At 35.2% G+C, this 288,358-nt stretch overlaps 11 protein-coding genes, 4 long non-coding RNA genes and 2 pseudogenes across 35 annotated transcripts; 10 read left to right on the plus strand and 7 right to left on the minus strand.

Annotated features, from left to right (window-relative positions):
• Positions 1-4,648: 4,648 nt before the first annotated feature.
• On the plus strand, positions 4,649-8,348 carry LOC126708953 (protein BASIC PENTACYSTEINE7). 3 transcript variants are annotated; one of them, XM_050408986.1, is made up of 2 exons: positions 4,649-4,856; positions 7,320-8,348. In XM_050408986.1, exon 2 carries the CDS (start codon positions 7,400-7,402, stop codon positions 8,108-8,110), a length of 711 nt encoding a protein of 236 aa, XP_050264943.1. In that variant the 5' UTR covers positions 4,649-4,856; positions 7,320-7,399; the 3' UTR covers positions 8,111-8,348. The 3 variants fall into 3 exon arrangements, with proteins under 3 accessions (XP_050264943.1, XP_050264942.1, XP_050264944.1); XM_050408985.1 differs by having other exon boundaries at positions 4,650-4,856; positions 7,314-8,348; XM_050408987.1 differs by lacking the exon at positions 4,649-4,856 and adding an exon at positions 4,922-5,441 and having other exon boundaries at positions 7,314-8,348.
• A 2,378-nt stretch (positions 8,349-10,726) lies between these two features.
• On the minus strand, positions 10,727-14,237 carry LOC126707987 (phosphoribulokinase, chloroplastic). The gene is made up of 5 exons (XM_050407770.1): positions 13,391-14,237; positions 11,862-11,946; positions 11,677-11,761; positions 11,191-11,435; positions 10,727-11,078 (listed from the first exon to the last, which is right to left on the minus strand). Exons 1-5 carry the CDS (start codon positions 13,960-13,962, stop codon positions 10,827-10,829), a joined length of 1,239 nt encoding a protein of 412 aa, XP_050263727.1. The 5' UTR covers positions 13,963-14,237; the 3' UTR covers positions 10,727-10,826.
• A 10,670-nt stretch (positions 14,238-24,907) lies between these two features.
• LOC126709321 (uncharacterized) lies at positions 24,908-34,156 on the minus strand. Of its 5 annotated transcripts, none has more exons than XR_007649366.1 (6): positions 33,659-34,156; positions 31,686-32,178; positions 30,487-30,802; positions 29,284-29,373; positions 28,947-28,989; positions 24,908-25,342 (listed from the first exon to the last, which is right to left on the minus strand). It is a non-coding gene; the product is annotated as an uncharacterized LOC126709321 (long non-coding RNA). The 5 variants fall into 5 exon arrangements; XR_007649367.1 differs by lacking the exon at positions 24,908-25,342 and adding an exon at positions 26,253-26,271; XR_007649365.1 differs by lacking the exon at positions 24,908-25,342 and adding an exon at positions 27,048-27,448.
• Positions 34,157-40,953: 6,797 nt separating this feature from the next.
• LOC126708776 (uncharacterized) lies at positions 40,954-41,780 on the plus strand. Its single transcript, XR_007649265.1, has 3 exons — positions 40,954-41,043; positions 41,577-41,622; positions 41,711-41,780. It is a non-coding gene; the product is annotated as an uncharacterized LOC126708776 (long non-coding RNA).
• Positions 41,781-70,922: 29,142 nt separating this feature from the next.
• On the plus strand, positions 70,923-85,736 carry LOC126708775 (uncharacterized). Its single transcript, XR_007649264.1, has 2 exons — positions 70,923-71,081; positions 85,411-85,736. It is a non-coding gene; the product is annotated as an uncharacterized LOC126708775 (long non-coding RNA).
• A 158-nt stretch (positions 85,737-85,894) lies between these two features.
• Positions 85,895-89,827, minus strand: LOC126708769 (receptor-like protein 7; annotated as a pseudogene).
• Positions 89,828-93,399: 3,572 nt separating this feature from the next.
• Positions 93,400-95,225, plus strand: LOC126708773 (uncharacterized). Of its 3 annotated transcripts, none has more exons than XR_007649263.1 (2): positions 93,400-93,639; positions 93,731-95,225. XR_007649263.1 is itself a non-coding variant. In XM_050408708.1 (2 exons), exons 1-2 carry the CDS (start codon positions 93,550-93,552, stop codon positions 94,910-94,912), a joined length of 741 nt encoding a protein of 246 aa, XP_050264665.1. In that variant the 5' UTR covers positions 93,439-93,549; the 3' UTR covers positions 94,913-95,198. The 3 variants fall into 3 exon arrangements, 2 of the variants coding, with proteins under 2 accessions (XP_050264665.1, XP_050264666.1); XM_050408708.1 differs by having other exon boundaries at positions 93,439-93,639; positions 94,262-95,198; XM_050408709.1 differs by having other exon boundaries at positions 93,443-93,639; positions 94,376-95,198.
• Positions 95,226-102,262: 7,037 nt separating this feature from the next.
• LOC126708772 (secretory carrier-associated membrane protein 4) lies at positions 102,263-111,567 on the plus strand. The gene is made up of 12 exons (XM_050408707.1): positions 102,263-102,452; positions 105,213-105,326; positions 105,421-105,483; positions 105,732-105,765; positions 105,863-105,985; positions 106,315-106,377; positions 106,476-106,569; positions 106,969-107,014; positions 107,103-107,170; positions 107,831-107,879; positions 109,422-109,487; positions 111,261-111,567. Exons 1-12 carry the CDS (start codon positions 102,393-102,395, stop codon positions 111,291-111,293), a joined length of 813 nt encoding a protein of 270 aa, XP_050264664.1. The 5' UTR covers positions 102,263-102,392; the 3' UTR covers positions 111,294-111,567.
• A 1,421-nt stretch (positions 111,568-112,988) lies between these two features.
• Positions 112,989-115,765, minus strand: LOC126708770 (pentatricopeptide repeat-containing protein At1g20230). Its single transcript, XM_050408705.1, has one exon. It carries the CDS (start codon positions 115,436-115,438, stop codon positions 113,144-113,146), a length of 2,295 nt encoding a protein of 764 aa, XP_050264662.1. The 5' UTR covers positions 115,439-115,765; the 3' UTR covers positions 112,989-113,143.
• Positions 115,766-119,236: 3,471 nt separating this feature from the next.
• On the plus strand, positions 119,237-127,752 carry LOC126708771 (DEAD-box ATP-dependent RNA helicase 5). Its single transcript, XM_050408706.1, has 13 exons — positions 119,237-119,838; positions 119,993-120,117; positions 121,135-121,242; positions 121,440-121,520; positions 123,005-123,083; positions 125,669-125,754; positions 125,833-125,889; positions 125,997-126,064; positions 126,331-126,399; positions 126,508-126,601; positions 126,768-126,932; positions 127,044-127,136; positions 127,376-127,752. The coding sequence occupies exons 1-13, from the start codon at positions 119,367-119,369 to the stop codon at positions 127,469-127,471; spliced, it is 1,593 nt and encodes a 530-aa protein (XP_050264663.1). The 5' UTR covers positions 119,237-119,366; the 3' UTR covers positions 127,472-127,752.
• Positions 127,753-137,502: 9,750 nt separating this feature from the next.
• Positions 137,503-163,761, plus strand: LOC126710167 (disease resistance protein RPM1-like). 6 transcript variants are annotated; one of them, XM_050410552.1, is made up of 2 exons: positions 137,503-138,052; positions 160,985-163,761. In XM_050410552.1, the coding sequence occupies exons 1-2, from the start codon at positions 137,832-137,834 to the stop codon at positions 163,590-163,592; spliced, it is 2,829 nt and encodes a 942-aa protein (XP_050266509.1). In that variant the 5' UTR covers positions 137,503-137,831; the 3' UTR covers positions 163,593-163,761. The 6 variants fall into 6 exon arrangements, 5 of the variants coding, with proteins under 5 accessions (XP_050266509.1, XP_050266511.1, XP_050266510.1 ...); XM_050410554.1 differs by having other exon boundaries at positions 137,515-138,783; positions 161,725-163,761; XM_050410553.1 differs by having other exon boundaries at positions 137,554-139,867; positions 162,806-163,761.
• A 2,517-nt stretch (positions 163,762-166,278) lies between these two features.
• Positions 166,279-188,665, minus strand: LOC126708748 (protein SENSITIVE TO UV 2). Of its 5 annotated transcripts, none has more exons than XM_050408664.1 (13): positions 188,337-188,665; positions 188,192-188,230; positions 187,088-187,203; positions 180,648-180,754; positions 180,202-180,554; positions 179,306-179,374; positions 177,907-177,989; positions 170,611-170,943; positions 170,421-170,527; positions 169,726-169,874; positions 167,962-168,161; positions 167,814-167,855; positions 166,279-166,917 (listed from the first exon to the last, which is right to left on the minus strand). In XM_050408664.1, exons 1-13 carry the CDS (start codon positions 188,601-188,603, stop codon positions 166,653-166,655), a joined length of 2,130 nt encoding a protein of 709 aa, XP_050264621.1. In that variant the 5' UTR covers positions 188,604-188,665; the 3' UTR covers positions 166,279-166,652. The 5 variants fall into 5 exon arrangements, with proteins under 5 accessions (XP_050264621.1, XP_050264622.1, XP_050264626.1 ...); XM_050408665.1 differs by having other exon boundaries at positions 180,648-180,739; positions 188,337-188,664; XM_050408669.1 differs by having other exon boundaries at positions 180,648-180,739; positions 187,084-187,203; positions 188,337-188,446.
• A 3,872-nt stretch (positions 188,666-192,537) lies between these two features.
• Positions 192,538-200,121, plus strand: LOC126709418 (uncharacterized). The gene is made up of 3 exons (XM_050409644.1): positions 192,538-192,927; positions 193,626-193,802; positions 199,639-200,121. Exons 1-3 carry the CDS (start codon positions 192,862-192,864, stop codon positions 199,846-199,848), a joined length of 453 nt encoding a protein of 150 aa, XP_050265601.1. The 5' UTR covers positions 192,538-192,861; the 3' UTR covers positions 199,849-200,121.
• A 20,389-nt stretch (positions 200,122-220,510) lies between these two features.
• LOC126708707 (26S proteasome non-ATPase regulatory subunit 13 homolog B) lies at positions 220,511-226,831 on the plus strand. Its single transcript, XM_050408580.1, has 6 exons — positions 220,511-220,743; positions 222,943-223,389; positions 224,512-224,592; positions 225,692-225,888; positions 226,013-226,112; positions 226,302-226,831. Exons 1-6 carry the CDS (start codon positions 220,591-220,593, stop codon positions 226,485-226,487), a joined length of 1,164 nt encoding a protein of 387 aa, XP_050264537.1. The 5' UTR covers positions 220,511-220,590; the 3' UTR covers positions 226,488-226,831.
• A 4,672-nt stretch (positions 226,832-231,503) lies between these two features.
• On the minus strand, positions 231,504-243,346 carry LOC126708708 (extra-large guanine nucleotide-binding protein 3). Its single transcript, XM_050408581.1, has 9 exons — positions 243,175-243,346; positions 241,485-242,517; positions 241,215-241,352; positions 237,256-237,360; positions 236,985-237,164; positions 235,198-235,375; positions 233,599-233,846; positions 232,772-232,944; positions 231,504-232,407 (listed from the first exon to the last, which is right to left on the minus strand). Exons 2-9 carry the CDS (start codon positions 242,439-242,441, stop codon positions 231,813-231,815), a joined length of 2,574 nt encoding a protein of 857 aa, XP_050264538.1. The 5' UTR covers positions 242,442-242,517; positions 243,175-243,346; the 3' UTR covers positions 231,504-231,812.
• Positions 243,070-246,987, plus strand: LOC126708546 (COP9 signalosome complex subunit 3-like; annotated as a pseudogene).
• Positions 246,988-247,020: 33 nt separating this feature from the next.
• On the minus strand, positions 247,021-253,666 carry LOC126708709 (uncharacterized). Of its 4 annotated transcripts, XR_007649243.1 has the most exons (8): positions 253,404-253,666; positions 252,232-252,642; positions 251,492-251,549; positions 251,287-251,376; positions 251,063-251,128; positions 249,892-249,947; positions 247,429-247,587; positions 247,021-247,348 (listed from the first exon to the last, which is right to left on the minus strand). It is a non-coding gene; the product is annotated as an uncharacterized LOC126708709 (long non-coding RNA). The 4 variants fall into 4 exon arrangements; XR_007649240.1 differs by having other exon boundaries at positions 251,492-252,642; XR_007649242.1 differs by lacking the exon at positions 252,232-252,642 and having other exon boundaries at positions 252,995-253,663.
• Positions 253,667-288,358: the final 34,692 nt, after the last annotated feature.

Consider the following 288,358-nt stretch of genomic DNA (forward strand, 5'->3'; position numbering starts at 1 on the left):
AAATGAAAATAGAAAAGCTCATTGGAAAAACATTTGTGTTTCAACTAAAACTTAACGACTATAATTGGAAGGTGGAATGAGAATTCAGATAGAGGAATTCATATTGTGTCAAAACGATCAAGCAAAAGTCTTTGATCAATTAATGATAAAATCTTTTTGGAAAATTGAAACTTATACAAGTTTTTTTTTTTTTTGAGGGGAACTTATACAAGTTATTCTACCTACGGTCTTAACTTCTACCTACTTTGATTATCATTAAAATAACAAAAAATAAAATAAAGCTACAAAATTTTTGACCCCACGAGGTACATGAATCAAGGGTATCCAATTAAACACTAACACTAATAAAAATAAATTCTAAAATATAGAAAAATAATGAATCGCATCAATACCATCTAGCAACTGTAGCTACTACTATTCCATGAAATTTACTCATTTAAGCTTAAATAAAAACTTCATTATTTAATAATCAAAATGTAATCTTAACTCATTTTATTCAACATTTAAATTCAACTACATCCTTCAAATCTATTAAATTATATATATTCTCTGAGAGAGAGAGAGAGAGAGAGAGAGAGAGAGAGAGAGAGAGAGAGAGAGAGAGAGAGAGAGAGAGAGAGAGAGAGAGAGAGAGAGAGAGAGAGAGATATTTATGGTAATAGTATATGTTTTTAATCATCTAAGGAAGTATAATATATAGAGTTCCTAAATAACTTATAAGTTAAAACCCAAATCCATAATAGAATTAAACAATCAAAGCATGAACATAAAACATAAATTATTTTTTGAATTACTGCTTCAAATTTACACAATTGTTGGAAGCAATTAAATTCAAATATAAATTAAAAAAATCTACATAAAGTGTTCTCATGAAACGTTATAGTGCATTAGAAAAAAAAAAAAAAAAAAAAAACAACATAGCTACCAAGGATATTTCCCCCAGTAAATTACATAAAAAATAAAGTTACCCAATTTAAATATCCCATTTTCCAACATTTCATTTCACCTTTTACTATGTGAAGGTAAAATAAATGATGTGGATATTAATAAATTTTCAGCTACTTCAAAATTATTATTAATTAATTTGTGTAGGAGTATTGATAGTTCAAATATATTGTCTTTTGATTTTTTAAGAAAAGTGGAAATTGAATAGGTTTGAAGAGGTAATTCAATTAAATAAAGAGAGGAAGAATAGAAGAACTACATATTAATGACTGCTTCGGCTGTTTCAATATTATTAATAATTTAATTATAAGAGACTTTTGATATTATAAATACAATAATTTAATATTATTGTCTTTTGATTTTCTTAAGCAAAGTTGCAATTGAACAGGTATTGTATCGTGAAAGACTATTTGGCTTGGGCTTTTTAATCCCTCCGTTTGACACGTCATCATTTTCCGTTAGGATAGTGACGGCAAGGACCATTTTGAGAAGCGCAAATTAGATTAGGGACTAAATGTGGAAAAATGAAAATGTAGGGACCAAAACGAAAAAAATGCAAAATGTAGGGCCTAAATTTGTATTTACGCCTAAATACTATAAGGCTTGTGGAGGGTATATGAAAAGCTTTTATTCATTTAATCGACAATAAATAATTATTGCTCATAACTAGAGCAGTCACTAATCCATAAAACATACACGACACTATAAATTACAATCCTAAACAACTTAAAAATTACAAACTAAAAACATCATACAACTACACAATCATAAGATGATCATACAATGTGATCACAAATATTTTGTACATGATCAAATTACAAGGGGAAAAGCAATCCTTCTTCAAGCCAACATAGAAGGGGACAAAAATGTAAAATATGGACTAGCAATTGCACCATAATGTGGATCAAATGATGAGGGAATACAACTACCATTTTTTATTCTAAATCAAATAGATACCCAAAAAAAAAAAAGAAAAAAGAAAAAACCTTCTCCAAAAATATCAATAAATCCTTCAACATACAACTTTCGAAACAAACACATTTTGCATCCCAAAAAACCAATCATGCAAAAATATTGGAGTGGATTATTGGGATTGTGAATGTCCTTACCCTTACGTAATATGCAAAATGTGTTCAATTGACTTGAAAATGTATAAATTAGTCAACTGATTATGGTAGAATTAATATTTCATAAAAAAAAAAAAATCAATTCTACTATAAATTATCCTCATTTTATTCCAAATAGTAATCTCTAATAAATAAATAAAAATAGCTCCGTGAGCTAAAGCTCCTATCAACATGAATCCTACTATATATTGGCGATACGTATATAACATAGCTTGAGACATAATAACATGACAAATATTAATAACAAAAAGATCACCCTAAAAAAATTTATCACACATAGCGCGCGGGTTCGCAACTAGTTGTTTATAAAACCTTGATCGGCCCATTATATACCTAATGTGAAACATACACAACACACACTCAACAAATTCAATTATATATTATCACAATCTTTTCCACGTAAATCCCTGACATACTCGTTAAGACCCATATTATGAGGTAGTGTCACTAAACCCACTCAGAGTTATCAGCTCATAAGGTGAGTCTTTATTAGCTCATGTTCAAATTTTATCTTCTCATTTTTCTTGCACCATTTTCTTTTATTATTATTTTTTTTCCGCTTCTTTTCTCTTAATTTTTTACCTTTTATTTCATTTCATATTATTTTCCTTTCTCTTCTCTTTTTATCTCACACATTTCGAGGTGGACAAAACATGGATTCAAGAAGTGAATTATTTCTTCGATTCAAGAAGTGAGCTTATGTCAGCTCACAAGGTGAGTTAACATATCCTAAGGTGGAAAAGACCCTGATACTAGCAATGAATTCTTTCCCCGACTCAAGAAGCGAGTATGCGTCAACTCACAAGGTGAGTTGAAAGTTGAAACACATGCTGGGTTGGACAAAACCAGGAATAAGTGAATCCTTTCCTCGACTTAAAAAGGAAGGCTATGTTAGCTCACTAGGTGACTTGACAACAGGAAAATTGTCATGCTCCGAACCCGACCATTAAGATAGGTACGTGACAACTAAAAACTTATCCTCAAAGAATTACATCAATAAATCCAAAATTATTCTCAATAATGCAATTGTCAAAAGATCTCCAAAGTACCAATAGAAACAACAATTCGAACCTAATGCCATTAAACAAAATGAAATGCTAATTATTACAAGATTGTCTTATCTTAAAAATTCATAATCTCCTTTCATGCGTATACACTTAGCAAAAATTCCAAAACTTGCTATTCATCATGATCTGAAAATCTAACAGTTAAATTGCATGATCATTACGCTCTTAATATACACATGTTAAATTTTGTGTCAATCGAATATTATTTACTATATGATTTATAAGTTTATATTTTATACATAGTTTTAAATTACAAAAACTTAAAATTTAAACAATTTAATAATAACATAATTATTAATTTTTAATTTTTTAGAAATTTTATAAGTACAAAAAATATAAGAAGTTTCGTGACATTCATAAGTCACGTGTTGGGGCACTCACAGCGGGGACTTATGATCCTACATGGAATGAACAATCGTTACACACAAAAACACGACCTAATTGTCTACACCATTCCAAGAACTTGAGGCCCATCAAATGAAGTGTTGATTTGATAGTCAAAAGTAGACCTGGGCATGGAACTCAGGCACGAATACAAAAGTCCATAGGCGAGTAAAACCACCATCAATTGTAACCATAAAGGAAAGCATGGGAATTGGAACCTATATGGCCGAAAACCTAGGATCTCGCCCATGATGGTCACATTAACGCTCATTAAGGTTACAATCAAGGTAATGACTACAAGTAAGAACTAATAAACATCACAAGCGAGCCTTTAAATTTCATAGCCACTCAATTATGAGTAATTTGTGTACTAAAAGGAGTGTTTTCTCTAATTTATATTTTTTTTTATTTTACAATTTGATAATTTAGAGTGAAGAGATTTGAAATATGTTTTCGTTGAAAATACATAAAAGTGTTAATTAAGTTATAAAGTCCTTGATGAGTATTATCTCGATTGAGATTACTAACTTAAGTAATTTGTGTCTTGCAAGTATTTCATTATTAATCAGATTTGTTTTTTCCTTATGAGAAAGCATCACTAATAGGTTATGCAATCACTAAATCATCATTTTTAAAATTATTTTATATACTACTTCAATTTTGCTACGGAAAATCCCAGCTCTTCTACTCAAGCTCAAATATTGACTTGTATTATTATTTTTATTTTAGTTTCATTGCTTTTTTTATCAGTGTGCTACCATAATCAAAATTGAGAGCCATCTCTTTATAATTTTTATGTATAATTTTCTCACCTTATTTCCAGACAATAAGTTCAAGAACATTGATTTTTTTTTTACAGTTGATATATTGAAATATAAGAAGAAGAAAAAATCAATAATAACTTACATGAAAATGATACTGTTTCAATTTATTAAAAAAAAAAAAAGTCTCATCAATTAAAAAATAGTTTAAGAAAAATGTTATTTTCAGAGAATACTCACCAAAAAGAAAGAAGCAGGTGACATGCTCTGATGCCATTGGAGTGTGTTTGACACGTAGTTGAAGAGGGCGTGGACTGACAAAATGCAGAGCGCACTTAATTTGAGGACAGAGAAGTCCTTTGAGATTGAGAAACTCTCTCTCTCTCTCTCTCTCTCTCAAACAGAACAGAACAGAACAGAACAGTCCAACTCAAACTTGAGGAGAGATATGAGGTGATAGTCTAGCTGAAACCATTTTCACTTACACCAACACTCACACAGTCACACACCACATCTTTTCATTTGGTTTGGTGCTGCAGTGAGAATCAAAGCACAAGAAACTGTTTTTCCAGGTAAAATTATATTTTTCATTTCCTTTTAACATGTAGGACTGAAAATCTGTTATTAAAAAAAAATAAGAGCATCATTTCTTGTAGATCTTACAAGCTTGTACCCCCCTTCATCATATTCATAGCTTGAATCAATGCTCTCAGTTCTTTCTTTTTTATGCAGAATCTCTTCTCTCTCTACTGTTTGAAGCTTACTTTGGTGTTTAGCCTAAATGGGTCCTTCCTAATTTTCTTTTTTCTCACTTTTTGAAAGATCAGTAATTTTGGTTCTGAATGATGATATTTCACTTTTATAAGCTACTTTGCCTTTAATCTTAAAGTTTTTTTTAGTGGGTTTCTGACATGGGTTTTTTTCCCCTTGTTAACTTATCTCTCTCTGCTTTTGCTAGTGTAACTTTGATTTGACTTTTGGGTTTTTTCTGTTTGGAAGAGCTTGCATCTTGGCATTTTTATTTCTCTTTGCGAGTGTCTGTGGAGATTTAGTCTTTCTGCTTGTAAGTGGAGGTGATGCATATCCTTCGATCGTTTTTCTGGCATGGAGTTCCTTTTTGCTTTGAAAACTTTGTGCCTTTTCTTCATAAAATGTAGGTATGATGTTTGTCGCTTTTGGGTTTAGTTTTTCTCTCAATGTGTATACTTCTTGATGCTATAGCAGTATAGCTTTCAGGTCTATTGTTTTTATATGGGTTTCCGCTCAGTTTTCAAGTCAGAACTTGTTAGTACTTAGTAGTTTTCTTTACTCTTTTTTTTTTGAGGGCATATTTTTTGGGTTCTTTGTTGATAATGTAGATCATAACTTAGAATTTCAGATTTCGTTCTATTTATGTTTAGTGTCATTGTGTCTCAATTTGCAGGCATGCATGCTGTGTGTGCGTGTGCATATGTGTGCGCACTTGGTGTATTAGCCCATTGGCATCTCTCTTGGGCTTAATGAGTTCCCTTTTTTCTTTTTCCATTTTTGTTTCATGACATTATTCCATTGTCTTTTTATACTTCATGTATCACTAATGAATTCTCAGCAATTTGCCAAAATTTTCTTTTATATGTTTAAGATCTCAATGACTAATTATTAAAACTTTGTACCTGTTCAATGACTTAAATCATGATGATACTAAATTAGGGCATTGTCATGCAATTCTTTTACTGTTTTTCGTGTTACATGTGCGTTCTTAAGCAGCTGAGGAAAATAGATGGTGAATGTGTATTTGTATAGAAGGGAAAGGGAGAGGATGCAGTTGACATTAGTGTTTGAAAGTGGGAATAAAGAAGAAGAAAAAGGGAGTGGAGTAGTTATAACTGTAGTAGGTTACATGCTGAAATTGAGTATATATATGTGCATGTGTGTGTACATTGTTGTGAATGGTATGCTGTGCAGCCCGGAGATGTTGTCTGGGATTCATTCACAAGCAGGAGCCACAAGAAAAACCAACGTGGTTGTGAAGGAGGTTCCATATACTCTACCAAGGGAGAGATGGGATATGTTTGGGAGGTGCTGAGCAAGAATCCACCAATAATTTAACTTATAGTGAGATCATTATGGCCATAGGGTTTATGAAAGTAGTTGCTATAGGGAGCTGCAGTGCTTCCCTATAAGATTATGGTGGACCATGGCAAAGAGTGTTAAAACGTGGTCCAACTTCCACTGTTTATTCAGGGACAAAGATGTCTGGGATTTTCATTTTAATTAGTTTCTCTTTTAACCTTTAAGCTAATGTTGATCCAATTGGCAGGTTACTATTTCCTGAGAATGTCCTTTAGAGCAGAATCTTGACACCAACATTAGCTGAAAGCTTTCTGAAGTTGCATAACCTTTTTGAATGAGGAGCATGGTTGATGGTTCTCAAGTACCTTTCTACGCCCATGATTTTACTCTTTTGAAACCTGTGCCCATAGTGTGAGACTGCCCAGACAATTTCCAAACCTACTTCAATTACAAAACTAAATTAAAAACCTTCAGATTTCTTATTCATCTACCCATGTCATAGCTGGTAACAGGAGTTCACATCCAGAATAGTTCAACAATTGTTTTTGAGAATTTACAATAATATTATTGTTCTATCAGTTTATAATAAAATTGTTGAGATGACTTGGGAATTTCACTGAATTCTATTCCAAGTCTGTGTAACTTCCAAAAATAATCTGGTACTTTTGGTAATTATGCTTAGTTCAAATTCATTCTTCCAAGAATGTGTTGAGACATTTATTCCATACATTAGAAGTTCAAATGCCAATTTTAGGCTGTCAGATTGTTTTGCATAAATATGTTTTTTTCTACATACTTATTTGAGGTTGGATTTTGATGTTGTATGGTTTGACTTAGTTGCTAACTAATTTCTCCTCTGAAGTTGCTCTAGTTGGTTTGCCTCAACAACTGTCAGATTGTGTGCTTTTAATTGGTTTCCCTCAACAAAAATTATTGCTCTGAGTGTTGGGAAATTCTTTGTTGTGTTCATTATGTAGATACAGATGGTAGATTGGGTACTAGCAATTTTTCAGAGAAATCTTTGAGTGTAGATGCAGTGCTGAGACATCAGGTAGTTGCAAATATGGGAACGTACACCAATAGAAACCCTATGATACCTGAAGCTACGGCAGGGGCATCCGTTCCACATTTTACCTGGTTTTATCCAGGAAGTTTTATGTCTGCATCAAAATCCAACTCAAATCCTTTGCAAGGGACTCAAATGAACCCAGAACCGGGTATTGCTGTTACTCCCATCCGAACCATTCCTGCCACAACTGAACCAAAAAAAAATATTAATTCAGCAACTAAACCTGTGAAGGTTAGGAAACAGAAGAATTCTATGAAGGAACCTAATCAAACTGCATCCAAGGTTTTCAGGCCAAAGCAAGCCAAAAAAACTCCTTCTACTTCTAAAAAGACAAAAGGACAAAGTATGCCTGAAGCAAAACGTGAAAAGAAGATTCCAATTAATATCGATATGGACAAAACTGACTTTGATTTCTCTGGGGTGCCTGCTCCATACTGTTCTTGTACTGGTAATCCTAGAGCGTGCTACAAATGGGGTGCTGGTGGATGGCAATCCTCGTGTTGCACCATTAACGTATCAGAATATCCTCTGCCCATGAGTTCTACAAGGCCTGGGTCTCGCATGGCTGGGAGAAAAATGAGCAATGGAGCATATGGGAAACTTCTACTGAGACTTGCAACTGAAGGTCATGATCTTACTCATCCAGTTGACTTGAAGGACCACTGGGCAAGACATGGTACTAACAAGTTCGTTATAATTAAGTAGAAATATGGAGAAGGGAAATTAAAGATTTGTTAACTGCTAGTATATATCATTCCCATGTTTTCTTGTAGGATGTAGTTTACTTCTTCATCTTAGAGACAATCCAAGTAAGTAGTCTGTATATAAAGTTTCTCTGAAGTTTCCTAGCATCTAGACTTATTTGGAAGGAAATGCTGCTATGAATCTGGAGACATGTTATAACATGAATTTCTTTGCCATTGTTATTGTTGTATTCCTTTCAGTGTCATGTTAGTTTATATCTTACATAAGATGATAATTTTATCACAAGAAGAAATTATGGTAATGTACATTTATTTTCACTGATAAATTGCTTCATTGGTTTGCATCGGTGTTGAGTTATTATGTATAAATTAGCTATTTATAATTATCATATAAACTTTTACAATGAAAACTTTATTACTCAAGAAGCTGCATATTCCAATGAACTGAAAAAAGTCAAAATTTTTATTTGATGAGATGGTGGCAGAATTCAGGAGGGGGTGATATCATTTGGAAGTACACATAACTGTCATATTGATGAAAGAGAGCTATCTGATAGCCTCTAAGGGCATTTAAATGGCATGTATTAATTTTCCATGCTTCTGCTGTGTAATCATTAATAAAATATGTTGTTCCAAGTTTGCAGAGGGAGAATCTGCAATAAATAAAATAGATTAGCCATTTAAAAATACTCTTCTCACGGAGGAAATGTAGAATGAGGACAGAACAAATAGCTCTTCTCCTTATGTATGTTGGTGTGGTTTCTTTGAGCAAAAACTAATTATATACAGTGACCGGTTGTTCTTTGTTTAGTACACATGCTATTGAACCACTTAAGTTTGTCATTCACGTGGCAACCAAGAAAACTGGGCATCTGTCTTGACTCAGGAATGTGGTCAATGATAGAGCTACTACCTATTAGATGAGTGTCTTGACTCTTGAGTGTGGCAAATGATAGAGCTACTGCCTAGAAGATGAGTTCCAACAGTGGCAATGTTGTTTAGGTTGGCGTTGCTTTTACCATAATGCTTGATACAGGAAGTTATTTTGCGGTTCCATGTTGACTTAGGGCATATTTTTGAATTGTCTTTCACCTTTTTATAATGTTTTATTTGATATAGGATGGTTGTTAATAATTTAAAAGCTGTCGTTGATGTGCCTTACTTGGTAAAGCTGAGAAATCAAGTTTTTGCTTTATGTGTTTCATCCTGCACAAATCGTTCTCCTGAAGCTTGCATGAAATTGACATATTTTAGGTTCAACTGTTATTCCTATTCTGCTTTTGCTTTGATCTTGTGTTTCCCATGATAAAATACTGTGCTTTTAAGTTGTTGACACAGCATGGTATCTTTGTCAAACATAGGAACCATGGTTTATTCTAAAATATTTGTCAAGAGTATTCATTTTTCACTGTTGGTCTTGGCTATTTCAGTGTCCGGTATGTAACCTTATTTTACATACAGTGATGCGTTGTTTATTAGTCAAGAATACCACTTGAGCAGAGAGGATTGTGGTGACCATGAGATTTTGCATGTAGTTTGTTTTTATCCCCATCAAAGCATTAGTGGCAGCCTCACTGCAAAATAAAATATACTACTTAACAATGGTTTGAACATATTGTTATCTGCTACAAAATGTCCTTGTGCTTTTGTCATGATTTAAGCTGCCTAAAAATTGACAGAAAATGTCCATACTAGATTCAATGGCTATACTCTTGATAAGATTTGCTTTTCATGCCATACATGATACATGTTTATTTATTTGTTTTGTTTGTTTCGAAGTTCAATCCTCTTGAAAAAGAAAGTGTAGGCGGATTACCTTCTGAGGTCATTTCTTTAGTTTAAAAAGAAAAACAGGTGTTTTATAACTCGTGGACTGACCTTGTTTAAGTGCTATAAAGGGCCTCTATCTCTAATCTTTGTACCAATTGCCTGTAGAAGTAGAATCCATATGGGGGGGAGGTCCCTCTACCCAAATGTTTTTCGTTTTTCCATTTATGAGTGAAATAGAGAACTTTGAGACTATATTGATAGTTTCCTCACCCAATGTATGTAGCAGCTTCAGTTTGATTTCTCTCACAGAGTGACAAAGCCAAAATTGCTGACCACTTAAACCGTTTGTGCTTGCCATTTTTCTTTATTGTGTTGTGGGTTCCGGAGTACCATAAATGTCTACTCCCTCCTCTCACATAAATGGTGGGTCTCATTAATTAAATTTATGGTAGGATCTACCATTTATGTGAGAGAGGGGAGTACGCATTTATGGTACTTCGAGAGTACCTAATAATTTTCCGGGTGGTTATAAGTTACAATGGTGATGCAATTAATGTAGTATGGGAATTAAATGAACAAAAAAGATAATGGCAAGAATAAAAGGGTACCATTCTTCTTAGCTGAATTTTATCTATGCTTTTGGCTTCTCTCTATATATTACATTAATTATCACATTGATCTCCAGAATAGAAAATAAGTAGGTACAGAGACTGTGTTGTCATTAATTCTTATCAATTAAGAACAGCCTAACACTCAAAATGAAATATTATGGAAGAGGGGGAGAGTTGAAAAATTAATAAAAATAAAAAAGTGGAAAATGATTTTTTTCTTTTTTGAGAGAGAGAGAGAGAGAGAGAGAGAGACTTAATTAAATTGTGGGTGGGCTTTAATTTGTCCATGCAGGCAAGGCAAGGCAAGGGTTGGCTAGGCATGATGGTGCTTCTTAATTAGGCCTTTGTTGCTTCTACAGGAGTTTTAGCCGTGGTGGAGATGAGTTGCTCGTACAGGTCTCTTATCTTCAAACCAACAATGGTTTGGAAAAGACCAGTTCCATTGCTACTGCCAGGGAAATCAGCATGCTTCAACATTTGTTGGGTCACTTCTCCATAGAACTTGGTGGATATGTTGCTTAGATGGCTTTCCACGTATATCAGCTCATCTAATCGGTCAAATTGACCATCCATCTCCAGCACAGACACCTAATAACATATAAGATATAGATATTAAAAAAAAAAAAACATCCATTATCATTAATTAGCACCCAAAAAAAATCATTATTAGAAGCATTAATTAATTAGAGCATTGTTATACCTCGTGGCCGAAATAAGTGTCAGGGCCATAGAAAAACTTGATGCCAGGGTATGAGCATGTAAGCTTTCTTCCGCATGGTATCCATGAGATAGTAGAGCCTTCATCAAACAGGTAAACTGGGTTGAAAAACTCAACCCCTTCTTTCATTATCAACCTCACTCTCAATATCTTCCCCTCGTTATCATCCGGAATCAATTGGGTTGGCAACACTTCTATCACTGCATCTGCATATTGCTTTTGTGGATCTGCAATTTTTTTTTTTTTTTTTTTTTAAATTTAACCAACCAATTAATTATGATTACGTACTTACACTTCATATTATCAATCTACCACAAATATTTTATTACATAAATCTTACAAATTGATACAAAAACATAACTAATTAAAAAAAATTATTATGTTGTTGAAGTGGCATCAAATTACATTACTAATTACTAGTTTGTAAGCTTTTTTTTTTTTTTTTTTTTTTAAATAATAAAATCTTACCGATATATGCGTCAAAATCAGGCTTCCTGGCTTCAATACTAGCTTTGATGCTTTCAAGACTGTGTCCACGCTCAGCCATGTCCCTCTGAAATTTTTGTTACATAAATAGAGATCAAGATGAATTGAGTTTTTATTTATAATAATTAATATATAAATGAATAATTGAGGTGTTACAGTACTGTTACCTGAATTTTCCATGCAAACTTAACCTCATTGCTGATGTCCAAGTAGATACTGAAGTCCAACAGGTCCCTTACTCGTGAATCGAACCTACAAATACAATAGTTAGGACTTAGGACAACTTCACTGATTATTCATGCAACCACTTTCCCGTTTTGGCACCATAAACATATATATATTTGATAATTACATTTTCTATCCAAAAAAAAAAAAAATTACATTAAAATTGCTATATATATATATATATATATAAAAAAGATTGTTATTCAGCCCCTTATAATAAAAGCATTTTGTGAAGGGCATGCCATAATGGGCTCTTTATAAGTAAGTCCTAGCGTCCTAGGTCCAACCAAAACTAAAATTCTCCTAAATAATTTAAGCGCATTTAATAAAATCATTATCGAACTCTTTTTTAGGAATTAGGATTAAAATTTAATCATCTTAGAGATTATATTTATAGCACCTCTTTTGAAGTAAAACGAAATAACTGTAGCTATTCATGAGCTTTTGGTGACCTTTATTCACTTATCTTTTTTTTTTTTTTTTTTTTTTTTAAAGAAAAAAAGGGTTCCGCGAACCTAAATATGGTGCAAGGCCCACCAAGAAGAAGATGACAAAACAGATAGAATTCCTCAGCCATACAATAAATTGAGATAAACTAATGCTCTATATCTCTAATCTATGTATCAATAATTGATAATAAAAAAACAACTATCAAAATAGATTTCTTTAAAAAAAAAAATGACATATATACACACATATATATATATATATATACTTTTTTTTTTTCCTTGGAGACAACCTAAATTCCCTCGTAACAATCAGAAACATTGAATGTATTTTGCAATCCATCTTAAAGACAATGATAACATTGTCAAGAAGTTTATGCTTAAGTGATATTGTCTGATCGATTCTCCTTTTTTTCCCCCAAAAATAATTTGGTTTAAGTCTACCTTCTTTCTTATCGCCGAAAAAAAACAGAGAAAAAAGGACACATGAACATGATAACGTTATTTTATGGACTCCATTTTTCTTTAGATATATGAAGTAGACACGTACATGCTACATAAATAATTTATCTGACGAGATATGTTGGCAAATGTAAAGTCCTTTGGAAATTTCATAAATACTCCGTATGGTAATAAGTTTAAAAACAAATATTTATTTGTTAAAAAAGAACAAAAATAATTTTTTTGATAAATAAAAAAAAAGAAAAATAATACCATAGCATTATACTTTGAATAAAAACCATTTAAAATATAAACTAACCACTTATTTACATAAATTCCAAGAAAATTAAGAACGAAATTTGTTTCATGGAATATTCTTCTTTTTCTATGAGATGCAAGAACAATTCTCCTTTCTTTCGAGAGACCAGATGTGAGTGTGTGCAACAATGTTAAATTAAATTATTAAATTTATTATTTCATAATAACTTAAATAATATGGTATAAGAGCAAGAGACCATATCACAAGTAATTTATCAATAGAGAGAGAGAATACTATTACTGTTAATTTGTGGCTTATTACTTACATTGGGTGCAAACCTTCAATGACAAGAATCTTAGGGGGCTTGATGAGCTCAGGAGGATCCAAGAGACCAGAAACATGATTGTAAATAGGCTTATCAACAGGAATCCCATCCTTGAGAGCCTTAACTTGTTCATACATGAGATCAAAGTCGTTGGCTCTAGGGTCAAGTGCAGTGACACCCTTCTGTTTCCTTCCAGTCCTATCCAGTGAGTGATAGTCATCCAAGCATATCACGGTGGTAGTGTCACTGATGAGCGTGTTGGAGTCAGGGTTACCCCCCTTTGGTGGCTCTGCAGCCCCACCAAACACACTGGTCAGCCTCCTCATGAAGGTACTTTTCCCACATCCTGAGTCTGCTGCCAGACCTATCACAACTGTCTTTGAATCACCTGCTGATGTTGTGCATGTTATCACATATGGGCTGGTTGTGTTGCTGCCTCTCTTGCTAGTTTTCTTGCCACTAGAATAGAAAACTACCTGTTTTTGGTGAAATCCCAATTGGGTTTTTGATGTGGTGGAGATTGAACATGTGGAATTGAGAGATGGGGTGGTGTAGACTGTGCAAATTGCCATTCTTTCCGTCTCTCTACTCAGAAAAGGAATTCACAAAGTGCTCTGAGAGAGCAAGAGCAATGGTTGAATTGGCTTTTGGTAACTCTATTTAGTTGGTGTTTTGAGTAGTAGAAGTAGACATGAAATAAGTTTGGCTTCTTGTCCTCTTGAATTTATACGGAGAATTTGGGACACAAATAAGAGGGTAAAAGGATTTGATGAAAGCAGAAAGGCAGTTTTGGTTTTGGAAGATGGGAAAGAAAATGTTGGCTTGGTGATGGGAGGCTGATGTGTCTTTTTGTTTATGGGTTTATGTGACTACCCCTGGTTTTGGACAAATTCGGAGGTAATTTTAAGGTGGCATGACTCATGAGAAGGGACATGGGTGGAATAAATTATTGGATAGTAGCTAAAATGGTCTATTCGAATTTTCCTTCCCCGGAAAATGAAAGTTCTACTTGAAATATTTGTTTATATTTTATTTATTTATTTTTTTAATAAATGATGGAATATGCTGATGAGGTTTTGGGATTTGCGATTAAAAATTGAAATAAAAAATGGCATGGAGAAGCTTGGTGGTGATTAATTGCATTTTGGATATTTGCAGTTCCACGTGGCAATAATGGGATGGCTAGTTGAAGATTACGGTTGGAGGGTGAGGAATGGAGGAGAGATATGGAGCCTATCTTTCCAATTCAATCTTATACTGTTGTTGTTTCTCAAAAAAAAAAAAAAAAAAAAATCTTATACTGTTGTTGTGTGTGAGAGATGGAGAGTGTACTGAATAGTGTATGTATTATAATCTCACAGCTGACAGTACTGCGAGACATGCTGAGGAGTGAGGACCACACCTAGTAATCCACGTCTGCTGCACAAAATTTCTACTTTTGCAAGGTTTAAAAGATATTAGGATAGATAACCTTACTCCCCATTTTTTGAAGAGGCTAATTTTCGGATTAGAACTTACAGGCAATTTTTTTTTGTGGAAGACACTTGTCATAATAGAAACACGTGCACACACAAAAAAAAAAAAAAAAAAAAAATGCTAGGATATAAAACAGCCTTCACTAAGCAGAAATTTTCTTTTGGGTCTGATAAACGTAGACACATGGAGTTTATGTGATACAGTAAATTTAGTCGAGGTAGTGTTCAGCAGTTTTTGCAGTTGTATTTATATTTCATTTGCAGTTTTGGAATGTATGGTTTCGGAGCAGTATTACACTGGTTGTGGCCTGTGGGCTGTGGGTGACCCAGTTTCATCTATTAAAAACAGTGAAAGGAGGATGCTTTTGAGACGACTCGTTTGACTACATACACCAGGTTGGCCCATGGTCAAAGACCTTTTTCGAATATACTATGGCTTGGGATACAAGAGTCAAGTAATCTTGTAGCCGTTATTTTTTTTTTTCTTAATTAAACCTGCATCATCATGTGCATGCAAATTGATATGGGTTACAAGCTTTCTAAACCACCATTTTTTTTAGAATTGCTTTTTCAACAACCTTAGTAGTCAGTGCGCGTTTATCATAGGTTTTTCTATTTGTTTGACTCATGCATAATTTTATTAAAACTTTATTTTATCTTTGTGAAGTCATACTTTTGCGCAACTTATTTTTTTAAAATCTAATAAGTAAATGAAAATACTCTCTCAAATGTGATGAGAATCATGCAATAATTTTTACTTTTCTTTCATCCATCAAACCTAGCTAATTATGTACTTCTACTAACAACATTAAATTTTATAAGGATTCACTATAAAACATCCTATTTCTAACCTCTACCAAAATATCGTCACATTAATATTTTGTTAAAAAAAAAAAAAAAACCATATAAGAATTATGAAGCCATAATTCTATTAAAAAACTATTCATTATATAATTAATTATACAAAATTCTTGAGAAAATGAATAGGTTTTGTAGGAGAGTGGTCCTTTAGCTGTATTCCACAGGGCGTGGGCCACAAGCTCATAAAAAGAGCAAGATTATCCAAGGGATCAGGGTCAGCCCACAACCTTTAGGAGAGAGGGGTTGGACCTGGCAAAGGGATGAAGGGTCCACCCCAAGAAGTAACCCCCTGTCTTTTGATGGAAGCCGATAAGATCTGATCCCTCGGGCAAAATTGACCAAGGATGTCTAGCCGATGAAGGAACCAAGGAGAGACCCAAACTCGTAAAAGATAGCCGAGTCTTCCCCTCACATTTAAGGGAAAATCTCTTACTATAAAGAGAATCTTCCCCTCACATTTATAGCGGATGACAAGATAGGAGAGAATAGAGATTCCCTAGTTAGTTAAGCAATTTTATGTTCTTTTAACCCTCCCTTGCTTGTATCCTCGGTATCTTATTGTACATACCTTATAATATAAAGGATTTTGCCAATGTGCGCCTTAAGAGCACACAATAATTAATTATTTTTGGAAAAAAAAATTCTTGAGAATTGAAAAAATATTGACAGCTTTTTCAATTTCCGAGAAAATATTTTCAAAAATGGATAACTTAATTTGTGCCCTTAAAGCATACATTAACCAGACCCTAATATAAATCTTCAGCACTTTTGATCTTCTTCTTTAGCTCTCCTATTTTAAACCTTTTACTCATTGTATAAAATAATTGTGACGATGAAAGAGCTCTTGAGATCCCAACCATCTCAACAATTGTTTTAACTCACACAAGTTTGTTTCATTGCATCTGGCCCACTATTTCATCGTTATTGTACCTCAAGTCAACATCACCATTTTCATTGATTGACTTATATTAACCAAATTAGATTACACGGATTATATTAACTATTTCTCTTTACTCTCTGCTCATTTACCTCCCTCTACTCTCCCTCCAAACTTCCAAGCATAGCATAAGTGGCAATGTATCATATGGCATGAAGGTGACAATTACACATGCATGCAAGCCCCCTTTTTTTTTCTCAAAAACAAAATATATGTTTTATCTGAAACCAAATATTGATTCTACAAAAGGATGGAGAGCACTGCACAGTAAAGTACGCTATATATTTGAAATTAAACTTGTCGTCCAAAACCACACCGTCAATAACACCATGGTTCTACACCGTAAACCAATGAATTGTTAACTAAAATGAGTAGGTTTAATTATCAGAAAAGATAATGTGAATTTGAGATGTTATTAAACAATATCTTTAATGATAATGTAATATTTTCTCCCACAAAAATGAATTTTTTGGCAGGTTTAAAATAATTTACCTTCAGGATAGAACAAAATTAACTACTGTAAATAGCATTTCTAAAGTTAAAAAAAAAAATAAAAAAAAATAAAAAAAAAAAAGATTTCTTACGAAATTGTGTATTTGATAATGATTCAGACCCTTAATTTATAGATAATTAATGAAGAGTTATTATTGGACTTTTTATAAATTTTTAAGCTTACCCAAAACTCATCATTGCCCAAATACATAGAAGAAATTAGATCGATCAGCTAGGCTCTAGTTATAAGTTATAACGAAAACAAATCTATTGGATCTTAAATAATGCATGTGTTTTGTGTGTACGTTGGTAGGTGAAGTTCCCTCACCTTTCCCAATCTTCAATCTACTGCTCTCCATCTCACGTGCGTGGTGGGTGCATGGGTAGCTGAATTTCCCTTTACCATTCCCACTCTTCAATCTACGTACGGTTTCAGAGAGCAACGCATTTCTAGAAATATAACAAGTTCATCTCATTTTCAATTCTAAATTTTCAGTTTCAGCACAAACATTTATTTTCTTTTCTAAAGAGTTTTATACCATTTTAAGGGGGAAAAAAATCACAACATTCCCAAATTAGCATGTCACCTCACATATAGGCCATTAAAAAAATAATAATAATAATTATAGAATGTGTGAGATGGTAGACTAATTTGAAAACGTTATGAAACTTTCTTGTGTCCCTAGCTTTATTGTTCCATTCTTTCCAAAATATGCTTCCAAACTTTAGATCGTTTAAAGGGCTTGAGGATGCAGCTAGCAATGCATGCCATGCTCTTTCCTTTGTATCATTTTGTTTTCATTTTTAAAATGGAGCTAGTTACAAGGAATTTCGTAAGCGGATCCTCATTCCTATACCTAAAAATATACTACTGTAAATTTATTTGGACAACCAATAAGACAAGTTTGAAACTCTATTTGTGGGTACACAAAAAAAAAAAAAATGTTGTAGTTATATTTAGGAGAGCAATCACCTAAGTCATTTTCAACAAAATGTTTTCCCAGTAGCCGAGGGCAAAATCACTACTTAAGGATAAGTGATTTGATTTCGTGCCTTGACTCAATAAAACTGATAAGTTCCTAATTCTTTCAATATTGGTTTTAATATACTATACGGATATATCTTTTGAATTGCATTATATAATTTTGCTAATTACTTTGAGCAATTTTCATATTTTTTCCAACGGCTATAACTCTTTATTTGAATTGACACACTTTTAAACATTATGACTTTTCAAATTTATTCATAACCCTTCAAAAAAAAAAGTTTATATAGTTATTTTTGTATAAAAAAGAATAATTTCTATAGTTTATGATCTAATATATCTAATCTTATTTAAAAAAAATAAAATATCATCATTTGCTTTTTATCACACGTGTCACACATACATGTGCCACGTGTTTAACTGCACGATATAAGCGCTACTAAATTGCCAACTTTACCACACAAGCACCACAAGTGATACAAATTTTTAAACACAACCCAGTTTGATAAGTTATAATTGAATGTTGCTAGTGAATATAAAAGTAATTGTAACGGTAGACTTAGATTAGAATCAATAAAAGATTTCCACCTAGAATTTTTTGTAAAATTATTATAAAAATGTAAAAAATGTGACATTTCACATAGTTTTGACATAATTGTGTTCATTCTAGCATGACTGCATTTGTCTTGCACTTCAACGACTTTGACCATGCATATGTTCACTTGCATATGTCTTTATTTTATTTTATTTTTTCACTTGGTAAGTGCAGGGATAAAACCCCCTAGCAACAGATTACAAAGGAACCCAGGTGTCACTTGGCTATGAGGCCATTGGCGTGCACTTGCATATGTCATATGTGTATGTAATTGACTATGCATTAAGCATTATTTATACAATTAATATTTCTTGTCCTATATATCTTTCATGGTTAATAAAAATAAAAAATAAAAAGGGGAAAGAAGCACGCTGTTTCAGAAGCTGATGAGGCAGAAATTAAATGGGTTTAAATAATTAGAGATTTAGGAGTGAACCCTTTGGTGAACCAAAAGTTACAAATTGCATGTCTTTTACTTTTTTTTTTTTTTTTTTTTTTTTGAGAGAGTTTCAACCTATGGCGTCCGCTCCTGATGATTGCTCTTTATCATCAGACCAAGACACCAATCAGTTTTTGGCGTAGGCGGGGAATGAACCCTAGATCTCTTATACAACCATCAGAGACTTTACCAATTGAGTTAATTGGAACCCACTCATGTCTTTTACTTAATAATCTAATAATATTAAAAAAAAAAAAAAAAAATCCAGTCTACATCCTCCCACTTGTTCCATGTCCATTCATCCAGTCTCTTCTTCTTCTTCTTCTTCTTCCATTAGTTATATCTTGAATCTCGATTATGGACTAAATTAATCATAATATTTAAATAAGTGATTAGAACAAAATTATTTTAAAGATGGTTCTTTCCATACTTTTCTTTCAATCTTCCTATTATTAGGACTGTGTGATATGATTACAAAAAGATGGTAATATGCTTAGGTTGAAGACCTAATGCAAGTGGTGCAACAATTTCTAAGAAATTTTGGCTACTGATTATTGCTATGGGCACAATATTTTTACAACAAAACTTAGGCAATAAGTTGTTATTAGTTTTCATCTAAGCCATCAATAACATCACTTTTTAACAGCTTATCTTCTAATAAGTTTTTTTGTGAAATTGTTGTAAAATTACTGTATGCATAACTTTATTCTTTGGTTAATTATGCTTTAGACATTACATATTATTGAATAATTATATTGCAAGTGATGTGGTTTGGCTGTACGCTTAGAACTTTAGTAGCATGGACTAATACACTTTTTATTTTTATTTTATTTTACAGATTTAATAGAATAATTTTAACTTATGGTGACTTTACCAATTAAGCTAACTGAACTCACACTAATATACTTAACTTGAAAAACCCTCATTTTATAATATCCCCAAAAAGGCAAGATGCATAGGCAGATGAATATAAATATTAAGTTCGCAATTTGAAATACAATTCGCATAAGAAAAATTGCTAGTCATTCGGTTGATTTTTAGGGCTTCCCAATCCCAAAGAAGTATTTTTATAGTTTAAGCTTAAGTTTCGAACTAGTGAGTGACGCGGAAGGAAAGGGATTGAAAATACTATATGTAAGAAAGAAAAGGAAGAGACTTATCAAATGACAAAGGTAAAATAATGGAGCTTTTCATCAATGTATGAACAAGATCTATATATTATAGACATCTCCATCAGAAAAGAAAATCGATCCATTGGAAAAGAAAAATTAAAGATTGGTCAATATATATATAGATTAATAAAAGATGTAAGATCATAAATAGATATATAACTATATATTATCACAAAAATTTATACACCTAAAGATATATATATATATATATATATATCATTTGTTTACAAGAAGAAATTATGTCTTTTAAAATTCTTATTACATCGTCCTTATTCACGTAAATTAAGATGCCTGTAAAGTACGTGTGTGTATATATAATTATTGAATTAGAACATTTTAGACTAGTATATTGAATTTGTGTTTAATTATGTGACTCTACCGGTGCTAGCTAGCCAGCTGGGGAAGGGATATCATTTTAACCAAAAGAAATGTGGTTATAAAAATTAAAGGGATAATTACACTTTACCCACCTGTGGTTTGCCTCTAATTTGATGTGCCTACCCGTTGTTTCAATTTTGACACTTTATCCATCTGCGATTCTCACTGTTACAGTGCCGTAACCCACCTCTCAACTTTCCGTTACTCTAACACAGAAAATGTAAAAAAAAAAACCCCAAACGGATCAAAACACTCCTCACATGAAGAACATACACCCAAAAAATTAATACAAATCAAATCAAACAATACCGTTTCAGCCTAACTCTCATCAAAACTCTCTCCCAAGTCAAATCCCAAGCTGTCCATGGCTCCGCTTGATCAAGTCTACTCTTAGTGGCTGAATCTCGCAGTAGTTCACCACAAAGATGTACGACGGCAGCAATAGAGATGCTCCCTGCGATGGTCCTTCTATGCGGTTCGGCAACACCGATGGCTGATGTAGAGAAGTTGATTCAGCCATGGCTATGGTGTCATGGGTCTTGGCTTGGTGGGTTCAGTCTTTGTGCTTTGTAACCTGGACAAGGCGTTTGAGTTTGAATGGGGTTTTGTATTTTTTGGAAGAGATGGGTTTGGTGGGCTTTTGTTTTGTGGGTCCTGCTTGACTGTGGCCTGTGGGTTTGTGTAGTTAAGGTGTTTGGGTTTTTACTGAGGTTGTGGTTTGTTCTTGGTAGATTTTCGGAGTTTGGCTATGGATTTGTGTGGGTAAGGTGTTTGATTTTTGGATGTTGTGGTTTGGGTTCTGCTTGGTTGTAATTAGTTTCTTCTTCTCTTTTCTTTTCTGGCTTTATTTCTTCATGTAAAGTGTAACTCTTATTTCTTGGGACCCTTTTGCTTTGGCAAAGCATTGATACAACTAGTCAGTCCAGATTGGATCAATCCATGTTTGTGCATATTCTTCATGTTTGTGTATGTTCTTCATGTGAGGAGTGTTTTGATCTGTTTGGAATTTTGTTTTTTACATTTTCTGTGTTAGAGTAACGGAAAGTGGAGAGGTGGGTTATGGCACAGTAACGGTGAGAATCACAGGTGGGCAAAGTGTCAAAATTGAAATCACGGGTAGGCACATCGAATTAGAGGCAAACCATAGGTGGGTAAAGTGTAATTATCTCAAAATTAAATTTGTTTTCCAGGGTACAACCAATTAGAAGCAGCAATTTTGCCCAGCGCTCGTAGCTTCTTAGTAAGTACAACAAGTGCACCAACTCATTAGTTACCATTGGTTTTTTTTTTTTTTTTGAACAGTTTGACAAAGAGAACAGACACGTATTCTATAACTAAAAGTAATATGTAGTAAATACAATTTTTTAGTAGGTCGTTTTTAATAATAAAGATATTATTCCCTTTTGCTTACTATTACATATTTATACAAAACTAGTTTTGAACCCACGCTTTTCATGGGAGGCATTATGATAACAAAGAAAGGTTAGGAGTTATGTAACTCTCCTATCTGGAAGAAAAAAAGAGAGAGCCTTATAATTTAACAGGCCCAGCCCAAGCGTTTTGGAGGCCTAAGGTGAAATCTTTAAATGGAGCCTTTATGTTATCACTCAAAAAATATTTAACTAGCATTTTATACAATTTTTTTTTTTTAAATCCATTCTTTTTACTTTTTAATATAATTTTTTTTGAGAAAATGATAAAGTTATAACAAATTTTACTACAAACTGGTGTTGTAATGAATGTGATCAATGACATGAGGCTTACAAAAATACTAGAAATATTATAAAATTTACAACATGCGAATTACAAAGATATATCACCAATCACAAATATTCATTCAAAAATGCATTCAATAGTTTGTTGAAATTTACCTATCATATTCATTGTCACCTCAAATTATAAAAGTTATGGAGACCACTACGCACCTTTGGTACAGTGATCACTCCATAAGTATAAGTTCTTGTGGGGTGTGAGAGACAATGGCCGAGATTTAAATCTTTAAAAAAGAATTTCGCACACATATACACTTAAATTAGGTTAGAGTAAAATTTTTATCTTATATGAAAATAATCAAATAAATAAAAGTTACGTAGTAAAATTTAGTATTTTTAACATTTTCCTATTTGAATTACTTGTGATTAGTAATATATCTATTTCTAAGACCTCTTTATTTAAATTTATCTTATCTCTATCTCTAGCATTACTTAATTCTTTGAGCTTTCTTAATAGTGAAAAAAAATGTAAACTAAAATGTTTTAATATCTCCAAAAAATATTTATATATAAAAAATAAAAACAAATAAAAAAATTGGCCTCAAATTTGGGGCCTTCTCTAGTAAGGGGGCCCTAGGCAATGACCTAATTGACCTAAGCCTAGGGTCGGCCCTGTAATTTAATACAATTGATCGGTTCTTTTCATGTGAAAAACTTGGATTCAAACTCTCTCTCACTTGTTTTAAGTGAAAATAAATAAATAAAGAGATAGAAGGTTTGAAAAATCGAAGAGGCTTACATAAGCAACATTACGATTCTATCATGACTGACTTTAATATTAGGCATTATTATTTGAGGAATTACTAAAAGTTATTTTTTTGATAAGTAATAAACTCCAAAAAGTGTCCTTCAAAGTAAAAAAGGGTATAAAATTCCACCAAGAAAAAATAACAAAAACAAACATAACAGATATATCAATTTTGATTGAGTGAAGTAAAGGTTTTCAAGTTTCAACCCATGCTTTCTACACCCATATTCATCCCCTCTCTACTTTAATTTGTGACAAGAGAGCACATAAAAGCATTTCTCAAACTTCTGCTAGATGTCAACAACTTTTAGGAGTGTTCATTGGAGTAATTAACTAATATACTTGAGAACAACTTTCCGGAAATTCTATCTCATCCTATTTTACCATCCCAAAAAGTCACTTTATCAATTATACAATACAATTTTACAATACACTCAGCATCCCAACTTTTATTTTTCTATTCTACTCATTAAAATAATATTTTTACACAATAAAATATATTTTTTCTTTTTTCTTTTTTTTTTGTTTTTTCCCAATTTTCTCCTCCACATGCTACCTTCCAGACTCCTCCATTAACCACTTTCTTCCACACAACTTCGTCCCTGTATCCTCCATCATCCATATCAACCCAGATCGGCGAAACAGGAAAAAAAAAAAAAAAAAAAAAAAAAAAAAAAAAAAAAAAACGCCACCAACATCGCTGCAAAACCCATCACCTTCTTCCACACAACTCCATTCCTTTATCCTCCATCATCCATATCAACCCAGATCGGCAAAACAGGAAAAAAAAAAAAAAAAAAAAACCGCTCTCACAGCAAAACCCATCACTGCAAAACCAATTTTCACAGCAAAACCCGCTCTCATCTCTCTCTCCGTTTATGGCTTGGTGCTTCTTCGATCTGATCTAATGTTAACGCTCACAGCTCCACGCCGATTTCCACCACGTCGGACAGCAAGCTCCACACCGTCACCCTCAATCACCCATCCCCACCACCACTGAAACCCTCCACCGCATCAAACCCATGAGCTCTCCACCACATCAAACCCATCTGCCACCACATCAAACCCTTGATTCAAGGGAAAATAGAGAGGAAAAAAAAAATGAAAGGGAAGAGATGGACAAGAGAGGGGGCGGGATTGAATGGGTGAACTGAAAAAAAAAAAAAAAAAAAAAAAAAAGAAGAAGAAGAAGCTAGAGAGAGGAGATGAGAGTGTGACCGGTGAGAGAGGGAGGAATTGATAAAGTGTAGACCCAATAAAATATTAGTTTTTTTTTTTTTACAATTGTGCTACAGTGCAATTCTACCTTTAGAATTGCACTGTAGCAGTATTGCAAATTTTTTTGCAATACTTGCTTTTTACAAGCCTAGCTGTGGGGGATTTTGGAGGCCTTTATGCTAAACCCATCTTACATTCGCCATATCCATGCCCGGTTGCGGATGCTCTTACAATTTTTTAGCCCATCTATATCTCTAGGGGTAAAACCATAATAGAAGTACCAAACAAAAAGACCAAAAAAATCCTTAACTTTCTTTAACTAATAAATGCTTGTAGAGGCAAAAAAGTGACTACATAGCTTATTGCATCACACACTTTTGTCCGAGGTATTAACCAAGTACAAAACCAGAAGACTCTACAAAACCACCAACTAAATGCAAAACAAACCACCAAAACTCTCATTTTTTTTTGCTAGTGGTATTGACCAAGCAACAAAACCAAAAGGCTTTATAAAACCACCATTTATGTGCAAAACAAACCACCAAAACTCTCATTTTTATATAGATTATAGATATAGATATACTCTCTTCTTCTCCTTCTTCTTTATATATAAATATACTCATGCCCCTGTCGTAATCACGTAACCTTTCTTACATTTTGAGAGTTTTGCTGATTATTTATTTACTAAAACTATTGTAGGAAAGCGTAGAGGATTTGGTTTTTTTTTTTTTTGGGTGAGGGGGGCTGTGTATGTTCGGCCCATCAAAATAAATTTATAAGGCCCAAAAGTTGGATCTATATAGAGTAGATTCGGCCATAGTCCAGCCAGGAAGCCCATCCCACCTTAGCATCATTGAGTTTGACTGCATTGATTTGGGACCTAGCAGAAATAAAGTTTTTAAGGTGTAAAATAAATAAAATAGGCTTTTAGGAGGTAAAATAGAATTTCTTTTGGCATCCCGGATGTTAATACTCTAACTATCTAATTTTCAAACAAAAAAAAAATGTTATTTGATGAAGCCCTTACCCAAATACTCGGGGTATCTAAAGGTGGCTTTAAATTTTTTTATCTTTAGCTTGATGCTCTCCCTTGAAGATATTGCCAAGGAAGAACAACTGAATAATCCTCAGGTGGCAGAAATGCATGTCCTACGAATGGTAGTTTCAAAGAATTAGTTTCGTATTATATTTAGGGATGGCAATTTCTACCCGACCCGCGGGTACCCGATCCGATCCGACCTAATGGACCGGGTTTTACCCGATCCGATAAAGAATAGGGTCGGGTTTGGGTTTTAAAAAAAAAACCCCGAACCGGGTCCGGGTCGGGTTCGGGTTTTTATAAAAACTCGACCCGAACCCGGACCCGGACCCGACCCGATTATATATTTTTATAATTACTAAAATATCTTTTATATATATATATATATATATAATGTTATAAACCCTAAAATTTCAACATCCTCATTTCATTTCAGATTTTCAGCTCACACAGCCCGCCTCCCTCATCTCTGTTCTCTTCAGTCTCACTCACAAATCACAATCTCACTCTCTCACTAACAAATCACAATCTCAGTCACTCTCAATCTCACATTCGACCAACTACCCAACCTCTCACCGCCGATCCATGCCTTCGTCGCCGTCCCAAGCCTTCGCCGCTGTACCAAGATCTGTCAGTGTCACCGCTCTGCCTTAAGCGACCTCGCCGACAAGCACCTCTCCTCACAGACCTCACCTCGCCAGGCCCTCCTCCACCTCACAAGGAACAACTCTCTCATCTTTCTCAGCTCGTTGTGAACTCAAGCTTTTGCACTGAAAATCGTTCATTTTGTTCAAAGAATCAAATTTGTATTTTCTAGTTAAAGTGTTATTTTTGTTGAATAGGATCGACTTGTTTGATTTGATTTTGTAGGTTCTATATGTTAATTCTTGTTTTTACTTTTGATGTGGGAAAATTTTGTAATGAAAAAAAAGGGCTTCCGATCTGTTCAGATCTGGATTTTCTTGAGTGTCCCCTACTGTTTGGTTGCTGAGAAAATCGGTATCAAGCTAACTTTTTTTTTTTTTTTTTTGATTGGGCAACGGAATGGCCGAATGGGCCCTGATCTGGCAGGGCTTAACGGGGCCTGTGGGGCCCGGCAAGGGCGGGTCCGGGCCCCGGAAAAAAACCCGTATAGTAAACGGACCGGGTCCGGGCCGTGGGTCTTGGCCCGCGGGTCGGGTCCGGGTATGAAAAAACTCGACCTGAACCCGACCCGTTGCCATTCCTAATTATATTATTGCACTTACGTCGTTTATATTGTGCCACTAATATTTAGAAATTTTAGATCCAAGATGGTGAGATATTTGCAACAATCAACTGGGAGAATGGAACAGTCAGATCCGCGGAGGGACCTGAACAATATAAGACCTGTGAGATGATTAAGCGTATTGTTTCGTCCATCCAAAGGTATGCAGCTAGAAATTTATTTAAGTTTTCAAGTATATTAGAGAGGAGAAGGGTACATGATATCTTTCACGAATTTGAGGTCTTTGTCCTTCCTGTCTCTGCCCAAATCTTAGTTTCCAAAGAGAATACATTGGATGAATTTCATGTTTGAAATAAATACATTTTATATTAAGTGAATATTATTGAAATAAAGTACAATTATAACTATTTACCAAAAGTACAGTTATAATTCTCAACACTTTTTTAAGACTTTTAAGTTGTAACCACATGGGAGATAAGGAGCAAAGCCCATATTTTACCACTATTTGTTACTTTTCCATTTCTTGCAATAACTTTTTTAGTGATATCAAAATTTGAATATTAAAGCATTGTTCATGGTGATTAAACAGAATATTGGTCACTGTTTTTCTCTTTCCTCTGGTGTAAAAATTTCAGCCTTCTACTGTTGGTATCTATTATTTTACAAAGCCTCTTATACGTATTTATGTTCCAGGATAATGTCACTGTCAAGGAAGCCTCTCCCCCACAAATCTCATGTACCTAGCAAAGGTTAGCCTATCACTTCGATTTGTCTAGATGTAAGCTGAACTTGTTCATAAAATATTAATCACTTCTTTATGAATTATCTTGTTTTAACCTTGTTAATTACTTTTACAGGCTATAAATTGTTAAAGTTTCTTGCTAAAATATTTCGTTTTATTTATCAATTTAACATGGACCAAATTAGTGAATTGCCTGAACTTGTCCTCTCTTGCATTTTATCAAAGCTAACAATGAAAGATGTGGTCAAAATCGGCATACAATCAAGGAGATGGGTGAATGTTCGGTTACTGAGGACTGATCTGAATTTTGATGTTCACAACATGTTCCATAACATCAATGAAATGCCTAAATTCAAACTATTTTCCATTTGTGTTTGGAAACAACAAAAATCATGGAAAACCCCCCATTTGACAATGAAGTGTCAAACATCTTCACTAGGATGTTTAACATTTCATTGTCAAATGGGAGCTTCCCCAATTTTTGCTTTTTTGCAAACACAAATTGAAAATAGCTGAATTTCAGCAAATGCTATGGAACATATAATAGGAACATCAAAATTTAGATCAGTCCTCAATAACCGAATATTCACCCATCTCCTTGATTGTATGCCAATTTTAACCACATCTTTCATTGTTAGCTTTGATAAAATGCAAGAGATGACAAGTTCAGGCAATTCACTAATTTGATCCCTGTTAAACTAATAAATAAAACGAATTATCTTGTTTTAACCTTGTTAATTACTTTTACAGGCTATAAATTATAAATTGTTAAAGTTTCTTGCTAAAATATTTCGTTTTATTTATCAATTTAACATTGACCAAATTAGTGAATTGCCTGAACTTGTCCTCTCTTGCATTTTATCAAAGCTAACAATGAAAAATGTGGTCAAAATCGGCATACAATCAAGGAGATGGGTGAATATTCGGTTACTGAGGATTGATCTGAATTTTGATGTTCACAACATGTTCCATAACATCAATGAAATGCCTAAATTCAAACTATTTTCCATTTGTATTTGGAAACAACAAAAATCATGGAAAACCCCCCATTTGACAATGAAGTGTCAAACATCTTCACTAGGATGTTTAACATTTCATTGTCAAATGGGAGCTTTCCCAATTTTTGTTGTTTCCAAACACAAATTGAAAATAGCTGAATTTCAGCAAATGCTATGGAAAATAATAGGAACATCAAAATTTAGATCAGTCCTCAATAACCGAATATTCACCCATCTCCTTGATTGTATGCCAATTTTAACCACATCTTTCATTGTTAGCTTTGATAAAATGCAAGAGATGACAAGTTCAGGCAATTCACTAATTTGATCCCTGTTAAACTAATAAATAAAACGAAATATTTTAAAACAAAACTTTAACAATTTATAACCTGCAAAAGTAATTAACAAGGTTAAAACAAGATAATACATAATAAAGTAATTAGTGCCAAATGATTAATATTTTATGAACAAGTTCAACTAACGAAGTGATAGACTAACCTTTGCTAGGTACAGCCAGCTACACCAGTCCAAGATTTTGGTCCTGAAAATAAAAAAAAAATTAAAGCCACCTTTAGATACCCTGAGTATTCGAGTAAGAGCTTCACCAAATAACATTTTTTTGTTTGAAAATTAGAAAGTTACAACAGAGGAGGGGGATTTAAACCCTAGATTTTTTTAAAACATCAAAAAATATCAACCAATTAAGCTACAAGACTCCTGGCATAAAAAGCCGAAGTATAATGTGACGTCCTACATGACTTAAGCAAAGATCTCAAGCTTCTAAGTTCTAACTAAAACAAAGTATAGAATGAATTGTGTATGGTAGAAAGCTCACTCTTTTAAAATTATCCTTGTTTGTCTGGATGTTCGCCTCTAATTCTGCAATTTCCCCAGTGCTATAACTATTCGCCAATTCAATGTAGGGCTGCTCAAAGAAAATAATGTACAAATAAACATATTGCACTACGTTCCCAAAGCTCCAAATTTGAATACCATGAACAATGGTTCAAATATGCACATAAGAAAGAACATATGACCACTAACGGATAAAAACATAAATGTTGGATATTCTATTTGTGATTTGTTGCACAAAAAAAGACCAAGAATGAGAGCAGGTGCACAAATATTGGTATGCCTAGCCGAGAAAATATAGATTTAGCAGAGTGGATAAATAATAGTAATCTGGCACTAGATGCCAAAATTGTTGTTATGTCAAGGGCTATAAATGTAACATAGGAGTCACATTCATGTTACATTCGCGTAATATAGGAATCACAAAGGTGGGCACGTAAGACAAGTTAAAAGAAAACTACCTAACTCCAAATAGAGCATCACATATAGAAACAAATATTACCATAAGTGTGAAGTGTGAACACTGAACAGTAGCATTTTTCTGCAAATAGCCCAGTCCACACAAATAGCTATTAATTCATGTTTGTTGGCACATTAAAATCTGAATTTGAAAAACCCAAAGACACCTTTTCTTCATATATATATATATATATATATGTGTGTGTGTGCGCGTGTGTGTGTGACTGCCATCTAGCTTTTAGTATGATGATTATGGAGTTTTAGTCAATCATTATATTCTACCCATAATGTTGGCCACCTATTCAAACAAGATAACTATTTAGCCCAAAATATCAAAAGATTTTATTACCTGATCTCTGCTTGGAAAGAAGAGAAATGCATTGGGAAGCAGATACTGCAGCATACCCATCATATAAGGTACGGTACAAAATGAATCCAAGATTTGAAAGGAAAATCTATTTATTAATCAATCCTAACCTCTCATTGAGACAAATTACCAAAGTGTTAGTTAACAAGCAGACACTGTTAAATTGGGCATGCAACAATGCGTATAAGAAATTTGCCTTTCCATAACATTTATACAGTGACTCAGCTCACTAACGATGACTTAAAACTTAGTAGCACGCTTATAAATCATTCGTCCAACAAATAATATACATCTAAACACAATATCAACATGAGGACTCCCAAGATCAAGAGCACATCCTAAATTAATTTGAAAAAATACCTAACAGAAGCTCTTTAGATTTCTCCAAGCAGCTGAAGAAGTGTACTTAGGAAGACTGGTAGAGAATTGCCACCAAAAAAAGAATAAGTAATTTGATTAGTCTCAAAGAGTGACAGCAATTTAGTTGCCCAAAAATTGTACCCCGGCTGTGAATTATTTGCCTCTATTTCTTTAATAGCCTTCTCTTCAGCCCCATCAATATAAGGGTAAAAAAAAAGAAGCATACTTGCCCATGGTGAATGAGAGAAACCAATATGTATTTTTTTTAAGCTTCAACAGCTATGAAATTTTGAGTTGACATTGGAGCAGTAACAACCTGAAATATAAGCTATAAGCAATTAGGGTGGTCATGTGCATAAAGAAAAGGGTCAAGATGTCAATTAACAACCATTAACTTAAGTAGTGAGCTGTATATAGATAACAGACATTGTGTAGGAGCTCTAGGGCTTCGCAAAAAATGCTGTTTTCCTATGCATATCATCATACTATAATCATAACAAATGTGAAAAACTATAAGCAAATGTCCTACATATTAATGAACTCAAGCCAGAAACAAAAGTAACCCTAAACATTGATAAAATCACACATCAATTGAAAACTAATATATCCCACATTATCTGGATTATACCACCTTAGAGATGATGAAATTGGTTGCATTTTCTCACTAACAGTAAATAAATTCAATTTTAAAATTAAACAAGTTCAAGACTTCATGATACCATCCTGCTGCCATGTAGAAAACGTACTATTTGTGACCAAGAAATGATGATTCTTTATCTTTGAATGAAAATAACTTGCTATTAAGCATTTATCACATTTGATTTTTTTTTTTCCTATTTTTCTGAAGTACTACTATACAAGTACTGAAATTCTAGATATTCATTCTTAACTAAGCAGTAATTTCTCAAATCCCTTGATGCATTAATAGATGTCCTTCATGTCACCAAGATATACGTGCCTTACTTATCTTTAATGTAACATTCCACATATTAAATTGCATAAATATGCACAGCAAATGCCTTATCCAATCTTATACAACAAACATAAAGGAAGGATGCAACTAAGCATCCATAAAGAAAGTAAAATGACAAATGAGAACAGAAACGCTACAAAGAAGATAAAAATGGACATGATAGCAAGAAGAGTTCCCTAAAAAATATAACCACAAAAACTGAAAAGTCTTTGCAAAAACAACTCACCCATAATAACAGTAGAGGAAAAGGTCGTCCAGATGATCAACCTCAGAGATATCTTCCTCCCAATTTGATAGGCCAGTTTTGGAACAATTTATGAATAAACAAATATGAAGAAAATGTGGATGCAAAGTAGTCAAATGTTCTGAGGAGTTCTGAAGCTTCCAAACAGCTGCCAGAAACAGATCCACATGCACATGCACATGCATTGGCGTTCCAAGTATAATGACCAGCTCCTTGAACCTCATATAAACAGATATGACTGAAACCCCGACAACTATTAACATCAATATGTTTACTGTGAGTGATTTAATGATATTAGTGCCCATCAAATACAATTCACTTGCAGAGTAAAGATGTAAACATTTTTCAGGGTCCAAACAAATTTGCTCTGAAGCACAAAAACTAATAAATCTGTCAATCTAGGGGACCAATGTAGTTGCTTGCTCTTCTGAAACTGGAGCAGATATGCAAGCCTCTCTTTCACCACAAATATGCACTGCATAAGAAAAGGCAGGATCAACACAAATACATACAAATTCACATTGTAATCAAGTGCAACATCACACAAATACTCCAAAAATTCCAATCTCAATTAATGCGATATTCAATTAAGTTAAACAACAATGTTCTCTAAAATTTCTCAAACGAAATAAAATATCCTTTTTTTCCCTTAGTTTCATTCTAAGACTAAATGCTCAAGAAAATTTTAAACCCCTCCCAATTGAAGATAATGCAACTACTTCTTAAACTTAGTTCTACTACTCTCTTTTTTTTTTAATTTTTATTGTGAAAAAAAAAAAAAAAAAAAAAAAAAAAAAAAAAAAAAAACAAAGAATTACCAGTGTATAATTAGAGTGGAATTTAAATTGCTACCTTCTCTTTCTCAAGTTTTCAACGCAACCAAACAACTTCAACACTCTCAGTCCAATAAAAATGTATAACATGTCGAATACATAAACCCATTCAATTTTAAAAAACCAAACCAAACACAAACAGCATTGCAGCAACACAAATCCTATCATAAACACAGAAATCACCAACACAAACTCACATTTAACACAAAATATACACATGCATTACATTCTATACATATTGAATCCTCGACTAAATACCCAAAAACAAAAAATACTGAGAGAAGAAATGAACCCAAAAAAAAAAAAAAAATTGAAAAACTCAGACCACTAAAGCTCCATCGGCAGTGGTTTCAGCCATCAGTCCCACCGCTGGGCTTTGCCTGACCTCAACACGACCAAGAGCTCCTCCAATCATCACATCTCTCTCCGATCTAACAATCCCCATGAGGGTGAGGGTGGGCCGGTGAGGGTGGGCCGGTGAGTGAATGAGAGTGAGGGTGAGGATGACTAGGTGAGACCGTGAGGGGCGGATGAGATGAGAGTAAGAGTGACAGTGAGAGTCAGAGCATTCTTATCAAGCATTCTAAAATTTTTAGCATTCAACACTTCAAAAACCACTTTATTTATTATACTATCCCACTTTAAGATACATCAAACATCACAACTTCTATATTTTTTACCATTTCATTTAAATAATATAAACTACTCATTAAAATAATAATAAAACAACTACACAAAAATCTAGCAACCGGCCAACCCCCTCCTCCACCGCTCCACTTGCCATAACCACCATTGTAGCAACCACAACCCACCACAAACCACAGCACCACCGTGGCAACCACAAAACAATTCTGAAGGTGAAAGGCACTATAGATAGAACAAAAGCCCTATATATTTTCCTTTCCTTCATTTTCTCGGCAAGTAAACAGAGATTCAAGGAAACTCTGAATGTGAAAAAGAACAAAAATTGAACGAACCCCATTATAATTGAACCCAAAAATCAATACATTAATATCTCAATTTCCAATTTTGATTTTTCTTTCCCTCCATTTTCTGGGAAACCAAACAAAGAGTAGTATTAACGAAAAAACAGAGTATGAAAGAAGAAACAATAGAACGAACCAGCGCCAGTGGATCCAACAAGGAGGCAGCGATCACCGGAGTGAAGAGAGAGAGAAATCTTCGATTAAAGGAGTGGAACCCGGCGGAGGATGACCCACGAACAATCAGACCCACGCTCCGACCCACGAACAATCAGACCCACCCTTCGATCCACGCTCCAAACCAAAAACCCACACTCCGACCCACGAAGAGAGAACAAAGAACAGAGAACAGAGGGAGACCATCAGACCACATCGGACCCATGACTATCGGACCACCATTGCCGAACCAGAACCATCGTCGGACCAGAACCATCGCCGGGTCACATCCATCGGGAGAGAGAACAGAGAGAGGAAAGAGGAGAGAACTGAGTTCGGAGAGAGAGTCGTGAGAATAAAAAACTTTTTTTTTTTTTACAATTCAGGCTACAGTGAGCTTGTATTAATACAAGCTCACTGTAGGACTGAGGACTGAGGTGAGAGAGGCGGCTGAGAAATCAATCAGAGAAGAGAAATGAGTTTTAGGGTTAGAGTTGTTATATATATATATATATATATAGAGGTAGGTTTTTTTGTAATTTTGCATTTAGATAACCGGGTCGGGTCCATATCCCGGTTCGGTCCAAGTGAAATATATATATAAATAGTTCATAGTTGTTCTTAATAAACTATTTATTTAGCCTAGAAAAATAAAATCAATGGCATGTTAAGAGTGAACTTACTGGATTAGTATACAAGTACAGGTAGATGCAGTGAGTGGACCCCAAGAGAAAAAGAAGAGGTAACAACGTCTGAGAAGAAGAGAAGTCATAGTGTAGCAATTGTGACTCGTTTTATATCCTTATTCTCATTCATTTCAATTTAATGTTTTTATATACGTATATTGTTAAGAAAAATGATATATGGATAACACTTTCATAACTAATTAATAACAAATTTTAACTGATAAGTTATTGTTGGATAAAAAAGTGATATTAGTGAAATATATATATATATATATATATATATATATTCTGATTTTTGTTATTGATAGTGCTTAGACATATTGGAGTTCACTTGTGATGTTTATTAATAAGTCTAAATTTCACTTATGCTATTTTGTATTAATCGTGTGATAACTAAAGGAACATTTGAATTTTGAGTAGCAACATGATCTTTAGAAAGTGGCTTGGCATTATCTTCAATGAGCAGCAATGTGATCTTTAGAAAGTGGCTTGGAATTATCTTCAACCATATCTAAACCCGTAGTAAATTTATCCTATCAATAAACACATACATTGGTTGGATTGTAAAATTTTTACTTTCTTTGAGTAAAGTATTTGCTGGCTTTCAGTGAATCTATAATTGCTTTAGTAGCTTCTTTTTATTTCAAGCCTTTCTGTACTTGTGAGATTATTTTGGAATTAGCAAGTTAATATTCCACACACGTAAAACATCAAAAGGAGTTGTCATGTTAGGATGATCTTAATCAAAAACAAATTTCAGGAATCCTTATTTTTGGCTGAATAAAAAATGCAGTAATTCTTGAAGAGCACTGCAGGTAGGTATACAAGCTGTAACTTAGTCTAAACTTCTTGTGGCTTTTGTATTCATGTTAATGTGATGCTGAAATAAGTTGATGGAATTTAATATCCTATATTATGTCAATTAAACATTATTTTTCACTTTTCTTTTGTCAATTCTGTTTGGATTGTGTTTTATACTATCAATCATTGTAGAGACTAGTCTATACTCTTTAATGCTATTGCAACCCATTTGATGTAATAATACCTCCTTGGTTATATAAATTTGTGAAAGTGCAGCTTACCTTTGTTTTGAGGTTTTGATAGCACCCTATATTCATACCTAACCAATTAAGTGCAGAAGTGTAGTAATGACACAAGATTTTTTCTTAAACAGCTGACTGAAAAGCTAAATATCGAGGAGCTTGCAATTTGGGCGATATTGGCTAGGGCAATTTGGAATGACAGAAATAAATTCTACTTTGAGAATACCCAAATTTAGCCGAGAAATATTCTGGATGGAGCAATTTAGTTTTTTGGGGGAATACCAGAGACTCATGGCTTCCCACAAACATTCATAAGTTGCTTCCTTGATGTAGTTTTCTGGTTATTGTTTCTTTTGGCTGTATTTCCAAAGTTGTATCTTTTTCTATTTCTCCCTGGCTAGGTGTTTGCTATGCCAGGGGTCATACTTTGTTTATGTTTTCTTTGTTAGATATTCAAAACAATTCTATCTTTTCTCTCAAGAAAACAATGAGATTTGAATTCTTGTAATTTCAAAATACACATATAATGTGAGTTTGTGTTTTCATTGCCCACTACTATTGAATTCATTGGATGTGGTTGTCAATTTAAATTACACAGTAATGCCCTTGGTCATGACTATGAAACAAGACCATTAACCATAATAAAAAGTTGAGGTAGGTTAACTTTAAGATACATTTTGCTACAATGCAATTCTCACATTTGCTTTCTATTCCATTATTTTTTTTAAATGCTTTATATACCATTGTTGGAAAGAAAAAAAAATCATGAAATTCAACAAATCTTGTATATGTGTTTGAAGTTTATCACACTAACCATTTTACATTGGAAAAGTCTAGGACCACATAATTTTTCTCAATTTCTTTCCACAACTGTGACGGGGCAAAGTATAATTGGTAAAGAAATTTAATTTAAATAATAAACAATTAGGAATACCTATGGGAAACAATTAAGAATACCTATGGCAGAAAATTTTGTGGAAGAAGAAAATCTAGGAATTTCATCTGACCAACAGAAAGAGAAAGTGGACTCACCCATTCATTGCTTGAATCTTGGAGCAAGCAATATCATCCGTGTTGGAGGAACAACATACCTCTCAGGTCTAGAAGGTTTGGATAATTGGATTGCTATTTGTTTATCCACGATGCGAAGGCGAGGGATTGCAAGGGAGGAAACGTGGAGGTGGCCTGTGGCAATGAGCGGGGTTGTGTTGAAGTCTCCATCGTTGCTGAGTGAGGAGTTGAATCTCCTCTCAAGAGTCACAACTTACGGATTAAAAGGGACGTTAGTAGACTAGTAGGTTAGTACTGAGGTGACATGGCAATAAACTTATGTCATCAAATTTTTAATACTTGTCTTCTTCTTATTGGGCCGGATTACAAGGTAAGCATGCTGACCTTGTAGTCCAAGACTACCCAATAATTTCTCGTTGCTCTCCTACCATATTTGTGGTATTGGCACTATATTCCAACCTCAGGAACTTTTATGTCGATCAAATTAGACCCACCACTCAAATAGAATGTCAACAACTTGCTTGGGGATCAACCAATGAACCCTTGCTAGTCCTATTTATCATGTTAAAATACATGGACGCTAGGATTTGTACAAGAACTAAATAATAGTGTAGGTGATAACACTCCTCCTCCCCACCCCCAAAAAAGAGAAAATGAGCAAAATCTGTTGCATTGATTTTGTGTATGTGAACCATACTCCACTTGGGCTTCAGTAATAGGAGTTGAGGGGGGTGGGGTAGAGTTCTAATAGGTGCTAATTTCAATTTATTGATAAAGTAAGTCTTTTTTGAACCCGAATTCCCCTAACATCTCAACTCCTCTTCGCCCCTTAGTCTGCCTCAACAACAGAGAGTCCACTGAAGCCTCTCTATTTGTGGAACTATCATACTCATCATCGCACCAACAGTCTTGCCAGAGCCAGATATGTTTACCAAAGCTGGCTTCAAATTGAATGTACTGTAAAAAAACCTTTACCATCCCATCTTGATACTCTTCCACAAACTACACCAATGGATACCCTGAACAAGTATTGTACTCCATAAACATGCTTCCTCTACCCTAAACCGCCTTATGATTGTAGACGTTTGCATGTATGCATTTGACTGCAAATGAACAAAACTACTCATTTATTGCCACTTCATTTACAAAGTAAGCCACACCAGTGTTCTAATGACTTCACGTTGGGGCATGCTTGTAGGACGACTACTAATTTCAATGTTGATTATTTGTTTAGTTATCACACGTGCATGCGTGCACACATATTTGAATGTTGAACATTTCTTTATTTGTCATTTATTCATTGTGTCATTGATTAATGATTGGGAACCTTTGAAGAATGGAGCTGCTGGTCCCAGAACAAAGGCACACAATCCACCTTTGGGGTCTGAAACCCTAGGCTTTGGGCAGAAACATGATGCAACAGTGGATATACCATTGGACACGTTGAATGTAGTGAAGTTGCTATATAATTTCCTTTTTTATTCCTTTTCTGTTCTTTGATATTTTTGAGAGAGCTGAGTTATGTTCTTGATGGTATGGTTTTTGTAGGATTCTAAGAGCAAAGAGAAAGAGCTTGCCTCTTGGGAAGCAAATCTCAAAAGGATGGAAAAGGTTTGCATTGCAATTCCATGATTGAGTACTTGTTTAGAATTGAATTTTTATTATTTATTTTTCTACATTGACAACCACTTCTGTTAATTCCTAGAAATGCGGATTTTGTTGCTTTACATAACAATGAATTAGTTACAATATGTGATGCCTACTTGAAATGATTGTATTGGTTATTCTTACTCTTAAATAGAATATATTCTTTGCCTTTGATTCTGTTTTTCATTGTACTCTTTAACTGCCTTCCACAGGAAATAAAGCGGAGAGAAGATGTTGTTGCTAAAGGTAAACTATGAGGTCACAACTTACAACTTAGTATATTTTTGTGAACTTGTTTTGCTGTTTTCTAAACTGTTTTTATTTATTTATTTTTTATTTTTATTTTATATCAGCTGGTGTTCCCAATGATAATCGAAATTGGCCTCCATTTTTCCCCATAATTCATCATGATATAGCCAAAGAAATACCAGTCCATGCACAAAGGCTGCAATATTTGGCTTTTGCAAGTTGGTTAGGTATGAGAGATCATATATATAAAACATTTTACATTATATTACTTGTGTAAGTTGGTTCTGCTCAGGATTTTTTTTTTTTAATCTCAATAAATATAATGATGTGGAGCTCTTTATGGAGTATAGTTTCTTTAATTTAGGCGTCTTCACTTGGTCCCTTAGAGAATTGGCTACAGAAGTGGAGAAAATGGATAATGTATTGCATTTCTACAGTTAAATTTTCCATTCTGATTAATGGTAGTCCTTCAGATTTCTTTGGCAGCTCTAGGGGGATTCGGTAAGGGGATCCTTTATCCCCGTTGCTATTTGATGTTGTCATGGAGGCTTTGAGCCATATGTTGGATGTGGCTGCAAATACTGGATAGTTGTCGGGATTTTATGTAGGTAATACGGCTGGTATTTCGATGATGGTGACTCACCTCTTATTCGCAGATGACACCCTTATTTTCTGTGATGCTGTCCCTAATCAGTTAGTTATTTTAAGGGAGATATTGACTAGATTTGAGGAGGTTTCAGGTTTAAGAATTAATTTGGGGAAATCAGAGATGATTCCAGTTGGAGATGTGCACAATCTAGATGATCTAGTGGGATTATTAGGGTGTACGCATTCTTCCCTTCCTTTTAAATATCTGGGCCTTCCTTTAGGTGCAAAATTCAAGGAGCTCTTAGTATGGAATCCTATTTTAGAGAAGATGGAGCGGAGACTAGCAGGTTGGAAGAGGCTTTATCTATCTAAAGGGGGTAAGGTAACTCTTATTAAAAGTACTCTTTCCTCCTTACCTACTTATTTTCTTTCCATTCTTCCTATTCCAAGGAAGGTGGCTAATCGCATTGAGAAATTACAAAGAGATTTTCTTTGGAGTGGTATTAGTGGTGATTCTAAATTAAACTTGGTGAAATGGGCTGAGGTTTGTAGGCCTGTGCAGGTTAGGGGGCTAGGTATAAGACGTTTGAGAAGTTTTAACTCTGCCTTGTTAGGCAAGTGGTTATGGAGGTATGGTATAGAGACAGATGCTTTATGGAGGAAGGTTATAGAGGCGAAATATGGGAATATTTGGGGTGGTTGGTGCACGAAAAAGGTGACAAGTGCATATGGTGTTAGCCTTTGGAGGTATATTAGAAGTGGCTGGTTGATTTTTTCTAAACTCCTATGGTATGAGGTGGGGGATGGTACTAGAGTGAAGTTTTGGAAACATGTGTGGTGTGGGGATTGTACCCTCAAAGAGGCTTTTCCAGAACTTTACTGTCTTAGTAGGGCAAGAGATGCTTCAGTGGCAGAGGTGATGGGTTGGTCTGGTGGGAGGATTCATTGGGATGTTAGATTTCGTCATCCACCTCAGGATTGGGAGCAAGAATCTTTTGATCGGTTTATGGGCATTGTCTACTCTTCGACTATGAGGGGGGTTGGCCCTGACAAAGTTTGTTGGAAAACAGCTAGGAGTAGAGGTTTTGAGGTTAGAGGATTCTATCTTTCTTTCTACCCTCCTACTCTTACTTCTTTCCCTTGGAGAATGGTGTGGCAATCGAAGGTTCCTACAAGGGTAGCTTTTTTCTCATGGTCTGCTTCCTTAGGTAAAATCCTTACAACAGATAACCTTCGCAAAAGGCGTATTATTGTTCTTGATTGGTGTTATATGTGTAAGAGGTGTGGGGAGTCGGTGGATCATCTTCTTCTTCATTGCTCCATAGCTTTTGAGTTGTGGTCTTTGGTGTTTTGTTTGTTTGGAATTCACTGGGTTATGCCACATAAGGTAATTGAGGTGTTTGAATCTTGGCAAGGTAAGTTTGGGCGTCACCGCAATATAGGCCTTTGGAGACTAGTGCCGCATTGTTTGATGTGGTGCATTTGGAGTGAAAGGAATGCTAGATGTTTTGAGGGATGTGAACGGTCCTTGCTAGAGATTAAATCTTTTTTCTGTCACACTCTCCTTGCTTGGAGTGTGGCTTTATCGCATTTTACTTGTTCTTCCATTCCAGTTTTATTTGATCATTGTAATTTTGTTTCTTGATTTTTGCCCCCACAGTACATCCCCAATGTACTCGGGTTGGCTACTTTTTTAATAAAATTTTTCGTTATCTATCAAAAAAAAAAGAAATTTAAGAAGGAAAAAAAAAAGTCTAAATTTTATTTTAGATAAGAATTACTCATGATAGGTTTTCAGTTTTGTTTTGCTTGCTGTAATCTTGATTTAAAAGGTCTCACTATAAAATCCTTCTGCAATATCTGATACTCTTGTAGTACTGTTTGTGCAGGTATAGTTCTTTGTCTTGTTTTTAATGTAATTGCTGTGATTGCATGCTGGATCAAAGGCGGGGGTGAGCTTCTATTTTTCAATGTTGTTTCTGCATTCAAGATACAATAGGCATTGGTTTCAATGTAATTTGGATCTTCTCATAAGCTCCACTCTGTGTGGGTGCCTAATTTTTTTTCCTTGCAACAATCTATGCTCTACTTGGATGCCCCCTTTCGTATGTGCTGTGGTACCGGCCTCTCTATCGTGCTATGAGGTTAGTATTTCGTAATGTAGAGAATGAGAAGGTTTTCTTGTAGGCTATCTTAAGTTGAAGAGAAAGAGAAGGATTTCAGTGACCTTAGCCCTCCAACTCCTCCCCTTTCTTCTTTTTCTTCTTTTTTGGGGAAGGAGATGCTATTTAGTCTAAGGACTATTGTCAGTATTTCTTTTTCTTGATGCTGTTGTTTTTAATTTGATTTATATTAAGTACAGAGTTCAGCACCTTCAACATTTTCCATCTGTGTGTGTGTTGGTGTGGGTGTGTTCCTGTGTGCATCTCAGTGTTTTTGTGCACGTGTGCCTTTGTACATGCATGTATATTGTATAGCTAGTGGCACCTGCTTGTTTGGGCTGTGTCAATGTTACATTTATTGTTTAACTGGTGAGAGAAAGCTCTTACATTAACCTATTAGAGGAAAGATATTCATTTATTTTTGTATTTGAAAGAGTTTCTATAGTGATAGCATAAAAAAAAGTCATATTATGTATGCTGATGGGTGTTAAAATTTGCTTTGTTTCCAATTGTAGGACAGACAGTGCCTTAAATTTCAGCTGGTTTTTCTTGTTCTATCTGGTATGTGATATATAATTCAGTCTTAGCTATGCTTCTCATGAGTAGGTGGCCTATTTTTCTGTCTATTGATCAATCTGGCACGATAGAGCTTCATATCGGTTTTTGTATTTTTGCTGCTATTGCACCCCCAATCGTCTGTCATCGGAAGTCATTGAAGTACTAGTATCTTGAGCTATTAGAATTATCTTATCCTTTAATTTATAGGTTTATGTTTTTGGATAATTTTTGTTACTATGGGTTTGATACATTGTGGTTTTAGTGTATGTTTGTTTCTAACTCTTAATACATGGATGGTTTTGAAACTTGGTTTACTTTTTATATATATTGTTGATGTTATTTTGTTTATAATGTTTTTGTACCCATGCTGCTTCTGTAAGCTTTAAGGGTTTATGTTCTGTAGGCTTTATGGTCTGTACCATGCTTTATGCAGCCTTTTATACTTTGTTTAAATCAGTATTTTTAACTAAACGTCATGCATTTTCTTGTTAAGTACTGTCACTCTTGTGCCCTTGTAGGATTGTTCCTAGATGCATATACTTAGTGTATTGTGCATTGGTTGAGTGTAGAACATGCAAGTGACTTGCATTGAGCTTGTTTACTTGTTTGTTCAAGTGTTCATTCCAAGTGTGAATGAGCATTGTGGACACTACCTTGTAGTGATTACTTTGTTGATCTAGCCATGGTTTGTTTCTTAACTCCATTTTTGCTTGATCACATATAGCTTGCTTCATATGCATTTCATGCTTTTCTGCATACAATGATCATGGTGTATTGTTGTATTTCAGGAGTTTCATGTTCATATGATTCAAGAGCTTCACAGTTTCTAGAGTTAGGTGTGAGTGAGTTTTGCTCAACTGTTCCCAACTCACATGTTAAGTCTAGAGTCTGTATTAGGGTTTTGTCACGGAATAGCCAAAGGGGGAGAATGTAAGGTTGAATTTAATCAACCATCTTGTTGGCTTTATTCCATGCCAAATTTGCTTGTATTTCAACATATAATAACCCTGTATTTAGGTGGGATTGTTGTAAGGATAGTGAGTGAGATAGTGAGTGAGATAGAGTGCTGAAATGCTCAAGAGTGTGCAAGAAAACAAAGGCTCGCGACTTGATCTCACGGGTGACTCACAGCTTCAAGCCGTCAGAAGCAGCACACATGCCAAGCATGCCAGAAGTTGAAGCGTCATGCTAACTAGAGCACTACAGGACAAAATAAGACAACTGGTAGTTCTATTATCGCGCGGCTGGATCTCATGACTCAGTCAAGCCGCGAGCCACCCCTGTTTATGAAAATCCTGACTCTTCACATTCCATTCTCACCCCAGTATAAATACCCCTTATACCCACATAAGAAAGAGAGGTTCCAGAGAGAATTTTGAGAGAGAAACCCTAAAATAAAACAAGATTGATTCATCTACAATCTTTACATAAGAGTCTCTTTAAATTCCTCATCTCTCTTCCTCTCCATTGTTAAATTCTTGAGAGGTCTTTTACCAAAACCTTTTCTCACCATATCCATTACTGTGAGAGGGCTGTTTGGTGTTCTGGGAAGCAGTTAGGAAGGAACCAATTTACATTGGTTGATGCTATGGTCAAGTAGCGGAATCCGGGAAGCTAGAGAAGAAATAGGTTCGGTGCAACCTCGTTGGAGTAAGAAGCTTGGAGGGCTTAGGTGCACTGGGTAGATTAGGCTTGGAGGGTCTATTGCTGTCCATGTATTCCAACTATATTTTCTAGTGGATTACTTACCGCTTGGAGGGCGGTAGAGAGGTTTTATGCCGAGGACTTCGGTTTCCTCTTCAATAACACATCGTGTGTTGTCCTTGTATTTGCATTTTCCTTCTCTTTTATCTTTGCCTTTTATTATCTGTTGTGAGTTGTAATTTTAAATTGGCTTAGATTGTTTACCAATTCTGTTTTACAGCTTTTGTTCATTTTCCGCACACTAGTTGTTTGACATAAAGCTTGAATTGGTTATTTTGTAATTGGGGGTCTAAACGTTCAAGGGTGTTTTACATACTATTTGAACTTTCATGTTGTATGTTTTGAAAAAGCATTGAGTAAAAAAGAAAATAGTTCAAGCACTTTAGTTGTTGTCTTGCACATGTCTAGTGACCGATAAACATATGTGAATTTGTAGTCGATAGGTATAATGGTATAATTTTGTTCAATGTTAACTAAGCTAAAGTAAATCAGTAATCTCTCAGGAAGAAAAAAAAATGTAAATCATTAATTAACTTGTTCTTGCTGAGAATAAGATCCTTTACACTAACCATTAGTTAAGGTAAATAGCATGGGAACTGGATTCTGCTATGGGATTTTAAGGGCCTTGATCATCTTTCTGTGTAAGGAATTGGATTATTTTGTTGAAGGTTCTTTCACAGATTATTGATTTATATAAAGCACACTGAGACATCCTGGTGCTGCAGTGAACTAATGTCAATCATTAAGAAATTGTAGCATGTAGAGTACAATGTTCAACTTTTTTGTAACTTCCATAGTATCTTTCTAAATCGATTTAGGCTTGTTGATGAGCATAGGGTCTTGCAACAGTTGTTATGATCACGTTTCAGTTGTTTCTGGCCTATACATCACAACCTACTAATATAATTTTCTCATTCTTGTTTTTGTGATTCAGTGGAATCCTTGCAGCAATTGATGTCTTCTCTGATCATGCATTGATTGGGGTAAGTTGTTTAATGTATTCATGTCATTTTGGCTTTTACTTTTTGCCACTAAAATTGCAGTCATGAAGATGTTCTTGTGGTTTAGTAGGACAATAGTCAATGAAATGTTTGTGTATTCATTTTTCTCTTGTTCAGAAATATGATGGTAGGAGTGGAAGTTCTCTCTTTTGTCGAGTTCCATATTTAAGTGCTATGTAGTTTGAAAAAGGATATAATACTTCAGCCTGCCTTAGATTTTATCAAAAGTACATGGCCTTGCCCTTATTTCTAAATATTATTTAGATTTCCCATATGTGTCGAAAGTATTGATATTATGAGAGTCCTGTAAACTTTTTCTGTAATTTTGAGACACTCAAATTTGTACTCTATGTCCCCTATATGTACCACACATTCTTTCCCCTCCCCTCAAAATGAACCATAATGCGAATATCCAGCTCAACTTAATAAGTTACTAAAAATTAAGTAAATATACTCAACTCAACTTAGTCCTATTCCCAATAGAATGGGATTGACTACATGAATTCTTCTATGCCAACTCGACTCTGTCTAGTGGGTTCGGATACTTTGTACCATAAAGCATGATGCTAATCTTTTGTCAAAAAATGATATGGATTTTCAATTTATTTATTTATGGACAAAATCCTATGACATGGTTAATTTTAGAAAATGAGAGGGAGATGATTGTATTTTATGTATTCCCTTTGAAAAGATCTTGAAAGGGAATTAAGTGTTAAAACAATGAATTATATTATAAATGCATACCAAACTGAAATTTCACTTTTGTTTGAAGAATGAAACTGTAGATCCAAGAGGAAGAGATATTAAAATTAAGAGAGAGAGATCAAAGTTGAAACCGTAAAACTTGAATAAGTTAAACCCAAATAGTTTATTAAGAGTGTTTAAAATTTTAAGCCCATGTTCCATTGAATATGTCAAACTTTAACCAAATAGGTCCAATAAAAATATAAACTAAGTATCTCTTGAATAAAGAAACAAAATTAATTAAAATTTAAAGTAAATTAGATTTGGCACATGGAAATGTGGAAGGCTCCAAATGAAATTAATCATAAGGATGGCATAAAACAAAAATAGGAGGGAAAGGTATGACTATACTAAACGTTATTGAAATATCTCATTTCTCTAACCAACCTGAAACGGCCTCTGGTACTTTTAGTTACAACACATGGTAAAAGGCCCATGAGCTCAAACTTAAATGGCACTTACTCTGGAACAGCCAAATGAAAAACCAGAAGCCAATTTTCAAGCCAAGGATGGTCGTCAGAGGGAGCCAGAAACATCTTACTGGCCTGCACCTCACGTGACTCAACCTACCCCCTCCGGTACTGTGTCTTTGGAGCGAAAAGGAGTGTTGTCAGAAACCAATATATCACATCCATAAAAAACAAAGCAGCCTGAGAAGGAAAATCTCCAAAAGCCTGACATAGCCACCATTGAAAGCAACCCCTCAACCGTAGGTTTGAAAATTCAAACTCTCGAAGTGGATGATCAACAAGCAACTTTGACATCAAATCATACTCCTGGGGAAACGAAGAAAGTGTCAGAAGACTTGGGTAAAGTGGACAACCATCAAAATTTAGCCATTGCACATGGGCCGGCAAATGAGATAACAAATGATGGCCCAACAACGATGATATATGATTGCAAAGTGGGCTGGGCCCTGAAGCCCCTAGGCCCAACTCAGCTGATTGGAAGCACATAAATAGAAACAAAACCATTGATGGGCCAACCATGAAGTTTAATTCGATAGGAAATAAAATGCCGAGCCCATATCCACTTCAGGAAATTGATCCAAACGTCCCACAGTCAAAGAAGCTAAAGAAGGAGAAACAGATTGTGAAGGTACAAAAAAAAAAAAAAAAAAAACTCTGAGAACAACACCAATGTGGATGACGGCATGGTGGTGGTTATGATGCAGCCCCACTGAGCTCAATGACGACTCTAGCCTGGAACTGTCGAGGGCTTGGGAACCCTCAGTCAGTTCAAGCTCTCAAGGATCTTGTGAGAGCGGAAGATCCCATGCTGGTCTTTGTAGTAGAGACGAAGGCAAGCATTGGTTAGATGAAAAAGCACAAAAACAAAATCAATCAGCACCTACGGGCTTAATTGTCCCTAGTGATGGAAAAAGTGGAGGGTTGGCCCTTATGTGGAAGGAAGACGCTGATGTCTGGGTCCAAAGTTACTCTCACTCCCATATAGATGCTATTGTTCATGATGCAAGCTTGAATATAACCTAGAGAGTTACAGGTTTCTATGGCCACCTTGATGCGGCCCAACGATCAAGCTCCAAGAAACTTTTGGAAGCTCTTAACGCCCAATTAGATTTGCCTTGGGTTGTTTTCGGTGATTTCAATGAGATTACCCACATTGATGAAAAATGTGGTTGCGCCGAAAGAGATGCCAACCAAATGGATGCTTTTCAAAGTGCTCTAAACAATTGTGGGCTCAGGGATTTGGGGTTTGTTAGGCAGCATTTTACTTGGTGCAACGGAAGAATAGGTGATCAGCGCACTCTAATCAAGTGAGATCACGTGGTGGCAAATGATAGATGGATTGGGTTTTTCCAGCAAGCCAAAGTCCATCACAGGTCTATGTCTTCGTCTGATCACTATCTCTTAGCTTTGTACCCTATCCTGGTTCAGCAAAGGCGTCGGGGAGAAGTACAATTCAGATTTAAGTTAATGTGGGCTAGAGATGAGAGATGCCGTGATGTGGTGGAGTTGGCTTGGTCATGTGTAAATCCTTCTGAAGGAAGAAGTTCTACCCAGGGGAAGATTTCTAATTGCCAACAACAATTACAGTGGTGGAGCAAAAATGTCTTTGACAATCTAAATAAGCAGATTAAAGAGAAGCAATCATGTCTACAATGCTTGGAAAATCGCAATTCCCTCCACGAAGATGCCGTTAACATCCAAACCCTTTGGAAGGAGATCAATGAACTTCTAAAGCGTGAGTCTGCAATGTGGAAACAGAGAGCAAAATCCTTTTGGCACCAGAGTAGGGATAGAAATACTAGGTTCTTCCACATTGTAGCCTCTCAAAGAAGACAAAAAAATAGAATCATGAGGTTAGAAGACAACAATAGGGTGTGGTAGGGAAGTGATGAAGGTATACAGAGCATTGTCCTAAACTATTTCTCCTCCATTTATCAATTTGGTCAACCTTCACAGTTCAGCCCAGTAACTGATGCCATTGAAAGAAGAGTCACAGAAGAGATGAACGACTCCCTACTCAAGGAATTCCAACTGATGAGGTCCAGCAAGCTCTACACCAAATGCACCCTACCAAATCTCTAGGTTCAGATGGTATGCCCCCACTCCTTTTTCAAAAATATTGGAGCATTGTAGGACAAGATGTAACTGATTGTGTACTTAATATTTTGAACACTGGTCACATGCCCCCAAAACTAAATGACACCCACATTTGCCTCATCCCAAAAACAAAAAACCCCTAGAAAATCACTGAATACCACCCTATAAGCTTATGCAATGTAATATACAGAATTCTGGCCAAAGTCTTAGCAAACCGTATTAAAAAAATCCTTCCTGAGGTTGTCAACAATTCCCAAAGTGCCTCTGTCCCAGGGAGACTTATCACAAACAATGTACTAGTGGCATTCGAAACAATGCACCACATAAATCAGAAAAGGAAAGGGAAAGAAGGCTTAATGGCAATCAAGCTAGACATGAGTAAAGCCTTTGATAGAGTAGAATGGGATTTCCTGGCTAGAATAATGCAAAAATTGGGGTTTCATGATCGTTGGATATCTATTATTATGATGTGCATAACCTCTGTTTCTTATTCTGTGCTAATCAATGGAGAACCAAAAGGCAAAATCATCCCTTCTCGTGGGATCCGCCAAGGGGACCCCTTATCACCCTTCCTATTTTTGTTGTGTGTAGAAGGTCTTTCAGCGATGCTCCAAAGGGAAGAGAGGTTGGGAAATATCAATGGGATTTCCATATGTTGGGGGGCTCCGCATCTATTTCATTTATTTTTTGCGGATGATAGCGTAATCTTTTGTCCTGCCAACATGGGTGAATGTCAACGTATTTGGGATGTCCTTCAAGACTATGAGGCTGCATCGGGTCAGAAAATTAACAAGGATAAAACTTCCCTCTTCTTCAGCAAAAATACCAAAGCTACTGATCAAGCTGAAATAAAAAATCTTTTTAAGTTATCAAGCAGCATGATAGATACTTAGGCCTCCCATCCTTAGTAGGCCGAGGTATAAAAAGGCGTTTAATAGGATCAAATATCAGTTCAGCCGGAAGATTGCTGGATGGAAAGGGAAGCTCTTGTCCATCGCCGGCAAAGAAGTCCTCATCAAAGCAATGGCTTAAGCCACCCCTACCTGTACCATGAGTTGCTTCAAGTTACCGGACTCGTTATGCCATGAACTCAGTTCTATGATCAGTAAGTTTTGGTGGGGGCAGAAGTCTAATGAGCAAAAGATATCATGGGTCTCTTGGGATAAATTGTGTAAGCCTAAAGGTGATGGAGGCATGGGATTTAGAGACCTAAAAGCCTTTATCCTTGCTCTCCTAGCCAAGCAAGGGTGGCGGCTTCTCCAAAACACAAATTCTCTCTTCCACCATGTTTTCCAAGCTAAGTATTTTGCTAGCCAGTCTTTCCTAGATGCTCAGATTGGTAAAAGACCATCCTATGCTTGGAGAAGCATTATGGCTGCTAAGTGCATGGTGGAAGATGGAATTTGTTGGTCTATTGGCAATGGAGAGAGTGTGTAGATTTGGAAGGATAAATGGGTTCCCAAGCTTGATACTTAGAAAATCCCATAAACCCCAGGTTATACAATGAAAAGGTCTTAGCTCTAATTGACAAGGAGAGGGCTGTGTGGAAAACTGAAATGATCGATTCTGTTTTTTTGCCCTATGATGCTGAATCCATCTTGGCTATTCCCTTAAGCTTTGTGTCTCCTGTGGACCAGAGAGTTTGGTCCGCTACTGCCAATGGTGTTTTCTTGGTCCGTAGTGCATATCGGATAAGCCATAAACAGCTAACCAAGGTTGAAGTGGGAGAATGTTCGAGCAATACCAGGATGAAGTCATTATGGAAGTCAGTTTGGCAGCTCCATTGCCCAAACAAAGTAAAAAACTTCATTTGGCGGGTTTGCAAAGATATTCTTCCGACCAAAACTAAGCTCAAAGATCGTAAAATCCTAGTGGAAGTGGACTGTGACATTTGTGGTGAAGCTGAAATAGCTGGACATGTGTTTCGGGGTTGTGAACTTGCAGTAGCGGTGTGGCAAATGGCGAATCTCAAAGCTCCAGGCCTCACTACCAATTCGCCAAACTTCTTAGACCTGTTCTGGTGTGTTAAAGAAGCAAAACCCAGTCAAGACCTTGAAGCTTTCGCAACATTAGCATGGTCCCTTTGGAACAACCAAAATGCTGCACATCATGAGGAAATCTGCAGAACTGCTCTGTAGATTTTTGAAGCTTCACGAGCTTTCTTAAATGAGTTCCAAAGCTTCTGTGAGCTCCCCCACCTCCTCGACCCCACGGCCCCAACTTATGCAGACCACCTCCTCTTGGATGGTATAAGGCCAACGTTGATGGAGCTGTTTTTAAAGAACTTGGACACTGTGGAATTGGGGTGGTAGTTCGAAACGACAAAGGACAGCTTATGGGAGCTCTTAGCAAACTAATCCCATATCCACTTGGGGCTCTTGAGATTGAAGCCAAAGCAGCTGAGATTGGCACGACCTTTGCTTGGGAGTTGGGCCTTAGAGAGATCATTCTTGAAGGGGACTCACAAACTGTCATGGCTACCATCACTAACCATGATCAGGGTCCAATCCAAGTCCTCATCTAATTGCTGGAATAAAGTCATGGGAACCCAAGTTCAGAGCATGAAAGTCTTCCTTTCACTCGCAGAGAAGGGAACAAGGCAGCTCACCATTTGGCCAAATATGCCAAGCAGATATCTAACTGTATTATTTAGGTGGAGAATACTCCCCCTATTAGTGCTTCTCAAATCCTAGATGATGTATCTGTTTTGGGTTTTAATCCCATTTAATGAAAGCTTTCTAGCATTCCTTTCAAAAAAGAAATGGCTCTTACTCTTTGCACAATTATGGGATGGAGGGTAAGGTGTCTGATTCAAGACCCAATTAGTGCTTGTGTACCTTACCATTAAAAAATATGGTTAGGGTTATAGGCTTCTATAATGCTTGCTCTTTGATGCCTTCTCTCTGAAAAGCAAATTTGCCCTCTTATGGCCTTGAACAATGAAGACCAAAAATGCTATTAGGAACATAGTCAGAGGTTCGTGCTTACATTCACTTCATTTGGACATAAGATGTGATTAACAGAACATTAACTTGTTCTCTCTTGTATGTTATTTGACTGAGCATTCGGTTTCTCTAACGTTTATTTTCACAGCAGATATTCTACTTAGTTGGCTTTGCCTTGTTTTGCTTGGAGTCACTTCTAAGCTTATGGGTACTTCAGGTCAGATTCAGATTATTTGCATTCTCTTTCTTAAAGTAATAAAAGTGATTGTGGTGGCCCCTAATTTATTTAATTAAGAATTTATATACCTCATCCCTTCCTTCTGTGAGAGTTTTGTGTATACCCTTTCTCTCTCTGGGTTTAGATACAATCCTAATTAATTTCTTCACTTGTCGTGGCATATGTTGTTCTCTTTTCTTTTTTCTGTTTCCACCTTGCTCTATTTTAGTTGCTTTACCACCTTTGCTGCTGTACTTGTTGTGGACAGCATCAATAAAAGTAGAAAACTTGGTGCCTTGCATATGTGAATGTAAATCAACTGATTTTTTCCTGCTTATGATATTTCATTTGTAGTATGGATTTAGTTGATATGAATAGATAAAAATTGAGATAGAATAGAAACACTTCAGAATGAGAGATGCTTCATGATAAGAATTTCTTTTGTGGACTTCATATTTTGAAGAGAGTTCCTTTGAAGGCTTGTTGAATATTGTAAGTTGCTGTTGGAAGTTGGTAGAATTGTGGGCTTGGAGAGAGGTTTAATTGGAGACATTGCTTGATTGAACCTTTAATATGAAAATAAACATTGTTGTGACGAAAATCATTCCTTGGGACCTGGATTATGGTGATTTAATTAATTAATTAATTTTTTTGTTGAGAGAGTTTAATGTCTAGCAGCATTGGTGCAGCATCACTGAAATGCTTCTGATGTTCTTCCTTGCAATTTCTTTGTCAAAGTAGGAAAATGAAGCGGAGGGGTTTCCTAAGTTTTGGTTTGTTATTGATGGTAGATTTGATTGAGACTCTTCTCTAAAAAAACTGATCTTTGAAGTACCACTTCATTTGATGTTTGTCTTATGGAAAGTAGCTGCCAAATTCGTTATAGGGTGTAAACTGTGATGGAAAGTATGGATATTCCTAGGTGAAGGATGTTCTTACTGATTTGTTTGATTGGACACACTAGTTTATGCATATGCCTTTCCAAATAATAGACTGATTATGAGGTTTTAATATTTAAATCATTAATGATTGAGCAAGACTTAGGTACAGTACTTAGGTGCTGTTCTTTAGATCTCCTCTTAAGATTTTGTCATGTAGATTTTTTCTCATGGGATGGAAATGTATTTTTTAGTTAAGTAGCCACATGGCTTAATCTTAAGTGGAGAACTTAAGGAACAGCACCTAAGGTATTGTACCTAAGTTTTGTCCTTAATCATTTTATTTATTAATTGCTAATGAGGGTGTGCATAACTCTTTGAGCACTTGACCATTTTCTTAGGTGTATGTCTTCCCTCTGTATCACACACACACACGGTAATTACAAGGGGAAAATCCCTTGGGGATGACCTCAATATACTTGCTAGAAGTTTCAAAACCAAGATCTTATGGATCTCAAGAGGTCTTGGGTTTGATTTCTATAGTCAGATTGGACACTTTGTGACAGTTTTTAGACCCCTTAAACAATTGATTAAACCTAATTAATTAGCCAAGTTGTTACTTAGTCCAATTAAACAAGTCTAGGTTATCACAATAATAAAGATCAAATCATGCAAAGCAGCGGAAAATAAATAACACACGATATGATCACCTAGGAAACCAAACCGGTAAAAACCTGGGGAGGATTTGACCTAGCTATCCTCAAGGTAAACTTGAATCCACTATCTTGAAAGAATCGAAGTTCATACAAAAGGACTTACAAGCACCCCCACTTGACTTCCTAATGCTACCAACCAGTAGAACTTACTGACACGACCACGTGCAAGCTCCTAATCCACGGACTCTTTCTTTCTTGGATTCCCACCAGCTACAAGCACCCCCGCTTGTGTATTCTTTAAGCTTTAATGGCAGCAACTGTTTTGATCATCAAGGTGTAGAGAATATCTCCTCCTTGAAAACCCTAAGTTTGTGTAAAGGAAAACTCCTCTAGATCTCACAAGAGATTTACACAAACCGCAATATGAGCAACACTAAAACGTGGCTAGGGTTTGCCTTTTATACTTAGGACAAATAAGAAACCCTAAAAACGTTTTAAAAACAACTAGGGTTGAGTTGGAAAATTCTGCAGAAAAGCGATCTGCCCGAGCTTCGATCGGTCAAGCCTAAGCTTCGATCGATCGAGCCAGGCCAAAAGCCACAGTGCTTTCTGCTTTACACTCGATTCCAACACTTCTAAACACATTGTTTTGATCATGGTTTGCCAACAATACAAATTAGAGTTCTAAATACATAAAGTCCTACACTTAGGACCTAACACTTTGTACTATGAAATGTACTAAGATTATACAATTCATTGGTTGAGTAGTCCTGAAACTCTCTACTTATCTGAAATAAGTACCATGTTATATTCCCTGAATCTCTACTTTATCTGAAACAAGTACCATTTTATAGTCCCGAAGAAAATATTATTAGCAATTAAGAGTGCTCCAAGAAATCATTGAAGGTTGTCTGCATATATGCAACTTAATTATCAATGTTTAGATTGTATTCTTGGGAACAGGCATGCAGGGTACTTATTATGCACATTGCTGAATTTTATAGTCTCTTCTTCCTTTTCTCTTTCTATGACACAGTTCGTCTCCTGTTTGTTCTTTGGTTTGTGCAGAAAATCTACATGTAGTTCAGGGGGAGCAAGTAAGATGTGATTCTGGGGTTGCTGCTTGTCAACATGGCTTAGTATGTTCATTGGTTGTTTCATTGTGATTGTAAATTAGATTTAAAGATCAATACTCTAGTTGGTAAAGTGGTTTGAGTTTAGGGAGAGAAAGGAAGTGGTGAGGAAAGAGAGAGTATGTGAGAAAGAGAACGTGGCTTTTCTTAATTCAATTAGTTTATTAATTATATTCCCAAATAATAACAGATTGTTACCAATTGATTTAGAATTTTTAGAATTTAAAGAATCAAAAAATAACTTTGGCATCCAATTCTATTTCCATGTATGTGAAAAAAAAGAAGTAGAAGAATCTAGGTTGTGACTCTCTAAAAACAATAAAAAGAGAGACCTGGTTATGTAGAATCACAACTTGCTAAAATTTTCCACGTGTATAAACAAATATCTCCTCTTTAAACATTAAACTATATAGAATAAAAAATACTTCCAACTGTGTGATAGAGAAAAAGATATATATCTTAGCAAAATAACTTTCTTATGTTAGAAAATGTATACATCAAAAGAAGTTGCTAATTATTCCACTTCTCCACTAGGGTTCTTTCAATCTAACTAGAGAGACAATGGCCAATGTCTCTTTGTCATCTCCGGCGCTCATTAAATATGGCTTTCATCATGTTGGCTTCCTTTTTAAGCATACAATACTTGCTCCTCATGTGATGGCGAAGTTCTTATTGCCCGCGGACTTAAGCATCTGACCAAAGATTTTTATGTCAAGATCATTGTTCCAATTGTTGTAATAGAATTGGCCATACATAGACATGCATGCTTTCTGCAAACAAATTGGAAAGTTTAAGGAAAAAGACTGAATCCTTTTTTGAAAACATATCTGCCAAAAAAAAAAAAAAAAAAAAAATCCCCATCCACCTAATGTTAGAACTTTTTAAAATTCTAGTACTAGGACTTCTTACTCACGATACATGCTAAGAAAACAGCTAAGGAACCGTATGCGAACTTGCGATATAAGCATCTAGAACATATTATGATTATCATATCAACCAACTCCTTAGTCCTTGCTCATGATACATGCTAAGAAAACAGCTAGGGAAAAAATATATTAAAAATAAAGAATGTATTTGGAGGGAATTTGCAGAGTAGCTGTTAATAGAGATTCAAAGTAGTAAGTTAGGAACCGTTTCAAAGTTTTAAGAAAAGTAACATCTCAAGTTTTAAAAACTCGAGATTCAATTAAAAATTGAGTTTTATAAACTCGCTTTGTAGTTGTTGTGAACTGCTGAGTTCGCTAAAAACTGCTATGTAGATCTCGAGTCTTAAAGACTCGATTTTTACATAGCAAAAATTGAGTCTTTAAGACTCGAGATTCAATTAAACACACGCCTACTTCTTAATTAAAATTTGAATAGAACTCGAGTCTATAAGACTTGAGTTTTTCTGAGACTGAATCAATAAAACACGCGTTCTACAGAAATTTATATAGTCCTACACTCAGCCTCACTAACCTCTCACCCAAAAACAGAGCATCCTCAACTCTCACTCATACACTCAGCCTCACTAACTCTCACACCTCTCACTCTCACTCACCACATTGCCTCTTTCATTGCTCTTCCCTTGCAACAATTTCATATCTCAGGTAAGGGTTTTCTGATTTGATTGTTATTGTAGTTGGGTATTAGTTGTCTATGGGTTTTGCCACTAAGAAAACTTTCCAATGGTTCTTAGTGTCTTTCGGTCCATGGGTATTTGATAGTTTTTAGACCCCTTAAATAATTGATTTAACCTAGGTAATTAGCCAAGTTGTTACTTAGTCCAATTAAACAAGTCTAGGTTATCACAAAAATAAAAATCAAATCATGCAAAGCAGCGGAAAATAAATAACACACGATATGATCACCCAGGAAACCAAACCGGTAAAAACTTGGGGAGGATTTGACCTAGCTATCTTCAAGGTAAACTTAAATCCACTATCTTGAAAGAATCGAAGTTCATACAATAAGACTTACAAGCCCCCACGCTCGACTTCTTATTGCTACCCACCAGTAGAACTTACTGACACGACCACGTGCAAGCTCCGAATCCACGGACTCATTCTTTCTTGGATTCACCACCAGATATAAGCACACCCACTTGTGTTTTCTTTAAACTTCAATGGCAGCAACTGAATTGATCATCAAGGCATAGATAAATCTTCTCCTTGAAAACCCTAAGTTTGTGTAAAGGAAAGCTCCTCTAGATCTCACAAGAGATTTACACAAACCGCAATTATGAGCAACACTAAAACATGGCTAGGGTTTGCCTTTTATACTTAGGACAAATAAGAAACCCTAAAAACGTTCTAAAACACTTAGGGCTGAGTTGGACGAATCTGCAGAAAAGCATTCTGCCCGATCTTCGATCGATCGAGCCTGTCTTTCGATCGATCGAGCCAGGCCGAAAGGCACAATGCTTCCGCTTTAACTCGATTCCAACTTTACATAAAATCACAACTTTGAGCTAGACTAAAAATACTTCTAAAACATTGTTTTGATCATGGTTTGCCAACAATACAAATTAGAGTTCTAAATACATAAAATCCTAAGACTTTAGAACCTAACAGTATTAGTTGTAGTTTTCTACCAAATGGTTCTTTGTATTTGATTAATGGGTTAAACATGCTGCTAGCCTTTTCCATAGCAGTTGCAAACTTGCTATTGTTATTTATTTTTAAAATTTTAATTTTGTTAAATCTTTCCGGGCTGGAGAGGTGATGCTAAAAGAACAACATGAAGTGCAAAATATACTAGGTTAACGTATTGGAAAACTTTTGATTGTTTTTTCTTAGTGAGTCAGCCCTTAGCGTATTGGAAATTCCTCTTAAGATCAACTTTAACCTGCTTTCAAGCATGTAAGAAGTAAATATTTGTCCAATAGCAAGGTTAGAAATTAGACTTTAAGGTAATCAAGGTTCTGGTATCTTCCTTTTGTTCAATAATAAGCTCTCTACTTCTTTTTGATAAAAGGTTAGAAAATAAGTTATCTACTTCTAGTACAAGTTAATATAGATGTGTATGTGTGAAAAAAATATTATGGACTTTAATCTTGTAATGACTAATCACGGAATCATTACCAAAGTGTCTGTACAGAATAGCAGAGGTTCTCTTATTCTTTTTCGAAGGGGCTTTTGTTGAGAACAGTCACAATCTTGAAGCAGATTTAATTTCTAACTAGTCGCAGACCCGCGCGTTGCACGTGATAATTTTTTAGAAAAAAAAAAAAAACTATTTTAGTCCCTAGACTTTATAAAGAGTTTTTTTTTTTTTTTTAAATAGTTTTATCATATTTATCATAATCTTGTCTATAACATTTTTTTACCATTATCATATATTTATTGATTGATGATTTGCATAACATAGACATTAAATAAGAGGTAGAACTATTCATTAATTTTGTTAGGTTCTAAATGTTTAGAACAATTGGCAAATCGTGAACACAAACTTGTCTAAATATAGATCTTAGAGTCTATAGGTATTATTAGACAATGCTCAAGGTGATTCAAGTCAAGATTCAAGAACATACAAGCTGTAGGAAGAAGATTTAATAATCTGTCTGGTTCAATCGATCGAAAGATAGGCTCGATCGATCGAAAGTCGTATATGCAGAATTTTTAATTAAACCCAAACAGCAGTTCAAGTCCATTAAGGATTAGGGTTTCTAATCTACTTCTCCCAATATATAAAGGAAACCCTAAGCACATTTTTATGTGGCTTTTCAGAGAGAAAAAAGTGTGCCTCTTTTGTATTTAGGGTTTTGTTCCTAAAAAGCTCTCTTATGTCTTCTACCGGTGCTATTCCTTGAAGAATCTCAAGATCCGGTATTGTAGAAGTTGCTGTCTTCTCTAGTCATCAAAGGTGCTGATGATCTAAACCTTCAAGGGTGGTCTTGGAGTCACAAACAGGAGAGTTTGTGTTGCTAAACCTTTGAGTGGGATCTCAAAATCACAAACGGGGGTGTTTGTGTTTTGCAAAAGCCAAAGAAAGAAGGTGTCCATGGATTCGGAGCTTGCACGTGGTCGTGTTAGTAAGTTCTACTGGTGGGTAGCAATAAGAAGTCGAGCGTGGGGGCTTGTAAGTCTTATTGTATGAACTTCGATTCTTTCTAGTGGATTTGCTTTTTTACCTTGAGGATAGCTAGGTTAAATCCTCCCCAGGTTTTTTACCGGTTTGGTTTTCCTGGGTTATCATATCGTTGTGTTTTTATTTTCCGCTGCAATACATTGATATGATATATTTGTGTTAACCTAGATTTGTTAATTTGACTAAGTAATCACTTGGCTAATTTCCTAGGTTAATCTGATTGTGGTTTTAAGGGGTCTAAAAACTAACAAATTTTTTTTTTAAATCATCGTGTATGAAGATTATGATTATATATATATATATATATACACGTATATATATAAAATTTCCCTAGTTAGAGTTTGATTAGTTTTAAGTTTAAATTTTGTATTATTATATTTAATTGTTGATTTTATTGCATTATAAAGTTTTCAATGTCCTCTGTATAACCATCTCCATTTTATTTTTTACTCCTCTTGACCATCTTTTTATTTTCCAAATAACGGTTATTAATTGACATTTGATTTCATTTCTTTTTTTCTTCCTTCATTTATTCTTTATAACTTTGTATGTTCCCTTACTAGTTGTAAATTTTATGGTTATCAATAAGAAATAGATATCATGGATGGCTTAATTAGTTATAGATGTAGTTATGTTAGTGGTATGTCAAAGGGTTTTTTTTTTTTCTTTTTCTTTTCTGAATTTTCAAGGAAATATGAAAGACATTTCTCTAGTTTGGTCTCAATCAATTAAGATATCTATAATATATTAATGGAAGCAATAATGAGCCTTAATTTTTTTTAATGTATGAAGTGGTTAGGTTAGTGGTATGTCAAAGGTTTTATAAAAAAAAAAAATAAAAATAATTCCAAGGAAATGTAAAAGGCCTTTTTTGAAAAAAGAAATTGTGACCTTTTGAATTGTAAAAATATGATTGTTTTAATACCTTGTATATAAATTTCATTATTAAGTTATAAACATCTAAATTAAAGTAGATGAATATATAAAATATGCATGGATATATATATTTTTTATTCATGAATCATTATTTCATTGTTTACTTATAAATATCTAAATTAAAGTTTTTTTTTTTGAAAAAAAAATCTAAATTAAAATAGATGAATATGTAAAAGAAAAATCATATGAAAAGTTAAAACTATCCAAGATGAACGTTTAACCACTTGTAGATGTGTGTTTTTGGAAGACTAAAAGTATACACAATTGCTTTTAGTTGGAAATATGTAACTATGCAAATATTGTTGCAAGTGGTTCCATCATTTGCAAATCATCACGTTTGGTGACCTTACAAAACAGATATTTCATTTTGCAAAAAACTTTACATGAACTCCTCTTTTGTGACAACCTTTTTTTTTTTTTTTTTTTGCCGAAACAACTTAAGAATATTAAGACTTAAGTTAACATGTGGTAGTTGTAAAACACGTCAGTGATATGAAAAATAGAAAGATTTAAATATTTAAAAAACATTTTTAATAGATTGTAATATAAAACATTTTTTTCTCTATATTTTATGTAACTTTTCCCATAAGATCAATATTGTTGGCATCCTTTAAAGATGATACATAATATTTTTGAGAAGAAGAAGAAAAAGCAGAGACAATGCTAACACATAATATAAAATCATTAAGTTTGCGTGATTTAAATTTGTGGCAAAAAAATATTAATGTATCTATGATAAAAGTTTTTATCTAAATGATATAGTAGTTCACATTTTTTTAGACCTAATTCAAAAACTTCATTCTCAATAGCCTTTAAGTCTACAAATTGCTCAATCTATGGGCCTAGACACATTCAAAGGGTGCTAACTAAATTATAAATTATATGATCCTTTATCACACAAATATATTGATTCCCCCAATGTATGGTAAAGAAAGGTAGGTTTGAGTTGAATAAAATAAGATGAGAGGAAAAAAGAGTAAAAATAAAATATATAGTAATAAACATCAAATTATCCAAGTCATTCTATGTAATATAATAACATTATAGTATTATATACTATATGTATAATGCAGTAATATAAAAGATAACAACTTAAAACACAAAACTAAATTACATCAACCCAAAGTAGAATTCTAATTAACACAAAATTTCATCAACCTAAAGAATTGATGCAATAAAAATAAAAAAATCAAACAAAAAATGAAAAACAAATTGAGAGAGAGAGAGAGAGAGAGAGAGACACACAGAGAGAGACAGAGAGGTAACCTTTTTTGTGTGAGAAAACTATACATAGAATGAAAAGGAAAATGTCAAATTTATAGTAAGATGTTGAGAATAATAAGAGTCAAAATAAAAGAAGATAAAAAGGTAGAGAAAGAATGATATTAAGGTAGAAAGTATGGGGAGATAAAGAGGTAAAAGGGAAGGAGAGTTTTGGAAAATTAATAATAAAAATAATGGTTAAAAGATATTGTAATTTTTAATTAATGGAGTTTTTAAGTCACCTTAAATGAGAAATTTTTAAAATATATATATATATATAAGAAAAATTGGAAACAAAAAATGATGACATGGCTGCTGATGTGGCTTAACGTGAGCTTAGCAACATTAAATGCTACGTTTCAGCTTTTAGTAATATATAGATATAGATGAGTGTGTACCGTGTGTTCATTAGGCTAAAAGGTCCACTCTGATGTGGTTATTAAAGCTAGTCTTGGAATCTAATAAAATGGTTGACTGGGATTTTAGTTGATACTGATATCTTAAGCATGAAATATGTTGGAAATACTAAAAAGGTCTTGATTCTTTTTTGTTGGGGGGGAGGGGGGTTTGTATGTGTTACAAAAAATTTTGGCTGTGTATGTGTTACAAAATTATATGATATATCTTTTGCAATTATTTAGTCCCCCATTATCTTTTGCAATTTTGTATGTGTTACAAAAAATTGTGTTTGCAATTATCTTTTGCTTTACATGTCTTTGCCTCTCATACCATCCTACTGTAATTAGCTTCTTGTATATAGGAAGGACATATGGATTTGTATATGTCCAATTGTTAAATATAGTCGTACTACAGCCAAAATTTTAGAAAAAAATGTTCAGTTTGTATCATGAAAATCAAATTAAAAAAATTTCTTGGCCGCTTCTTTTTATTAGAAAGTTAAAGACTTGCTTCAAGTTTCTTTTAGATCAGGGAACTTGAAAATGTTTTTTAACTAACATAGTAACTTGACTTTACAGGTTCATAATGCCTGAAATTGATATAATCCTATACCACGGTGGTCCATTGAAGAATGCCAATGCGAACAAGGGATTGCCATTTGAAGGGCCAGGTATAAAGACCTATTATACCCAAATTGATCGTAGGTTGAAGACCCTTGACGAATTGAAGATGATGGTTATGGAATAGTTGTATGAGAATCCTGTTGTGCACAACATACAAATTACTTATCGTATGCCAAATGAAATCCTGAAGCACTGAATTAATTACAAGTATATGGCGATAGAAACAGACAAACATGTGAAGATCATGTTTGACAAGTTAGAGAGAATACCTAAAGTAATTAACATTGAGTTGTACATACAGTTGGAGCCACGTGCAAAAGTTGGTATTGAGGAAATCCAACAAACACAAACAAGTTTACAAGTTACAGTTCCGGATGCTCAATATGAGTATTTTACACATGTAGAGCATGATGATGTTCATACCGATGATGATGATGATGAGGATGAGGATGATGATGATGATGACGATGAGGATGATGATGATGACGATGACTATGTTGATGAGAGTATTGCCATTGATGGTGAAGATTTTGTCGATAGAGATGAGATTGAAGACAAGATTGAACAAGGGGACTTTAGGGACTTTGAGAGGGACATTGATGACGATGAGACATTGGACGGTAGTGAACCTGATGCAGACAATGTTCGTAGTGTCCAAAACATTACAGACACAATCCCTGCCTACTCACCTCCTGTCTTGTCATTTTCTAAAAATACTTGGGAAAATATGGTTGATCCTTCACATATTGAGACATCATTTGTGTCTACTTGGAGAGAGGGGATGAATTTGTGCAAAGGCTTGACTTTTGCCAATAAAGTGAAGGTGCAGCACGTATTAACAAAGTGTGCCCTCAAGGAAAACAAACATTTTATGATCAGTAGATCGACCACGACAAAACTTTGTGCGAAATGCATGGATGAGTTATGCAAGTGGTATGTCTGCGCAGTCATGAAGCCCAAGTTCCACAGACTATGGATGGTCACTGTGTACAAGGGTCCTCACACGTGTATACGGATTGGGGTACGAAATGATGGTAGAATAATGAGTTATAATTTTATTGCAGATGACATCCTTAAGAAGTTATGTAAGGATCACACTACCCCAATTAAGCATCTCAGATCTATGATAGAGTCGAAATATAAGGGTCATAAGCCTTCTTACTACAAGGTATGGGATGCGAAACAAAAGGCGATTGGGAAGATGGTTGGGAATTGGGAAGAGTCTTACCAAAGGTTGCAAAAGTTGCTAATGGCATATATTGATTAGGATCCGACTACCTAGGTGTTCTATCGTACCGCATCCACCGGTGAAGATGACACAGTATTTTTGAATTATGTGTTTTGGTCTTTCGGTCCAAGCATTGATGGATTCAAATATTGCAAGCCGGTTATCAGTATTGATGGGACCCATCTGTATGGTAAATATCAGGGAAAGTTGTTGGTTGCAATGGCAACCGACGCTAACAACAAGGTATTCCCTCTCGCCTTTGCTATTGTGGATTCTGAGTCAGGGTCTAGTTGGAGGTGGTTTTTACAATGCCTCAGAGATGCGATTGGCCACGTGATACCTAACGAAGGCATTTGCATAATTTTTGATCGACATCTCAGTATCAAAAACGCCATTGCAAACTGGCCTAGAAGGGATGATGGAAGACCACGGGTATTTCATAGATATTGCCTTCGACATGTTGCTAGCAACTTCAACACACATTTTCAGAACTCGACTCTAAAGTCAGCGGTGTTGAAAGCGGGATATGCTACTCAGGTAGTTAAATTTGATATCATAATGCAAACCATTAAGCAGGTGGAAATTGAGGCCATTAGAAATAAGAAGAAGGTGATGGGGAAGGATGGCAAGGAAAAGAATGAAGATTATCTTCCATACACATACTTAATGAGGGAGTCTATGGATATGTGGACCCAGTCACATGATGGTGGGAGACGTTTTGGGGGCAATGATAATCAATATATCAGAGTGCTTCAATGGTGTATTGAAAGGTGCACGGGGCCTTCCTATTGCCGCGTTGTAATTAGCTTCAATAGGGAAATTTTTTTTCCTCCATGCTCTGTTTAGGTCGAGAGTCTACCTAAACAGAGCAAATTTTTTTCCCTCAATGCTCTGTTTAGGCTGAGAGTCTACCAAAACAGAGCCTTGAGGAAAAAAAAATTTCCCCAGTGGAACTCGAGTCTTTGAAACTCGAGTTCCACTGGGGAAATTTTTTTTCCTCAATGCTCTATTTAGGCCGAGAGTCTACCTAAACAGAGCATTGAGGGAAAAAAATTTCCCCAGTAGAACTCGAGTTTCACAACAAAATTCTTCAAAATCCATTTTCTGTATTGACTAGAACTAATCTGTAACATGTACTAGTAGATAATCAGCCACCATTCTTATCAGTACATACTTTTTTAGGAAATACATTAATTAAATTAAGGAAATCAGTAGTAACAAACTTATGATTTTTTTATAGCATTACCATGTTGGCATAATCTAGGGCCCAGGAATCCTTCATTGCATCAGTGGAGTTCTTTACCATACCTTGCTAAATCCACCAATATTTATAATGGCTCCATAGAGTATTAAAATAAGAAAATATAAGATTACGAAAAGAGCTGACTGTCTTAAAGTTCTGCATGAAGATGAATCCATTTTTGTTAGGACCTAATAATGTGAATTGTTCTCGCACACTTGCAAGCTGAGCTATAGTTAATGTCTTTGCAAGAGTTTGTTCAATTCTTTGCTCCATGAATCAAGTCTCCTCTTCTTGGTCTCCAAGAGTTTTTCTTGTTCTTCAAATATCCTATGAACATTATCACGAGGAAGCCTGTCTTTCTCTTCAAGCATCCTACTTAAGGACATAGTCTTTTCATTGTATTTATACTGTAGCTCATTCAGATTTTCATTTGTAATATCGATTTCATTGGCCAGGTCTACCACAACATTGATTCTGCTTTGTGCTGCTTCCCTGTCAATGTCAGAAACTGTTCTTAACTGCCCTTTAGTGCGAAGGAAATCACCAATCGGCCCTTCAACATCGTAGTCATCAGCGCGTGCACACCACCCATAGTAGTTAGGGCCAAGATTTGTTTTTTGAGCATTCCACTCCTTTTTGCCATGATGCTCAGTTTCAAACAATTTCTCAAATTCAGCACAATTCATGAAACGTCTCCAATCATTACTAAAATTTACAATGGCCTGTCCCATGAGGTCCTTCTCATCCGGGAATACTACAATTTCCACCGGTTGAAATTTCCTGAACCTTATCAACCAGTGTTGAGAACCAAGTAAACTGTCTTTATTCTCATTGGTACATACAATGTTAACAACAATGCCCATCCAAGGCCATACGTACAGATCATCAAGCTTTGGAAGCAGAGCAACAAGTTGTGGCAAAACTGGACGTTGAAAGAACTTGCTAACTAAAAGTCAAAGACAACGTAAAAATTAAAGCGGTTGTTAGAACTAGAAATTTCACCTCGCCATTCCAAATGGCCTCTGATCGATGATATGGTTGTCGCGTCAACAATGACGTCTGAAGCAGACCAGGGTGCAAGATCTCTAGCTCCTCATCGATCCGAGGCTCCATACTGCAAAGAGTGCTACTGTGAGATCATTAATAGTGTGGGGGCAAAGGAATGCTATTCTACATGCAAGGAAAATCTATACTGAAGAGCAGCTTATTGGCATTATTTAAAAAGGGATGCTAAAAGAATGGAAAGCAAGAAGAAGTACATCTATAACTCGTGATTAAATAGAGTACTTTGTTGTAATTGGGGATTCAATCCAGCCTTGATCTTTGCTGTTCCTATGTAATTGCTAAGTTATTTTTAAAAATAATACCTCAATCCAAGTGGAATCCTTTATTTCTCTAGCCTTTTTTGACACACACATACACATGTAATATGCTATAATGGATTTGACCAGGAGCCTTTATATATCTCTCTCACACACACATACACATATAAATATCTACATGAGAGATGGGTTTGAAATTTCACAGCTAAATCATGAAGAAAAAGCATTTAAAACAGTAAAAAAAAAGAAAACAAGAGAAAAAAAAAATCGTAAGGATAATAATTTCCAAACAATTCAAGAAATCAGCTGATCCTACATAAAGCACATTATTTTTCTCCATTAACAAATCCTACATAAAGCACATTATTTTTCTCCATTGACATTTGGAGTAGATAAAGGCATAAGCTATTATACAAGCAATCTCCATGCTAAAAGCAATTAAAAACTTTTACCATTGGATGATTTCCATCCCAATTTGGGAAGCAATACAGATTATTTAAACAATAATCAGGCAACAAATTGTTCTTTAAAGGGTGGTGAATGACACAACATAAAAATATCAAAGGATCTTAAGTAATTTAGTTAAACATATAAGTGAAAAAATGAGATGCTGACTTGGTCTTGAAGCAAAGCACGAAGGTACAAAGTAAGAATCTTGCATGCAAATATTTCACTCTTTATAATGCATCCTTGCGATATAGGTAATAAATTTGCGAGGCATGGCTCTTGAAATGCTTGTTTGCTAGAATATTTTGGTATTGGTTGTTTAGAGGGCAGGGCAAACAAAGAATATGCAGCATGCAGGTAACAATACTTCTCTTTCAAGCTGTTAGGCTTCTTAGATCTTACTGAACAACTTAGTCAACCATTATCTATTTCACAAATACCTAAAGATAGCACTATTAAAGTATGAAGGATAAGCTTTCTTCTCCTTAACAAAGAAAAACCTCCTTTCAAAGAGACTTATTCCTTTGAAACTTATTTTAAATTATTTGGACTTTCATCCATTATGTATGAGATTAGAAAATAAAATGATATTCATCCCCACAAGTGCAAGGGTTACCTTGCAAAAAACAAGATATTGTGGGAATATCCATCAATGTGTTACACATATATGTGCACTTGCTTTTTATGTATCATTTTAGGGATAATATTTGAATTATATTGGATGTATATAGCATAAGGAGAATATAAAGCAAACTAAGTAACCCATAGTACACTCAGCCCTAGAACATGCTTCACAAACCAGAGGCGACTAGTTTGACTCTCCCCATTTCCCCTTCCCTTTAGGCCACTCACTTATCCAAAAGAAAGGCAATCTCTTCGGAACACTCGCTCAAAAAAAAAAAAAAAAAAAAACATAAAAAGGATAGAGTTAAAGAAAACAAAGTAAGGATAAAAGTCTAAGGAAGCTTATCCATAAACAAAACTATAGATTTGTAATGGGCTCCCTTAAAAGGAAGCTTATCCATAAACAAGTCTAAGGAATTTACAGTAAAGGGCACCCTGATTGGAATTGAAGAATGAAACTTTATGTGTTGTCTAATCAAGTGGGCCTCATATTTTTCAACATATTTACAAAAGTGTCGTTGAGCAACATTGTTTAAAAACTAAAAACTGGTAAGATGAGTTTTCTAAATTTAGTGTTTAAACACCTTAAAATGAGCAACATAATTCAAACACTCCAAAAAAACACATTTACCAAACACGTTGTTTTTTGTTACAAGCTAGGGCGTTTGCACACTGGTTAACTTGTTGTAAGCAATGATTAATCCTCAATCCTATACTATCTAACCAATGCATGAGAACTGCTACAACAAGAAAGCCCACAATGCATTACACAACCACTTAATTTAGCATCAATCTCAGCTTCTAAGGCCAAGAACTTTAGGCACATACTAAGGCCATATCTATGGGCCGAGAACTCCATATCCAAACTAGAAGCTACAATAATGGCAGGTGTGTACCCTATAATCCATAGTCCTCCATGGTCTCAGATATCACCCCCAACCACTACCACTAGCTACACTCAATTTGCCCAAGTAAGAACCAGCCATGTTGAGTTTATGCCAATTATACTCAGGGTATTTCAATCAATTTTTGACTGAGTGCTTTGTCTTACGCTTGTGAATGACCAACACAAAGGAAATACTCAACTTTAAGTTTAAATCTGTAGCCAAGGCAGCAACCCAAATGTATTTTTTTATTTTTTTATTTTTCATATGCTCAACTTCTTAAAACATGTAATATGGTCTGTGTTCCTTCACACATAACATCCCTAGACAATCTCCTAACCTTAATTAAGATTGGTTTTCATTGGGATACTATTTATGAAACTTGAAACATTTCCAAATAAAATTTTGTATTTTTGTTAAGGTGTAAGCTTTCCAAATCCATTTCTCTATGAACAGAGGGACTCAAGTCAGGACAACCACTTGGCATTCTTGGCTAAAAATCACTTTAAGATGATGAGGCCCAGCACAATCTATATTAACTAGCAAAAAACATAGGAATGGGAGCAGCTTTTAGAAGGAGCACCAGGTCTATACTCTATAGGGAGGATAAATGAGCAAACATTAAAATTCCTAAGGCTACCATATATGCCACTTCCTTAACTAGCAGATTTTCCTCTCCAGGAGATAAGAGGTACAGCAATCAAGCTCCTCAATGACCAATCAACAAGCCGTTCATTAAGTTAGAAATTCAGAAAGTTATTAAATCCAACCATCCATTTAGGCCTGATTTTCTTCCAACAAAAAAGATGTAACTGGTGTTTCTCCTCAGTTTATCCCAAAAAAAAAAAGAACTCTTACAAATTTTTATATGGAAGGAATCAAGGATTCTCCCCAGAAGGACCCTTACATCACATAGGCAAGCTGATGATGATATAGGAGCCCGTAAAGGAGATTCTGATGATGATGAAGAAGAAGAAATACCACATTTAATTTTTTTTTTTTTTCAATTCTAACAATCACATAAAAACTAATGTCATTGCCAAAACAAAACCATATTCTCAGAACACCAACAAAAAAAACACATAAAAAAAAAACCTAAAAAGATCCGAAAAACCCTAGGTCACGGTGGAATTCCAAAATCTAAAATTGGAGAAAGAGAGAGAGACAAAGGAATCTAAGAAGCAAAAACAACAAAGTATTGAGAAGAAACAGAGAGTACCTTCGTCACAATGGGCTACGAACGGCGACAATGAGCTACGATTGCTTGAGAGACTACCTTCGTGATAGTGGGCAACGAATTTGCTTCAGCACTGGGCTACAGATTTGCTTTATGAATGAGTGAGTGAGTTTGAGAGTGAGTTTCAAAGGGTGGTGCGAATGGGTGTACAAGTGAGACAATACTTTGAGATTTTGTAATGAGCTGTTTGAAATTGTGGAAGTGTTTATATTTTGAACATTTCGAGTTTTATAAACTCGATTTCCACGTGGCTCCATGTGGCAATTTTGTCCAGCTAAGGGTGGCACATAAACATGAACTTGAGCTTTAGAAACTCGAGTTCTAATTGAATCTCAAGTTTCTAAAACTCGAGATGCTAGTTTCACAGATTCTTTCAAAACCGAGCAACTAACGAAAATGTTAAAATATTATTGTTATTTGGAAAGGGTGTTCTCTGTTTGTTTTCACTTAAAAACTTGCCTAGGAAAATCAACATATTAAAAAAAAAGAAAAAAGAATTGCAATGTCACCAACTTGAAATTCAACCAAATTAAGTTATAGCAAGATGTTAGTCCACACTTTCTATATAAGCCAATATCCCTAGATAAACCCAATGAAACCGCTTACTATTACAATAAGAACATGTATATATGTTCATGAAGTGCACACTTATTTTACTTTTTATGAAGTTTTGTTAGTTGAATAGGATCTATACATTGAAGTTGGAAATGAGTGCATTTGAAAGCAGAATTATTCCCTCCAAAAGCACCAAAAAAGTATTTAAGTTGTCGCTTAATTGGATGGCATTTCATGGTGTTCCAATAGAGATATCTAGAGTTCAAATCCCCTCACCCCCCATTATAACTATTTACCAACAAAAAAAAAAAAGTAAAAAGGAATGTGCCTTGTGTCATATCCAAAATTAATTCAAGATGGGTCCATAATAAGCCCCATGAGATCAGCTTCAAAGCCCATCCATATGGGCAATAAAATCCTAAAGCCATTCGATGGAATCAACCAATTGAAGCCGACAAAAGATCAGCAACAGCCCATGAAAGCCCACAGCTGTGACAAATATCAAGCTTAAGTTCAAGTATTTCCCTCCATCACTAGTGAACCATGCTTACTGAGGAGAGCAACAAGCCAGATAAGGGAAATAGAAGAGCAATGGGTTGAAGGGCAAAATGGCCGTTTCGTGTCAACTTGGGCCCACCCAAAATTTGACAAAATGATCTTGGAGCACTAAGACCATTGGGTCTATAGTTTGATGCCATTTGTATGGGTTTCGTCTACTCATAGATTCCAAATCCATAAGTTTCCTTGTTGAAAATTTGGTTCTTTAGAGTTTAGACTACCCATCTCAATTAATTATAATTTATATGTTATGAAATATTAGTTCATGTCACCATCTAAGGAATAATTTAATTTCAATGCTCAGTTATATTTAACAGTTAAGAAATAAGTTTCATTAGAAAGTGACGATTATCTCTAAAATTACTTGTGACGCTTTTTGTAAACCCACTTATTTGTTGGAAAGTTTTATACAAAGATTTGATCCTAGATTCAATCTAAAATAGAGAAGATTATATATTTTTTAGTTGCAATATAAGTTGGGAAAAGTGAGTTATGCTAGGATAGTGTATTTGAGGATCCCAAATCCAAATTCATTTTGTTGGGAACAGTATGATCTATGAATACTCCAAATTGTATTGGGTGGAAATGGCTTTTGAAATGTTCAACTAGATGCTTGAATGTGACTTTGTGTCTTGGAACACAATGTTATCTATCTTCTCTCAACATTACTTTTGGGTTCAGAGCCTTATTACTTGTGCTGAGATGTGGAGTCAAGGTGTTGGACTGAATTCCATGACCTATGCCATTGAACACAACACAGTTTCATATATATATGATCTTCAATGGGGGCATTAATTTGCATGATTGGATTGTTCAAATTGAACTACACTTGATGTTCTAGTTGGTAGTAGTCTTACCACCGCTCCCCCTTGGTGTAGTGGTCACTCTACAAGTATAAATGCTTATGAGGTGTAGGGGGCAAGGACCGGGGTTCAAGTCTCTAGGAGAGAGCTTCACACATATATATACTTAGATTAGGCTAGAGTAAAAATTATATCTTGTATAAATAAATAAGAAAAGGTTGTTAGTAGTCTTGTTGATAGCTTAACAGAACACAATGCAGATTTGTAGACTTATTTAATCAGTGGACTTGCATATTTTGAGTTAGAGGAATAAGCCTTGGAATGGTTTAATCAAATGACTATTGTCTTGGATGAGTTTTCTCTTGCAACAATTCTTTGGCGTTAGTTCAGGTGAGAAATATGTTTCAAAATTCAATTGGGAATAGCTATATGGATGTACAATTAAGACTGGAATGGGTTCCTCTGTTGCTGCAAGATATTAGTCGCTAACATGCAATATGCAAAGGAAAGTCTTAAATAAATGTAATATATATAATTTCTATTGTACCAAAAATGAAATCAATACATTTTTCATAGAAATTCAAAAGGTAAATTTGTGAAAATATTCATTTTTTTTATTAAAATTTATTTATAACATTTGTGCATTATTAAAAGGTATATAAAATTTGAAAATTATGCTTTCAGTTTTAATAAACTTTCTCTCAAACCTATTTTTTTTTTCACCCTACAATACAAAACATCAAAAAACTTATCCCCAAAATTAATAAAACTACAATTCAAAATAAAAAGAAATGAAAAAAAAAAAAAAAAACTCTAATAAAAATCAAACTCCTTCTTCCAAATGTATAAAACATATCAAATATGATGTAATGAAGCAAAATATCCAATGCATAATCAAACTAAAAAATTTCAATAAAACATTGAAGTCACACAATAGAAAGAGGTGGCTGATCCCAAGTAAAAGTGTTCGTGCCCCCCCCCCCCCCCCCTCCTCCCCTAAGCAAAATTTCTAGTTCCGCCATTGACAGGATCGATATCTTGATTTTATTAACATGGCACACAATCTACCCAATTTACTTAGATATGGCACACAATCTACCCAATTTACTTAGATTGGAATTAATAGTGTAACGTCTCGTCAGTTTAAAAAAAAAAAAAATGTAAGGTCAAATTTTAAGTTCCCACATGCCCCACCTAACCCCATTACCCATCAATCTCAACCACTCATTTTCACCCACCTCTCTTCTCTCTTTTGGCTTGCTCTCTCTTTTCTTTCTTTTCTCTTTACTTAAACACACACACACACTCAATTCCACACTCACCCGCCGGCCTCCACTCCAAACCACACCATCTCACCATCATTTTTCTGGCAAGATCATCGGAAAAATACTTAGGAACCCAAAAGCATCTTCATCATTTTATTTGAGGTAAAAATTTCTAATCTTTTTTGTGGGTTTTACACTTTTGCTTGAGGTTATTTTTATCTAAGCTTTAGTAATGATACTCATGTGATTTATAAGCATTGGAAGTGATATTTATGTGTTTTATGTATGGGTTTTGTATTGGTAGAATTATTTGATGAGTGGGTATATATTTTGTGCTATTGATGACTACTTAAGGTTTATGTATGGTGGAAAAATTTAGGGGTTTTAAGTTATAACATGTGATGGTTGGTAAAATTAATTTTTCTATTGCCATTGGGTTTATTTGGAGTTAGTTGAGGTTCCAAATTTCTTATCTTGGAGGATATATTGATTTTGCTTTTATGGGTCTCTTAATGATGTAGTGTAAATTTTATGGAAACTAGTCATAATGTTGGAGATGATATTAAATGGGTTAACTTTATAATTGGAGTTTATGCCTTGTGAATCATTTTGTTGAGAAACTATGGGAGTGGAATATATTATTATTGATGAGGTTAGATGCTAGGCTTGCCTAATTAAGTGATTATTTTTGCAATTCCCTAAATTGTGGCTAGATGCAATTTCAAGCTCTATACTCATTATGATAGGTTTACTTGATATTGTTTAGGTTCTAGCTAATCTCCTTGGAGCTTGGAGAATTAGGATTTTTAATGGGATTTTGAAAAATAACCATGTTGTATAAATGTTGTTTTTGGGTTAGACACGCTTTTGGAAACTACTTATAGAAACTATATTTTTCTAAAAACTATTGTGTCATAACCTTAATATGTATATATATATATATATATTTATTTATTTATTTATATATGATTATATATGAAAATGCATCATATTTGGTATTGCGTTTGGGGAAATGCATGAATTGTTGATATGGAAAAATGAGCATCTTTTATTTAATCTTTGATAAGGAAATCTTGGATGTTATGGTATATTAGAAAATTTAAAGATGCTTATCTTGTCTTAGTACTTGGGAAATTGATAGAAAATCCGTTTGACAAGAATGAAGTTGAAACCTCACAAACTTTGTAGAAGTGAGTTTATTTAAGGTTTTTTTTTTAAAAACTACCTAGATATTAACTATATGTTTCAAAGTAATGTAACATGTGAGTTGTTTTAACACCATGCCATGTGTGATTTCCCGGTGATCACCCGATTTGGTTTCCGAAATCTTTGTGACAATGGAATCAAATCTAGGTCAGTGCCCTTTCACTTTGGATGACGCGTTCTTCCCTGCTGTCCATGGGGGGAAGAGGTTCCTTGATTGTGTGTGGGTGAGGCTGCTGTCCATGGGGCCAAGAGACCACATGCAAGAGAGGTCCTATTTGACGCGCTCTCTCTATTGCTCATGGGGGGAGAGAAAAACCTTGAGGGTATGGGTGAGGCTGCTGTCCATGGGACCAAGAGTCTGCATACCAGAGAGGACAATATCATGCTAGTTGTAAATGGGTGGATCCTCTGACCGGTTTATGTGGTAGTATGATATATTTATGATAAATTACCGTATGTTAGATTTTATGGCTTTGGAAATTATATGGTTAGTGCTCACAGATTATAGTATATAGTTTCAAGGTATTTACTTTGAGAAACTTTGTGTTTCATTATTAAATCATTCTTGTCATATTATTATCTATATATATATATAAAACCGAAACTTTTGAAGCTCTCACAATTTTCCACGTCAGCACAATATTTAAACCGAAACTTTTGAAACTCCCACAATTTTCCACGTCAGCACAATATTTAAATTAAATTAAATTTTCCACCTCATCACTGTTTTCTTTTTCCAATGCAAATTAGACTTCTAGCCAAATAAGGATACTCTCCCACCGCCTCTACTCTCTCCTATTTAAAAATTGGTTGCGTAGAAAACCTAAGTCCCAAAAACTATTCGCGGAGAAGATGATGTTTGAGGACCCTCACCACAAAGTGAATATTGAAACTGACATCTTTTTATAAAGGTTGGTCAATATCTTATATTTATATGTATGGCCGTTGGTCACCACTATTTTTTTATTATTTTTATTTTAAATTCTTTTTATTTTAGATTTTATGATTAGATTTGCTATTATCTTCTTTTGCTGCAACACAATTTTCTCCTTAAAACTTATTTTTCTTCAAGAGTTTTTTTGAGGGCGGCTCATGCTTCAGAATTCACATATTCCACTTATGTATTGGACTCCTCTCCTTCTTCGGTCAATGTATCAAGGTTAGGGTTATTTGATTTGTTCAATAAAAATTATAGATTAGTTGCTTTTTCTTATAAGTTTGTCAATTGTTGTTTTGTTTATTTAATTGCTAGGCCTGAATCTTTTAATTAAATCTTCAAATTTTTTTAACCTTTTAATATTTTTTTTGTTTATTATATTTCTCCATTGTGTAGTCACATAATTTTTGTTTTGTTTTAATAAATTCTTGGCTCAAAATCTTCTAATTGTTTGGTTTACATATGAATTTTTAAGTTCATTTTTTGCAATACATTTAATTGTCTGGCCAATTTCAATAGTAGAAAAGCTATAATCATAGATTCCCTTCTTTCTATTGTATTTCTCTATTGCATAATTATATATATATATATATATATATTGTTTTATTTCATAGCGCATTTCTCTATTGCTTTTGTTTTTCTTATTTTTACTTTCATAGCGTATGTACATGTTGTGTATCTGGGTACTTAGGCAAAATCTATAAAGACTAAAGATGTTTTTTTTTTTTTTTTTTTTTTTTTATAATGAATCCTGTGTTTTTCATGACTTTAGTGAGTCATATTCTTAATGATCGAAATGGTTTTGTTTGACGTGGATTTTGTTCATATTGGTTTCAAAGTTTATTTCTTGGCTTATATTATAGATTGTAATATATTTATTCATCAAACTGTTTAGTTGAGTTTGTTTTCGAAATTGTTTTCAGTGTTGGACATTTTCTTGAAGCATGTTGGTATCATATATTAAAATATTGTTAAGTTGATAATAATAATAATAATAATAATATAGTTTAATAAATGTCTGAAACGTATAGCTGTTAACAAATGTTTTAGCTATATGATTTTATTTTACAAATTCAATTTTGGTGTTGTAGTAAAATAAACAAAGATTAAATTATATATTGTACTCAATACATTTCCTGTGCATCGCACGGGTTAGCGACTAGTTATTATTATTGAAGATAAAACTTGCATTTCCCCCACCCCCATTAAATATGCTACTTACTGGGCTCTAGCTCATCCCATTATTTTATAAACTTTTCAGAGTAGGCAACAATCTTTTAAGACAGCTTTTTGGTGGCTAATAGTAGTTAGACTAACTTCTGATGGAGGTTGAACTTTTGTAATGGATATATTAGATGGTGTACATCTTAGACTAGGCTTGACTCATTCTTTTGTATATTATAGTGGTTATGACTGTATTTCCTTTGATGGGACAAGCTGTTGATATGTAATTATTTATTCAGACCTCTATTCTTTTGTGGCCAATGGTCCTTGTAATTAATGCTTAGAGCTCTGACTTACTCTGAGAGTATATTCTATGGGATTATTATGATAATTCTTGATGTTGGTACTTGATAGGATTTATATGGATTAAATTGTCAAAAAGGAAAATTTTACAGGTACTTGAGACATCTTTCTCATGCTTTGGACCCTTTGGGGTTTGGGGCGTGACAAATAGGCTTTGTTCATTATTTCCTCAAGTTTTTAAATTTAAAACACAACACCATTTTATCATTTATTACAAAACCAGGGTCACCAAAAGGAAAAGGTGCTATAAGAATAGCACCACAAAAACATATTACATTGAGTAGACAACAAACATTATCTAGTACGATAAATTATCAAATACACCTCTCAAACTCCTGAAATAAAATGGAAAAACTAGTAATGGAACATATGCATGGGTTTATTTATAAGGGAAAATTCTTACCCAACTAAATTTTTTTTTTGATGTCTCCTCGACTTCACCCTTCCTGTCAGATGGCCAATTGCAAAAGACTTTATAAACCAACCACTCTTCCGTGTGATTATAATTTGTCCAACAAAAACACCAACTATAAATCCAGATCCATATCCCATCGCAACTACCTTCCAGCCAAACTCAAATGAAAACTTTGAGCCTTGGTTTGCTTCAAAATTTGAAGGTGGTGTTGGTGGGTCATCCGAATTGGCACATCTTTTGGACAATGGGCTTCCACACAATTCAACATTTCCATCAAATGAACTGTTTTGAAATGTGAGAAATTGTTTCCCTTGTGGTATAGGTCCAGTAAGATTATTATGAGACACATTCAAGAAAGTAAGGAAGGTGAGCTCCACTAGTTGTGGAGGAATCTCTCTAACTAGCATATTTTGAGAAAGGTCTAGTGATTCTAGGTTTGTTAAGGTTGCCAAGGATGAGGGGATAAAACCAGTAAGAATATTGTTGGAAAGGTTAAGCATGTGAAGCGCTTTTAGATTCCCTAAATTTTTTGGAATTTCTCCTTCAAACTTGTTGCCTGATAGATCAATGGCCATGAAGAAATCTTGGATTTTCAAATATTTTGTCTTTATACCTTTGTTTGTCAATGCCATTGAGTAGGCATATGACGTCATTGACCAACCATTGCTTACATGTTTTTGCAGCTGACCATTTGCTTGCATATACGTTAAGTGACTTGCATCAAAGCTTTGCATGGCTTTCCAAATTTGGAAATATTCAGATGGCAACTTACCACTAATACTATTGTTCGAGACATCAATTACTTGTAATTTTGGAAAATTTTGAATTGTATCAGGTTTTCCAATAAAACCATGGATTCCATTTGATTGCAAAATGAGAACCCTTAGCTCTGGAAGAATGCCCAACCAAGAGGGGAAAAAATCAATTATATGATTGTTTCCAATATCAAAAAATTCCAGCATTGTACAATTAGCCAATGACCTCGGTAAAGACCCCTCAAAACGATTTTGACTCAATTGGATCATCTCCAATTTGCATCCTTCTATGAATATTTGAGGAATGCTACCATGAAAGTTGTTGTATTGGAGATTAAGAACGGAAAGGTTTCTCAAGTCTCCTAAACAATGGGGAAGGAAGCCACTCAAATTGTTGTATGAAACATCAAGATAAGAAAGAGAACTTAGTTCACAAATCATTTGAGAGATGTCTCCAGTCAACATATTGTTAGAGACAGAATAGGCTAAGATGGACGGAGGTGGAATTGGCAGTGCCCCTTGAAGCTTGTTGTTTAGAAGGTTCAAAATTTGTAGACTACGCCAAGGGAAAGTATTTGGGGTTTGATCAAACCCTGTGAGTGAGTTTCCTGACATGCTTAAAAACATGAGAGTGTTTATACTCATGTTAGAGATCCATTTTGGTATATGGCCATGAATGTTGTTTTGAGAAAGTTCCAAAACTTCCAACTGATCTTGGTTTCGAAGGAATTCTGGGAAGTCACTTAAGTTGCAAGAACCCAGTCCTAATACCTTAAATTTTTGAAAGGTAGAATTGGTACTAGGATCAATAACCAATGAAAGATTGTTATAAGATAAATCGAGATTGGAGAGGTTATTGAGCTTTCGAAACAAGTCAAATTCTATTGTGCCACTCAAGTTATTTGAATACAAATCTAAAATATGAAGATTCAGAAGGCTGGAAATAGATGTTGGAATTGGACCACACAATTTATTGTATGGAAACCATAGAGTATTTAGTTGGGTGAGGTTTGCTAGCCACGATGGGATAGAACCGGTTAATTCATTCCGACCAAGTACTAATGATGTAAGTTTAGTCAGGTTTCCAATAGAAAACGGGATATCACCATATAAACTAATATTTGCTAGAAGTAACATGGTGAGTTTGGTTTGCTTACCAACCCAAGAGAGAGTCCCACGGTTGAAACTGTTTTCTGAAAGATCTAGATACGAGAGCTTTGTCAGGTTAGCAAATGACGATGGTATTGGTCCAGAGAAATTGCAACTTCTAACATCCAATTCATATAAGGACCGGAGGTTACCCATTGAATCTGGTAGCTTTCCAGAGAAACTTGCGCCCGCAAGTCTCAAAACTTCAAGGGGGCTACTTCTATTAAACTCTGGTACACGACCAGTGAGTTTTGGATTGGAACGCACATTGAGAGACTTGAGATTTGGTAGCTGAAAAATTCCAGTTGGAAACTCACCATGCAAACCGCAATCTCTAAGAGAAATAGTTGTTAAAGAAGATAAGTTTGCCAAGATACTGGGTACAGTGGACGATATGTCCACCTCACTCAGAATTAGTTCTTCTAAGTTTGTTAACTTCTCAGCTATACTTTTGAGACCAGGCTTGTGGAGCTTCAATGGATTCAGAGCGAGGTTTAGGGAAACCAACTTAGAGAGTTGTAAAATTTCTGATGGGATCTTACCTGAAAATCCAGAATAAAAGAGGTCAAGGTAAGTAAGCTTTGAAAGCCGTCTTACTCCAACAGGGATTTCAGAGTGATTGAAGTTGTTGATGGAGAGATTAAGCTTTTGAAGGTGAACAAGCTGGAAGAGGCTGCTACTGGAGTTGATAGAACCATAAAGAGAACTGTTACTGAGGTCAAGGCTGATCACATGACCCGTGTTTTCATCACATTGAATACCATCCCACGTGCAGCAATCACTACTTTGTGCCATCCACGACGAAATCTTTGAATAAGCGGAAGTGGATTGATTGATGATAAGGCTTTCTTTGAATTGCAACAAGGCAAAGCTCTCATCATCATGACATAGTGGCTGCACCGAAGAAAAAGAGCCAGCAGAAACAAGAGAAAGCAGAGACAATAGAAAGAGAAACTGCGTGAACATCACGAAAGAAAGTGATAAACTCATAATGTTCTATTGGAGTTTGTATTGTTGTAACGCTGGAGAAGCAAATAAATAGAAAAGAGAATAGGGATTTTCTAAACCAATCTCTACGTCGCCCTCACACACTATTCATTTCTTATCCAAATGCTCCATTCAGTCCTCCTTAACATTTTCCATAAGAAATTGCCATCCATGTTAAACGATAAATGTGTCATTCTCAATGATGAAAGTCTTGGTCCGGTAGACTACAATCACTTTTCCGCGTGAGTGTACTGTAGACAGTAGACTCCATCATTCTCAATGACAGCAGTCTTCTGTGGAATTTGTCTTAGTACGATAGAAACCAAGACAGAGACTGTTGAGGAGAAAATCTGGCATCTATCTATGTAATGAAGAAATAGGAATTGTATTATTCTTTCATAAGTTGTTTGGTGTGAATGAAACGATAGCTGAGAGCTGGCAAAATGTGGGCTTGGGCGACAATACTGGAGTAAATGGACCACCTAAATTATTTCTTAGCCAAATGCTCCATTCAGTCCTTAACATTTTCCATAAGAAATTGCCATCCATATTAAACGATAATTGTGTCATTCTCAATGATGAAAGTCTTGGTCGGGTAGACTACATTCACATTTCCGCGTGAGTGTACTGTAGACAGTAGACTCCATCATTCTCAATGACAGCAGTCTTCTGTGGAATTTGTCTTAGTACGATAGAAACCAAGATAGAGACTGTTGAGGAGAAAATCTGGCATCTATCTATGTAATGAAGAAATAGGAATTGTATTATTCTTTCATAAGTTGTTTGGTGTGAATGAAACGATAGCTGATAGCTGAGAGCTGAGAGCTGGCAAAATGTGGGCTTGGGCGACAATACTGGAGTAAGAGTGAGTTTGGTTCAGCTTTTTGTAAAAGTGCATAATGAAAAAATTGAGTTTTCAAAAAGTGCATAATAAAAAAGTGCATTTTCAAAAAGCTGATTGTTTAGTAAAATCTGTTAAAAAGTGCTTTTTAAAAAAGCTGAGTGTTTGGCTAGCACTTATAAAAGTGACAGTTTGAGGGATAAATTATCAAAAATGACAATGTATATATAAGGGAGTTTATTTCATACTTTTTTTTTTTTTTTTTTTTTTTATGTGAGTTTGGTTCATACTTAAAAATCAACTACTTCATCATACTTAAATCAATTTTTCTCTTTCTAAAAAAATCATTTTTTTCTCACCAATATTAGCTAATAATAACCTAAGGCCATATCTATGGGCCAAGAACTCCATATCCAAACTAGAAGCTACAACAATGGCAGGTGTGTACCCTATAATCCATAGTCCTCCATGGTCTTAGATATCACCCCCAACCACTACCACTAGCTACACTCAATTTGCCCAAGTAAGAACCAGCCATGTTGAGTTTATGCCAATTATACTCAGGGTATTTCAATCAATTTTTGACTGAGTGCTTTGTCTTACGCTTGTGAATGACCAACACAAAGGAAATACTCAACTTTAAGTTTAAATCTGTAGCCAAGGCAGCAGCCCAAATGTATTTATTTATTTATTTATTTTTCATATGCTCAACTTCTTAAAACATGTAATATGGTCTATGTTCCTTCACACATAACATCCCTAGACAATCTCCTAATCTTAATTAAGATTGGTTTTCATTGGGATACTATTTATGAAACTTGAAACATTTCCAAATAAAATTTTGTATTTTTGTTAAGGTGTAAGCTTTCCAAATCCATTTCTCTATGAACAGAGGGACTCAGGTCAGGACAACCACTTGGCATTCTTGGCTAAAAATCACTTTAAGATGATGAGGCCCAGCACAATCTATATTAACTAGCAAAAAACATAGGAATGGGAGCAGCTTTTAGAAGGAGCACCAGGTCTATACTCTATAGGGAGGATAAATGAGCAAACATTAAAATTCCTAAGGCTACCATATATGCCACTTCCTTAACTAGCAGATTTTCCTCTCCAGGAGATAAGAGGTACAGCAATCAAGCTCCTCAATGACCAATCAACAAGCCGCTCATTAAGTTAGAAATTCAGAAAGTTATTAATTCCAACCATCCATTTAGGCCTGATTTTCTTCCAACAAAAAAGATGTAATTGGTGTTTCTCCTCAGCTTATCCCCAAAAAAAAGAACTCTTACAAATTTTTATATGGAAGGAATCAAGGATTCTCCCCAGAAGGACCCTTACATCACATAGGCAAGCTGATGATGATATAGGAGCCCGTAAAGGAGATTCCGATGATGATGATGATGAAGAAGAAGAAATACTACATTTAATTTTTTTTTTTCAATTCTAACAATCACATAAAAATTAATGTCATTGCCAAAACAAAACCATATTCTCAGAACACCAACAAAAAAAACACACAAAAAAAAACCTAAAAAGATCCGAAAAACCCTAGGTCACGGTGGAATTCCAAAATCTAAAATTGGAGAAAGAGAGAGAGACAGAGGAATCTAAGAAGCAAAAACGACAAAGTATTGAGAAGAAACAGAGAGTACCTTCGGCACAATGGGCTACGAACGGCGACAATGAGCTACGATTGCTTGAGAGACTACCTTCGTGACAGTGGGCAACAAATTTGCTTCAGCACTAGGCTACAAATTTGCTTTATGAATGAGTGAGTGAGTGAGTTTGAGAGTGAGTTTCAGAGGGTGGTGTGAATGGGTGTACAAGTGAGACAGTGTTTGAACTTTGAGATTTTGTAATGAGCTGTTTGAAATTGTGGAAGTGTTTATATTTTGAAGATTTCGAGTTTTATAAACTCAATTTCCACGTGGCTCCATGTGGCAATTTTGTCCAGCTAAGGGTGGCACAAAAACATGAACTTGAGCTTTAGAAACTCGAGTTCTAATTGAATCTCGAGTTTCTAAAACTCGAGATGCTTTTTTCACAAATTCTTTCAAAACCGGGCAACTAACGAAAATGTTAAAATATTATCGTTATTTGGAAAGGGTGTTCTCTATTTGTTTTCACTTAAAAACTTGCCTAGGAAAATCAACATATTAAAAAAAAAAAAAAGAATTTCAATGTCAACAACTTGAAATTCAACCAAATTAAGTTACAGCAAGATGTTAGTCCACACTTTCTATATAAGCCAATATCCCTAGATAAACCCAATGAACCTGCTTACTATTACAATAAGAACATGTATATATGTTCATGAAGTGCACACTTATTTTACTTTTTATGTAGTTTTGTTAGTTGAATAGGATCTATACATTGAAGTTGGAAATGAGTGCATTTGAAAGCAGAATTATTCCCTCCAAAAGCACCAAAAAAGTATTTAAGTTGTAGCTTAATTGGATTGCATTTCATGGTGTTCCAATAGAGATATCTAGAGTTCAAATCCCCTCACCCCCCATTATAACTATTTACCAAAAAAAAAAAAAAAAAAAAAAAAAGTAAAAAGGAATGTGCCTTGTGTCATATCCAAAATTAATTCAAGATGGGTCCATAATAAGCCCCATGAGATCAGCTTCAAAGCCCATCCATATGGGCAATAAAATCCTAAAGCCATTCGATGGAATCAACCAATTGAAGCCGACAAAAGATCAGCAACAGCCCATGAAAGCCCACAGCTGTGACAAATATCAAGCTTAAGTTCAAGTATTTCCCTCCATCACTAGTGAACCATGCTTACTGAGGAGAGCAACAAGCCAGATAAGGGAAATAGAAGAGCAATGGGTTAAAGGGCAAAATGGTCGTTTCGTGTCAACTTGGGCCCACCTAAAATTTGACAAAATGATCTTGGAGCACTAAGACCATTGGGTCTATAGTTTGATGCCATTTGTATGGGTTTCATCTACTCATAGATTCCAAATCCATAAGTTTCCTCGTTGAAAATTTGGTTCTTTAGAGTTTAGACTACCCATCTCAATTAATTATAATTTATATGTTATGAAATATTAGTTCATGTCACCATCTAAGGAATAATTTAATTTCAATGCTCAGTTATCTTTAACAGTTAAGAAATAAGTTTTATTAGAAAGTGACGATTATCTCTAAAATTACTTGTGACGCTTTTTGTAAACCCACTTATTTGTTGGAAAGTTTTATACAAAGATTTGATCCTAGATTCAATCTAAAATAGAGAAGATTATATATTTTTTAGTTGCAATATAAGTTGGGAAAAGTGAGTTATGCTAGGATAGTGTATTTGAGGATCCCAAATCCAAATTCATTTTGTTGGGAACAGTATGATCTATGAATACTCCAAATTGTATTGGGTGGAAATGGCTTTTGAAATGTTCAACTAGATGCTTGAATGTGACTCTGTGTCTTGGAACACAATGTTATCTATCTTCTCTCAACATTACTTTTGGGTTCAGAGCCTTATTACTTGTGCTGAGATGTGGAGTCAAGGTGTTGGACTGAATTCCATGGCCTATGCCATTGAACACAATACAGTTTCGTATATATATGATCTTCAATGGGGGCATTAATTTGCATGATTGGATTGTTCAAATTGAACTACACTTGATGTTCTAGTTGGTAGTAGTCTTACCACCGCTCCTCCTTGGTGCAGTGATCACTCTACAAGTATAAATACTTATGGGGTGTAGGGGCAAGGACCGGGATTCAAGTCTCTAGGAGAGAGTTTCACACATATATACACTTAGATTAGGCTAGAGTAGAAATTATATCTTGTATAAATAAATAAAAAAAGGTTGTTAGTAGTCTTGTTGATAGCTTAACAGAACACAATGCAGATTTGTAGACTTATTTAATCAGTGGACTTGCATATTTTGAGTTAGAGGAATAAGCCTTAGAATGGTTTAATCAAATGACTATTGTCTTGGATGAGTTTTCTCTTGCAACAATTCTTTGGCGTTAGTTCAGGTGAGAAATATGTTTCAAAATTCAATTGGGAATAGCTATATGGATGTACAATTAAGACTGGAATGGGTTCCTCTGTTGCTGTAAGATATTAGTCGCTAACATGCAATATGCAAAGGAAAGTCTTAAATAAATGTAATATATATAATTTCTATTGTACCAAAAATGAAATCAATACATTTTCATAGAAATTCAAAAGGTAAATTTGTGAAAATATTCATTTTTTTTATTAAAATTTATTTATAACATTTGTGCATTATTAAAAGGTATATAAAATTTGAAAATTATGCTTTCAGTTTTAATAAACTTTCTCTCAAACCTTTTTTTTTTTCACCCTACAATACAAAACATCAAAAAAACGTATCCCCAAAATTAATAAAACTACAATTCAAAATAAAAAGAAATGAAAAAAAAAAAAAAAAAACTCTAATAAAAATCAAACTCCTTCTTCCAAATGAATAAAACATATCAAATATGATGTAATGAAGCAAAATATCCAATGCATAATCAAACTAAAAAATTTTAATAAAACATTGAAGTCACGCAATAGAAAGAGGTAGCTGATCCCAAGTAAAAGTGTTCATGCCCCCCCCCCCCCCCTCCTCCCCTAAGCAAAATTTCTAGTTCCGTCATTGACAGGATCAATATCTTGATTTTATTAACATGGCACACAATCTACCCAATTCACTTAGATATGGCACACAATCTACCCAATTTACTTAGATTGGAATTAATAGTGTAACGTCCCGTCAGTTTTTTTAAAAAAAAAATGTAAGGTCAGATTTTAAGTTCCCACATGCCCCACCTAACCCCACTACCCATCATTCTCAACCACTCATTTTCACCCACCTCTCTTCTCTCTTTTGGCTTGCTCTCTCTTTTCTTTCTTTTCTCTTTACTTAAACACACACACACACACTCAATTCCACACTCATCCGCCGGCCTCCACTCCAAACCACACCATCTCACCATCATTTTTCTGGCAAGATCATTGGAAAAATACTTAGGAACCCAAAAGCATCTTCATCATTTTATTTGAGGTAAAAATTTCTAATCTTTTTTGTGGGTTTTACACTTTTGCTTGAGGTTATTTTTATCTAAGCTTTAATAATGATACCCATGTGATTTATAAGCATTGGAAGTGATATTTCTGTGTTTTATGTATGGGTTTTGTATTGGTAGAATTATTTGATGAGTGGGTATATATTTTGTGCTATTGATGACTACTTAAGGTTTATGTATGGTGGAAAAATTTAGGGGTTTTAAGTTATAACATGTGATGGTTGGTGAATTTAATTTTTCTATTGCCATTGGGTTTATTTGGAGTTAGTTGAGGTTCCAAATTTCTTATCTTGGAGGATATATTGATTTTTCTTTCATGGGTCTCTTAATGATGTAGTGTAAATTTTATGGAAACTAATGATAATGTTGGAGATGATATTAAATGGGTTAACTTTATAATTGGAATTTATGCCTTGTGAATCATTTTGTTAAGAAACTATGGAAGTGGAATATATTATTATTGATGAGGTTAGATGCTAGGCTTGCCTAATTAAGTGATTATTTGGCAATTCCTTAAATTGTGGCTAGATGCAATTTCAAGCTCTATACTCATTATGATAGGTTTACTTGATATTGTTTAGGTTCTAGCTAATCTCCCTGGAGCTTAGAGAATTAGGATTTTGCGGTTGCGAGGTAAGTAGCTTTTTAATGGGATTTTGAAAAATAACCATGTTGTATAAATGTTGTTTTTGGGTTAGACACGCTTTTGGAAACTACTTATGGAAACTATATTTTCCTAAAAATTATTGTGTCGTAACCTTAATATATATATATATATATATATATTTATTTATATATGATTATATATGAAAATGCATCATATTTGGTATTGCGTTTGGGGAAATGCATGAATTGTTGATATGGAAAAATGAGCATCTTTTATTTAATCTTTGATGAGGAAATCTTGGATGTTATGGTATATTAGAAAATTTAAAGATGCTTATCTTGTCTTAGTACTTGGGAAATTGATAGAAAATCCGTTTGACAAGAATGAAGTTGAAACCTTACAAACTTTGTAGAAGTGAGTTTATTTAAGGTTTTTTTTTTTTTTTTTTTTTAAAACTACCTGGATATTAACTATATGTTTCAAAGTAATGTAACCTGTGAGTTGTTTTAACACCATGCCATGTGTGATTTCTCAGTGATCACCCGGTTTGGTTTCCGTAATCTTTGTGATAATGGAATCAAATCTAGGTTAGTGCCCTTTAACTTTGGATGACGCGTTCTTCCCTGATGTCCATGTGGGGAAGAGGTTCCTTGCTTGTGTGTGGGTGAGGTTGCTGTCCATGGGGCCAAGAGTCTGCATACCAGAGAGGACAATATCACGCCAGTTGTAAATGGGTGGATCCTTTAACCGGTTTATGTGGTAGTATGATATATTTATGATAAATTACCGTATGTTAGATTTTATGGCTTTGGAAATTATATGGTTAGTGCTCACAGATTATAGTATATAGTTTCAAGGTATTTACTTTGAGAAACTTTTTGTTTCATTATTAAATCATTCTTGTCATATTATTATTATTATTATTGAAGATGAAACTTGCATTTCCCCCACCCCCATTAAATATGCTACTTATTGGGCTCTATCTCATCCCATTATTTTATAAATTTTTCAGAGTAGGCAACAATCTTTTGAGACAGCTTTTTGGTGGCTAATAGTAGTTAGACTAACTACTGATGGAGGTTGAACTTTTGTAATGGATATATTAGATGGTGTACATCTTAGAGTAGGCTTGACTCATTCTTTTGTATATTATAGTGGTTATGACTGTATTTCCTCTGATAGGACAAGTTGTTGATATGTAATTATTTATTCAGACCTCTATTCTTTTGTGACCAATGGTCCTTGTAATTAATACTTAGAGCTCTAACTTACTCTGAGAGTATATTCTATGGGATTATTATGATAATTCTTGATGTTGGTACTTGATAGGATTTATATGGATTGAATTGTCAAAAAGGAAAATTTTACAGGTACTTGAGACGTCTTTCTCATGCTTTGGACCCTTTGGGGTTGGGGCGTGACAAATAGGCTTTGTTCATTATTTCCTCAAGTTTTTAAATTTAAAACACAACACCATTTTATCATTTATTACAAAACCAGGGTCACCAAAAGGAAAAGGTGCTGTAAGAATAGCACCACAAAAACATATTACATTGAGTAGACAACAAACATTATCTAGTACGATAAATTATCAAATACACCTCTCAAACTCCTGAAATAAAATGGAAAAACTAGTAATGGAACATATGCGTGGGTTTATTTATAAGGGAAAATTCTTACCCAACTAAATTTTTTTTTTGATGTCTCCTCCACTTCACCCTTCCTGTCAGATGGCCAATTGCAAAAGACTTTATAAACCAACCACTCTTCCTTGTGATTATAATTTGTCCAACAAAAACACCAACTATAAATCCAGATCCATATCCCATCGCAACTACCTTCCAGCCAAACTCAAATGAAAACTTTGAGCCTTGGTTTGCTTCAAAATTTGAAGGTGGTGTTGGTGGGTCATCCGAATTGGCACATCTTTTGGACAATGGGCTTCCACACAATTCAACATTTCCATCAAATGAACTGTTTTGAAATGTGAGAAATTGTTTCCCTTGTGGTATAGGTCCAGTAAGATTATTATGAGACACATTCAAGAAAGCAAGGAAGGTGAGCTCCACTAGTTGTGGAGGAATCTCTCCAACTAGCATATTTTGAGAAAGGTCTAGTGATTCTAGGTTTGTTAAGGTTGCCAAGGATGAGGGGATAAAACCAGTAAGAATATTGTTGGAAAGGTTAAGCATGTGAAGCGCTTTTAGATTCCCTAAATTTTTTGGAATTTCTCCTTCAAACTTGTTGCCTGATAGATCAATGGCCATGAAGAAATCTTGGATTTTCAAATATTTTGTCTTTATACCTTTGTTTGTCAATGCCATTGAGTAGGCATATGACGTCATTGACCAACCATTGCTTACATGTTTTTGCAGCTGACCATTTGCTTGCATATACGTTAAGTGACTTGCATCAAAGCTTTGCATGGCTTTCCAAATTTGGAAATATTCAGATGGCAACTTACCACTAATACTATTGTTCGAGACATCAATTACTTGTAATTTTGGAAATTTTTGAATTGTATCAGGTTTTCCAATAAAACCATGGATTCCATTTGATTGCAAAATGAGAACCCTTAGCTCTGGAAGAATGCCCAACCAAGAGGGGAAAAAATCAATTATATGATTGTTTCCAATATCAAAAAATTCCAGCATTGTACAATTAGCCAATGACCTCGGTAAAGACCCCTCAAAACGATTTTGACTCAATTGGATCATCTCCAATTTGCATCCTTCTATGAATATTTGAGGAATGCTACCATGAAAGTTGTTGTATTGGAGATTAAGAACGGAAAGGTTTCTCAAGTCTCCTAAACAATGGGGAAGGAAGCCACTCAAATTGTTGTATGAAACATCAAGATAAGAAAGAGAACTTAGTTCACAAATCATTTGAGAGATGTCTCCAGTCAACATATTGTTAGAGACAGAATAGGCTAAGATGGACGGAGGTGGAATTGGCAGTGCCCCTTGAAGCTTGTTGTTTAGAAGGTTCAAAATTTGTAGACTACGCCAAGGGAAAGTATTTGGGGTTTGATCAAACCCTGTGAGTGAGTTTCCTGACATGCTTAAAAACATGAGAGTGTTTATACTCATGTTAGAGATCCATTTTGGTATATGGCCATGAATGTTGTTTTGAGAAAGTTCCAAAACTTCCAACTGATCTTGGTTTCGAAGGAATTCTGGGAAGTCACTTAAGTTGCAAGAACCCAGTCCTAATACCTTAAATTTTTGAAAGGTGGAATTGGTACTAGCTAGGATCAATAACCAATGAAAGATTGTTATAAGATAAATCGAGATTGGAGAGGTTATTGAGCTTTCGAAACAAGTCAAATTCTATTGTGCCACTCAAGTTATTTGAATACAAATCTAAAATATGAAGATTCAAAAGGCTGGAAATAGATGTTGGAATTGGACCACACAATTTATTGTATGGAAACCATAGAGTATTTAGTTGGGTGAGGTTTGCTAGCCACGATGGGATAGGACCGGTTAATTCATTCCGACCAAGTACTAATGATGTAAGTTTAGTCAGGTTTCCAATAGAAAACGGGATATCACCATATAAACTAATATTTGCTAGAAGTAACATGGTGAGTTTGGTTTGCTTACCAACCCAAGAGAGAGTCCCACGGTTGAAAATGTTTTCTGAAAGATTTAGATACGAGAGCTTTGTCAGGTTAGCAAATGACGATGGTATTGGTCCAGAGAAATTGCAACTACTAACATCCAATTCATATAAGGACTGGAGGTTACCCATTGAATCTGGTAGCTTTCCAGAGAAACTTGCGCCCGCAAGTCTCAAAACTTCAAGGGGGCTACTTCTATTAAACTCTGGTACACGACCAGTGAGTTTTGGATTGGAACGCACATTGAGAGACTTGAGATTTGGTAGCTGAAAAATTCCAGTTGGAAACTCACCATGCAAACCACAATCTCTAAGAGAAATAGTTGTTAAAGAAGATAAGTTTGCCAAGATACTGGGTACAGTGGACGATATGTCCACCTCACTCAGAATTAGTTCTTCTAAGTTTGTTAACTTCTCAGCTATACTTTTGAGACCAGGCTTGTGGAGCTTCAATGGATTCAGAGCGAGGTTTAGGGAAACCAACTTAGAGAGTTGTAAAATTTCTGATGGGATCTTACCTGAAAATCCAGAATAAAAGAGGTCAAGGTAAGTAAGCTTTGAAAGCCGTCTTACTCCAACAGGGATTTCAGAGTGATTGAAGTTGTTGATGGAGAGATTAAGCTTTTGAAGGTGAACAAGCTGGAAGAGGCTGCTACTGGAGTTGATAGAACCATAAAGAGAACTGTTACTGAGGTCAAGGCTGATCACATGACCCGTGTTTTCATCACATTGAATACCATCCCACGTGCAGCAATCACTACTTTGTGCCATCCACGACGAAATCTTTGAATAAGCGGAAGTGGATTGATTGATGATAAGGCTTTCTTTGAATTGCAACAAGGCAAAGCTCTCATCATCATGACATAGTGGCTGCACCGAAGAAAAAGAGCCAGCAGAAACAAGAGAAAGCAGAGACAATAGAAAGAGAAACTGCGTGAACATCACGAAAGAAAGTGATAAACTCATAATGTTCTATTGGAGTTTGTATTGTTGTAACGCTGGAGAAGCAAATAAATAGAAAAGAGAATAGGGATTTTCTAAACCAATCTCTACGTCGCCCTCACACACTATTCATTTCTTATCCAAATGCTCCATTCAGTCCTCCTTAACATTTTCCATAAGAAATTGCCATCCATGTTAAACGATAAATGTGTCATTCTCAATGATGAAAGTCTTGGTCCGGTAGACTACAATCACTTTTCCGCGTGAGTGTACTGTAGACAGTAGACTCCATCATTCTCAATGACAGCAGTCTTCTGTGGAATTTGTCTTAGTACGATAGAAACCAAGACAGAGACTGTTGAGGAGAAAATCTGGCATCTATCTATGTAATGAAGAAATAGGAATTGTATTATTCTTTCATAAGTTGTTTGGTGTGAATGAAACGATAGCTGAGAGCTGGCAAAATGTGGGCTTGGGCGACAATACTGGAGTAAATGGACCACCTAAATTATTTCTTATCCAAATGCTCCATTCAGTCCTTAACATTTTCCATAAGAAATTGCCATCCATATTAAACGATAATTGTGTCATTCTCAATGATGAAAGTCTTGGTCGGGTAGACTACATTCACATTTCCGCGTGAGTGTACTGTAGACAGTAGACTCCATCATTCTCAATGACAGCAGTCTTCTGTGGAATTTGTCTTAGTACGATAGAAACCAAGATAGAGACTGTTGAGGAGAAAATCTGGCATCTATCTATGTAATGAAGAAATAGGAATTGTATTATTCTTTCATAAGTTGTTTGGTGTGAATGAAACGATAGCTGAGAGCTGAGAGCTGAGAGCTGGCAAAATGTGGGCTTGGGCGACAATACTGGAGTAAGAGTGAGTTTGGTTCAGCTTTTTGTAAAAGTGCATAATGAAAAAATTGAGTTTTCAAAAAGTGCATAATAAAAAAGTGCATTTTCAAAAAGCTGAGTGTTTAGTAAAAACTGTAAAAAAATGCTTTTTAAAAAAACTGAGTGTTTGGCTAGCACTTATAAAAGTGACAGTTTAAGGGATAAATTATCAAAAAGGACAATGTATATATAAGAGGGTTTATTTCATACTTTTTTTTTTTTTTTTTTTTTTTTTATGTGAGTTTGGTTCATACTTAAAAATCAACTACTTCATCATACTTAAATCAATTTTTCTCTTTCTAAAAAAATTATTTTTTTCTCACAAATATTAGCTAATAATAACCTACCACTTAAGATTTATTGTGAAAATATTGTGATAAAAATTGATACTAATTTCAGTTTTAACGTGCTATTAAAATTATGTTTTTCTCTTCTTAAAAAATTATTTTTTTCTCACCAATATTAGCTAATAATAACCTACCACTTAAGATTTATTGTAAAAATATTGTGAAAATATTATGATAAAAATTGATACTAATTTTAATTTTAACATATTATTAAAATTATTTTTTTCTCTTTCTAAAAAAATTATTTTTTTCTCACCAATATTAGCTAATAATAACCGACCCCTTAAAATTTATTGTGAAAAAATTGTGATAATATTTCATTATTCTTTTTTCCTTTTTTTCCCCTCTTTTTTTATCCTCCACACGGCATTTCTTTCTTCTTCTTTTTTTTCCTTTTTTTTTTCCCACTAAATTTCTCCTCCACACACGTACCCGTTCTCTTTTCTTTTTTATCCTTCTTTCCTCCCTTTTTTTTTCCTTCCCTGCCATTCCTCCAAACACCAAAACATTCAGAGCTCTCCTTCTTCGTCTTTTTTTTTTTTTTTTTTCCTTTTCTCTTAGCACTTCGTCTGTTGGTTCTTGGCAGAATCGATAGCATTCCACTCAAGTTCTGGCGATGTAGAATCCATCGGAGTGCGCGACGAAGATGAGGCGGTGGAGTTCGGAGACGGAGAGTGGCTAAGAGGGAAGGGCTTGGAGATTGAAAATGGGGTCGGAGTCGGAGTCGGAGTCGGAGTCAGAGTCGGAGGGTTTGATTGGGAAGGGTTCGCTGATTTGATCGAACCCAGAGCTCGGTGTTGTTGACGCATTCGGCTTCAATTTTGTCCTGTAATTCTATCATTTTTCTATATTCTGATGTTTTTTTGTTTTGCATTTTGAGGAATCCTAATTTGCAAGGGATTGATTTTTTTTTTTCCTTAGTTGATTTGGGAATTTGTTATAGATTTTTTTGTGTTTGGATTTGGAAATTTGTTGGGAGAGCAGAGAGATGAATTGGGAATTTGTTATAGATTTTTTTGTGTTTGGATTTTGAAATTTGTTAGGAGAGCAGAGAGATGAGATGAGAACTGATGATTTATCAAGGGTAATTTGGTAATTTTTGGAAGAGCCCAACGAATCAAAATCAAAACGCGCATGAGCTTTTTGTTTATGGACCTCCAGAGCTCCATAAACTCAAACGCGTGTTTCTTCACAAATATAAAACGCAACTTTTTCCAAAAAGTTGCGTTTTATACTTACCAAACACTATTTTTGGACTGGCTTTTTTGAAAACGCTCGTTTTGGGCTTCAAACGCTGAAACAAACGGACACTAAATGGGCCACCTAAATTATTATTAAAGCCCTCCTCTTTTTCTTTTTTTTTTCTCTTTTTTTTTTTTGTTGCTTTTCTCTACTTCTTTCTTTCTTCTTCATACCCACTCCACTACCAACAACATTTTTGTCTTCTTCATTCTTTCTTTTCCTTTCTTTCTTCTTCAATTGAGTTCCACTGGCTTCCTTCCTTTTTTTTTTTTTTTTTTTTTTTTTGCTTTTCTCTACTTCTTTCTTTCTTCTTCATACCCACTCCACCACCAACAACATTTTTGTCTTCTTCTTCTTCATTCTTTCTTTTTCTTTCTTTCTTTCTTCTTTTACTGAGTTCCACCAGCTTCCTTTTTTTTTTTTTGCTTTTCTCTACTTCTTTCTTTCTTCTTCATACCTACTCCACCACCAACAACATTATTGTCTTCTTCTTCTTCATTCTTTCTTTTTCTTTCTTTCTTTCTTCTTCTACTAAGTTCCACCAGCTTCCATTTTTTTTTTTTTTTTGCTTTTCTCTACTTCTTTCTTTCTTCTTCATATCCACTCCACCACCAATAACATTTTTGTCTTCTTCTTCTTCAGTCTTTCTTTCTTATTCTATTGAGTTCCACTGGCTTCCTCTTCTTTCTTTCTTCTTTTTTTTTTTTTTTTTGCTTTTCTCTACTTCTTTCTTTCTTCTTCATACCCACTCCACCACCAACAACATTTTTGTCTTCTTCTTCTTCAGTCTTTCTTTCTTCTTCTACTGAGTTCTATCGACTTCCTCTTTTTTCTTTTTCTTTTTTCTTTTTTGCTTTTTCTCTACTTCTTCTTCCTTTAATCTTCATACCCACTCCACCACCAACAACATTTTTTTTTCTTCTTCTTCATCATACCCACTCCACCACCAACGGGATATATATATATATATATATATATATTTTTTTTTTCTCTGTTCTTCCTAGTTTTGTCTTTCTTTCTTTCTTTCTTCTTCAAACCCACTCACCATGTTCATCCACGCATAAATATATACATAGAAACAGAAACAGAAACCCATTCCTCATTTTCATGATTTTGGACTTCGATCTCAGGATTCCTGGGTTTGGATTTGGGTTTTCTGTGTTTGTGAGTTTAAGTTGGCAATTTTAGATCACCAATCTGAAGATTTTGTGTCGATGTGTTTAGGTTTTCTGTGTTTGTACTTGTGGTTTGAATGCGTTGACTTGTAAATAATTACTTTACCCAACTTTTTGACCAAAATAATTATAGTGGATCTATAAACATTACCTACCAGATGAGAAATTAAGCTAGCTGAGTGCAAAAAAAGAAAAAAAAAAGATGGTTTATGCAAGAAGCAAATGGGACTCACAAACAGTACATAATTTAAGTAAAATGCTAGCTTATAATCAATAGACAAAAGCACATTAAATTTAAAATACATTAGTCGTAGACCACGCATTCTTAGACCCATGTGATGCGTCGGAATAAATAATTATTTTATAATTGTGATTGTAATATAATGTATAATTTGTTCTCCCTAAAAATTAAACAATTGCTATTCGGTCCAATTAAGTCTACTTCAGTCCACTTTGGTCCCATTCGGTCCAATTTCGATCAATTTCAGACAAATTGAGACTTTTTTAGAGAGTTTCAACCTATGGCATTCGCTCCTGATGATAGCTCTTTATCATCAAACCAAGACACCAATCTGTTTTTGGTGTAGGCGGGGATTGAACCCCAGATCTCTTATTCAACCATCAGAGACTTTACCAGTTGAGTTAACTGGAACCCACAAAAAAATTGGGATTTAAATTGATTCTTTTGTAGGTTTCCTTTTCAAGTTTAGTTCAAAAATTCTTTTATAAAAAAAAAAAAAAAAAAAAAAATGGGTTGAAAAGTATGAGATTTTATTATATCTGAGCTAAACTCTTTAGTTTTGAATTAAAAAATACAAACAAAATAAACATTAGAAATTAGAAATACAAGCCCTAACTGATTTAATCTAAAACAGAACTCTCACTATCCAAGTGTTTTGTCTCTTCCATCTGCCATTGCTCATGTTTCCAAATGTCTTCATACAGATATTTGAAGGTGTTATGTACAAAGTTAGCAACAGAACCCCCAACTGGTCTTCTTGTGACATCAAGGTAACTTTATAGCTGGCTTCTTGCCCTTTGTGCTTGAGTCATTACATATGTGATCTCCTTTTGCCTGTATAACTTTGCCATGAAATCCCAGGTTATTTTCTGCATTAGCATGCGTTATCAGTTGTCTTCACATGAAGCAAGATATCCTCTTGTTCATTGAGGTAGTGCACTAGCTAGGTTTTTGCATCGAACTTTATAATTAGATCATGCTTTCAGTCAAAACTGAAGCAATTTTATATACTGTTACTATAGTGAAACTCATGATCTCTAATAATTCATTGAAGTTACATATGAACGGTGGCTAAAGTAAGCATGTACTATGCTCTTTTATTTATTTTTTCCCTTAAGTTGAACCATATGTTGAGGGTGTATGCTTTTAAAGTCTTACTCCTGCTTTTAACTTTCTCTCCCTCAATTTTCCTTCTCTTTTTTGGGAAGGGGGGTCTGTATAGAAAACATGTTTGCATAAAAGAAAGTGGAGTGAACATTTGGAGTCATCTTCCTTGAAAGTTTCTTTAGAACATTTCCAATGGAGTTGGTGATCAAGATCTTGAAGTTTCCTTCTTTTGTTTCATATTTTCACACATAGATTCTATTTCTTGAAAATTGCTATCCTGTTTAGATATGGGATGAAAGCACCAAATATCAACTTCAACTCTTGTGGACTGAAATCCGTAATTGTTTGCGAAGTAGTCAGCCACCTATCATCTTTGATTCTGTACTCCTCAAATTGCAGGCACCCCTTCTCGAAAAAACTCTTGAACACCCAAATCCATCCATTTCAGAGCCTACCATCACCTTCTGGAATTCCACTTATGGTGAGCAAATCAAGTTGGATTACCCTCAAAGCTTGCTTCATGTCATAGACAAGCTCTCGAGAAATGGAAAAATAAACCTCCGCAAGAGAAGCTTATCATATCTTGAAAGATGTTGCTCTAGACTAGGAGTCAACACTGCTTTACAAAGATACAGGGTGACTGCAACCCATAACATAAGCTCCAAAAGAGTAGAGTTTGTGGAGGATACAGTGAATCAACTTCAACACGAGGAGAAGCTGTCTCGAAGGTTAAAAAGAAAAAGTTTGGAACTAACTGAGCATCAAAAGGAAGTAAGACGAGCACAGCAAGGAAGGGAGAGGGATTGTAGTGGACGTGGCCCGGGGATCCAGACTTACACTAATGTTGATTTTTCACAGGGGAATGAGGATTCACAAGAAAGCCAGGAAATCCGGGATCCAGAATCCATTATGGAGATGTTAAAAAGAGCTACTTAATTGTTTTTATCTGCATGCTTTGATTTGAAAAATGGAATTCTGGATGGGGCACCCAACTTAACGAGGCATGCTAGATGATCCTGACCACCCAGTTATTTCTTTGGTCTTGTATGTCACCTTGTTATCAGCCTTGTTATTGTAATGATTTTGTGAGTTGTATCAATTATTTTAGAAGTCCCCAAATGGATGTATTGTATATAATATTTATATTGATCTTCTGTACAGAATGTACAATAGTATTTCATTAGCATTGTGCCATTGTATAGCGGTATGCTATTTTGAGTTATAGAGCCCTTTATTCCTAGTTTTGAAACTTACTGTTGTTTAAAGGAGCAAAGCAATACCAAATGTTCAAGTACCCACAAAAGAAGAAAAGAAAAACGTTTAAGCTGCTGGAAATCTATTTGGTTCCCAGAGCTTGCTATTGCAGAACAATCAATTGATACAGAATGAAGTAATTGATCACTGTGGTTTCTTCTTCTTTTCACACAATAGTTTGCTCCTCACAATCCTCACATTGTAGCAACGCCTTTTTTCTATTCTTCACTTCACAACATGAATCAAAACCTCACAATTTTTCCTTGTTTTGTGTGCTTTAGAAAACTCAAACCTTGTTGTTTCTCTTCTTGGGGTACCTCCTAAGCAAAAATCTCATTTATCTCTTTTGGTTTCATGCCCAATTCTATTATTTTTCTCCTCGTTTCATAGGGGAGGATCATTGGACCAAAACCATCAAATTCTTTGCAACAGCCTATTTATAAGATTTCAAATCAAATTCCTTGATACACAAGGAATGTATTACTTCTTTGATAAGAAATAGACTTTTCTTAAATTTTAAGGAATAATATTTCCTTCTACACCAAGGAAATTCAAGAAAATAACCAAATTTAATTTTTTCTTCTTCAATAAGTAAATCTAATTATCTTTCCAAGTCACTATAAGAATTTGAGTCAATTTCTCAATAGATAGTGTTCCTTCGTAAAAGGAGGCATTGCTTATGTCTTGTTTTCAGGGACAACAACGTGGCTAACTAATCACCCTAAAAATTGCTTCCTTAAGAGGAAGACCCCATGTTGAACTTGATGAAATCAAGGGTTGCAGCAGCTTTGCATTAATGATAATTGGCCCTTGTTTTTATGGAGGTAAAGATGAAATTGGCTGAAACTTTTTGTGTGTTTCGGATTAGATTATAAGCTAGTTTTTTATATTTTATATTTTATATAAAACTTTTTAAAACCTCACTTTTTTTTTCTTTTTTCATTTTTTCAAAGTATAAGTATATTTTAGTACACTTTTAACAAAAAATTTTCATTAAAAAAAAAGCTAAGTTACACCCAAACGTAGACAAATCTTTAACACAATATATGCATTATTGCTTTAATGAGTTCTTTTACTTACCCATGGCATCAAACTATAGACCCAATGGTCTTACAGGTGCTCCAAGCTCATTTGTCAAATTTTGGGTGGGCCCAAATTGACACGAAACGACCATTTTGCCCTTCAACCCATTACTCTCCTTAGTGATGGAGGGAAATTCTTGTACTTAAGCTTACTTGTTATAGCTGTGGGCTTTCATAGGCTGTTGCTAATCTTGTGGGCTTCAATTGGTTGATTCCATGGAATGGCTTTAGGACTTTATTATTCGTATGGATGGGCTTTGAAGCTTATGTCATGGGGCTTGTTATGGACCCATCTTGAATTAATTTTGTATGGCTATTTCAAGTGTGTGGGCTTTACTTGCGGCCAGTGGGCTTGGATGGCTCGTGAGTTAATAATAATGGGCTTTAGGTTGATTGTATGAGTTTTATCTACTCACAGACTCAAAATCCATAAGTTTCCTCCTTGAAAATTCTGTTCTTTAGAGTCTAGACTACCCATCACAATTAATTAGAATTTATATGTTACAAAATATTAGTTCATGTCACCATCTAAGGGATAATTTAATTTCAATGCTCAATTACTTTTAATAGTATAGAAATAAGTTTCATTAGAAAGTGACAATTATCTTTAAAATTACTTGTGATGCTTTCTATAGACCCACTTATTTGTTGGAAAGTTTTTTACAAGGTTTTGATTCAATTTAAGATAGAGAAGATTACATAACTTTATTTTCTAGTTACAATTACAATATAAGTCGGGAAGAGTGAGTTATGCTAGGACAGTGTATTTGAGGATCCTAAATCCAAATTCATTTTGTTGGGAACAATATAATCTATGGATACTCCAAATTGTATTGGAAAAAAAGAGAGGAGAAAGTCAGAGGCGAGATAGAGAGTGAGAGACGAGACATTGAGACAGACTTAGAGAGTAGTACAAAGAGAAACTGAGAGGCAAGAGAGACCATCTTGCTGTCGCTCACGTTGTGACGCTGCCACCACGCGAGCGAGACCCATCTCGCAGCCCATGCCGCCATCACGCGAGACCCATCTCGCAAACCCATCCCAGTCTCTGCCAGCTGTCGCAAACCCAAACGGCCACTCACCAATGCCACCACGCCAACGTGAGACCCATCTTCCCACCGATTGCTTGATCTACCCAACCCAGCTTCGTTGCTCCAGCACAAGTATTTAATCTATCCTTCAAAACCTAATATAATGTTTGATTGTTTGTGAATCTCAGAATCTAACAACCTGTGCTTGTGAACTTGTGGTGTTTGTGTTTTTACTAATAGTGATGAACTGATATTGATGATTATGAATTGAATTTGTGCTTGTGGTTTTTTTTTTTTTTTTTTTTTTGGGCTTTTTGGCTTTGTGACTCTGTGTTTGTGACTCTTTCTCTTATATTATATAGATAAGAGAGAGAGAATATATCGGTGTAGTGTTTGATTGTTTGGTGACTGGTAGTTGGGCAATAACAGGGACAAGCCATAGAAGAAAAAATGGTAAAGTTAGGAAAAGTTTTTGGCGGTAGTCCATAACAAATTCGTAGTGTTGGTAGTGGGAGTGGGTGAGTGTCAGAAATATGGAGACAAGACCAAGACAAAGAGATAAATAAAAGCAGAGATACAAAGACCAAAGACAAAAGACAAAAACAAATCATATAATATAGTAAATTGTCACACAAATTTAAAAAAATAACAATGATTCACTTGTGCTTATTGTTAACTCATAATGCTAAATTAGATAAATTTATAAATTGAAAAGAAGTGAAAAATACTAAATTTATACATTGAAAAGGATGTAGCTTTGACATTTAGTTTGGATTCAATTATAAATGATTTTGAAGATTTAAAAGAGCATCGAGTTCCCTTTTCATAGATGATTGTATTAAGAAACAATAGTGTTTCATGTCTTTTGTTTTTGTTGATAGATGATTGTATCTTAATATATTAAAAAACAATGATTTTTGTGTATTTATTTTAGTTGATAGTTTTTTAATACTATATGAATGTGTATTTATAATTTTTTTTTTTTTTTTTTTTTTTTTTTTTTTTGCTTATCTCCACCCCCAGCTTGAAATCCTGAGTCCTTCCCTAGCAGTATATTAAGTATGATTTTTCCATATGCTTTCTCTAACATGACTAATATGATAATAATGGAAATCACTCAAGTCCATGAACAAATAGTGCAAACGTCTTCTCTCATTCTCATACTCTGCTCTTGTGGGTTTCACGCAACACGATAATCTTCCTCTTCATGGTACTCGTTAGTTGTTATCCCCTCCAATTTTTGGTTTTTTTTTTTTTATGGAAAAAGTTAATGGATATCATAATTAAAAGTATTGATCTAGGAACTATTTTTAAAAATATTTTATGGAAAAAGAAAAAAATTAACTAACTTTTTCTTTATAATTTTTATATATTTTTTATGAAAATGGTTTCAAAATTTTTCTTACAATGGTTTATCAACAAACGTCCTTAGAGCACTAATTATCGGGACCCTTTTTCAGTTATTCATTCTTTTTTCTTTATTTTTTTTTTTTGAGAAAACGATTAAGCGTTCAATCCTTTAATTTTTTTTTTATAGCTCTTGTCACATTTTATTTTTATGACATGCACTACATAGTATCAATACATGAAAAAGGCGAAATTGTATATTCACTGATTTTATAAAAGTCCAAATTATATAAACTATATAATGGATAAATCTTTTTCTTTCAATCTTATTATTAAGCCTAACTTTGATGTAATACTGTAATTAAGTTTCCACTTTAAGATTTCTTTATATACAGGTTTATATTAACTACAATCATTAATTTTTTTTTATATATAAAAAAACCATTTTTTTAGTGTGCTGATTGCTGAAAAGTTATTTTATTTTATTTGTTTTTATTTTATAAATGAAAGGATATAAAAAATAGAGAAGGAAATCCAAAAAATATTTATTTTGCAAAGCTAAGAGAATTCTAACTATAGTTAAAAAGTTGAAGCATAAATATAAGAAAAAAAAAACAATAAAAATAGAATCCAAAATATCAAATTTTGAATACTTATTTTTTCCTTATGATAATAGGGGAAGGAAAATGAACCCAACTTTTGTAAAACTAAAGGAATAAAATAGTTACAAATATGTAGCATAAATGGGAAACAAAAATAGAAAACAACTTGGGTGAGATCGAATATGGAGATTTTTATTGACATCATCTTTTATAAAAAAAATGTCTTGATCTCGTTAATCCTCGGTGATACCAAATATGGGGATGGCCGGTGGTGACATGTCGTCCTTTGGAAATTCAACATCTTCTGACCTTCCTTCCATAACCTTACTACTCAACCAGATATAGCTATAGCTCTTCAACATCTTACATATTTAGTATATTTGTAATTTATAGAAAATATCTCACAAAGTTTAAAACACAAATGTTGTAGGCTTTTATTTTTATTTTCTTATAATTATAATTCAATAGTTATAATAGGGAAGTGGAAATTTGAACTTTTGATATCTTCATTAGAAACATCATAATGTGTAAATGATGTAATTTTGAATAAAGAAACTATTTCATCTTGAGTTGAAGTGACACTAAACGAATTATTTCAGCACAAGACATAGACAAAAAGACTTTAATCCAAAAGCTATGTAATGTTAGGGTCCGGTTGGATACAACTTATTTTTGCTGAAACTGAAAACATTGTAGCAAAATAATTTTTAAATGGGTGAATAGTATCGTGGGATCCGTGAACAGTATGTGAACATTGCTTTTTGTCTCCTGCACAATATTCACATGTGATATTACTGTTAACACGCTAAAAAAAAAAAAAATGGATGGCAGAAAATGCAAACGTGGATTTGGAAACGCGAATCCAAACCCACACTTATAGGCGTGGATTAAAACTTTGAAAATTTAAGAGATAATATTAAAACTATCTCAAACTTTATGAGTATAAATTATAATTTACATTATTAATTATTAATTATCAATTTTTAAAAATTTGTAAGTTTACCTCAACTACGTCATTTGAAAGTATGAGAATTTGTAATAAAGGTCACAATTAGTGGTTGGAACAAGAAAAAGGCTAATGAGTCTTCTATTCTTAAAAAACAGGGGTTAATGATAGGGCAGGGCCAAGAAATAAAACCAAGTAAAAAAAGAGAAAATCTGTGGACACAATTTTAATTACACCACAACTTTTGTCATGATTCTGATGTGACAAACTATAAAAAGAGTAAATATGACGACTCTAAATAATGTTATAATTAGCTATACTTATGATTTCTCATGTCAAAGTTTTAGCATAAAAGTTGTGCCTGGGAAAAACTTTAAAAATAAAAGCCCTGTCTGTCACCATCTCCTTATGCCTCAGCGATCTTGAAGCAACTTAGCCCTTAAGCTAGCTTTCACCAATCACTATACTGCAGTAGCTTTTTATTTTTATTTATTTCATAAGTTGGAACCTCCCCCTCCATTGTAGTTATTCAATCAAATCGTGAAGCCAAAATGACATTTTCGGGCTATTTTTATTTAGGCCTATATATTCAATTCAATTCCATGAAGGTTTTATTTATTAATTTTTTTCCTATGCATTCAACAACATGAAACAGCAGAATCTTGAATAGTATTTCCTTGTGGAGTCATAATTATGTGAAGCATTTTTTTTTTTTAGAGATAATTACAATATGCTGCTAACCCTGCAGCTCGAATCATTTCTTCCCTAAACCTCCAAGCACTTTGTGTATAGGGGGGTGTCAATTCAGCTACAAGATTCTTGACAATTATATGAAGCTAGTAGTACAAAACTTTGTGAGTTAAGCATTAAACCACATTCATGATCACATAGTAGAAGGAAGGACAGTCAGATCCCAATTAGAAATAAAATATGGTAAAAATTCATTACGCAATCCTTTTTCAAAAACTCATCTACCATTTGATGGATAATTATGAACCAACCAAAAGTCAGGTAAGGGGTATATTCATGAAAGAAAACATATGAATTTTTTTTTTTTTTAAGAAATAATTTTAATACGTTGTTAATTCTTTAGATTCAACCTTTTTTTTCTCTAGACTTCTAAGGTCCTGTTTGGTAGTTTAGTTCTAATACACATTTTCATATTTTAAACAACATTACATACATTTTCACTTATACGTATATCAAAAATACCCAAACAACATTATTCAAACTCCTCTACCAAATATTTTGTGCATAAAAAGATGTCAAAATTCAAATATAAAACCCTTGGCAAGAAGGCATGTATCTGAGCTAATGGCCATTGTGATGCGCAAAAGTACAACAAAGCCAGCTCAATAGTCAATATACTTGTCTCACTCTCACCGCAAAAGAAAAGAAAAAAAAGGGTAATGACACAGTATATTTATCACATTATTTTTTAACAATGATTTTTTAAACATTTAACTATGTACAAATTGTCACATTATTTAATTACCATATAATTTAATAAATTTATTTTTAAACGACATAACAGTAGATTCATGAAAATAAAGAGGATTGTGATTGATATAATTATTAAGTTGGAACCTTCATCTCCCTTTCTCCTTCCATTGTGCTTAGATACTAGTTATTATTATACAATAAAAGTTAAGTCAACACTATTTCAAATTTATGATATTAATTTTACAAGATAAACTAATTGGAAATTTGGAACTTATGACGTGTAAAATACTTATATACTGTAGGTGTAATAAATTATAAGTGTTTTCAAATTAGATTCAATCACCTAACTGTAATTGTAATGAATTTAATTGAGATCATATTTTGAATTTAAATGAAGAATTTTGTACTCATCTCATGCTCATGCTATGCTGAAACCTTGTGTAGCAAGTAATAATTTGCCACGTCAGAGAGAAACATGCAATTGTAATTTGAAAACAAGCAAAGTAAGGGCAATGAACGTAAATATAGAAAACTCGGAGGGCAAATGCAAAAAAAAAATTCTAAAACTTATCCCGCGTAGCATAGAAGCAAAAAATTTGGCTGTCTCTTTTTCATTCACTCACTGCCCTGTATCTCTCTCTCACTGACTGTGTAAAATCAAAAAAATCTGAAATTTCGGAGCATTTCTCTGCAAAAATTAGGGATCTGAAGATGAATAGGCACCACGACCCGAATCCGTTTGACGAGGAAGAAGTGGTTAATCCTTTCTCGGTAATTATTTTCTCTCTCTTATCTCTTAACTATCAAATATTTTTTCACTTTTTTCTCAGATCTGCACTCGTTGTTTTATCTCTTAATAATTGTATACTATTTTTAGACCTTGTTGTTTGATCACTCAGCTTAGCTTAGCTTAGCGCGGTATTGTTTGATTTATTTGGTATTTATTTAAATACTCCATTCGGGTTCTGGATCTGTAACTGAAACTGAAACTGAAACTGTCGGTTTAAATTGAGGAAGAATAAGGAAATACTATAAGTTTTTTAAAATTTGACTGAAAAGGAAACTCATTTAAAGAAGTTTGTAATTTCTGACATGGTTTTCACTGTTTTTAATGCCTAATTCCAATGATTTTAATATCACTTTTTCATTTACCAATAATCATGTTTGTTAATTTGTATCTTTAACATTATTCAATTCGAATTCTTTAAAATTTGGAAAATATTTTTTACGGCTTTTTTTAATTGCGCTAATATAACGAGTGAAGAATTTTCATGAAAAACTTCCCCTTCCCTTTCCCTTTCCAAAAAAAAAAAAAAAGAAAAAGAAATCATGAAAATTTGGAAAGTATTCACAAATGCAATTATTAAGTTTTTTATTTTTATTTTTTTATTATTATTTTTTATAATTAATAAGGGAAATGTTATGAAGTATTTTTAGAAATTTATTATGGAAAAAGAAAAAAGTAACAGATTTTTCTATTTCTCATAAAAGTGGTATTAAAACTTTCTTAAAATGACCTATTAACAAATGCCCCAAGGGCATCCGTTATCAGAACCAAATTGAGAGCTTCACTACATTATACTTTGATTGTTGCTCTCCTGCCATATTTGTGGTATCGGCACTATATTCCAACCTCAGGAACTTTTATGTCAATCAAATTAGACCCGCCACTCAAATAGAATGTCAACAACTTGCTTGGGGATCAGCCAATGAACCCCTGCTAGTCCCATTTGTCATGTTAAAATACACGGACGCTAGGATTTGTACAAGAACTAAATAATAGTGTAGGTGATAACACTCCCCCTCCCCACCCCCAAAAAAGAGAAAATGAGCAAAATCTGTTGCTTTGATTTTGTGTATGTGAACCATTCTCCACTTGGGCTTCCGTAATAGGAGTTAAGGGGGGTGGGGCAGAGTTCTGATAGGTTCTAATTTCAATTTATTGATAACGTAAGTCTTTTTTGAACCCGAATTCCCCGATGTCTGAGCCAAACAAAAGCTTCATACAATCCCACAGGTTTCTACTTGTCATGAAAGTTTAAAGTTTGAATTGAAATCATAGGATGTCAATGAAATGATCTTTTGATGGATTTGATGATCATTAGTATTGTGGTGATATTGTAGTTATTTTGACATGTTGTACTTTTTTGGCTTCATGAATCTAGAGATTACAATTGAATGCAATGCATTGTATTGCTTGAGCTGCTTATTATTATTATTATTTAAAAATTTATATATAAATAAAATTTTAGAACTTTTTTTTTTATAGGAAAAAATGATTTTATTTAAGAAAGACTACTTCATGTATAATAGACATGAAGGAGCCTAAAGCATTACAGAGAGAGAATTATGTACAACAACTCAAAAAACGTTGCAATTGAATCACTATTTGTAAAACCCAATGTGTGAGACCAATCAAATAAGGAGCTAGCAAAATTTGCTAACAACTTATTCCCCCTACTCTTTGCATTGTTAAATGTATGCCGATTGCATTCCCTCTAAATGGTCAACTTCAAACATAATGGAATCATGTTCCAAATTTCCGAAGTTGCTTACCCGCACAATTTGTTCAGCCAAACATAAGATCAATCATGTTATTTAGTGAGATTTAAAGGATCTAAAAAACAAAGTTCCACAAATCATATGCAACCATAAAATGTATCAAAAGATGATCTCCCGTCTCCCTGCAATACTAACACATGCTACTTTTGTATAACCTCTTTTTATAAAGTTATATAAAGTAAGTATTTTCCCCCCACACCACCTTCCATACTAAAACGGAGACCATCAGTGGGGCCTTCACACCCAAATACCTTTCCAGGGGAAAAAAACATAATTGGATCCCCTCAAAATATTATAGAAGGAATGAATATTGAATTCCCTACTCATCTATAGTGCCTCCACCTCACCCGATCGCAAACCTCTCCATGAGGGATATAGAGACCAAGAAGATGGAAAAAAACAGGCCTTGAAGTTTAAGTCCCAATCATTAAATTTCCGAATAAATCTAACATCTCAACTCCTCTTCGCCCCTCAGTCTGCCTTAACAATAGAGAGTCCACTGAAGCCTCTCTATTTGTGGAACTATCATACTCATCATCACACCAACAGTCTTGCCAGAACCAGATATGGTTACCAAAGTTGGCCTCAAATTGAATGTACTGTAAAAAACCTTTACCATCCCATCCTGATACTCTTCCACAAACTACACCAATGAGTATTGTACTCCATAAATGTGCTTCCTCTACCCCAAACCGCCTTATGATTGTAGACGTTTGCATGTATGATTTGGACTGCAAATGAACAAAACTACTCATTTATTGCCACTTCATTTACAAAGTAAGCCACACCAGTGTTCTTATGACTTCACATTGGGGCATGCTTGTAGGACCATTGCTAATTTCAGTGTTGATTATTTGTTTTGTTATCACACACACACACGTGCGTGAACACACATATTTGAATGTTGAACATTTCTTTATTTGTCATTTATTCATTGTGTCATTAATTAATGATTGGGAACCTTTGAAGAATGGAGCTGCTGGTCCCAGATCAAAGCCACACATTTCACCTTTGGGATCTGAAACCCTAGGCTTTGGGCAGAAATATGATGCAACAGTGGATATACCATTGGATACATTGAATGTAGTGAAGTTGCTATTTCCTTCTCTATTCCTTTTCTGTCCTTTGATATTTTTGAGAGAGCTGAGTTATGTTCTTGATGGTATGGTTTTTGTAGGATTCTAAGAGCAAAGAGAAAGAGCTTGCATCTTGGGAAGCAGATCTCAAAAGGAGGGAAAAGGTTTGCATTGCAATTCGATGATTGAGTACTTGTCTAGAATTGAATTTTTATTATTTATTTTTCTACATTGAAAACCACTTCTGTTAATTCCTAGAAATGGGGATTTTGTTGCTTTACATAACAATGAATTAGTTACAATATGTGATGCCTACTTGAAATGATTGTATTGGTTATTCTTACTCTTAAATAGAATATATTCTTTGCCTTTGATTCTGTTTTTCATTGTACTCTTTAACTGCCTTCCACAGGAAATAAAGCGGAGAGAAGATGCTGTTGCTAAAGGTAAACTATGAGGTCACAACCTACAACTTAATATATTTTTGTGAACTTGTTTTGCTGTTTTCTAAACTGTTTTTTTATTTTTTTTATTTTATATCAGTTGGTGTTCCCAATGATGGTCGAAATTGGCCTCCATTTTTCCCCATAATTCATCATGATATAGCCAACGAAATACCAGTCCATGCACAAAGGCTGCAATATTTGGCTTTTGCAAGTTGGTTAGGTATGAGAGATCATATATATAAAACATTTTACATTATATTACTTGTGTAAGTTGGTTCTGCTCAGGATTTTTTTTTTTTTTAATCTCGATAAATCTAATGATATGGAGCTCTTTGTGGAGTATAGTTTCTTTAATTTAGGTGTCTTCACTTGGTCCCTTAGAGAATTGGCTACTGAAATTTAAGAAGGAAAAAAAAGGTCTAAATTTTAGATCAGAATTACCCATGTTAGGTTTTCAGTTTTGTTTTGCTTGCTGTAATCTTGATTTAAAAGGTCTCACTGTAAAATCCTTCTGCAATATCTGATACTCTTGTAGTACTGTTTGTGCAGGTATAGTTCTTTGTCTTGTTTTTAATGTAATCGCTGTGATTGCATGCTGGATCAAAGGCGGGGGTGAGCTTCTCTTTTTCAATGTTGTTTCTGCATTCAAGATATAATAGGCATTGGTTTCAATGTAATTTGTATCTTCTCATAAGCTCCACTCTGGGCAGGTGTCAAAATTTTTTTCCTTGCAACAATCTATGCTCTACTTGGATGCCCCCTTTCGTATGTGCTGTGGTATCGGCCTCTCTATCGTGCTATGAGGTTAGTATTTTGTAATGTAGAGAAAGAGAAGGTTTTCTTGTAGGCTATCTTAAGTTGAAGAGAAAGAGAAGGATTTCAGTGACCTTAGCCCCCCAATTCCTCCCCCTTTCTTCTTTTTCTTCTTTTTTGGGTGTGTTCCTGTGTGCATCTCAGTGTTTTTGTGCACGTGTGCCTTTGTACATGCATGTATATTGTATAGCTAGTGGCACCTGCTTGTTTGGGTGGCATCAATGTTACATTTATTGTTTAACTGGTGAGAGAAAGCTCTTACATTAACCTATTAGAGGAAAGATATTCATTTATTTTTGTATTTGAAAGAGTTTCTGTAGTGATAGCATAAAAAAATGTCATATTATGTGTGCTGATGGGTGTTGAAAATTGCTTTGTTTCCAATTGCAGGACAGACAGTGCCTTGAATTTCAGCTGGTTTTTCTTGTTCTATCTGGTATGTGATATATAATTGTGTCTTAGCTATGCTTCTCATGAATAGGTGGCCTATTTTTCTGTCTATTGATCAATGTGGCACGATGCAGCTTCATATCGGTTTTTGTATTTTTGCTGCTATTGCACCCCCAATCGTCTTTCATGGGAAGTCATTGACGTAAGTACTAGTATCTTGAGCTATTAGAATTAAAGTTTGAAGTGGTTGATTGCCATTACTAAAGCTTACAAATTTATTTGTTATGCTGTATGTTTTGAAAGAGCATTGAGTAAAAAAGAAAATAGATCAAGCACTTTAGTTGTTGTCTCGCAGATGTTTAGTGACTGGTAAACATATGTGAATTTGTAGTCAAAGGGTATAATGGTATAATTTTGTTCAATGTTAACTAAGCTTAAGTAAATCAGTAATCTCTCAGAAAAAAAAATGTAAATCATTAAATAACTTGTTCTTGCCGAGAATAAGACCCTTTACTCTGACCCTTAGGTAAGGTAAATAGTATGGGAACTGGATTCTGCTATGGGATTTTAAGGGCCTTGATCATCTTTCTGTGTAAGGAATTGGATTATTTTGTTGAAGGTTCTTTCACAGATTATTGATTTATATAAAGCAGTGAACTAATGTCAATCATTAAGAAATTGTAGCATGTAGAGTACAATGTTCAACTTTTTTGTAACTTCCATAGTATCTTTCTAAATCGATTTAGGCTTGTTGATGAGCATAGGGTCTTGCAACAGTTGTTATGATCACGTTTCAGTTGTTTCTGGCCTATACATTAGAACCTACTAATATAATTTTTTCATTCTTGTTTTTGTGATTCAGGGGAATCCTTGCAGCAATTGATGTCTTCTCTGACCATGCATTGATTGGGGTAAGTTTTTTAATGTATTCATGTCATTTTGGCTTTTACTTTTTGCCACTAAAATTTCAGTCATGAAGATGTTCTTATGGTTTAGTAGGACAATAGTCAATGAAATGTTTGTGTATTCTTTTTTCTCTTGTTCAGAAATATGATGGTAGGAGTAGAAGTTTTCTCTTTTGTCAAGTTCCATTTTTAAGTGCCATGTAGTTTGAAAAAGGATATAATACTTCAGCCTGCCTTAGATTTTATTGAAAGTACATGGCCTTGCCCTTATTTCTAAATATTATTTAGATTACCCATACGTGTCGAAAGTGTTGCTATTATGAGTCCTGTTAACTTTTTCTGTAATTTTGAGACACTCAAATTTGTACTCTATGTCCCCTATATGTACCACACATTCTTTCCCCTCCCCTCAAAATGAACCATAATGCGAATATCCAGCTCAACTTAATAAGTTACTAAAAATTAAGTAAAAATACTCAACTCAACTCAGTCCTATTCCCAACAGAATGGGATTGACTACATGAATTCTTCTATGCCAACTCAACTCTGTCTAGTGGGTTATGGGTACCTTTTACCATAAAGCATGATGCTAATCTTTTGTCAAAAAATGATATGGATTTTCAATTTATTATTTATGGACAGAATCCTATGACATGGTTAATTTTAGAAAACGCGAGGGAGATGGTAGTATTTTTTGTATTCCCTTTGAAAAGATCTTGAAAGGTAATCGAAATGTTAAGACAATGAATTATATTATAAGTGCATACCAAACTGAAATTTCATTTTTGTTTGAAGAATGAAACTGTAGATCCAAGAGGAAGAGATATTAAAATTGAGAGAGAGAGATCAAAGTTGAAACCATAAAACTTGAATAAGTTAAACCCAAATAATTTATTTAGAGTGTTTAAAATTTTAAGCCCATGTTCCATTGAATAGGTCAAACTTTAACCAAATAAGTCCAATAAAAATATATACTACGTATCTCTTGAATAAAGAAACAAAATTAATTAAAATTTAAAGTAAATTAGATTTGGCACATGGAAATGTGGAAGGCTCAAAATGAAATTAATCATAAGGATGGCATAAAACAAAAATAGGACGGAAAGGTATGACTGTACTAAATGTTATCGAAATATCTCATTTCTCTAACCAAACTGAAACGGCCTCTGGTACTTTTTGTTACAACACATGGTAAGAGGCCCATGAGCTCTAACTCAAATGACAGTTACTCTTTGCACAATTATGGGATGGAGGGTAAGGTGTCTGATTCAAGACCCAATTAGTGCTTGTGTACCTTACCAGTAAAAAATATGGTTAGAGTTATAGGCTTCTATAATGCTTGCTTTTTGATGCCTTCTCTCTGAAAAGAAAATTTGCCCTCTTATGGCCTTGAACAATGAAGACCAAAAATGCTATTAGGAACATAGTAAGAGGTCCGTGCTTACATTCATTTCATTTGGACATAAGATGTGATTAACATTAACTTGTTCTCTCTTGTATGTTATTTGACTGAGCATTTGGTTTCTCTAACGTTTATTTTCACTGCAGATATTCTACTTAGTTGGCTTTGGCTTGTTTTGCTTGGAGTCACTTCTAAGCTTATGGGTACTTCAGGTCAGATTCAGATTATATGCATTCTCTTTCTTAAAGTAATAAAAGTGATTGTGGTGGCCCCTAATTTATTTAATTAAGAATTTATATACCTCATCCCTTCCTTCTGTGAGAGTTTTGTGTATACCCTTTCTCTCTCTGGGTTCAGATACAATCCTAATTAATTTCTTCACTTGTCGTGGCATATGCAGTTCTCTTTTCTTTTTTCTGTTTCCACCTTGCTCTATTTTAGTTTCTTTACCAACTTTGCTGCTGTACTTGTTGTGGACAGCATCAATAAAAGTAGAAAACTTGGTGCCTTACATATGTGAATGTAAATCAACTTATTTAAATTGTTGATTCATGTAAATCTGAATTGCAATAGACATGCATTAAAGGTATTATATTGATCCCCCTCTGCCCTCTTTTTTTTTTCCTTCTTATGATATTTCATTTGTAGTATGGATTTAGTTGATATGAATAGATAAAAATTGTGATAGAATAGAAACACTTCAGAATGAGAGATGCTTCATGATAAGTGTTTCTTCTGTGGACTTGACATTTTGAAGAGAGTTCCTTTGAAGGCTTGTGGAATATTGTAAGTTGCTGTTGGAAGTTGGCAGAATTGTGGGCTTGGAGAGAGGTTTAATTGGAGACATTGCTCAATTGAACCTTAAATATGAAAATAAACATTGTTGTGATGAAAATCATTCCTTGGGACCTGGATTATGGTGATTTTTTTTTTTGTTGAGAGAGTTTAATGTCTAGCAGCATTGGTGCAGCATCACTGAAATGCTTCTGATGTTCTTCCTTGCAATTTCTTTGTCAAAGTAGGAAAATGAAGTGGAAGGGTTTCCTAAGTTTTGGTTTGTTATTGATGGTAGATTTGATTGAGACTCTTCTCTAAAAAAACTGATCTTTGTGGCTTTTAGCTAGCTATATTTGCTTCCATCAATTTTATTCTGTATTAATATTTAAGAGAGCCGGGGCTAATCTTGTATCGCTCACACTTGTTTATCAAACTCATTTTAGGAGTACCACTTCGTTTGATGTTTGTCTTATGTAAAGTAGCTGCCAAATTCGTTATAGGGTGTAAACTGTGATGGAAAGTATGGATATTCCTAGGTGAAGGATGTTCTTAACTGATTTGTCTAATTGGACGCACCAGTTTATGCATCGGCCTTTCCAAATAATAGACTGATTATGAGGTTTTAATATTTAAATCATTAATGATTTTATTTATTAATTGCTAATGAGGGTGTCCATAACTCTTTGAGCACTTGACCATTTTCTTAGGTGTATGTATTCCCTTTGTATCACACACACACACGGTAATTACAGAGAAAAAATCCCCTGGGGATGACCTCAATATACTTGCTAGAAGTTTCGAACCCAAGATCTTATGGATCTTAAGAGGTCTTGGGTTTGATTTCTATAGTCAGATTGGACACTTTGTACTATGAAATGTACTAAGATTATACAATTCATTGGTTGAGTAGTCCTGAAACTCTACTTATCTGAAATAAGTACCATGTTATATTCCCTAATCTCTACTTTATCTGAAACAAGTACCATTTTATAGTCCCTGAAGAAAATATTATTAGCATTTAAGAGTGCTCCAAGAAATCGTTGAAGGTTGTCTGCATATATGCAACTTAATTATCAATGTTTAGATTGTATTCTTGGGAACAGGCATGCAGGGTACTTATTATGCACATTGCTGAATTTTATAGTCTCTTCTTCCTTTTCTCTTTCTATGACACAGTTCGTCTCCTGTTTGTTCTTTGGTTTGTGCAGAAAATCTACATGTACTTCAGGGGGAGCAAGTGAGATGTGATTCTGGGGTTGCTGCTTGTCAACATGGCTTAGTATATTCATTGGTTGTTTCATTGTGATTGTGAATTAGATTCAAAGATCAATATTCTAGTAGGTAAAGTGGTTTGAGTTTAGGGAGAGAAAGGAAGTGGTGAGGAAAGAGAGAGTATGTGAGAAAGAACGTGGCTTTTCTTGATTCAATTAGTTTATTAATGATATTCCCAAATAATAATAGATTGTTACCAATTGATTTAGAATTTAAAGAATCAAAAATAACTTTGGCATCCAATTCTCTATTTCCATGTATGTGAAAAAAAGAAGAATCTAGGTTGTGACTCTCTAAAAACAATAAAAAGAGAGACCCGGTTATGTAGAATCACAACTTGCTAAAGTTTTCGACGTGTATAAATAAATATCTCCTCTTTAAACATTAAACTATATAGAATAAAAAATACTTCCAACTGTGTGATAGAGAAAATGTATACATCAAAAGAATTTGCTAATTATTCCACTTCTCCACTAGGGTTCTTTCAATCTAACTAGAGAAACACAATGGCCAATGTCTCTTAGTCATCTCCGGCGCTCATAAAATATGGCTTTCATCATGTGTAGGCTGGTGGCTTCAAAACCTTTTTACACATGCAATAATTGTTCTTCATGTGATGGCGATGTTCTTATTGCCGTGGACTTAAGCATCTGACCAAAGATTTTCATGTCAAGATCATTGTTCCAATTGTTGTAATAGAATTAGCCATACATAGACATGCATGCTTTCTGCAAACAAACTGGAAAGTTTAAGGAGAAAGACTGAATCCTTTTTTGAAAACATAATTGCCAAAAAAAAAAAAAAAAATCCCCTTCCACCTAATGTTAGAACTTTTTAAAATTCTAGTACTAGGACTTCTTGCTCATGATACATGCTAAGAAAACAGCTAAGGAACCGTATGCGAACTTGCGATGTAAGCATCTAGAACATATTATGATTATCATATCAACCAACTCCTCACTCATGATACATGCTAAGGAAAAAATATATTAAAAATAAAGAATGTATTTGTTTGTTTTCACTTAAAAACTTGCCGAGGAAAATCAGCATATTAAAAAAAATATTTTTGCATTGTCTCCAACTTGAAATTCAACCAAATCAAGTGACCAGCAAGATGTAAGTCCACACTTTCTATATAAGCCAATATCCCTACATAAACCCAATGAGCCCGCTTACTATTACAATAAGAACATGTATTTATGTTCATGAAGTGCGCACTTATTTTACTTTTATGTAGTTTTGTTAGTTGAATAGGATCTATGCATTGAAGTTGGAAATGAGTGCATTTGAAAGAAGAATTATTCCCTCCAAAAGCACCAAAAGAGTATTTATGTTGTAGCTCAATTGGTTGCCATCTCATGGTGTTTCAATAGAGACATCTAGAGTTCAAATCCGCTCACCCCCATTATAACTATTTACCAACAAAAAAAGAAGAAGTAATAAGGAATGTGCCTTGTGTCATATCTTCTTAGAATGGTGTTGCAGAAAGTTAAAATTCAGACAGCTATTATATGTTGCATTCTTTTATCTGATGCTAAAATTGTTTCTTTACATTGTCCTATGCTCCCTTATTTACTCATGTTACATTCTGATTTTTGCAAGGTTAAACTAGAATAGAATGGAATATAGAGTTCAAGAACATGAATGAAAGAATGAATGAATGGTGTACAGCAGAGGAGAAATGCTATTTTGACACTAATTTAGTGTCAATACAAATTTGTGGACTGAAGCAATAGAATGACAATGTTTTGAATATGATACATATTAATATTCTTTTGAATGGTAAAGATGGCTTTCCCTAATTAACCGTTTCATCAATCTACCAATAATCCCCACAAGAACAAACTCCATCTTTGAAATGATGAAACCGATTTGTGTCCCTTACAGAAATCTCCCTCCCTTCAAAGTTGGAGATAAATTTTATAACAGCATGGCAGTCACCACATATTCTGAGATTCTTAATGACCCGAAGAGGAGAACCTGGACTTGTGTTCAAAAGCCCAAAAACTACTGCTAACTTCTCACTGTGCCCACATAAAATCTGCTCCTTGTCCTGTTCCTCCACATCTTGGAGAACAAAGTCAGTATTAGGAGAGTAACCTAATTTTTTCATCTCCATGCTCAATTTATCCAACTTTTCAATAATTTGGTCTATTTGAGGATGTGACTTGTCTCCTGCAAGTAGCATGTGTACCTTGTTCTTTAACTCAATCCAACTGCAGCCAGGATTCTTCCTCAAACCTAAACTCTTCATCATATTCCTCACTTTATCCACTTCAATCCACTTGCCCTCGGAAGCATAAATGTTTGATAGAAGTATGTAATTCCCTGGATTGCTTGGTTCTAACTTAAAGAGTTCTCTGGCAGCAATCTCACCTAAAGTCACGTTACTGTGAACTCTACAAGAACTAAGTAAAGCTCCCCAAACACAAGCGTCAGGTTCAAAAGGCATAGTCTTAATCATAGAATAAGCCTCTTCAAGTTTTCCAACCCGACCAAGAAGCGTTACCATGCAAGCATAATGCTCCATCCTAGCTTCCATATCATGCTCTTGTGAGATGCTATTAAAGTAATACCACCCTTCTTCAGTTAGGCCATTCTGGCTGCATGCAGATAATACACAAGTGAAGCTGATAAAATCAGGCTTCTGTCCATTAGTCTGCATCAAGTTGAATGTTTCCATAGTTTCCTTAGCCTTGCCGTGCATTGCATATCCACCCATAATTGCATTCCAGCACACCAAATTTTTTGTGGGCATTTTCTCAAAACAAAGCCGAGACAACTGGATTTTTCCACAGTTTGCATACATGTCAATTAATGCACTACCTACATACACATCATTAGAGAATCCCCTTCTAAGAGAGAAGCAATGGGCTGCCTTCCCATGCATTAGTGCCGCAATATTGCCACAAGCTGGAAGCAAGCAAGGAATTGTCACGGAGTTTGGCTTCACTCCCACAATTTGCATCTCTCTGAAAAGTTCTAAAGCTTCCATGTCTTTCCCATTTTGAGAACAACTGCCGATCATTGATGTCCAAGAAATAACATTCAATTCCATCCCTTGGCCTTTGAATTGCCGGAATACCTCCAGTGCATTGTTAACTTGACCATTTCGCGAGAGACCTGTAATGAATGCATTGCAAGCACCTATGTCCATCTCATTTATTTCATGAAAAACTTGTGACATTTCTAAGGTGCAGGCACACTTGCCATACATATCGATAAGTGCGGTGACCACACACTTGTCCGAATTGAAACCCTGCTTGATCACATAACCATGAATTTGGATCCCCAAAACTAAATCCTCTAGGTTTCCTATAGCCGGCAGAACACTAGAAATACTAGACCCATCAGGCTGGAAGCCTTCAAAATGCATTTTTTGGAACATGAAAACCGCCTCATTATATGACCCACTATGGTTAAAACCGGCAATCATACCATTCCAAGACACTAAGTTGGGTTCCACGCCCATAGACCTCATCTCATAAAAGAGCTGTTCCACCTCATGTATGCATCCACGTCTTGAATAACTAGCAATCAAAGCACTCCATGTAACAACATCCCGTTGGGCAATTTTATCAAACAAATTGTGGGCATCTCTAAGACGGTCACATTTGAGATAGAGATGAAGCAAAGAGGATTGGACAAGAGAATCAAAAGCAAACCCAGATACGGATGCAAAGCTATGAACCTGTTGGCCGAGTTTGAAGGCCCGTAGTCCAGCACAAGCCTTGAAGACACTAGGGAAAACATGAGCATCAGGCAGAAGGCGGGCATGAGATATCATACGAGAAAAAAGTCGGAGCGCATCAGCAAAGCGACTGAGTTTTGAATAGGCATGGATGAGAGTAGAGAAGGTAAAGACGTTGGGGTCGGAGACGGAGTCAAGGATGAGGCTGGCTTCATGGAAGCAATGGTTGTTGGCGTAGAGAGAGAGGAGCTTGGTGGTGAGATTAGCATGGTTGGATAGGCCAGTTTTGAGGATGTGGGCATGAGCCTGTCGTGCATGGCATGTAGTAGTAGTAGTCGAACCGAGGCATTGGAGGATTATATTTATATTTGAATGGGGAAATTTGTCCAACACATTCCTCAGAGCTTGCTGCTGCTTCGTCATTTGCTTGCTGCTTCACATTCCCAATATTTTGATAAATTTCTTACACAAACCAAATGGTAAACTTGGATTCTTAGAAGAAGAATCATTCTTCTAGTCTAGTCTAGTCTAGAAAATAATAAGAAATCATCTTCGAGTGTTGTTCTCCTTGTATATATATTTTTTGATGAATATTTACATGATACATATTATTTTCCAAAAAACGAAAGAAAGTCATTCCTCTGTCTGTCCAATTTGCAGTTTCTGTACTGTACGAACTACGAACCCCAATATTAATATTATTAATTAATTAATAATATTATTTGGAATTGGAAGGTCCATGGCTCCACCTCCAACAATTTGTACAACATAGAGAGGGCTCATTCTGTCTACTTATATATGTTAAGAAAAAACACTTTTCTATATATATATATATATATACACACTATAAGTAATAAAATATCCCATTTCTTTCTTGCGAAAAGTTTTGAGATAGTTTGATAATTTCGGAAGGAATAGGAAAATAGAGAGGAAGAGGGAAGAGGGAAGGAGAAAAAATATGGTGTTTTAGATACATGCATCCAAAATACCTTATACCACCTCAAAGGGAAGAGGGAAGGAATCATTTTTCTTTGCAAAATTTCTTCACGTAAAAGTCTTACATCATTTACATTAACTTATCCAAAAAATCATATCTATTCTACCTTCTATTTTAATTAAATAATAAATTATTATTATTTTTAATTGTTATTTCTCTAAGCCTACCCCACCTTCCAGACATTTTTTGTGTTACTTTTTTTTAATCAAATAAAAGTATGAGAGTAAATTTATATAATCTACATTTTCTATTATATTCTTAATCAAACAAATTTTTTTGTTTAATCTCTTCATTTTTCTACCCACCCAACCAAACACCATGAGAAAACTAAAATTTTTTCTATTTTTTCACTTGTTCGTCACGCAACCAAATGCAATCTTGTCAATACAATGTTGACATAACATAATCTTAAACACTTGTATCATAAAAGAATATTTAGGATTTACGGAACTCTAGAGGATCTTGTGATTCTCCTTTCCATTTCCTTTCTAAATCAAATAGAAGAAATATATATTATTCTTTCCTTTCTTTCCTATATCCACACAAGAAACTAATTGATAAAACTTCTTATATATATAATTTTTTTATTAAATGTAAATTTTAAAAATTAAACTATTAAATTACATGTGTAGGGACACGATTTGCAGCCCAAGCCCAAAATGTATGGGATTTTGGCCTAGTGAGCCCAGTACAATAAATTTGTAGAGAATGGGTCAAAGAACTAGGCTTTAGTGAATTGGACAACGGCTAATATGGATGAACTCCTTGTCCGAGGAGGCAAGTGCTCATATAAATCAAGTAAACAGAGTACAAGTGCAATTGTGATTGCTACAGTGTTCTTTCTCTGTTTTCCGATCCCCTTCCTCTAATGTCTCTATTCTTATTTATACTACATTTTTTCCTTCACCTTTACCTTACATGTGGATAGTTAATGGCTTAAGCTGATACTTGTCCCATCAGCCTCCTCTAGAAGTCTTTGGAGGATGGTTATAAGGCTGGAAAAGTTCTGTTCAGAGGCCACTTCCTCATTAATGCGGCTAGGGAATTAGCTATAGACCATTCAATGTTGTGGTAGCAGTTTTCCCTTAGATATTTTTGGGTTCCCATCTTTCTTGTACGTTTATGGTACACGTCCCTATCACTTGAGTTTTTTGGAAGGTCACTTTGATCATTAGGATCTATACCCGATCTGCGTTTAGCTTATCCGAGGAGATATTCCTCCTCGGATTCAGACTTCTCACACTCTCAACCAAAGCCCAAAATCCAATTGTATGATTTGGGCCAATGACCCCATAATAGCCCCTCAAAACTCCGGTTTTTTCCTCTCATCCGAGGAGAAAAGTGGGGTTTTGAATTCTTTAAGAGTTAATTCTACTTGATCCCTTGATTTACACCCGTGGGAGTGCCGTTTTACATGCCCCATATTTGTATTGTAAATTGCTCCTTTCAGAGCTACCAATCTGAGGAGTTGGTTATGATCTTGGTTTTGTCTTGACACTTTAGTAAGAAACAAATAGATAGCATAGAATGTTAACTTCCCCACATCATCTAGTCCGAGGACCAAGGCATGACTGAGGCTCAGTTTAAACACTTGTAGAGTTGTCATGGAGTGTTAACTTCCCTTATCATCTGGTTCGAGGACTGAGGCATGATTGAGTTTTCGTTTAAACACTTGTAAAGATGCCCTTGAGTGTTAACATCCCCTTAGCATCTGGTCCGAGGACTACAGGCATGACTAAGTTTGAATTTAAACACTTGGAAGATGCCATTGTGTATTAATTTCCCCAAAACAGGAGGTCCGAAGGACCCAACATAGCTAAGGTTCTGTTTAACCCCTTCAAAAGATGCCAGTGTGTGTTAATTTTCCCAAAGTAAAAGGTCCAAGGGACTCGACATAGTTGAGGTTCTGTTTAACCACTTCAAAAGATGTCAATGTGTGTTAATTTCCCCAAAGCAGGAGATCCGAAGGATCCGACATAGTTGAGGTTCTATTTAACCACTTCAAAAGATGTCAGTGTGTGTTAATTTCCCCAAAGTAGGAGGTCCAATGGACCCGACATAGGTGAGGTTCTATTTAACCACTTCAAAAGATGTCAGTGTGTGTTAATTTCCCCAAAGCAGGAGGTCCGAGGGACCCGATATAGCTGAGGTTCTGTTCGAACACTTATAGTTGAACGAGGAGAAAGGCCAATTTGAGGACATTAGCTAATCTGAGGATGGCCAAATGAGGTTATAAAGGGAATGATATAAAGAGAAAAGTAAATATAGTACGAGATAAGTCCAACGAACGTCCGAGGAGAAAGGCCATCTCGGGAACGAGGGTCCGAGGTTAGTAAGAGTGCCATATCACCCTAAACTTTCTTCAAAGTTACATCATAACTAAGAGTTGAACATTGGATAAAGGGTAAGAAAAGGAGGGCAACAAATATCTCCAAAAAACTGCTACCTCCACATTAAATGTCTTCCAACTAACTCTCTGGCAGCATTAATGTGGAGGTGATACCTGAACAGTAGTCAAGCAACCTTACAGCTACTAGTTGATGGTTCTGAGAGGTGTTGGATGAGACAAGAAAGAGTTTCCAGAGTCTAATCTACACGTGTGTGGTAGGGATGATACCAAGGTTGTAGTATATAGCATGAGAAGATGGACTAAAGGGGAGGATCGGAGAATATCAAACAATTTTTGTAATAAGACTATGAACTCTTGTAACTTTGTTCACCAACAAGACATTATAATATAAGTTCCTTAGGCCACGCCGAGGACGGACTTTCTTATCTCATTAGTGTTTCATGATCTTAAATCAGCAAATTTTATTGTTTATCTTCTAGAGTAGATCTAGTTCTTTCATTCACGCTCTACAAATTCATTGTTTGGGCTTATTGGGCTAAAACTCCATCCTATATTGGGTCCAATCCAAATTCAGTCCTTACAACATGTTTTTAATATGCATGTCAAATTTCGTTTAAGTCAGATGTTAGTTACTATTTGCTCAATAAAATTATTTTTTATGCTTATTTTTAAATTACAAAAACTTAAAATTTAAAAATTTTATTAATAATATAGTTATTGATTTTTCGATCTTTTTAAATTTTGTATGCAATATGATAAGAATATACAATTTAACTATTAAATTTTCAAAATTAATATCAAATAAAAAAAAAGTTGCGTAGAAAAACTTTTTCCCAAATAAACTAATTTATCATTGGATTTCGTTTGCCTTTCCGTCGTCCTCCCTAACTACAACCAAACAAAGTAGTCTATAGTGTCCAAAACCCTAACCCCTACTAGTAAAAACTAAAAACTAAAAACCTTTGGCTTTGGCTTTGCTCTGCCGTTCAGCTACAAAGTCAAAGATGGGTCGGAAACTCGAGGACTCCACCACCACCGGCGTTCTTCCTGGCGATTCAGAACCCCCACAAAACCCAGAAAATAAGATAAAGAAGAAGAAGAAGAATAAGAATAAGCAAAGGAACAAGGACAAAGCCGAAGAACCTGAAGCTAGTAATCCCAAGCGAAAGCACGAAGAAATCGAGCTCAAGGAGAAGAAGAGCAAGAATAAGAAACCGAAAGAGGATGAGAAGGAAAGCAAAACCCACCAAGGAAAAGAAGAGGGTGAAGCTGTGGAAGATGGTCTGGTCGTGGTGAGTGGGCATAATGTGAAATTGGGTAAGTATGCTCCTTTGAAGTCCTTCGCCGAGTCGGGTCTGCCCCAAGAGGTTTTGGAGTGCTGCAAGAACTTCCAGAGCCCCTCTTCCATTCAGTCCCGTGCCTGGCCTTTCTTATTGGACGCTCGTGACTTTATCGGCATTGCCGCCACCGGCTCAGGTACCCTACTTACTTTTCTTTAGTTTCAGTTTCAGAGGATGAATAGTAGTAGTTATACATCGTCCATAACCGAACCCAGAAAGTTTGGGACAGAGGGTTTGTTGTATATATTCATTTTGTGGATATTTCTTTTTTGGTGTGTGTGTGTGTGTAGGTAAGACACTGGCATTTGGGGTGCCGGCAATTATGCATGTGTTGAACAAACGAAAAGGAAAGATGTCGAAGGGGCGTAATCCGCTTTGCCTCGTGCTTTCACCAACTAGGGAGCTAGCTCAACAAGTATGTTGTCAATGACAATTTGTATAACCTATTTGTATTGAGTGATGTGAATTCTTTATTACGTGTTGAATATTTTTGTTAATGTAACTATTTCTGAGATGGCATAGTTCCTTGTCATGATTGAGTGTGAATCAGCTTTGGAAGACCATGTTATTGGCATATTAATTAAGAATTCCATGTGGTGATGCTTGGGTCTAAAATGCTTTGGGAATGGGATCATTTTCCAATCCCTATACTAAAATTTTAAGTAACATGTTTGAAAAAATAGAACATTGCCTGAATGAGGTTATTGGGTAATTGCTAATCTGTTTAGTCCATTCTGTATTTTGTTATTTTCCCTTATTGAATGATTTGCTGCTAAAATAAATATTATCATCACTAAAATGCATGAAAAAAAACTTGAATAACAGGTGACAATTTGTTATCAAGCCACTTTAGATTTCACTCTTTGATATTTAGCACTTTTTCTTTTTTTTGGTAAGAAAGTGAGGAGGGAATTAATCTGGTACTCTGGGAATGTCAAGGAGTTTTATTATCTATCCAAAATAATAAATACAATAATTTATTACTATTATTATAGCAGGAACAATAACAATTTGAATAATAAGGAACGCACATTTAGTTATCTGAATGAAGAATGTGGGGGAAAAGAAGAGGAAGAAAATTTTCTCATCATTGGTTGTAAGAAACCAACATGAATAACAAAGCACTTGTATTTTCAGAGAGAGAGCTGATGGTATGCACTAAAAACAAGAACTCTAGAACCGTAAACATGAACTAATGCCAGCACATATTTGCTTGAATAAAAAAGGGCAATTGGAGAAACTTATGGATTATGTGATGATAGCATTTCCACTTTTTATGTCTGTCTACTATTATTACTGTGCTGATTCTGTTATGGTTTTCATCTTTTTATCTTCTCTCCAGCAATATCTTTTCTATATTTTCATTTGGTTTTGTGAAGGTTTTTGTTGTCTAAAAACGTAACCAATAATTGGCTTTATTTTTTGTTTGTAGATTTCAGATGTTCTGTGTGATGCTGGGAAATCTTGTGGTGTGGAATCAGTTTGTCTATATGGAGGAACCTCAAAAGGACCTCAGATAGCTTCTTTGAAGTCTGGTGTTGTAAGATATTCTGTTCCTAAGTCTGGCTGTATTTATATGCCAATTGTAAAAGTCACACATTAATTACTCTGTCCTGTACACAGACACACACTAATAATGTTTTGATTGTTTGCTTTATACATTTATTTAGAAAGACAATATGGTGTGCTACATTTTCTTATAGTTGGATCACTGGCATATTTCTTCTGTACACTCAGGACATTGTCATTGGAACACCTGGTCGTTTAAAGGATCTGATTGAAATGGGAGTGTGCTGCCTTAAGGAGGTGTCATTTGTGGTAAGTTTTTTCTTTGTAAAACTTGGCTTATCAAAAATTTTCTTATTGTGTTTAACAATCAAATCCCAGTTACTTATCATGTCTAATAAACTAATTTGTGCCAACAAGATCCATTTCAAATAGCACTTCTTCTTCCCACATCAGTCTCTTGGGAAATCGAATTCCTCAAAACATATTGTCCACTAGTATTTTTTCAGTGAACTTCATTGAAATGGCAACATTGGTTGGCATGGGACTTCCTGAAGACCATGGTAGTAAATCTTTCCCCTGCAACACCCAACTTGGACAAAAGAAAAAACCAATATTTCGTTGAACTTGAAGATGCGTCCCTGTCTATTATCTATATGTTGCTTCATGGAGCTATTTAAATTAATATCATTGAGGCTAGGGCAGATGTTAGGGATGAAAAAGTGACAAGCTTTTATGGTAATTTCAATTTGATTTAGAGCTATGTGGGAAAGGTCAGCTGACAGCCTCACACTGACAGTAAAGTGCACATGACAATAATGGTATCTTAAAAATCTTATTCAGCCATTCTTAAGCAGTCCTTCCTAAGTGGTCATCCTAATGTGCATCACTTTCCAAATGGGTATCCATTTGTCGAAATGCTTTCTCAATGGCTGCATGCTTGAGACTCCAAAACTCAGCCATAAATAATCATGTATCTCCAGTAGCTGTTCCTTTTCTGACTGAACCTATAAATTCATTTTAGCAGAAGAGAATTCATTTTAAAATGATGACTGCAACGGATTGATGAAAATAGAAAATCTTATGGGACAGGGTCCTTCTCTCTCTCTCAGAGAGCAAACAACAGCTTTTCCCCCTCCAATTAGATTAAAAGAGAATCCTTCTGTACCCTATTTGTTAAAAGTGAACATCTTGCAGATAAGGTCCACAATATCCATTTTCTGAGAGAGAACTTTTTAAAGTATTGCCTCTAGTGCATTATATGTTTCCTCTCAAACAAATGGCTGACTTTAGCATCCTCCCACCCTAGCACTGCCATTTCCCTCCAGAACCCATCATTTTGGGTGGGCTCTTAGTGTAATCTTCATTTGGATGCTAACATCGTTTTCTTTGTTTGTACTTCTAGTAGTGGGCATTTGAAACAGCAAATGTTACAATTAGGTTGGGAGGTTTATATGTGTACATGGGATAGCCATATGACTCTTACCCTCCATTAATAGTTAAAAATGGACAGATGGTTCATATTTGCATTAGGGTAAAACTTGTAGGTTAACATTGTTTCAGTTCAAAAGTTACAAACCAAATAGAACTCCAAAGTTAGTAGGTGTAGTTTGTTATAATTTTTAGCACTCTCTCTCCCTCCCTCCCCAAGAACATTGATATCACTAGTACGCCTATGTCATTGTTGCACTTTGCAAGTTGCAACTATCAATTAATTGCCTGTTGAGTATAGCTTTTTGAGAAGACCCACAATGTAGTTTGCGCTCTTAATAAAAATGAACATTAATTTTCTGTAGGTTCTTGATGAAGCCGATCGAATGCTGGATATGGGATTTGAGCAAGAAGTTCGCTCTATTCTGGGTCAGACCTGTTCTGGTACGCAGAGTATTAACAATGGTTTCTTTGTTAGTTATGCTTCTTATGTTTGTGTTGAAATTATTTGTTTATTTATATGTTCCCTTTATTCTTGAATGCTCATCTACTCTCTGTTTTGTTCATTCCTATAAATAAATATCTTTGATAGCTGATGTGCTGAGCATGTTATCTTCCTCCAATAGCTCCCACTTGAATTTCCTAGTCTAGTTTCTGCCTTCCTAGTCTCTTGATGCAGTAACTACAGCTAACAGTTTGTAGTGTTCAAATGAGAGTGTTGATGCCTGATATTGGTAATCCTGGAAAGGCAGTGCAAGGTCTGGTAATGCATTATAAGTCTGATGTATTATGTCAAAGAATTAAAAAGTCAAAGTCAGGATATTGGTACCCCTTCAAAGCCATTTTTTCAATTCTCTAAAATTGAGGGAGTTTGAAAGGAGAGGATATAAGGTTAATTGAATCAATCTTTACTTCCACTTTACTCTTAATTTATGAAAATTAACTCTATCTGAACAACTTATCATTTATTTCTTCCTATTGTCAATTGACATCATCTATTATACATTCATTATTTCTTCTCATTCCCACTATGCAACCAAACAGATCTGTTCCCCTCTCCGATCCTAATATTTATTAGAACATCCAATTGAAGGGATACTTATTCCTTCTGTTCTCCTCTTCCTCCCCCATGAATTGTCTCCCTCCAAATTCCCATACGTGGTAAATTGATGGGAAATTATAGAGGGTCATTGTTCGCCTGAGTTCCTGATGTGGGACACACTTGGAACCTTGCCCACAATTGCTTATGCTTTGGGCTTTAGGGTTTCCAAAGTAGTGATCTTAGGGTTTGGAATTTTATATGTACTTAAGAATCTGTAAGGTATAATTAGAAAAAGATAGGAATTTTGTTGAACAAAAAAGAAGGATTTAAAGTCACGGGGAGGAATCTTGAAGAAAGACAGGTTTTATGAGGGAACGCAATTAGTGGTGGGACATGATCTGAATTTAATTTTCAAAATTGTGGAGAGATTCAGTGGGCTATTGATTAACTGGCCAACAACCAATGCTTAGAACAAGATTAATGGAATGTGGCAGAGCTTGGATTGTCATATTAATAGGGCTTTTAACCAAGAGCCTTGTAGCTCAACTAGCACCTTTTGGTGTTTCCAACAGAGACGTCAAGGGTTCAAATTCTTCTTCCCCTTGTGTAACTATCAAATTTGTCAAAATATATTGATGGGGCTTTTAACTGTGGAAATAATGGACCAACAGCTGACCCTAGGCAGCCCAGTTCAGATACTGGGTCTATTATGATTTGAGTCTATCTGATGCTTTGGATATAGTGGTGTCAATGGAGCTCTTTGTCCATTGGATTTTCTGTTGCGTTGCTGATATCTTCTGGATTGATGGTGACATTGTTTAATGGGTTTGAGTTGATCTTTAACCTTCAAGCTATATGGATGATTTTTCCTCTCTCTAATTCATCTTCTCTGCTGTCTCTGTTAGTAAAGCCAAAATATTCCATGGTAAAATATAAACTTCTTAAGTAGTTTATAGCTCTGCTGGTACTTTCTCTTCCCATAATAGTGGGATGGAGGCTAAGGTCGTGGGTTCAAGATCCACTAAATGTGTGTAACTTAACAATCAATATATATATATATATATATATAAAACTGATTGTTTACCCAAGTATACTTCTTGTATACTTGGGTGACTCATTTTCCTGATTTATATATGTTTTTTATTACTTATCAAAACATATATATAAGTATATAAATATATAAATGACTTACAACATGAACCATATCATCTATATATAATTTATAACTTTTTGTTGATGCCTTCTCATGTTACCGCATAAACTTTTGAAATCCCAAAATTTTCCATGTCATCATTCTAATATATATATATATATTTAATTGAGTTTAAATTCTATTGCCTAAAAAACCCTTTTATATTTACACCTTCAATTACATGAACTGCCACTGACATGAAACAAACAATAGATGAGTTTGGTTGAGTAGCCCTGTTTATATTGGGTTTTTGGTAGAACATGTCAGTTGCATCCCTCCATGTGACCCATCTATAATAATGAAATATGCCACTCACATTAAACAATCATGTAAATAGATCAGTTTGGTTGAGTATTCCTGTTTTTAACCATGTCTTTCAGGTAAACATCTTACTCTCATTTATATTGGGTTTTTGGTAGAACATGTCAGTTGCATCCCTCCATGCGACCCATCTATAATAATGAAATATGCCACTCACATAAAACAATCATGTAAATAGATCAGTTTGGTTGAGTATTCCTGTTTTTAACCATGTCTTTTACTTAAACATCTAACTCAGTAATATTGGGTTTTGGTAGAATCTGTCAGTTCCACCCCTCCATCCAGTGGGTATCTATGATAAATGTAATATGAAGAAATCTATGATTTGCACTTCTTGTTATCGATTTTATTATCCTCTAATTGAAGTTTTTGGATTTAATTTTCTTTGTCTTTTGTTTGACTCTGCCCTAAGCCTGGATGAATTACTTTTCAGCCTTTCTTGACAAGAAATATAAAATTATTAATTTTGCACAGCTCGCCAAATGGTAATGTTCAGTGCCACGTGGCCTCTGTTAGTTCATCAATTAGCTCAGGAGTTCATGGATCCTAATCCAGTTAAGGTATGGGTCTTTGTTCATTATCTCCTTTGATCAGTTTCCTAATCACTATCTCTGAAAGAACGATGAACATTGTTTCAGGTTGTTGTAGGTTCAGAGGATTTAGCTGCCAACCATGATGTAATGCAGATAGTAGAGGTATAGAAATTCTCAATACTATATAAATGACCTGTGTAACAATCAGTTGTTATATCTTAGCATAGAAATATGGTTGTATCTATTAAGTAAGAACAATCTTTCTTTAGGTTTTGGACGATCGTTCACGTGATCAGCGTTTAGTCACTCTGCTGGAAAAATACCACCAATCCCAAAGGTATTTGTTGCTATTCATTCACAACCCCCCTGCCCCCCCTTTGAAAAAAAAATCCCTTTTTTCCCTTTTATTTTTAATCATCCGTTAAGCTTGTAAATTCATGCTTGAGACAACTGAAGCCTGGAGGATTCTATCATTGACTTAGATGAATGTATTCTGTATCTCTGTGTCACACAAGAAAAACTTGAAAATGGTTGAATTACCATATAATTTCTTTTAATACCTTGTTGTGCCATTTCCTGCTAACACATTTGTACTTCTGCCAGGAATAGAGTATTGGTTTTTGTCTTGTACAAATATGAAACAAAACGTGTTGAAAATATGCTGTTAGAAAGGTATTCCTGCACCTATACTTTGATTTGGACTCCTTAGCCAAGCCAGACTACTCTGGCTATGGCTCTTAAAATGGAAAGCCACTGATGATGTTAACATGCAATTTCTAGGGGTTGGAATGTTGTTTCTATACATGGTGACAAAGCACAACATGAACGTACAAAGGCATTGTCATTATTCAAGAAAGGAAGCTGCCCTTTGATGGTAAGTTATTGTATCTTATTGCTCAATTTTTGAGTTTTTTTACACACGCAAGCACACAAAAGAATTGATTGAAAGGGCCTCATCTCTACATAACTTGATCTATAATGATCATTGACAATTTCCAGTAACCTATTAGTCCCATTTACATGTGACCATACACACGCAGATAGCTACTGACGTAGCTGCTCGAGGATTGGATATTCCGGATGTTGAAGTGGTGATCAACTATAGTTTTCCTCTGACCACAGAAGACTATGTCCACAGAATTGGGCGGACTGGACGGGCTGGTAAAAAGGGTGTTGCTCATACATTCTTCATGCAGCAGAACAAGGTAATTTGTGTGTGTGTGTGTGTTATTCAATAACTTGGTCATCTGACTAAGGATGTGTTTTGCCAATTTTTTTCTTTTTCATTTTCTCCAGTATTAATAGTACTATTTCAGGGGCTTGCTGGTGAGCTGGTAAATGTCCTCAGAGAAGCCGGGCAAATTGTGCCTGACGCCCTTTTAAAATTTGGCACTCATGTAAAGAAGAAGGTGTACATTTCTTCCCCATTTTAATAATTTTTCTCCCCATTAATAGGTTTCGTACTTACATGTTCACAGTTCACATTCATGTTCAGATAGTTGCTAAATTTTTCTCCCTAGTCTCAAGTGTTCGCGCTATTTTTTTTCTTTGGTTCTATGTCAACACGCCCTGGCCTGTGCATGTGCATGCAAGATATTTCAAGCATCTTTTCCATCAAAGTAGTTTAATACTTCGTGTTGCAATGCAGGAGTCCAAGCTTTATGGGGCTCACTTTAAGGAAATTTCTCTAGATGCTCCGAAGGCTAAAAAGATTACATTTGATGACTCTGATGATGATGACTGAATCATGGGGTAATCCAAACTCATTCTTCTGTAGGCACAGACGAAAATATATAGAGCTGATTATTGAAATTAGCGACCTCCCCTCTGTACCTTCCTAACTGAGCCTTCCACAATGACTGTGGCAAGTTAACCTTGAATATGCCATTTATTTTCTGATCTAAGAGTTGAGTCATATATATTGTTTTCCGAACTCCTTGGTGGAGTAACATTTTTGTTGCTACATGCTGAACAATCAGCCTTGTTAAATTGTATTTAATTATTTTCCAATTCCTTTACCAATTATTGAATGGAGATTAAAGACAAATTTTCCTCCTTGGACCAATACCAAACAAGACTAAATCACTTAGGTTACTATTTCTACCTAAAATTAAGTCAAATGATAGGCTCAATGCCCCCTTTTAAAAAAAAAAATCAGCCCTCTTACATGTCATTTCATTTTTTACGTTCCCTCTCTTTGGAATGGCAATGGGTCGGGTTCAGGCCGGGTTTCTTTATGCCTGGACCCGACTTGCGGGCCTAAACCCATTACCTAAACTTGTCCCGTTTAATAAATGGGTTTTTTTTCCAACCCCAAATCCGCCCCGCAGGCTCCACGGGCCCCATTACATCCTACCCATCCCCAAATCACAACACAAACACAAGTTTCAGATCAATGAACTTCCCTTTCAAAATCACAAACACAAACACAAATCCTAACATAAATACAAACACAAATTTCATAAACACAAAAATTTCAAATTTTCCCTTTCAAAATCACCAACACAAATACAGATCCAAACACAAACATAAATAGATTTCACAAACACAAAATTTTTAGATTTTATCTTCCAAAATCACAATCACAAACACAAATCCTAACACAAACACAAATACGGATTTCACAAACACAAAAATTTCAGATTTTTCCTTTCAAAATCACAAACACAAAGATTGAAACCCTAACACAAACACAAAAATTTCATATTTATGATTTTCTTTTTCAAAATCAAAAACACAAACACAAACACAATAATCAATAACACAAACAAAGAAAAAAAAACAATGAAAGACGAAATGAACCAAAAAAAGAAAAATCATGGGTGTGAGGTTGAATGAACAGAGTTGACATCGTGAGGTTGAACGAGGCCATGGGGCCATAAGCGAGGCCGTGAAAGCTTGAGAGAGAAAGAGGTGCTGTTGAGATTGAGATTTGAGAGCTTGAGAGAGAGAGAGAGAGAGAGAGAGAGAGAGAGAGGGGTGGCTGAGTGAGGAAAAATGAAATGAGTAGGTCAGGTCGAGTCTGGGTTTTTTTTTAAAAAAAACCCAAACTCGACCCTATTCTTTATCGGATCGAGTAAAATTCGGCCCATTAGGGTCGGGCCGGGCCGGGTACTCGCGGATCGGGTAGAAATTGCCACCCCTGCCCTTTCTTCCTTTATTTAATTCCTACTAATGGGAAAAATTATTTGTGCCGAGTAAAAATATTATTAATCCCCTTTTTTTCTGGTGATTTATAAGTGAAGATATTACAATACCAATGAAGTTTATTAAACAACCTAATCCACTTACTAACGAGAAAAATTTTATGAGTAGACTAATTTTCTGTAGACAATTAATAAAAAATAAACCTCTTAATCTTTTGGGCATGACATTGCCGGTTGAAATTGAGAGAAATTATGTTACAAATTTATCACCGGCTTCTTTGGCTTTCTACTCTATAGAGGAGTATTGACCAAATTCTAGGATCTAGATCATAGGCACAAACTGGAATGTTAAGGCCTTATTTGGTTTTAAAAAAAGGTCACTCATCACTCATCACTTAAAATACCCCAATTTCCTACCCCACCTGTTTGACACATATTTTCAGTTTTTCATCACTCAATTTTTTCTACTTTTTGTGGGACCCATACCTGAGCACTATGTCATAAGTTCTGTTAGCCTACCCGCCTCCCCCTCACTCTCTTCATTTCATTCTCTTCCCCTTTAGTCACCTTTGCCCTGTTACTCTCATTGGAGCTGTCCTCTTTCTCTTTCATTTCTCATGTACACACACATCAACAAGAACAATCCTATCCCAAACCTACAGCCAAACCATCATAAACATACAAACACAAATGAATACAAACATAAACTCATAGGTATCCACAGATGTTCAAATCAAAACCCACAAATACCCAAATCAAAAATCACAAACACAGACCTTATGCCCAAATCAAATCCGAACCCACACCACAAATATGAACCCATAACAGCCACCCACATCTCAGATCTAAACCCACCACAGCCACACCACAAATCTGAACCCCACACACACACACATACACCCATGTCTTAAAAATCAAAACCCTATAACCACATCTCAAATCCGAACTCCGCACCCACAAGATAGAGAGAGAGAGAAAAAATTTTGATCACCTGGGTTTCGGTCTTCGCCTGGGTTTCGGTCATGAAAATGAGTTTCTTCGCTCCGGAAGTTCGATCAACGAATGGAAATTTATGGGTTTTTGTTTCTGGGTATAAATTTATGCATGTATGAAAATGGTGGAGTGGGTCTAAAGAAGAAAGAAAGAAAGAAAAAGATAGAAGAAGAAGAACAAAAAAAAAAAAAAATGTTGGAAGGGGTCTGAAGAAGAAAGAAAAAGAAAGAAGAAGAAGAAGGAAAAAAAAAAAAAACATTGGAGTGGGTTTGAAGAAGAAAGAAAAATAAAGAAGAAGATGAGGAAAAAAAAAAAAAAAAAGCCTTGGAGTGGGTCTGAAGAAGAAAGAAAGAAAGAAAGAAAAGGAAAGAAGAAGAGGAAGAAGAAAGAAAGAAGGAGAAAATGCCGTTGGTGATGTGACAATGCATTGGCGAGGGGGCCCACTGAGACAGCTTATTTACAGGATTGCCACTGAGTCACGGATCATGAGTTTTGAAAACAGTTGAAATGTGTTTTCATTTTCCCTCTTCATCACTCATTTTTTTGAGTCATAGAATCACCAAAACTGAATCACCAAACATGAGTCATGGAGTCCAAACAAGATGTCTTCTGTGGGCCCCATATATTTTGGATCATGAGTGATGAAAACAGGATCATATCACTCAAAACTCACTACATCCAAACATGCTCTAAGCATCTTTGCTGTTGCAATAGACTGTTTCACCCCTTCAAGATTGACACATTCCCCAACAAAAGCATCTCCTAAAGGCTGTAGTAGAACACCTCCAACTAGGGGAAAAATTTACCCTGTTTTCGTTGCATGTTTCTTCTCCCTCACATGAGGGTGGACTCCTCCCATCCGCCAAACCATAGCTCCCTGAACCTCAAAAAGGACAAGTCATGGCTCTAGACCTTTACACATTTGGGATGCAAATGAGTCAATCCCTTATCTTTCCTTACTTTATTGATTGAACTTTTTACAGCAAAATCTAAAATCTATGAATACTTGAGAGTTCTCCCTCTATTCTGCCACACTTTTAGTTTTCCCTACTCTTAAGGCCCAAATTCATTGGGTATTGGGCTTTGTCCATGAATTCATATTTTGTTTTGAAAATTGGGTGGCAACAAAAAGATAATAGAGTATTAAAGAGGCCTAATCATGTAGCAAGTAGTATTTTTTAAGCTACAATAAACTGCGTGATATATGAGAATTGAAGGGTGTAAAACAAGAGTTTTTCACCCAATCCATCTTGAATTAAACTCTACTAGAAAAGAGAAAGATCATTTTTTGTCAAAGTATTTTCCTAGCACCTTCAAAGGATATGTTTTTCCTCGCATAATTTTTCCTTAACCAAACATTTGAAAATTTGAACCATCTGTTGAGGATGCGCAGGCACACGACTAATGGTATTGTGATATATTCCACTACAGTTTGTCTTTGCGGTGTGAACATGAGAACTCCAAATCATTCTTGAAAATGAAGGAACTATGTTTCAAAATATATAATGAAGGAACTATGAAGTTTCAAATTATATTTAGGGAAAAAAAATGGGGGACTTAAAAGTTAAATTACGTGGGTCAATAATTTAACGTGTAATAAAATTCTTAGTGATTGAGAAGACTTGATAAAGTCATGATTTTATCATACGGCGACAGTTCTTGGCAAGCAGGTTGAATTCAAATAGATAGGGATGTCCATTTGAGGTTGAGGTTGAGGTTGATACTTTTTATTTATATTTATTTTTTAAATGATAATTGAGGTTGATACTTGACAATGATATGATTAGAGACTTTCCTAACATAAAATGATAGAATTTATTGCCAAATTATAAGTGTGGGGAGACAATTTGTGAGCTTAGCCCTGTACTTTCTGCCATTGGTTTGGCTACTAGTAGTTGGTCTCAAAACTTCATAAATAAAAAATTATGACTAGTTTGCAAATGGTTGGAAAGAAGGTGCATGACAATTTACCAAGCAAGTTGCAAGGTAATGATTAAATCTATGTACACGAAGACAAAAGAATGTTCTTTATTAGTTTTTCAAATAGCTGGAGCACAAGTAAAGATTTCATTTCAGCAAAAAAAAAAAGTAAAGATTTCATTGACCAGTTAATATATAGGTGAAAAAAAATATAGGAGAAAATATATTTTTTTGGCAACTTGACCGTTTCTCCTGTTACAATCTGACCCAGTTGGCCTTTTGGCATGTTGTACAGATCTAAACCTAAATCTCACAAGAGTCCAAGCTTTATGTGGCTCACAGCTCACTTCAAGGAAATTTCTCTAGATGCCCCAAAGGCTAAAAAGATTACATTTGACGACTCAGACTCAAGACTCCGATGACTGAATCTGAATGATGGGTTAATATTCCAAACTAATTCTTCTGTATGCACAGGCGAAAAAATATATATAGAGCTGATATTGAAGTTAGCCACCTACCCTATATATGTACCCTCCCAACTGAGCCTTCCATAACAACTGCGGCAAGGTAAGGTTTACCTTGAATATGCCTTTTTTTTATTTACCTTGAGGCTTCTATATTATTTTCCGAACTCCATGGTGGAGTAATTAACATGCTGAAGAATTTCAGCCTTGTTAAATTGTATTAGATTATTTTTCATTTCCTTTACCAATTACTGCATGGAGATTAAAGAATATTTACTTTTACCTCTTTGGACTGAATAACTAAACAAGACTAAACCAGTTAGGTTACTATTTTAGCTAGATTTAAGTCTGGACCAAGAGTCAATAATGATAGGCTTTTGCCAAAAAAAATATCAACCCTATCTATTACACATCATTTTTCCCCCTCTCTTCCTTTATTTAATCCACACCTACTAATGGGATAGATTATTAGTACTCTTTGTCTGGTGACTTACAAGTAGTGGAAATACTGTAAGTGCCAACGAAAGTTGATTAAATAACTTAATCCACTTCCTAATGAGAAAAATTGTATGAGTAGACTAATTTTCTGTTGACAATATAATCGATCGATCAATCAATCAATATATATATATATATATATATATAAAAGCAGAGATCTCATGTGGAAGAGCATGAGGTTCTGCAAGGTGGCACATTCGTTGAGTTTCTCTCATTTAGGCTTCCATCTCATCAAAGTTTACATTTATTTAAACTTTTAATTCATTGAATGTGTCAATGAAGTGAATACATATCAATTATCTATAAGTATGCACTAATTATATATATAAGAATTTTATATGGTTTAAAAATATATATATATATATATATATATAAAAGAAAGAAAAAACATCACGTGAGAGAACATGCGATTCTGTCATGTGGCGCTTTGTAAGAGTAATTTTTCATTTAACTTTACACCTCAACTTCTTTACATATTTGGATTATAATAAAATTCTATTAATAGGGTATTACTATTTTCACTGAGTGTTTAACTTACCACTATCATACTTCAATAACATAAATGTGACATCATAAATTTTAGATGAGCCAACTAAACATTTACATTTTTCTTAACAAAAAAAAAAAAAAACTAAACTAAACAATTACTTGAAATTACAAATTTTTTATACTAACTCCAAGCCAATGTAGAAACAAAAATTAAGATTAAAAATTTCAGCCAAAAAAAAAAAATGATTAAACAAACAATCAACTTATTACACCACGTTTGCTTGTTTGTTTGTTTTTTTTTTTTGGTGAGAAGATATTACATCACATAATAACTAATTTCTAATTTATGTGACTTTTTCTCTCTAGTTTAAATTCTCCATCCCCTTAATTTTGTATTATATAATTAATTTAACAAAAATCTCTTCATGTTATTTCAACATTACTTCAAAATATTTTGGATATTCTATATAAGTTTTTCACATAACAGCTTAAAGCATTATCTGCGCATTGCGCAGGACCATGGCTAGTATATATATAAAAACAGAGATCTCATGTTATGTCGGAAAGTATAAGGTTTTGCCAAGTGGTGCATTCTTCGCAAAGAAAATTGAAATATTTTCAAGTGCACATCAGAGATAAGAACAAATTAAATGTTGACCTTTTTTTTTTTTTTTTTTTTTTTCATTTGGTTCAATGTTTTAAGACTATTCTAATTAAAAAATAAATATTCTTTGTTTCCTTTGGTTCAATATTCCAAGACTTTTCCTCTCTCACACTTCAATTCACCATTTTCACCTCTTGCACTTATACTCCTTAATATATACCTACTTATACCTTCATGACATTTCATGTCAAATATACACAGACAAAAAATAATGTCATTTACTTTCAATTTTTCAACGACACCTACTTAGTTCCAACATTGTCCTATCTAATCCTAACCCATATGAGTTAGCTACAACCAAGGAAGGGGATTGCATTTTATATTGAGTGACAATAACAATTATGATTTTATTTTAAGGTCGGACGTTGTAAACTTGTGGGTTTTGTAAAAGCTATAATTGACTGTAAATTTTTGAGATATGTATTTCGTTTTAAAATTAAGGAGAAAGAGAAAGACAAATTCTTTATCAAATTTTATTCTACTATATTCCTCCAAATTTTTTTTTTTTTGAATTTTTCATTACTTAAATTGAATAATTATAAGGGATATGTGCGTGATTTATAATTGTTGCTTTTTATGATGAACTCATTACTAACAAAGTTTTTTTTTTTTTTTTTTGAGGGGAGATTACTAACAAAGTTCTATAACAAATATGCTATAATATATATGTATAACATTCTCTAAAATTATTTTATATAAAATATTACAACATTATATGTGCATCGCACTAACTTACTAGTTATTATAAAGGAGTAATTGACCAAATTCTTCATCATACACACATACTGGAATTTTAGGCATCTTTTAGCTGTTACAATAGACTGTTTGCATTATTATTATGGCCAAATCTCAACTGATCGATTAATCTAATTAATGTATCAGTCTGGTCAATGATTATAAGTTGTTAACAATTAATGTATTAACGTTTTTAGCATATTCTTGAAAATTCTAAATTATTGGAAGCAAAATGTACGTCTATAATCTACGATATATATATATATATAACTAAATAATATTAATTGATATTTTATTTACAAACAACTGTAATTGTCATGCAAAATCTAATACAAACAAATTATAATTAATTTTTCATACCTAGTTTTGTTTACTCAATAGACCTCGGTGTTTTTTTATATTTTGAAACTGTTGCGTGTTTAGAATTCAATCCAGACTTATTATTACATTTGGAATTCTTTATAATCTCACTTAACTACAAATATATACTTCTTAAAAAAAACTACAAATACATATTTCTTATATTAAAACAAAGAAACAAAAACAACTAATTTATAATTACTAACAATCAAAGTAAGAGATTAATCTAAAGACATAAAGTTTATAAATCTAATTTGATTGCTTAAAATAACTTGAGAAAAGGATTCAATCTAAAGGTGTTAAGAGTAAAAGAATATACGAAAATTACAGTCTTAATTGCTTTTCAACCTTTCTTTCTCTATTTTAATAAATATTAAAATTTTGGGTTTATAGAAAGAAATCAAATTTTGAAACTTTTTTTTTATGGGAGAGACAGTATGGTTTTGGTTGCACAAGTATGTACTCCTTTTTTTTATTATTAGTATTATTTTGTTTAGATTTTATTTTTGTTTTTGAGTCACATGGACTAAGTTTTAGTAAGTAAAAAAAAAAGGTTTGAAGAAGTGGGGGAAAAACAAAGAGTGGTGTGAATACTTTAGAAAAGCTAAATAAATTTGGATAAGGGGGGAAAAAATAAGAGAGAAGAGAAGAAGAAGCGGCGTGAATGGACTTAGTGTTCGTTTGGAAACAGCTTATATAAATTTTGTTGAAATTGTTTTGCTAAAAGTGTGTTAAAGTGTACTTGTACTTAAAAAAAGTAAGAAAAAGTGAAAAATGTGAGAAAATGTGAGAAAAAAATGAGGTTATAAAAAGCTGTACATAAAAGCTAAAAATTGAAGTTGAAGCCAAACACACTTTGGAGTTTGTCAGTTTAGCTAAAAGCTTAAAAAGAATGAAAATTTTATGGCATTTATTGGATGAGAGAGGCTATTGTTTTTGTTTGAGAAATGCTAACGGATGCCCTTAGCGCTATGGCTGATAACTCATTTAAAGAAAGTTTTTATGGGAAAAGAAAAAAAAACAATTTATATTTTGATAGCTTTTTCCATTTTCCATAAAAGTGGTGTCGAAACTTTCCTAAAATTGATTATTAATCATTGCTTTAAGGACACCCACTAGCATGATCCTTTTTGTTTTACTTCTTTTTTGTTTTTATTTGTACGGTGTAAAGTTAGAATAAGACTATAGAAGGTACTTTTTTTGTTTCTAATCTTGGGAGGGGCAAAAATCTCTAACCTAGAGATACCCATTGAACTTTTTGGCATAGTTAGGGGGGTTAGTCGCCCCCTCTCTGTCACCCCCTGCTTCGCTATGTCTCTCCCTCTCTCTCTCTCATGATATTCGTTTCGTGATGATTTTTTATTAAGCCATGACACCAATTGACTTTTGGTGTAGGCGGGTTTGAACCCAAATCTCTTATTCAATACAAGAAACATTACTAGTTGAGCAAACTGAAATTCACATTTTTTAGTTTTGAGTATAGAAAAGATTGTACTAAGTTATGATTGAAAAAGTCTTCTGTTAGATCATTGAATACTTTTTCTTTTCTCTTATCCTATTAATTGAATAAGAGGTTTGAACTCAAATTTCTTATTTGGCACAAGAAACTTTTCATTTGAGCAAATTTAAACCCACCCTATTGAACGTTAAATATAGAAATGCTTTTTTTTTCCTTTCTTATTATTATTATTATTATTATTTTAAAGTATTTTCCTAACACCTTCACATGATATGTTTTTTCCTTAATTAATTTATCCATCACCAGCATTAGAAATTTTGAACCATTAGATGTGAGAGGATACGCAAGTACACGACTAATGGTCTTGTTTACTAATTCCACGTACACAAAGTCAGAGTGATATAAACAACAACATGTTGAAGTTTTTCTAGTTGATGCCATGGGATATTCCATTACAGTTTGTCTTTGCGTGTGCAACATGAGAACTCCAAATCATTCTTGAATATGAAGGCACTGTGAAGTTTCAAAATGCGTGTAATGAATTTGTTAGTGATTGAGAAGAATTCATAAAGTCATGATTTATCATACGGCTACAGTTCTTGGCAAGCAGGTTGATAATGATATGATTGGATGATCATTGGAGACTTTCCTCCCATAATGATAAAATTTATTGCCAAATGATAAATTTGTGCGCTTAGCCCTTGTACTTTCTGCCTTTATTTTGGCTACTATGATGGTCTCCAGACTTTATAAATCAAAATCAATACTAGAAGAGATTTGCCAAAGTTGACTTGTTTGCAAGTAGTTAGAAAGAAGGTGCATGGCAATTCACCAAGGAAACATAAAATAAAATTAGTAAGTTGTCAGGTAATTTCATTAAAACCTATGTACACCAAGATAACATAATATTCTTTGAGTTTTTTGAAGTAGCCTGGAGCTCAAGTTAAATAAACATTGACCAGTTTATCTCTAGGGAAAAAAATATAGGAGAAAAAATCTATTTGGGAAACCTGACCGTTTCTCCTGTTACAATCTGATCCAGTTGGCCTCTTGGCACATAGTATAGAAGTAGAACCAAAGACGCAACTTTATGATTGAATAATTATATTATATAAGAACTGCAGCTCAACATTCATAAAGAAACCTCATCTCCAATTAGCCTTATTTTCCACCAAAGGAAAAAAAAAAAAAAAAAAATCAGATAGAAATTTCATATCCAATTAGCCTTGTTTGAGAAAGAAAAAGCCAGTCTTGATTTTTGGAGTAAGAACAGGTACTCAAAACTCACAGAAAGACCATTTCCATTCAGCCTTGTTTTCAACCAAAGAAAAAGAAAAGAAAAAAGTAATTCTTGTTTCTTTGGAGTAGCACACACAATGGCTGAAATTGTGGTAAATTTTGTAATGGACAAGTTGACCACCTTAATTCAAGAAGAGGTGCACCTGTTGAGGGGAGTGAAGGAAGAAGCTGTGTTGATCAAAGACAAACTGGAGCACATCAACGCCTTACTAATAGCTGCAGATGAAGTGGAAGACGTGCGGATTAAGCAACTAAGAGATGTGGCTTATGATATTGAAGATGCTCTTGATGAATTCAGGCTTCTCACGCATCCTGAGGATGAATCCCATCCTTTTCTTACAAGAAAACTTTCCACAATATTAAAGAAATATATAGCTCGCCATCAGATGGCTGCAGATATAAAATGCATCAATTCCAGAATCGAAAGTATCTCAGATGGACACGAGAGATTCCGGAGCGAAACTATTGATGCCCATCCATACAAGCCATGGGATGACCATCGACGGAATGCCCTTCTGATAGAAGAAGCTGATCTAGTGGGCATCGAAAATCCCAAAAAACAACTGGTCAGCTGGCTAATCCAGGATGATACTGGACGAGAAGTGGTTTCCGTGGTTGGAATGGGGGGGCTGGGCAAGACCACCTTGGTAAAGAAAGTCTATGATGATGCACAAGTGAAGCTACAATTCAAATACCGTGCTTGGATAACTATTTCTCAATCTTTTAAGATGGAAGAGCTACTAAAACACATGCTTCAGCAACTCTACCGGGTGAAGAGGAAACCAGTTCCTCAAGAACTGGACAGCATGACCAACGATCAGCTAAGGACAAAAATCAACAGCTTTTTGCAGCATAAAAGGTACCTGATTGTATTAGATGACTTGTGGCATATAGATGAGTGGGATGCAGTCAAATATGCATTGCCAAGCAGCAACAGCAGCCGAGTAATGCTCACAACACGCCATTCTGACATAGCCTCTGCCTCTGTCAAGGAATTCCATGGTAACATCTATTCTTTGAACCCTTTACCTCTTGAAGAGTCTCGGACTTTATTTTGCAGGAAGACTTTCGGAGAAAACTCTTGCCCCCCTTATTTGAATAATCTCACAGAAAGTATCCTCAAAAGATGTGAAGGATTGCCACTTGCAATTGTGGCAATCAGTGGTGTTTTGGCGACCAAGGACAGGGTAGATGAATGGGATATGATTAAACGTAGTCTTGCTGATGAACTTAGGGAAAATCCTCGACTCAGTAGCATGGACAAGATATTATCACTCAGTTACAATGATTTACCTTACCATCTCAAGTCTTGTTTTCTGTACTTTAGCATCTTTCCTAAAAATCATGTCATTGACCAAATGAGGCTAATACGATTATGGATAGCAGAAGGATTTGTGAGAACAAAAAAAGGCATGACTTTGGAAGAAGTTGCAGAAGGCTACCTCTACGAGCTCTTGAACAGAAGCCTGATCCAAGTGGCTGGAACAACTAGTGAAGGGAGGATCAAAACATGCCGCGTCCATGACCTGCTACGTGAAATAATAATTAATAAGGTAAGAGAACAAAACTTTGTAACAATAGCTCGGGGACAAAACACAGAGTGGCCTGAAAAAGTTCGTCGTCTGTCAATACATAAAACCATGCCAGATGTACTACAAAGCCAGAGCATCTCTCATCTTCGTTCTTTGCACATGTTTTGGAGGGTAGATTCACTGTCTGAGTCTTTAAAATCCCTTTCATTTCCCCTTGAGTTTAAGCTTCTTAATGTCTTAGATTTGCAAGGTGCACCTCTAGAGGTATTTCCAAAAGAGATCATCAAGTTGTTCCTTTTGAAATATCTAAGCTTGAGGAGCACAATGATAAAAATAATTCCACCCGCAATTGGGAATCTTCGGTACCTAGAGACATTGGATCTTAAACACACATGCATCACTGCATTGCCTGATGAGATCTTGAAGCTTCAGAAACTTCGCCACCTACTGGTGTATCGGTATGAAATACAATCTTATGCACAAATAAATTCCAGAAATGGCTTCAAGGCCATGGCACAAATAGGATGTCTTCATTCCTTGCAAAAGCTCTGCCATATAGAGGCTGATCATGGCAGCAATGCCTATGCCAATGATATATTGAGAGAACTTGGAAAGCTGGATCAACTGCGGAGGCTAGGCATTGTAAGGTTCAGAAGAGAACATGGGATTGCTCTGTGCACTTCCATTGAAATGCTAAAAAGGCTCCGTGCATTGTCTATAACTTCGATAGAAGAGGACGAGGTCCTCGATCTTGAAAGCCTATCTTGCCCTCCACCATTTCTTCAGCGGCTATTCTTGTCAGGACGTTTGGAGAAGTTACCGCACTGGATGTCTTCTCTTCATTGTCTGGCCAAGATATCCTTAAAGTGGAGTCAGTTAAGGGATGATCCACTTGAATTTCTTCAAGATTTGCCCAATCTGGTACATCTTGAATTTCTACAGGTTTACGAGGGAGAGACGTTGCATTTTAATGCTGGTGGATTTCAGAGGCTTAAGGTTTTAAGCCTTGATAAAATGGATGGACTGAAGATGGTAATAGTTGAGAAGGGAGCAATGTCTTCCCTTGAAAAGTTAATCCTCCAGCGCTGCAAATTGTTGCACAGCCTGCCATCAGGTATCGAACACCTAAGCAAGCTGAAATCGCTGGAGTTTTACGACATGCCTAATGAGTTAATCATGACATTACGTCCAGACATCGATGGCGATGGTGGAGATTATTGGAAGGTTAAACATGTTCCCGAAATTAACTCTACCTATTGGAAAGATGGCGGTTGGGATGTCTTCTCATTATACACATCAATAGAGGGAGAGGGTGGTTCAACCTCAGCACCCACAAGAAGCTTTGAACTTCCTCCTTATTGGAAATAGTAATTTCTGCTTGCTGTGCTTTTTTGTTTTCCTTCTTGAATAATTGTAATGTGTCCCAGTGACCTGAGAATGTATTAATAAGTATTGCTAATTCAACTTCTTGTTTGCAACGACTATTGAAGTTGCAATCACAATCAAGTTAGTTGTGTGAGATCAATCGATCTCTGTATTTGTTTTTTCAAATTATATCAGACTAGCATATTCTGGTCAAAAGAAATCTGCTTATAAACTTAAAAAATTGGCAGGTACAAATACAAATTGATTGGCTTGCATTGGGTGTTGAGGAAGAGCTATGAATGTGAAAATTTTGTATTTAACAGCAAGAAGAAACACCTAGTCTGGGTGTGAACAGTTAGAACAGTTAGGAAAGATGCCAACCACCAAAACCCATTAAAAACCACCAAATAAACACAACACACTACCACCACCACTCACATCCCAGCAAAAAAACGGACACAATAATTCTTTTCTTTCTATATTTAGGCATGGAAATGAATTCCATTTTAAGTTCAATTTTGTAGGAATGGAATTTGGTCTAATTCCCCTATTTTTCGTGTGTGCTTAAATGTCTATATCTTTTATTTTTATTAAAAAAAGATCTCAACAGTATTGCTATATAAAATCATTCATTTCCAATTACTACTTTCTCTTTGACACTCAAAAACAAATCCCATTCCTTTCGTTTTAAATATTCAAACAAAGAAAGATAATATATATACATATATATATATATATATATATATTAATTTCTTTCCATTCTTTTATAAACTTCCAAACATACATGTGGATGATCATTATTCATTATTAGAACTATAATAAGCTTGAGATTACTCCAATTTGATTTGGAGAAAATCCGTCTTTGTCCTTAATTCGTTGTGCTTTGCCTTTGTCTAGTTTAGTATTGTCACAACGTTCGTTTTTGTTACTATGTATTGGTGTGGTCCAATCTTGAGGTTGATGTGGTGCATGTTTACATGACCTTGTAAGAGCAAGTCTCAACTGCACCTAGTAGTGCCGGGATTTCTGTGGTAGCATGGTTCTAAAAGTAGTAATAACAAACAATGAATGAGATTTCTCTCATAGTGAATGCCTATAAGAGCAAGTCTCAAGTGTAGCCATGTAGTGGTGGCACACTAATTTGGTGGCTTCAATTTTATGCTGATAATAAAGGAATGACTCCATTTGTGTTACTAAATTTTGACATTGGTTGAGACTTGAGAGAATCATTCTAGACTAAGTCAAGTATGTTCTTCCTATCAAATCTTATTAGTCTATTAGATGCGAAGTTTGTTTGTAATTTTATCTTATGTTTGTTTTAAAATTTTTGTATATGGATTTTCCTCGGATGTAACTGAATGTGTGTATCTTCATGTATCTAAAGTAGTATAGATCCTCTAAGTTCAATAGAATACATTAATCAAGTAAATGCCTACCATTTGTTGGAGAAAGAAATCCCACCTCTGTTGGGCATTGACTTGGTTATGGGCTTATGTATTAGACTATTAGTTAAGCCTCTTCACGACTGTGGCAAGGTTAACCTTGAATATGCCATTTATTTTCTGATCTAAAAGTTGAGTAATATATATTGTTTTCCGAACTCCTTGGTGTAGTAACATTTTTGTTGCTACATGCTGAACAATCAGCCTTGTTAAATTGTATTTAATTATTTTCCAATTCCTTTACCAATTATTGCATGGAGATTAAAGACAACTTAATTTTTCCTCTTTGGACCAATACCAAACAAGACTAAATCACTTAGGTAGTTAGGTTACTATTTTCACCTAGAATTAAGTCAAATGATAGGCTCATTGCCCCCTTAAAAAATAAAAATAAAAATCAGTCCCCTCACATCTCATTTCATTTTTTATGTTCCCTCTCTTCCTTTATTTAATTCCTACTAATGGGAAAAATTATTTGTACCGAGTAAAAATATTATTAATACCCTTTTTTCTGGTGATTTATAAGTGGAGATATTACAATACCAATGAAGTTTATTAAGCAACCTAATCCACTTACTAATGAGAAAAATTTTATGAGTGGACTAATTTTCTGTGTACAATTAATAAAAAATAAACCTCTTAATCTTTTGGGCATGGCATTGCCGGTTGAAATTGAGAGAAATTATGTTACAAATTTATCACCTGCTTCTTCGGCTTTTTTTTTGGTAAACTGGATAATATATTAAAAAAACGAGCTAGGTGGTATTCACCACAATATTACAAGTGCGGTCCTGGGTCAAGCCCAACTTGTCCGAATGCAAAAGATTAACAATAAAAGTAGGGGGAGACTCAAACACAGTAAAGTCTTCCTCCATGTTTGTTCCAAACTTCGCAAGAGCATCCGCACACCGGTTCACCTCTCTATAGCAGTGAAGCAATCGGACCTGGGGGATGTTCTTCATTAGGCTCCTGCAGTCATCAACAAGGGAAGAAAACTCCCCGTTAGTATGGGAGGTTTGAGATAACAGAGAAATCACAACTGATGCGTCAATCTCCACTTGAACCGCCTCAAGCGATAATGCACAGCACCGGTATAACCCATCACGAACTGCCCAGAGTTCTGCAGCAAGACTTGAAGTAAGTCCGACTACTCTGGCAAAACCCGTAATCTAGTTACCCTGCCAGTCACGTAGCAACCCACCACAACCAGCTAGACCCAACGTCCCTTGTACCGATCCATCCGTATTCAATTTTGCCCAACTCACAGGAGGTTTCACCCACCTAACAGCAATGGTTGACGTTGATCGGGAGCTTCCATGATCCAGGACACAAAACCAAAACTCATAAACCTGTGCTTCCACAATTTTGAATAAGTCCCGAGGGGTGTGAGAGGTTTGAAATAACCTTTTATTCCTGGTAAGCCATAGTTGCCAAATGCCAAACAGAAAGAACTGTGCCCAGGGGTAGCTTTTTCCTTTTGCGAGGACATTACATTGGGCATTCACTCTAATCCAATCCATAACTTCCATTCCTGCAGTGTGGCTCATTTCATCAGGCCAGTTAGACTCAGTCCAAAACACTTGAGCTGCTGTGCAGTCCCTTAGAACGTGGCCAATGGTTTCTAGCTTGTCATGGCACAAATCACAAAAGGGTGGTATCTGAATGCCTCTCTGGGCTAGTACATTCTTAACTGGTATGCTATTGTGATAGCACTTCCAAAGAAACATCTGGATTTTTGGCAAGGTTTGTGACTTCCAAATCCAGGAACCCAGAAACCCATTATCACTAATCTTAGCACCACAAGCAATAAGGTGGGCACTCTTGGAATCAAACTCCCCTCTCGGGCTAGCAATCCAGGTTAGATGATCTTGGCTGGTTGAAGCTGTCCTAATAGGTGTAGCCTTAATGGATTGGCTAAGGTTGGGAGGAAAAACAAAGGACAACTTGTGCAGCTCCCATATGCCATTTGTATGAATATTACAAACCCGGAAGTCAACCTCTCCCTTCTGAAGTGGGCCCTCAATGCATTCCCTTACTGTGCCCATGTTCAACCACTTATCCTCCCAAAAAAACAATTGGCTGTTATTGCCAATGGACCATTTTGAACCCTGTTCACAGATAGATTCACCCTGCAGAATGGCCTTCCAGGATCGAGACTTAGGGGCCTTACTCTCAATTGACCTCCTTCTATATTTGAATTTCAGCACTCTAGACCAAAGCTCATCACTTTCTTCCTTCATTCTCCAGCAAAGTTTGGCTGCCAGGGTGGTATTTCTCTCCTTAGCAGCATGCAAACCCAGCCCCCCTCTATTTTTTGGCTTAGAAACTTTATTCCATCCTACCATATTGAGTTTTTTCTTCTCCACAGTTGACCCCCAAAGGAAATTCCTGCAAACCTTATCCAAGCTAGTATGAATTCTACTTGGTAAGATACACCCTTGCATAGTGTAGGAAGGAATGGCAGATAACACAGCTTTTGTAAGAGTTAATCTACCAGCCATGGAGAGCAGATTTGCTTTCCACCCCTGAAGTTTGTTATGCACTCTTTCCAAAACGAAATCAAAATCCCGAGAGGAGGATCCCTTATGTTGGATGGGAAATCCAAGATATTTTCCCAAGTTGGGAGTTGATCTGAAACCGAGGATATTACAAAAGGAGTCACGGTTCTCCTGACCAACATTAGGCGAGAAGAATACCTTCGACTTTGTCATGTTGACTTTTTGACCCGATAACTCACAAAATGTATCAAGAGTGTCACGGATGCTCTGACAATTCTTCAAATCTGCTTTGGCAAATAACACCAGGTCATCCGCAAAGAAGAGATGCGAGAATGATGGCCCACTTTGGGAGGATTTGATCGGGTCCCAAAGATGGGAAGAGCATTGATCGGCAATAAAAAATCCCAACACCTCCATGCAAAGGATAAATAGATAAGGCGATAACGGGTCGCCTTGTCTGATTCCTCTTGACGGGAAGAAAGGATCAAGTTGCCCACCATTAAATAAAACTGAAATAGAAGAGCCCGAGATGCAGCTCATTATGAGTTTAACCGTGTCCTGTGGGAGGTTGTAGAGATTAAGCACATCCCGGATAAAATGCCACTCCAATCTATCATAGGCTTTCTCAAGATCTATTTTTATAGCCATATACTCCTGGCTGCCCTTCTTTGTGCTCATGGTGTGAATGAGCTTCTTCGGCTTTTCTACTCTAAAGGAGTATTGACCAAATTCTAGGATCTAGATCATAGGCGCAAACTAGAATTTTAAGCATCTCTGCTGTTGCAATAGACTGTTTCACCCCTTCAAGATTGACACATTCCCCAACAAAAGCATCTCCTAAAGGCTGTGGTAGAACACCTCCAAGGCTCCAACTAGGACCTTTCTTCCCATCCGCCAAATCATAGCTCCCAAAACCTCAAAAAGGCCAAGTCATGGCTCGTTTACACATCTGGGATGCAAATGAGTCAATCCCTTATCTTACTTAACTTTATCCATTGAACTCTTTACTGCAAAATCTAAAATCTATGAATACTCCCTTGAGAGTTCTCCCTCTATTCTACCACACTTTAAGTTTTCCCTATCTCTTTGTTGGAATGCCCAACGAAGGTCTTGGATGTTCTTCAATTTCCTCTAATTCCTTTGGCAAAATTTGCCAATAGCATGGTTTAAGAAAAATTTTAAGAAAGCAGCATATCGATGAAACTATTTTGTAAGTTAGACTGTTTTTGGAACTCAAGTTTGGGCTGGAACTCGAGTTTGACAAACTCGAGTTCCAGCCTAAATTCGAGTTCCAGCCCAAATTCGAGTTCCAAAAACAGTTTACTTTACAAAATAGTTTCAAATGCATGCTATGCACCAAAATTTTTTCTAAAAAGCTACTATTTTGCAAATTTTGTCAAATCGTTTATATAAAGGGGTTGGAACTATTAAATTTTGATAGGTGAAACACTTGGTCCTTATGTGTCCATTTGTTCTAACAATTACCCATTTGGGATGTGCAGTTGCAATTACCTATTTGCCCTCCCCTTAATGCACATTTACTATATTAACATGCTACCATATGCATTGGGCTTGCATTCCCTACTCTTAAGGCCCAAATTCATTGGATATTGGGCTTTGTCCATTAATTCATATTTTGTTTTGAAAATTGGGTGGCAACAAAAAAATAATAGAGTATTAAAGACGCCTAATCATGTTGCAAGTAGTATTTTTTTAAGCTACAATAAGCTGCATGATATACGAGGATTGAAGGGTGTAAAACAAGAGTTTTTCACCAAATCCGTCTTGAATTAAACTCTACTAGAAAAGAGATAGATTGTTTTTTGTCAAAGTATTTTCCTAGCACCTTCAAAGGATATGTTTTTCCTTGCTTAATTTTTCCTTAACCAAACATTTGAAATTTGAACCATTAGATGTTGGGGATACGCAGGCACACGACTGATGGTATTGTGATATATATATTCCACTACAGTTTGTCTTTGCGGTGTGAAACATGAGAACTTCAAATCATTCTTCAAAATGAAGGAACTATGTTTCAAAATATATAATGAAGGAATTATGAAGTTTCAAAATATATTTAGGGAAAAAAAATGGGGGACTTAAAAGTTAAATTACGTGGGTCAATAATTTAACGTGTAATAAAATTCTTAGTGATTGAGAAGACTAGATAAAATCATGATTTTATCACACGGCGACAGTTCTTGGCAAGCAGGTTGAATTCAAATAGATAGGGATGTCCATTTGAGGTTGAGGTTGATACTTTTTATTTATATTTATTTTTTAATTGATAATTGAGGTTGATACTTGATAATGATATGATTAGAGACTTTCCTAACATAAAAATGATAGAATTTATTGCCAAATTATAAGTGTGGGGAGATAATTTGTGAGCTTAGCCCTGTACTTTCTGCCATTGGTTTGGCTACTAGTAGTTGGTCTCAAAACTTCATAAATAAAAAATTATGACTAGTTTGCAAATGGTTGGAAAGAAGGTGCTTGACAATTTACCAAGCAAGTTGCAAGGTAATGACTAAATCTATGTACACGAAGACAAAAGAGTGTTCTTTATTAGTTTTTCAGAGCTCAAGTAAAGATTTCATTGACCAGTTAATATATAGGTGAAAAAAATATAGGAGAAAATATATATTTTTGGCAACTTGACCGTTTCTCCTGTTACAATCTGACCCAGTTGGCCTTTTGGCATGTTGTACAGATCTAAACCTAAATCTCACAAGAGTCCAAGCTTTATGTGGCTCACAGCTCACTTCAAGGAAATTTCTCTAGATGCTCCGAAGGCTAAAAAGATTACATTTGACGACTCAGACTCAGACTCCGATGACTGAATCTGAATGATGGGTTAATATTCCAAACTAATTCTTCTGTATGCACAGGCGAAAAAATATATATAGAGCTGATATTGAAGTTAGCTACCTACCCTATATATGTACCCTCCCAACTGAGCCTTCCATAACAACTGCGGCAAGGTAATTAGGTTTACCTTGAATATGCCTTTTTTTTTATTATTTACCTTGAGGCTTCTATATTATTTTCCGAACTCCATGGTGGAGTAATTAACATGCTGAATAATTTCAGCCTTGTTAAATTGTATTCGATTATTTTTCATTTCCTTTACCAATTACTGCATGAAGATTAAAGAATATTTACTTTTACCTCTTTGGACTGAAAAACTAAACAAGACTAAATCAGTTAGGTTACTATTTTAGCTAGATTTAAGTCTGGACCAAGAGTCAATAATGATAGGCTTTTTGCCAAAAAAAATATCAACCCTATCTATTACACATCATTTTCCCCCTCTCTTCCTTTATTTAATCCACACCTACTAATGGGATAGATTATTAGTACTCTTTGTCTGGTGACTTACAAGTAGTGGAAATACTATAAGTACCAACGAAATTTTATTAAATAACTTAATCCATTTCCTAATGAGAAAAATTGTATGAGTAGACTAATTTTCTGTTGACAATATAATCGATCGATCAATCAATTAATATCATTAGATATATATATATATATATATATATATATATAAAAGCAGAGATCTCATGTTGGAGAGCATGAGATTCTGCAAGGTGGCGCATTCGTTGAGTTTCTCTCATTTAGGGTTCTATCTCATCAAAGTTTACATTTATGTGAAACTTTTAATTCATTGAAAGTGTCAATGAAGTGAATACACATCAATTATCTATAAGTATGCACTAATGTTATATATATATATATATATATATATAAGAATTTTATATGGTTTTTAAAAAATATATATATACATATAAGAAAGAAAAAACATCATGTGAGAGACCATGCGATTCTGTCATGTGGCGCTTTGTAAGAGTAATTTTTCATTTAGCTTTACACCTCAACTTCTTTACATATTTGGATTATAATAAAATTCTATTAATAGGATATCACTATTTTCATTGAGTGTTTAACTTACCACTATCATACTTCAATAACATAAATGTGACATCATAAATTTTAGATGAGCCAACTAAACATTTACATTTTTCTCAAAAAAAAAAAAAAAAAAAAAAAAAAAAAAAAAAAACTAAACATTTACATGAAACAAATTTTTTATACTAACTCCAAGCCAATGTAGAAACAAAAATTATGATTAAAAATTTTAGCCAAAAAAATAAATTATTAAACAAACAATCAACTTATTACACCACTTTTTTTTTTTTTTGAGAAGATATTACACCACATAATAACTAATTTCTAATTTATGTGACTTTTTCTCTATAGTTTAAATTCTCCATCCCCTTAATTTTGTATTACATCATTAATTTAGCAAAAATCTCTTCATGTTATTGCAACATTACTTCAGGTTATTACTTCAAAATATTTTGGATATTCTATATAAATTTTTCACATAACAGTTTAAAGCATTTTCTGCGCATCGCGTAGGACCATGGCTAGTCTATATATTACTAAAAGCTGAAGCGTAGCGTTTAATATTGCTGCTCTCATGTTGCGCCACATCAGTTGCCACATCATTCTTTTTTTTTCTTTTCTTTTTTAAAATATAATTTGTCCTACAATTTTAAAATGATTTTTACAATTTTCAGCCCTATAAATGCAGCACACTACTTATTTATTTACTTCCACTATCACCTTATAATAAATTCAGCCCACTACTTATTTATTTACTTCCACTATCACCCTATAATAAATATGTATAATTAATTCAGTTCATCTCTTATTTATTTAGTTCCACTATCAATCCCAACCCAAAGCCTTTTCAGTTCAACTTTAGGGTTTTGTGTGAGCCTTTTCAGCTTAAAGGGAAAAAAAAACAAAAAAACAAAAACAAAAAGCTGAAGCGTAGTGTTAATGTTGCTGCTTTCATGTTGCGCCACATCAGTTGCCACATCATTCTTTTTTTTCTTTTCTTTTTTAAAATATAATTTGTCCTACAATTTTAAAATGGTTTTTACAATTTTCATCCCTATAAATGCAGCCCACTACTTATTTATTTACTTCCACTATCACCTTATAATAAATCCAGCTCGTTACTTATTTATTTACTTCCACTATCACCCTATAATAAATCTGTATAATTAATCTAGTCCATCTCTTATTTATTTAGTTCCACTATCAAGCCCAACCCAAAACTTTTTCAGTTCAACTTTAGGGTTTTGTGTGAGCCTTTTCAGCTTAAAGGAAAAAAAAAAAAAAAAACTTTGAAACCTTTCAAGCTTTAGGGTTTTTTTTTTTTTTTTTCCAATTTTCTTATAATTGTTTTTAACATTTATTTTTTTAATCTTTACACTTCTCCAACCTTTCTCTCTCCCTTACCATTTCATCTCTCCACTACTTCTTCAATCTTTCTCCCTCCCTTACCTTTTCATCTCCCCACTACCCTCTACATTAATATCATTTCTCCTATTTCCCTTCATCTTCCTTTATTTTTGTTTCTTCTTATCCACACCCTCTTACTATAAATTTGTCACTATCTCTTCTATTCTATGCATAGTTTTCCCTCACAAAAAAAAAAGGTTCCGTCTCTCTCTCTCCCTCTCTCTCTCTAAATTTTTTGGTGGATTTTTTTATTTTTCTTGCATCTCTACTTTAGGATGATAATTTATTATATTCTTTAAAACTCTATTTTGGGTTAATGTGATTTAGTTTTGTTTTTTAAATTGTTGTTGTTGTTTTTTTTTTTTTCTCTCTCTCTCTCTCTCTCTTTTTGATTGTTAAATGTTATCCTATTGCATTCTAAAGAATTAAATATAACATATAAAAATATAATATTATTCTATTACATAGCATGATTTGGATAATTTGGTATTTATTCTATTACATAGCATGATTTTTTATCGTACTCAATTTAGATGTTAAACTATGAGACTTTACTAATTTTTGTTTATTTTCTAATCCTTTGTGGTGAACAAAGTACTTTTAATAGTTGTATTAGAAGTACTCTATAATGCCGTTTATTTAAAGAAAAGCAAAGGTTAGCCAAACAAAAATAATCGGATAGGTGATAAATTTAAACTTTTGCAATTTTTTTATTATTATTTTATAACAATGCATGTATAGAAATTTAATTCTTAGATTTTGCTAATAATTGTTTATTTGATAATATGTTTTGGGCGGCCGAAATTATAATTTCTACAAAGAAAATAACCTTAATAGATTATCAAAAATAAAATTTTATCCTAATATTGGTTCAATTAATCATTGTTAAGTTTTATTAATTTTTTTTAGTTTACGTTTTTTTGGTGTTTTGGATTGTTCCTATATTACATTTATGATTGTTCCTATAATAAATAAAAATATAATTACGAAATACATTACTCATTATTAGATTAGTTTAAATTGTAAAAAAAAAAAATTTAATAAAACCACCATAAAAATAATTATCTTGCGCAACGCGCAGATTCGCGGCTAGTATATATATAAAAGCAAAGATCTCATGTTATGTCAGAAGGCATGAAGTTTTGCCAAGTGGCGCATTCTTCACAAAGAGAACTGAAATATTCTCAAGTGCACATCAGAGATATGAACAAATTAAATGTTGACTTTTTTTTTCATTTGATTCAATGTTTCAAGACTATTCTAATTAAAAAATAAATATTCTTTGTTTCCTTTAGTTCAATATTCCAAGACTTTTCCTCTCTCACACTTCAATTCACCATTTTCATCTCTTGCACTTATACTCCTTAATATATACCTATTTATACCTTCATGACATTCCATGTCAAATATACACAGACAAAAAATGATGTCATTTAGCTTCAATTTTTCAACGACACCTACTTAGTTAATTCCAACATTGTTGTCCCAGCTAATCCTAACTCATATGAGTTGGCTACAACCAACAAAGGGGGATTGCATTTTATATTGAGTAACAATGACAATTATGATTTTATTTTAAGGTCGAACATTGTAAACTTGTGGGTTTTGTAAAAGCTGTAATTGACTGTGAATTTTTTAGATATGTATTTCGTTTTAGAATTAAGGAGAAAGACAAAGACAAATTTTTTATCAAATTTTATTCTACTATATTCCTCCATTTTTTTTTTGAATTTTTCATTACTTAAATTGAATAATTATAAGGGATATGTGCGTGATTTATAATTGTTGCTTCTTATGATGACCTCATTACTAATAAAGTTCTATAACATTTATGCTATAATATATATGTATAACATTCTCTAAAATCATTTTATATAAAACATTACAACATTATATGTGCATCGCACTAGCAACTTACTAGTTATTATAAAGGAGTAATTGACCAAATTCTACATCATACACGCATACTGGAATTTTAGGCATCTTTTAGCTTTTACAGTAGACTGTTTGCATTATTATTATGGCCAAAACTCAACTGATCGATTAATCTAATTAATGTATCAGTCTGATCAATGATTTTAAGTTGTTAACAATGTATTAACGTTTTTAGCATATTCTTGAAAATACTCAATTATTGGAAGCAAAATGTACATCTATAATCAGCGATATATATATATATATAACTAAATAATATTAATTGGTATTATTAATAAAATAAATAATTACAAACAACTGTAATTGTCATGCAAAATCTAATACAAACAAACTATTTAATTTTTCATACCTAGTTTTGTTTACTCAATAGACCTCGGTGTTTTTTTTATATTTTGAAACCGCTGCTTGTTTAGCAATTCAATCCAAACTTACTACTATGTTCGGAATTCTTTATAATCTCAATTAACTACAAATATATACTTCTAAAAAAAAACTACAACTGCATATTTCTTATATTAAAACAAAGAAATGAAAACAACTAATTTATAATTACTATTTAAAGTAAGAGATTAATCTAAAGACATAAAGTTTATAAATCTAATTTGATTGCTTAAAATAACTTGAGAAAATAATTTATTCTAAATGTATTAAGAGTAAAAGAATATACGAAAACTACAGAGGTTTCTTAGCATAATTTGATTGCTTATGTGTTTTATGATATCTGAATATTGAAAATGAAATTTTAAAAATTAATAGATTCAGATTAGGTTACTAAAATTTATGGCTTTTGTTAATGGATTTGTCACATGGCCTATGTGCAAGGTTCCAGTAAGTTTACCAATGAACTTGTGTAATTTTTGATAGAGTGTGCATCATCTATTATAACTATTAGTTTTGGTATACTAAACTTTGGTTGAAACAAAAATACTATGGTTATGCAACACAATAGAGGTTCACTATAATATGCTTGAAAATATTTGATTATAATTGAATTTGTTTAATTGGTGATTATTAAAGCTTAATTTTGCTCACTAGGTGGCCTACATAGTCAACTAATTTTGAACTTGGTTTAACTTCATGGAAAATGTTTATAATATTTTTCATGGCATACAAGAAAAAGGTAGAAATCCAGTTGAGTCTCAAATGGTTTAAGCAACTAACAACCATTTTTTGCTTTTTTTTAGAGGGTTGTTTAGGCTGCCAACAGATTGACAGTCAAATAATAAAAATAATAAATAAAAATAACTACGTCTAATAATCAAAGTTAACATCAATAGCATCACTACAATTGAGTATTCTCGTGCGTAAGTGCGGGTTACAACTGTATAATGACTTTTAGTTATTTGTTGTGCCACTTCCTGCTAACACATTTGTACTTCTGTCTAGTGGCGACTCCAAGAATTTTGTCCAGGGTGTTCCTAGACAAACCAGAACAGTAACCTATCCTATTCCACTTTGAACGAATTTCAGGTCATTTTGGTCTATTTAGGGTGTTTCGAGACATTTCGGTAAATACCAGCCGAAATTCAAGATTTGGCTTGCATGAAGTTTGTGCTTAAAAAAAAAAAAAAAAAAAAAAAAAAAAAAAAAAAAAAAAAACTATTCTTAAAACCAAAACAAATTTGCATTCTTTACACCGAAAAACCTCAAAAGGAAAAAAAATGAAAAGAAAAGAAATGAACAAAGGTATCTGTGTAATAAACTATAAACTATAAGTTCATTTGAAATTTTAATAAAATTATTAATTATAGTTGTTTAGTTGTTTTATTAATTTGTTTGTCTTTTATAAACTATAATTTATTGTATTGTTGTTTCATTAATTATAAAATTATTAATTATTGTTTAGCCTAACATTATTTAATTTGTTTGTTTTTTTATAATGTATTATTTAATTAAATTATTGATTATTGGTGTTTAGTTGCTTCATTAATTTTTTTTTACTATCTCACCTCACACCACACGGTCCCATGGCCCCATCTAGGCATTTACCCCCAACTCAACTAGGGATGGCAATGGGGCGGGGCGGGGCCGAAGGATGGGATCTTCGCCCCCGCCCCGTATGGATTTTTCTTACCCCATCCCCGCCCCGCCCCGCATGACGGGGAAAATTTCTTGCCCCATCCCCGCCCCTCAAGGCCCCGCGAAGACCCGCGAAGCCCCGCCCTACACCGTAAAACTTTATTTCTTGTTAATTTTCCCTACAACTATTACCATTTTTTCAAATAAAATGACATGTTTCAATAATAAAAATATACTTGAAATTATAAATAAATTTATCCTATCAAATCAAACTAATTTTTATCAAATCAAACTAATTTTTAGCAAATACTAAATAACATTATCTAAATGTTTAACAAGATAATATCACAACAAAAATCTCATAGTATGACACAATAAAATAATCCAAACTCCTAATACATAACAAAATAAAAATTGTCTAGTTCTTCAAAAAGAATCTCCACTTAAATAAAATAAGATGATGATATTTTTATTTAAATAGTAGGGTTTTAGGGTATAAAAAATTACCTTTTAACCCTTATCAATGCGGGGTGGGGCGGGGATGGGGCGGGGCGGGGCGGGGTGGGTCTAAAAGGTGTAAACCCATCCCCGCCCCATCCCGTGGTACGGGTCTAAAATCTCGCCCCATCTCCGCCCCACCACCTTTGCGGGGCGGGGAAAACCCGCACGGGGTGAAGCGGGGAGGGGCGGGTCAAGCGGGGCGGGGCAAAATTGCCATCCCTAAACTCAACAGACAAGATTCACACAAGATGAAGAGCCAATCAAATAAATTCACAAATCACAATACACTAAAAGACAAACTCACCAACACCACCATCACAATGACACATGGATAAAGTCAAAAAAAAAAAAAAAAAAAAAAAAAAAAAAAAAAAAAAAACAGGGACAAATAAATTGAATAATTATGAAGACTTAAAAGACTAAAGAGAGAGAATCAGACTTAAAGACTAAAGACTTGAATAATTATAAGAGCTCACTCTCAGATCACAGTGGCACAATCCACTCCACAGCAAAACCCAAAGATTAAGAGAGAAAAAGAGAGAGAAGTAAAGTGTAAATACCTTGAGGGAGGCCTGAGGGGCGGTGCCTTGGGCCGCGGCAGCACATCAAGGCGTTGGAGGCAAGGAAGGATTCGAGGCCAAGCGTTGGCATTGCAAGCTCTGATCCGATCGAACCGATCTTCGATCTCCGATGCCCGATCCAAGCTCAGTTGCTCGAGTTTCAAGTGGAGGCGCCGTCGCCGCGTCGCGCTGCTTGATGATGAGGTTTCAGGCGGAGGCTAACTGGCTAAGGCGTTGTTGAGGTTTTTTTTTACTTTAGGTGGTTTCTGATTTTAGCTGATTTTAATCGGCGGACGCATATTCGCATTGGGTTTTGGTTGGTTGGTTTTTTTTTTTTTTTTTTTTTTTTTTTTGAGAATACGTTTGGGTTGGGCTGTTGGGTATTTAGTTAATAATGTATTTTGATTTAAAAGTCTGGTTGGGGTTGGTTTGGTTTAGGATTGATGTTGGGCTTTTTTGTTTTTTGGGCTCGCTCTATAACCAATTTTTTTTTTTTTTATTAAGATTTTAGTTCAAAATTTGTTTGTCATAAAAATGTTGAGAGTGTTCCTGATTTTGCTGAGGGAAGTTGCCCTTTGATGGTAAGTTTAACATGCAACTCAAGGATATATTGGATATTCCAGATGTTGAAGTGGTGGTCAACTATATAGTTTTCCTCTCACCACGGAGGACTATGTCCACAGAATTGGGCAGACTGGTAAGAAGGGTGTTGCTCATACATTCTTCATGCAGCAGAACAAAGGTACTTCGTGTGTGTGTGTTTCAATCTGACCAGGGATTAATGGCACTATTTCTGCAGGGACTTGCTGGTGAGCTAGTAAATGTCCTCAGAGAAGCCGGGCAAATTGTGCCCAATGCCCTTTTAAAATTTGGCACTCATGTAAAGAAGAAGAAGAAGGTGGACTTTTCTTTCCCTTTTTATTCATTTTTCTCCCCATTAATATATAAGTGTTACTTACATTACGATTCTAAAAAAAAAAAAGGTGTTACATTACATGTGAGCTGATTTTATTGCAGGTTTTTTATCCCTAGTCTTAAATGTTCACGCTCTTTCTTTTCTTCTTTTTTTATTTGATTTTATCATTGTCACAATCATGTTCCTATCATTATCCATAGTAACCTAACCTAGACGTGCCAAACTGCTGCACCATTACAAATGAAAGACCTCTACTATAATTTTTTTTGTTAAGTAAATGATACACATCCACAAGTTCAGAGTTATCAGACTCTAGATATCTTTTGACAATAATAAAATAAACCAAGCAACATGACCCATCTAATCCTAACCCATATGAGTTGGTTACAGCCAAGGGAGGGGGATTGTATTTTATATTGAGTGACAATGACAATTATGATTTTGTTTTAAGGTCGGACGATGTGAACTTGTGGGTTTTGTAAAAACTGTAATTGACTGTGAATTTTTGAGATATGTATTTCATTTTAAAATTAAAGAGAAAGAGAAAGACAAATTCTTTATCAAATTTTATTCTACTATATTCCTCCATTTTTTTTTAATTTCTTATTACTTAAATTTTTTTTTGAGTAAATTTTTTTTTGTTCCTCCAATTCTTATTACTTAAATTGAATAATTATAATAGATATGTGAGAAATTTATAATTATTGCTTTTTATGATGAACTCATTACTGATAAAGTTCTATAACAGTTATGCTATGATATATATGTATAACATTCTCTAAAATCATTTTATATAAAGTATTATAACATTATATGTGCATCGCACTAGCAACTTACTAGTTATTATAAAGGAGTAATTGACCAAATTCTACATCATACACGCATACTGGAATTTTAGTCATCTTTTAGCTGTTACAATAGACTGTTTGCATTATTATTATGCCCAAAACTCAACTGATCGATTAATCTAATTAATCTATCAGTGATCAGTCTGGTCAATGATTATAAGTTGTTAACAATGTATTAACGTTTTTAGTATATTCTTGAAAATTCTCAATTATTGGAAGCAAAATGTACATCTATAATCTGCGATATATATATATATATATATATATAACTAAATAATATTAATTGATATTTTATTTACAAACAACTGTAATTGTCATGCAAAATCTAATGCAAACAAATTATAATTAATTTTTCATACCTAGTTTTGTTTACTCAATAGACCTCGGTGTTTTTTTACATTTTGAAACCACTGCGTGTTTAGAATTCAATCCAGACTTACTATTACGTTTGGAATTCTTTATAATCTCACTTAACTACAAATATATACTTCTTAAAAAAAACTACAAATACATATTTTTTATATTAAAACAAAGAAACAAAAACAACTAATTTATAATTACTAACAATCAAAGTAAGAGATTAATCTAAAGACATAAAGTTTATAAATCTAATTTGATTGCTTAAAATAACTTGAGAAAAGAATTCAATCTAAAGGTGTTAAGAGTAAAAGAATATACGAAAATTACAGTCTTAATTGCTTTTCAACCTTTCTTTCTCTATTTTAATAAATATTAAAATTTTGAGTTTACAGAAAGAATTCACATTTTGAAACCTTTTTTATGGGAGAGACAGTATGGTTTTGGTTGCACAAGTATGTACTCCTTTTTTTATTATTAGTATTATTTTGTTTAGATTTTGTTTTTGTTTTTGAGTCACATGGACTAAGTTTTAGTGAGTAAAAAAAAAAAAGGTTTGAATAAGTGGGGGAAAAAAAAGAGTGGTGTGAATACTCTAGAAAAGCTAAATAAATTTGGATAAGGGGGAAAAAAATAAGAGAGAAGAAAAGAAGAAGCAGCGTGAATGGACTAAGTGTTCGTTTGGAAACAGCTTATTTAAATTTTGTTGAAATTGTTCTGCTAAAAGTGTGTTAAAGTGTACTTGTACTTTAAAAAAAGTAAGAAAAAGTGAAAAAAGTGAGAAAGGGTGAGAAAAAAAACGAGGTTATAAAAAGTTGTACATAAAAACTAAAAATTGAAGTTGAAGCCAAGCACACTTTGGAGTTTGTCAGTTTAGCTAAAAGCTTAAAAAGAATGAAAATTTTATGGCATTTAATTGGATGAGAGAGGCTATTGTTTTTTGTTTAAGAAATGCTAATGGATGCCCTTAGCATTATGGCTAATAACTCATTTAAAGAAAGTTTTTATGGGAAAAGAAAAAAAAATTAATATTTTGATTTTGGCATAATTAGGGGGGTTAGTCGCCCCCTCTCTCTCATCCCTTGCTTCGCTATGTCTCTCTCTCTCTCTCTCATGATATTCGTTTCGTGATGATTTTTTATTATCAAGCCATGACACAATGGTGGCTCCAGGATTTTTATTTAGGGGGGTCAATAATGGTGGAGCCATGAATTTATTGGTGGGGGAGGGGTGAGTAAAAAATAAAGTGATTATTTTTGTTTTTTGTTTTTTTTTTTTTTTGGTGTATATATAACTTTCATGTTATATACAACACAACTATATTGTACAATAATCTTAAAAAATATTAACATTCGAAAGATCGTTAAGATAACAATCATTGGATGCATAAATGAATAGAATTAAATAACTAATTATACATTTTTATCAAATTAATAATAACTTATTATATAATTTATATCAATTGAATAGAAAAATCAAATAAATAAGAATAGTAACACACTTAGGGGTAGGGCTGGAGCATGGGAGTAAGTGTGAAACTAAGAAAAATAATACTCTAGTAATGAAATTTTGCTTTTGAAGTGTATGATTTTTTAAATATGCACGCTGTCACTCTCTTGGAATTAGAGTAAATAGTAAAAGATTTCTTGGACTTAAATATATGTAGAGCACTTATCAAAATACTTGATCGGACATAGAGAAAAACTAAGAAAAAATAAATACAAACTAGAAATAGAGAAAAACTAATTATCATGTTCAAACTTATTTCAATTGGAGTTCACAAAAAACTTATAAAGTTAGGGTGTTCAAATTTTTATTGTAGGAGTAAAAAAAAAAATATATATATATATATATATATATATTTTATGGACCAGGTCAGGGGGTTCATTTGAACCCCCTGGGTTGGTCTTGGAGCTACCCTTGCCATGACACCAATTGACTTTTGGTATAGGTAGGTTTGAACCCAAATCTCTTATTCAACACAAGAAACATTACCAGTTAAGCTAACTGAAATTCACATTTTTTAGTCTTGAGTATAGAAAAGATTGTTCTAAGTTATGATTGAAAAAGTCTTTTGTTAGCTCATTGAATACTTTTTCTTTTCTCTTATCCTATTAATTGAATAAGAGGTTTGACCTCAAATTTCTTATTCGGCACAAGAAACTTTTCATTTGAGCAAATTTAAACCCATCCTATTGAGCGTTAAATATAGAAATGCTTTTTTTTTTTCCTTTCTTATTATTATTATTTTAAAGTATTTTCCTAACACCTTCACATGATATGTTTTTTCCATGATTAATTTATCCTTCACCAGCATTAGAAATTTTGAACCATATATTAGATGTGAGAGGATACGCAAGTACACGACTAATGGTCTTGTTTACTAATTCCATGTACACAAAGTCAGAGTGATATATACAACAACATGTTGAAGTTTTTCTAGTTGGTGCCATGGGATATTCCATTACAATTTGTCTTTGTGTGTGCAACATGAGAACTCCAAATCATTCTTGAATATGAAGGCACTGTGAAGTTTCAAAATGCGTGTAATGAATTTGTTAGTGATTGAGAAGAGTTCATAAAGTCATGATTTATCATACGGCTACAGTTCTTGGCAAGCAGGTTGATAATGATATGATTGGATGATCATTGGAGACTTTCCTCCCATAATGATAAAATTTATTGCCAAATGATAAATTTGTGCGCTTAGCCCTTGTACTTTCTGCCTTTATTTTGGCTACTACGATGGCCTCAAGACTTTATAAATCAAAATCAATACTAGAAGAGATTCGCCAAAGTTGACTTGTTTGAAAGTAGTTGGAAAGAAGTGCTTGGCAATTCACCAAGGAAACATAAAATAAAATTAGTAAGTTGTCAGGTAATTTCATTAAAACCTATGTACACCAAGATAACAGAATATTCTTTATGAGTTTTTTCAAGTAGCCTGGAGCTCAAGTTAAATAAACATTGACCAGTTTATCTATAGGGGAAAAAAATATAGGAGAAAAAATCTATTTGGGCAACCTGACCGTTTCTCCTGTTACAATCTGATCCAGTTGGCCTCTTGTCACATAGTATAGAAGTAGAACCAAAGACGCAACTTTATGATTGAATAGTTTTATTCAACATGTTGGCCTCTTGGCACATAGTATATGATTGAAGTAGAACCAATGGGTCCGATTGAGGTTATTTTTGCTGAAACTGAAAACTAAAACTAAAAACACTGTAGCAAAATAATTTTTAAATGTGTAAATAGTGCCGTGTGACCCATTTTTAATGAAAAAGTTTCTGAAAATTGGAATTTGTGGGTCCGTGAATAGTACACAGGTATACTGTTCACGGTTGACTTGGTCAAATAGTGTGACTGGAACCAAAAAAAAAAAATCAGAAAACCAAAAAAAAAAAAAAAAGTCAGAAAACGCAGACGCCCAAACGCCCACCCCAAACACTCACATTATATAAGAACTGCAGCTCAACATTCTTAAAGAAACCTCATCTCCAATTAGCCTTATTTTCCACCAAAGGAAAAAAAAATCAGATAGAAATTTCATATCCAATTAGCCTTGTTTGAGAAAGAAAAAGCCAGTCTTGATTTTTGGAGTAAGAACAGGTACTCAAAACTCACAGAAAGATCATTTCCATTCAGCCTTGTTTTCAACCAAAGAAAAAAGTAATCCTTGTTTCTTTGGAGTAACACACACAATGGCTGAAATTGTGGTAAATTTTGTAATGGAAAAGTTGACCACCTTAATTCAAGAAGAGGTGCAACATTTGAAGGGGGTGAAGGAAGAAGCTGTGGGGATCAAAGAAAAACTGGAGCACATCAACGCCTTACTAATAGCTGCAGATAAAACAGAAGATGGAAGTCCTGGACTTGACGTGTGGATTAAGCAACTAAGAGATGTGGCTTATGATATTGAAGATGCTCTTGATGAATTCAGGCTTCTCACGCATCATCCTGACCATGAATCCCATGCTTTTCTTATAAGAAAACTTTCCACAATAAAGAATATTATAGCTCGCCATCAGATGGCTGCAGAAATACAACGCATCAATTCCAGAATCCAAAGTATCTCAGTTGGACACGAGATATTCCAGAGCAAAACTTTCGATGCCAAGATTTCTGCTATGACATGGGATGACCAGCGACAGAATGCCCTTCTGATAGAAGAAGCTGATCTAGTGGGCATCGAAAATCCCAAAAAACAGCTGGTCAGCTGGCTAATCCAGGATGATACTGGACGAGAAGTGGTTTCAGTGGTTGGAATGGGGGGGCTGGGCAAGACCACTTTGGTAAAGAAAGTCTATGATGATGCACAAGTGAAGCTACAATTCAAATACCGTGCTTGGATAACTGTTTCTCAATCTTTTAAGATGGAAGAGCTACTAAAACACATGCTTCAGCAACTCTACCGGGTGAAGAGGAAACCAGTTCCTCAAGAACTGGACAGCATGACCAACGATCAGCTAAAAACAGAAATCAACAGCTTTTTGCAGCATAAGACTAAAAGGTACCTGATTGTATTAGATGACTTGTGGGGTATAGAAGAGTGGGATGCAGTCAAATATGCATTTCCAAACAGCAATAGCAGCCGAGTAATGCTAACAACACGCAATTATGACGTAGCCTCTGCCTCTTGCAAGGAGTTCCATGGTAACGTCTATTCTTTGAACCCTTTACCTCTTGAAGAGTCTCGGACTTTATTTTGCAGGAAGACTTTTGGAGAAAACTCTTGCCCCCCTCATTTCAAGAATCCCACAGAAAGAATCCTCCAAAGATGTGAAGGATTGCCACTTGCAATTGTGGCAATTAGTGGCGTTATGGCAACCAAGGGCAGCGTAGATGAATGGGATATGATTCTACGTAGTCTTGGTGATGAACTTAAGGAAAATGCTAGACTCAATAGTGTGGAAAAGATATTATCACTCAGTTATAAAGATTTACCTTACTATCTCAAGTCTTGTTTTCTGTATTTTAGCATCTTTCCTAAAAATCATGTCATTGACCAAATGAGGCTGATACGATTATGGATAGCGGAAGGATTTGTGAGAACAAAAGATAACATGACTTTGGAAGAAGTTGCCCAAGGCTACCTCTACGAGCTCTTGAACAGAAGCCTGATCCAAGTGGCTGGAACAACTAGTGAAGGGAGGATCAAAACATGCCGCGTCCATGACCTGCTACGTGAAATAATCAGTTCCAAGGTAAGAGAACAAAATTTTGTAACAATAGCTCGGGGACAAAACACAGAGTGGCCTGAAAAAGTTCGTCGTTTGTCAATACATAAAACCATGCCAGACGTACTACAAAGCCAGAGCATCTCTCATCTTCGTTCTTTGCACATATTTTGGAGGGTAGATTCACTGTCATCCCTTTCATTTCCCCTTGATCGTTTTAAGCTTCTTAATGTCTTAGATTTGCAAGGTGCACCTCTAGAGGTATTTCCAAATGATATCATCAAGTTGTTCCTTTTGAAATATCTAAGCTTGAGGAGCACAATGATAAAAATAATTCCACCCGCAATTGGGAATCTTCGGTACCTAGAGACATTGGATCTTAAACACACATGCATCACTGCATTGCCTGTTGAGATCTTGAAGCTTCAGAAACTTCGCCACCTACTGGTGTATCGGTATGAAATACAATCTTATGCACAAATAAATTCCAGAAATGGCTTCAAGGCCATGGCACAAATAGGATGTCTCCATTCCTTGCAAAAGCTCTGCCATATAGAGGCTGATCATGGCAGCAATGCCTATGCCAATGATATATTGAGAGAACTTGGAAAGCTGGATCAACTGCGGAGGCTAGGCATTGTAAGGTTCAGAAGAGAACATGGGATTGCTCTGTGCACTTCCATTGAAATGCTAAAAAGGCTCCGGGCTTTGTCCATAACTTCGATAGAAGAGGAGGAGGTCCTCGATCTTGAAAGCCTATCTTGCCCTCCACCATTTCTTCAGCGGCTATTCTTGTCAGGACGTTTGGAGAAGTTACCGCACTGGATGTCTTCTCTTCATAGTCTGGCCAAGATATCCTTAAAGTGGAGTCAGTTAAGGGATGATCCACTTGAATTTCTTCAAGATTTGCCCAATCTGGTACATCTTGAATTTCTACAGGTTTACGAGGGAGAGACGTTGCATTTTAATGCTGGTGGATTTCAGAGGCTTAAGGTTTTAAGCCTTGATAAAATGGATGGACTGAAGATGGTAATAGTTGAGAAGGGAGCAATGTCTTCCCTTGAAAAGTTAATCCTCCAGCGCTGCAAATTGTTGCACAGCCTGCCATCAGGTATCGAACACCTAAGCAAGCTGAAATCGCTGGAGTTTTACGACATGCCTAATGAGTTAATCATGACATTACGTCCAGACATCGATGGCGATGGCGATGGTGGGGATTATTGGAAGGTTAAACATGTTCCCGAAATTAACTCTACCTATTGGAACGATGGCGGTTGGGATGTCTTCTCATTATACACATCAATAGAGGGAGAGGGTGGTTCAACCTCAGCACCCACAAGAAGCTTTGAACTTCCTCCTTATTGGAAATAGTAATTTCTGCTTGCTGTGCTTCGTTGTTTTCCTTCTTGAATAATTGTTATGTGTCCCAGTGACCTGAGAATGTATTAATAAGTGTTGCTAATTCAACTTCTTGTTTGCAACGACTATTGAAGTTGCAATCACAATCAAGTTAGTTGTGTGAGATCAATCGATCTCTGTATTTGTTTTTTCAAATTATATCAGACTAGCATATTCTGGTCAAAAGAAATCTGCTTATATATGAACTTAAAAATTGGCAGGTACAAATACAAATTGATTGGCTTGAATTGGGTGTTGAGGAAGAGCTATGAATGTGAAATTTTTGTATTTAACAGCAAGAAGAAACACCTAGCCTGGGTGTGAACAGTTAGGACGTGTGGATTTTTAATTGATGTGTTTAGTTTTGATGACAACCAAGTAAGTAAAAATTGTAGGGATTGCAGATGATATGCTCCCATAAATATACGTTACTTTTTTTGGCAATCAGATGGTGGCTTTTGTTCAAGCAGTATAACAGACTTTGGCGACTGAGATTCCAAATTTGGTTTGGTTGTTGAGAGGGGCGGGTAACGCGGTTAAGGGCAACACTTTTACGCTGTACCTATCAAATACATGTAACATCTTTCTCCGTGTGTGGGTAAGAGTGATGCTACTATATGCATCATTAGCAGCCAAGATTGTAAAAAAAAATTGTTATTTTATCAGCTAAAAAGCTATTTTATCGATTATACCATCACACTTTTTAGCTATTTTATCGATTATACCATCACACTTTACAGTACACTTAACATCCAAAACTCTATTTTTTTCCCACTTTATTTTTTATTTTTTTTTATTTTTTTTTTTTTGAGGAAAGAGGTATTTTTTATTTACTATTTCTTTATTCTTTTTTTCTTTTTACTATTTCTCTCTCTCTCTCTCTCTCTCTCTCTCTCTCCTACAAGTAACCACCACCTTGCAACCAAACTCCCAACTCAGCAACCACTGCCAACCCCACCCCCCATCACAGCTGCACCCCACCAAACGCCACCGCTATGCCAACCACCAAATTGAGAGAGAGAGAGAGAGAGAGAGAAGTGAAGGTTGAGAGGGAGAGTGGGGAGATAGAGAGAGAGTGAATTAAGGAGAAAGAATAAAAGCAAGAGACAAAAGAAATTAATTTAAAATTATACAACTTGCTATAGTAAGGTTGTAAAAGTAGAACCTTAAAGCATTAGTATCCGAAGTTGTAAAACTCCTAAAATCCTATCTTATACCATCAAACCACAAAAACTGAGCATTATCTGGAGGGCTATTCCTAAAATATTTTTACAACTCAGCTACAGTAAACTCTTATTTATAGAGTTTACTATAGCATGGTTGTAAACTTATTTTAATAGTCTCTCTCTCTCTCTCTCTCTCTCTCTCTCTCAGGTTTCTAATTCTCTCTCTCTTCCCTCTCTCTCTCTCTCTCTCTCTCTCTCTCTCTCTCTCTCTCTCATCCTTCTCTGTGTTTCACTCCCTCTCCATTGCCCTTCTCAGTTTTATCTCTTAGACCATACGGTGGATGTGTGGCTCAAGTGGTTGTGGCGACGTGGATCTGGTAGCGTGGGCAAGTGGTTGTGACGGGGTCTAGTGGCATTGACAATTGGTTGCAACAGTGTGGGTTTAGTGGCTTGGGTAGGTGGTTGCGAGGGCATGAGTCTGGTGGGTTATGGGTTTTATGGTGTGGGTTATTGCTAGGTTTTAGCGTGGTCTTGTGACAAAGGCACAATGGTGGTGTGGTCAAACTCAATTATGGGTTTTGGCTCTGGTGTTTGTTGTGGTAGTAACTATGGTGGTGGTGTGGAAGAGAGAATTTATGTTCGTTTGGGTTTGAATCCATGGCTGTGGTGGTGGGTGGTTGTAAGAGAGATGAAGAGGAAAAGATAGAAGTGAATATATATTTTTATTTTATTTTACTGTGTAAGTTATATTATTTTAATGTGTTGTATGTAAAAATAAAATCTGAGGTTTTTTTTTTTGTAATAACTAAAATATGGGATGTTGAATGTATTGTAAAGTGAGATAGTATAATAGATAAAGTAACTATTCAGATGTTAAATTTTTTTTTTTTTTTTTTTTTGGCAATCCTGGATGCTAATGCTCTTACTATAACTTGATTGTAAAAATTTGTAGAACTACCATCCTGGATAATGCCCACTTTTTATCGTTTGATGCTATAAACTAGCAATTTGGGAGATTTTACAACCCCTAATGCTACATAAGATGCCACTTCTATATGAGAATGGGAATTTCATTTGAAACTCAAAGCCAGTCCAGAACATGAATAGAAAGAGGACAGCAACAGAAAAAATTTGCAGAAGTTATGACACATCGTATCATTTGCTCCCATCTCATCCCAAACCCCAGTAGATCTACTTCACAGTTCACAATCTCATCCCAAATATTCTTTCTGCATTCTGTATGCGGGTTTCTTCGTTACAATTTTATCCACTAGACTACATTTTCTTCTATTATTACTAGCTTGTTTATATTCTCTCCATAGACATTATTCTTATTCCAAAGAGAGTGCAAGACATTCTTCATTGCTTGAATGCAGGTAGAGGTTAACTAGCTAATTTCTTTAAGAAGCTAATTTCTTTAAGAAAGTACTTCATACCAAACAGATGTATAAAAATAAATAATTAATTAATTAATTTTTGCAAAACACCCACACTTCCAAAGCCAATCAACTCAACCATACTTCTGGCATTGTGATACTTTATATGTCGAAGTTGTACAGTAGATTTGCTACACGAGGGAGAATAATAGGTACAGACGACCATTAAAAGCTAAGGCAGAGGAAAACTTCTTTGCATTGTCAAAACTTGGGATCTGTATATCACATCATCTTCATGATACACTGTCAAGGGCATCCAAAATTTTCTGGCTTAAGCCTTTAGGTAAAGCTAAGGGGGCTACTCAAAATTTTCAAGATAGAAAATATGGGTAAAATGAGTTTATGGCTACCTTCATCTTTGGAGACTTCTGGCGGCTATTCTTACATCACTACCGCTGATATGGACAATCTAAATAAGCTTTTGAAATCTTTTAGGATATGTTATGTCCTAAGTACGTGAACACCCTTTTCCTGAATACTCTAGCTAAGTTCACAATTTCAGATTCCCTCATCTGTCTAGTTATGCAGTCAGAATGCCCATGTCTTTGATATTCCCAAGACAACCTAGTGGCAATGTCAATGGTCAGGCTCGCCATATCTCTGCTATTTGTCAACACCCACAAGACAGTAACAGAATATGCAGGGTTGGACACAAGTCTGTTAAGTAATATAAGCGCCTCTCGTATGAGCAATGTCCTACATAAAAGAACCTCAAGGTAAGATCAACAAATAAATTAAACACAGGAAAAAGAAGAAAGACAAATATTAACAATGCAACTCCATCTGTGTCTGTGCTTAGTGTCAGTATGTTCACAGCAAAAAGGAGAGATAAAGTAGGTTGATGGGTAGCACAAAATTATTATTATTATTCAGCAGTGCTTGACAATATCTGAAGTCCAGAAAAACTCCCATATTATAGTGAATAAGATGGTATCACTTGGTAATCTAAATGTTGTATTGTAAAAATGTAGAAGTTTTTAACAATGTAAGTTGACCAGCCATGGACCAAGTCACGTTAAAGTTTTTCAATTCAAAATAAACTAATTGACATGTAGAGTCATACCCATAATAACCAATATTATTTTGTAAATACAAAATTGCATTTCAATGTTGAATTATAAAACTTGAGCCAATGAACTTTAGCTCAAAAGACATCTCCTCCCCTCATAAGAACAAGGGAGATTAAGCCTCTGTTTGGGTATTGCGTTTTGCATCCACGTCTGGACGCAAAACGCATTTCACCCTTTTTTTTTTTTTTTCTCTATGCTGTGATTGTTGACTAGAAAGGTGTGAACAGTGCACACCTCAGCAACTTTTCCAGTACCTTTTAATCAACTTTTCAGCAACTTTTCAGTTACAGGACCCACAAACCTCACTTTTCAACAATTTTTTTATTAAAAATGGGTCCCACAGTACTATTTACACATTTAAAAATTATTTTGCTATAGTGTTTTTCAGTTTTTAGTTTTCAGTTGTATCCAAACTGACCCTAAGGTCTTGAACCCACTAGGTGTGCGTGTAATTACCCAAAAAAGAAAGATAAAGGGGAGAGGGGGCCTTAGAAAGTCATATCCCCATAAATCTGCATTCACCTTATCTTCAAAAAATGTTCCGTAAGATTCACATTGACACACCTTGTATGCAACAAAAGCATAAATAAGTAAAGCAAAATCTACATCTTAGAAGCAACATGTGACTCAACACATGTTTGGAAATCGCCATTGACAAGGGAAAACTTACCTCTCTTTGAAAATCTCTGGTGACTCAACACAAACTGCTGTTTCTTCTATGTCAATCTCTGACACAAGTACTTGCAAAATCAACATAAGAAAGTTTGCCTCTCTGTAAAGCTTGGAACGAACAAAAATTTCAAAGCCAGGTTTTCCAGATGAGGCTAAGAAAGCTAGCACAGTAATGGCATTTCTACGAAGTGTCAACTCCTGAATGTACAATTGTTTAAAATTGAAGATTATCATTTCAGGTGACTCAATTGTACAATAATATCATTTCAGTATTTATTTTAAATTGAATCCATAAGTAAGCATTCTACAGTCTACATTTAAGTGCAGGCCCTTGAGCCTAGGCATAAAGAACTAGCATATGCCTGATTGAAATAAAACTCTTATTTTTCAAATATAGTGTATACACACCTCTAATGAAGTATAGTGTTCAATCAAAACGTATCCAAAGCAACAACCAAAAGGCACAAGAATAGTAAATTATCCTTTTCATTTCCTTTGATATGTAACAAAAATTGTTTGTGTGATATAAACACCTTAAGAATAATGTTTATATAATAAATCCTTAAGAATAATGTTTATATAATAAATCAATGGCCCATGTCATTTCCTTCAAGATCTTGATTAATTGTAACAATTCATATATTTGTTGGCAAAGAATAAAAAAAACATGCCCAGGTGCGTTTTGTACTTCTTCAAAAAGCATAAAAATAAATAAATAAATAAAAAAGCGCACCCAAGGCGCACTTCATTTAACAAGCTTCACTTTAGCCAAGCGAAATGCTTAGACCTTTAGCTTTATGCGTGCTTTCAAAAACATTAATTCTAAAAGAAATCACACAAAACTAATTACTCTCTCCATCTTAATTTAAGTTTGTAGGTTTGAAATCGAATGATGTTTAATGGAAGAAAAAATTGTTATACTACCAAAGATGGCAAATCGTTTAATGAGTGTCTTGATTGGTTTTTAAATAAGTGACAGTAATATGGGAAGATAAAGATTTCATGTTTTGACATTTTGAAAGTGAACACTCGTTCTAGAACATCCCAAAAAGGAAAGGAAGACATTAATTAAAGCAGAGTAGAGCAGAGTAGCCCATCCCTCTTTTGTTTGTTACTCCTGTACCAATTTAATAATAATAATAATAATAATAAATTAAGAAAAGGACAGAGAGAGAGAGAAAATTTTTGGAAAATATTTTAGAAGCACCATCACTACAAAGAGGTAAACAGAGTCCCCTAACACACTCTCTTTCAAGAAAACAGTGAAGTAATGTGATACAATGATTTTTCAAATGTTTTGCACATTTACCACCACTCAGACTAAAATCTTCATTGGCCTTTTTATTGTTGTGCAGTGATAGTATTCCTCTTGGTGAAGTTATCAATTGTAATGTTTTGATGCACAGTCAACAAGAAAAAACCTTACGTGGTACATGTAGATATTAACTCTCCTAAAGGAAATTCTGAATTCCCTGTTTACTCCCTATACACTGCACTTTGAGCTTCTTGTTACAAGTATACCTCAATTTTTCCATATAGGTTACCTCCATTCCACAGTGCCCTCCCCTACCCCTCTTACTTTTCCCCTACATAACAATTCAAATAAATACTGTCCCACTTCTTGTCACCTACTACTCTCAAAAGTAAAAGTACCTTGTCAATGCAATTACTTTTACTACACAATGATATGGTGAGTCTTATAGAAGTTCCCTCCAGGAACAATATCAAATATCCACAAGCAGAGGATATATATCATGCTTACCTGTATACCATTTCCAGAGCAAGCTACACAATCTGCCAAGCCTTGAAGAACCTTAATGAATTTCTGAGATCTGGCATCATCATCAACAGGAACAGCAGCAGTCCCTCCCTCATTACTACCAGAGCAGAACATCACCAATAGTTTTGGACCTTTAATTAAACAAAGAACCAAAAGCTGTAAGGTAAGGTAAGGTAAAATAGGTTCAAATACACAGAATATCAAACTATAGAACTAGGGGTGCAAACAAGCTGAGATGAGACAAGTAGTAGCTATTAGGTTCAATTCTGATGAGATACTATGTCCAGTCTTGTCAAACTACAATCAAGCCAAGTCTCTCTAGTTCTATCTTAGCAATAAAGGGAACCACTCAACCACATCGTTAATTCCAAGTATAAGATTAAATAGGAGTATCATAGAAGTGAAGATAGAACATTCTAAAATATATTACAACATGCCTATGCTAAACTAAAGTCAATCTAGTTTGCAAAGTCTTGAAGCTTCAATGAGAATTTCATACTCATGAGTAGGAAATAGACAAAGAAGAGCAAGTTTTTCTAATAAATTCAGGATATATTAATAAAAATAAGCAGAAACTGCAAGTTCATATGATCCCCTTCTTTTTTTGTTTCCAAAAAAAAAAAAAAAAAAAAGAAAAAAAAGGAAGGAAATGGAAAAGGCAAAACATGTGAACTTACAGTTTAGCAATAGGTATAGAAGATGCACGGCATGCCTTTGCACCCGCAAGCCAGCTTCCTTTCTAAGCAATTGTGAAAGACTTTCAAACACAGTTGCCTTGCCAAACCTGTCTCAAGAAAATTTTTAGTCAGGAGATGAAAGAAAGTCACGTATAATGGTAGAAGAGTCAACAGAATGCTCAAAACATACTTTTCCCTCTCCATATAAGCATTACTTCTCATTAGAATCACAATCATAACTGAGACTGCCTCTAATCTCACACATTCTTCAGTGTTCCTCGCTATAATTTGATGCATCACTTCAAATAGAGAAACCCAGTCCACACAAGAAACTGAAATGGCAATATCACGATTGCAGGGTCCCTCCATGCATGGAATTTCTGCATTAGGTAATCTGATCCCAAGTGGTGTATAGCCTGCATAATTTTTTTCATTTCTGCTCGCACAGGAAAGGACTCTATCAAGTCCATTAAAATCCACAATGTTGCTCCCACAGAGAAGTCCTCCAACTGTGACATTGTCCCTGAGTAGATTCACTGGAAAGATCAAATCAAAGTTCATAAGCACGCAAACATAACCCAAAAGAAGAAAAAAAGACTTCATTACAAAGCAAACAACACCCCCCCACCACCCCCCCCCCCCAAAACCCCCTTTTTTTCAATTTCCCTCCAACCCAATGAGGAAAGAATAAAAGAACTCAACCAAAGGTTCTCCTGCCAAAGAATTTAGTAAAATAAAAAGGACTGAAAATAGAAACACCAAGCAGGTTCATCATCATAGCCAGAAGCTACTGACATCATAAGCACCACCAACCACAACTCTGCCATCATCATTGCTGCCACCATTGAAAAAAGAAATCTATCACAGGTACCACAGAATTTCCATCAACCACTGCAATCACCCAACAGCCAAAACATGCCTTCTTCATGGCCACTGTTCCACCAGTCTCCATTATCACCCAACTACAACATATCCCCATTTCACTGCTAAATTCCCTCTATTCTTTCTCAGCTACTCTCAGACAAAGTACTATGAGCCAATATTTTCTTCTGTTTTTTTTTTGTTTGGGGGGGGGGGGTGGTGTGTAACTAAGAGCAATAAGGTAAGTCTGACTTACATAATGAAGCATTTTTGTCCAAAAACGCCATTTTTCAGAGGAACCCTAACGTATTAAACTTTTCCATTCATGGTTTTGCTTAAGCATGGTATTTTCCAAAAGTACTCTATAGATTTTCAATTTGACCTTTAAGGGCACTCTGCACAGTCGACCAAGCAATTATAAGGAACTTTTGTCCACTGGACACTCACATAACAAGATATTACATTATTTCTGACCAAAAAGTTTACGAGATTTTGGTTAATAATTAAGTGACAGGTTCCAATAAAGAGCCATAAAAAATTGTGAGAAAATGTGCACATATGAATATGTTGGATGTCAAGTTTTTCCGTGTTAATATCACAAGTTACCTTTTTGCATCAATCCAAAACAAAGACAATAACAAAAAACAACATGTAAAATCATTTTAAAAAAATTAAAATTCTATTAAATGGCAACTAGAAGAGGTTATCAAGATGCTTAATTTATTTAGTGTGTTGATACATACACAAGACCAGTAAATTGCTATACCTTAACCCAACTCAAACCTAATACTTTCGGTTCTCCAACCCAAACAAGACCTCATGAACAAAGCTCACGCTATAAGAAAAGATTTTACTTCAAATTTCCATTGAATCCTAAGTTTCTTTGTTTTTTTATTAGTAATTACATACATTGGATCTTGAACCTACGACCTAACCCTCCAACTCGCTAGATTTGAACTACATTTGAACTTGAGCTCATTGGCTATTAGGGGTAAACAAAGGAAACCCTCTTCTAGAAAGCTAAAATAAGCGAAATCATATAGTTCTTGAGCAGGTGTTTAAATCGGGTGAAAACTGAGTTATATAACTTAGCCTTCATCACCCAAAACCAAAACAAGTGGGACCCACAAAGGAAATGTTGTTTGGCAAAATTTTTTAGTCTTGTTCCCATCACTCAAAACTCAAAAAATTGAGTTTTGAGTGATGAAAACCGGAAACACATTTTCGTTGTTTCCAGATTATGGGAACAGAGATACAATGGCAATGTAGTAATTCTGCTCAACTAGTGGGTCCCACCCACATGTAAAGCCACCATCAATGGCAGCTCACCAATGGCTACAATACTGTTCACTTACCAGCTTTTTTTTCCCTCATTTCTCTCTAACTTTCACTTTCCCTAATCAATTTTTTCAGCTTCCATTGTTCTCTGTTTCCAAAAAGGTAAGCTGATGCTCTGAAATCTCCAAGATCCTGTGTAGTGAAAACTGATCTCCCTCTTCTTCTTCTACAGATCTTGGCCTTGCTACCCATTTTCTTTGGTGAAAGCTCTTGGGTTTCTGTTTCTCTTGTGAAGCCGTGGGTCTCTCCACTGCAAGCTACTCTCAAGCCATGGTCGTCCTCAAACTCTCAGTATCACGTCTTGGTTATAATTTTTAATTTCTATTGTTGGAGAACATTGTTGGTGCATCTAATAGAGCACGTAACAAAGCTGGGCTTATCCCTTTGTAACAGTAGTTTGTATTTGTATATATCTTATCATTTGATAGCTATTTGATTTGTATATATCTTATATATTTGATTTGTAAATAAAGACAACAAAATGATGTCAGAATCTTATAAATTTGATAGATTTTAATTTCTATCCGATTTGTATATATTTTGTTGTGTACAGACCTCTATATAAGGCTGTCACTATAATTGGAACCATCATCCAAGCTTTCTCATTTTGTTGTGTCTTTATTTTCTTTAGCATCAGTTGGAATAATTTTTAGTTTGGGTTAATCAGTTGGAATAATATAGAGGATGTCAATAGTAGCAGTTTGGAGCTGAGAAAGAACATTGAAGTGGAGAGAGTGTCCTACGCGGGTACATACAGTTGCCGTTCTGTGCAAATTTGCTGAGTATTAATTTTCGTAGGTCCCACAACTTCACATAAAGTTGACTTATTGAATATAAATACTCACTGAGAAATTCCAGCCAAACACAAAATGAGTAGAGTTATGAGAAATTTTGAGTTAGAGAAATGAGAATTGGGTAATGAGTTTGAGTGATGAGATTTGAGTGTTGAGATATGAAAATTGAGTTAGCACCAAACCAAACAGGCTCTGAAGGACCTAGAAAATCCAAAGGCAATATTGTTGATAATTAAAAGTCAAGTCACGTAAACTACCAAAAAATTCAGACTGTCTAACAAAGTTGTCATAACCTCTACTTACAAGAGGATTGAACCCTAAAACCCTAGTAACACTAAATCATAACCCTTAATTAGAAAATAATCCTAGCCGCATATAATTTTAAAAAAAAAATGTCTTTATTATTTTTTTCTTCTTCTTTAAATCACTCAAATACCCTCAAATTACCTAACGTAAGCTAGGCCATGATAATAGCATAAACAGCACCACTATGGTATCTGTGAGTGGTACTGCTAAAGGGATGACCTAGACCTTAACAAAAGACACAGCAAGCATCATGCAAAGAATTCACCATCCCCAAGCACACCATTAGTAGGCATAATTTCATGTCCATATTTGTTTGTAAGGTCAAAACTTATACGGCATATTTTGCATAAGTATTTGGTTCTATTCACAATAACGTTACAAATATCTTTTTTTTTTGATAAGTAAAAGATATATTGATAAAAAAAGGGAACACCCTAGTGCACAGGAAGTGTACAAGGGAAAAGAAATCAAATACAAAAATTACAAGAGTCTAGGAAATCAATAAAAGAGGGGAAAGATTTATCTTGCAAAGCAAACAACCAATCCCTTAAAGTTCTAAAAAAGAGAAGCTTGAGGGCAGGAATAGAATTCTCAGTATCTTCAAAACATCTACTATTCCTCTCCCTCCAAAGACACCACAATAAGCAATGAGGAATGATGGACCAAATATAACCATTTCGATGACGACCAAAGCTGCCTTGCCAACACCATAACAGCCCCAGAACAGAGAGCGGCATAACCCAAGAAACTCCAAAAAGGCCCAAAACCATAGACCATAGATCCGAAGCAAAAGGACAATGAAGAAATAGATGGTCAACCGATTCACCATTTCTCTTACACATGTAGCACCAATCCAGAATCCACACCTTCCTTTTACGTAAATAATAATATCTTATAAATAATAATACTTTTAACTACTGACTTGATAAATGGTGTGAGAATATTCAGAAAGAAAACTTAAAATGGCCGCACAAATCCAAGTTGCACTACAATGTTCTATGGTAGAACTATCTAAAAAGTATCTTTGCTCAAAATAAATCAAAGCTGAATCTTTATTTACTATATGAACATATGCCCTATCATTTGTTTAATACATAAATTGACCAGAATTTGGTTCTGCTTTTTTTTTCCCTTTGGTAAGTGTTAGGAGTATAAAGCTAGGGGCAGAAGAGTAAACTCAATGCATACCTATATATATATATATATATATATCAATAATACGTTGTGTTAGGATTAATTTTAATAACCCAATACACATGTTTTCTCCAAAACATGGTGTCAAAGCAAGGTTAGCCACTCTCTACCGTTAACCACAAAACTACCCCCCACCCACCCACTTTCCGCTGCCAACAACCACCAACCAGTTCTAGTCTTCTTCCTCCAGCAACCCACTTGCACAATTTTTCGCCACTGGCCGTAGCTCCGACTTTGCGCCCCCGCCGGAATTCCAGCCTTGGGTACCTGTCTTTATTTTCTACTCGCTGGCCTCTCTAAGTTCTTTGTTGGGTAGCCTTGGGTTGGTTTACAGTGCTGAGTTCAAATATTTCATATTGCTATGGAATTGTTTGTGTGGCTGTGGTGACCAGAGGAATGTCGATTCAACTTTTGTTTCGGTCTTATATGTTTTGATCTTCTGTTTGGGTAATCTTTGCTGGCACTTTATTTGTGGTTTGATCCATACCCAGTGTTGGTTTGATGTTGTTTGTGTTTCCAAGGAGATATTTGTTGGATTTGTTGGAGTGGCTGTGGTGAATGGCCTTTGGACTTGCTGATTATTGGAATTTTTCGGTGTTGAATTTGTTATTTGTTTAGTTGTAGTTAGAAGTCCTCGGGTCCACTAGTTTCTTATTTATTTTAAGTTTGTTGATCAGATGGCTGCTATGGAGACCAGGTGGTGTTCAGCCCACTAATTATTTCTTGTCTCCTAATATGTCATCAATTACTTCCATTTGTCTTAATGGAAGTAATTATGCTCAATGGGCTTAGGCAGTTTAAGTGTTTCTTCTTGGTAGAAAGAAGTTTGATTGTGTGATTAGTGACCCCCCTGCATCTACAGATTCTAAATATGCTGATTGGAAAGCTGAAGATGCACAAATTAGGAGTTGCTTGTGGAATAGCATGAAGTCTAAGATCAGTTGTAGTTTGGTTTTCATACCAACTATTAAACTTGTTTGGGAACAAGCCAAGGAGCTTTACTCTGGTGTCAAAAATTTGAAGCGAATTTATAATCTTCATCAAAATTATTTTACCTTACGTCTCAGTGATTTTTCATTGGAAAAATACCATAACAAGTTTAAGGGTATACGTGAAGAACTCAATATTTATCAGCCCATCTCCTCTAATGTTTAAACTTTGAAGAAACAACGAGATTCTATGAATGTTGCTCACTTCCTATGGATCCTAATGCCAAATTCTATGAAGATCAGGGGGAGTAGTTATCTAATCTTGAGAGATATCATCATCTTGTAGGTAAACTAAACTATCTCACCTAAAAGGGTGGCTTTTTTTATGTGGACTGCAGCCATGGTCAGATTCTAACTTTGGATAATCTTATGCTTCGTGGTCGTCCTTTGGCAAATCATTGTTGTTTGTGCTATAGCAACGCGGAATCTATGGACCACCTATTACTTTTCTGTCCGATAGCTCATTCTTTGTGGATGTACATGCTTCGGTTGTTTGGGATCGAATGGGTCATGCCAGGTTCAGTTGTGGACTAATTATTTTGCTGGTATCATTGGCTTGGGAAGCATAGCTCTGATATTTGGGATTTGATTCCAGGTTGTTTAATGTGAACTATTTGGGCTGAATGGAATTGGCGGTCTTTTGAGGATGAGGAGAAAATTGTGGTTCAGTTATTAGAATATTGCCAGCGGACACTCTTTGATTGGTCTAGATGTTGGGGTTATTCTGATTGTTCTACCCTTTTAGATTTTCTTTCTTCTATTAGAATAGATTAGGGGCTGCTCCTGTCTTTTTTTGTTCTTTTTTCCTTTGTTCACTACTGCGAACCCTTTGTGTTTTTCTTGCTACTTTTTTATTAATAATATTCTCTTCTTACTTATCAAAAAAAAAAAAAGATCCTCACCTTCCACAATGGGAGGCAGTTATTCGGATTATGAGGTATCTAAAAGCACATCCAGGCCGTGATCTTTTGTATAAAGCTAATGGTCACCTACAGGTAAAACCTTTCTGACCAAACCTTTTGTATAAGAAACAAACCTGTGTTGCCAGATCTAGTGCAGAGGCCAAGTATAGAGTCATGGCACACACATCATGTGACCTTATGTGGATTAAGCATTTACTTGAGGAATTAAAATTTGTTATGAAGTTGCCTATGACTATGCATTGTGATAATCAAGTAGCAATTCACATTGCCTCCAATCCTGTGTTCCATGAGTAAACCAAGTATATAGAAGTTGATTGTCATATTACTCGGGAGAAAGTAGAAGATGGTATAATTGCTATTCCATATGTTTCTACAAGAGTCCAAATTGCTAATATGTTTACCAAAACTTTATGTAAGACTCGTTTGGGTTTATTATGTAACAAGCTAGGATTGTATGATATATACTCTCCAACTTGAGGGGGAGTGTTTTGAGTATAGCTAGGGGCAAAAGAGTAAACTCAATGTATACCTATATATATCAATAATATGTTATGTGTTAGGGTTAATTTTAATAACCCGACACTTATGTTTTCTCCAAAACAGTAAGCAAATATCAGGTCCTCCTAATTATATCAGTATATATAGGCTATTTAGAAAAAATTCCTCTTGTCCCTTTGATAATTGTTAACTAGAGTTTCTTAGGAACCATTTCAACATAAAATGTAAACAAAAAAAGTATGGCAATTGGCAGAGACGAGAATTGAAGAATATTGTGTCATATCTATATTTCTCATGGAACTAACAGGATACTTAACCAGCAGTGAGCATTCAAACCCTCTCAAACCATTACAACACTACTAGATCTTGTTTTAATGTTTATAAAATAAATTAACTAAAAAATAAAATAAAATAAAAAAAGAGCAAAAGAACAAAAACTCTCCATCAGACAACAGAAGGTGTGCAGATCAAGCCAACACATGGACCATCAAGCATACATATTTATATGTTATCCATTTTTTGTAGAACCAAACTGAAATTAAAACAATAACAAGTAAGCCAGAGGTACTAGCCTAAAACATACCTTCTTTCAGATTTCCTTTCCAAACTCAAGAGGTGCTTCAAAAAAACACGCAGTATACATAGAGATCTATGAACAATGACAACCTGAAACAAAAAGGGCAAATTCATGATTAAGAGACATGACAGAAAAATAAAAGAGAATGAAAAATCCACCAATGGTAAAGTGAAGCCAAGAAAAGCAACCAAGTAGAATAATCAGACATAAGGAAATAAATTTTATAATGCTAAGTATACAATAATATGCACAATTCAGTAGTTCTCAACCAAAACCACTGAATCCAACAAAAGTATCTTATAGCCGGTAAAAGAGGCAGTTGAATGAACTTAAACCAAGTAGTAAAAGATGTCTACTAAAAGAATGCCAGCAATTTTTTTAAGAATCCCATACATGTTTTCTTTTTTTTCTTTTGGGGAGAAACTGAGGACGGGGGTTGCTAATGTATTGTAGATGAAATGAAGGGTATGAAAAAATGATACATGAGGAGTTCTAAGTATGGTATTGATTGTCACCACAAAATGACAATGTCAATAATAATAATTCTAGGTTAATAAAAAAAATTTATTTTCAAATTCTGAAGGCATGTCTAACTGTCTATTGCAATCCTCTGCCCATACTACATAACAAAAGTTTCAAATTCCATACAATGTGATCTTGCTCTATTTTCTTTTTCTTTTTTTTCTTTTTTTGATAGGTAATATAAGAATTATTATTGATGAAAATGGAAAAAGAAACATACAATTTGTTCATGAGAATGAACACAGAAAAGCACAAAACAGAACACCACAGAAAAACAATCAAGAGGCTAAACTAAGAGAAGAAAAAAACTGAACAATAGAAGAAGATCTTGCTCTATTTTCTTTCCTTTTTTTTTTTTTTGCAAAAGAGTAAAATAATTCCTCCCCAACCCCCCCCCCCCCAAAAAAAAAGGAAAAAAAGAAACCCTCGCCCGTCTAGTAAGCACACCCCAACATGTTTTGAAATTCCAATTTCATCAATCCCAGTCCTCCGAGAGCCCATAAGACTTCAAAAAACTGAATGACAATGTTAACAAACCACATTCACAACATAAACTACATCAAGAAAATATTATCAATCAAAACCAAAAATTTTATTGGCACCCATCAATATTGAGAAGGTTTCCATCCTGTGAGCTGACAGTCAAGGCTGCTGCTGCTTTTTAGCCCACTCTACAGAGTTTATCCAGCTCCTTTTATAAAGTAAAGATGAAGGATACTTCATCTAGGGTTAAAAGTTATGATTCCACATATTCAATCTCATATAAAAGCACTGATTTGTTCATTAAAATTTTGAAATTTATATTAGAAAAACGTCTATGAGATTCCCTTTGTTGTACAAAGTCCCAAAAGAAAAGAAAAAAGGAATTTGTTCACCAACTCACATTTTTGAGAATACAGAGGTCAAGCAATGGCTCAAACAAAGCCTCCAACTGTACCATCCCGATACTTATCTGAAATAAGAATCAGTCATGAGAGAATAAAGCAAGTTTTTTTTCAATGTAAGAAATATGAACCAAATCAAATACTTCTAATGCAAGTCAGTTTCAAAAGAAGAAAAACATGTCAATGGTACTATTTAAATAAGTATGTATGTAAAAAGAAAATAAGAGAAAGTTGATCTTGAACTAAAGTCAAAGGTAAGAGATAAACTCAATCACCATAAGGCCCATGAATAGTTTCAACGATAGTATTAAATGTAGTTTCATAATAGAAAAGAGAGATATTTGAAAGAAATCTTCATTATAAAAGTCGGTTTTATTAAAAAATAATTACAAGGATACACACAATAAAATGACCCCAGCTATTGGAAGCAACCCACAAAACCTGATTAGTAACAAGGATGAGAAACAAAAATGCAAATCTGAGGTCCTAAACCTATAAAAACCACTGACCATGACTTGACAGTTTGGTCGAAGAATCATCAGCCCCAAGTCCCCAACACAATGTGGCATAATAATGGGAATAAATACTAAGTGGCTCACATTTGTATATTTATTTGTGACGCTCTTTTACCATTTATACTCTCTGTTTAACTTTTTGAATTAATAAGCCCATAAGTTGACATGTCCGGATGTCCCCATAACCTAACTTCTAAACGCCTATACTGAAAATGCAAATAAAGCAAAATGTCTTAAACCCCCATGTCACGAACCTAAGTATTTATCTTTCTCTTTTTTTTTTTTTTTGGCACTACCTTTGTGAGCAAAAGGCAATACATTTATAGCCCACAGCTATCTCCTGTTTATTACAGGCAAATGCAATCATAAATTGAAAGTACCTTTGTCAATACAGAGTAGAGATGAGACACTTTTGCAGCTTCTGGAGTATGAAAAGAGTGCAGGTGCGATGTCAAAGCTACGTCAGACAAACTTCCATCTTTGAGAGAGTCCATTGTCCTTTTTGGAACACTCACGCTCATCCACGCAAAAAGGACATGGAAATCTGTCTGACAAGTCACAAGCAACTTATTAATCAGATTTCTTCCTAGCTTTTGGTCTCTTGGAGAGCCCCAGATGGCTAGCAACTTCTCGGTGAGAGCTTGACAAGCAGCTGGATAAACATCCATGGTTACTTGGCCAGGATCACCAGCCTTCTCAGTTTGAATTCCAATGGCCTTATAGGCTGGCATAGCTAGCATACAACAAAAGACAAATTACAGGATGTCAAAAGAATTATCAAAGAGCATATTAGGTGACAAGACAATGACGACTGGCTATTACTCACCTCTATCAATCTGAGAGCCAGCCTGAATATTCAAAGATATTGCATTTTGAAATTTTCGATGAACCCTATGATGATTTAGAGCTCCATATTCCCTGTCATTGTGGCAACTGGCAAATATTATTCACAACTTTTTTTTCTGGCTTATACACATGAACTGTAGATAATACAAAATATTTCACAATCTTCGATATATATATATATATAAATTATAAGTGATGCAATCTTTATTGATATCACAAACAGAGTTGCCCCCATACACAGGAAATATACAACAGGGGACTATACAATCATTCACTCAAATAACATGCATCTAATAAGTCAAGAACAAAACATAAAGAATGACTAGGATAAGTGACATCCAGTCCAAAAAAGTTATGAGAAAAAATAATTTAAGGTCAAGCATAGTCCCCTTTATGTTCTCCAAACTCCTATTGTTTCTCTCCCTCCATATACACCACATCAGGCAATGCAGGGCAGCCATCCATAAATGTCCATTCCGATGATGGTGAAAGTGACCTGACCAACAACTTAATAGCTCCACAACCTTCTTTGGCATCACCCAACAAACTCCAAATAATTCCAAGACCATAGACCATAAATCAGTGGCAAAAGGACTATGCAATAAGTGGTGATTAACTGATTCCCCATTGCATTTACACATAATCGACTGTGATTCCCCATTCCATATACTCACAGTCGATTACCCCTTATAGACAACACCAAAATTCTATAATCTCTTGACAATAGTAAACTTTAGACACTAAACAATAAAAGGTAAAGGGATGAGGAGCCCTTGGAAGTTGAAGCCTAATGGGGATTTTGACATCCGGTCGTTTTATAACAAGTTGCGAGGTTCTCCCTCTATTGTCTTTCCTAGGAAAGGTATTTGGAGACTTAAGGCTCCTCGGCGTGTTTCCTTTTTCGTTTGGTCTGTTGCTTGGAATAGAATCCTTCTGGGTGATAACCTGAGACGTAGGGGCTTTGATTTTGTGGACTAGTGCATTATGTGTCATCATTGTGGGGAGACGGTGGATCACTTACTACTTCATTGTGAGAAGGCTCATCGGTTGTGGAGTTTTGTTTTTACATCCCTTGGAATTTCGTGGGTCATACCTAGAACGATTCCAAATCTACTTTTTGGCTAGAGGAATCAGTTGGGAAAGCACTTGTCTAACATTTGGAATCTAGTTTCGTTGTGCTTACTATGGTGTCTTTGGAAGGAGCAAAATCGGCAGACTTTTAAGGACTTGGATAGTTCCAAAGATCAAATGCTTGCTTCTTTTAGTGGAACTGTATTCAACTGGTCTCGGGCTTGGGGACTTATGACTAGTGATTCTCTCGCTTCTTTTATTAGTTCTTTACTCTTTTGTAATTAGTCTGCTATTGGGTTTTCTTCTGTTTCTTTTCTCTTTTTTCCTTTTCTTGTAATTGTTGGTTTGCTCTATGCTTTTATTGCATAGAACAGCCTTTTGTATTCATATCATTCTTACTTCTTCTCAAAAAAAATATATATATATATATATCATTCTTACTTATCAAAAAAAAAAAAACAGCAAGCCCAACAGCAGAATCAATGTGGACAGTGCAGAATGTTGAGGATGAGTAAAAAATAAGACAGTACTCAGTTGTCGCTTTGGGTCACAAGAAAAATCAAAGCTTTTAAGAAATCAGTGGGCACTTCTTTGGATGGTCGTGAGGAGCAGGTTACGGGATTATTTCTAGCTCTAGAGGCTAGGAAAAAACAGCAACTGGTTAAAGAGAGTGCTCAGAAGAAATTGTCAAAGGTGGGTATGAAAGGGAAACGGGAGTTGAAGAATTTGTTGAATTCTCGGAATCATATGGATGGATCAACCAAGACAAGGAGTGTTAGTAAGGACAGGGACCTTGTGGTGCATCAATGAATCTTAGAATTATTTCATGGAATGTGAGGGGACTGAATGATAATGAGAAGCGGCTTCGGGTCAGAAATATCATTAAGACATGGAAGGCAAATATTGTTTGCTTGCAGGAAACAAAATTGGAATTAATCACAAGAAGGGTGATACATAGTGTGTGTTTGGGTTAGTATTAAAAATTAAACTTATTTCACTATTCAGCTTATTTTTGCTACTATTCATGAGCCTCACTATACTTTTTGGCACTATTCATGGGCTCTACTGTACTATTTCAATTAACTTTTACCTTTATCTACAGTACTTTTAGCAATAATTTTTCAGTTTTAACAAAATAAGTGGTATCCAAATACACCCATAGTATATGGGATGAGTTGGCTGGGATTAGAATTTGGTGGAATGTGCCTTGGTGTGTGGGAGGCGATTTTAATGTGGTGAGGTTCCCGTCAGAGTGCCTTGGTGCAGAATCATTTACCCCTGCTATGCATAAGTTTTCTGACTTTATAGTAGATCATGGTTTACTAGATCTTCCTTTGGAAGGGGGTGCTTTCACATGGTCTAATTCTCGTGTTGTGGCATCGAGATCTAGGGTTGACAGGTTCCTTTTGTCGCCTGATTAGGAGGATAAGTTCCCCTCTGTTCAGCATATAATGGCTAGACTGGTCTAGAATCCTTTTCCAATTCTGTTGGAAGGGGGGAATTTTCAGAAGGGAAAAAAGCCGTTAAGATTTGAGAATATGTGGTTGAAGGTAGATGGTTTTGTTGAGAAAGTGCATGCTTGGTAGGACTCCTATAATTTTCAAGGATCTCCCGGTTATAGAATTGTTAAAAAACTAAACTTTGAAGGTTGTTTTGAAAAAATGGAATGAGGAAGATTTTGGTCATGCAGAGGAGAAAAATAACAGGTTATGGATGAATCTTAATGATTTGGACTCTCTGGAGGAAACTCGTCCCCTGTCTGATGTTGAGAAATTGGAAAAGGAACAACTCACAAGCAAGTTGGAAAAGACAACTCTTTTGGAGGAAATTTGTTGGAGGCAAAAATCTCAAATTCTGTCTTAAAGAGGGTGATAGAAATACAAAATTCTTCCATCGGATTGCAAATTTGCACAGAAGGTTCAACACCATAAATTCTTTAATGGTGAATGGAGAACTGACTTTTGGTCCTAGTTCCATTTCAGAATGTATTTCCCACTTATATAAGCACTAATATTCAGAGACCAGGGGACTAAGACCAGTGTTGAATGACTTGGAATTCTCTAGGATGTCAAAGGAGGAAGCAGCCCGGTTGGATAGGCCATTTAGTGAGGATAAAGTGGAGTGATTCAAGGATTTAATGGTGATAAGGCTCCAGGTCCAGATGGTTTCTCTATGGCCTTCTTTCAGTCTTGCTGGCATATTCTAAAACCAGAAATTATGGAGTTGTTTCAAAACATCCATGACCATGCAATTTTCAAGAAGAGTCTTAATGCTTCTTTCCTCACTCTCATTCCAAAAAAAAGTGGATGCTATGGGGGTAAGGGACTTTCACCCTATTAGTCTGGTGGGTGGAGTTTATAAAATTCTTTCTAAGGTTTTGGCTAAAAGGCTTAGAAAAGTGATGCATGGTATTATTTCAAAGTTCCAGAATGCTTTTGTACTTGATAGGCAGATTTTGGATTCAGTTTTAATTACAAATGAATGTCCAGATAGTCGATTAAAGGCAGGGATTCTAGGAGTTTTGCGTAAGTTGGATGTGGAAAAAGCCTTTGATCACATATCATGGGACTTTCTTATGTATACGCTTCAAAGGTGTGTGTTTTCTAAAAGATGGAGGAAGTGGATTTTGTTTTGTATTTCTACGGTACGTTTTTCCATTCTAATAAATGGTAGCCCCACTAATTTTTTTGGGAGTTCTAGGGGTCTTCGTCAAGGTGACCCTCTTTCTCCGATGTTATTTGGTGAGGGAGGCTTTGAGTCGTTTGTTGGTTATAACAGTAAATGAAGGACTTCTATCGAGCTTCTCAGTAGGTACCACAGCTATGCCTTCGATGGTGTCTCATCTTTTATTTGTGGATGATACCTTAATTTTTTGTGATGCCGATTTGTGTCAAATAGAAAAATTGTGGGATATTCTCTTGCAATTTGAGTCCATTTCAGGGCTGAAGATTACTATGGGGAAATCTGAGTTGGTACCTATTGGGGAAGTGAGCAACATGAGGGATTTAGTCGCTGTGTTGGGATGTAAACAGTCTACGCTTCCACTGAAATACTTGGGATGGAGAGGACAATCTGGAACTTTATTCTTGAGAAGTTAGAAAGAGGATTAGTGGGTTGGAAGCGCCTTTATTTATCTAAGGGGGGAAGCTTACTCTAATTAAAAGCACACTCTCAAGTTTGCCGACTTATTTCCTCTCTCTTTTCCCTAGGCAAAGGTGGCCAATCACATTGAAAAAATACAGAGATTTTTTATGGAGAGGGATTGGTGAGGGACGAAAATCTCATTTAGCTAAATGGGCTACTGTTTGTAATCCAATTTGTAATGGAGGATTAGGTATAAGGAACTTTAGAAGATTTAATCAAGCTTTGTTAGGAAAATGGCTTTGGAGATACAGGACAAAGAGGGAGTCTTTATGGAAAAGGGTTATAGAGATAAATATGGGAATGCATGGGGAGAACAATGCACCAAGGCTATTTCAAGTCCATATGGTGCGAGTCTTTGGAGATCAATAAGACAGAAATGGGAGACCTTTTCCAAAAACCTTCAATTTGAGGTGGGTAGTGGCACTAGAGTGAAGTTCTAGCATGACATTTGGTGTGGCGATTGTCCTCTCAAGGTGACTTTTTCAGAGTTATTTAGCTTCAGTAGTGTCAAAGACTCCTCAATTGCTAATGTTTTACGCCTTTCTAATGGGGTGCCCTATTGGGATGTTCACTTTTCTAGACAAGTCCAAGATTGGGAGTTGGAGTCTAGTATCTTTTATGGATCTTATCTATTCCAAGTTTGTTAAGGGTGAGGGAATGGATAGACTTTGCTGGAAACCTGTCAAGAGTTGGGGATTTGAGGTGCATGGTTACTACTATTCACCATCCTTGATTGATGGCATGCTGTTCTTGTGGGAGATGGTGTGGTGCTTGAAGGGCCCATCTAGGGTAGCTTTTTTCTCTTGGACCGCTACTCTAGGGAAGATCTTAAGTATGGATAATCTTTGGAAGAAAAGTATGTTGATCTTAGATCGGTGCCGCATGTGCAAAAAAGTGGGGAGACTGTGGATCCCTGCTCCTTCATTGTCCTATAGCTTTGGAGCTTTGGTCTATAGTAAACTGTTTATTTGGCCTCCATTGGGTTATGCCAATGACAGTCTTCAATATGTTTGCAACTTGGTAGGGGTCTTTCAGAAAGCATAGAAACATTGTTTATTGGAAGGTTGTGCCACATTGCATTATGTGCTATCTTTGGCATGAACGAAATTTCAGGAGTTTTGAGGGATATGAACGGAATATCCTAGAAATTAAAGCCTTCTTCTTCCATACTTTGTTGGGTTGGAGTGCTACTTCTCTCTCTCTCTCTCTCTCCCTTGCTTTTCTCTCTTGCACTTGTTTGATCATTGTTTTTGAATTGATTGTACTTCTCTTTTAGAACACCGCCGATGTACTATGTTTGCTTTTTTCTAATATAATTTTTCGTTAGTTATCAAAGAAAAAACACAATAAAAGGTAAAGGTGTTGTGGCTCCCTTAGGACTCTCTAAGAGTCAAGTTAGTTGAGAGAGGAAATTGATGACTCAACCAAATACAAAAGATACCGCGAAAATAAAATTTTTGAAGCTATAGCTCAAATGGCACCTCTACATCCTATAAGAGCAAAGTAAAGGGTCTAAGGCACCAGACTCAAGTTCTACTTATCAAAAAAAAAGGAACAGAGTGAAGGGTGAGATTATGGGTTCAATACCCACTGAGGGTGTGTGTGTGTGCAATGTTGAAATATTGGCTAAATCTTTGGGTTGTTTTTGCTTTCTTCCTATGACCTATTTTGTCAGCCCTTCATGCAAGGCAACAACTTTGTGAATTGTTATAGTGCAAAGATGGGAAAATAGGCTTGCATTGTGAAAGAGGCAATACTTATCTAAACATGGGGGGCATTATCAAAGTGTGAAAACAGTGGATCATTTTCTTCTCCAATTTGGAGCTGCTCAATATGGATTTTCCTTGGTAGGGCATGTCTTTGTTTAATAATGCCAAAAAAAAATGGGAGTGAGTGAGATATTGTGTAGATGGACAGAGATGAGATGAAAGATTTTTCTTGTTCTAATAAGTGGATAGGATTTGCCAAGAGCCTTGTAGCTCAATGGCATAGTTTGCTTTCCTTTACTAAGAGAAATAGGGTTCAAATCCCCCTTCCCCCATTACTATAACTATCAAATAAGTAGATAGGATGTAAAGCAAAGGGTGGCACTGCTTGGATGATGGTCTATTCATGTTAGATTTGGTACATATGAACTGAATGCTATACCCAAGCCTAACATATACAGACAACATACCACATGACAAAATCAGAATTCTTACTCACAAGGTAGTACTCTTTGAAGAGCGAGCATCTACATCTTTTACTTCATTCTTGGAAAATATTTGAAGCTGCTCCTCTTTCTTGCCCCTTTCCTTCCTTAGTTCAAGGCACTCTTGTTCCTGAATGAAAATAATAATTTTCTTTTAGAAAGTGAAAATTTATTAATAATAAAAAAGAAGAAAGAGGGACAGCTAAAGAGAATGGCAATAATGTGGGTCTATTAGAAACTAACATAGGAACATCGTGCAAACAAAAGCATAAAAACATAACATCCTATCCACAGCCGTAAGTAAATCACTTCATATTGTAATATAATAATAACATTTCAAAAGAATCATAAAATTTACATTTCTGCAAGTGCCAAAATTTCTAGATAAATAAATAAAATACTATAGGCATGGGCTGGGTGCTGCACTCCTATATGCGATCCTCAGTGTGTTGAGAGGAAAAAAAAATATAAAATATGCCTACAAAAATAAATTAAAAATACATATCCCAAAAGCTATATTAATTCAATTAATAAATTTTTGTATCCCCACTTTGTCATGTCCTAATTTTTCAAAAATTACCAAGTCACGTGACAATGTCCAAGTCCATGCTTCTTAGGGGTTTTGTAGAAAAATAATATTAATTTATAATTATTAAAAATAGTGCAGTAGGGAAATAATTTTGGAAAATAGCTTCTCTTTGAAAATTTTGTTTTGCAAACACGATTTTAAGCATTGAAATTTCAAATTTTGCAGTGAAATAGTGTTTCAATTTCAATGTAAAATGTGTTTACACTAAAGTTGTGTTTTCAAAACACGATTTCAGTGCAAAAAATGTGATAAAATGCAAAATTTGAAATTTCAATCCTTAAAATCGTGTTTTCAAAACACAATTTTCAAAGACAGACTATTCTCTTAAAACCTAAATAATTTAACCACAGAGTGATTTTTAATAATTAATAATATAATAATATTATTTTCAAACCCCCAAAAAAAAAAAAGCCTAGTTCTTAATTTGCAACATACAAGAGGAAAAACACAATTAACCTAGTAGAGATAGAGACAGTGATAGTTAAAATAAATAAATAAATAAAAAAGAGGAAAATTTTGCAAACAGTACCAGGTCCGTGAGTTGCTTCGACACATGTCCGAGCTCCCTCTGTAATTTCATTTCAATCACAAACTTAGATTTGGATTTAGATAAATCATAGTAAAGTAAACAGCAATGTATCGATTAAACTATAAAAATAAGAAGAATTGTAAACCTTTAACATATCGATTTCGAGTTGTTTATCGTCGAAAGAGACCCTTTGAGAGAGCTGTCGCGGAGGAGAGTAACTCATCATTGTATTTGTATTTGTAGGGTTGTTGATGTAATGGTGAGTTTGAGAAGAAGAAGAAGAAGAAGTTGTGCGCAGCGGTTGTTGTTGTTGTTGTTTTGTAGAGGTTAGTGCGAGTTCCTCTACGTGTATGAGTTGATCCAAGAAATCTGCGTCCCATTCTTCGAACCCCTCTTCACTCATCGGCTCCATCCAACTCTCTCTCTCTCTCTCTCTCGCAGAAATTTGTGTTTTGAATTTCAAAAGTGTCCATAAAAAAGTGTCTTTTAAGTTTTTTTTTTTTTTTTTTCCTTAACATGAAATATATTTTCCTTTCCTAAATTTTAAAACGTGTTTTTCGTTCCTACCTAATTTTTTATATTTTTTATAATTTTAAGAGTATATTTGAATATCGCTTATTATTGAAAATTGAAAACACTGTAATAAAATAATTTTTAAATATGTAAATAATGCCATGAAACTAATTTTTAATAAAATTTTTGATGAAAAAAAAGGTTTGTAGGTCTTATGAACAGTGCACAATACCTACTGACAGATGCAGGACACAACTGAAAAATCATTTCAGTTATATCCAAACGTTCACTAAATTAGGATTAAGTGTCTTGATCTCAAGTATACACTCTCTAGTCACCATTGAGGCATAACACCTTCATCCACAATTATTCTTACAATGTACAAAAATCTTCTTCTTATTCAACTTCCACTTGATATTAATGCGATGCTGAATCACATACTTCCTTAAAAGCCTTCCTAAACACTTTGGAGTTTGGAAACTTCATCCCTACCACCAACCTAACATTTGTCATATCAGTCCGCTCATTGAATTATGGGTTGCCAGGCCTTTGCTCATCAAAACCATCCATACTTGCAATATCATCCTCTAAAGCTGGTTCAACCCACTCTTCATCTAAATCTATGTTTGGAAGAGGAACATTGCTTAGGCCAGGTGTATCTGTGTTTGGCTGAGGTGTATTAGTGTTTGGATGAGGTGTATCAGTGGCTGGTTAAGATGTATCAGTGGTTGGAACAGTGTTAAGGTCAGATGGAACTATGTGAGGTGGAGAAGTCTTCTCCTTCCAGACCTTCATTCAATCAATCAAACTCCTCCTCTACCATCATACTAGTATCACCTCTATAGTAGCTCCTGTATCACCCCTTACACTAGGTCCTGCACCAACCCCTATACCAACCTTTGCATCCTCTATAGCAAACCCTACACCACCCCCTGCACCATCAGGAACTTCAATTGCAAGTGGAGGATGACCACTCTCCACATACAGTATGATGGTGTCTCTTGGCCCTCCTTCATTAAACTTACACATGAGCACCACATCTTTATCATCTTGTATGAGCCTCAAATTTTGCTCCAAGTTGCCTCCAGGATCTAAATAATGAACTCTACATGGTTCATCAATCCCCAATTCCTCACATATACCTTCTATTTCAAAATAACTAAGCCTATTGGGATCCCTATACACTATTTCAACTTTCCCACCAAAGTATTCTAAATTAGGATTCCACATAAAAGTACCCCCATAATGAACCTCGAATTTCACTTCCTCATCATCCATCTATAATAACAAATTACCATTTGACACGTACACAATTAAAAATTAAAGAATTGTAAACAATAGACACAAAAAAGTAAACACTTGCATGTTTCTATTTTGCTTTTGGGACACAACTCACACATCAGAGGGACCACATTTTTCTGCTTTGCTTTTGTTTTTGTTTTCCTAATAAGCATATGCAAACACTAAAATTTAAACCCAACAGAAACTTGGGTCCACTATGAGACACAATGACTACGACAGACAAAATGCCCATAAACTAGCACAAATCCAAACAACAGGTGGTCACATTTTTTATAAACATCAACAAACATAACTAATATTCTTATTCCATTACATGTAACATTGACCATTGACTAATTACTCAAAAAACTATAAAACAACCACATGCCCAAATTAAAAACCCAAACAGTGACTGATTTCTTACTAGGATTTTAGTCCCTTGAACAACCCATTGCTCGTCTAGGTTTATACTTGCAGCACTATTTCAATATCAAATGCAAAATGGGGTTTCTACCAGGATTTTTGTGTTTCTAGGGCTCGTGAGGAAAAGATTCAATGGTTCGTGTTTTTTTATCCATGTTATGTTATGATTTTTAATAAAAGGGTGTTTTTCTAACGTTTGAGGGTGAGGTGGCTAACGAATAGGTAACGGATTGAAGTTCAAGTGGGCAAAGTGTTAAGTTTTAAATCATGGGTAAGCAAAGTGAAAACATGCCATACTATAGGTGAGTTTACTGTAATTTCCTCTTTTTAAGCTTATGGTTTGTGGTTTTGTTTTTGGATGGGTTAACATATTTGCTATTGTTGTGGTTCATCTTGAATTGGCAATTAAAGAGTCTAATTTGGTTTTTGTTTAGTAGCTACATGCAGTAAGTTTCAATCCCTATCTCTTAGTTTATTAGAAAAAATATTGATTAATTTGTTTTTTAAATTTGTCTTTCATACATTTATTGAATAATTGAGAATGTTAAGGATTGGAATCCTAATTTTAATTTTAATTTAAGTTTGATTAGTATTTTTCATTTAGTAATTTATTGTTTCATATCAATGATAGAAAATTTTGAGATTGGAATCCTAATGTACAATTAAAGAGGACAAAACAAAAAATTATTTGAATCTTCATATACAACAACCTTTTCATGTATTGTACGATTTAGGGATGAGTAGAAAATAAATATAACTTGTTTCATTTAAAGAAATAATAAAGAAAAAGATATGTTTTTTTAATTACTATTATATCCCTCTTATGTAAGAAATTATTTTAATGAAAAGAAAGTATAATTTGTCACCAATTTGATAGTTTTGTCATACAGTTTTTTCTCCTCCCATAGGATTAAAAAATAACACTAAATTAAGTATGCGTTTGACTCCAAATTAAAAAGCTAGCTTATTTTACTTTTCAACTTATTTTTACTACTATTCATAGGTCCCACTGCACTTTTTGGTATTATTTATGGGTTCTACTGTACTATTTCAGGTAATTTTTACTTTTATCTACAGTACTTTCAACAAAAAGTTTTCACTTTCAACAAAATAAGCGAATCCCAAACAGACTATAAAGCTAAAATTTTGAGAATAAGTGTGCCTTTGGCATTGGCTTAAAAAGCCAGTTTTTTTACTATTTAGCTTATTTTTACTACTATTCATGGGTCTTATTACACTTTTTGGTACTATTCATGAGTTTCACCGTACTATTCATGGGTATTACCTTTTAGTTTTATTTACAGAACTTTCAGTAAAAAATTTTTAGTTTTAGATAAATAAATTGTTCCCAAACAGACACTGCATTTGGCATTGGCTTAAAAAATTAGTTTTTTTTTTTTTTTTTTTTTTTTTTTTTCTATTTAGTTTATTTTTGGTACTATTTATAGGCCCCATTACACTTTTTGGTACTATTTATGAATTTCACTGTATTATTTCAACTATTTTTTAGCTTAATCTACCGTATTTTCAGTAAAAAATTTTCAATTTCAACTAAATAAGTTGTTCCCAAACAAACACCTCTCAACAAAAAAAAAAAAAAAAAAAAAAAACCCTAGTTGTCTAAAATTTTATACAATTTTTGTGTGTCATTATTCATTAAAATTATTGTTTTTTTTCTTCGGCCGGTGGGGTAAGCCCAGTGGACACAACTACTAAAGGGAAAAGTCACCGTCTTTGCTAGGTGCTTACCTCTTTTTATATAACCAATTGGCAAGAAAGATGCTTGTAGTTGTGGTTGGAATGGGGTGTGCTTACCTTGTAATTTATTAATTAATGGAGTATTATTAATTAATTAAATTTGGATAGATTTATTATTTGGTTTAGTATAAAATATTTGCTACTAGTCATTCTACAAATATAAATATTTGTTGGTACTGAGAATAAGGCCGAATTTCAAGTTCATAGTAGATTTCACACATATAAATATTTGTTGGTACTGATCCAAATATTTGTTGCTTGTATAAAAAAAAAATTTACTACATAGATAGTGTTTCCTACTTCACCTTCCTTTGCTTCTCATTCACAGCTTTTATTACACTGTTTGACTCATCCAATAAATTTACTGCAAACAACAGACACAAAGAATCCAAACAAACAAAAACCCATCACGCCAAGCAAACAAACCCACTGCCTTATGCACTTTTTTTTCCTACACTCTCTCTCTCTCTCTCTCTCTCTCTCTAGTCTACAAAGAGAAACAGAAAGAGTGGTTTTTTATTTTTTTATAGGGCAAATTAATAATAAAATACTAATAGTATAGAACACCCTTTTGTGTGAATGACTCTTTGGAAAGTCCATGCATTCTAGAGAGAGAGAGAGAGATATATAAAACAAAGCCAAGATCAGAGGACCCTTTTGTGTGAATTTATTAGTTTCTGAGTAAAAAAGCAAAAATGGTTGGAATTTTCTCAAGGTTTTCTGCCAGCAGGGCTGGCCATCGAAGAACACAAAGTGCACTTGTAAGACTAACACCACACTCTTTCTCTTTTAATGTTTATTTTGCAATCCTATATAATCTTGTGTTTCTTTGGTAGAAGATTTTATTGTTGATGTTGGACTCGAGTTGACCATTAAAACATTTTAGTGGGTCCTATGATTTTTGTGCAGTTGGGTTGGAATTAATCTTTAAAGTTTGGAGATTTTTTTATCAGGATCTGACGATTGTATTTGATTCTGAATATTGTTATTTGGCTTCTATTTTTTTTTGGGTTTACATTTTTTTAACTTTCTATGGATATGACTATTTAATTCTGGATTGGATTTTGCAAGAACAATTAGTATGATGAATGTGCTATTGAGCTAGTAGTTAATTAACTATTGGCTATAGCTTAGATCAGGTGGTTGGGTTTGAGCTGTTTCTCTGTTGGGGACCTTGTATTCGTCTGCTAGAATTGAAGACTGTGGCTTCCTTTTATTAAATTGTATATTTTACCCATCAATTTTATATGTAGAGAAATTATTATGTCTTGTTATCTTTTGTTAAACACCTTATATTGCTCTTGATATACCGTGTTTCTTTTCTTTCCATCTAAGTTTTGTGTAAACTCAGTTTTCTTTATTTATTTTCATTGGTGCTGTTTTTATTTATTCACACGTTTGATTTCATCTTTGTTTTAGTAAATATGTTTGTATAATGATTTGCTATTATCTAGTGCAGGATGAGAGGGAAGTTTTGCCTCCAAATTCAGAGGTTACAGGTGCAGCTACTGCTGTCACTGCTGCTTCTCATGGGATAGAAGTAGCAGTGGAGTTTAAGCCAGTTGAGCATCCGAGTGAACCTCTTGACACTGATAAACCAATTCAATGTCCATTACCTGAACCTTCAATTCTTAATGTAAGCTTAAAACTTGGTGTGCCTTCTAGAATGTTCTGTTATACATTGCAAAGGGTGCAGGCAGATGTGTGTGTGTGTGTGTGTGTGTGTGTGTGTGTGTGTGTGTGTGTGTCTGTGGCACTTTGTTGGTTTGGTTTGCTCTGGATAGACTAGTTTGGATAGTTTATATTAGAAAAGTTTTTTTATTTGCGTCTCAATTTAACATTTTTGTCATCCGTATTAGCAGAGGAAGTATTCTCTAGTGGAAATCTGACCAAAAGATTGTCAAGAAAACTAAAAACAGCATGCATGATTGCTTATTGTTTTCTGCATCATCAGAGTTTTGTAGAAAGCATTTTTTCCTTCAGCATTAAAATTTGCTGTGGATCCAAGAACACAGTACAGGTATTTTAAGGTATTAGAAGAATTTGCTAAGAAGCCTCTTAGGCATGAGGATAAACTGCTTAGCCCATCAGGGGTGAAAAGCCTCTGGATTACCCGGTAAATGGTTCTGGCAGGTAGGGTCAGTTGCTTGTAGGAGTTTGATTAACAGTAAAGATTGTTGTACAGTATGCTCTGCAGCATGCAACTAATCTAAGTGAAGTTCTCCTATGCCATAAAAAAAAATATTTTGCTTAGAAAATCAACTTTTACATTGCTAATGCATTACATAATGTAATATATTGACTATAATAATCCCAAAGCAGAAATATAGTTCATGAAAAGCTTATAACAAAATTGATATTCCAAAAATTCATCATATATTTTTATCCTAAGACTTACTTTTGCAACCACTGGTTATTTTTCTTCCTATTTATGTGTTTCTTAAAAATATAATGCTGGCAATTAATAAGCTTCGCCACGAAACAATTAATAATTTATAAACATCACCACGAAACAATTAATAATTTTAGATGACTTGTCCATTCTGTTTTGTTTGAAGTTCTTGTATGGTAAACATATTCTTGAACATTTTGTGAAAGAAAGTACATGAATAAAGATGGTAAAACAAATTTCCAAATATAGATGCATTTGTGTGAGTCTTTGTGTGTGCGTGTGTAATGCATTGTAGTTGTCAAATATAGAATCATATTGGGAATCAATTATTATTATATATTTATTTTTTGGTATTGTGCATCATAATGTGCAGACATTTTGAAAATTTATAAAATACTATAATTCATATAATAATTATACATATATAATAAAATTAAAGCATTTATGCTGATTCACCTCTTACTCATTATATGTAGTGTCTTTTACATTCTTTTTTGTAGCTTCATATTTGAATCCATTATTTTTGTTGTCAATTATTCTATAACTAGCTTGTAACCCCATGCATATGCATGGAGCTATGGATACACTTAAAGATATACAATAAGATGCATAATATAATTTATATATATATATATATAATTTCAATACTATTGATAGTCATTTTTATATTTTATTAACTCTTAAAAAAATTTTGTAAGGATATTATTAAGTATAAAATGTAAATTGTCCATTTTTTTAAATTATTGTAAAGCACTTTTTTTTTTTTTTTTACTATTTATTTATTCTAGACTCTTTGGTTTTTGTACTTAGGGCATGTTTGGTAGACTGTAATAGACGCTGTAATGTAATAGTTATTTCTATGGTTTAGTTATTCTTTAGTTTGGTTATATTTTTATTATAAGGAATAGTCATTCCTTATGAATAGTTATTCTTCAAAATGAGGAATAACTATTCCTCTTTAAAAGGTTGTATTAGCTATTCCTTAGTAAGTGCAATAATTTTAAAACTTAATAAATTACCAAATAAACTAACTTTTCATATACATCTAACAATTATAAAAATAAAAAATTATAAAAATTAACACATATCTCTCTCAAATTTACAAATAACAATTTTTAAGAAGATATAATTGTATGAGTAAGATATTTCCTAAAATAAATATTAAGTTTCATTTTAAGGTTATAACTCACAGCCAAACTAATGAATAGGTTTAATTATTACATTATAACACACTTTATTACTAGTAATAAAGATTATAATTCTTATCGTAATACTCATTCAGTGTACCAAACATACTCTTAGTAACTCATTTGGATGAAGATTTAAGATGTGGTCTTACATTTGATTCTAAAATTAAAAAATAAAACTCTTTAAGAATAAATAATTTAGGACACATAGTGCAAAATTGGAACTCTAATTTGGAATTTTAATTTGAGTTTTTCTCAGATTCACCTATTATTATATATATAGATTCATTGAAAGAAAATCTAGAATTTTATAAATTTTCATAATTTTTTTGTGTGTATATGAAATCACATAAACACTCTTAAAATGGTGTTAACTGCTGTCTACTATTTGGAACAATAACATTTGCTCTTTTTTAGAATTATTTATCTATATCACAACATTGTTAACATGGTGTTGCATGAATTGTCCTATTCTTTAGGTCTCAATCATTTTTATCCATATAATAAAATAGTATAATAATTTTTAAAACTGTATATACAACTAACAATGAACATTCTAATGCCCCAATTATAATATATTTTTTTTCCAAGATACGATTTAAAAGAAATTATTAAAAAAAAAAAAAAAAAAAAAAAACAAAAAACAAAAGGAAGTAGAAATGATGTAAATCAAGCACATTGAGCATATCTCCTAGCACCTTTTGTATTGGCAATCTAGGTTATTGACCAGTATTAACACGTTCTTAAGAACAATAGACCAATGTTTTTCAAGTGGCCATTAGACAGTAACTCACTATGTGGAGAAATGCTCGTGTAATTGTTGGATAGACATCTTCTAATGCGTTAACTAAAGAAGTTTCAATTTTTCTTTTTTCCAAAGGAACTTAAAACGGCCTAGGAAAAAGGATGATGTTTGGTTTCTTAATCAGTGTGAAATTTGAAATATTGAATATAGTATTTCCAAAACTTATATAGCAGTGCCTGTTGTGTATATATGATCATTACACAAATTTCATATTCTACCCATTTACTTGTGCTGCTGTCTTTATGGTATATTTTTTTTATTGATATTGTAAGACATTTCTTGGAAGTGATATTGTTGGATTTGGTATAGTGTTGATATCTCAGATCAAGTTTTCATTGATGCTCACTGATATTTGAATAGACATTCTCTTTAATGCAATCAGTAAGTAAAATTCAAAAGGAACAAGAGGAAATTTGATGAGACCATTTCTTCTTTTTTGTATGCTTAAGAAAGGTATAGTTTCTAATATTAATTAGATTGGTTCCTAATTTATTACAATTTTGAAAGAAGTATATGAGAAGAGCTACAAAATTTTGTGCTAGTTACTTCCAGGAAGTGTTGAGTTGAAGGACCTGAACTTCTTGAAGTCATTTGGCAGGTCCTTCCTACCCAGACAATGCGTGATAGGTCTGGTTCTGCCAAGTAGAGTTGAACATGCTTTGGGCTCTACACTGGCTTAGTTGGTGTAGCTTTTAACAAATTCTTAAGAAAATGTCAGATTGTCGGAGTCATTGTCTCTTTGTTCATGAATCAAGGATAAATAAATTATTGCTAGGTCTTGCTTAAATTAATTGAAAATAAGTGTAGATTTTTATGTAAGGAAAAATTTGGGCTCAATGATCAACAGTAAAAATAATAAGAGTTCAGGGTAATTTTTGAAATTGAATTGTGATTAAGTTCACACAATAGAATCTGGAGTTCATTGATCATTTAATATACTGAAGTTACTTCTAGAGGCAACCTTAGGCACATATCCAATTAACAAAAGGTACCTCTGGAGATAACCTTAGGTACCACTCATTAGTAGATGGTATCATTGTAACTTCTCATTCCAAGACACAGAAGTTACCTCCAAAAAACATTTTAGGTACATTTCCAATAAATTGGGAATACCACTGGACTTAACTGTAGGTATCCCCTGATAAACAGATGGTATCACTCCCATCTTCTCATATCTAATACAAAGAAAGTTCTGTTTAATTAAACTTTAGGTAGATATCCAATAATGCGTGTACTACTAGAGACAGCCTTAGATACTGCTCCTAATAGATAGATGGTACTGCTCCAACTTCTCATGTCCAATAATTGAAGGTACCACTAGAGGTAACTGTAATTACCACTCTAATAAACAGATGATATCTTTTTTGCTCAGTAATAAACAGATGATATCACTCCATCTTCTGATTCCAACATAAAGAATGTACATTTAATGAAACTTTAGATCTGCATTCAACAACTTAAAATACTATTTGAGAAAACCTTAGGTACCATTCTAAAATAAACAAAAAGTTACTATTCTTGGATTATTGGTTTAGGTGTATGGTCACTTAACTAAGTATTTTCATGTTTTAGTTATTTGACTCAAAATTCATATGCTTAGAGGTTAGTTAACTACCATTTAACTTTGGAAGGTATGATTATTTTCACTCTTAGTCACTAGGCCCTAGTTTCCCTTTGTGAGAGATGTGTAGCAGATATCTCTCTTTCTTATTTTGAAGTGGTTATTGCAACAATGTTGAAGTTGGTTGTGTGCAAGTGACAAGCTGTCAAAGTATGTCATATTTGATTGGTGGAAAGATCATCATTTTGCAAAGTTGCAATCGTTTAAGCTACTCATAGATTGGCCTTTTGGATATTTTCTCACATTTCTTTCAATTCTTCTACCTAATTCCCTTCCAAGTTATCTCAAACCTCTTCCCTTGGTTTAGCCATCTTCACAATAATCTTATAAATACACTCTCCACCTGGGGCCAAGTCGAATCTCAGTTATAAAAAGTTGAAATCTGTGGTATCTATTTCTATAGACCTAAAACTTAGACAAAGCCCATTTGTAACCATGCAATGAAGGAAAGGTATATATCTTTCTCTTTCTTATTCTCTTGCCTAATGAGCCATTATTGCTTTGAAATCGTGGATTCCAATTGTTATTATGCACAAAATGAGAACAATGGAGCTGTTCTTACCTTGCCTTTAAGATGCGTGTTTGTGTCTATCAACTAGAAGGAGATTAAGGGGTACAATGTTGAGGTTTAGGTCGATAGCTCTAAATTGTAACCTAAAATTTGAATCTCTCTATTATTTTTTTTCCTTATTTTTTTAAAAATGTTCATGGTTTCATGATGTACATGAGGCATCATGTATACATGGCAAATGAAGGGCATAAGGAAGCACTTGCCACGTTTGAACTATACCCTGAAAGGACTATTCAATTTACAATTAGAGCTCTTTGTAATTGCTTGTATAGTCTAGAACTACCTAGTACATTTCCAACGAGGGACTCAACAAAACCTCATGCAACACACATGCAATTTAATTAAATCTGATCCACACAATCTAGGGAATCATAATCTGGGGTCATAATCTCCCCTACTTAAAATTTTGACGTCTTCATCAAGGCTCATGTTGCATTGTATTGCCCTTGAGCATGTCGTCACTTAATTGGCTTCAATACCATTTGCCATGACCTGAGAAAAGCACTAGATCAAATTGATTTGGTAGCATTTGGGAGGTCATCTTGGTGCTGCATACACACAGTAAAATTAGGATTTGAAAAGGCATAATGGGCATAGCTGTCATTAAGAAGATGAGAAAAGGCTAATATATAATTCATCCTGTTTCCCTCATACTTCTGGTATTATATTAAATTGTTGTACTCATGAGTACTTTGCATTGATCAGGCAATATTGCTTCTTAAAACCAAGACAGTTTTGGAGTTAGTATAGAACTATGACATGATGGTTGAATCAAATCAATGGAGTAGGTTTTGCATGAAGTTTGTGGGTGGGTTGACTTGGTAAATAAAACTTATCAATGAAAACAGTTGCATTCTAAATTCCAAGATTCTGAAATTTACTTTCATGGTTATCAGGATGGAAGAATTTGGAAGGAGCGAGTATCTGCAAGTGTACGAAGGAGAGCTGACTTGCCAGTGATGAAGGAAGGTATTGCTCTTGAAACTGAAGCTGCTGGGACAAAACAAAGGTCAACTCAGTCCAATCGCTTGATCCTACCGTCTCTTAGTGCTCCTGAACATAATCTTCTTAACTTACTTGAAGACTGTAATCCATCTGGGATTTAAAACATGGTTTTGTTTCTTGATTGGAATTGTCAATTCCATTTAGTCATATACAATTTCAAATGCGTTCTTTGACTTCTTTCTTCTTTCCTTTTTTTTTTTTTTTTTTAATTTTTTAATTTTATTTTTTTACTTGTAATATCTTATTTCCCCTTTTTTATATTATTGCTTAAATATATCTATTTCTAAAGGTGTCATAGCCAAGTCACACTTTGTATATGTCTATTAATGAATTATATTAAAGTGTCAATATACACACGATTCTAATAGGGGTTTATTTAGATGAGTATTAACCCATCTGCCTCTCAATTTTTTTCCCCTTTCAATGTTAATGTTTAGTTTTTTTTCCCCTTATATAAACTATTACGAGAAATTTTCTTTTATGCCATAGGGGCATATGAGTAAATTTATACAATTACCAATTTTTATCTTTTTATTTTTCTTTTCAATCAAATAAAAAAGTTTTAACCAAACACATGAGGAAAAAACTCTATCCTCTTACTTTTTTACCCCTAATCAAATAAAACCTTAGGTTTAAAAAAAAATTTATTTATCTAAATTAATAATTTTTGTATAATGTGGACAAATTTACCCTTGAATTTGCTGATAAGATAAATTACAATTTATGCTCATAGTCGTTGGGTCTTATTGAAATTTAGGGCCCGTTTGGTAGTCTATTTTGAGCAACCTTTTGAGCATTTTCAACACACTTATACACATTTTCACATATTTTTTCACCCACACATATATAAAAAACACTCAAACTCCTCTACCAAACACCCTCTAGTATCACAAACTTTTCGACTCTTACATGATTTGTTTTTTAAAGTTTAGATTAAAATAAAATTGTAAATGGGTCACATGCCCCACTTGGGTGAAAAAATGTTTATTTTGAATGGAATTAAATATTTCATTTTAATCTAAACCTAAGAGGAGTCAAATGTTGCAATTAAAATTCTTGGGATTTCATTTTAATCTATTAGAGGAGTCATATGTAGCAATTGAAAGTTTGGGATATGTTGTAATTTACTTATATATTAGTAGTTTATCATGCATCACTGTGAATTGTTAGATATGAAAGAAATAGAATAGTCTGGGCTTTTACCTCAGGTCCTGGTACGAAGAAATAGTAGACAGTGAATGTCAAAAGAAATTTAGCTCTTGAAATTGAGAAAGAAAAATTGATTATTGGCATAGTATGTGATTCAAAAAATGGGGGCGCAATATTATGGGAGGAATGTAGTCACTCAATCCTTTAGATAGAAATAATAGACTTTCTTAATGATGCATGTCATACAAAAACACAATCAAACATAGACTTGAGACTGGATTTGATAAATATAAGGTATTACTATAAATTTGTTAATAAATCATGGATATTATTCGATTCGTGAAAGCACATTCAAATTCATGTATCTGCTCTTCTAAAAAAAAATAAAAATAAAAGGGTTCATGTATCTCTTTATTTATTTTCATCTTTGGAGTGCCCCCATTAGAGCCTGGAAAATCCATGTGTTTGTAACTTGTAACCCTGCTAATGCATATAATATCTTATTATGCAATTTCACAATCATTCTTTTGTTAATCAATATTCCTTTTTCTCTCAATATAAATTAGTATTACTCTTGAATCTTGACCATCCTTGATCCAATTCTCTCTCTCTACAAACACATAATAGACCAGACAATTCAAAAAAAAAAAAATCCACTTGTACCAATATAACTTACAATTTCACAAGCAAGTAGTTGAACATATTAATCATTACAAGATATTTTTATAATGACAAACACAATTAACATAAAGTATTGAAACTTTTTTTTTTTTGAAGAGGAAAACATCCTCAAATATTGAACCTAATTTCATTGCAATTAAAAAAAAAAAAAAACAATTAAACTAAACTGGGAAGTCGCGTGCTTGAAATGGATGCTGGACTGTTGGGTTGACAAGGTGCTTTCGGGGGCCACGAAAGCTTCCATGATTCATCCACAGCTTCCTTTGCCATGATGATGGTGTTCCTTTGACATGATGCAGGTGATCAACTGCACCAACTTCAGTGGCAGATGAATTACTCAGTGTAATGAAACTGAGGAGGAGGAGGAGGAGGAGGGAAAGAATAAAGGCTGCGGATAAGGCTCTCATCAACTGCACCATTTTTTTTATAAAAAAGAAAGTATAGGGAGATCGAGTGAGCTCAGCTAAAATAAATAAAGGGTCTTGTTTAAAGAATAACTTTGCTTTGCTAGGAAGTCATAGGGAAATCATTTATTTTTAACCTCCCACTCCATAAATTGATGGCTGGGCCTATGGTCTTAGGTTGGGTTATAGTGGTGGGTGGGTTAGTTGGTGCTTCTTCTTGTTGTTATGATTTTATTAGACGACTAAGCCAAATAAGATAAAATACATGCATAGCTAAAATAATTAAAGCCTTATTAATCAAGGATTTTCAAGTATCATTAATTATTATGATTATGAAGCCTAATACTTTTTTTACTTTCAGGGTACCAGTACCACCATTACTCATTGTTGGAGGCAATTGCCCAAACTAGCAGAGCCTGTGATAGTGAGATTCACCTATAGGAGTTTACCAATTTTTGCCCATTTAAAGAACCAAATTGCCGACCCTAGATCCATGGGCCATGGCCCATTGCTCATGTAAAACAAAAAACCTTAAAATCGGTCATGAAACAAAGTCCACAACCTGTGCTGTGAGCTTCACCCGTGTGGGTGTGGCTGATCAAGTCTCACAATAATCTCTCAATTAAGACCAAAAGGTCAACATGGCCCATTTCTTCCTTAAATCAAAGATCAAATAGCAATTAATGAGGGGCTATTGGAGCTAGGGGTGTGCAGAAAACTCATTGACCCGTCAAACCCGACCCAACCCAACCCGACCCGCCGGGTTGGGTCGGTTTTTAAGGCTTGGTGGGTTGGGTTGGGTTACAAAATTTTTTTTTTATGGCGGGTTGGGTTGGGTTTGGGTCATAAAATTACAAACCCGCCAAACCCGACCCGACCCGACCCACCCATATTTAATATATATTATATATTTAATAATTTTTTTAAAAATCAATTGTAGGACACTTTTATATATATATATATTTAAATATATATTATATATTTAATAATTTAAAAAAAAAAACAGCTGTAGAGCAACATTTCCTCAGTTCCTCATATTAATATTAATTTAATATATATATAAAATATATTATATAATTAATAAATTTTTTTAAATAGCCAGTTCTTCCTATCCTATATAAAAGCCAATTAGTTCACACAAATCCTAATAAATTACTATTGTTGTTTAGTTATTAGTGTTGTTTGCTTTTAAGGAGTTACATTGATACTAATCTTTAGGTTTTTTTAATATATTAATATATATTTTTTTTCTACTCAATTTAATAAAAAAAAAAAAAAATTCAAACCCATGGGTTCAACCCGACCCAACCCGACCCATGTGGGTTGGGTTGGGTTGGGTCGGATTTATGTGATGGGTTGGGTTGGGTTGAATTTTTTTTGACCCACCATGGTGGGTTGGGTCAAAAAATTCCCTCAACCCGACCCAACCCGACCCATGCACACCCCTAATTGGAGCCAACAAATTTCAGGGATGATCTTTCCTCTTATGGAAGTGGTTTTAAGGCATTTAGGTCAGCCATGTTCACGGGTAAAACAACAACATTGACTCCTTTTGAGGGGGAACACTTGTGAAAAATAAACCAGGCCAATACCCAGTGGCTACTACTATTTCCCCCCACCCCATTCAGCAAGTTTTAAATTGATTCTAACATCACTATAGTATAAATGCAAGAAGACCCGGAATCATGAGGGCAGAATGCAATTATCTCCATAATAGAATCTACAACTTGAAGCCCCTTAATTTTCCATGCATCTTGGAACACTTGATTACATTCAGTAGGTGTATATAACATGCTAGAGTTCTTGAGTACACAAATATAGATACTCTCCTTCAACTTATTACTCTCTATTTCTCTGATTTATTGGAGCTAAAATCTATTTCTCTCAAGTTGTGGGAGCTATTTTTGCAAACTTTTTTAGTTGCTGACATTTCATACTTGCCAGTGCAAATATTCAAACTTCAACTCCTCGATCGCATGTGGCTCACGTTTATTACAGTCAAGATAGAAATATGGGTTGCTTGCAACTAAGATAAGTTTCTAGATACCACCGCATACCTTTGGCTCAATGATTACTCCATAAGTATAAGTGCTTGTGGAGTGTGGGAGGGTAAGAATTGGGGTTCAAGTCTTCATGATGGAGTTTTATACACATATACATTTAAATTAGATTAGACTAGAATTTCTATTTTGTATATAAAAAAAAAGAGATAGGTTTCTACTTATCTAGCTCTCTCTATATATTGCTACCACATTTAATGTTGCTTAATACATTTATTGACATGGGATTAATGTTTTTTATTTTTATTTTTTGAGATAGCCATAATGTTTTATAACCCTGTAACTCGAACCCTTTTCCCCCCTACATGGTGATATTAACTTGGGTATTGACGAATATATACTTATTAAATCTTGCTAAATATATATGTTTAAACTTGCTAATGCATTGCACGTATTATTGACTAGTTCAATTATTAAAGTGAAAGCATAAAAAATAATTAAAACTAATTTATTCTAGTGCTTAGTTCATTTCAATGAAGAATGTTTTCAAGAAAATAAATCATTTTTCTAAATGCATTATTTAGAAAATTGATATCTAACTATTGAATTGTATGTTCTTATTATATTCTTCATGCTTGCGAAATTTCAAAATAATAAAAAATCAATTGCTTAGTCATCAAATAAATTAATTTCAAGTTTTTGTGTTCGAAAATTATGTATAAAAAATAAGTTTATTGATCAAACAATAATTAATATCCGATTTGAACAAAATTTGATATGTATGTTAAGAACATAAGGAACATAAAATTTAACAATTAGATTTTTAAAATTCACACAGAAAAAGAGTTGATGATTAGTTTGTAAGTAGAGGAGTGAAAAGAGAGGTTACTGTTGAGATTTGAGAGAGCATTTTTTCTTTTCTTTTTTTAGTGATGTGACAATTAATACTATATAATTAAAAAATTTGACCTACACGTTATGTTTACACCAAGCCTTTTTTTTTTTTTTTTTTTCATGTGACACGTTATAGGTCTATTAAATTATTTAAGATATTTTATCTGAGTGAAAGTGTGAATGAGTCCCTATCAAAAAAAAGAAAAATAATAAGAAAGTGTGAATGACTCGGTTGGGAAGTTTTTTAACCCAACCTATCACATTATAGGGTCCAATCCAACCCATGTCAATCGAGTTGGGTCGGATTGGACCTATGGGTTGGGCAACTTTTTTTTTTTTTTTTTAAAATTACTATTATTATTATTATTATTATTATTATTATTAAATTGAGTATTAGAACAACACCATCACAAATAAGAGCAAATTTACAATCAGATAATCATGAGCATAATACCAAACAATCACAAACTATATGAGGAGAACCTAGGATTTGGGTTTTATTTAGGAAGAGGGATAAAAAAAGTAAATAACAAAATTGTATAATATATTTTTAATATATATTTTAAATTTTAAATATATATTAAATACAGGTGGGTCAGGTTGGGTGAGGCGGATTTGTAAATCGTATGACCTGAACCCAACCTGACCTACTGTAAAAAAAAAAAAAAAAAAAAAAAAAAAAAAAAAAAAAAAAAAAAAAATCATAACCCAACCCAACCCACCAATCCTTAAAAACTGACCCAACCCGTCGGGTTGGGTTGGATCGAGTTGGTTTTGGCGAGTTCGCTACGCACCCCTAGTAGCCATTACATTCTCTGAACTTTTATTTTAGGTATTTTACTTCTTAAACTTCACAAATGTGCCAAATTAGTACTTCAATTGGTTTGCTGTTAATAAATTAACAAGATACTCATGTGAGACACACGTGAGCATCAAAATCACCACCAAATTCAATTGTTTGAGACCTATGTAGAGAAGAGAGAGAAAATTATAAGAGAAAGAGGATCCAAACAGTCAAGTATCAATTGGAAGCCGTGAATGTTTTGGAACCTAGCTAGGAGAGAGAGACAATCATGGTCTCACTAATGATCTTGTCGTTCAGTTTTGAGAGAGAGAGGGAGACAAATCACTGGAGATAAGTAAGAGAAGAGATTTGGAGGTCTTGAGTTGTAAGGTTTGGAGAAAGAAGTTGCAAACGAGGAGCTTTAGTTTGTCTGAAGTAGGGATGACAATTTTGCCCCTCCTTGCTTTACCCCACGCAGGTTTTCCCCGCCCCGTAAAAGTCGTGGGGCGGGGATGGGGTGAGATTTTAGCCCCGCAAAGGTCGCGGGGCGGGGATGGGTTTAGACTTTTTTAAACCTAACACGCCCCGCCTCACCCCTCATTGATAAGGGTTAAATTGTAAAATTTTCATACCCTAAAACCTTACTATATAAACAAACATATCATCAACTTATTTTATTCTACCCAAGATTTCTACCTTTTTTTTTCCTCTAACAAAGTTGAAAATAAGGTACCAATTTTAATATTTTCGTTTGTCTTTATTATAAAAAAAAAATTATATACTATTGAATCATTAATTTTGTATTATGAGATTTTTGTTGTTGTTGTGATATTGTCTTGTTAAACACTTTATAATAATATTATTCAATTTTTGCTAAAAATTAGTTTGATTTGATGAGATAAATTTATTTTTAATTTCAAGTATATTTTTATTAATGAAACAAGTTTTATTGAAAATAATTGCAATAGTTGTGTATAAATTAACAAGAAGTAGAATTTTACGGGGTGGGGTGGGGCTTCGTGGGGCCTTAAGGGGCGGGGATGGGGCAAGAAAATTTTCCCCGTCATGTGGGGCGGGGCGGGGATGTGGTAAGACAAAATCATGCGGGGCGGGGGCGAAGACCCCATCCATTAGACCCGCCTCGCCCTATTGCCATCCCTAGTCCGAAGAAACTGAGATGAGATTGAAAATTATTTTGGCTTTTGTAACTATATTTTGAGAGCTTGTACGTGTATTTATAATTGCTATACAAATTACAATTTATTTGGATATATAGATAACAATTTATTTAAATTTTAGATAGCAAATAATAACTAGCTTGGCTTGTAGATATCTTCTATAGAGTTTGAATTGATTCTGTATACTCTTGTTCTTTAGCTTTATTTGTTAAGGAATGAGATTGTCTTGATCAGGAACGGACCTAGAATTTTAAGTTGGGGGCGGAGTATAAGCAAAAAAAAAAAAAATTGGTTACTAAGCAGTTGATTTTCTCATGATCTACAAATCAAATAAGAATTAAATATATTATCTCTCACAAAAGGACTAATTGTATTAATTATAAATTTAATATTTTTCAATTTGTAGATTTACTAGTTTTCAATTATAAATTTATCTAATTTAAAATTGTTAGTTATAGTATGAGTTAGCAATGTGGGCTAGTGATATTTTTATTTTATTATGTATTTTTCTTTGTCTCTTTATCTCCATATTTTTCTTTTCATTTTTTCTTCTTCTTGAATTTGGTTTGCAAACATAGGTTAAAACTTAAAATGGGTAATGGGTTTTAATTTTTTTTTTTGGGTTGGGCTGGGCTATATAAGCTAATATCTTTGGGGAGGGGGGCCCAATATAAAAAAAACCCCAAAATATATCTAATAATATATATTTTTTATTTGGGCCAGGGGGGCCAAGCACCTTTGGGTCCGTCCCTAGTCTTGATAATTTCTTGGTTTCATTGCCAGTATCATTTTTTTTATAGGTCTCTCTCTCTCTCTCAAAATTTGGTTTAGATGTTTGTTTGTTTTCTTTTTCCAAATGAAGTTTATGTGTGTGGCAGTACCGTTAAGTGACTAACAGGAAGACTAACAGATGGTTCTATTTGGCACATGTGTGAAGTTTAAGGAGTAAATTGGTTAAAATAAAAGTTTAGAGGGTGTAATGGCCACCACTGCAAAATTCAGGGAGTTTCTTGGCATTTTTCCTAAGAATTTACTCTGAGTAAAATTTTATTACCAAGAGCTTTTAAAATTTTAAAATAAGTTTTGTTATTTATTTTATATTAATTTAATAATTTATGTTCTTTATTTTTTACCATCTATTCTATTATTAGTATAAACTTTCAGGTAAGATTACAAAATATTATGAACTGTAGTAAGGGAAAAAAACGGAGGTGTATATTAAGTTATTTTTTAAAATTTTATTTTAGAAACGTGTATATTAAGTTTTATTTTTTTTAGAAGAAGTTTGGTGCTTATTATTAAGGGAGTGTTTAAATTAATCAGCCTATGGAAACAAGTTCAACATCTGGTGGTATATCTTCCATTCAAACTAACAAAGGGTAGAATTCAAAACTCTCCCTGCAAGTGAGTGAGACACATAATTACAATGGCTACACAATTGAGTGTCTTTCACATACGATATGTCCTAAGTGAGCCAAGGAATTGGAGTTTGTTTGCAAAATATCAAGTAAATATTGATCTGAAAGTCTCCCTCCAAAACAATTCTGTCAACATTGATCTCCAAAGTTAAATCTAGTGCCCTCCTTGCTGCCAGGGCCACTACTTCAATGTCTGTGAATGGTAGACAATGGTGCCATGACCAAGCCAACATTTGACTACGCCAAGCCCGCATAATTTTCTTGTTCGAAATTTATTTTATACAAGGAAGGTGGAAGGGTCAAGGGTGGACCAAACTGTTGTCGAGATTGATGAGCGTCCAGGGTTTGGCAGTACAATAAGGAGATGAAAATTCCAGTCGTTGCTCTTTCACCTGTTTAAGAAGCTAGCCAAGTGGACATATCTGTTTATCCAGTTGAAGATTATTCCTCCAGTTCCAAGAGAAGAGCTTGGGGTAGGATACACCCCCATTAGATCGATGAAGGATGTGCTCTATTGCTGAAAGCTACTGTTCCAGAGTTTGGCTTGATTCCAAATATCCTCAGGTTTTGGGCATTCATAAAGAGCATGTGTCAGTATCGATCACATCCTCCTGTTGGTCTTGGCATAAGTCACAAACACCATTTCTAATCACATGACGCCTTTTAAGTTAAGTGCTAGATTCTTTCTCAGAAGAAAAAAAAAGGTTAAGTGCTTCATTAAAAAAAAGTTTTTTTTTTTAATAATTATTATATGAATAAAATAAGCGCCTCTTATATTAACCAAAATAACAATTCAATTCAAAACAAACATAGTATTGCCAACTTGAGACCAAACCAAACAAACCTAGGCCTCAAAACAACAGAGTCACCTCTAAGTCTTACACGATTGGGTTGGATTTTCATTTTTATACACCAATTGCAAATAGTTTAGTAGGGATGAAGCCACTTGCTCATGATCATTCAATATACTCCTCATATCACCAAATGATCTTCTGAAATCACAAAACATGCATATGGTTCCTCAATCTCCATGTTAGAGATATATTAGCCCAATGTAATAGGCCTAAGCCCATTTCTACTTGTACTAGTAGTCTAGGGTTTGGTTGCCTATATATACTAATGTTAGAGTTTATTGTAATACCAGTTATTGTACTACACTCTTATACAATAAAGATATAGCCCTTAAGAGTTTCCTCCATGGACATAGGCCGACAAGGCTGAACCACGTAACCCTCGTGTTCTCAGTGTTCCTATTTTATACTTCATTTTCCACATCCACTTTAGTATATACAACATGGTATAATGCGATGCTAATGTATTTAACATGGTGTGGGTTCTTTTTTTGGATAATACCTAGGTCCAAGTAGAAACAAGGATCCTGGGCCTTATACTTGTTGTTTGGTAGACTGGGCTTGGTTCACCGCAACTATATTGGGTTGATTACGAACCAAGTTGTGCATAAAACATGGATCCTACAATACATACACACTTATACATACAAAATATATACGTATTGCACAGCAGGGAACAATAAAGAATGATATAAGTAAAAGGAAAACGTTAGGAGTCCTCAAAATAATAAATAATACTTCATTATTTCTTGAGTTTCTAATACATTATGTCTTTTGCATTGGGATATGTTACAAGGTTCAAATAAGTTCAAAAGTCACAGACTTAAATAACTCTTTTAGGCTTCTAAGACTTGTGAGGTTTGAATCCCTGTGAATCTAAGTGTATCCCCTAGTGTTTATCTTAGGATCTCGGACAGTGTTTTCCCACTTTTCTCCCTTTTTGAATCTTAAGGAAGTTTTTCAAAGGTTTTTTAGGTTCCGATCAGTTATTGCTGATGACTTATCTCCCTTTTATAGCAACTTTTTAGGGTTTTTGGTGTACCATTGATTCCCTCCATTTGCTGCCCTGAGTACAGAACCAATGTTGTGTCAGCAACATTGGTGGCTGGTCCATTCCTTATTTTCTCACTATTTTCCCCTTTTGAGGTTTCCCTTCGAAAAGTCCTCAGCTGACCTTCCCCTTTTGGGGGTTCTAGGGACTGACTTTTAATCTATTTTTCCAAGGTTTCTAGAGAGGCTTTTTAGAACCTCCCTTTTAGCTATTTTATCCTTTGTCTTTTTTCTCTAAATAGGCAGATTCCCCCCTGTCAGGCTGAAAGATCCCCAGCCACCTTCTTTAATGGTTCACTTTGCTGCTCTTCCCGAGGTACCAAGCTTCCCTTCATAGGTGTTGGTTCCTAAGTCATTATCTATTTCCAAAACCTTTTTTTCTGGGTTGTAGGTGACTGATGGGATATGTCTTTCTTTGTTCCTTATGTCTATGAGCATGCTTCTCTAAGCTGTCCATCTCCTAGCTGATTCTTTCCTACATTTCTCGAGGATCCCCTCCCTGGTTCTGGTAGTTCCTCAGTATCCTGGTCCAGTCTTTTTCTGGGCTCCTTGGGGGTTCTTCTCATAGAGGCTAGGCCAAGCTTCCTCTGCTTTTTTCTTCCTTTTCTAAGGCCCAAGGCTTACCCATTTATGAGCTTGGGCTTCCTTTTACCTATTTTAAATGGGCCTTGGCTTATGGATTGAGACTTTCTATCCTTAAGGGCTCATTAGTTTTGGATTTCAATATTTGTAATATTTTGGACTCAACACATGGTATCAGAGCCAGGTTTCATTCTTAGCATTAAACAACTATCTCTACACAGTAAAGAAGTTTCCTACATGCACAACACAGATCCACCACAGTGCCATTGCTTGCCCATAGATCTGGACTCCATGGCTTCACACAGCTCCCATGGAACTACTGTTGTTGTCTCACTGCCATGTATCTGATCTCTTAAGCATGCCGTGCCTCCCCTTTTAGATCTATGCAAATTAAACCTTCGTTTGACGAAACCAACCACACAAATGTGCTCCTCGGCCTACCTCGACCAAAACCCAAGAAACTCGTCCCCATCAGCAGCCACACGCGCCTCCACGCACCGATATAGGCTTCGGCCTTCCTCACACACATCGCCAAGGATTCTTAACTCTCTGATCAGATTCTGGTCACACGCATCGCCATGTAGGCCTTATTGTTTCGATCTACGAAGCCCGAGAATTTAGCCCTTATTTGATGTTGCACAGGCCTACACGCGCCTCCTGGAGTTCCTGCCATGCGTCGTCGCATCCATCCACGTGCCGAAAAACAACTTCATCCTTCATCTGACGTCTTCCATGACGTGTCACCGGATGACGTCATTAGGTGACACGTCAACCCTAGCCGACGTCACCATCCAATCAGCCCTAGTTAGGTCATTAGCCACGTAAGCTCGCCACATCAGTAGTGTTGCCTTGTCAGCACCACGTCACCTAACTGACCGTTGACCTGGACCGACCCACCCCGGACATCAGGATCTGACTCGCGGACCCGTTGACTTTAACTTTTGCGTTGACCTTTTACCAAAAGTTAAAATTTTCAAAAGGGCCTATCTTGCTTAGTTTTTTGTGTAGATTCCAATTTTGGACTCCGTTTCTTCATTTGAAACTCTGAAATTGGTCAATTGACACATTCTTCATTGTGGTTTCTTCAAAAGCATTCTTCAAGGTATCTTCAAGAGATCTTCTCGTGCTTATCTAACCTCAAGCCTTCATCAAGCCTTTGCCTTGAGTTTAAGGGAAGGTGTTAGAGACATATTAGCCTAATATAATAGGTCTAAACCTATTCCTATTTATATTAGTAGTCTAGGGTTTAGTTGCCTATATATACTCATGTTAAGGTGTTAGAGACATATTAGCCTAATATAATAGGTCTAAACCTATTCCTACTTATACTAGTAGTCTAGGGTTTAGTTACCTATATATACTCATGTTAGGGTTCATTGTAACACAAGTTATTGTACTACACTTTTATACAATAAAGATGTAGCCTTTAAGGTTTTCCTCCGTAGATGTAGGCCGACAAGGTTAAACCATGTAATCCTCGTGTTCTAAGTGTTCCTATTCTATACTTCTCCTTCCGCATCCATTCTAACATATATAACATGATATAACAAATTGCGTTGCTAATATATTTAAGGTGAAAAACCCATTTTAGTCCCTACATTTTTATGTGATTTCCACTTTGGTCCCTAACTTTTTTTTCCACCGATTTTAGTCCCTATCCTGGAAAACGCGTCCCGTTTTAGTCCTGACATTACATCAGAGACGGAAATTGCACAGCTGGCAAACGGAAAAAATTAAAATTATTAAAATAATGCCTACTGTGTCCACGTGGCTTTCCACGTCAGCCTCTAAATTAAAAAAATTAATTTTAACTAAATTAAAAACAGAAAAAAAAACCGAACCTAGCAAGAACAACAAATTTAAAACCCAACAAATTTAAAACCCAACAAGAACAAGATCAACAAAACACAAACCTAGCAAATTTAAAACCCAAAAAATTTAAATTTAAACCCATATTTCAAACCCCCACACCACAAAACACTCCGGAATCCACCATACCCACGGCTACATCACACCCACACTGACATCGGAAGATTGGAAGCGTGTTCGTTTACCCGTCGTTGCAATTCAAGAGCTTCCAATCAATTTTGAGCCGGAAGATCGGAATATCGTCGCACCAGTTCTTGGTCTAAATCGACGCCAATATAGGCGGAGTGGGAGGAGACGGCGCGAGTTGCCACCAGCGAAGACTGGTTCTTCCTCGTGGTCTTGAAGCGATACGGTGCAAGAGGCGACGAAGAACGCAGAGTCGGAGAGAGCTTCACGAAGACGAAGACGAAGAACAACAACAACAACAACAACGCTACGATTCTTCTTCTTCGATGAGTTTCGTACAGAGAATGAGCAAGAAACCCAAACCCACCGATCTACAAAACGATTTCCATGACCAAAGACCCAAAACCCAAGACCCACAATCTCCACCATGAAAGCACCTCCATGCAAACCCACATCCCAGGCAAACACGAGCAAGAAGAAAGCAGTGTTGGCTAAGAGAGGAGATGGTTTTGTTGTCAAGTGAGGTTGATTTCGTTTGGGTTTGATAGTTTTGAATCTGAGGTTGGAGGTGGTTTGGTTTCAACTCTAAGGTTTGGATCTGAGGTTTGTGTTTGGTTTCTCAGAAAGTATAAGAAAATTTGGGTTTTGAGTTTGGGGGCTGAAAATCTGGATTTGATTTTTGTGTTTGATGTTTTGGTGGTGTGGGGGTTTGAAATATGGGTTTGAATTTAATTTTTTGGGTTTTAAATTTGCTGGGTTTTAAATTTGTTGTTCTTGTTGGGTTTGGTTTTTATTTCTGTTTTTAATTTTTTTATTTAGTTAGAATTAATAAATTAATTTTTTTAATTTAGAGGCTGACGTGGAAAGCCACGTGGACATAGTCGGCATTATTTTAATATTTTTAATTTTTTCCATTTGCCAGTTGTGCAATTTCCGTCTTTGATGTAACGTCAGGGACTAAAACGAGACGCATTTTCCAGGATAGGGACTAAAATTGGTGGAAAAAAAGTTAGGGACCAAAGTGGGAATCGCATGAAAATATAGAGACTAAAATGGATTTTTCGCCTATATTTAACACTCCATAAATGATAAACTGTTGCTACAACCACAACTCTCCTCATTCTATCCACAAATTAAGGTTTTTCTCCATAGTAGCAAGTTTACCCAATAACAAGGATCAAGCTTACCGAGGCAACACCAACCCAGACCCTTTGATAGAAAAAACAGTCAAAAAACACGTACTCTCTAACCTATTTCCATAGAAGACACACAGTTAATATCCCTGCAAGCGCCATGTGATCAATTTACTTCCACCAATTTACTTAATTATGCTCTTCTAGCTCTAAGTACCAGGTAGAGCTACAAGAGAAGATGTCATTCGTAGAAAGAACCCAATTCACCTTATCACAGTCATGGAGCAGCAACTTACAAGAATCTTTTTGAATTGATCTCACTGTATATGTTCAATGAGGTCTCCAATGAACGCTACTATGCATTAATTAATACAGTCAACACTTTAGTTTGAGAGCCAATCAAAATTCCTTGGATGTCAATTATCAGCACATTGACATATGACTATCATCACCAATGAGCCATTTGAAGAAAGGCCTAACTCCATGTTTAACTTTGAGAATTTACCTCCAGTCCCGGGAAGAATTTTGAGGGATTGACTTCCTAAAACTTCATTCCCTTACGGACATACCTATTAAGTATTAACCCAAGTAATCCATATTGAACCAGTTTTAGCAAAGACACTCTAAACATGTTTAGCAATAGCAGCCTTATTCCAGTCTTTAATTATTTTAAACTCCAATCTCTTCAGCTTTAGTAACATAAATAAATATGCTTTGAACTTTGTTAATAGTAAACAAAGTTATTTGTTAAAAAATAGTAATTATTTTTAAAAAGTGTTAATTATTCAAAATATTTCACATATTCAATCTATCTTCTACGTAGATTTGTCTCTTGGTTTTGCTCTCCAATAAAATTATACAGCCAAACAAACCAACGGTCTCCAATTGCTTTTAAGCTTATTTTCTCTTCTATCTCTTAGTCTCGCTCTACTGCTGCCTATAAAACCTAATAAATTTAAGGCAAAAACACGTTCCTACATTTTAGGATCATAGTTAATTTGGTCATTGTTATTTTCAACTTGCAGTCAATTTGGTCTCTACTGTTAACTCACTAATGGAAAATGCCTATTTGGCAAACAGTTTGCATTGTTGGTGTTAGATCTAGTTGTTTTTCTTTGTTATTTTTGGTTTTTGTTTCTTAGATCATCAACGACTGTGAAACTTGTAGATCTAGAGGATTCAGATTCATCACTTTTAGCAACAAGAAGTCAATGGGACAGTGAAGTTTAAACAAAAATATGATTTTGTGTCGACTTTAAGTTTAAACCCAACAAAGGGATTTGAAAACGTACGAAGGTTGTCTTCTTCTTCAAGGGCCGATTGTGATCTGGTTTTCGCAAAAGTTGAGTTTGGATGATGGATTGGTTGGAAAAGAGAGAGAAGGAGGAGGTGCTTGAATATTCAAACAAGGTAGTAGGAAATTGAGCATGAGATAAAGAGTGATATTCCTGGGTTTCATTGTGATTGTGAAGTGTGGGACTTTTGTGGTGTGGAGATGATGTTAAACTACTGAATTTGGGTTTACGAAAGAAGAACAGTGAATTATTAATTGGCTAAAGAAATTGTAAGAAAATTAAAATAAAAAAAAAAGAAAATTTTTGGTAAAGAAAAAAAAAAAAAAAAAGCTGATGTGGCTTTTTTTTTGCCATCTAAGTGCTAACGTGGCCGCTAAAATTTAGACACATTATCATTTCATTTAATATTTTAACATTAAACATGCCAGTAATGTAATTTGTTTGCCATATAGGCATTTTCTATTAGAAATTAATGGTAGGAATCAAATTAACTGCAAATTGAAAATAATAGGGACTCAATTGAATAGTGCAAAAATGCAGGGACCAAATTGACTGTGATCCCAAAATGTAAGGACCAAATTCATATTTTCTCCTAAATTTAATTAACGCCGGTATCTCATTATTGGTCTTCATAAATTTTTTAGACAAAACTTGATAGATTAATGTGTTTATTTATAAATGAAAAAACTCTATTTGTAGACAAAAATCATAGGAAAATTGATGGGTTGAATTTTTCAATGACAAAGCTCTATATGTATACAAAAATCATGCAAAATGTACAATTGCATATAAAAGTTATGACCTAGGAATTAGTATAACTATTATGAACATCAACTTCTAAAGAAATAATCTCTAGAATATAACTAAAAAAAAGGCTAACATAATGTGTTTAAATAAAGTCACATAAATATAAGATGGTGCTCAACTTTGACCACAAGCTACTTGTGGGGGGAAAAAGACTAATAGGCCCGTTTGAATATCTATACTGGGCCAGGGGCCCAGTCTATGGAAAAACCCCTCCTCGGTCATGGAAAATCCTCCTCGGATGGATATAACCGAGGGTAAAAAAGGTAACAAACCATCAATGGCGAAACTCCAGACCGTTCCACAGGACAGGGAAAGCACGAAAGTGAAGAAAGACGACAGATAGAACGAAAGCGTACAAGGGAAGGCAACCTTTATTGTATTCAGTGCCTTGTGCCTGACACAGCCATACTTCTCTGTCCTTACAACCACTCCCAACAACTGGAGGTAGGGGCGGATGGGACAAGTACCTACCCTGGGGACCTTAGTCAGGAGGAGAAAAACGACTATAAAAGGGGAATAAAGAGAAGCAAATGGGGGGATGGATCCCCAACACATCGGAAGCACCAAGAAAAGCTCCTCGGATTTTGTCGAGGACTAATTCTCTTTGTTAAATTTGGCCTATGGGAAATACCTTGATGGTCGTCATTCATATACTAAAACCCAGTTCTAGTAACCCACTCTCTACAAATTCATTGTTCAGGGCTCCATGGGTCGGAATCACATAATTGTTGGGCCCGGACCTCAAAACGTGACCCTACAATTGTCGCCGTCTATGGGAAGAGCTGGAGCGTTAGCAAATGCAACGACCAATCATGGCGGGGTCGAGCTCCTGCCACCAGGAGTCCATCAGAAAGACCGTTGTGACAGTGGTACAAGCTACATGAAAGCCCCTCCCTTGTCTCCCAAAACACATCGTCGTTGTCGTCACTCAGCCCCATACTTCGAAGCGTTGATTACGCGGGAAGGGTTGTTAAGTGAAACGTGGTCCTAGGGGCTTCTGACGTCAGACATTTGCCTCGGGCACCTGACAAGGGGCTAACTCTCGCGGGCTTAGTAGTCCAGTCTGTTGAATCCCCTACGGAGAGAGAAGTTAATAGCCAAAGTCTAAGTGCTAGACAGAACCAAGGCCTTGCAAGGTCCTCAGACTCAAGCCTATGGGGAAACTAGGCACATTGAACACAAAGCCTAAGTGCTAGACAGAACTAAGGCCTTGCATGGTCCTCAGACTCAAGCCTATAGGGAAACTAGGCACATTGAACATAAACCCTAAGTGCTAGACAGAATCATGGCCTTTCATGGTCCTCGGACTTAAGCCTGTGGGGAAACTAGGCACATTGAACACAAAGTCGAAGTTTTAGACAGAATCAAGGCCTTGCATGGTCCTCGGACTCAAGCCTATGGGGAAACTAGGCACATTGAACACAAAGTTGAAGTGCTAGACAGAACCAAGGTCTTGCATGGTCCTTGGACTCAAGCCTATGGGGAAACTAGGCACATTGAACACAAAGTCTAAGTGCTAGACAGAATCAAGGCCTTGCATGGTCCTCAGACTCAAGCATATGGGGAAACTAGGCACATTGAACACAAAGGTTAAGTGCTAGACAGATCCAAGGTCTTGCATGGTCCTCGGACTTAAGCTTATGGGGGAAACTAGGCACATTGAACACAAAGACTAAGTGCTAGACAGACAGTTAAAGCTACGAATATCATCGGAAACTAGGGAAAGGACCCTAATGCCCGGCGACCCCTTCGGACAGTTAATTTAAGATTGCACATCCTTAGGCGGTTACTCCGTTTGCAATACGAAGCGTGCGGCTGTTATCCCGGTTAGTCCTGTATGGTTAACTTATTTAATATCGGAACTGTTGTGCTCGTAGATTTCGATAAATAACTCTACTGACGAGGTCATCGGTTCTAAATACGGTTCAAAAGAAAAAACACCAGTACATCCATTCACACGATAATCATTGCAAAAGAGAAAGGATACGTAAAATGCGATAAAATCATCTTTTATTAGATAAAGAGATGGTACAATATACATAAAGGGGCTTAGACAAGCCTGAAATCATAAGCTAACTGAAAATAAAAAATTATAACATAAAAAAAATACACGGGGATGATAGACCCTTCAATTTTGCTCTAACGACGACTAGACAAGTCTGGGTGGCACCAGCGATGGAAGAGAAGAAGAAGCAGAGGCACCCGGGTGGCGCCAGTGATGGAAGAGAAGAAGAAGAGGAGGCACCCGGGTGGCGCCAGTGATGGAAGAGAGGAAGAAGCAGGAATGCCAAATCCCCGTACCAGCTCTGACAGCAATCGAGCAAGAATCATATTAGCAATAATCGAGCATGAGCGGATGGTACCGGCGATGGGAAATTTCAGTGCTGTCGCACCAAAAATCTGATGCGACATCCACCTGCTTCGGATTTTGGCTGAAGGAAAAATAGGTTCCTTTCTTGCCCTATCGATGAGAAGGAAGGACTTGAGCTTTTGTCTCCCTTGTCCTAACTGGGCCATTCTGAATCTTGGAGATACCTAAAGCTTCTGAAGGGGATTTTTTTCCTTCACCCTTATCCCAACCGTGATTATTTCGCTCCCAAAATCTCAATCACTCTTGTAGTAGGGACTTTGGGAACTTTTGAGGAGATAGAAATCTGAAAATTCAAGACTCTGCAAATAAGGAGGGACTATCTCTCACTGCACATCTTATATAGAGGACGAATCTGGAGGTAATCAATTCGCTCCGAAACCCCAGGAAGGAATTACAAACGAGATTAATCTCATTCGAATTCCAAAGTAGCCTTCAACCGTTGGATTTATGTCACCTCGTGAAAGAGCTCTAATTGAAGCGCACCTCCTGTATCGAAACGACAGAGATGTAGCTGGGATAGATTAAAAGAATATCCCATAGCTAAGAACGCGCCTCGAGCAAACGAAGAGACTCTGGCATTAATGGAAGGCAAGGCTTGAGAAACCGTGACAGAGGCTCGATGTCACCAAAACCCTCCTGTCCGTCCGAGGAGCCGAACAACAGGATTTTGAGGGGCTATTGTGGGGGGGAAAAAGACTAATAGGCCCGTTTGAATATCTATATTGGGCCAGGGGCCCAGTCCATGGAAAAACCCCTCCTCGGCCATGGAAAATCCTCCTCGGATGGATATAGCCGAGGGTAAAAAAGGTAACAGACCATCAATGGCGAAACTCCAGACCTTTCCACAGGGCAGGGAAAGCACGAAAGTGGAGAAAGACGACAGATAGAACGAAAGCGTACAAGGGAAGGCAGCCTTTATTGTATTCAGTGCCTTGTGCCTGACACAACCATACTTCTCTGTCCTTACAACCGCTCCCAACAATTGGAGGTAGGGGCGGATGGGACAAGTACCTACCCTGGAGACCTCAGTCAGGAGGAGGAAAATGACTATAAAAGGAGAGTAAAGAGAAACAAATGGGGGGATGGATCCCCAACACACCGGAAGCACCAAGGAAAGCTCCTTGGATTCTGCCGAGGACTAGTTCTCTCTGTTAAATTTAGCCCATGGGAAATACCTTGATGGTCATCATTCACACACCAAAGCCCAGTTCTAGTAACCCACTCTCTACAAATTCATTGTTCAAGGCTCCTTGGGCCGGAACCACATAATTGTTGGGCCCGGACCTCGAAACGTGACCCTACACTACTGATCCAAAGCTTCCATTAAATTTTAGGTTTAATTAAAGACGAAAAAAAATTATCTAGGATTTATTAGGTAAATGTTGGAGGTTTTGAGCGAAATAACCTCCTTCAGCCTTTCTATTTTGTAAGTTAGACAACGTTTGAAACAATTTTGGAAAATAGCATCTCGAGTTTCAAAAAATCGAGATCCACTTACAAAACTCGACCTTCAAAGACTCGCGTTCTGAGTGGGAAAATGCCACATAGATCTCGAGTCTTTAAGACTCGAGTTTTATGCAAAAAATTTCACCTATAATGGCGTTTTTAAGCCTTACAGTGACGTTTTAAATCCCTATAGCGGCGTTTTCCTGCAAAAAAATTTGTAAGTACCAGGTTTAGGGTGCCCTATAGTGGCGTTTTTAATCCCTATAGTGACGTTTTAAAGCCATATAGCGGCGTTTTTTGCAATTTATGGAAATCGAGTCTCTAAAACTCGATTTTCAGCGCAATTTTTTTTCCCCAAATCGAGACTTAAAAACTCGAGTTCCATCTGGAACTCGAGTTTTAGATACTCGAGATGTTATTTTTCAAAATTGTTTTGAAATATGACAATTAACTAAATTGTTTAATATTTATTGTTATTTTAAAAAAAAAATCGTAAATGTTGTATTATTAACATTATTATTTTAATTTTTACTAATAAAATTATAAATTTTAAAGTAAAATATTAGTAGTAGTAAAAAAAAAAAAATGATAAAAAACTGTTCCTTTTAAAAAATTGTTAAAGTATTTTTCGTTTCCTAGTAGTATTACACTATTCTTTTCTTTACGCCAAAGAAATCTTTTATTCTTTTTATATATATAAAAATAAATATATAACAAAAACCAACACACACAGACCGAGCTTCTCCGATTGCTTTTTAATATTTTCACTCTCTCTCTCTCTCTCTCTCAGTTCAGAGTTCCAGACATGGCTGCGCCGCTGCAATACCTGGAGACACTGCGCAGCGCTCACCCAGAGCTAGGCGAGTGGTACGCTTCTCTTGCAGATCTGTACCAGAGGAAGCTCTGGCACCAGCTCACTGCCAAGCTCGAGCAGTTTGTCGCTCTCACCGTCTTCCAGGTCTCTGCCTTTTCTTCCTCTTTCAATTTCTTAGGCTTTCTGAATCTCAACAACTTTTTGATTTCTTGCGCCGGAATTTGCTTATTTTTTACAATTAGGGTTTTTATGAACAAGAATATTGGGGAATTGGGTTTTTATTTTTTTAGTTAGCTTGATTATTGGCATTGAAGAAAGTTTTTTTTTTTTTTTTTTGGGTTATTTTTATAATTTCTGATTGGTTACTGAGAATTTGAGGGAAGGAAATAGTTTTAGCTCAAGGTTAAAGTTAGTAGATCTTATAAAGGATGGAACTTGATTTGTTTTGGAAAAAAACCTTTATTTCTTTTGATTTCTTTCAGTCTTGTGTTATATTGAAATTTGACTGCAATGGAGATTATAAGGACATTTAGACTTTTTTAATTATGAAGAAGAATATTGGGGAATTAGGGTTTTGTGTTGGAATCAGGGTTTTTTATTTTTTATTTTATGATTACTGAGAATTTGGGAGAAGATGCGAGTGGGTATTGTAAATTTCAACTAAGGAAATAGTTTTTTTTTTTTGATAAGTAACTAAGGAAATAGTTTTAGCTCAACGTAGATCTCATAAAGGATGGAACTTGATTTGTTTGCAACTTTGTTTTGGAAAAAATATTTGTTTCTTTTGATTTCTTAGTGGCAATTTCAGTCGTGTTTTACTGAGACTTTAGTGTAATGGATATTATAAGGAGACATTTAGACTTGTTTTTTATTATTATTGGTAAGTTACATCTACACATGGCAGCGCTCTGATCCACAACCTCACATTCGACCTTGATCTTACATGGGATGGAAGGTGTTATTTGAGCTAGAGCTCATTGGCTCTATAAGAATATTTAGGCTGTTGAAAGGTTTGGTAATGTCTTAGGAAGAGTGGAAGCTAGAAATAATGAAAGTTTAGGTTTCCAAAGTTTGGGAATTTAATTGGGGTTATATTGGAGGTCATGTACCAAAGTTGCTGGGAGTTTAAAAAATGGGATAAATCTTTCTACAGCACTTTGGAGAGCCATGGGCCAAAACTGACATCTTTGACTAGAATTAGACCTGAAACTTCAATTAGACCATAAGCATTTCAATTTGGTGGGTCTTCTTATTGGAAGTACTTTGCTCAAATGTCTATTTGTAGAACTTATTATGCTCATACTCCTACCATGTGCCATTGGTTAGGATTTTAGGGTATGTGTTCTTGATATTTTTGTATCATTTTCTTTCTCCCTCCCATCACAGTGAAACCCAACCCAACCCAACCCAACCTACTTATCAATTTTTTTTAAAAAAAGAATAAAATAAACCGAACCCAATCTGTTTAGGTTGGTTTAGTCCAATAACTCTTTCAGGTTTGGGTTTAATATCTCAAACCCGACCCTTTTCGTTTGGATTCTGGGTTGACAAAACTCCTACCCCACTAAAGCCAATTGGATTGTATAACTGAGCAAATTGTTGACTGTCTTTTCCTTACCCTAATTTCACGTGATAACCCTGCTTATGCTTCCCCTCGAAAAACCGAGCCAATTCAAAATCACCGAGTTTCATCCGGTTCTAACTAAATCCAACTGCCAACCCTAGTATTTTCTTCAATTGGTTGCCTGATTCTTTTCAGTGTCAGGTGCTAATTTCTGAACACAACAGTCAAATCAGATGATGGGTTTATCTAGAACTCAACTGTACCTGACCTGATCAGTTCCATCCCTGTCAAACCCCCACCCAAAATTAATCTGTTTACCATGAATTGTTCATGCCTAATTGAAATATAGGTGCAATTGTCACACACAAACAAAAAGTCACTGTTTAGATTAAAATAAAAGATGGGATTCTGGCTTTAAGTAATTAACAAATTGCTTGTTTACCGACCTGACCTACCTTGTGTTCTTGATTTAGATTGCATGCTATACTTGTTGATGAATAACCCACAGACCTTACTACTACAGGCTGGAACCAGTCATTTTCTACATATCCATTCATATGCAGAATATAAAAAATTACCCAAGTTCATTGCATTGTCCAAGAGTTCTACAATGATTTAGTGCTACAAAATCTTGTTTTATCATTGGTTATGGTACTCTGTATATTGTTTGCGATTTTTTTCCCCTTGTCACACTTGTTTTCCTACTTGTAATCTACTGTCTGTTTGTTTTCTTTATAATTGCATCTGACACTTCTGTTTGTTGGTTAAATTGATTTCAGGCTGGTGATGCTCTGATTCAGTTGTATCACAATTTCATCACTGACTTTGAGACCAAAATCAATCTTCTCAAGCTTGCACATTTTGCTGTCATAGTTTCTAGGCAATATTCAGAGAAAGAAGCTGCTATTAAATATCTAGAAGGAGTGATTGAGAAACTTCATGCAACTAGAGAGCAGCGAATTGAAGAACCAATCCTTTACATTAAGATGCAAATAGCCATATTTAAACTTGAGCAAGGTGACCAAAAAGAGTGCAAGAAGCTTCTAGAAGATGGGAAGAGTACCCTTGACAGCATGACGGATATTGATCCATCTGTCTATGCTAGCTATTACTGGGTTTCATCTCAGTACTACAAATTTCGTCAGGAATTTGCTGAGTTCTATAAAAGTGCTCTTCTTTATCTGGCATACACATCAGTGGAGTCTCTCTCAGATTCATTTAAGCTGGTACGTGATTATATTTATGTTCTTTATCTGGTTTACATGTAAGTGGTTGTCTGGAATTATTCATGGCTTGTTCTCTCATTAAGGCAATTTTGGCATTTCATCTTGATGGAAGGCTTGAAATGTGTGCTTTTGACGCTATATATATAATTTTTCTTATTTGTTGTGATTCAGGGGATTTATTTGTAGAATTTGTTTTGTCTCTGAGTGGTACCAGTTTGAGAATAAAATGCGTTATGCTCTCTGACCAAATCTGTGGCTTCAAATTCTCCAAGTAGGCTAATAGAGATTTTTAGGATGTTGCCAGGTTGAATTGGGTATAGTTTGATGGTGATTGCATCCTAGGATTGCAATCAAGTTTTCAAAGGAGTCCAAAAACCATCTTCACCTTGTAACCATAAATAGAATGGAGTCAGACAGCTCAGGAAACGTGGGGACAGTACTGGGTGGTATATGATATAAGTAAAGTTTAACTCTGGCATAAAATTTATTTGTTTTAATTAGCTATGGATCAGGATGTTGTGAGGCTTATTGACTATTTGAAGTCGTTGCTAATCTAGACTTCGTTTGATTGGTCTGGGGCTTGGGGTTTTACACATTGTACTTCCATTTTTGAATTCCAGCACTTTGTTAAATTTTCTATTTGATTTGCTTGTAATTGTTTTAGGTACTTTGTGTTCGTCATCGTGAACATATAGTACATTTTCACCTGAATAAAATATTTATTACTTATAAAATAATTCTTAAAATTCTGTATCGTACTAGTTTGGCATTGTTTTGAAACTTGTATGCTTAGGCTAGTAGCTTACTTGGTCCATAATTGTCAATTTGAGGTAATTTTTGGAAAGAAATTATGAGGATGATTTAACTAGATATAACTCAAATGTTCATAGTGTATTTGCTCTGCAATCATTTTGAATGCTGGTAGTCCCTTGTTGGACTAATGGCAATTAGGGCACAAACAATAGTCATCAATTGACTGTGCAGTTTTGATCAAGGATTGCCATAAAATTCATTTGATTATATGGTCCACTTATTTTGACTGCTAATTGACCATATGGACCTTCTGTTTTCTGCTACTTTATCATGTGATTGTAACCTATGGATATTTAATTTATGTTTTAGGATTTGGCATTTGATTTGTCCCTTTCTGCATTACTGGGAGATAACATCTACAACTTTGGAGAGCTGCTTGCCCATCCCATTGTAAGTGCACTGTCACCAAGGTTCTTATATTTCTATTTTTGTGTTAGTTTTATTTCTATACATTTGTACTTCATTTGTTAGAGTGTCATCTTGCGAACAATAGGCTTTGAATGCATAACCTCACCCACCACCTAGAACTTGAATGGAGAGGATGTGCCAGTTCAGCTTTTTATCCTTAAAATATGGTGTGTGTGTGTGTATATTCTATTTTTCATCCCTAAAATTTAAAATGTCACCCATTTTGTCCTTTTGTTTGCTTTCGTTAACTTTTTTTATTAGCATGTGTAGCAGAATACAAATTTGAGGAACAAAAATAGAACCTAAACTATATTTTAGGGAAAAAAAGGATATAGTTCAAGTTCTATTTTTTTTTTCATTCTTTTTCTCCAGTCCATGGTTTCATGGACTTTTTGTACTTTATGCACTTGATTTGTTTTTGTCCTTGATGTATACTTCCTGTATACTCAGGTGACTCCCCTCTTCTTTTTAATATATCTTTATTACTTACAAAAAAAAAGTTTAAGTTCTGTCTTTATACATGAAATATCAATCAGGTTTTATTTTTCCCCTGAACTTAACAAGAGTGGATGGAAGGACAAAATGTTGAACATTTTAAATTATCAAGGACGGAGATAATACTCCTTAAAATTATAAGGATGAAAATACAACTTGTGCTATATTTTAAGGATGAAAAAATATTTTAACCTATTTCTTCATTGATTGTTATTGCTCAAAATGTGTAGGCTCTTTAATTTACTGGCAAACCAAACCATATTAGTCCAGATCATAGCATTATCAAGAAAATTGTTCGGTAAGTAATATCATTTAAGTATTGATATTGCAGATTTTAGCATTATCAATACTTAAATGACATTACTTACCGAAAAATTTTCTTAGAAATAAGAGTACATTTTGACAAAATTTATTACATGTGAAGCTTGAATTAATGTTTGGAGCAGTATGTATTTCATCTTTAAAATGTATAGGATTTTTTAGTACTAAATTCGTATATATATGTGTGTGTGTATGTATGTATGTATATGCTTCAGTTTAGCTGCCTGCTACGTTGGATAATGACATCTTTGAACAACTTCTGCAGATTAAGAGTCTTCTAGGGACAAAGGTTGAGTGGCTCTACTATATACTTCAGGCATTCAACTCTGGTGATTTGGTTCGTTATCAGGAACTATGCCATGTGCACAATGCTGCTCTAAGGGCTCAACCAGCATTAGTAGAGAATGAGAAGAAGCTTTTGGAAAAGATAAACATTCTCTGCTTGATGGAAATTATATTCAGGTTTAGCATTTATTTTTTCTACTTTTGATTTGTGCCAGGGCCCAGGGGAGATGACTTTTTCTTCTAATACAATATGTAATAATTATTATTGTACTGTACTTAACTGATGTATGCTGCCTTGCAGCCGGCCATCTGAAGATCGAACCATACCTTTGAGTATCATTGCGGAGCGCACAAAACTTTCTATAGAGGATGTGGAGCATCTTCTTATGAAGAGCCTTTCTGTAAGTCCCTTGTGTCCTGGAAATAGTAATGAAGAGTACTAATGTCCACCATTAAGATTGGTCAATTTGCACCTTCAAAGAATGAACCATGGTTGATCGCATTCATTTATGGTTGATTATTATTATTATTATTTTTGTTCCCATGGACACGCTTTCAATGCTTAATATACTGTGAGATTTTTATTGCAGGTTCATCTGATTGAGGGTATAATTGATCAAGTTGAGGGCACAGTGCATGTATCCTGGGTGCAGCCAAGAGTATTGGGTGTTCCACAGATCAAATCCTTGCGTGACCGTCTGGACAACTGGTTGGATAAAGTGCACACGGCCTTGTTATCCGTTGAGGCTGAAACACCTGATCTTGTTGCATCATGATTCGTGTTTATTGATTTGCTTTCTGCCCATTGTAATGATTCCTTAACAAAAAAAAAAAAGGGATAAAATTGCAGAGGCAACAAAAAGAGATACTCAGACTAAGTGTAAGTTGCTTGGGCAGTAGGGCCAGCTTTGTATGCTTCCTTTCTTATTGCCTGTTTCATCATTTTCCTGGAAGGAGCATCCTCTTGTACTTCGCTTCAGAGTCATTGGTACTATAGTGGCATGCCTAGAGACATGGTGCATCAAAATGAAAAACGGCTGTTTTAGACTTTAGAGTGATTATTAAACTATTTATTTTGAAATTTTCTTGGATACAATTACAAGTGATCTCTTTCTGCTTATTAAGTGCATTTCCTTTAATGGTTATCATTTAATTTGTTTCACACGTATTGCAATATCTGAATAAGCTTACTTTTGTAGTTTCACCTATATTTCAGAAACAGTATCTTCTCCCTCTTGCCTCATCCTTTATGTGCTTCGATCATGTGTGCATATTTTCATACTAATGTTCAGCTGAAAATATTTTCTAAGAAGTATTTTATATTTTAGGGTTTAGTTGTGTTCGTGGTGTTTATGTGACTTGGAATGAATAAAAAAAACTATGTAAAGAAAAAACAAATAAAACACAGTTGGCGATGTAAATAACGATCAAATCAGCTAGTATATACTTGATGTAGGACTTGGAAGAACACATCCAGACAACACACTCGAAATGCTTAAATCCTTAATGTCTTTGTCATCTCACGTGAGGTAATTGGGCACCATATGGTTCTCGGCATGAGGTTACAGGACCCCCCATTTTTTAGAGAGTTACTAGACCATGTGATTCTTGGCAATTTTAGTCTGGACAAAATTTAAATATAGTACCCTAGGTGCCATTCACTAAATTCCCATTTTAATTACTGTCAAATGTTTAAAATAAACATCTCAGCAAATGAATGATAAAATTATTGACAGTCTTTTTTTTTTCTTTTTCTATCTTATCTTTTCCCTCAATGGTGAAAGCCATGCCTTATTTCTCCAACTGGCTTCAATTTTCCTTGTTTTCCTTCATTTTCTTGAGAACCAAAAAAAATTTCAAACCCCATAAATTGAAAGTCTCTATCATGCTCATTCACCAACTGCTCCTTCAAACACTTGAAAAGGGAAGGGAACAGAGTAGCACATGCTTTTAGCAAGAGAAGCCAAGCTCTCGGGACAGACTCAGATTTGGAAGGGTGTCACTCCCCCTCCACTCCAGCAGATTCTAAGGGATGATTTGTTATATTTTTTTATGTTGCTGTTCTTTAGTTTGTCCCAGCACTGTTGTATTTCAACTTCATGTTGGAATGTCAGTTATTCCAAGTTTCTATAAAAGATGTTGCTGGTTTAGTTGTAAAGTGAAGAGAGGAGAGTATTTGAAGAAGCCAAGGAAATATTATAAAAGAAACTTGAATAGTAGTTTTTAGTGGTAGAAGAGGAGACCCCAACGCTAGAGAGAGGAAAAGCTACAACAATCGTCACGAAAACTCCTTCTAAGTCCTCCCTCTCTCTGTTTATTTCGTTTCTATTTTTAGGTCTCTCCCACCGTTATTCAACCAATTTAGTCGGAACTGGGGCATATCTGAACTCTAAAATTGAAATAATCTGGTTCTCTCTTGCAAACCAATGAAGAAAAAGAAAAAGAAAAAAAGAAAAAAAGAAAAAAAAGAGAGCAAAGAATCAAGCGCTTTAATGCCGTTTATTAAGTTGTTTCTTTTATACACATGACTGAATTTTTTTTTTTGGTGTTATTTGCTCTTGATTTGATTTGCTAAATAATTGTATTTTCATCATGTGTTCTTTGCTTCTTTTTAAGAGCTGAGTTGATAGTCATTAGGATTATCTTTGTTGCATTATGGGTGGTGTTCGTAGTTTTTTTATTGAATCCAAACTTTTTCAACTGGTGGTAGAGGAAGGGGGATGGTATTTTTCTTTTAAGGAATTTTGAGCGGACTAGGTACTTCATGAAGTAGGTCTTCATGGGTAAGAAAGTGGCACAATGGCTGATGAAGAGTTTAGAACAGATAGTTGTTGGGAGCAGTCCGAAGTACTTTTATTCGTTCAGGGAAGGTGATTCAGCCTACACCCTCCAACGGAGCTCCAATTCTTTTGGCTTGTTCCTACTGTTGATTGAACTTAAAGTTGGTGGGTCTAGGAGGTCCATTATCATTCCAGTAGGCAGAGCAAAGAATGGATGGAGGGTTTTTGGGTTAGAGCTAAGGAAGATGCTGGATCCTGAAAACTATGTGAATGGTGGGAATGGGCAGTAGATTTTTGTGGCTCAGCCTTATAAGGATAACTCTAGGATTCAACCTTTTAAATTTTTTGCCGATATGGTGCGTGGGCATGAGATGCAGGTCAGGGGCAGAAACCAATTAGAGATGCAAAACCAAGTAAGTAAACAAAAAGTGTTGAGCAAAGCACCGGTGAGCTTACTAGGTTCGACGACTCTAGAAGGTAGAGTTGTGGGTTCTCAGTGCAGAATAGAGGAGTTTAACTTTGGAAAGACAAATTTGGTAGGATATAAAAGGAGATCTCCATTGAATTTCAAATCAAATTGGATTGAACATGTTTATGGAAATAAACAGGAACTGGGGAACTTTGACTGGGCAGGAAAAAGCTTGATTGTAGAAGTGAATGGGGAAGGAAAAAGGAGGGTGGTGTGGAATAAAGTGGACTGAGGAGTTCCTTATGGGTTATAAGGGATCAGAGGGAGCAAGTGCCTAGTGGTTCACGGGTTCATATATTCCCTATGGTGGGCTCAAACCAAGATGGTACTCTAGTGGGCCTTCCAACGTTCTCTGGTCCAGAGCCCACCGGCCCACTGAGGTTGGAAATGGGTGAAAGCCCAACTGGGGGGGACCCGACACTTTTAAGGCAGGAAGCCCACGCCTCAGTGATGTCCAAAGCATCTCACAATACGTCGGAGGCTCAAGACAACACAAGGGTTGATGTCGATCTTGCCGTGGAGTCACTGGCGCCACCGGTGAAGGCTAGCACAGCACGACATGAAGCTCCGATGACGGCGGCGAGCTCGGCGACCCAAACCGAGATGAACTGTGGGCCAACAAAGGCATCGATGAAGGTAGGTGGTTCTTTTTCTGATGGGTTTCACGTCAGGGCCTCACTAGCGACACGGGATAGGGCTGATACAACTCTTTTCCACACCACGAGGACAGATTTGGTGTCTTTTTCTCCAACCGAGCTTCTGGGTTGCCTTGTGGAGACTTTGGTGGAGGCTGAGAGTCTTTTTTTTGGTGGGCTTTGCGTCGATGAGCCTCCGTCCACACTGGGTAAGGCAGAAACAGAGGGTGACAGGGCATTAATAGGTCTTGAGTTATCAAATTACGTTCTGAGTCCACTGAGAGTTAGGATTGAGGAAAGGGGTGTTCCGGGTGGAGATGAAGGTGATCGGGTTGAGGGTGCAAGCGATATTTAGGGGATAGACACCTCCTATCAGGCTAACCAGTCGGTGTTGGCATTGACTAAGGTCAAAACAGCTTATGTAATTGAGGCCTAACTAGTTAGTGTTGGCATTGACTGAGGTTAGGGAATGAGGAGACAAGGCTTTGGAGAAGGGTTGTAGCTTTCAAGTTTGGGGAAAAATGGGGGGGATGGACTTCCAAGCTAGGTAGAGGGGTACATGGGTGTGGCTTGTGGAGAGGTATCCGCATGGGATGGAAGGATTTTAGCAAGAATATTCGCTTTGAGGTATGGGTGGGGGATAGAGTGAAGCTTTGGACAGATTAATGGTGTGGGGATTCTCCACTTCAATTGACTTTTCTGAGTGTATATGGGATTGCTTCCAATAAAAAGGCATCGGTAGCCTCTTCTCTTGAACGGTTGGGGATTGAGGAGCGGAGAAGCTAGGATTTTCATTTTACTCAGAGACCAAATGATTGGGAAATGGGTGGGGTGGATGATTTTCTCCGTACCTTGGGCTCAAATCTACCTCCCATTGAGAACGGAGATCGTATGCGATGGAAGTTGACAAAGAATGGGGACTTTGATATTCGATTGTTTTACAATAATTTAAGAAGCCCCTTGCCAATTATTTTTCCTTGGAAAGGTGTTTGGAAGGTTAAGGCTCCTTAGCGTGTTTCCTTCTTTGTGTGGACTATTGTATGGGATAGGATCCTTATAGGTGATAATTTGAGGGGTAGATGAGATTTTGTTGACTGGTGTATCATGTGCCGCAGTAATGGGGAGACGGTGGATCATTTGTTACTACATTGTGGAAAGGCTTATCGGTTGTGGAGTTTGGTGTTTAGATCTTTTGGGTTTTCTTGGGTCTTGCCAAGATTGGTTGTGAATACTCTATTCGGTTGGTGGAATTGGCCTGGAAAGCATTTGTCTAGCATTTGGAATTTAGCTCCATTATGCTTGATGTGGTATCTTTGGAGGGAACGTAATAGGAGGACGTTTGAAGACATGGATAGTTCGGATGACCAACTTTTGGCCTCTTTCAGTGGCATTTTGTTTGACTGGTCTAGGGTTTGGAAACTCACCTCTAATGATTCTCCTACTATGTTCCTTAGCTCTATCCAGTGTACTTAGTTTCTTTTCCTTTCTTTATCTTTACACTCTTTCTTTTCCCTTTGTATTTCTCTTTGCCTTATGTTTTTCTGCATAAGGTAGTGTTCTTGAATATAAATCTTTATTACCTATCAAAAAAAAAAAAAAAATTTAAGGGAACCAGTACTACTTTTTTTACTGCATCTAAGTTTTTCCCTCTTATTTTTCAAAACATACTTTAGACCATGTTATCACAATCATACTAACGTTCAGCTGAAAATGAAGCTCTCATTTCAAAGCCAAACGTCGAGAATGCAAATGCTATTAGTATTAAGAGTAATGAGTGAATATCATATGCCACCTCATTATCATGGCCAACACATTGCAATTTAACTTTGCATTCAATTGACATTATTGTAATCTAGCATATGTCACTTCAAAAGCATCATTCATCACCAATAAATTGCGCCAATAGCCTTGTAGCTCAATGAACACTTCTTTCGTATTTCCAACTAATATATCAAGGTTCAAATTCCCCCACTCCTAACTATCAAAAATCACCAACATACAAATAACATCAATCAACACCTACCACAGACAATGAGAAAACCCAACTACCGCAATTTCAACTTGGAGCAGCCCCCCACCAATATCATTAAAATTGATGATTAAAAAAAAGAAAAACACAGATAACCTTTACTTGGATGAGCAGATAACAGTGAACATATTACATTTTTCCCTTCTCCAAGTTATCTATAAAGCAAATACTAAGATATCTCAAGCAAATCACTCTTGCCTGACAAAAGGCGAGGAGCTCACATCTGTACTATAAAATGAATCCTCTGCTCCACCATAGTAGTTCTCATCCTTCTCTTCCTCCCACTTGAGAACCTCTCTTATATACTTGAATGCCTCATCAATGGTCACTCGGTCCCTTGCCCTGGCTTGCCACACAAAAAGCTTTCGACCGGTCATGGAAGCATAAAGGTCTTTATACTTCATTGCAACATAGAAATATGCCTGATGGGCCAATGACTGGTTGTTGTGGTGGGTGCGCACCGGACTAAAATCATTGAACCACTCACAAGCACTTAAAGACAACCGATTGACCTTGTCCTCAAAGAGATCATACTTGTTTAATACTAATACAAATGGGGTATCCTTAAAGCAGGGGTGCCTGACCATACACTCAAACAGCTCCTTGCTTTGCATCATTTTGTTCTGAATTAAGGCTCCACTGCCACTACATTCTGAGACAAGTCCAATCTGATCAAAATCACTAAGGGCAACACAGAAGACTACCACACGAACATCTTCGAACATTTCCACCCATTTACATCCCTCGTTCATCCCCTTGGCATTTACCCTAATAAGTTGGTATCTGTAAAAACAATGAAAGTACAGAATTCTTAGATGCCAATGGTGGAAAGAATAGTTGGTTAAACTCACACTATGAAAAGTATCATATTTATTCCTCTCTTGAATATATATATATATATATATATATATCATGTAGGTCCTAGGCTAGGCGGTAAAAGGTGGCCAATTGGGATGGTATTCTAGCATTTTAGAATGATAATTGCAATTTTAATCATATTAACAAATTAAAAGGGCCTTAGTAGGTGTACCCCAATTGCATGGAGTCAGAGATCTATGCATGAGATTGCTTTGTACAATACAAATGAATATCACTAATTGTCATTCCTCAGAATCACATAGAATAGTGAGTAGTAATATAAAATTACTTGGTCAAAGGAGGGGGTGGAGCCTCTAGATTGTCTGTATAGGTTTCAGACATTGGACTACGATCATCAAGCGAGAATTCTATGAAAGCCAAACCATTTCCTTGAGTAACTCCTTCTGCATATAGTATGTCTCTCTCTGAAGGTTCATATTCATTGCTAGATACCTCAACAGCCTGAAAGAAAAAAAAAAGATTAATTTAGCCATTCAAGATGAGTAATGCTTATCCACTTTTCTTTTTTAATTTTGTTTTTATAGGCAAGTTACACACAGATCTCAGCCCCTCCACCAAGCACTTGCAAGGGGAGGAGGTGCCAATTGAGCTAGAGCTCAGGCAATAATGCTTATCCACTTTATCTTAATCAGGAAGGTGGTTGAGTAAAAATAAAAAATAAAAAATAAAAAATCAATCCAGCAACCACTGCAAAAGGCCCCAGAGTGACCCACATTGATAGAGGATCAGGCATAGATGTCATTTGTACAAAATATAGCCTCACTCTACACATGTGCATTATATTATGTTAATATTTATGAGATGAATAGTAGAATTGTAGGTAACAATATAACTTCCTTTAGACTTTAGATGAGTATACTGGAAATTACATAACCTACTAACCTACAACAAAACATTCATGTCCTATATCGAGTGGATTGGATTAACAGAGAAAGTCATGCAATGCGTTTCTTGCATTAGTCATCAGGACAACTAAAATGCTAAAATTTCCCAAGGAAAAAAAACAAGGACTTCTATTGACACACAACATTTAAATCATATATTTTGTATCAAGCCAATTAAGATGAGATATCAGTGAGGTTGTTGATAATATACCCTGCTCAAGAAGTACTCTGCAACGTCTGGAAGGAAGTGAAGCTCATCTTTTCTTTTATACGTTTCCTGTATAGCAGGATCCTTCCATACCTCTTCAACTAATGGAGCATATTCCCGAGTTGCTGCAGGGAAGAATGCATCCAAATCTCCCGTGGCTATAATATCCAGGAGCCAGTCAGAGAAATGCTTCAACCTTGGGTTGATGGAATAGACACATTGACTAGTTTCGTTAGGGTCAACCTCTCCATCTGAAACGAGATTGAAATTTTACATATTTGAAGCCCTGTAATGCAGTTAAATAATACCTTCTTTCACTTTGCAAACAGTTTGACCTATGTTATTGCTATATCGACATTTAGAATGAATACAGTTGCCCTTAACAAGTTCAAGGGGCTTATTACAGAAGTCTTACACTCCATATCACATACACACATCCTCTCTCTACAAGATGAATTGGTGAAATTAATTAGTTAATATATAATGTAAACTTATCATAGAACACTTTGATGCAGCACTAAGTTCTTAAAGAAAATTACAGGGAAATCAATAGAGCGGGGCACATTCACATTTAAAAAGAGAAAGGGGAGAGATAGAGTTAGGAATCAGAACCAAGCGGGAAAAAGAAAATAAAACTTAGGAATCAACACCTAGGGTTGCTGGAATCGCACCAAGCCATAAGAGACAATTCCAAAAGCCAAGCACAACATTACTAACTTTTAGGGCCTTTAAAGAGGGTCCCCAAGTTACATCAAGGAATGTAAAATGAACCAAATTCTAGACCAAGGAAAGGAAATAAATTTAACCAACTACATTAACGGAAATAATAATAAAATCCTAGAAATTAAATAAGATTTTATAAATATTAATTGGGCCCAATTAGCAACGTGCCTCCATCAGCTAGCCATGTGATCGGGGCTTGCATCTGTTGTCCGTACCACACTTCCTTTAATTTTAGAAGTGAGTCTAGTGGTAAGAGTTGAAATTGAAAAATTTACACCCCCATTGATGCCTTGACAGCTATGCTATCACAGCATAGGCTTGTCATTGAACATCTAACTCTGACTGAATTTAGACTAAGAAAAAATATGCCTGTTTACTGCCTTTTTATATCCAAAATTTACCAAAAAGAATTGTGGCTTATGTGAATCCCCATCACAGGAACTGCTCCCAACTGACAACGCATTAATAATACACAGACACTTTAGTTTTCTTGAACCTACCAAGACTCAACACAAGAGTTCTAGAGCAACTCACTCTTGCAATGAATTTTTAACCTCAGAGACATGCAACATGTCCAACAAGCATAGATGGATAGGAAGCCAGAGCAGGCAATATAACCTCATAGCAAAGTTTGCATAAAAGATGCTAGTTGGCAATAAAAGATTTCAACTAAGAGAATATATGCATATTCCAGTTCCCCTGTTACTAATATTAATGATTTGAAATTTCTGGACTTCAACTGAAGACATTCGCAAAGAATGGTACTGAGCAGTGGACACTATACCACTATGCAAGTACAAGAACTGCCAAGTGATGACATAAACTGAACCTCAACTACTTAATATAAGATATAAAACTAATTATTTTTGCACTCAATACCTGCTTCAGTGGTTTGATAATCAGAACCTAGTGCTCTTATTCTGGACATGGCCTCCTCCTCAAAGCGCTCCCGCCCATCAAGCAAAATGCTGAGATATCTGTACATGTTACTCTGGATCATCAGCTTTATATCCTGCATTTCTTCTGTGGTAAATTTGTTCCCGTACAAAAATTTGGCCTGCTCAATCATTGATAAAGTACAGGAAGAAGAATAAGAATTTATGAAGGGAAAAATGCAGTTTATTGATTATACATGTTTATTGATTATAAGAATTTGTGCTAGTGCTTCTTTGCATTTAGCAGTTTATTGATTATACATGTTTCTTACCTATCAAAAAAAAAAAAAAAAAAATGCAGGGCCATGGAAATGAGACAGCATCAGAAGGCCTTCATGGAACCACATTAGACAAGGCATTCCCCAAAACCAGAAAAATATGTCAAGAAATAAGGGCAAAACTTACATACAATTCCTTAAGTGTTGTACATTAGATTCCCCAATTAAATTACAACAGATGGTTGCATTGACCAATGAAGCACAAAAAATTTCATTTTTTCCAAGGACAATTAAATTTGATGCAACTATATGTTTGAATTTAATGGGGATACCTAATATACTACAACTAAGGAACTGTAACTAAGTTGTACCCAAGAAAAAAATGCTTGTTATTCTAGTTTGTTAAGTTGATAAAGGTTGGAAATGCAACGTAGGGTGTCCAACATGAATCAATGTGTGCATGCATGCAAATGAGTATGCGTGTGTGTGAAACCCAAATTCTATCTTAAAATTACAAGAACCTTGAAAGCATTTACATCCCTGACCATATATTATACTCAAATAACTAGATGTTACTCAGTGCATATTGTGTTTAGGGCCTATTTACAGAAAATGAATGATAAAATGACGGCACCCTCTTAGAAAATTCACGAGCTTGCCTAAATTCTAGGAAACTTTTCATTAATTTATGTACATGCAGTACAACATGCATTATATGTATAGTTAACTGTAAAATTTTAGCAAAAAAGAACTCCAAAATTTGTGGTTGAAGCACAAGTCAAACTTGAAACAATTTTTTGCTCACTGAAGCTTCAGCAATTTGACTAAAGTGTACTGTGACCTTTATGTTTAGGGGAGTAAGATACTTTTATGATAGGAAGGGGAGTAAAAGACTTAAGGCTGATGCTGCGCTTGTCATATATTACATTATTGAAGTGTACTTGTTTGTGAGCTCATTTAGTTAATCAAGATAAGCATTGAGAGCTTGGGGCTTCAAGCTTCTTTTAACAACAATGGAGGTGATTACTAGGTAGCCTTACCCCCTAATTTTTGTAGAGGCTAATTCTTAGACTCAAACCAACAGCACATTGCTTGGGCGAAAGGCACTTTGATACTGTACCAAGTCTGACCCAGAGAACCAGTTCAGCCCCTAATGTAACAGGATATAATTTGAGCAAGCTTCAGTACAGCCTGAGCACTACATTTGGTCATCCAAGCTGAACCCGAAAGTCCATATCCTTGGGTCAGCTTGTTCACACCCTTAAAGGAGAGTTTTAGGAGCAGTATTTTACGTGTTTTGCTAGGGTCCTTTCATCTAAAGAAAAGATTTCTTTCTCAAGACATAGATGTTGTCCCTTTAATTCAGGGGTTGAATAATGATTTGTTCTTTTGTTGGTATATTACACATGCTCCCATCCAACAAAACGCACAGTAATTTTTTTTTTCCCAGAATCACCAAGTTTTACAACAACCACAGAAATAGCAACCTTTGCAATAGATATGAGTTCTGTACCTGCTTAAAGATAGTACTGGTTCCAGAGCCTTGAAGTCCAAGAAGGAGAAGCTTCTGAACATTTTTCTGCTCCAGATAATTTGGAACCGTTGTATAATTGCTAGGCTCATCTCTTGTTCCATGGGGTTGACCATGGGGCACGGGTAAAGAGAAAAGGCTACATACAAACCGCGTTGATGCCTGTCTAGCAAAAAGCAAGCCGAGCTGTTTCATAAAGTTTCACAGGATCCAATACAGAGAAGGTTCAAATCAAGAGTTTTTCAATACATACCTTCTCCCAAATGTTTCCCCTGATATTGTTCTGACCTTCCTCTTCATAACGACCATCATCATAGACCCAAAAATGAGTATCGCGTGGACACTGCACATTTGCCACCTGAAAGTACAGTAGACTAGGTCCATAAAGATATCACATTGACTAGAAAATTCTTTTTCCTGGAGTGAACTGACAACTAAGCGAGTAACATACATTTCAACAGGATTAGCATTTATCAAGTAAAATATAAAAATTTTCATGCATGACATGGACACATGGTGTCTATCTGACATAATGACTGAATATAATGTGAATTGTAGCCTAAGTGTTGGGCAATATACAAAACGCATCTTTGGTGACATGTCCAATGTAGTGGAAACAGTAGCCTTATCATGTAGGATTGTAGCTCCCTACACATAATGTATGTGCGTTTAATTTCATCTATAAGGACTACAACTTTACTTACTTTATTATTAATGGGGGAATTTTATTGTCTTTACTGTCAAATAGTTGTGAAAGCTTTTGAAGAATATATTCTAGAAGCAAATCAATTACCAAAAAGAAATAGTTGGCTTTTGTTCAAATAACAATTATAAGTTGGCTCTTTAAAAACTATTGGAATGGTGTGCATTATTACTTGCATATGCTTTTTTTTTATAAGTATTATTACTTGCATATGCTTAAAACAACTCAACAAGCTCCAATAAAGGACTTGGGACCCATCCCATTTGTATGTGCATATGCTATTAGGAGAAAGTGCAAAAAGTACATATATTTGAGCAGTTCCATTGTGTTCGTCTAAAAACACACCAGCTCACCCACAAGTCCATGTTCCAGCCATTGCAGATGGGTCATAAATTATTCAGGGAACCTTAAAGAACGTACAGATCCAGTATTTGTCACACAATGTAAGTAGGATTACCCAAGAAAGCAAGAACACATGATATGAGTTCTAGGTTCAGCAGGTTTCCTTCCGCAAGTAGCATGCCTCTAGCCAACTAAGCGCGTCAAAAGCCTCTTCTTACCAAGAAAATAATCAACAGAATTTACAAGGCTGAATTGTATTTTGGGCAAATTTAGAGTGTGCAATTTTTAATTTAACCTTTATTTAATTGAGTGTTATTTAATTTTGGAGTCAATTATTTTTTTCTTTTTTTTCATTTGTATTTTATTTTAGATCTTAGTATTTAATTAGGCTTTTCAGTATTTTTAATTAATGTGAAGGGTGTTTTTGTAATCCAATAATTGAGTTTTTCTATGTAATATAAGCATAGTATTATATTCCTATATGGGGAAATTATTTTGATGAATAAAATTTTTATTGCAAACTTGAACCAATGTCCCAATGCAGACTCTAGCCAACCTTAGGTGCCAACTCCTACAGGTTTTCTCATACTATGGTGCTGACTTCTAGGTTCTCTATCCTTTATTTTTAGTCTTCAATTTATTATTGCATCATTCTAGTTTGTCCTGTGTCATTTTTAAATTTAAAGAATATCCTAGGTCACATTCAGCTAGTGATTAACAAGTTCCATCTCATATCTGCTAAAAGTTTAAGAGACTCAGTTGTCTCGCATATAATGTTTTGACTTTTATATGTATTTGTTTAATGTTTAGAGTGTTCATCATCGTGAACATGATATTCATTTCATTCAATAAAAGTCTTACTACCTATCAACCAAAAAAAAAAAAAAAAAAAAAAAAGGAAAAGGAGAAAATAGATAGGGACAACTACAAAATGAAAATTACTCCCACCATGTTGGTCCTATTTAGACAAAACCAACTTTTGAAGGGAGGACCATTTAAAGCATTATCTTTTAAATAAAAGCATACAAGTTTCCAAAATTACCCTCATTAGTTTAAATTTTGGTGAAGGTGAGATATTGGCTTTTTAATAAAGTAAAGTGAAAGTTAGGAACATTAACAATATCTTGTTCATTGAATTTAAAAAAAAAAAAAAAAAAAAAAAAAAAAAAAAAAAAACTTCTCAGGATATCCCAAAATGGAATAGAAGACTAATAAAATGGGACGGAAGAGTAATTAACAGCTAGCATACATAGGATATGGAAAGTATAGCTTTTGTAATTAGTATTCAATTTGGAAAGTTAAGGAAGTCATGAGAAAATCTCGCATTAGTTGGGTTTGGGATGACACACAGGTTTATGTACTAATTTTGATTCTCCACCTATTAACTTTACGTTTTTGGGTTGGATATTTTAACATGGTATCAGAGTGCTTCCACGTACCCACACCCTTGTCTTTCTTTCAGTTTCGGTCAGGGCATTGAACCATTTCTTCTTTGTTTCTATTTCAGTTGCACCTAGAAATAAGAGAAGGTGTTAAGAAACCCCTCATTGGTTGAGTTAGAGACTTGATATGTTCGTTTGTGTTTGCATTTAGGTTTGAATGCTTTAACAAAACTATCCAATATGAAAAGACAACTCTGCCTATGTCTATGCTTAGTGTCATATTTTGTTAACAACCGGTCCCAAGCCTAAAAAAGGCCAGAGAGTTGCAGTAGGTTGACGGCTTGTGTAAGATTTATCATCAATTGATCCTATATGAAAAGAAAGTTCTTTTTATTATATCATTATTTTATATTATAGTAGCATTAAGTTAGGATTAGTTAATGATCCGGCTAAGTGAGTCCTCTTTTGTGATGAATTGTTGGAAACCAGTCCTACATTTTGTCTTTATGAATCTAGAAGCAACAAGCTCAATGGTAAGAGGACCAGACCATGAAACAAGCAAGCAGGTACCTCTTTCAAAAAAAAAGAACATGGTGCCACCAACACAATGCAATGTAGTTGGGCTCTCACGTCAACTTAGATGAATCATCATTTCCACTTAGGTATATTTCATTTTCAGCATGAATAGGACTAATTTTAAGAACATTTGAGCTTCTCTTGTGAGGGACTAGTGAATTAAAATTCTTTTTGAGGCTAGATTTGGCAAATATATATCATTACTTTCCATCCATTATAAAGGACACATCAGCTACACAACAGGAAGTGGCCTTGTTCAAGCCTTAGACTCCTCACCTATGGTGAATCAGAGATTAATCATAAAGCTTTGATATGACAAGGAATCTGTAAATGTAATATTTAAAGGGCCTTGTCCCAATATAATAAGTCAGCCTAAAAATCATCTTTCACCTTTTTAATGTAATTGATATCATATTGATTATCAAGAATCAACTATCAACCCAATGCATATCCCCCTTCCTCATGCTCAAGTGACAATTAAATCATGATCACCAAACAGTACCCATACAATGTTGTAAAAAAAACAAAACATGTTCATTGAACCAAAAAATAAATAAATAAATTGATGAAATTACAGGAAAACATGTCCTAACAATGTATTGGCAGAATATTCATTGAAACTAGAGATTATCAAGACCAATGTTGTGAGTGTCTAGAGTACAATGGGATCTTTGTAAAGTTGATCATTATGAGTGTTATGACCAATGTAATACTTAATTGTTTTCTAACAGACAATGGTTCTCAAAAGTAACAAAATAAATATTACTTTTTTTGCAACATGTGAATGGTAACAAACAATATACCCCACTACAACAATATGATACAAGTGCACAAGCCAATTGAATCAATGATCAAACTAGATTTAAATATGAGACTCAGCTATAGAAAGTCGAATCCCAACTATTTGGTTCAGTTAAGAAACTAAACTTGCATGACTGACACCTTAGGTATTGATTAAAGGGTCTATTTGATAACTTAATTAACAAAAGAAGATGCATGTGTACACATTCAACAAATCCAAGAAATCTGATAAGTGAAATCACAAAAATGGATATGTCATCAAAACAATTATAAAAACAGCAACCTTAGTTGCCATGTCTACATCTAGTTTACTGATAAGTTCTACATGGTATGCCTTATATTGTATGAGTTACAGCTTCTAACAAAAGAAATAATACACATATCCAGTTAATAAGCCAGAGGGCTTACCCGTAGTACCCTCAATTCAAGCTTTGTAATTTCTCGGCCATTGATGTAAACTTCAGTATTCCCATTGCTTGCATCAGGGGTTAGTTTTCCAGTGAAATTTAAGTTTGAACTTATGATTCTATCTGGTTTTTCTCCCTCCTGTCATATCAACAACTAGAGATTAAAGCAATTCAAACCCATTAGGAAAAAACAAGATTTTCTAAAACATGCAATTACAGAACACCAAACTGAAAGAAACTCAGGAAAAATATCATGTTGAACATGCCTCACCTTTCCCCATAGACCAGATTCCTTGTCATACCAATATCTACCAGGCTTCAACTTTCGAGGAGGCAAAGGACATCCAAGTAATTCTGCCATCTCTTCTGGCTTTAGAGGGAATCCATTGACAATTAGCTGTTCTGGTCGAAGCTGATTAGCAGAACATTCTTTCTCTGCCTTCATAATCTGCTTGACTTCCAAAGGACTGAGTAATCGAGATAATACCCTTGAATGTTTACCCAGTTTCAAACGCTTGGATTCATCAATAGGCTGATGAATGCAAGTTACACACTTGCGCCCTTCAGGCATTGAACCCATTGCCCTAAGCACACAATTGCTGCAATACTTAGCATCACATACTAGGCAGGACTCCTTCGTTTCCCACTTTCCTTTTCTGCATCTATAACAAACTCTGCTTCTGTTTTTCTTCTTTTCCTTTGAAACCCCAACATATTCCATGAAATCTGGCTTCTCCACGTCAGCCTCTTTCCTCTCAGATCTATCAACAGTATTAAAAGTGACTACAGGTGCTCTCCTTACTTCATTAACAACCACCTTTCTAGGAGGGTTATTAACCGAACCGGGAGAAGCTGAAGGAGAGGCTGAAGAAAAATCAGGGTTTTGCAAGACAGACACTACAGACTCAGAACTACCTGACACCCTCGCACTTTGAGTTGGTGAACTCGTGGTGACACCAGCAAAACAAGACACCGGCAGAGGGATTGATACTGGAGGACCCATATTGATATGGGTTTGTGATTCAGAAGATAAAGGTTCTGCAGTTGGGATTGCACGCGAATTTACATCAAGGGGTTCCACCCTGGGGACTTCATAAGAAACAGGCGGGCCCTCGTACTCCATAGCAATAGAGTAATCAAGATTAGTGGCATCTTCAGGGAGAGAAGCTCCAGGTGGGAGCATATTTTTCACCATTTCTCTCCAGTTCTCTTGCCCCTTTTGCTCCATTTCACTTCCACTAGCTAGATCTTCAAAACTTCTATCTATACTATATCTATATACTAACAGAAACACACAACCATGTCTGATGCAAATTAACAATCCTATTAGCTTAGTAAAACTAGAAATGTTTCAATCACTGCAAGATGCACACAGAATTAACCAAGTTGAATTAAATAGTCATCATCAAGCAGGCAGCCGCAATAAAAAACGGTCGTACTTTGGAAACCACCAAACTTGAAAAGGATATAAAATCATAAAACTGATTTGAAATTTCAGCCAAATTCAATTGAAATGAAAGACAAATTCAACTCTTTTTAGAGTCCAATCCTGACTTTCCAACAATAATAAACAAAGCCCATTCAAATATTTTTGGCAGTCGAAATCGGGAAAACCCAACTTGCTATATATCACCCAATTTTTATAAAAGCTTCAAACTTTAGGCTTAGGCACATAGCCCATTTGGATTACTAGTCCAAGCGTTGAAAAAATCATAGTCAAACAAATTATAAACAAACTAAAAACATAAAAACAGACACACACAAAAAGAAATAAACAAAGAAAAGCAAAGACCAAGAAACTTAGAACAAAGAAGGATTCGAAATTCAAAGGAAGATCGTTCAAAGAATAAAAAGAAATGATCAAATTACTTTTAGTAAGAGTGTAAAATGTCCAACTTTTTTTTTTGTGAGAGAGAGAGAGAGTTAACAAATGATATAACATAAGATAAGATAATTGGTACCTGAGGGGGAAAGGGACAAAACGAAAGCGAATCTGAAGTTTTAAGAAAAGAAGGAGCACTCAAAGTCAAGCTTTTTGAGCTCTCTCTCTCTCTCACACACACTCAAGTCTGAGCTTTGGTGGGTGGGTTTTGAACTTTGAACTTTTGAAGAGAAGTTAGAAGAACCAAAAGACAAAAGCATCTGTAAAGCCCACATTTCACCCAACCAAACCATCATTCATACCAAAGTGTGTCACTGTTTACACTTTGGACCTTTGTGAGAAAGACATTATTAGGTACGAGAGAAGGGGGCCCCACATTTCTTTCTTTTTCAATTAATGCTAATGTCTTTTATTTTTTATTTTTTATTACAGCTATCAATTTTATTCATAGCGTTTGTTCAGTAAAAATTATTTTTGTTAATGTATTTTATTATTTAGCTTTTTTATTATTATTTATAGGTCTTATAGTAATTTTTAGTATTATTTAAGGTTTTCATTGTATTATTTCAGCTAGTTTTTACTTTTATCTATAGTACTCTTAACAAAAAATTTTCAATTTCAATAAAATAAGCAGATCTAAAACAGACTTTCAACCTTAGAATGAAATTAGGGAGAAAAAAAAAAGATTTTACTTTGTTTGAGAAATTTTAGAGAACATTGTTATTTAACTTAATTGAATATCACATTAATTGAGACCAGAATTTTTGGAGTATTTGTGTGATGTTGCACTTGATTTCAATGTGAATTTGTATGTATTTGTGTTGATCCTTCCTTTGGAGTGCATATTTGTGGTGACAGGCGAGTCCAAATCTTTTGTCCTATTTTTCCTGCTCCACTTTATGCTTCACCAATAAAAACTTGCCACATGTTCACCTAACTGATTAAATACTACCATTATTGACTTATTAATACTACCATTATTAATTAATAGTAGAATTTAATCAGTTAGGTGAACATGTGACAAGTTTTTATTGGTAGAGTATAGAGTGGAGCAGAAAAAGTTGGACAGAAGATTTGGACTAGTGCCAGAGAAGCTTGCATATTTGCTCCAGTTTCAGAAGAGCAAGCTACTACATCGGTCCCCTACATTGACAAATTTATTAGTTTTTGTGCTCCAGAGCAAATTCGTTTGGACCCTGAAAAATGTTTGTATCTTTACTCTACAAGTGAATTGTATTTGATGGGCACTAATATCATTAAATCGCTCACAGTACACATATTGTTGTTATTAATTGTCGGGGTTTCAGTCATATCTGTTTGTAAGAGGTTCAAGGAGCTGGTCATTATACTTTGCATCCACGTTTTCTTCATCTTTGTTTATTGGCAAATTGTTCCAAAACTGGCCTATCAATTTTGGAGGAAGATACTTCTGAAGTTGATCATCTGGACGACATTTTCCTCTACTGTTATAATGGGTGAGTTGTTTCTGCAAATACTTTTATGTTCTTGTGGTTATATTTTTAGGGAACTTTTCTTGCTATCATGTCCATTTTTATCTTCTTTGTGGCGTTCCTGTTCTCATTTGTCATTTTACTTTCTTTATGGATGCTTAGTTGCATCCTTCCTTTATGTTTGTTGTATAAGATTGGATGAGGCATTTGCGGTGCATATTTATGCAATTTAATATGTCGAATGTTACATTAAAGATAAATAAGACACGTATATCTTGGTGACATGGAAGACATCTATTAATGCATCAAGGGATTTGAGAAATTACTGTCTAGTTAAGAATGAATATTTAGACCACTATACACCCTTGGTGCGATAGTCACTCCACAAGTATAAGTGCTTGTGGAATGTGGGGGACAAGGGTCGGATTTCGAGTATTTAGGAAGGAGTTTCACACACATATACACTTAGATTAGGTTAAAGTAGAATTTTATACTGTAAAAAAAAAAAAAAAAAAAAAAAAAAAAAAAAAAAAAAAAAAAGGAATATCTAGAATTTTAGTACTTCTATAGTAGTACTTCAGAAAAATAGGAAAAAAAAAAAATCAAATGTTATAAATGCTTAATAGCAATTTATTTTCATTCAACGATAAAGAATCATCATTTCTTGGTCACAAATAGTACGTTTTCTACATGGTAGCAGGATGGTATCATGAAGTCTTGAACTTGTTTAATTTTAAAATTGAATTTATTTACTGTTTGTGAGAAAATGCAACCAATTTCACCATCTCTAAGGAGGTATCATCTTGATAATGTGGGATATATTAGTTTTCAATTGATGTGTGATTTTATCAATGTTTAGGGTTAATTCTATTTCTGGCTTAAGTGCACTAATATGAACGACATTTGCTTACAGTTTTTCACATTTGTTATGATTACAGGGGGATGATATGCATAGGACAACAACATTTTCGCGAAGTCCTAGAGCTCCTACACAATGTGTGTTATCTATATACAGCTCACTACTTAAGTTAATGGTTGTTAATTGACACCTTGACCCTTTATTTATGCACACGACCACCCTAATTGCTTATAGCTTATCTTTCAGGTTGTTACTGCTCCAATGTCAACTCAAAATTTCATAGCTGTTGAAGCTTACAAAAAATAAATATTGGTTTCTCTCATTCACCATGGGCAAGTATACTTTTTTTTTTTTTTTTTACCCTTATACTGATGGGGCTGAAGAGAAGGCTATTAAAGAAATAGAGGCAAATAATTCACAGCTCGTGTACAATTTTTGGGCAACTAAATTGCTGTCACTATTTGAGACTAATCAAATTACTTCTATTTTTGGTGGCAGTTCTCTACCAGCCTTCCTAAGTACACTTCTTCAGCTGCTTGGAGAAATCTAAAGAGCTTCTGTCAGGTATTTTTTCAAATTAATTTAGGTTGTGCTCTTGATTCTGGGAGTCCTCATGTTGATATTGTGTTTAGATGTATATTATTTGTTGGACTAATGATTTATAAGCGTGCTACTAAGTTTTAAGTCATGGTTAGTGAGCTGAGTCACTGTATAAATGTTATGGAAAGGCAAATTTCTTATATGCATTGTTGCATGCCTAATCTAACAATGTTTGCTTGTTAACTACCACTTTGATAATTTGTCTCAATGAGAGGTTAGGATTGATTAATAAATAGATTTTCCTTTCAAATCTTGGATTCATCGTGTACCTTACCTTATATGATGGGTATGCTATAGTATCTTATGTGCATGTTTGAACCATTGTTCATGGAATTCAAATTTGGAGCTTTGAGAACATTGTGCAATATGTTTATTTGTACATTATCTTCTTTGAGCAACCCTACATTGAATTGGCGAATAGTTACAGCACTGGGGAAATTGCAAAATTAGAGGCGAATATCCAGACAAACAAGGAGAATTTTAAAAGAGTGAGCTCTCTACCATACATTTGTTTTGGTTAGAACTTAGAAGATTGAGATATTTTGCTTAAGTCATGTAGGACACCACATTATACTTTGGCTTTTTATGCCAGGAGCCTTATAGCTTAATTAGTTGATATTTTTTTATGTTTCCAAAATATCTAGAGTTTAAATCCCTCTCCCCTGTTGTAACTACCTAATTTTAAAACCACAACAAAATGTCATTTGGTGAAGCTCTTACCCGAATACTCGGGGTATCTAAAGGTGGCTTTAATTTTTTTTCTTTTCAGGACCAAAATCTTGGACTGGTGGAGCAGGTTGTGTCATCCATGTATAAGCAAAATATCCAGAGATTGGCTTAGACAAGCCTGATCCTCTTCCTTGAAGATATTGCCAATGAGGTACAATTGAATAATCCTAAGGTGCTAGAAATTTCACCCAATGCACATTAAGAATTTGAATATTAAAGCATTGTTCATCTAAGTGGGGGCGAGGGGGATTCAATCCTGAACACATCTTGGGAATTATAACTGTACTTTTGGTAAATAGTTATAATTGTACTTTATTTCAATAATATTCACTTAATATAAAATGTATTTATTTCGAACATGAAATTCATCCAATGCCATCTCATTGGAAACTAAGATTTGGGCAAGAAAGGAAGGACAAAGAGCTCAAACTCGTGGACTTGTGGAAGATATCATGTACCCTTCTCTCTAATAAACTTAAATAAATTTCCAGCTGCATACCTATGGATGGATGAACCAATACGCTCAATCATCTCACAGGTCTAATATTGTTCGGGTCCCTCCACGAATTTGACCATTCCATCCTCCTGGTTGCAAATATCTCACCATCTTGGATCTAAAATTTCTAAATATTAGTGGCACAATATAAACAAAGTAAGTGCAATAAATAATACGAAACTATTTCTTTGAAACTACCATTTGTAGGACATGCATTTCTGGCAACTTAGGATTATTCAGTTGTACTTCATTGGCAATATCTTCAAGGGAGAGGATCAGGCTTGTTTGAGCCAATCTTTGGATATTTTGCTTATACATGGATTACACAACCTGCTCCACCAATCCAAGATTTTGGTCCTGAAAAGAAAAAAAAATTAAAGCCACCTTTAGATACCCCGAGTATTCAGGGAAGAGCTTCACCAAATAACATTTTTTTTGTTTGAAAATTAGATAGAGTATTAGCATTTGTGATGCCAACAAAATTCTATTTTACACCGTAAAAACCTACTTTATCTATTTTACCATTTCAATTTATAACTCACCCAACATCTAGTTTCTATTTTTATATACAACTCAAAAAAATAATATAAATTACCCAATTAAATAATATTATAATATAAACATCACACTTCTCTCTTTTCCTCTCTCCATCAAACCCACGGCCAACCACCACCACCACCAACTCACCAAAGCTAGCAACCTCCTACCACAACTCAGCCTAAGAGTTTCAACCCACCGAAGCAAGCAATCGCAAACCCACTGCCATTGAAAGCCACCAAAGCCACTGAAGCCAACAATCACAAACCCAAAAATTTCAACAAAATTTACATACCCACTGAACCATAAACAACCACAGAAGCGACCCAAGAGATGAGAATAGAAACGACTAAACAACCACAGACGACCCAAGCCAGCAAATTTACACACCCATAAGAATTCACGACCCAAGACCAAAAACGACTAATCTTCAGTTGAAAGATATGAGAACAGCAGTGGTAGCATCGATTCACCCACCCACGGCGACCTGAACCCACCTGAATCCCACCCACAGTGATTTGCCATGACGATCTGAAGCCTAAAAGCCGATCTGCCATGCTGATCCCGGCCACCGATTCACTCCACCACCAAAACGCCACCACTGAACCTAGCATTCACCGATTCGGAGAGGGAGAGACTGAGAAAGGAAAAAGAAATAGAGAAATAGAGAGAGAGAAGAGTGGGAAACAGAGAAGAGACAGAGATAGAGAACTGAGACGGAGAGTCAGAGGAGAGAAAAAAGGAGTTAATAAAATAATAGTATTTTTTTATACAACTTGTGAACAGTGAGGTTGCATGGCCAAAATGGCCAACTGGCCCTAAAATTGTAACTATTTAGTTAGTAGGCTCCGTTTACAAACTATATCACTTATTAGCATCTCGAGTCTGTGAGGCTCGATTTTCGCTTGTAAATCGAGTCTCAAAGACTCGATTTCTATGGTTCGATCTGGCATTTCTTGCCTACCTGGAAATCGAGTCTCTAAGACTCGATTTATAAACCAAAAAAATTTGAAAAAATTCTAAGTCTCAGTCTCTCGTACAAGCCAAATATCCAAAAAAAAATTTCAGAAATCCAGAAATCAGAGGGAGAAAGATCAGAGGGAGAAAGAAGACTCAGATTAGAGGGAGAAAGAAGAATCAGATCATATAGGAGCCGAAGCAGGCCTGGGTCGAGGTCGCGCGCGGCCTGGGTCGCGCGCGGCCTGGGTCGCGCGCGATCTGGGTCTCGTGCGGCCTGGGTCGTGCGCTGGGTTGCGCCCCGTCGCGACCTGGGTCGCGCACGGTGCGCGGCCTGCGTCGCGAGCCGTTGCGACTTGGTTCGCGCACGATGCGCAGCCTGCGCGCGACGGGGCGCGACCCAGGCCGCGCGCGAGCTGGCGCTGGTTCGCTCACGGTGCGCGGCTTGGGTCTCGCGGCGGTGGTCTGCTCCAATCTCGATCTTCTCTCTTTCTGTTTCTGGTGTTTTTTTTTTTTTTTTTTTTTTTTTTTTTTTTTCTGCTCTGATGAAGTTTTGGCTGGGCTGTGGGTTGTTGTAGTTATAAAAGTTAGAAATCGAGTCTTAAAGACTCGATTTCCATGTCATCGCCACGTCAAAAAATATGTCAGATCGGACCATGGAAATCGAGTCTGTGAGACTCGATTTAGAAGCGAAAATCGAGCCTCACAGACTCGAGATGCTAATAAGTGATATAGTTTATAAACGGTGCCTACTAACTAAATAGTTACAATTTTAGGGCCAGTTGGCCATTTTGGCCAGGTTGCATATATGCAACCTCACTGTAGCTGGGTGGGAAAAAAATTTGGGTTTAGCAACTGAGATGGAGCTTGTTTTCAAGGAATTAAGTTGTAAAATAGCAACTAAGGGGTGTTTACATCCCCCAATGCTAGTGCTCTCACAACTGCGCGCAGGAGGGATTTAAATCCTAGATATTTTGGAAACATAAAAAAAAAAAAAAAAAAAAAAAAAAAAAAAAAAAAAAAAATCAACAAATTAAGTTACAAGGTTCCTGGCATAAAAAACCTAAGTATAATGTGGCGTCCTACATGACTTAAGCTAAGATCTCAAGCTTTTAAGTTCTAACCAAAACAAAGTACAGAATGAATTGTGTATGGTAGAAAGCTCACTCTTTTAAAATTCTCCTTGTTTGTCTAGATGTTCGCCTCTAATTCTGCAATTTCGGCTGCTCAAAGAAGATAATGTACAAATAAACATATTGCACAATGTTCTCAAAGCTCCAATTTTTGAATACCATGAACAATGGTTCAAATATACACATAAGAAAGAACATATGACCACTAACGGATAAGAACATAAATGTTGGATATTCTATTTGTGATTTGTTGCACAAAAAAGAGGCCAAGAATGAGAGCAGGTGAACAAGTGTTGGTATGCCTAGCCGAGAAAATATAGATTTAGCAAAGTAGATAAATAAAAGTTGTAATCTGGCATTAGATATCAGAATTGTTGTTATGTCAAGGGCCATAAATGTAGCATAAGAGTCACATTCATGTTGCATTCACATTATATAGAAATCACAAAGGTGGGCACATAAGACAAGTTAAAAGAAAACTACCTAACTCCAAATATAGTATCACATATAGAAACAAATATTATGGTAAGTGTGAAGTGTGAACACTGAATAGTAGAATTTTCTGCAAATAGCCCAGTCCACACAAATAGCTATTAATTCATATTTGTTGGCACATTAAAATCTGAATTTGAAAAACCCGAAGACACTTATTCTTCATATATATATATATATATATACACATATATACATATGGCCAGATGACTGCCATCTAGCTTCTAGTATGATGACTATGGAGTTTTAGTCAATCATTATATTCTAGCCATAATGTTGGCCACCTATTCAAACAAGATGACTATTTAGCCCAAAATATCAAAAGATTTTGTACATGATCTCTGCTTGGTAAGAAGAGGAATGCATTGGGAAGCAGATACTGTAGCATACCCATCATATAAGGTAAAGTACAAAATGAATCCAAGATTTGAAAGGAAAATCTATTTATTAATCAATCCTAACCTCTCACTGAGACAAATTATCAAAGTGGTAGTTAACAAGCAAACACTGTTAGATTGGGCATGCAACGATGCGTTTAAGAAATTTGTCTTTCCATAACATTTATACAGTGACTCAGCTCACTAACCATGACTTAAAACTTAGTAGCACGCTTATAAATCATTAGTCCAACAAATAACATAGATCTAAACCCAATATCAACATGAGGACTCCTAGAATTAAGAGCACTGCCTAAATTAATTTGAAAAAAATACCTGACAGAAGCTCTTTAGATTTCTCCAGGCAGCTGAAGAAGCGTACTTAGGAAGACTAGAAGAAAACTGCCACCAAAAATAGAGGTAGTAATTTGATTAGTCTCAAAGAGTGACAGGAATTAGTTGCCCAAAAATTGTACCCCAGCTGTGAATTATTTGCCTCTATTTCTTTAATGGCATTCTCTTCAGCCCCATCAGTAAAAGCGTAAAAAAAAGAAGCATACCTGCCCATGGTGAATGAGAGAAACCAATAAGTATTTTTTGTAAGCCTCAACTGCTATGAAATTTATAGTTGACATTGGAGCAGTAACAACCTGAAAGATAAGCTAGAAGCAATTAGGGTGGTCATGTGCATAAAAAAAAAAACAGGGTCAAGATGTCAATTAACAACCATTAACTTAAGTAGTGAGCTGTATATAGATAACACACATTGTGTAGGAGCTCTAGGGCTTCGCGAAAATGCTGTTGTCCTATGCATATCATCCCCCTGTAATCATAACAAACGTGAAAAACTGTAAGCAAACGTCCTACATATTAATGCACTCAAGCCAGAAACCCATCATAAAATACTCATATCTAAATATGTCAAGAAAAAGGGGAATTCTAATTCTGTTTAAAATTTAGGAGACAAATTCAGACTTCAATATTGAAAGCTTATATATATAATATAAGTGGAAACACACAAAAAAGAACTGAAAGTGGCGGGATTTCAAAAATTTCAGGCGTAATTTCATCTTTTAACTAGTGTTGGTCTAGGTCTAGTAATCTGATGTGTTATTTTTAAGACAAGGTTTTTATTGGTTTGGAAACAGCATATACTTTTTCGATCCTAACACAGGCTACGGCAGAGCGTGAACTAAGCAATGATAAGAGCATTCACAGTAAATCGTCTATAAAATTTAGTTTTAGCATCTCAAAACATGCACTTAAAAATATCTATTTTTATGTTTAAATACATGTATAAAAATATGTGTGACTAAAAAATACTTAAAATATGTAATATTATTTAAAAACTGAAAACAATCTTTTTAAATTATATACCAAACAGTCCCCTGTATCTATTTTAAAGACCCACTTTATAATATATACTCCCTACAGCCATTAATCTATTTAAAATAATATAAATAACTCATTAAAATAATGATAAACATCAGCCACAAAAACCAAACCATCACAACACAGCAGCAACAATAGCCACTTCCACCGTTGCCACACCGTCCACAACCACAAACTACGGCAGCAGGAAGCAAAAAAAAAAAAAAAAATCCAGGCCCCAACAACCTTCCTCTTCCGCCACTTCTCAACCGGCAACCACCAACCTCAGCAAAGAAAAAGCCCACAATCCAGCCACCACCAACCTTCCTCTTCCACCTCTCAACCACAAACACAGCACAGTCACCGTGACTCACCTCTCACCGAAATCAAGCCATCGAAGCTCAACCTAGAACCTCAATCCAAATCAAAACCAAATCTCAGACGCGATCCATGATCCGGCCGCAACCCACAACCTCAACCCAAATCACCTGAATCAATCCATCGAAGCCACAACCCACAACTTCAACCCAACCCATCGAAGCCACCTGACTCACCACCCAACCCAGGCTACGGCAGAGCGTGAACTAAGCAATGATAAGAGCATTCACAGTAAATCGTCTATAAAATTTAGTTTTAGCATCTCAAAACATGCACTTAAAAATATCTATTTTTATGTTTAAATACATGTATAAAAATATGTGTGACTAAAAAATACTTAAAATATGTAATATTATTTAAAAACTGAAAACAATCTTTTTAAATTATATACCAAACAGTCCCCTGTATCTATTTTAAAGACCCACTTTATAATATATACTCCCTACAGCCATTAATCTATTTAAAATAATATAAATAACTCATTAAAATAATGATAAACATCAGCCACAAAAACCAAACCATCACAACACAGCAGCAACAATAGCCACTTCCACCGTTGCCACACCGTCCACAACCACAAACTACGGCAGCAGGAAGCAAAAAAAAAAAAAAATCCAGGCCCCAACAACCTTCCTCTTCCGCCACTTCTCAACCGGCAACCACCAACCTCAGCAAAAAAAAAGCCCACAATCCAGCCACCACCAACCTTCCTCTTCCACCTCTCAACCACAAACACAGCACAGTCACCGTGACTCACCTCTCACCGAAATCAAGCCATCGAAGCTCAACCTAGAACCTCAATCCAAATCAAAACCAAATCTCAGACGCGATCCATGATCCGGCCGCAACCCACAACCTCAACCCAAATCACCTGAATCAACCCATCGAAGCCACAACCCACAGCTTCAACCCAACCCATCGAAGCCACCTGACTCACCACCCACAACCTCAACCCAAATCAAAACCCAAAACCCACCAAATCAACCATAACCGGACCAAATCTCAGCCGTGATCCATGATCCACCACCACCACCACCATGATCCACCGGTGAAAGGGAAAGAGAACCGGTGAGAAGAGAGAAGAAAAAAAAAAAAAAAAACAGCACTGAACAGAGGATAAGAAAAGAAAGGAAAAGAAGAAAGAAAAAGAAAAGAAAAAAAGAAAAGGAGAGAACGAATAAAATATTAGTTTTTTTAATAAGTTTGGAGCTAAGTAGATTGTTAAAGATACTTTAACCAAAAAAAAAAAAAAAAAAAAGATTGTTTAAGATACCAAGGGTCCGTTTGGTTATAGTTTTCAAAAATTGTTGTTTAAAAAGATGTGAAAATTGTGGTTTAAAAAGTGTTGTTGAACAATGTGTTTTTAGTGTGAATAAAACAAAAAAATGTGTTTGGTATCATAGTTTAAACAATGTTTTTCAGTGTTCAAAAAATGTAAAATATGTGTTTGGTATGTATGTTTTGTTTGATAAAAAAAAGCTGATCCGTATTAAATTTTAAGGATGTAATCCCATTTTTATCCCTGCTTTATCCAATATGTTTCCGTCTTTACCCATTTCTCTTCAGTCTTTCCTCAGAATTTGTACCACAACAAAACACTTTCATCTTGCCCCTAAAATAACAAACATGTCTTTCACAGACCGAAACAAAAAATGTGGGATCTAAATGACTCGCCTAATCAACAAAGAGATGATGAATCTGAAGGTTGCTCCTCCGAAAAGACTTCTTTTGATGGAGACGATGACAAGGGCAAACGGGTCGTATAGGTGTCAAAATCAAGCTCCTCCGCCGTGGTCATTGAGGACGGATCTGATGGCGATCAAGACTGTGACCTACAAAAAAAATCAAGCGGCATGGTAGCACCAACAAGCTATTCGGGTTCTCGTTCAATGAGAGCAACGACCCACAACCCGTAACCCACTTGAGAGAGAAAACGCGCCGCCGAAGAAAGAGACGAGAGAGAGAAATCGCGAGATAGAGAGAAACGAACCTATAGCCGCCGCCGTCCACTCCGCCGTCTGCAACTTCATATCTTGACTTCATTTTGTCTGTGTATTGCATCCGGCAACTCCGTAGCATAGACCATTATTAAAGAAGAAAAAAGAAAGTTATTTTAATTCAATTCTGAATTTGTGAGGAGAAAAAAATAAAGGGCGGAGAGGCATCTTTAAGTGTGTGGGGTATCTCATATCTGCGTGACGATGATTATTGTAAAAAATCCAACAACAGCGACAACCAGGCGTAGCCGCCCCAAAAGTAAATGCGTAGTAATGGCGTTCGGACTGTGAGTGTAGAGATGAGAGTAGAGAGGAGAGGAGAGGTGAGATGAATTTTGGGCGTGAAGACTGGCGTGAAGACTGAGAAGAGATGAGAGTAGAGAGGAGAGGAGACAAATTTTAGGAAAAAGCTGATCAGTGGGTCCGGGAACAGTGAAAATCCAGTGTCAATTTTATTACAATAATGCCATCAGAAATGCTGTTCATTGTTTAAAATATGCCTAGACCATGTTTCAAAAATAGTGTTTCAAACACTGGTTTTTGAGTACTAGTTTCCAAACAATCCTATTTCAAGCACCATCACCAAACGGGTTGTTCTTAAATTTGGACACTAGTGTTCAGTGTTTAAACACTGAACACTATGTTTTGAGTTGGCAAACCAAACGGGCCCCAACTCACTTGCTCTGTTATTGAGGTGCTGTTTGGTAGTGTAGTTAAAGGGAAAATATTAGCTCTGTTATTGAAACACCATATCACAGCTCCTCCTCTAAAGCTCCAAAAATGGAGCCCAAAAAAATTCCCCACATTTTTTCTTCTTCCCAAGCAAAAGTCATCATTTTCTACACCTACCCGGGACTAACAGTCCCTTATCTCAAATCCATCAGCTACCTCGTCAACGCAAAAAAAAAAAAAGCTCCCTCATCCTCCAAATCAACACTTCTAAAAATCACAGCAATAACAAAGAGCAAAATCACAGCTCTACAGCCAACATCCTAACAATAAGAAGCTTACAAACAGACTAGGAAACACAGGAAAAATCCATAATTTTTACATCATTCGGAAACTACAAATATAGCCAACTCCCAACTCCCAACACCATCTCCACAACCTCCAAAACACCGAAAAACATAACCAAAACATAGAAAGCTCCCTCCTTTCTACCATCAACCCAAACACACCCAACAAAGGTCCCTCATATTTGCATTTACCCAACAACTACAACCCACAATAGCAGTAGCGACAATAAAAAACAACAACAACAATGAACAACAGTGGCGACGCCACGTTGAGGCCAGGGTGTTCCCAGGAACACCCTGACCTTAAAAAAAGCAAAATTTTAGGGCCTGTTTGGGTAACCTTTTTTCATCACTCAATTTCCGTTACTCAATTTCTATCACTCATCACTCATTTTTTCACACTCATTTGGCAACATCACTTTTATTTTCATCACTCAATTTTTTCACACTATTCATGGGTCCCACACCTGTCAGCCAGTACAGTAGTTTTTTTTTTATTTTTTTTATTTATTAATACCCAACTCACCGAAGCTTAAAAAAAAAAAAAAAAAAAAAAAAAAAAAAAACCGAACAGCCAACCCAGGAAAAGAAAAAGAAAAAGAAAAAAAAAAAAAAAAAGAACAACGCCAACCCAGAAAAGAAAAAAAAAAAAGGAAAAGAAAAAGAAAAAAAAAAAAAGAACAACGCCAACCCCAAAAAAAAAAAAAAAAAAAAAAAAAAACCTGAACGGCCAACCCAGGAAAAGAAAAAGAAAAAAAAAAAAAAAACAGCCAACGCCAACCCAGAAAAAAAAAAAAAAAAAAAAAAGTCAAAAGGTGGTCAAAAGTTGCGGCTGTGGGTCCCTCATGTGTGTTTATTTACGGAAATGCCATTGAGTTATGAGTTATGGAAACTGAAAACAGCCTTTTGTTGTTTTCAGTTTCCATAACTCATAACTCAAAAATCAGAGAATTGAGTGATGGAAACAGAGTTATGGAAATAGAGTTATCGTTTGGCCAAACAACCTTTTTACTATGGGTCCTACCATTTTTGAGTTATGAGTTATGGAAACAGAGAATTGAGTTATCAAAAAACTCAATCCAAACGGCCCCTTATATATAAAAATTTAAATTTTTTTATTTGTTTACTCTTAAAAAAAAAAAAAAAGGAACACCCTCAAAATTTTTATGCCAAACAAATTTTGAACTAAAAAAAATTGTAATAGAGAATCTAAAAAAAAAAAAATTGTAGCAGAGCAAACCCCAAAAAAAAGCCCAACATCAATCCTAAACAAACTAACCAGATTTTTAAATCAAAATAATTATTAACTAAATACCAACAGCCCAACCCAAACGTATTCTCAAAAAAAAAAAAAAAAAAAAAAAAAAAAACCAACCAAAACCCAATAGGAATACGCGTCCACCGATTCATCAATCATCAAATGGTAAAGCTAAAGCAAAACCTAAACTCAGAAACCTTACCTAACCTAAAGAAAAAAACCACATCAACGACAACGCCTTACGCCTCCGCCTGAAACCTCATCACTGAGCACAACCCATTTTGGGAGAAAAAGAGAGGCAGAGATTGGAGAGGCCAAAGCTTAGCACGCAAAACACAGCACCGACTAGGGGTAAACGGCATTGTAATGTTGAGGAAGAGAGGAGGGTGGAGAAGGAAGAGGTTGCTTTGGATCTGGAACAGAGCGTAGATACCATATTTTGGTTTTGTTGTTGTGTCGTTTTTTATTGTGTTGGGCTAAAGTCCTTTGCTTTGCTTTGATTGATGCTATCGTTGTGGAATTCACAGAGAGAGGCAAATTGCCAGCTCTAGAAGGTACTAATTGTGCTGATGTTGTTTGATTGCGCCACGTAAGAATGAAAGTTTGATCATACGGTGGCCATGTTTCCAGTTGGATTGATATTTTAGTAGTTAGCAAAAATAAAAAATAAAAAATAAAAAATAAAAAATAAAAAATAAAAAATAAAAAATAAAAAATAAAGCAACTAAACACCAATAATTAATAATTTAATTAACCAATACATTATAGTTAGTTTTGACCCTTCCTGTTGCAGTAGCAACAGTAGAAAAAAGTTTTTCAACAATGAAATATATAAAGAATGAACTGCGCAATCGAATGAGAGATTAGTGGACAAATGATTGCTTGATTGCGTATATTGAATGAGATGTAGTTTGTAGGATTGATAATGAGACTATTATACAACAATTTCAAAATATGAAAACTCGTAAAAGATAATTGTAAATTTTATGTATTTACGTGTTTTTTTTATTATTGTTGTCGTCGTCAATATATGAATTTCTCTTTTTATTAAATTGTGTAATTTATATTTTTTAAGGAACACCCTGAAAAAAATTCCTGGAATCACCGCTGACGACAACAAAGACCAACAACAAAGAAAAGAGAAAAGAAGACAAAAGCAGAAAGCTACAGCGAAAGCGTTGGAAAGCAGAGCAACCAAGGAGGGAAAGTGGAGAAACTGAAAAAAAAGGTAACATTAATTCCCTTCTCATGCTTTCAATACACGTTGTTTATGTGTTCATGCTTCTACACGGTTATTTCATGTGCATACACACACATCTCAAGGATACATTTTGAACTGACACTCACAAAACACGCAAGCTGCCTTATTTTGAGGCACAAACTCATGCACACACACATACGACATCCCTACAGAAACAGCCCCACACGGCCGAACTCAAAATACACATCCAAATCCCAATCAAACACAAATACCCAACAAAATTCACCACTAAACCCCAATCCTAAAACCCACGTCAATCACCAATCGAAACCAAACCAAAAGGAAGGAGCTTTTGGCCATAATAGAAACCAAAAAAAAGAGAGAGAAGGGTTTGAGTGGAGAGAGAAGCAGCGAGAGAGAGTCTGAGGTCAGAGGAAAAAAGTGAGCTAGCTAGAGAGAGAGAACGGCTTGGTTTTTAAGAACCGGTGTTTGTAGCTCTTGTTGGCCACAAGCAAGACGATCGCCATGGAGGCTTAGTCTGAGAGAAGAGTGAGAAAGAAAGAGATGGAGCTACTACGGCTGTAGTGTGGAAGCGGTGGAGGGAGAGAGAGAAGAAATTTGAGATTAAAAAAAAAAAAAAAAAAGATTTCCTTAGAATCTGATTGGTTGAGGAGATGCATTTGAACCGAGTTGGACCGTTTGGGGCAGGTACCATCTAAAATTAAAAATAAACGTAAGCCCACACCCAATTAGACTAATAGCCAAAGCCCAACCTCCAGCCAACTCACAATAAAACAAGTCATCCTTTCTAATCTTTAAGCCAACTCACAATAAAACAAGTCATCCTTTCTAATCTTTAAGCCTAATTAGTCCTACCCCCATAAGGCCCAATGCAAAGCACCAGAGTCCCTCTGAAATTTTAAAACTTAAACCCACATCATGCCCAATGCGTGAGTTTGCACCAGACCATTTCTAACCCCCACTTAAACTAAAGAACCAGGCCCACATTAAAACCTTCAATTAAAACAAAACAAAACACACACACCTTTGAGCCCAAAACTGAGTTTGCATTTCCAACCTTTTAATACCAAACCCCTTGCAATTCGGCCCAAAAAAATTAACAAGCATATGCCTGTAGCAAGTCCAATATAAATCAAACTAAATTCACCTAAGCCCAACTCATGGATCCATCAGCGCATAAGTTTGCAAAGTTGAACATAGCAAAATTAAAGGATTTCATAGTTTTAATTGTTAAACCAAATTTTTGTTGATTTTTTTAATCATTTTTTATGCCTTTGACCAAATTTGATTGAGCTTAAATTGAAATTTAATAATGTGACTAAATTAATTTTGATGCTAAATTTAAAACTATGAAATTTTGTGTAATTTAATTTTCTATGTAATGCAGGCTAAATTTGTTGTATCATTTCCATGAAAAATTGGTATCCAAGCCCAGCTCTAAGCTAAGACTAACTTTTTTAGAACCCTAGGCCACTCTCTTAAATCAACCCAGCACCTTGAGGCCCATCAATTACTTAGGTCTCCATTTTAGCTAGCCCACCAACAAAGGTCTCAGGCCTATTTGAAATTATCTATCAGCCCACTTTTTACAAATTGCATTTTCAACCCTAAACTCTTCAAAAATTAAACTTTGACCCTTTACTTTAAATTAAAGTTTTGACCCTAAAACTCTTCAAAATTATATTTTAGACCCCTAGGCACAAAGGCCCTCTACCTCTAGCACAAAGGCCCTCTAGGCAACAAAAAATGCATTTTCAATCTCATTTTGTGCCAAAAATAAAATGTTTTCTTTTAAACTAATAAATTTGTCAAATGCCTTTCACGCTTTATTGGAATTTAACATTTTCTCGTTATTTCTTTGTCTTCTTGTTGGGAATAAATACTTTGGGGAAAGGAATTTGCAAATTTGTAGTTGTTAGGCTATGCTATGCAATGAGATGAGATTAGTTTTATTAAATTTACCATGTTATTTATATTTTTAGTCAATGCCATGTAATCACATTTTTAACCATGTCTTTTGATTTTGTTTTTCTAAAATAAATTATTCACATGTCATCTTAGGATAAATCACAAAAAAAAAAAAAAAAAAAATTGTCAAATGACAATGTTTTCATATTCTTTAGCAATTTACTCATTTGTATCCCTTGTTATTTCTTAGTGTCTTTTGTGTAAGGTGAAATACTTTGGGAAAAAGAATTGCACTTGGTATGCTATGCTATGCAACGAGGTAAGTCTCATTAAATTTATCAAGTCATTTACCTACTAGTCAGTGCCATGTTCAGCCCTGACTATTAATTTTGCTTTCTTAAATAAATTGCTTACATGCCATAAATTCACATGTAAACTTAAGTAGGTTGTACATGATCAGGCAGGCGAAACTCCCCCGCGCGTGTATCATAGGGGCGAGGGATTCCCAAGAATAGGTGGTGAAATCGAAGCGGAAGGTGGAGGAGGAAGGGGAAGGATCGGGTGTCGAAGAGGGACCCACCGAGGACGTAGAGGTGGGCTCCAATGGAGAGGGAGGTGAAGTTGCAAAGGCCGTAGGTGTGGGGATTTGGGGGTGTGGTTGGAAGTGGGGCCCAGGCCAGGTTGTCCCTGTCGAAGAGGAAAGGGGACGCCAGTGATGGGTCTTGAGGGAAGATGCAGAGGAGGTGGGACTGGGAACAAAGTTCTCGGAGTCGAAGTAGGCGGAGGGTTTTCGATGTGAGGAAGAGGCGCCACGATTTGCAGGTGGCCTTCAGCCGCGCCTGGTGGGAGTAAGGGATCAACGACAGGATCAGCGCTGCCACATCCTTTGGGAGGCCAGGAATTAGGGTTAAGCTTTCAACGATTTCGACTTCTTCAACTACTGAAGAAGAAGCAGAAGAAAATGGAGGAGGTTCTGGTTCAGTCATTTCATTTCAACAACAGAACAAAACAACGCTAGTATGATAACATGATGAATCTAGATTTTAGCTTAACTATTCTATTTATTTATTCGTTTCCACTTTCTCAACGCCTTTTGCGTGCGAACAGTGCAGGAGTTTCAATACTTACACGTGGCATCTTCATGTCGAGACTTAGAGCACCCGTAGTAGATGTTCCAAAAATTATGCCATTTTACCACATCAAATGCCTACTTTATTATTTTACCACATTATTTTACAACATCTCATTTATCAGATGTTTTATAATTTAATTATATACATTAAAATAATATTTACTACACATTAAAATAATATTTATTACACATTAAAATAATATTTACTTACTCATCAACACAATAAACAAACAACAAATAATATACCACATATCTTCCGTACCGTGGCAAGTACTGTTCAATGTTGCAAAAAAAAAAACCATATCCCACATCTGCTAAATGGGCTAAAATTAGGTTTGGTGTGGGATATGTGCCAAATATTTAGCATTTGGCACATATCCCACATCTAGTGTGGGTGCTCTTAAGGAATAAGCTAAAGTGCTAAACCAATCCCATTTTTCACCAAATTGTGTTGCCCAAAACTTCTTTACCATTTTTTTTTCCTTTATTCAATTGGAAATTAAAATATAATGTAAATGATTATTATTTTCACTATTTTTGTTTTTTTTGTTTTTTTTTGTTTTTTTTTATCATAGTTATTTTCATCAGTTTAAAGCCTTGAGTTTTACATGGTTTTGATCATAAACTTATACTAGTTTGTACGGCCGGGTCTTGCACGAGTTTATATGTGGTTCACCATCCATGTTAAAGTTAGCATAATAAACATGTACAAATTACTAAAAAGAATTTAAAAAAAAAAAAAAAAAAGAATGCAAAAATTCTATAAAAAAAAAAAATTCAACTCCACCAAGAACATATCTGGTATTAATAATCACAAACTTCTTTGGTTCACTTAATAGTTTCTATTTTATTATCTAAAAAGTTATTTTATCTATTATATCATACTACTTTATAATATACCCAACATAACAAACTTTATTTTCACATATAACCCATTAAAATAAAATTCACTATTCCATAAAATAATATATCTCATCTTTTTCTTTTCTCCCCATCTCTCTGTTCTCTTCTACAATTGTCTCTCTTCCCCTTTGTCTGTCTTTCTCAACCACCCAACACCCAAAAAAAAAAAAAAAAAAAAAAAAGACCAATGCATCCACCGACCACCTAAATGTATACTCGATCAACCCATCTACCACCCACCATCTAAACCCGTATCATCCCAACCACCACCACCAACAAAAACTGAAAACCACCACTAACACCACAACAAACATAGTCAGCACCACCATGCCACCCCCAAACCCATTAAATCTAAAACCACCACCAAATCCAAATCGAAAACCAAAATAGCACCACAACCAGCACCAAATCCAAAACCAAAATAGCACCACACCTCTCCCTACCAAATACCAATCACCAACTCTCCCTTCCTTCAAATCTTTTTCTTGTTCTTCCACAAACGCCTCACTCCGCTGCCGCCATAGCCAACAAATCCAAGTTCGGCTTCTCTCGAAAACCAATTCTACGTTATTGGTTTGTGGACAGGAAATAGTGTGTTTTTTTTATTACCAAGTGTTTTCAGGGTTTGATGTGGGAGTAATGATTTTTGAAAGATGAGATTTAGGTTTATGATATGAAATTTTCTTGAAATCCTGTTCTCTAGGCCGTGGAAAATTCAAATTTGTTGAAGAAAAGTGTGGAGAGAAAAAAAGTGACTTGTCTATGGTGATGATGGAGTTTGATTTTTGTTCCATTAGGAAAAGGGTGGAGAGAAAAAAGTTTCTATGTTTAATAAAGGTTGTATTCACTAAATATTTGGGGTTGCTAGATATTTTACATGTTTGTTGAAATTCTTGAATGAGTTTAGGGAAGGGAAGCTCCTCCATAGAACTATAGAGGCATTTCAATCAAATGTGAACTAATCAGAAGGAGAATCTCTTGTGATTAGTTAATGTGTCATGTGCCTCAACATGTATAGATTTTTAAAACAATCAATACAGATAGAAAAAATTGGTTTCCATTAACATTAATTTGGGAGCTTGTTCTCTTGTATATATATTATTGTAGAGATTACGATCTGATTTGAATATACAGATAACATTTGATTTGAGTTTTAGATTATATTATTTTATCAAACTTTATCTAATAAGGAATGACTTGGTTGATTGTTATCTACTAAGAATGCTAGAACTATTATTATTTTATCAAACTTGCTTGCTTGCTTGTTTCTCTCAACTGGAGCCATAATATCTTAAAAAAAGAAAAAAAAAGTAAAAAACTGGAGCTATAAGACAAAACAAAAATATGTGACTACAAAAAAATAAAACTTTTGATGACCTATGCATAGCAAGGACTAAGGAAGAAGATGAAAAGTTGAGGCCAAAGAAAAAATAAACCAAAAGTAAAGGCAGTTGAAGAGAGTCAAGAGAAAAAAGGTGTTGGGGGCATTTTTTTTCGTTGTCCATATGATATTTGGGAAGTTACAACTGAGACTCGACTTTGGGCTTGGAATATGGCTCAAAGGCTATCAGTGAAGTGTGAAAAGTCCATTTTTGCTCAAAGTTTGGGTTGCATCTAATAAAGATTATAATAAGACCCCAAAAATACCTCTACAAAGATAATCTAACACAAAGGATGACCCATCACAATAAGTGCTTAAATAATAGTCCAGTAGTAAACACGAGAAACGTCCAACGATAGATGTTTGAAAAATTAATAAATGTATTCGCATAGTAAAAATTATGCATTTCCTCCATAGTTGGTTAATATAAAAGTGGGCCCATTATAACAAGTACACAAGAGGAAAATGGGCCAACAGTGAATATGACAGACCTCCAGTGATAACGTCTAATTAGTCAATAAATGTGTTTACATGATAAAAATCATATATTTTCCTCATTATTATTAAATCAACATGAGGGAAAATTTCCATAGGAGACATTATGGCCTTCATTATAATAGCAATAAATAAGGATTAAAGACTTCATAATTACAAGTAAAAGATTAGGATGGAATGAAAGGAGAGAAAGAGTGTCCATCTAGTGCAGCAAATGTTTGAATAAGATCTTTATGTGCCATGTCATGCCAATAATGATGAATATATGTGTATAGTAAGTGATGGGAATGACTTTATAGAAAGTATGAGTGAATATATGGAAATATGAAAGAGAGATGAAGTGGTGTTTAGCCCATTTCGGATATGGTGTAAAGAGGGGCTGTTTATGACTATTTTAAGGTGCTGAGATTTTTTGAGGAGATGGAATGGGATGTTTATGGGTAAGCGTACATGGGTATTTATGGATCAAAAGCTGATATATGAACTAAATGACTGATTTATAAGCTAAAAATAGCATGATGGGCAAGGAATTTTATGAGGAGATCTTGTCCCTTTGATGAGTTGATGGTAGTTCCTTTTATAGTGAAACTTAAGGGATTGATTAGCAAAATTTAGAAGGGACCAGGTCAAACAACAGTAAAATCTCAGAATATCTCCTTTGAGATTTGGTCAAAAATGGTTAGACTTGCTTTTAGAGTGTTTTGCTTATTTAGGTAATGCAGCTGAAGGCTGAGATGCTCCTAATCTAGGCATTAAATGTTGGGATTTGGAGATTAATTTCATCCAATAGGATTAGAGCAAGTATGAGGACTAGAGATCTTGCTTGCTGTAACTAGGATCAGAGCTCAAGAGGGTTGGTTGACACTCCAAGGCAGGTGTCAACCATTGATGCCTCTGCTGGACACCCCCTTATGCCATCCAAACCACTTTTCCCTAATTTTCCCCATTTGGGATTCATGAGCTTGGTTCATGAATCAATTACATGCGTTTTTAGTAATAAAATAAACTATTTAGTTGATGATTTCATGAGCTTGGAGGTCTTGTCATGGCTTCTCTTAGTTGTGACCAAAACTTGGAGAAGAAGGGTATTTATTGCCCATTAGCTTTTAGGTGTCAGGCCAGCCTCTGGTATTGTTCAAGTCAGATTTGTTAGTGGTAGAGAGGCTGATGGGACAGGTGGCTAGCTCCTAATTTGGTTTGGGACCTTGGTTGCTTCTTGAGTTGCTCTCCAGCAGAAGGCAGAACTGAAGGGAGTTCTCCAGTTGGGTCAGTTTGCACATATGGACTGTTTTGGATGAGACTTCATGTTGGGCTGGGTCATAAGGGCTGAGTACTTTGGTGAGCCTTTGACTTCGTAGTTCTCTCCATTTGGGCTTATCCTTTTGCTTTCTCATTGTGAGCCCTACAAAATGAACAATGCTACCATATATTGCTATGGATTTTTATTCCACATGGTCTTTAGTTGTTAGTAAAAATGAAATGTATTCATGAGCTTTAATAAATATTTATGATAGGTTTTGGGTATTAAGTTCCATGGGCTTTAAATATCAATTTGTATAGTTTCTTATAATTTTTGCCATGGATTATTTTGTAAATGATATTTTCTTTGGGACTTTTAAATAATAACCTCAATTGTTTCTTGTGAATAACATTTACCATGGGTTTTAATAGAGGCAATATCCATGGGTTTCAAATAAAATATGGTAACAACACTATAATGGAATAATGTGATATTTTCATGAGGATTTTTTTTTATAGATAATCATAATGGACTTCTAGGATAAATAATTATCATGAGTTTTGGAAATAAATATTATGAATGTTGTGATATAAGATAAATAGTGATCATGGGTTCTTATTATGTAAATTCCAAGAGTTTATAATATAGTATGAAATAAATAAATGTCATAGGTTTAAAATAAATAATCATAACTTTCCATGGCCTTTTATATTAGTAACACAAATTCATAATTCTCCATAGGCTTGATATATGTTTGCAATGAGTTTTGAGAATAGATCATTGTTATAGATTTCATTAGTTTGTAATATTATAGTAATAGATTTAAGAACTTAAAGCATTGTTCATCATTAGACTTTAAGTGAAATAATTATGATATAGTATTTTGCCAAGTATTAATAACATTGGGCTTCTGATGAAATAGTGTCAAGTAGTTAGCTTGGGCTTTTAATAGTGTCAACGTAAATTGGACTTTTGATAATGCCAATATGAATTGGGCTTTTGATGTTGCCAATGAGAATTGGGTTTTTGATATTGCCAATGTGAATTTAGTTTTTGATGTTGCCAATATGAATTGGGTTTTTGATATTGCCAATGTAAATTGGGCTTTTTGATATTGCCATTGAGAATTGAGCTTTTGATGCTGCCAATGAGAATTGGGTTTTTGATAAATAAATTGCCATGGGTTTAAACCATGGGTTTTGATTATGGATTTGAATTCCATTTATAAAATTACTTTGCCATGGCATGGGCTTTTGAAATATCGCCAAGTATAAGTAGTCTTGGGTTTTAAAAAGAATGGGATGTGTGCATTGGGCTTAGCTAGATAATGATAATGAAATTGGATAAGATATGAGTTTTTTGGGCTTTTTGTGATGGTTTATATCGTAGCTCAATTTAGATAATGAGACATGAAATATTTGTGGGCCAATGGAATGAGAAATATTCATGGAGGCCCAAAATAATTTATGGTTGATATTTTGGTAATATTTTTTTGGTGAATAAATAAATGTGATTAAATAGGATTGGGCCACGTGGCATGAGTGAAAAAATTGTACCTTAACAAAAGGTTAACCATGTGAGGTAGAACTAAGGGAGCCACGCGAGATTTAACTCAATTGCATTAATGTTAACGTCAAAATGGCACATTATCTCACTTAATAAAAGAAGCCAAATGCCATGTTTTTATTAGTGAAGTATGAAGTAGAGCACAATCTGTGAGACAAAAGATTTGGACTCTTGTTGAATAGGGTGAATAATTGATATAATTCAATTCTGAAAATTGATTTGGTTTGAAAATGTTTCTTCAACATTGCTTGATGAAATTTTTCTATATATATATATATATATATATATATGTAAATAATAAGTTAGAGTTATTCTCCTATACACCCAAGTGATAATAACATATTTTTGTGCACAGAACCACACTTATTAGACATAATAATAACAAAGTTTATCAATCAGGGGAGGAGTTTCATAGGACGATTGATTCTACTATCCAAACTCTTATTGTACCTAATGGCAATGGGCAAGTCGAATCCTTGACATAAGGAAGACTGGAGACCTTTCCAAGACCCGTTTAAAAAATTAGTTCTCTTAAACATTTATGCGTTGTTTGTAGGGGTGAAGAATTGATAGAATTTAATTCTAAAAATAGACTCGGTTTGAAAGTGGCCTCTTCAACATAACGTGATGAATCTTTTTTTATCCTATCATTCAAAAAAACATATATTCAAATAACAAGTTAAGGTCATTCTCTTATTCGTAAGTGACAATAGCATATTTTTGGGCACATAATCACTCTTGTTTGACATAAAATAACAAAGTTTATCAATCAGTGGAGGAGTTTCGTTCACAAGATGATCGCTTCTACTATCCAAAGTCTTATTATATCTAATGACAAGGGGCAAGTCGCATATTTGAAATAAGGAGGAGTGCGGACTTTTCCAAGACCTGATTTGGATTTAGGGGGTGCGAGGTTTAAGGGATACTGTATTTAGAGGTTTGAGATTTAGGGGTGTCGATGGGCCCTTTTTTTTTGCAAAGACGTGTTTTGTGCTGGAGGGGTGACTTTGTTAGACCCAGATTTACTTTGTTAGACCCAGATTTATTTTGAGGAGTTCAATCCGGAACTCGACATTGGACTGCATAAACCAATGGCTTTCGGTGCATTTTTAAGCCTACAAAATAGACAAAGCCTAAAGTCTAAGAATTGTAACAATGGTTGAAATAAATACATAAAAATTTTAGCATAATAGCTTTGATTAAATGATGAGTTGAACATCATTATTATTTATATTAAGTGATGTCCAATATTGGAGAGGCATAAATGCACTTTTGGTCCCTACATTTTAGGCCATTTCTCGATTTGGTCTCTAAATTGATTTTACTCCTAGGTCAGTCACTGAAATCAAAAAATCGATTCTATTTTAGTCCTTGCCGTCAACCCACTAATAGAAAAATCTGATGTGGCAAACGGAGTGCCTTGTTGGCACATTAAATGCTGACGTCGCTATTAAAATAATAATAAAATATTTTATTTGGCCTTTTTTAAATGCCACATCGGCATTTTAATTTTTTTAAAAAGCCACCTCAGAAAATTTTTAAAAAAAATTTAAAGAAAAACTTTAAAGTTAATTTAATTAAAAAATTTAATTAATTTTTTTTTTCATAATGTTGTTCATATTCTTCAGCTTGTTCTTCACAAACCAAACCCAGCAACCAAGAACTCAAACCCATCACAAGAAAACAAACCCAACAACCAAGAACTCAAATCACAAGAACGCAAACCAAAAACTCACCCATCACGAGAACACGAACCCAGCAACCATGAACTTAAATCACAATAACACAAACCCAGCTACCAAGAACTCAAACCCATATCAGGAGAACACAAATGAAAAGAAGAAAAAATTAAATTAAATACTAACAGGAAATATTCTTCATGTTCTTCCCAAGTCCAAGAAGCAACCAAACCAATCTCTATTAAACCCTAAATCCAAATCCAGCAACCAAATCCAATCTCCATCACCAAAAAAACAAAAAATAAATCTAAGAAACCAAACCATAAATAAACCCATAAACACAGTAACCAACCTAATCTCCAACAACCCATAAAATCAAAAATTTTCTTGGGAAACAAACACACAAAAAACCCATAAAATCAAACAACTCCACATTCAAAAAGGAGAGGAAAATCGGACCACATGTGAAGCTGTAGGCGGAGGAGATAAGGCTTGGGGTGGCTCGTCCATGGCAGATCGGGAATAGGTGTGCTGCTACCTCCACCAACAAGCCTCCCACGTGAAAACCCTCAAGGGAAACTTCGCCGAATCAAGACCCAAGATTGCATCAAGATACCGTCCATGGCAGATCGTTTTCTCCGCATCAAGCTTGTGAGCTCCATGGTGTCACGATGGAGAGAGATTCCGTCCATGGACGGCGAAGAGAGAGAGAATATTTGAGACTAGAAAAAGTTTGCGTGTACACGGCATATTTGGGAAAAAGTTCTAATTTTTTGAATATGGGTGTTTGTGGTACTCGGATTTTTGTTTTTGAGGATTTTAGAGAAATGGGTCAAATGGGTTTGGTCCAAAAGATATCAAATTTGCATGTACACAGCATTAGCAGCTATTGAGGAATCAAGGATGATTGTGTCTGAATCTAAGGTTTCTGGGATTTTTTCTCTTGATCTTCGTGAGGGATCAAATGAAGCAGTCAAACGGGCTGGTGAGAAAGGCATTGATTGATTGATTCGAACGTGCAAATGGCCGGAAGAGATTGAATCGAAGAGTTTTTGATCTGGGTTGGGGTTCGTGGGATTTTTTGGGATAGGAACTCAATTTTTTAAACTGAAAAAGCTTTTTTTTTTTCTTAATTTAATTAAATTAATGTTTATTTATTGTAAAATTTCTGACCTGAATTTTTGTTTTAATTTTTTATTAATTTAAATATGACGCAGTATTTCAAAAATGCTAAATAAGTTTTTTTAATAATATTTTAATATCCACGTCAACGCCATGTCAGCAAGTAGGACATGTCGTTTGCCACCTCAGCTTTTTCTGTAATTGGGTTGACGGTAGGGACCATTTTAAAAACGATTTTTGAAAGTTAGGGACTGACCTAGGAGCAAAATCAGTTTAGGGACAAAATCGAGAAATGACCCAAAATGTAGGGACCAAAAGTGTATTTACACCTATTGGAGAATATTTAATTGAATGTTATATGTTTAACAATGGGATGAGTCCAAAATAGTCCATATCCAGCTGTGGTTCATGGTTCATGTTCAATATAATACGATATGTCCAGCAATGGGTTATGTCCAAATAATGTATGTCAAATAGTTTATGTCTAGCTATGGTTTATGTCCAAATAATATATGTCTAGCAGTGATTTATGTCTAGCGGTAGTTTATGTCCAGCAATGGTTTATGTTCGAATAATATATGTCCAGTGGTGGTTTATATTCGAATAATATATGTCCAATGGTGATTCATGTCCAAAATCGTATATGTCCAGCAATGGTTTATGTCCAAATAATATATGTCCAGTACTGAGATTGATTCAATTTATCATTATATATGTTCATTAATGAAATATTAGTGAATCCATGTTTATTAAATGGTAAGATATTAATCGAGTAACTTGCATTTAGCGGTATAGTGATAATGAGTTAACATATACTTAATAATGTGATTTCAAAGATAGAGAAACGTTGACTTATCTTAAAATAAGTCCAACAATACAGTATGATATTATGAGTCATTTCATGGTAACTTCATGATTGAAGGGGAAAAATGGTTGCAACTGGAGGGAGAGAGAATATGTCTAGCCGTGTGTATAGGTTGGTTAAGTTTATCTTCTTTATTATGCACTAAAATGATTTTCCCCATGTAATGTTTTTTTAGTTTTAGTAGGATATGAGTGATATTGCCTTCCATGAGAAGGACTTTTAGTATTAGAAATTTATGTTTTCCATGGGAATGACTTTAATATGAAATCATTGTTCCTTCTAGGAGAAAGACTTTTAGTATTTGATGTTCATATGCCTTCCATAAGAAAGACTTTTGTAATATGTTCTTGGAAAAGTGTTTGGTATCTTTTAAGATGTATAGAGATAGTAAGAAATATATATGTTTTGTGATATATGGTGTTTGAAATGGAGTTTAAAGATACATGAGAAGTATGTATGGATATTTTGTGAGGAATGTGGTTGTAAAATATAGGGAGGTATGAGAGACATTGAGGTTAAATATAGTAAATACATGAGATTATAGCTGCCGCTAGAGTATTTTTTGTGTTATGTCATGGGTTATGTTGCTTTTAAAGAAGAGAAATTTTGTAAGAGAGATGGAGAAGGAGATGGAGATGTGTTTATTTGTTTTAGAATATTGAAGATGAGAGAGATGGGTAGCGGTGTGTTAATGTCTTAGTCCTCTTTATATAGAGCCAAGTATGAAACTAGATTAGAAGTAGTTGAAGGAAAAATTGGCAAATAAGGAAAAGTTTTTTAGCAAGGTAAGTGATTTCCTTAGTTGGTTTTTGGTTTTTAGCTAAAAGATGAAATTTTGATAGTTAAGTCTGTTGCTACAGCTGTACAGTAGCTGACACAGCAGTAGCTATTGCAGTTGACAACTGTACAGCAGTAGCTGTCCTTACACAGCTGGATGATGTCAACTGGGTGATGTCTTTTGCTGGAGAAAATGTTCAGCATTAAACCCATAGGTTTAGTTGAAAATGGTAAGATAACTTTTATGAGAGCCTCTTATTTCTGGTATTGCAGTTGGAGGCTAAAGATTTGGCTTAAAATGGTAGGATTTCTTTTATGGGATCCTTACTTCTTTTGGTATAGCAGGTTGCTACTGGGATTGACCATTAATGGGCTGATGATGTCATTTTGGGCATGTGTCATTTGCTGGAGCATCTGCTGGAGCTGTTGCGGTTTCTGCTGGAGTTGAAGCAGCTTCTGTTGGAGCTGCTGGTGTTCTGTTGGACAGATTTCATTTCTTGGAAATCTATAATTAGTCCATGATTTTATTACAATACATTTTTAGTATGTAATAAACTAGTTGGTTGATTTGATAAAGTTTTAGAGATGTAATTATGATTCCTTTGTGTTTTAACCAAATCTTGGAGAGCAAGGAGAGCATTTAATGCTAGATATGAGATATTAATATAGATTTAGCTATGTGCTTGGGCTAGATTTAGATGAAAATAGTAATATAATTTATATGAAATAATACAGTTAGATTTTTAAACTTATATTATATGATGAACATTAATTTTTATGTAATGAGCATGAAGAGTTTTATCATTATAAGTGTTATGTGATATGAGAGTATAGACACCACATTTTGAACCCCTTACGACTCGGGTACCAGTTCCCCAATGATGCTCGAACTCTAAGGCCTAAGGCTAGTTTAGAACCCAATCAGATATTAAAATGACTTGAGGAGTGTTAAAATGGAAAATATAACCTTTTAAATGAGCAAAAATCTATTTTTGAAAAATTAAATGACCAAAGTGGCCCTCGACTTGCGTACGTGAGTTGTGGCTTACGTACGCAAGCTAAAGCATGCGTATGCAGGTATATTCTTGTGTACGCAGCTAGGGTTTCATAAGCATAAGAAAGACAAGTTTTCTGTAATAACGGCTAAGATTTGGAACGAATCTCACATTGTCTGAGAGTCATTCAAAACCCTGTTTTTTCAACTATAAAAAGTCTTACATTGTACATTTTCAAAACACACCGAAATCTCATGAGAAAAACCTAAGATTTGCTAGAAAATAGTGAATCAAAAGGGAGTTTTTCACAAAACACCCTAAAGTCTCTTTTATTTGATTAGGACATTTTCTGGCCCCAATCCTTTGAGTTTAAGATTACTAATCACTATTTTATTGAATTGTGATAGATTTGACTGAGAGGAATAGTAAAAAATCAAGCTTAGGAGCTTTTGCTTTAAGGTATTCTTTTGAATCTTTCTTTTTCCTTTTCTACCTTTAATCTTTTCTTTAATCTGTTTCTTTGTTTAGTTTATGTTTATATATGTTTGTCTAGGTTAGATTTAGGATTTCTTTATGTTTTTTAACATGTTAGGTTGCTAGGTTTACGTTTTTCTATTTTGTTTGGTTTCTGCTCTGTTTTTGTGTTAATTAGCGTTTCTGGGTAAGGATCTACGTACGCATGATCTAGCCTGCACACACAGGCTGAACTTATGCGTACGCAGACCTGTTCTAGTGTGCATGATGCTGTTACCCAGAAACCTTAATTTTTGTTTTGTTTTGTTTCCACTTTCATATGTTTGTCATATGTAGCCTCTTTTTCATATATTTTAATCCCCATAATTGCTTATCCATCTTTTAACATGTTTGTTTGTTAGATTAGGGTTTAGATTAGGGTTTTATGCTTGTTTCTTACTTCAATACCATGAACATGCATTCACACGCCCATTCATGATGCCATAGGTGCTAAGGTGCTGCAAGGTAAGTCATGCATTCACATGAATATGCATGTTGATTGTTTAATCCTCCCTTGATATATGTGTATGAAGTTGCTACCCTGTTTTGATTTATGATGTGTTTTGCTTCGCTGCCATGTTTGAGTTTCTGCCTTGCCTTTGAGATGTATGATAGGGTTTCACATGCTAGGGTTTTTCATAAGTGTTTGGCTCTTCTATTGCTTTAAGGATGGATATGTGTTTCGGGATGATGCCATGATTGTATGCTTAGATGTATGCTAGTGTGTGTGTGAGTATAGATACAAGTGTTGAACATGTTTATAATAAGGTTAGGATGTAAGACACAATGATGGGAGGCCAACCTTAGGGTTGGGCGATCTTGGGTGCCTAACACCTTCCCAAGAGCGTACCTAAACTCTGAACCCATACTCTAGTAGTAAGACCAAAGGTCCTTTCTTGAAAGGACGCTATATTCATGGTTCCTAGACCATATAGCTACGTGGCAACTCCGACACTCCATCCCATTGTGCCCTCAGTAGCGACTCCAATAGGGATGGTGAGTTTAATTCCTATGTGTCTTATTTCTTAACCTTGATAAAAATATTTTCAATACTTGTTGCACACACTTTCACTTGTTCTTTTGTCCCTTAACCTTGGTAGGTGATGAGTGGGAAGATGGAAGGCTCCATTCGGGCCTAAATTTTTCGAAATTCACCCCTCCAACTCACAATCGGTGTCATCGCCTATAATGGGCCTTAAGTAGGTTAAAAGTTTACTACCAATCCACTATAGGGTCCATTTAGGCTCTCAGTTGGAATCATAGCCCACCTAGTTGTGAGTGATCTACTTATCTATCCCTTTAGCCTTAGGAAGCCTACCCACACTAGAGAGATCCTAGATCCTATCATAAAGGGTACCCTTTATATATTTCTTGTTTGTTCAACCATGTATCATATGCTTACCTAATTCTAAAGTACAAATAAAATGTGTAAAAATGGAAGGGATGGCCCTAAAGTTATGGTATACCCTAAGATGTTGTGGGACAAAAGAAAAGAATTTCTCACATATAAGAGGATTGTCTCTAAATCCAAATGGGCCTTAAGTAGGTTAAAAGTTTGCTACCAATCCACTATAGGGTCCACTTAGGCTCTCGGTTGGAATCATAGCCCACCTAGTTGTGAGTGATCTACTTATCTATCCCTTTAGCCTTAGGAAGCCTACTCACACTATAGAGATCATAGATCCTATCATAAAGGGTACCCTTTATATATTTCTTGTTTGTTCAACCATGTATCATATGCTCACCTAATTCTAAAGGACAAATAAAAGGTATAAAAATGGAAGGGATCACCCTAAAGTTATGGTATACCCTAAGATGTTGTGGGACAAAAGAAAAGAAGTTCTCACATATAAGAGGCTTGTCCCTAAATCCAAAGGCATATCTTAACTTGAAAGGTTTATAAGACCATAACTTAATTGCTATCGTAAGCCCAAGTGGAAAAAACCCTTTTGAAAAAAAGGACTTTGGGCCTAAGATAACAAATGCACTATGAACTTAGCATCCAACATCCTTTAAAGCCAAAATGAACTTCTCTAATCTTGGGCCTTTTTGTTGTATGCCTAGGCCCAAAATGATGAGAATTTCATATACTTTGAGAGGAAGGCTACAAATATTCTAGCTAGAGGGCTATTTCAAAAAGAGTGATGAAATAATGAATAAAAATGAAAAGCCCAAAGGTGATGAATACATTTGTAGACCCAAGTTTGAGACAAAGGGTTGAAGATTCTTAAGTACATTCTAACGAAAGCAAATGAGAGTAAGATGAGGGCTTTATTGTAAATGGAACAAAACCCAATGAAACAAGGGGCAAGGATCCATGAGAGGAAATGGAGTGATATTGTAATTAGGCCTTCATTAAAATGAACTTAAGAATTTTCCAAGAACATCTAAAGTGTAAAAGGAACCTTTTAATTAGGACATGAGCTTAATGAAATGGTGCTTCTTTACAGGCATCATTACACCGCTAAAGTCAAGAAAACACACCCCCATTCCCATTTGGATTTGAGAGAAAGGAAAGCACTTAATCAAGATAGAGGATACATACCAAGAAGAAGAAAACCCCCAAGAGACAATAGCTACCTCCACGGAAGACCCAATGGCACAAAGGATCCTTAATGATTTGGACGAATATTAGACATCATAGACAATGGAACCCTCAATGAATATTACCATTACCACCAAAAATCTGGCCACAAATTGACAATTGTTTTCGCCTTAAACACGAGATATTAGACCTCATAGACAATAGAACCCTCCCAAACCCTAACATCATCACCAAACCCAACATTAGAAAGAACCCTTTGCCCGATTACCATAGGGCTCCCCCTCCATATCAAAATTGGGTACAAGTAGATGAAGTTGAATGAGATTGCTCGAAGTTGATAGAAAATACAAATGTTAATATCAATGTCGTGGAAGTACAAGGAATATGAGATGAAGAGGATGAAGTCCTAAAGGAAGCGATAGCAATATGGGGAATACTTCCCAAAGGAGTGATGGAATTGAAGAAAAGAGTTTTGGAGGACAATGTAGCAAATATCACTAGGAGTGGGAAGCACTACAAGCCATCTTTTTTAGAAAAGGATTATCCTGGTAGGGATCTAGGGGAAGGATCCAAGCTCACAGAACCTAGAGGAAAAGAAGAAAAAGAAGATAGGGTCTTATTTATTGGCATGTCATAAATAATTAAATTGTTTAATTATATGAGACTATTTATAAAAGAACTAATGAGACATTATCATAGTCCTTAAGATGCATTGTATGTGATTTATGTAATTTAGTTACAGAAGATATAAATCACAAGTTTCTTGTAAACTCAAAATATAGTTCGCAGTTGGTGATGAAATTGGGCGTTTAATTTGCGAAGACTTTAACACATCAACTAAGATGGTTTATCTTGATCATGGAAGTGGAGACTTCTAGTTGATGTGTTGATGTGTCTTAAGTGTTAAGACATATTGAATTGGACTGCTGTGGAAGTATATTAATGGTCAAAACCTCAGTATGTTGGGTAACCACACGTAGTGTTAAGGGAACACATATTCTCAAGATGGAATCCATAATCACTTTTTATAGAGACACGAAATATCCCATTGGGATAAGTTTAATGGGAACTGGTTATTTAGGGCACCCACTTTAGTAAGGAGTTACTAAAGTTTATATTTATTGAAATCAGATTTCAATAAATATGAATAAGTAAAAGATTAAACTGGATACTCAATGATAAAATCGTTGTTTACAAAGTGACAATTCATTATGACTTTGTTCACTACGGATATTTCATGGAGGGGTCAAATGATATCATTAAAGTCTTGGGATATAATTTATTAATAAGGTCTAGAGTGCAATTACATTTATATAGTGATATTAAATATAATTAATGGCAACTTTGGACTTGTTAAGAATTGACAGATAAACACAAGGCCCATTGGAGCTAGAGTCTTATTTGTTTCCTTTGGTCCCATCTCAAGCAACAAACTTAAGCCCAATTGGGCAAATCCAAAAGGCTAACCCAATTAGATAATCAGTTTTTTATTTAATAAGAGTTATTAAAAAAAGTAACGACCAAGATAGTTAGTATGTACGTATGATGAAAAGAAAAGAAAACAGTTTTTCTTTACAATGAGAAGAAGAAGAACTTTTCTTTGAGAATCAACGTACATAAAGACTGATTGAGAGACCACTCTTTTTTGGGCACCATGTGAAATTGTGATGTTGATTAGAGGTATTCTCAAGTCTTGGTTTTGAATTTCACTGCATCAAGGTATACTTTCTATTCTTTGTTCTAGAATTCAAGATTACATGTTATCTCTCATGAATGAAGTACATCCGTGTTTGTTGTTTTCGCTGTGTGTTTTGTATGAGATGCAAAACCAAATTTTCCAACAGGATTCGCCTTGAATGTTTGTCCTTTTAGGACCGCCCTCACTGTAGGCCTAGACATGGAGATTATCATTCCTTCTCCCTTGATTGTAAGGGCATATGACAACACTTCAAGGAAGGTCATGGGTACTTTCAAGGCTCCTTGTGAGATTGGGTCAATGGAAACCATTGTGGAATTTCATGTCATGGACATCACCCTAAATTACAACTTTCTCTTGGGTAGGGCTTGGCTTCACTTCAATGGGGCAATCCCTTCCTCACAACACCAAAAGATGAAGATCCAATGGATAGGAGGGATTGCCATAGTGTTGGGAGATAGTGAGATCCTAACACCGGTTTATGGACTCGAGGAAGGAAGGAGTGAGCTTCAAATGAGTGGCTTTGAGTTTGTGAATATGGCCCACTATGGATTAAAGGATGAAAAGTATGCTACTAATTTGTTCCCATATTGTAGCCATGAGATGATTGCAATGATGAAGAAAATAGGATACATGCCTAGTATGGGCCTTGGAAAGGAAGGAAAAAGGAGTAGTTGAGTTCCCCAATATCAAGACTCAAGTGACCAAGGATGGTCTAGGATTCCTTGAAGGCTGCGATAGAATCAAGAAGAACCATGGCACCCTTAACAGGAATTTTGTGAAAGAAGGAGGAGACTTCCCTTATTGTGGCTTCCTTGAACCATGGGTAGGTAAAGATGGAAGGGTATATTCGGGCTGGGAAATGTTCTTAATGAAAAACTCACCTTTAAGGTGAAGCCTACTGTGGTGATCAAAGAAGTGCAAGAAGAGATTGATTGGGTGAACTACATGGATGCTGAAGCAATGAAGACCATGATGAAGACGAGTGGGGACGTGTTCGCTATCACCAATGAAGAGCAAAGTGATCCTTCCAAATTCATCATGCCTACTACAGGGCTCATTAATAATTAGACTTGGGTTGGATTTTCTAAGAATATAGGGAAAATTTTTTGTAATGCGAGTTCTGATGTACTTTTCAATATTTTCAATAAGATGAATTCTGATTTGGCTTACTTTGATATGTCCCATAACATTGAAATTTTGCACCTAAATGATTTAAATGAATTTGAAAATGAAATTAATAAATAATTGGAAAAGAAAATTGAACCTATGGAACCAATTCTTGAAACTATTAATTTGGGCAATGATGAGAATCCACACTTAATTAAAATTGGCTCAACTCTAAATGAAAAAGAAAGAAAAGGTCTTCAAGAACTCCTCATGGAATTTCAAGAGGTGTTCGCATAGTCCTATGAGGATATGCATGGAATTGACCTTAAGATAGCTCAACATCACATTGATACTAATGACCACATGGTGTCTGTCATGCAAAAATTGAGAAGAATGAGGACCAAATGGCTTTTAAAGATCAAAGAGGAAGTCACTAAGCAACTAAAGGTGGGATTCATTAAACTTGTAAACCAAGCCGAATGGATAGCCAATGTCATGCCCGTACCTAAGAGGATGGAAAGGTGAGGATGTGTGTGGATTTTAGGGACTTGAACAAAGCATGCCCTAAGGATGACTTTCCTCACCATCACATTGATGTCTTAGTGGATAACACAGCAGGAAGTGCATTAATGTCCTTCATGGATGGTTTTTCAAGATACAACCAAATTAAGATGGCTCCCAAAGATATGACCAAATTCACTTTCACTACTGAATGGGGAATCTACTGTTACACGGTAATGCCATTTGGCCTCAAGAATGCTGGGGAAAGCTACCCAAGGATGGCTACGGCTTTGCTACATGATATGATGCATAATGAGGTAGTGGTGTATATTGATGATATGATAGTGAGATCCAAGGATAGGGAGAACCACACCACGAACTTGAGGAAGTTCTTCGATAGGATTAAAGAATATAGATTGAGATTTAACCCACAAAAGTACACCTTTGGAGTAATCGCTGGAAAGTTGTTAGGGTTCTTAATGAGTGATAGAGGAATAGAAGTTGACCCATCCAAGATCAAAGCCATATTGGAGATGCCTCCACCCAAAAGTAAGAAAGAGATTAGCGGTTTCCTTGGTCGGCTACAATACATTAGTCAATTCATCACCAAGCTCACCTCCACTTGTGAGCCCATCTTTAAACACCTAAGGAAGAATGAACCACACACATGGAACGATGAGTGCCAAAAAGCCTTTGAACTTATCAAGGGGATATTGTTGGAAGTATGCTTGCACAAGAAGATAATGAAAAGAATGAGAGGGTAGTATACTATTTGAGTAAGAGGTTCCATGATTATGAGACTAGGTACACTCCCATAGAAAAGTCATGCTTTGCACTTGTTTAGGCTGTACAGAAATTGAGGCTTATCGTTTTACCCTTCCAAATATGGGTGGTGGCAAGAATGGATCCATTGAAGTACCTCTTTAAGAAACCCATTTTGAGTGGAAGATTGTCAAGATGGTTGATTTTGCTGGCAGAATTCGACCTGAAGTATATGGCTAGGAAATCTATCAAAGGAAGTGCATGTCAGATTTTTGTGTCGAGAATCCTATAGAAGGGGAGGATGGTAAAGAAGATTTTCCGGATGAGGACATTTTGGATGTTGAATTAGGGACAGGGCGCAAACCTATATGGAAATGGGATAGGGATACTCTTGATCACTCCCGAGGGATCTCACATACATTTGGCAATCAAATTGAACTTTGATGCGACTAATAACATGGCTGAATATGAAGCTTGCATCGCCGGAATGGAAGCTCTTCAAGAATTAGGGGCAAAAGAAGCCGAAGTCTTTGGAGATTCAACTTTGGTTATAGCCCAAGTGCAAAGGTTGTGGAAAGTGAAGGAATAACACTTGAAGCCCTATTAACAATACCTAGAGGACTTGACCAAGACAGTTGACAAGATTGAGTACACAATCATCTCTAGAGCTCAGGATCAGTTTGCGGATGCCTTAGCTACTTTAGCCTCTATGGTTGAATACCCAAGGGGGTATGGACACGACCCTTAGAGATCGAACAAAGTCATGAGGAAGTGCACAAAAGGAAGATCGAAGTTTCAGTAACCATAGAGGAAAAGGAAGTTCTGTGGTACTATGACATCATGAAGTTCTTGGAACTAGGGGCATATCCGGATGGTGCCGACAAGAGAGAACAGTGTTCCATTAGGATGATGGCAACCTAATACATCTTATGTGGAGGATAACTCTATAGAAGGTCCAATAACGATATACACCATCATTGCTTGAAGAAAGAAGAAGCCGAGAGCGCAATGGAAGAAGTTCATTAAGGAATTTGTGGCCCTCATATGAATGGAAGAATGTTAGCCAAGAAAATCCTAAGGGTAAGGTACTACTGGAATATGATGGAGACTGATTGTGTGGACTATGTGAAGAGCTGCCATGACTATCAAACACACGCCAACTTAAACCACGTTCCACCTAGTGAGTTGTATAGCATGACTTCTCCATGGCCATTCTCAGTTTAGGGCATCGATGTAATTGGAAGAATAGCTCCTAAGGCTTCAAACGGGTATGAGTACATTTTAGTGGCAATTGACTACTTCACTAAATGGGTGGAAGCAGCCTCCTACTCTGTGTTGAAGGCTAAGCATGTGGATCGGTTTTTAGAAAACAACATCATATGTCGATTTGGGGTGCACTAAAAGATCATTTCCGATAATGGTTCCCATTTTGAAGGCGAGGTCCGAAGGGTCATGGATGAATGTGGCATTGAGCATCACAAGTCTTCACCATATCGACCGCTAGCTAATAGGATCGTAGAAGTAGCCAATAAGAATGTGAAGAATATCTTAACCAATATGGTAGTGACATACAAAGATTGGGCCGAGAAACTTCCGTTTGCCTTATGGGGTTATAGAACTTCTATCCGAGTATCGATTGGGGCAACACCTTACTATTTGGTTTATGGTAGTGAGGTGGTACTTCCTATTGAGATGGAGATACAATCTTTGAGGGTATTGGTAAAGACTAAGGTCTTAGAAGAGGATTGGGCTAAGGCGAGATATGAACAATTGGCTTTGATAGATGAGAAGAGAGTTAGAGCACAATGCCATGCACAGGGATACCAAAAAAGGATTGCTAGAGCATTCAACAAAAAAATGAAACCAAGAAACCTCAAGGAATTAGACTTGGTCCTAAAGGTGCTTAGAGATGAGACTTTTGATCCAAGAGGAAAAATGAAGCCTAGGTGGTCTAGACCTTTTGTCATTAAGAAGATCATGTCAGGAGGTGCTACAAGAATCACAGATTTGGATGGGGAAGAGATGCTTCACCCCATTAGCATGGATAGACTCCAGAAATACCACATTTAAAAGAAAGAGAAAAAAGAAAAAAAGCTTGTTAAGTTGAAAACCTGAAAGGGCGGCCTAGGCAAAAATTAAGACAAAAGAACCTCGTTAGATTGAAAACCTGAAAAGGTAGTTTAGGCAAAAGTTAGGGGAAAAGACCATGGGCATGGTGAAAATTCCTCAAAGGACGTCATGGGAAAAAATTACATGGTAAAGGAAGAAGAAAAGAAAAGAAATGAAAAGAAAAGAAATAAATAAATGAAATGACAATAAGCAAAGATGATAAAAAAGGAAATTCTTTTATTGCTCAAATTAAAAGATAATAAGTTTGTTTTCATAAGGGATTTGGAATATTCTGTAAGGTTGAATTTAATCAACCATTTTATTGGCTCTATTCTGTGTCAAATTTGCTTGTATTTCAGTATTTAGAAACCCTGTATTTAGGTGGGTTTGTTGTAAGGGTAATGAGTGAGATAGAGTGTTGATTGCTCAAGAGTGTGCAAGAAAACAGAGACTCGCGGCTTGTTCTCGCGGGTGGCTCGCGGCTTCAAGCCGCCAGACGTAGCACACGTGCCAAGCGTGCCAGAAGGTGAATAGTCATGCTAGCTGGAGCACTACAGGACAAAACAGGACAACTGGTCATACGGTTATCTCGCGATTGGATCTCGCGACTAAGTCAAGTCTCGAGGTCAAGCCACGAGCCACCCCTGTTTTGTAAAACCTGACGTTTCACATTCCTCTCTCACTCCAGTATAAATACCCCTTATACCCACAAATGAAAGAGAGCTTCTAGAGAGAATTTTGAGAGAGAAACCCTAAAGGAAAACAAGATTGATTCATCTACAATCTATACATTAGAGTTCTTCAAATTCCTCAACTCTCTTCCTCTCCATTGTCAAATCCTTGAGAGGCATTTAATCAAAACCTTGTTCTCACCATATTCATCACTGTGAGAGGGCTGTTTGCTTTTCTGGGAAGCAGTTAGGAAGGAACCAATCTACATTGGTTGATGCTACGGTCTAGTAGCGGAATCCGGGAAGCTAGAAAAGAAAAAGGTTCGGCGCAACCTCGTTGGAGCAAGAAGCTTGGAGGGTTTAGGTGCACTGGGTAGATTAGGCTTGGAGGGTTTAGGTGCACTGGGTAGATTAGGCTTGGAGGGTCTATTGTTGTCCATGTATCCCAACTACATTTTCTAGTGGATTGTTTACCGCTTGGAGGGTGGCAGAGAGGTTTTACGCCGAGAGCTTCAGTTTCCTCTTCGATAACACATCGCGTGTTGTCTTTGTGTTTGCATCTTCCTTCCCTTTTATCTTTGCCTTTTTATTATCTGCTGTGGGTTGTGATTTTAATTTGGCTTAGATAGTTTTTCCAATTCTATATTATAGCTTATGTTCATTTTCCGCACACTAGTTGTTTGACATAATGCTTGAATTGGTTAAGTTGTAAATTGGGGGTCTAAACGTTCAAGGGTGTTTATACACATATTTGAACTTTCAATTGGTATCAAAGCAGGTATACTTGTTGTGGTTTTATTACCATTGTGTGATCCTTGACTCCCTTTTGAGATGGATCGGTCTCAATCCCTAAATGCACCTCCATATTTTGATGGTAGTAATTATGCCTTTTGGAAGGTTCGCATGAGAGCTTTTCTGTGTTCTATTGATGAATCTGTTTGGGATGCTGTTGAGATAGGTTGGACCAGGCCTAAGGAAGCTAAATCTACATGGGATAAGGCAGCACTTGCTGCATCTAATGCTAACAGTAAAGCACTCAATGCTATTTTCTGTGGTGTGTCTCCAGATGAATTTCACAAGATCTTTCACATTACCGTTGCTAAAGAAGCATGTGAGATATTGGAGACCACTTACGAAGGCACAAAGAAGGTAAAAGACACCAGGCTGCAGATGCTAACCATTCGGTTTGAGGAATTAAAAATGAGTGAGGATGAGTCCTTTGACTCTTTCTATAGCAAGCTGAATGAGGTGGTTGTCAGCAAGTTCAATTTGGGAGAGAAAACGGAGGACTCTAAAATTGTAAGGAAGATCCTTCGATCATTACCGGAAAGTTTTCGTGCTAAAGTGACAGCGATTGAAGAGAGTAAGGACCTTGATGACATCAAAGTCCAGGAGTTGGTTGGTTCTCTTCAGACCTATGAGATGTCGTTGCCCAATCAACGGAAGAGTAAATCTCTTGCTCTTAAGACCATTAATGAGAAGGTGGAAGATCATGACTCATCGGGAGAAGATGTGGTTGACAAAGATGTTGCTTACCTTGTAAAAAATTTCAGAAAATTCTTGAAATTCAAAAATAATGGCAAATTTGGTGATAAAGGAAAATTCCAAAATTCAGGAAGGGAGAAAAGGGAATTCAAAAAGAAAGATGGAAAAAAATCCCAACCTACACAAGGTGTCACTTGTTTCGAATGTAACGGGCATGGACACTTTAAGAAAGAATGTCCGAATTATTTGAAATCGAAAGGCAAAGTGTATGCCACGACATTGAGTGACTCGGATTCATCTGACTCAGAATCTGAAGAAAGCTGTGTTGAAAAAGGGAACTACTCAGCTTTTATGACTATTGCTCATGTTGAGTTTTCAGACGAGTTGAATCTACTTGTACGAGACCTTGGAGAACATAGTGAGGAAGAATCACTGGGAATTGTTGAAGAATCAGATGCTGAAGAAGATGAAAGCACAGCCAATCTTCAAGAGAATTATAACTCACTCTTGGAGAAGTCGGGTGAGTACACAAAGGTGGCCAAGGCAGCTGTGAGAAAAATGAAGAAGGCAGAGGAGGATTATAAAAGTCTCCTAATCCGATATAGGGAGGCCAAATGTGAGATAGAAACACTGAATGGTAAGCTGTTAGAAGCTTACACAAAAGTGAAATTTCTTGAGCAAGAGGTTGTGCAAGCAAATGCTATAATTGAGAGGGTCACCACCAAGAAGCTAGATGATGTTATTTCATCGCAAAAGTGCTTTTCAGACAAATCCGGGTTAGGATATACCGGAGGAAGTAGCTTATCTAGAAATGTCACTAAAGAAGTGAAGTTTTTAAAGGCTAAAGAATCAGCTGATGTTGGTCCTACTGCTGAGAAGCCCAAGATAGAGGAGAAGAGAAATGTGGGGAATGAACGGTTGTTGAATTTCCGTAATCAATCTGTAGGCAGGTCTGAATCTCGTGCCAAGTCTAGTCCACGACCACAAAGAGGTCCTAGATCAACTTATGTGTGTCATCATTGCGGACTTCAAGGGCATACTCGACCAAATTGCCAAAAGCTGAGAGCAAAGAATAGTGCAACTCCTCAAAGGTCACGAGGACCTAGAAATGATAGAAGAAATTGGGCAGGTGAACAATCGAGAGATCAAAATGGAGATCCTGGAATGATGAACGTGATGAAGATGATTGGTGCATTCACCAACTGCTTGGAAAGCTTCTCACGAAGGTTTGAAAGCCCTAACTCCCGTACCCAATCCTATAAGGAAATCACCCCAAACGCAAGTGACGTGTGGGTGAAAAAGGGTATCCATGCATAAGCATTACAACATGTCCATGCATTAATATTTCCTATGCTTTGTGACGATGTTTGATTGATTGCTTGTTGTTTATGTTGATGGTTGTTTGTTTGTCTATTTGTGCATATTTTTGGTTTTTGTTTTTGTTTTTGATCAATCCTTTTCTTCTTGTGTCAAAAATCCAAAAATTACATAAAAATCAGAAAATCAAAAAGTTTGATTGACATTGTTGAGTTTTTGTCTCAAAACTTGTTTTGCCTTGTATCTTTGTGCTAATGGTTTTGTGCATTTTCGAGCATAGCTTGTTTCATTGCACTCATATCACTGTGGGAGAAATTTTGAAATCTATGTGATTGTTGTAAATAGATATTCAAACTTTTCATGAATGATTAGTGAACGGTTATGATGACCTTGAGACATGCATAGACTTGTGTCTATATATCTTCCCACTCTTTATTTTTGTTTTTACTAAAAAGAGCTCACCAAATGTAAATCTCCAAATGAAAAGAGATATTGAGCTGCAAAGGCCTGTTGCACATTCTAGTATTTGACTAGGAAAAAGGGTAAGCGACCTATAATTAAAGTGAATGTTTATTCAAAAAGCCAAAGACTAGTTCATTAAAGTGAAATATCAAATATCACACTCACAATGAGAGGAGATTATCTCACAAAGGATCAAAAAGATCAAATGTTATGATTAAAAGTGGAGTCAAATGTAAAGCTCTAAGATATGTTATCAAGTTTTGTGGGAGGTCATATATACATATTTCTATAATTGAGATGGATCACATGATCTAGTGCTAATTATGTATGCCTTAGTTGAATTGATCATTGGAGCTTCACATTAGACTAAGGTCTATCTCATTATTGATATCCACACACAACACACAAGTTTATGTTCAATAAATGCCATATTCATTTGTGTGATTGTACTTGATGAAATGTGTTTTCACATGCTCAATCTTTGTTAATTCAAGCACAAAAAGATTTTTAAGTGTTTTAGGTGTTTTTGGAATGTATTTTGTTAGAAAAATCTGAAAATTTCAAAAATCCATTTTTACCTTGTTTTGGCGACTCAGTCGCGGGTAAGTCATGTCGCGAGCCTCAGTCGCGTGTTCGCGGGTCATTTTTGGTGACTTGTTCGTGAGTGGAAGGTCCAGTCGCGAGGGTTACTCAGAGATTTTCGCGGCTCAGATTGCGACTCTCTCGCGGGTAGACCTTCCAGTCTCGAAAAACACTTAGAAAATTTTTTCAAAATTCTGTCTTTGATTGTTTTGGCGGCTTGACCTGGTGACTTGTTGGCGACTCGCTTAAGTCGCGAAAAACGCGTGTTTGGCAAAAATAGGGGCAGTTTTTAAATCGTTTTCAGTTTTCCCTCGAACTTTTGTGACTATTCATCTTCCTTCTCAATTGTCTCCTTCCCAAACACTCCGTTCACCCATTTTCAAACTCCATTGTTGCTTAATTTCTGCTCAAAATCTTCAAGTAACAGGTATGAGTTTTCTTTCTTGAACTCCTTTTTACTTGTTTTTGTGTTTTTCCCTCTTGATTATTCACATTTGTTTATGTTTTTGAGATGGGTTTGTGTTTCGGCTGTTGCTCTATGTTCATGCATAGCTTGTAGATGCTATTGCTTGAGTTTGAAATTAATTAAGTTGTTGGTTTTGTTCTTCATCATGTGCTTAGCTAGGGTGTGTTATTTATTGGTTACTCATTTTATCTGATCTTTTGCTGATGATTTGATTCAAAATGTTCCTATTGTGGATTTGAGGTTTACTGTGCTGAATGTGCCTGTTCTATTGTGTGCATCTGTGAGTTTTACTATGCTGATTATGAGTTATGTCATTCTCATCACATTGTATGTCTCATTGACATATATCTGTCTTTAGGATGTTTTCAATCTCTGCTGCTTTAATACTCCCCTGCATTCTCCCTGTTGTTCTTGTGTTTCCTCTTTTAAGGTTTAAGTGTTTAAGTTCATCTGTGTGGTTGCATTTTTTTTAATCACATAGTACTGATTTATTCTGCACATGTATTGCTCTATGTTGCTGTGGCCTCTTCTGATTGTTCATAGATGGCACCTTCATCCCCAAAGAAGAAAACACCTGCAAAGAAGGCAGATAAGAGAATGAAAATGGACCCTAACTTGTTCAGGTCTGTTTCCCACTTTGAGAGATATAAGGACTTCTTCTTAAAAGTAGGAATTATTGAAGAAAGGTTTGTGGATTTGGAGGATTTAAGGAACACTTTTATCCCCAGCTGTTTTGAAGGGAGAGGATGGGAAAAGCTTCTGAGTGATCTCCCTGTAGTGTGTGAACCCCTGATTAGGGAGTTTTATTCAAATGCTGTGATAAGGGAGGATGATCTAAGCTGCTGGGTTAGAGGTAAAGAGTTCACTTTGGATGTACATGACATTGATGATGTGCTAGGTCTTGAAGTATTAGAAGATCAGGAGTTTGTCAATTACAAAGATAGGATTGTGTCTATTGAAACTGTTCAACAGAGGGTAGGTGGACGGAGAAAAGGGAAATGTCTGAATACCACAGCTTTTCTAGTGGACATGAGGTGTCTAACTATTATCATGATGTTTAACCTATATCCCATAAGGAAGTTGACTACAATCAACTGTGCAAGAGCAATTTTTCTGATGGATCTCAAAAAAAAGACATTCATTGACATTAGTTCCCACATATATGACACTATTGTGGATGAGACTAGAACCACTTCTAGGCCAAAACTGATCTTTCCTAGTCTGCTCATGAGGATTTTTAAAAAGAAGGGTGTTCCAATCCCTAGAGACATTAGTCCCATGTCCACACCTTCTGCAATTAACAAACTGACCTTCAAAAGGATAAGTGTTCGGCTTCCAGGTGAAGAAGATGAAGGTGATGAAGGAGAGGGTGTCCCTATGGAGACTGAGGCAGAGGCAGCAGGGCATGCATCAACCTCAACACCCAGGAGGGCTGGCAAAAGGACTAGAGCATCAACTTCTTTAGATACACCTCCAGATGCATTTCAAGTCATTCTGGAACGACTTGATGGGATCAGAGGGGTCTAGACCGAGCACTCTGAGAGGATGGTAGCCATGCAAGACCAGATAGACATTATGTCTGTAAAACTTGACAACTTCACCACCCGGCATGGACAGTGACCCTTTCGCCATTCCGGTCAAAAAGGGGGAGAATTTTGTTGGTTGAAAAGAAGAAAAGTAGATAAGCAGAGAATTTTGAGAGAGAAACCCTAGAGAAAAACAAGATTGATTCACCTACAATCTATACATTAGAGTCTCTTCAAATTCCTCAACTTTCTTCCTCTCCATTGTCAAATCCTTGAGAGGCATTTTACCAAAACCTTGTTCTCACCATATTCATCACTGTGAGAGGGTTGTTTGGTTTTCTGGGAAGCAGTTAGGAATGAACCAATCTACATTGGTTGATGCTACGGTCTAGTAGTAGAATCCAGGAAGCTAGAAAAGAAAAAAGTTCGGCGCAACCTCGTTGGAGCAAGAAACTTGGAGGGCTTAGGTGCACTGGGTAGATTAGGCTTGGAGGGTCTATTGTTGTCCATGTATCCCAACTACATTTTCTAGTGGATTGTTTACCGCTTGGAGGGCGGCGGAGAGGTTTTACGCCGAGAGCT

Source organism: Quercus robur, chromosome 12, assembly GCF_932294415.1.
Source record: "Quercus robur chromosome 12, dhQueRobu3.1, whole genome shotgun sequence".
In the NCBI taxonomy this organism is placed as follows: domain Eukaryota; kingdom Viridiplantae; phylum Streptophyta; class Magnoliopsida; order Fagales; family Fagaceae; genus Quercus; species Quercus robur.

Excerpts from the sequence above, each read along its gene's own strand:
- LOC126708953 (XM_050408986.1), top strand. The coding sequence starts at position 7,400 with ATGGGAACGTACACCAATAGAAACCCTATGATACCTGAAGCTACGGCA.
- LOC126707987 (XM_050407770.1), bottom strand. The coding sequence starts at position 13,962 with ATGGCAATTTGCACAGTCTACACCACCCCATCTCTCAATTCCACATGT. Across the intron at positions 11,762-11,861 it reads AGTTTGCATGGAAAATTCAG|AGGGACATGGCTGAGCGTGG; the intron begins GTAACAGTACTG and ends CAAAAATTTCAG. Across the intron at positions 11,079-11,190 it reads ACACTTATTTCGGCCACGAG|GTGTCTGTGCTGGAGATGGA; the intron begins GTATAACAATGC and ends ATATGTTATTAG.
- LOC126708773 (XM_050408708.1), top strand. The coding sequence starts at position 93,550 with ATGTTTCCAAATGTCTTCATACAGATATTTGAAGGTGTTATGTACAAA. Across the intron at positions 93,640-94,261 it reads GGTCTTCTTGTGACATCAAG|ATATGGGATGAAAGCACCAA; the intron begins GTAACTTTATAG and ends TATCCTGTTTAG.
- LOC126708772 (XM_050408707.1), top strand. The coding sequence starts at position 102,393 with ATGAATAGGCACCACGACCCGAATCCGTTTGACGAGGAAGAAGTGGTT. Across the intron at positions 107,015-107,102 it reads GGTTTTTCTTGTTCTATCTG|CTTCATATCGGTTTTTGTAT; the intron begins GTATGTGATATA and ends GGCACGATGCAG. Across the intron at positions 107,171-107,830 it reads TTTCATGGGAAGTCATTGAC|GGGAATCCTTGCAGCAATTG; the intron begins GTAAGTACTAGT and ends TTTGTGATTCAG.
- LOC126708770 (XM_050408705.1), bottom strand. The coding sequence starts at position 115,438 with ATGACGAAGCAGCAGCAAGCTCTGAGGAATGTGTTGGACAAATTTCCC.
- LOC126708771 (XM_050408706.1), top strand. The coding sequence starts at position 119,367 with ATGGGTCGGAAACTCGAGGACTCCACCACCACCGGCGTTCTTCCTGGC. Across the intron at positions 125,890-125,996 it reads ATGTAATGCAGATAGTAGAG|GTTTTGGACGATCGTTCACG; the intron begins GTATAGAAATTC and ends ATCTTTCTTTAG. Across the intron at positions 127,137-127,375 it reads GCACTCATGTAAAGAAGAAG|GAGTCCAAGCTTTATGGGGC; the intron begins GTGTACATTTCT and ends GTTGCAATGCAG.
- LOC126710167 (XM_050410550.1), top strand. The coding sequence starts at position 160,746 with ATGGCTGAAATTGTGGTAAATTTTGTAATGGAAAAGTTGACCACCTTA.
- LOC126708748 (XM_050408664.1), bottom strand. The coding sequence starts at position 188,603 with ATGGAGCCGATGAGTGAAGAGGGGTTCGAAGAATGGGACGCAGATTTC. Across the intron at positions 180,755-187,087 it reads TCTTCAAAGAGTACTACCTT|TTGCCACAATGACAGGGAAT; the intron begins GTGAGTAAGAAT and ends AATATTTGCCAG. Across the intron at positions 179,375-180,201 it reads TCTACTCTGTATTGACAAAG|ATAAGTATCGGGATGGTACA; the intron begins GTACTTTCAATT and ends TTCTTATTTCAG.
- LOC126709418 (XM_050409644.1), top strand. The coding sequence starts at position 192,862 with ATGGTTGGAATTTTCTCAAGGTTTTCTGCCAGCAGGGCTGGCCATCGA. Across the intron at positions 192,928-193,625 it reads GAAGAACACAAAGTGCACTT|GATGAGAGGGAAGTTTTGCC; the intron begins GTAAGACTAACA and ends TATCTAGTGCAG. Across the intron at positions 193,803-199,638 it reads CTGAACCTTCAATTCTTAAT|GATGGAAGAATTTGGAAGGA; the intron begins GTAAGCTTAAAA and ends CATGGTTATCAG.
- LOC126708707 (XM_050408580.1), top strand. The coding sequence starts at position 220,591 with ATGGCTGCGCCGCTGCAATACCTGGAGACACTGCGCAGCGCTCACCCA. Across the intron at positions 225,889-226,012 it reads TTGATGGAAATTATATTCAG|CCGGCCATCTGAAGATCGAA; the intron begins GTTTAGCATTTA and ends GCTGCCTTGCAG. Across the intron at positions 226,113-226,301 it reads TTCTTATGAAGAGCCTTTCT|GTTCATCTGATTGAGGGTAT; the intron begins GTAAGTCCCTTG and ends TTTTTATTGCAG.
- LOC126708708 (XM_050408581.1), bottom strand. The coding sequence starts at position 242,441 with ATGGAGCAAAAGGGGCAAGAGAACTGGAGAGAAATGGTGAAAAATATG. Across the intron at positions 235,376-236,984 it reads CCAGTACTATCTTTAAGCAG|GCCAAATTTTTGTACGGGAA; the intron begins GTACAGAACTCA and ends ATGATTGAGCAG. Across the intron at positions 232,408-232,771 it reads CCACCCCCTCCTTTGACCAA|ATACCAACTTATTAGGGTAA; the intron begins GTAATTTTATAT and ends TTGTTTTTACAG.